The sequence below is a fragment of the Lethenteron reissneri genome, chromosome 50 (genome assembly GCF_015708825.2).
Source record: "Lethenteron reissneri isolate LAM-NWPU_2019-01 chromosome 50, ASM1570882v1, whole genome shotgun sequence".
Classification (NCBI taxonomy): Eukaryota; Metazoa; Chordata; class Hyperoartia; order Petromyzontiformes; family Petromyzontidae; genus Lethenteron; species Lethenteron reissneri.
This window is the reverse complement of record NC_083828.1, coordinates 8,198,250-8,438,249: the sequence shown is the minus strand read 5'-3', so window position 1 is coordinate 8,438,249 and position 240,000 is coordinate 8,198,250. Positions and strand designations below refer to the sequence as shown.

General features: G+C 47.4%; 6 protein-coding genes, 2 long non-coding RNA genes and 69 other non-coding genes across 80 annotated transcripts in view; 43 read left to right on the top strand and 34 right to left on the bottom strand.

Annotated features, from left to right (window-relative positions):
* The window catches only part of LOC133355186 (uncharacterized), a 6,406-nt gene extending 5,057 nt beyond the window's left edge, over positions 1-1,349 (bottom strand). Inside the window, exon 1 of the long non-coding RNA XR_009756668.1 lies at positions 1,194-1,349. This is a non-coding gene — a long non-coding RNA (uncharacterized LOC133355186). The remainder of the gene's footprint in view (positions 1-1,193) is intronic.
* A 4,391-nt stretch (positions 1,350-5,740) lies between these two features.
* Positions 5,741-17,547, bottom strand: LOC133354992 (creatine kinase U-type, mitochondrial-like). Its single transcript, XM_061572239.1, has 9 exons — positions 17,293-17,547; positions 15,311-15,509; positions 13,701-13,796; positions 12,218-12,439; positions 10,329-10,414; positions 9,224-9,347; positions 8,046-8,180; positions 7,064-7,189; positions 5,741-6,569 (listed from the first exon to the last, which is right to left on the bottom strand). The coding sequence occupies exons 1-9, from the start codon at positions 17,439-17,441 to the stop codon at positions 6,450-6,452; spliced, it is 1,257 nt and encodes a 418-aa protein (XP_061428223.1). The 5' UTR covers positions 17,442-17,547; the 3' UTR covers positions 5,741-6,449.
* Positions 17,548-21,923: 4,376 nt separating this feature from the next.
* Positions 21,924-21,996, top strand: TRNAR-ACG (transfer RNA arginine (anticodon ACG)). Its single transcript has one exon. It is a non-coding gene; the product is annotated as a tRNA-Arg (tRNA).
* Positions 21,997-22,929: 933 nt separating this feature from the next.
* TRNAR-ACG (transfer RNA arginine (anticodon ACG)) lies at positions 22,930-23,002 on the top strand. Its single transcript has one exon. It is a non-coding gene; the product is annotated as a tRNA-Arg (tRNA).
* Positions 23,003-23,463: 461 nt separating this feature from the next.
* On the bottom strand, positions 23,464-23,554 carry TRNAY-GUA (transfer RNA tyrosine (anticodon GUA)). The gene is given in 2 exon segments: positions 23,464-23,499; positions 23,518-23,554. It is a non-coding gene; the product is annotated as a tRNA-Tyr (tRNA).
* A 131-nt stretch (positions 23,555-23,685) lies between these two features.
* Positions 23,686-23,758, top strand: TRNAR-ACG (transfer RNA arginine (anticodon ACG)). Its single transcript has one exon. It is a non-coding gene; the product is annotated as a tRNA-Arg (tRNA).
* A 662-nt stretch (positions 23,759-24,420) lies between these two features.
* TRNAY-GUA (transfer RNA tyrosine (anticodon GUA)) lies at positions 24,421-24,509 on the bottom strand. The gene is given in 2 exon segments: positions 24,421-24,456; positions 24,473-24,509. It is a non-coding gene; the product is annotated as a tRNA-Tyr (tRNA).
* A 131-nt stretch (positions 24,510-24,640) lies between these two features.
* TRNAR-ACG (transfer RNA arginine (anticodon ACG)) lies at positions 24,641-24,713 on the top strand. The gene has a single exon. It is a non-coding gene; the product is annotated as a tRNA-Arg (tRNA).
* A 906-nt stretch (positions 24,714-25,619) lies between these two features.
* On the top strand, positions 25,620-25,692 carry TRNAR-ACG (transfer RNA arginine (anticodon ACG)). The gene has a single exon. It is a non-coding gene; the product is annotated as a tRNA-Arg (tRNA).
* A 6,812-nt stretch (positions 25,693-32,504) lies between these two features.
* On the bottom strand, positions 32,505-32,593 carry TRNAY-GUA (transfer RNA tyrosine (anticodon GUA)). The gene is given in 2 exon segments: positions 32,505-32,540; positions 32,557-32,593. It is a non-coding gene; the product is annotated as a tRNA-Tyr (tRNA).
* A 123-nt stretch (positions 32,594-32,716) lies between these two features.
* TRNAR-ACG (transfer RNA arginine (anticodon ACG)) lies at positions 32,717-32,789 on the top strand. Its single transcript has one exon. It is a non-coding gene; the product is annotated as a tRNA-Arg (tRNA).
* A 682-nt stretch (positions 32,790-33,471) lies between these two features.
* Positions 33,472-33,544, top strand: TRNAR-ACG (transfer RNA arginine (anticodon ACG)). The gene has a single exon. It is a non-coding gene; the product is annotated as a tRNA-Arg (tRNA).
* Positions 33,545-35,493: 1,949 nt separating this feature from the next.
* On the top strand, positions 35,494-35,570 carry TRNAH-AUG (transfer RNA histidin (anticodon AUG)). The gene has a single exon. It is a non-coding gene; the product is annotated as a tRNA-His (tRNA).
* Positions 35,571-36,240: 670 nt separating this feature from the next.
* On the top strand, positions 36,241-36,313 carry TRNAR-ACG (transfer RNA arginine (anticodon ACG)). The gene has a single exon. It is a non-coding gene; the product is annotated as a tRNA-Arg (tRNA).
* Positions 36,314-36,995: 682 nt separating this feature from the next.
* Positions 36,996-37,068, top strand: TRNAR-ACG (transfer RNA arginine (anticodon ACG)). Its single transcript has one exon. It is a non-coding gene; the product is annotated as a tRNA-Arg (tRNA).
* Positions 37,069-37,529: 461 nt separating this feature from the next.
* Positions 37,530-37,618, bottom strand: TRNAY-GUA (transfer RNA tyrosine (anticodon GUA)). Its single transcript is given in 2 exon segments — positions 37,530-37,565; positions 37,582-37,618. It is a non-coding gene; the product is annotated as a tRNA-Tyr (tRNA).
* Positions 37,619-37,747: 129 nt separating this feature from the next.
* TRNAR-ACG (transfer RNA arginine (anticodon ACG)) lies at positions 37,748-37,820 on the top strand. Its single transcript has one exon. It is a non-coding gene; the product is annotated as a tRNA-Arg (tRNA).
* A 1,180-nt stretch (positions 37,821-39,000) lies between these two features.
* Positions 39,001-39,089, bottom strand: TRNAY-GUA (transfer RNA tyrosine (anticodon GUA)). The gene is given in 2 exon segments: positions 39,001-39,036; positions 39,053-39,089. It is a non-coding gene; the product is annotated as a tRNA-Tyr (tRNA).
* Positions 39,090-41,455: 2,366 nt separating this feature from the next.
* TRNAH-AUG (transfer RNA histidin (anticodon AUG)) lies at positions 41,456-41,532 on the top strand. The gene has a single exon. It is a non-coding gene; the product is annotated as a tRNA-His (tRNA).
* Positions 41,533-42,202: 670 nt separating this feature from the next.
* TRNAR-ACG (transfer RNA arginine (anticodon ACG)) lies at positions 42,203-42,275 on the top strand. Its single transcript has one exon. It is a non-coding gene; the product is annotated as a tRNA-Arg (tRNA).
* Positions 42,276-42,957: 682 nt separating this feature from the next.
* Positions 42,958-43,030, top strand: TRNAR-ACG (transfer RNA arginine (anticodon ACG)). Its single transcript has one exon. It is a non-coding gene; the product is annotated as a tRNA-Arg (tRNA).
* A 461-nt stretch (positions 43,031-43,491) lies between these two features.
* TRNAY-GUA (transfer RNA tyrosine (anticodon GUA)) lies at positions 43,492-43,580 on the bottom strand. The gene is given in 2 exon segments: positions 43,492-43,527; positions 43,544-43,580. It is a non-coding gene; the product is annotated as a tRNA-Tyr (tRNA).
* A 129-nt stretch (positions 43,581-43,709) lies between these two features.
* Positions 43,710-43,782, top strand: TRNAR-ACG (transfer RNA arginine (anticodon ACG)). Its single transcript has one exon. It is a non-coding gene; the product is annotated as a tRNA-Arg (tRNA).
* Positions 43,783-44,982: 1,200 nt separating this feature from the next.
* TRNAY-GUA (transfer RNA tyrosine (anticodon GUA)) lies at positions 44,983-45,071 on the bottom strand. The gene is given in 2 exon segments: positions 44,983-45,018; positions 45,035-45,071. It is a non-coding gene; the product is annotated as a tRNA-Tyr (tRNA).
* A 131-nt stretch (positions 45,072-45,202) lies between these two features.
* Positions 45,203-45,275, top strand: TRNAR-ACG (transfer RNA arginine (anticodon ACG)). Its single transcript has one exon. It is a non-coding gene; the product is annotated as a tRNA-Arg (tRNA).
* Positions 45,276-46,424: 1,149 nt separating this feature from the next.
* TRNAY-GUA (transfer RNA tyrosine (anticodon GUA)) lies at positions 46,425-46,513 on the bottom strand. The gene is given in 2 exon segments: positions 46,425-46,460; positions 46,477-46,513. It is a non-coding gene; the product is annotated as a tRNA-Tyr (tRNA).
* Positions 46,514-47,390: 877 nt separating this feature from the next.
* TRNAY-GUA (transfer RNA tyrosine (anticodon GUA)) lies at positions 47,391-47,479 on the bottom strand. Its single transcript is given in 2 exon segments — positions 47,391-47,426; positions 47,443-47,479. It is a non-coding gene; the product is annotated as a tRNA-Tyr (tRNA).
* A 123-nt stretch (positions 47,480-47,602) lies between these two features.
* On the top strand, positions 47,603-47,675 carry TRNAR-ACG (transfer RNA arginine (anticodon ACG)). Its single transcript has one exon. It is a non-coding gene; the product is annotated as a tRNA-Arg (tRNA).
* A 461-nt stretch (positions 47,676-48,136) lies between these two features.
* On the bottom strand, positions 48,137-48,225 carry TRNAY-GUA (transfer RNA tyrosine (anticodon GUA)). Its single transcript is given in 2 exon segments — positions 48,137-48,172; positions 48,189-48,225. It is a non-coding gene; the product is annotated as a tRNA-Tyr (tRNA).
* Positions 48,226-48,356: 131 nt separating this feature from the next.
* Positions 48,357-48,429, top strand: TRNAR-ACG (transfer RNA arginine (anticodon ACG)). The gene has a single exon. It is a non-coding gene; the product is annotated as a tRNA-Arg (tRNA).
* A 461-nt stretch (positions 48,430-48,890) lies between these two features.
* TRNAY-GUA (transfer RNA tyrosine (anticodon GUA)) lies at positions 48,891-48,979 on the bottom strand. The gene is given in 2 exon segments: positions 48,891-48,926; positions 48,943-48,979. It is a non-coding gene; the product is annotated as a tRNA-Tyr (tRNA).
* Positions 48,980-49,108: 129 nt separating this feature from the next.
* TRNAR-ACG (transfer RNA arginine (anticodon ACG)) lies at positions 49,109-49,181 on the top strand. The gene has a single exon. It is a non-coding gene; the product is annotated as a tRNA-Arg (tRNA).
* A 1,177-nt stretch (positions 49,182-50,358) lies between these two features.
* Positions 50,359-50,447, bottom strand: TRNAY-GUA (transfer RNA tyrosine (anticodon GUA)). Its single transcript is given in 2 exon segments — positions 50,359-50,394; positions 50,411-50,447. It is a non-coding gene; the product is annotated as a tRNA-Tyr (tRNA).
* Positions 50,448-51,324: 877 nt separating this feature from the next.
* On the bottom strand, positions 51,325-51,413 carry TRNAY-GUA (transfer RNA tyrosine (anticodon GUA)). Its single transcript is given in 2 exon segments — positions 51,325-51,360; positions 51,377-51,413. It is a non-coding gene; the product is annotated as a tRNA-Tyr (tRNA).
* A 123-nt stretch (positions 51,414-51,536) lies between these two features.
* On the top strand, positions 51,537-51,609 carry TRNAR-ACG (transfer RNA arginine (anticodon ACG)). The gene has a single exon. It is a non-coding gene; the product is annotated as a tRNA-Arg (tRNA).
* Positions 51,610-52,069: 460 nt separating this feature from the next.
* Positions 52,070-52,158, bottom strand: TRNAY-GUA (transfer RNA tyrosine (anticodon GUA)). The gene is given in 2 exon segments: positions 52,070-52,105; positions 52,122-52,158. It is a non-coding gene; the product is annotated as a tRNA-Tyr (tRNA).
* A 131-nt stretch (positions 52,159-52,289) lies between these two features.
* Positions 52,290-52,362, top strand: TRNAR-ACG (transfer RNA arginine (anticodon ACG)). Its single transcript has one exon. It is a non-coding gene; the product is annotated as a tRNA-Arg (tRNA).
* Positions 52,363-52,805: 443 nt separating this feature from the next.
* Positions 52,806-52,894, bottom strand: TRNAY-GUA (transfer RNA tyrosine (anticodon GUA)). The gene is given in 2 exon segments: positions 52,806-52,841; positions 52,858-52,894. It is a non-coding gene; the product is annotated as a tRNA-Tyr (tRNA).
* Positions 52,895-53,017: 123 nt separating this feature from the next.
* On the top strand, positions 53,018-53,090 carry TRNAR-ACG (transfer RNA arginine (anticodon ACG)). Its single transcript has one exon. It is a non-coding gene; the product is annotated as a tRNA-Arg (tRNA).
* Positions 53,091-53,551: 461 nt separating this feature from the next.
* On the bottom strand, positions 53,552-53,640 carry TRNAY-GUA (transfer RNA tyrosine (anticodon GUA)). The gene is given in 2 exon segments: positions 53,552-53,587; positions 53,604-53,640. It is a non-coding gene; the product is annotated as a tRNA-Tyr (tRNA).
* A 123-nt stretch (positions 53,641-53,763) lies between these two features.
* Positions 53,764-53,836, top strand: TRNAR-ACG (transfer RNA arginine (anticodon ACG)). Its single transcript has one exon. It is a non-coding gene; the product is annotated as a tRNA-Arg (tRNA).
* Positions 53,837-54,298: 462 nt separating this feature from the next.
* On the bottom strand, positions 54,299-54,387 carry TRNAY-GUA (transfer RNA tyrosine (anticodon GUA)). The gene is given in 2 exon segments: positions 54,299-54,334; positions 54,351-54,387. It is a non-coding gene; the product is annotated as a tRNA-Tyr (tRNA).
* A 123-nt stretch (positions 54,388-54,510) lies between these two features.
* Positions 54,511-54,583, top strand: TRNAR-ACG (transfer RNA arginine (anticodon ACG)). The gene has a single exon. It is a non-coding gene; the product is annotated as a tRNA-Arg (tRNA).
* Positions 54,584-55,044: 461 nt separating this feature from the next.
* TRNAY-GUA (transfer RNA tyrosine (anticodon GUA)) lies at positions 55,045-55,133 on the bottom strand. The gene is given in 2 exon segments: positions 55,045-55,080; positions 55,097-55,133. It is a non-coding gene; the product is annotated as a tRNA-Tyr (tRNA).
* A 123-nt stretch (positions 55,134-55,256) lies between these two features.
* TRNAR-ACG (transfer RNA arginine (anticodon ACG)) lies at positions 55,257-55,329 on the top strand. Its single transcript has one exon. It is a non-coding gene; the product is annotated as a tRNA-Arg (tRNA).
* A 460-nt stretch (positions 55,330-55,789) lies between these two features.
* Positions 55,790-55,878, bottom strand: TRNAY-GUA (transfer RNA tyrosine (anticodon GUA)). The gene is given in 2 exon segments: positions 55,790-55,825; positions 55,842-55,878. It is a non-coding gene; the product is annotated as a tRNA-Tyr (tRNA).
* A 123-nt stretch (positions 55,879-56,001) lies between these two features.
* TRNAR-ACG (transfer RNA arginine (anticodon ACG)) lies at positions 56,002-56,074 on the top strand. The gene has a single exon. It is a non-coding gene; the product is annotated as a tRNA-Arg (tRNA).
* A 463-nt stretch (positions 56,075-56,537) lies between these two features.
* TRNAY-GUA (transfer RNA tyrosine (anticodon GUA)) lies at positions 56,538-56,626 on the bottom strand. Its single transcript is given in 2 exon segments — positions 56,538-56,573; positions 56,590-56,626. It is a non-coding gene; the product is annotated as a tRNA-Tyr (tRNA).
* Positions 56,627-56,757: 131 nt separating this feature from the next.
* Positions 56,758-56,830, top strand: TRNAR-ACG (transfer RNA arginine (anticodon ACG)). The gene has a single exon. It is a non-coding gene; the product is annotated as a tRNA-Arg (tRNA).
* Positions 56,831-57,503: 673 nt separating this feature from the next.
* On the bottom strand, positions 57,504-57,592 carry TRNAY-GUA (transfer RNA tyrosine (anticodon GUA)). Its single transcript is given in 2 exon segments — positions 57,504-57,539; positions 57,556-57,592. It is a non-coding gene; the product is annotated as a tRNA-Tyr (tRNA).
* A 658-nt stretch (positions 57,593-58,250) lies between these two features.
* TRNAY-GUA (transfer RNA tyrosine (anticodon GUA)) lies at positions 58,251-58,339 on the bottom strand. Its single transcript is given in 2 exon segments — positions 58,251-58,286; positions 58,303-58,339. It is a non-coding gene; the product is annotated as a tRNA-Tyr (tRNA).
* Positions 58,340-58,462: 123 nt separating this feature from the next.
* On the top strand, positions 58,463-58,535 carry TRNAR-ACG (transfer RNA arginine (anticodon ACG)). The gene has a single exon. It is a non-coding gene; the product is annotated as a tRNA-Arg (tRNA).
* A 459-nt stretch (positions 58,536-58,994) lies between these two features.
* Positions 58,995-59,083, bottom strand: TRNAY-GUA (transfer RNA tyrosine (anticodon GUA)). Its single transcript is given in 2 exon segments — positions 58,995-59,030; positions 59,047-59,083. It is a non-coding gene; the product is annotated as a tRNA-Tyr (tRNA).
* A 123-nt stretch (positions 59,084-59,206) lies between these two features.
* On the top strand, positions 59,207-59,279 carry TRNAR-ACG (transfer RNA arginine (anticodon ACG)). The gene has a single exon. It is a non-coding gene; the product is annotated as a tRNA-Arg (tRNA).
* A 457-nt stretch (positions 59,280-59,736) lies between these two features.
* TRNAY-GUA (transfer RNA tyrosine (anticodon GUA)) lies at positions 59,737-59,825 on the bottom strand. The gene is given in 2 exon segments: positions 59,737-59,772; positions 59,789-59,825. It is a non-coding gene; the product is annotated as a tRNA-Tyr (tRNA).
* Positions 59,826-59,948: 123 nt separating this feature from the next.
* TRNAR-ACG (transfer RNA arginine (anticodon ACG)) lies at positions 59,949-60,021 on the top strand. The gene has a single exon. It is a non-coding gene; the product is annotated as a tRNA-Arg (tRNA).
* A 461-nt stretch (positions 60,022-60,482) lies between these two features.
* On the bottom strand, positions 60,483-60,571 carry TRNAY-GUA (transfer RNA tyrosine (anticodon GUA)). Its single transcript is given in 2 exon segments — positions 60,483-60,518; positions 60,535-60,571. It is a non-coding gene; the product is annotated as a tRNA-Tyr (tRNA).
* Positions 60,572-60,694: 123 nt separating this feature from the next.
* TRNAR-ACG (transfer RNA arginine (anticodon ACG)) lies at positions 60,695-60,767 on the top strand. Its single transcript has one exon. It is a non-coding gene; the product is annotated as a tRNA-Arg (tRNA).
* An 867-nt stretch (positions 60,768-61,634) lies between these two features.
* Positions 61,635-61,707, top strand: TRNAR-ACG (transfer RNA arginine (anticodon ACG)). Its single transcript has one exon. It is a non-coding gene; the product is annotated as a tRNA-Arg (tRNA).
* A 673-nt stretch (positions 61,708-62,380) lies between these two features.
* Positions 62,381-62,453, top strand: TRNAR-ACG (transfer RNA arginine (anticodon ACG)). Its single transcript has one exon. It is a non-coding gene; the product is annotated as a tRNA-Arg (tRNA).
* A 671-nt stretch (positions 62,454-63,124) lies between these two features.
* TRNAR-ACG (transfer RNA arginine (anticodon ACG)) lies at positions 63,125-63,197 on the top strand. The gene has a single exon. It is a non-coding gene; the product is annotated as a tRNA-Arg (tRNA).
* A 671-nt stretch (positions 63,198-63,868) lies between these two features.
* On the top strand, positions 63,869-63,941 carry TRNAR-ACG (transfer RNA arginine (anticodon ACG)). Its single transcript has one exon. It is a non-coding gene; the product is annotated as a tRNA-Arg (tRNA).
* A 459-nt stretch (positions 63,942-64,400) lies between these two features.
* On the bottom strand, positions 64,401-64,489 carry TRNAY-GUA (transfer RNA tyrosine (anticodon GUA)). The gene is given in 2 exon segments: positions 64,401-64,436; positions 64,453-64,489. It is a non-coding gene; the product is annotated as a tRNA-Tyr (tRNA).
* Positions 64,490-64,612: 123 nt separating this feature from the next.
* Positions 64,613-64,685, top strand: TRNAR-ACG (transfer RNA arginine (anticodon ACG)). Its single transcript has one exon. It is a non-coding gene; the product is annotated as a tRNA-Arg (tRNA).
* A 459-nt stretch (positions 64,686-65,144) lies between these two features.
* On the bottom strand, positions 65,145-65,233 carry TRNAY-GUA (transfer RNA tyrosine (anticodon GUA)). The gene is given in 2 exon segments: positions 65,145-65,180; positions 65,197-65,233. It is a non-coding gene; the product is annotated as a tRNA-Tyr (tRNA).
* Positions 65,234-65,356: 123 nt separating this feature from the next.
* TRNAR-ACG (transfer RNA arginine (anticodon ACG)) lies at positions 65,357-65,429 on the top strand. Its single transcript has one exon. It is a non-coding gene; the product is annotated as a tRNA-Arg (tRNA).
* A 461-nt stretch (positions 65,430-65,890) lies between these two features.
* Positions 65,891-65,979, bottom strand: TRNAY-GUA (transfer RNA tyrosine (anticodon GUA)). Its single transcript is given in 2 exon segments — positions 65,891-65,926; positions 65,943-65,979. It is a non-coding gene; the product is annotated as a tRNA-Tyr (tRNA).
* Positions 65,980-66,101: 122 nt separating this feature from the next.
* Positions 66,102-66,174, top strand: TRNAR-ACG (transfer RNA arginine (anticodon ACG)). The gene has a single exon. It is a non-coding gene; the product is annotated as a tRNA-Arg (tRNA).
* A 1,977-nt stretch (positions 66,175-68,151) lies between these two features.
* Positions 68,152-68,240, bottom strand: TRNAY-GUA (transfer RNA tyrosine (anticodon GUA)). Its single transcript is given in 2 exon segments — positions 68,152-68,187; positions 68,204-68,240. It is a non-coding gene; the product is annotated as a tRNA-Tyr (tRNA).
* A 132-nt stretch (positions 68,241-68,372) lies between these two features.
* Positions 68,373-68,445, top strand: TRNAR-ACG (transfer RNA arginine (anticodon ACG)). The gene has a single exon. It is a non-coding gene; the product is annotated as a tRNA-Arg (tRNA).
* Positions 68,446-69,671: 1,226 nt separating this feature from the next.
* Positions 69,672-69,744, top strand: TRNAR-ACG (transfer RNA arginine (anticodon ACG)). Its single transcript has one exon. It is a non-coding gene; the product is annotated as a tRNA-Arg (tRNA).
* Positions 69,745-76,448: 6,704 nt separating this feature from the next.
* Positions 76,449-129,951, top strand: DHFR (dihydrofolate reductase). 2 transcript variants are annotated; one of them, XM_061572228.1, is made up of 7 exons: positions 76,449-76,580; positions 78,894-79,015; positions 82,722-82,768; positions 91,468-91,573; positions 105,425-105,554; positions 119,388-119,503; positions 125,475-129,951. In XM_061572228.1, exons 2-7 carry the CDS (start codon positions 78,915-78,917, stop codon positions 125,566-125,568), a joined length of 594 nt encoding a protein of 197 aa, XP_061428212.1. In that variant the 5' UTR covers positions 76,449-76,580; positions 78,894-78,914; the 3' UTR covers positions 125,569-129,951. The 2 variants fall into 2 exon arrangements, with proteins under 2 accessions (XP_061428212.1, XP_061428211.1); XM_061572227.1 differs by having other exon boundaries at positions 76,450-76,580; positions 78,864-79,015.
* Positions 129,952-136,408: 6,457 nt separating this feature from the next.
* LOC133354993 (ankyrin repeat domain-containing protein 34C-like) lies at positions 136,409-159,018 on the top strand. Its single transcript, XM_061572241.1, has 7 exons — positions 136,409-137,325; positions 147,263-148,303; positions 150,034-150,341; positions 151,054-151,218; positions 153,163-154,112; positions 156,503-156,697; positions 157,595-159,018. Exons 2-7 carry the CDS (start codon positions 148,225-148,227, stop codon positions 158,094-158,096), a joined length of 2,199 nt encoding a protein of 732 aa, XP_061428225.1. The 5' UTR covers positions 136,409-137,325; positions 147,263-148,224; the 3' UTR covers positions 158,097-159,018.
* Positions 159,019-171,169: 12,151 nt separating this feature from the next.
* Positions 171,170-178,726, bottom strand: LOC133355165 (uncharacterized). 2 transcript variants are annotated; one of them, XM_061572500.1, is made up of 3 exons: positions 178,084-178,726; positions 173,733-176,105; positions 171,170-172,852 (listed from the first exon to the last, which is right to left on the bottom strand). In XM_061572500.1, the coding sequence occupies exons 2-3, from the start codon at positions 175,101-175,103 to the stop codon at positions 172,553-172,555; spliced, it is 1,671 nt and encodes a 556-aa protein (XP_061428484.1). In that variant the 5' UTR covers positions 175,104-176,105; positions 178,084-178,726; the 3' UTR covers positions 171,170-172,552. The 2 variants fall into 2 exon arrangements, with proteins under 2 accessions (XP_061428484.1, XP_061428485.1); XM_061572501.1 differs by having other exon boundaries at positions 178,493-178,726.
* Positions 178,727-188,478: 9,752 nt separating this feature from the next.
* Positions 188,479-196,547, bottom strand: LOC133355184 (uncharacterized). Its single transcript, XR_009756667.1, has 4 exons — positions 196,376-196,547; positions 194,943-195,028; positions 193,506-193,789; positions 188,479-191,346 (listed from the first exon to the last, which is right to left on the bottom strand). It is a non-coding gene; the product is annotated as an uncharacterized LOC133355184 (long non-coding RNA).
* A 4,927-nt stretch (positions 196,548-201,474) lies between these two features.
* LOC133355177 (damage suppressor protein-like) lies at positions 201,475-215,352 on the top strand. 2 transcript variants are annotated; one of them, XM_061572521.1, is made up of 7 exons: positions 201,475-201,585; positions 202,579-202,666; positions 203,308-203,397; positions 204,853-204,961; positions 206,308-207,998; positions 209,408-209,552; positions 210,516-215,352. In XM_061572521.1, exons 5-7 carry the CDS (start codon positions 206,751-206,753, stop codon positions 210,554-210,556), a joined length of 1,434 nt encoding a protein of 477 aa, XP_061428505.1. In that variant the 5' UTR covers positions 201,475-201,585; positions 202,579-202,666; positions 203,308-203,397; positions 204,853-204,961; positions 206,308-206,750; the 3' UTR covers positions 210,557-215,352. The 2 variants fall into 2 exon arrangements, with proteins under 2 accessions (XP_061428505.1, XP_061428504.1); XM_061572520.1 differs by having other exon boundaries at positions 206,308-208,215.
* Positions 215,353-219,567: 4,215 nt separating this feature from the next.
* On the bottom strand, positions 219,568-232,716 carry LOC133354999 (uncharacterized). Its single transcript, XM_061572250.1, has 9 exons — positions 232,545-232,716; positions 231,436-231,664; positions 229,364-231,060; positions 227,558-227,665; positions 226,768-226,915; positions 224,785-224,844; positions 222,997-223,086; positions 222,329-222,429; positions 219,568-222,045 (listed from the first exon to the last, which is right to left on the bottom strand). Exons 2-9 carry the CDS (start codon positions 231,571-231,573, stop codon positions 221,928-221,930), a joined length of 2,460 nt encoding a protein of 819 aa, XP_061428234.1. The 5' UTR covers positions 231,574-231,664; positions 232,545-232,716; the 3' UTR covers positions 219,568-221,927.
* Between the last annotated feature and the right edge of the window lie 7,284 nt (positions 232,717-240,000).

The window sequence follows — 240,000 nt, the reverse complement described above, 5'->3', positions numbered from 1 at the left end:
ATCAGCCGCAGCAGCAGCAGCATCAACAAAATCATTGTTCGTTCATTATGTAAATGTGTCGTTAAACCCGCCACCACCCGTCACAGCCAATAAATAAGGGTTGGCACGTAAAAAAGAACGTGCCAATTCGTGACGAGTTCAGCACTAACCGGTGTGTTGGAGAGTAAAACCCACTCCGATATTTACAAGACACATCGTCTACGTTGTGGCACCAGTAACATCAGCATCGCCATTAACTTCGCGCAATCGTCAACGATTAGCGCCGTGATCCACATTCGAGTCATCATAATCACCGTCATATTCAGTGCGGTATTGTTATCGTCATCCATCAAGCTCATCATAATCATTATTGATATCAGCAGCAGCTGTATAAAATGAACACAACATGTTTTGTAAGTCTAGAATGTTTTGTAAGACTGATGCTCAATATTTCCCAATGGTAAATGTGCAATAAAAGAGATATTGACTTTAAAAAAATGTTAGCACTCATCAGCATGCCGTATTCACTTATCATATTGTTTGTCATTCATTAGCAAGAGCCATAACTGTACCGTCGTCTCCACTATAGTTAAAAAAGTGAAAAAGTACAGATTGCTACAAGGCGAAACAACATTAATACTGTTCGCATTTAAAATAAATGTAAATAAATTATTTCAAGGATTGGTCCGTTGCTCAGTCTTCCACTGGAAGAAGCTCTCCCCACGCCGTTTCGGTCAAGGGGGGGGGGGTTAACCATACTTCACCACGCTGGTCAGTGTGGGTGAAGGGGGGAGGTCCAGGACCGGTTAGACATCACTGAATACTGATTTTAGCCGTGGCCAGGAATCGAAATACAAGCTGCTGGGTTTATAGCGCAGTGCCCCAACCACTGTCCCACCGCTCCACCTTGCTCCAATAATTAGTCCTTATTCAAGTTAAAAGTTTCTAAAAGTAGTTTTGATCAAAATGTACAACACTTAGGATGCAATAAATCTCAAGGAAAAACAAATGTAAAATGAAAATGTGTGAAGGACACGCGGAGTCACTCTTTCCGATTTTGCTTATTGTTACCACAGCACATCGTTTTACTGGGCTATGGTGGAAATTCCACATTGATATGACGGGAGCCAGTGAACACGCAGTGACAATCGGTGCGCTTGCAATACAACAACGTCAGGTGCGGTGTGCGCGATGCGATGCGGTATGTTACTCACAGACGTTCGCGACATCCTCCGGACGAAGAAACCCGAGAGGCCAAGAAAAGAAAAAAAATGGAGCCCTCCGCTTTCTCCGTGAAGAAAATTAAATAATAATATAAAAAACCACAAAACCCCGACAGCTCTCCCTTATAAATGCTGCCCGCGGTGCTGCCGTCACCCCCCTTCATAACAAACAAAAAAAAAGTCTCCAACCGTGAATATTTAAAGAGCCTCTCGGGGATGGAGAGGGCCGGACGCCATGGTAACTGGGCCCTCGTGCCCCCAAAATGCCACTCTCAAATGCGTGCTTTCAAGTAGTAAAGTTCCCTTGTAAAATGTGTATATCGGTTTATTTTCTCAAGCGTTTTCGGCCCTTTTCTCTCATTCTCTCGCAGTCGGTCTATCTGTATTTTTACAGGTGTGTTCTTTTTATATATATTTATATATATAGAAATATTTTTTACATAGAAAAAACGAGACCTCATGAAGGCTTCCCCTTCCCACCCACCCCCAATCCCATATGCGCCATATACACAGCACACTCGTGACTTGTAAAAGTTGATCAATGAGCTTACGTTGTTTGGGTGACTTCTACGTGTGACTTGGTGGTAAATGCCATGGCCTTGTTTAAGCGCACGCAGTTTCAATTCTTCCCATTGTCCTTTTATTTAACCGGGGGAGAGAGCCCGTTGCGACCCCCACCCTATAATTTGTTTATGGAGATTTTGAAGCGTTCGTTCAAAAGATATTATGCCAGAAGTTCCCAAACTTTGCCCGACTCGCGTACCACCATTTTAAAAGTACGATATATAATGCCGTGATTATACATTATTTAAATGGCATCACAAACATTAATTGTCCATAAGATAGCCCCTTAAAATCATAGGGAGAGAAAACAATTACAGAAGTTGCAGAACGTACACAAGTTAGAGGCCTCGTATGGACTGTTAAGATTGTGATTGGTAGAACGTGGAATGGCTGGGAAGTTGAGCTCAGAATCAGAATCCTTATTTAGACTGGAGGAATCCGATGAGCTGTGAAGCTCTTTTTCACAGATGTCCAGGAGTTTCACAGATGTCCAGCAGATAGCCAGTGGTCGAGACTAATGACAGAGTGGCAGACAAAGGATGTATCGATGCATCACGGTTGGGTACGTATGGTCCGAAAGAAGTTCAACATCCATACATTGGCTACGGACATCTGTGATAAAAAAAACTTCATAGCTCATCGGCTTCATCCAGTCTAAATATTCTGATAAAGATTCCGATGGTGCAGGGACGATTTCGTCCAGCAGTGGATAGATCATGGCTGACGGTGATTGATTGTGGCTTTCACTCACAAAAACAACAACCGCCATTCGCCACTCTTTGGCGGTGACGTCACCACGGCGCGTGTGCCAGGCCAGGTGCACTTTAAGGCCACGTGAAATGTAGAACGCCCGCTGCCAGAGGAGGTCACGGGACAGACCCAGGTGCCATGGGTCGGCTGACTGAGATAACCGGTAGATCAGGCATGTCCAAAGTCCGGCCCGCGGGCCAATCACGGCCCGCGGTCAGATTTCATACGGCCCACAGCTTCGGTCTTATAACGTGTTAGTTATGGCTCGCCAGCTCTGTCAGAATAAATACTTCATAACACTCATGAACATTTAAGGTATTCTATACAGTTTGTTCAATGTTATCTGACTGAATGAAAGGACATAATTGCGTTTTTAGAGTTGTTCCCGTCTGCCTGAGTGGCTTATATTTGGTTACATTGTCATTTGAAAAATAAAGGTAATTGTGACAATGAAAATTGTTTTATAACAATGTGTATTTCCACGTAAGTTTGTGGTTAAAAAAATGTCAAAAGGAACTATTGGCCCCCGGGCATCTTCACTTTATCAAATGTGGCCCTCTTTGCAAAAAGTTTGGACACCCCAGCGGTAGATGCACCACCCAGCTGTACCCCAGCTGCAACTCACACACACACACGCACCACACGTACGTACATGCATGCGTACACGTGTGTTTGAGAGAGTGACCGTGCAGGGTACTCTCGTCTTGCTTGGCCAACGTTTTGAAACGCCCTCAAATAACCAACACTCGAGCACAATGAGTGGAGTGGCAGTGGGGGGGGGGGGGGGCTCGGTGCAGAGCGAGGCTTGAAGAGGCAGCGGCGAGGGCGACGAGTGTTGACTCTGTGGCCCTGCCGTGTTTGTTTCCGAGCCATCGGGCCCCGTCGCACGGCAACTGAACAGGAACCGCTTTCCAGCCGACAACGCTTCCCTACGAGACGTTGGGAGGGTGGGGGGGGGGGCTCCTTTGCCATGCGCATTTCAAAAGAAATGTGTTTTTCTCTCTCTCTCTTTTTCTCCTCTCTCTCCTCCATTGATGTCCAATAGTGGGGGGTATTTTTTTTGTTCTCCAATAATTATGGCCACATTTTGGTTTTAAAATAAAGTAAAAATTATCTTCTTGGTTCTTTCGGTAAAGTCACGTAGAATGGAAAAAAATAAAATAATAAAAATAAAACATTATAAAATAATTATTATGTTTTATTCGGTAAAGTAACGTAGAATGGAAATAATAAAATAATAACAATAAAACATAATAATTATTGTATTATGTTTTATTTTTAGTATTTTATTATTTCCATTCTACGTGACTTTACCGAAAGAACCAAGAAGATGAATCCCTGCAGTCACGAAAGCTTTAAATCGAAAAAAAAAGTTTAAATTAGTCCCACTCTGTGTTGAAGTCAACAGTGGTTGTCCTATGGATAGACTTTACTCCACCACAGGAACATGGAATTTCCAGCAACCGCCCTCCTCCTCCTCCCACCACTGGTTCAGGGTTGTAAACAAAACAGGAGATGCTCGTTACAGCAGGAAATCACTCTGGCCTGAGTTTTGATCATCTGTGGTACTTGTTAAACAGGGCCTTGGCTGTGGTATGAATGAACGGTTCAGCACCCTGGACTTTTCAATCGAAACGTCGCCAATCAATTTCGCGGAGCGGGAGTCGAACGAATGGTGCAAGTTTTTATTTTATTTTTTTGTAGTCTCCCCCCCCCCCCCCCCCAATGCTTCTGTCCAACCAGCAGTGGAAATGGTTATGCCCGAAAGTTGACTTGCAGGTCCACGTGTGGCGGTGGTAAAGCGTGGGGTTTATCTCGCCTCTTCCAAGACATCTGAGAAGCGTAAAATAGTCGACCAAATACCCTCGAGATCAGAGAGTTCTCACAGTCCCCTGGATATCAAATCTGTGTCTTGTTCTGCCCCCCCCCCCTTCTTCACTGGCCATTGCGGTGAAGTATAGTCAGTGTGAATGAAGTGCACGTATTGACTTTGTCTCCCCTCCTCCCCCCTCCCCGTGCTGTACAGAAGGGGGTTCAGACCGGAATGCCAATGTACTTTTGTTAAGTCAGTAACCGAACCTGGATTTCTAGAAATGTATTTCAGTGCACAAACCACGACACTATAAATACCAATATCCTGTGCAGTAGACATCTCCATGCATATGAAAGTCAAAGTTGTGAATGTGTGTGTCTGTTCAAAATGTTTAGCGTACTTCCCGACATGCAACAAACATGCAATTTGCCATGCGGGTACTTTCCAGACTGTACACCATGCACAAATTATAAAAATACACGTTTTTTTTTTTTGGGGGGGGGGGGGTGGAGCTCAATAATGCATACATTTTTTGCACGACAAGTGAGCTGTGACGTCAAATTTGTCACGTGACCCACGCACGTGGAAGCGTAACGCATTGTAGTGTAGTGGTTAGCGCGCCGCGCTACGAACCCGGCGACCCAAGTTCGATTCCTGCTCACGGCCACCCACCGGTGACGATTATTTCAACCGGTCCTGGGCCTCCCCTAGGTCGACTCAGCCTCAAACGAGTAACTGGTGTGGTGTGTGAACATCGCCACTGGGGAGACAAAGGCGGCCGGGCGTGGTGGATCCAAGTCCCGGGCGAAGCCGGGTAGACAAGCTAGTATATATAAAACAGCGAGTGGTGGAGCAGCGGTGAGCGCGTTACCCGAGTTAGAATTTTGGCTAGGACTATAACACCAGCGGCGAGTGATATCAGAACCGGTCCTGAAATCTCCACTCCACCCTCGCTTCGACAACCTGCGCTGACCAATGCTGGGGAGGGGAGGGATATGGCCAAACGGCCTTCATGACAAACACCGCAGAGGCCTCCGTCCAGCAGTGGATTGGCAAACGCCCGTAACTAATGACATTAAAGCTCTTTGGCCTTTCAAAAAAAAAAGAATATGACGTGATAAGTCGTTACTCTGATAGCGTCCATTGAACCGAAGGATCCATTGGCAAGAGTGCCCTGCTTAGGGATGTTTGGTGAATTCTTCTTTGAAGTTTTTTTTTCCTTTCTTTTGTAGGAAACTCAAGTGTTTGGAGAAACCCGTGCATACGAGGGACAGGGCATTCCTGTCTCAAAATACTCTGCTACTACTATACTTGCTTATGGCCCCCCACATTGAAGACACGTTTTTGCCCCGAACGATAGTGTGAGTCTGCAGTACAAAACACAAATGAGAAAGAAAAAAAACAACAAAACTTCAGTTTCCTTGTTTTATTGTTTTAAAATATGGAGTAAATTTAGTCAAATGCATTGGGATGGAATGTTAATTCCCTTCAGCAGTCAAGGGTCCCCAAACCTCGATTAATAAAACGTTCATCATTTTAATTTGCTTTTTTGATCATTCACATATGCGACGTTTCTCACGCAATGGGCCAAGTTTCGAGCCACTTTCAAATTCCATCCCCAACTCCTCTCTCTTCCCTCTCAACCACATTCTTGTTCTTCTCTGCATGTACATACCAACTCGCCAGACATTCTGTCAGCTCACTGTCCCGTTCGGGAGCTCACTAGGTCATATGCTCGCTCATGTATCTTATTCAGCAACTGACAGATCCACTCGCAATTTCACTTAAACCATTCACCAGCCAACTGGCTAATTCACAAGCTCAATATCCCACTCGTCAGTTCACGGTTCCACCCTCCAAATCTCTAGCCTATCAATCAGCTCAATAATGCAATAATCAGATGGTTATCTCATTCAGTAGCTTACTAGACCATCGACCATTCACTAAACTGGTCACGTCCCCACTGGCTGATTCAATAGCTCACCGTCCCAACCACCACGAGGCCACCCGCTGGCTTACTAATTCACTATTGTGGCGATTACCCCACTGAGCAGCATACTAACCCATCCACCGTTTCACTAAACCCCCGACGGTCGATTCGATGGCTCACAATCCCATCTTCACTTGCGCGGGGAGTTCTGCAGCGGCTGTGGCACGCGGATCTCCTGGCCTTTCTCCAGCTTCTTCTCGCACTCAATGAGGTAGTTCACTCCATCGACCACGAGCTGTACCAGCTCCACCTACGCAAAGTGAGGTGTCAACATCAGCATCAGCATCACCATCATCAGATCACCGTCATCACCAACATCATCATCACCATCATCCATCATCAGATCACTGTAATCACCTACATCAGCATCAACATCATCATCACCATCAGATCACCGTCATCACCAACATCACCATCATCCATCATCAGATCACCGTCATCGCCAACATCGGCGACGTAGTCTACGTCGTCATCGGCACCGTTGTCTTTACCGATGTTGACCGAATGACGTGGAATGCTGCCGATATCATCTGATCTCAGAAGCTAAGCAGCTTTTTTTAAGGCCTAGATATAGAGGTTGCCATACATATTTTGCCATAAAATATATTTTTTATTGAAGCAATGAGCGATAACGATCATCACGACCTGACGAGGTTGTGCGAACAGGACGATACGATTATCGCGGATCCTGAACGGTGCGACGTATCGTGGTGTCGCGCTGTCGCGGCGACCCTGTGAAGTCACCTCGGACTTCCCCAGGCGATCGAGGTTGGAGATGTCGAAGGTGTCGCCCGTGGTGGCCGAGTCCACTCCGCCCGTGCCGCGCTTCTGCAGACGCAGGTTGTCGAGGATCTGGGAGAATCGCTTGTCCTGAAAGGTGGGTGGGTGGGGGAGTTGCAGGACACGGTCAGCCATGATCAATCCACTGCTGGATAAAGGCCTCCCACGAGCCGTCGCCATCAACTTACGGTCACGTGGGGCACCGATCCGCCTAGCTCCGAATTGCACACGGTGCTGATTCCATCGCTCCATCTCTGCTGCGGACATCCTCACGGGCACGTTCATTCATCTGGCTGCCACTCTGTCGATGGTCTCGAGCAGCGGTCGTCATTCCTTCGAGTGACGTCTCCTGACCGAGCCCGCTTACCTTTGTAATAAAGGTCGTGGAAGCGACTTCTGGAATCCGGTCTTTCTTTACAACACTCCTTCACGCTGCTGACAGACAGCGTGAGAGGGATAGAGAGAGGCGCGCGCAGCCACGTGGCAGCCTGGACCCCCGCTCTCGCGTGGCCTCTCCCTCCATTCGTTCCAGTTCTGACCACGTGTTGTTTGTCTCCACTCCTATTTAATACCCGGGTCACGTGGTACCTTTCCACCAATCCTGGTTAGCCTCTATGGAATCTTCCAGACTCCATCGTAGGCTCCCGGGACCACGCCCCTGACTCATCTCCCCATTGGCTGTGGCTAAAGCCAGCAGAACCAATCCTCTACTTACAGCTGTCACCTTCCCATTACGCCAGGGCCACGCCCCTAGGCTTCCGCCCATTGGCTATGGACCAGGACCGGCAGAGCCAATCATCGTGACGAGTTGTGATCCGTCAGCGACCCGGATATATCCTCACATTACACCTTTAACTCTCAACGCAACGTAGTGCTTCTTCGTGCACTTTTCAGCGAAGAACAACGTCAGTGTATTCATAATTAGAGGTGACCTCTGAACCCTCACCTTGCTGAGGTGTGGCAGCTTGATGTGCACCCCGGCACGCAGGCCTGTGCCCAAGTTGGAGGGGCACGTGAGGATGTACCCCAGCCTCTCGTTCCACATGAACTCCCAGCCACGCTCCTTAATCAGACGCTCCACCTGTGGGCAGGCAACGGAAGACGTCCCACAAATGATCACGCGGTGGGCAAGGAGACGATCAGGGTGGTCCAGCACGACAAAGCACATGCCGCGGTGGCTAAGAGATGTTACTACCTTGCCTGGTATACAGGAGGCCGTGGGTTCGATCCCGACCCTGATGCCTGCTGTGTATTTGGAGTTTGCGTGTCTTTTTCTCTCTCTCTTCATCATCATCACGGTGGCTAGGAGATGTTAACTACCTTGCCTGGTATCCAGGAGGCCGTCGGTTCGATCCCGACAATGACGCCTTTGTATTTGGAGTTTGTGTGTCTCTCTCTCCAGGTCCTCCGTTTCCCCCCCCCCCCTCCTCCATATTTAGAAACATGCTTTTAGTGTATTTGGCTGCTATAAATGTCCTCGTAATAAGCCACTTCGTTGAGCTATCATTTGTGGCCCAGGTCGCTTCTGAAACAGAGCTACATAGTTCAGTGGGCCTAACCTGGTAAAATAAAATAAAAAAATTAGTTATTAGTTTACATGCCCGTGAAATTTGTGTCATCGAACACCACCACCCTCGCTAACTCTGCACGAGTTATGGGGTGGTCGCAGAGTGAGTGGAGGAATTCCTACACCGCATCGGTCGACCCTATGCTTGCGAAACGTGGACCCCTTTTACATGAACACCACCGCCGCTGGCTTGAAACATTAAGGCTGACCTGCCTACGATACATCTTGGATTTTTAACCAGCCTGGATGATTTGAGGAGCTCAGAGATCGTTTAAAGATTTGGACACAGCCCAATCGATTAGCTCCTCTGGTAGGTGAGTGGAGCGCGCAGGCCGTGCATCTGCCAGTCTCAGTCAGTTAACTCACAACACATGGGTCTGCCCTTTGACTTGTTGCCAATCAAGTCTTCAACACATCACGTGGGCTTCAAATTGCACGTGGCGGCCGGACCTGTTTCTGATCACACCGCCCATTTGTGCTTAAATAGGTGCATGCTCATCGTACTTGACCCAACAGTCTATGGGCTTTACGGGGGACAATTCGTTTTGGTGTCTCACCTCCTGCAGGCCATGGCAGAAGCGGTCGAACACTCGCTTCATGTTTCCTCCCTTCTCCATGGAGATGACTCTCGTGTGGTCCTCCTCATTGACCCACAGGAGAAATGTCTTCTGGTCGTTGTGCCTGAAAGTGACGACGCACGCACGTGTAGGCTAGCGAGCACATCTTCTTGGTTCTTTCGGTAAAGTCAGGTAGAAGGGAAATAATATAATTTAAAAAAGATTAAACAATAAAATTCTGACGACGTTTCGACTGCAACACAAGCAATCGTCATCAGGTGTGAAATCCACAGCAAGAAAAATGTATTGTTGTGGAAGAAAATTTTGTTGTTGTGGAAAATGTTTTTCTTGCTCTGGATTTCACACCTGATGATGATTGCTTGTGTTGCAGTCGAAACGTCGTGAGAATTTTATTGTTTTATCTTTTTTAAATTTTATTATTTCTCTTCTACGTGACTTTACCGAAAGAACCAAGAAGATGAATCCCTGCAGTCACGAAAGCTTTAACAAGAAATAGCGAGCACCTATTCAGGCCGAAAAGGCGCAAAATATGAGCTGGGGTGGCCAGCACCATGCATTGCTGCCTTTGTGTTTCCAACGCTAATGGTTACACACCGTGACAGGTATTCATTTGAAGGCTGAGTTAATCTATGGGAGCCCCATGACCGTTTCTGATATCACTCACCGCTGCGCATTGCAAGGGCGGTGAGCTCATCCTTTGCTCCCTTATTACTATGAAGATGAGTGAGATTGAGGAATGAAGCTGCAATTTGGTGAATGCTATGAATCGTGTCGTTTACAAATGAGTGGCACAGCCGCATCGGGATGAACAATCATTGCTTTTACGTATTAATATGGCCGGTAAATCTGGACAAACGCATATTCCTGTTTGTGCGATGGCCTCCTATTCAACGTTTGTGCCCTCCCTTCAGAATTAGAATATGTATTTCTACTGGAGAAATCCGATGACATACCAAGCTCTTTTTACAAAGATGCCCAGCACTGGCCATCGTGGTCAAGTACGGCCACACAACACCCACGAGCCGATCACGGCGTGCGGAGGACGCTGCAAATGTTTTTTGTGTGGTGAGCGTGAAACTCTCACCAGATGCCACGCGCGTCTGGCCAATCGCGAGCCATGCCCGAGGCCGTGAGCAGGGGAGAAACGGGCTTGTCAAAGAGGAAGTGGTCCTTGGGGAAAAGGCACACGGGGGATGGAGGGAGGGGGGGGATGTGTAAGATGCAGTGATGGGTAACCCAGACGAGTCGGACCGGTCACGTGGGCGGCCCTCCTCCGCCTCAGTGGGCCGCAAGCTTGAACTCGTGCTTGTTGCACGAACCATCATCACCCGAGCCACACTTAGATCATAAATAGAGGGATTTGTTGAGTGAAATCGCGTAAATGTGTCGTTAAACCCGCCACCACCCGACACAGCCAATTAGTAAGGTTAGTTACGTAAACAAAACGTGTTAATTCGTTACTAGGACAGCACACACCGGTTGTGTGTTGGAGAGTAAACCCACAACATTTACAAATAGAGTACGACGTTTCGTCAGTAATTGCAGCGAGCATCATCAGGCGACAGCCAGAGATGTGTCGCCTGAAGATCGTGGCGAGTTTTACGACGCATTTAAATTGACTCCATCGAGCCCAAAAACTTCATTTATGGATAATATCGTTCGCGAACGCCTCCTACGTGTTAAACACAGTGAGACCAGACCACCATGAGGGGTGACATGGGGCGCATCTCGCTCGCAGGTTGCCCACCATTGGCATAGACGGTCCCTTTAAAAAAAACGCCACCTTGCATTTGGGGATTGGCTACTGCTTGTCATGCTCGTGATTGATAGAAATGAAATTCCGGTAAATGATTGGAGAACTTAACAAAGAAGGATACTCTTTGGTTCTTTCGGTAAATTCACGTATAAAGGAAAGAAATTAATCCATTTAATCTATTTTTCAATTTATTTTCTTTCTACGTGGCTTTGCCGAAAGAGCCAAAGAGTAATTCCTGCAGTCACGAAAGCTTCGAATCAAAAAAGAATGACATAATGGGGGGCTCAAGACGCATGTGAGCAAGAACAAAAGTCACGGACAACTAGTTTGCTAGACAATCGAGGATGCCCGTCGGAAGGGGCAAAGAGGAACACGTGGATTCGAGAAGAAATGCAAGGCGGGAATTAATACATGGAATTGGGATTCATCTTCTTGGTTCTTTCGGTAAAGTCACGTAGAATGGAAATAATAAAATAATAAAAATAAAACATAATAAAATTAATTCTCACGACGTTTCGGCCACAACGCAAGCAGCCGTCCTCAGGTGGAAAACAGGTCTGTCTGAAGACTGTCTTCTCGACAGACCTGTTCAGCCGTCCTCAGGTGGAGAACAGGTCTGTCTGAAGACTCTGTCCTGTTCTCTACCTGAGGACGGCTGCTTGCGTTGTGGCCGAAACGTCGTGAGAATTAATTTAATTATGTTTTATTTTTATTATTTTATTATTTCCATTCTACGTGACTTTACCGAAAGAACCAAGAAGATGAATCCCTGCAGTCACGAAAGCTTTAAATCGGAATTGTGATTGTGCAGCACACGCCACTAGACGGGATGGTGGCCGATTATTGAGCCCAACGGTGGGCTGACGAATGCCCTCTTGCGAGGCCCTTGCTGCGCACACTTCGTGCCGCGCAGGGGAAGCTGCCACCAGGGGCCCCCTTGGCTCAACCAAAGCGGAACTGTGACGTGGCGCAAGGCGATTTGGCGTTGCCGAGGCGTGCAAGGATGCGCCCTACACCGCTGGACATCCGAGAGAAAAGAGCTTTATGGCTCATCGGATTCCTCCGGTGGAAACAAACATGCTGATTCTCACGTACAAATCCTCGTGCGTGTGGAGTTACAAGAGTCAGTTCGTGTGCGGCAGCCACATAGGTGGTTGCATCGCGAGAGATGTTGTGTCGATTCTGGATAAGATCATGGTCTGATCTCGGACACGTACATCGATCAGCTGCTGCTGCTGCTTGTCAGTCATCGTGGCCAGCGCGAAGTACTGGCCGTTGAGATCCCCCTTGAGACCGGCCAGGGCGGACACCACGACACGCTCCACCTCGCGCCGCTCGGCCCTCGAGCATGCGGGAGGCAAACCCAGGCCACGGATGCTGCGGCCGGTCCGCACTCGTGACGACAGCACGTAGCGGTCGTCGAAGACGCCGTTTCTGAGCTGGAGGGGGGGGGGGGTCACAGCCGTTGGGGGTTAGTGGGGGTATTTATTTGTGGGTGTAGGTGCGCGGGTGTGAGTGGGTGGAGATGTGTGTGAGTGGGTGGTGATGTGTGAGTGTGAGTGGGTGGAAATGTGTGTGAGTGAGTGGGTGGTGATGTGTGTGTGTGAGTGGGTGGAGATGTGTGTGTGTGAGTGGAGATGTGTGTGTGCGTGGGTGGAGATGTGTGTGTGTGTGCGTGGGTGGAGATGTGTGTGTGTGAGTGGGTGGAGATGTGTGTGAGTGGGTGGTGATGTGTGAGTGTGAGTGGGTGGAGATGTGTGTGTGTGTGTGTGAGAGTGGGTGGGTGGAGATGCGTGTGTGAGTGAGAGTGGGTGGAGATGTGTGTGTGTGAGTGGGTGGAGATGCGTGTGTGGGAGTGGAGATGTGTGTGTGTCCGTGGATGGAGATGTGTGTGTGTGAGTGCGTGGGTGGAGATGTATGTGTGTGTGAGTGGGTGTAAATGTATATGTGGGTGTGTACATATGAGTGGGTGTAGATTAGTGTCCGTGTGTGAGTGTGTAGATGTGTATGTGTGTTTAGATGTGTATGTGATGTGTAGATGTGATCAAATAGCGATAATGTATGCGTAGATGTAAATGTGTACGTGTGGGTGGGTTTAGATGTGTGCGCAGGTTTGTATGTTGAGTTTCTGGTTGATGTGTGCAGAAATGAATGTGTGTGTGTGTGGGTGTAGATGTAAGCGGAGAGGGGAGAGAAGTGTCTATTAAATAACAATTAAAAGCATAATTTTACGGGTAACCTGGAAATATTGGTAACTGGCAAAATCTTATTGTCCAGAAACAAGAGTAGGCAGACTACGTGCCCTAAGCGCCACGGTGGCTAGGAGATGTTAACTACCTCGCCTGGTATACAGGAGGTCGGGGGTTCGATCCTGACCCCGACGCCTGCTGCTGTATATTTGGAGTTTGTATGTTCTCTCCGTGGTCGCGTGGCTGCTATAAATTTCCACGTGATAAGCCACTTCGTTGAGCTATCATTTGTGATAGCCAGGTCGTTAATGAAAAAGCGCTATATAACTCAGTCGGCCTTATCCGGTAAAATAAAATTAGTCCAAAGAATGTGTTTGAAAAGTTAATTTTATTTTTAATTCATTCATTTGTTATGCAGTAGCCTCACAACTCTGCGGAGGTGAATGCATTGGCAGTTTTATCCAGCAGCGGGTAGAGAATTCTCAAGGGCACCGTGAATGGGGTAACTTGCCTTGCTGGAGTCGAGGTCGGTGGGATGAGTCATCGTGTTGGGGTCGTACCCGTTGTGCCGCTCCTTAATCACGGGGTTGAAGAGATCGGCGAACACCTGCGAATAACGATGAACCCAGCCACTCGGGGATTACAGAAACGCACCTTTGCCACGTCGTTGTGCCACGTGAATGGTCGTCTTTTCCCCGTAGCTAGGATAACGTTAAACATTGTATTTCTTGTCATTTTTACCCCAAGTTTGCCCCGATTGTGTTATCAGCAACGCGTCCCGAGACGAATACTCCATTCCGATTTTGGCGCAGAGCATTTGCGACCCTTTCCAGTGAAGAGAACGGCTCGTAGAAGAAGGCATCACAAAGCTACCTCTGAGAGCCCTTCAGGTGACCTTTGTCCCACACAGTGGGGGCAGCACTTTCTCATTCGCTCTGCCAACCAGAATACTATTCTTCGCATGACAGCCCAACAAGATAAGAGCGATACGACACAAAAAGGTAAATTTTAGACACCAAATCAGCGATCGTGTCCAAGGCCTGTGCTAACATCAATCCTCGCGTGTCATGTGACAACAGCATACTGGTGATCAGTTTCTAAGAGAATGCGAACATTATCAAGGCATGTTTGCATGTTCACCACAAGGTACCAGTGCTGGATTAAGCTGGTGCGGGGCCTGTAGCATATGTTATAAATGGGCCCTAAATAAAACCAATCCGCATAAATATTAAAACACAACATTTTAACTTGCATAATGAAGTAATTGTATTGATTTACAGCTTTCGTGACTGCAGGAATCTATACTCTGGGCCCTGCAGAAAGGGTAAAACACCTGAGTCAAAATTCAAAACACCTATTCTCACGAGTTCATCATTTGATATTAGCAACAACAAAAAAGCAGGGACGTGCGGTCAGGGGAGGCAAGGGAGGCAGAACTTCACCTGGCATACTCCAATGAAAATAGCTGTTACGGAAAGTAAAAAAACAGAATAATTAAATAAAATAAATATTAAGATTTTTTCCACTGATCTGTGTTATAAATGTCATTTCTGTACGATTTGAATCATTTGTATAGTCAAAATCGCCAAATTTGCGGAGCTCCGCTGCAAACACAGGAAGAGACGAGAGGTGAGGCAGCGACGAGCTCAGCCTCCCCTCTGATTGCGCAACCCCTCAGTAACGGGATGGAGCGCGGGCAATAAGCGTGTGCCTGTTACTATCTCAGTATGTCACCAATGTAATGGTTGCAGAGCCCTTCATTTCATGTCCTCGCCTTCCATACTCCGGGTAAGTTATTGCACGTACGTGTATAAAGATATTTAGGCTCGCTGGTCTCGTCATGAAACTGCAATGAAAAATCACCAGGGGAGGCAGCTATCACATCTGCCTCACCGAGGGTTACGTGTTTAACACGCCCCCCTCAGTGAGGACACGCCCCCTCAGTGAGGACACGCCCGTCTCAGTGTGTGAATCTGGCTCCGACACGAGCCAGTGCCTCCCCAGCCATTGACCTCACCGCACGTCACTGCAAAAAAAGGTCCCATAGATAGCAGTCCGCTCGTGCAGCTGACTGTTGGCGTTGTGCCGAAGGAGTCGGGCCCCCCACCCCCTAAGACGAACCTCGTAGGACTCCTCGTCCCCGGCCACCATCCCCACGGTCTTGATGAATGGATGCCCCGGGTTGTCCACCCCGGTCTGGATGCACTGGTCCACAGTGAAGCCACTGGGTGTGGTCTTGTCGCGCAGCAGCGCGTACAGAGCCGGCGTGAGCTTGTGAGCCATGCAGTTGTTGTGCTTGCGGAGGTCTGGGTAGTCGGAGCTGTACCGGACAAATTTAGGACAAGGTCAACTAGGGGTCAACGTTTCAAGGTGACCTTAAGAGGCTATATTGCAATATGTCGATGCTACCGCACGTCGTCATCGCTTCCTTCCTGTTGCTAGATCCCCTTGTTACGCTGGCTTCACCTTCAAGGACTGCTCTTGCAGGCCCCATCGCTATCCCCTCTGGCTTTTGCTCTCGGCTTCATTATTCGGTTGACATTGGACTTTTAAAGGCCGCTATTACAGTCCCATCATTGCCATCTGGCTTCACGTCTCTATCGTACTGTTCGACCTATGTGTCATGAAGCGAAGAGAGAAAGCACGGTTGGCTACGTACTGCGCAAAAGAAGTTCAGCATACGTACATGCAACGTTCGTTTGTGCAATATTTTAGATTTGCCATTTGTTACAGTTGCTTTTGCTATTATTTCTATTTGCTTCATTGATTTACGTTATTTTAGTCGTTTTGCTTTTTCCATTTTAATGACCCAGGTAAGTCTTGCAAATGAGACTTTCCTGGGCACTTGAATTCTCACGCCTAGCTAAACAAATACATTACCTCTGAGTGCCACTACAATGCCAGTCTAGGTAACCTGTACCATACCATACTTGAAACTTACAGGCATCTCTTCTACGTATTGTTTTGGCGAAAGTCAAACAAACATTAGGCATTTATATTTATAAAAACTTTTTTTTTGAATGAACAGCGTGTTTTAGCGGCCGATGATTGAAACTAACAGTGGAGCGGCCAAGGAGTGCATCCCTTCACGTTTGAGAATTGCCCCCAAAAGCAGCTATCACCCGAGCTACCGTCCAGATCCCCTAAGGTGACCTCTGTTGCATCTAAGTAGCGGGCAGCACTGTCGCACACGCTGCCACTGCGAGTAGGTGTTCTTCGGACGATAGTCAAACCAATACGTTTTAATTATCAGAGCTGGAATTTTAGCCCAAGTGCAGAAACAAGTTCGATGTCATCTTCTTGGTTCTTTCGGTAAAGTCACGTAAAAGGGAAATAATCAAATAATAAAAATAAAACATAATAAAATAATTCTCACGACGTTTCGGCCACAACGCAAGCAGCCGTCCTCAGGTGAAGAAGATGAATCCCTGCAGTCACGAAAGCTTTAAATCGAAATTCGATGTCATTGTTATTTTGTGCAGTCATTGGTGACCTCCGACTTTAAATACATGAGGACCCATTTTAAATCACATGTGGCTTACCTCGTTATTCGACATTATTTTGTTGAGTGTTTCAACACGTGGGTGGCAACAGGTGCGGCGAGAGAAGTTCCACTCACAAGACGGGGATTAGAGTCAAAGCTTCCATGGAATATAATTCGACAAAAAAACGTACTTACCGTACTGCACCTTCACCACCACAAAATTGCAGCGCAACAGTTTTGATTATCTTGCACATACCCACATAAAAAATATCTGCGTGATCGAGGGTTGTCACCTCTGAGGTATAACAACAACACAAACTTGGACGTATCATAGGAAAAAAAAGGTAGAATATCTCGTGATGCCGGAGTAGTTGCAGAACTGCGTTGCAAATGCATCGTTTTCGAGCGGTGCATTTTTTAACCGCAACTGACAACGGGGGGGCCGTTTTAAACGTCTAGAAAAGGCTTGGGAGAGATTTCCCATGATGGCGGCCCGCCCCAAAAAAGAGGACGATCCCGGGAAACCCAGGCCAGGTGGCAACCTTAACGTGATCCATCAACCCCTCCCTACCCCCCCCCCCACCCCCTCACATAATGCAAAACAAATCCACAACATTACCTGGGAGGAAAGAGTTTCCTGCGAGAGCCGCTACTGTCGGCGGCCACGTCCCCGTTGGAATTCATCAGCAGCGCGGCGGTCACGGAGCCAGCGGCCACCACCATCGTGGCCCTCTTGGCCGAAATAAGCCTCGTGAAGTGAGCAGCCATGGCCCCTTGAGAATCGGTTGCCCTTTCTCTCTGTTAACGTCACGTTAAGCCTCTCCTCTCTCGCAGCCGGGTCGATGTCCGTTGCGCGTGCAAAAGGGGCCTCGACGTGGAGGTTAGACGCTTTTATACGACGAGGTGGGGACGTGACAAAACGTCGCATGCGCATTTAGGGTCCACGCTCCTATTGACACAGCTACAACGCCTACCTGCACTGTACGCTATTTGCTCAGTTCGTTTAGTGTGGCGGCATACGCTTCGCTATAAAATTGTTAAAGGTTTTGAGTTGGTGCAACTGGATCAGAGGTCAGTGACGCTGAGCCTTCGACCTTCTGAGATCCTGGGCTCTAAATTAGATTTTTGTGCTACCCAACTGCCATTAAACCGGATTTTCTCAAGTGGACTGAGTTAGTGATCTCAGGCTGGTCACAAATATATTTCACACAGTCTCATCGACTTATATGATAACCCAGAGATTCTCAAAGACTGCATGGTGATTAGACCAGGTCCTTAAATGTAGTGAGTGGCTGGTCCCAGTCCGGCCACCATTGACTACACACAACCACGTCCACTATATTCTTGGTTCTTTCGGTAAAGTCACGAAAGAATCAAGAATATGAATCCCTGCAGTCACGAAAGCTTTAAATCGAAACACGTCCACTATGTTACATTTTCGTTTTTATTTTGGCAAAATTCCAGCGATGAGACTTTTAAACATTTTTTGTCTTCTTTAACATGTGACTAACACTCTTCGCAGGTCATGTAAAATGTGTGTCCCTAGTGTGGATAAAGAGGCCAACTGAAGCGGCTTCCAAAGTAGTTTTGTGGCATCTACTGGGGTCATCCTCTCACACACGTACGGTACATCTTGCAGATAAGTGGTGGCACAGTGGATTGGCGCCCTCCACTATGAACCTTGTTGCTTGAGTTTGATTCCAGGCCATGCATTGCTGGCATAATTGACAAACGATATCTGAACGAGTCCTAGCAAGACTCCCAATCCCCCACCACTTCACCAGCCTACACTGACCAGCGGTTTATCATGGGATTGTCATCCACGCATATTCTTGTACTTTATCTCATCGTCATTAATCTGACAAAATGATCGTGACAATGATTGAATGCATTGTACATTAAATAGTCATTCAATTTATTTCAAGGTTATAGGTTTTATTTGAAATGTAGTATCGCCCCCACTCAAGGCATTAAAACATTGTACACACATATTAAAATATGAAATCGGGTAAAATATGCAATGATAACTTGAACTCTTGAATGCCTCTATATACATCGCCTCAAGTTACACCATGGCTGCTGTAAAACAGAAATAAGCTTATGAGTAAAAAAAAAATCGTAAGTGTCGTGGAGAATATCAATGACAAAATAAATCAGCAGACAAGATGCCTCTTTCACGTATCCATCTCTCCACATAAACAATGAACGTGTGCCTGACACAACCCATCAGCCGCACGGCCCTTTGCGAATGTATAATTTCAGCGGCATTGATTCAAGACATGCAAACGCAGGACCGGTTTAGGCATTACAAGCAATCGAAGTTTATTGGTCGCATGCACAACGAAGCTGATGTTAGACCGGGTGCAGCGACACGCTTGAGTTGTCAGCTCCACAACATCGCAATCGAATGTCTGACAAATAATCACCAAAAAAATTGAAACAAATAACCAAAAAATCACGAAATATCCGAACGAATCCAAATTACAGATCAAATAATATGCCATCAGCGTTGAGGAATATCTCAATGAGTCTCAAGACTTGTTTGAGGAGATTTGTGCGTTGCAATGCTTCACCAATCTCATTCATGAGCATTCCACTTTGTGTGGGAAGGAACTGGAGAACCCAGAGAAAACCCACCACACACAAGAGGGTAAACGCTCTAAAGCTCCGCACGGATGCATTCAATAGTCTATTGCTTGTACCGCCATATCTCGTGGTCAACTCTTAGCCCAAGCCTACGACACCTGCTATTCCCAGGCAGTCTCCGATGCACATGCAAACCAGGCTGAACTCTCTTTATAGTGATAGGTTTTTACCCTTTCAACTGGTACAAAACTGACACCTTTATACAAGGCATCATGTTTGCAATAACCACAACACAAGTAGTCAGTTTAAAGGGTAAAACCCTACTACTATATTTTGCCACTGGTAAAGGAGGTCTCATAGTGTAAATGCTTACCCCGAGCTCTCAATACTCTGATAGTGCGCTGTCTTTGAGTTGTACGCCTTCTGGCGCCATCTGGTCCAACACCAATGGAGACTAGGCTCTAAGAAAAGCTGTCTCGGGTGTGGACCAATCAACTTCAAGGACAGTGCATATCATTATCATCATCAGAGTTGTTTCTTTTTGTTTGCATTTTGACTACTTGTGTTGTGGTTATTGCAAACATGATGCCTTGTATAAAGGTGTCAGTTTTGTACTAGTTTAAAGGGTAAAAACCTATTACTATATTTTCCCACTGGTAAAGGAGGTCTCATAGTGAACTCTCCTTGTTATCCGAGATCTGGCGAGATTGGGGGCATGCAGGGTAATTTAGTCGTAAATTATATAAGACCATGGCCGATGGCCTCTCCCACTCAACCTGGTACTGGCCAATCGTGGATGTTACCATGGCAATAATGGCGGGCGGTCCTTGAATGTGAGATTTTGGGTGAGACTCAGCACATAACCTCAAGTGTTCGCGTGAAGGGTGTTTTGCCACCCGGATACTGCTCTTTGTCGGAAATTAAGGACATTGTCAAGAATGGAGAGCTTGATCAGTGGCTCATAGGGGCTGATATTTATGTTAGAATGAGACAGCCAGTATCTATGAAGGTATTAATTCAAATTCAATCCCTTTGTCTAGAAGATTCGTCTTCTGTTGAGTGACTAAACCATCACCTACCTATAAGGGTGTGGTTTCAAACCCTGGGTATATGTATCCCTCAGGACGCAATTTTTTTTATTGCAACACTGCGCCATTGCCTCTGTGTTCATGCCCTAGGTCTGGGTGATTTTCAAAGACCTGGTGTTTAAATTGAGACACTGAGGCTAAGTCTAAAAAAATCTGTGTTCAAGCGCTGAGTCTGGGTGCTTCTCTCTGAGCCAGCAATCTATGATGCTGTGTTCAAACCCGCACTTTGGCCGATTCCCAGTCGTTCAATGCCTTTTTTGAGACAATGAGCCGGTAATTCTGAGTCTGGGTTCAAGCACCGGGTGCGTTTCTCATGGGCGTGGTAGTCATGCATCTTGTTAGCCTGACACCGCTTGGACTTGTAACGTTGGTGTGAAGCTACAATATTTACCTAAGACCAAGTCACCCTAAATGAACCCGCACTCACCACGCTCGTGACCCAGTAATTCTGAGAGGCTGGGTTCACGCACCATGCCTGTGAGTGCGGGTTGTAAAGTGAGAATTCCAGGACCGGTTCAGGTATCACTCACCACTGATGTCAGCCGTGACCCCAAGAACAGATCCTTGAGTCGAACCGTGATCCTGATTCATGACAATTCATTTCACCCTCGTGGGGTTGGAAAATCCCGGTGAATGCCAAGGCGCTGTCAGCAAGCACTGTGATGCTATCACAGGCACTGCCGTGACCTATCTCTCTGGCGTTGACGGTGACGCCATCCGTGTGAGAGTTGCTGGCGAGGGGCGCTGCTTCAATAAAGTTGACGACGCCATAAACGGACACGTGCGTGCGTGTGTGTGCGCGCGCGCGCGCGCGCGTGTACGTGCGAGATTCACGGTCTGCAGTGGCGGAAAAACTTTGCTCACCCAACGCGCGCCCTTAAAAGCTGGGTCGAAGGTCCGTAACGATCTCGCATGTACTGTACAATTTAAATATGCTTCGTGTCACTTTGTGGAGAGGCGGGGGATGGGGGCAAAATCCATTACATTTACAAACTACGGGCGGATGTGCAATTTAGGCACAAATCAATTAGATGCCAATTAAAAATGTAATGTTATTACATATTTTAATTAAGTGTGATGTATGTATCCACATTCATGAATTTGTATAAGGGGATGGTGGTACAGTGATTATTTTTATTGATTGTGACATACAAGCTACCTGAGTTTTATTGTTGTACATGATGTACTATTCACCATTTACAAATAATAATAATAATGCTTTGTTATATTGTCTTTCATATCGAGCCAAATCTTGAGGTGCATTTTCAATGACAGAAAATCTTCATGAGATCATGTCAAGAGAAACACAACTATAAAAAAAATAACTACAAGTGCCCCTACAATTAAATATCACTCAATGTAGAAAAAGCTAGGGTGAAATGATGCTTTAATATTTAACTGAACATTTCCACTTTTGGACTCTGGATGTGAACAGGTGGCCAAATAGCCAGATAAGGGTTTATATCACTTCGCTGTTTGTCCATACACCAGTTTAAATGCAGACCAAGACCTGCACCCAGTACTTATACAGCTACCGTTACTGTATAGACAGGTCTGACAAGAGTTAATGGACATGGGGCCAGTGGCGCAATGGATAACGCGTCTGACTACGGATTAGAACATTGTAGGTTCGACTCCTGCCTGGCTCGTGGCTTTGCATTTTATTAGCGTAATGTCTGAATGCTTCCTCTTTCTTCCGTCTTTCTAAAGAGTATTACAGGTAGGAACAACAGTTCCACACTGCCCACCAGGGATTATACAGGTAGAAACAACAGTTCCCCACTGCCCACCAGGGATTATTTGTCTGTCTGTCGTGCATAGCCACGCCCTCGATTTGTATTTCATAGAGCGCTTCGGGCATGCTCAGCACCACGTGACGCAATGCCCCACGCAGCTTGCGCCACGTGACACGGATCGCACGAATGCGCTGTCCAGCCAAGTTACTACCTGCCCACTCTGAAGGAACGTGTTAAAGGCGCAACATGTGAGGAATGGTCTGATTTAAACGAAAATATGGTGAATGTGAGTGATTTTTGAAATTAACATTTGCAAAGAAAACGTCTATTGATGTGCATTTCTGAATCTATGTGGCCATTTGTTAAAAAGGCATGGGTCATTCAACAATATTTTGGAAAATTTGCAGACCACTATGAGAAAAGAAGCCAGATCCATCGAGTCAAAATCAAATTTTCTGCAGAAAACCATCTGACTAAACTACTTATGCCATGTTCTTTTTGTACATTTTAAGCCAGGTTTGGACCAAAAGAAACTTTCCTAATGTGCACGTCAGGTGCGTTGAGCCTTCATTGCATGAACAATAAATTCATAATTTGGAATAAAATTGGTGAAGCAAAAACCAACCTCTTTCCAGCCGAAGTCAAACCAGCGACCTAAAGATTTCAACAACAAACCAACTACAGTCCTCCACTCTACCAACTGAGCTATCGAAGGAACCTTGTAACATATTCTATCACTTCACTACTAGTACATAAACCAGTAGCAAGGCAGAGTCAAACCTGCACCCAGTCCTTACACAGCCACAGTTACTGTAAAGACAGGTCTGACAAGAGCTAAATAACATGGGGCCAGTGGCACAATGGATAACGCGTCTGACTACGGATCAGAAGATTGTAGGTTCGACTCCTGCCTGGCTCGTGGCTGTGTGTTTTATTAGCGTGATGTCTGAATGCTTCCTTTTTATTCTATTTTTCTAAAGGGTATTTAAAGTCGCAACATGTGAGGAATGGCCTGACTTAAACGAAAATATGGTGAATGTGAGTGATTTTTTAAATTAACATTTGCAAAGAAAACGTCTATTGATGTGCATTTCTGAATCTATGTGGCCATTTGTTAAAAAGGCATGGGTCATTCAACAATATATTGGAAAAGTTGGCAGACCACCATGAGAAAATAAGCCAGATCCACCAAGTCAAAATCAAAGTATCTGTACAAACACATTTGACTAAACTACAAATTCCCTATTCTTTTTGTGCATTTTAAGCCCAGGTTTGGCCCAAAAGACACTTTTCTAATGTGCACGTCAGACGCGTTGAGCCTTCATCGTTGAAACAATAATTTCATAATTTGGAATAAAATTGGTGAAGCAAAAACCAACCTCCTTCGAGCCGGAGTCGAACCAGCAAACTAAGGATTTTCAAACCACAAACCAACTACAATCCTCCGCTCTACCGACTGAGCTATCGAAGGAACCCTGTATGCCATTCTATCACTTCACGACTTGTACATAAACCAGTAGCAATGCAGAGTCAAACCTGCACCCAGTACTTACACAGCCATAGCTACTGTACAGACAGGTCTGACACAAGCTAAGGAACTTGGGGCCAGTGGCGCAATGGATAACGCGTCTGACTACGGATCAGAAGATTGTAGGTTCGACTCCTGCCTGGCTCGTGGCTGTGTGTTTTATTAGCATAATGTCTGAATGCTTCCTCTTTCTTCCGTCTTTCTTAAGAGTATTACAGGTAGGAACAACAGTTCCACACTGCTTACCAGGGATTATTTGTCTGTCTGTCGTGTAAAGCAACGATCTCGATTTGTATTTCATAGAGCGCTTCGGACATGCTCAGCACCACGTGACGCAGCTTGCGCAACGTGACACGGATCGCACGAATTCGCTGTCCAGCCAAGTTACTACCTGCCCACTCTGAAGGAACGTGTTAAAGGCGCAACATGTGAGGAATGGCCTGATTTAAACGAAAATATGGTGAATGTGAGTGATTTTTTAAATTAACATTTGCAAAGAAAACGTCTATTGATGTGCATTTCTGAATCTATGTGGCCATTTCTTAAAAACGGCATGGGTCATTCAACAATATTTTGGAAAAGTTTGCAGACCACCATGAGAAAAGAAGCCAGATCCACCAAGTCAAAATCAAAGCATTTGTTGAAACCCATTTGACTAAACTACGAATGCCCTATTCTTTTTGTGCATTTTAAGCCCAGGTTTGGCCCAAAAGACACTTTCCTAATGTGCACATTAGGCGCGTTGAGCCTTCATTGTATGAACAATAATTTCATAATTTGGAATAAAATTGGTGGAGCAAAAACCAACCTCCTTCGAGCCGGAGTCGAACCAGCGACCTAAGGATTTCAACCACAAACCAACTACAGTCCTCCGCTCTACCAACTGAGCTATCGAAGGAACCCTGTATGGCATTCTATCACTTCACGACTTGTACATAAACCAGTAGCAATGCAGAGTCAAACCTTCACCCAGTACTTACACAGCCATAGCTACTGTACAGACAGGTCTGACACAAGCTGAGGAACATGGGGCCAGTGGCGCAATGGATAACGCGTCTGACTACGGATCAGAAGATTGTAGGTTCGACTCCTGCCTGGCTCGTGGCTGTGTGTTTTATTAGCGTAATGTCTGAATGCTTCCTCTTTCTTCCGTCTTTCTAAAGAGTATTGCAAGTAGGAACAACAGTTCCACACTGCCCACCAGGAATTATACAGGTAGAAACAACAGTTCCCCACTGCCCACCAGGGATTATCTGTCTGTCGTGCATAGCAACGATCTCGATTTGTATTTCATAGAGCGCTTCGGTCAGGCTCAGCACCACGCAGCTTGCGCCACGTGACACGGATCGCACGAATGCGCTGTCCAGCCAAGTTACTACCTGCCCACTCTGAAGGAACGTGTTAAAGGCGCAACATGTGAGGAATGGCCTGATTTGAACGAAAATAAGGTGAATGTGAGTGATTTTTTAAATTAACAATTGCAAAGAAAACGTCTATTGATGTGCATATCTGAATCTATGTGGCCATTTGTTAAAAAGGCATGGGTCATTCAACAATATTTTGGAAAAGTTTGCAGAACACCATGAGAAAAGAAGCCAGATCCACCAAGTCAAAATCAAAGTGTCTGTAGAAACCCATTTGACTAAACTACGAATGCCCTATTCTTTTTGTACATTTTAAGCCCAGGTTTGGCCCAAAAGACACTTTCCTAATGTGCACGTCAGGCGCGTTGAGCCTTCATTGTTGAAACAATAACTTCATAATTTGGAATAAAATTGGTGAAGCAAAAGCCAACCTCCTTCGAGCCAAAGTCAAACCAGCGACCTAAGGATTTCAACCACAAACCAACTACAGTCCTCCACTCTACCAACTGAGCTATCGAAGGAACCTTGTAACGTATTCTATCACTTCACTACTAGTACATAAACCAGTAGCAATGCAGAGTCAAACCTGCATCCAGTCCTTACACAGCCTATACAGATAGGTCTGACAAGAGATAAGTAACATGGGGCCAGTGGCGCAATGGATAACGCGTCTGACTACGGATCAGAAGATTGTAGGTTCGACTCCTGCCTGGCTCGTGGGTGTATGTTTTATTAGCGTGATGTCTGAATGTTTCCTTTTATTCTATCTTTCTAAAGGGTATTTAAAGTCGCAACATGTGAGGAATGGCCTGATTTAAACGAAAATATCGTGAATGTGAGTGATTTTTAAATCCTTTATATTAAGTTCGTGTGCTTGCTTGCTTGCTTAGGACCGTGCAAATCTTTCGGTCGTTTTTTAACCCACTTCCCGTGATCCAATCGAGCTGACATTTTCCACACAGACTCGTTGTGCCAGACAATTATTGTTCGTGAAAAAATAATTCCCAAAATTTTACACTTTTTAGGCAAAAAATTTTTATTTTACATATATTCAAATAGAACGCATTCATGGCTTTGGCTGAACGTCAGAATGTAAGAGCCCAGAGCGTAACCCCTCCACAGGCCGTGGCGGAGTAGCGCAGTTGGTAGCGCCCTCGCTTCCCATGCCAAAAGTCGTGGGATCGATCCCCGCGTCCTCCACAGGCGAATATATTTTTAAATCCTTTAAATTAAGTTCGCCGCCACGCATATAAAGGATTTATAGTGAAAAACTTTGTTTTTACGGGTTTACTTGTTTAAATTAACAATTGCAAAGAAAACGTCTATTGATGTGCATTTCTGAATCTATGTGGCCATTTCTTAAAAAGGCATGGGTCATTCAACAATATTTTAGAAAAGTTTGCAGACCACCATGAGAAAAGAAGCCAGATCCACCAAGTCAAAATCAAAGCATTTGTTGAAACCCATTTGACTAAACTACGAATGCCCTATGCTTTTTTTGCATTTAAGCCCAGGTTTGGCCCAAAAGACACTTTCCTAATGTGCACGTCAGGCGCATTGAGCCTTCATTGTATGATTCCAAGAACACAGGATGAGATGTTACTATCCTTTGTGCAAGCACTTCCAAGAGTTCATGAACAGTGAGCCTGGTGAAATTTGGGGAGCGCATCGTCAGTAGTGAACCTTTGGTTCCTAGGGTGTTTCGGCCTTTCATACTATACACCCTCCCCAAAGGCGGCCAACGACAGGGTGATCAATCCTACGCTTGCGTCCCATTCCCAATTAGTCATAGGAGTTGCCTTGTTGTTGATTGCCAACATCCCATGGGACTATGCATGGCAGGGGCGTCCTCCTCCCTGAGTCAAGCATTGTTGACTGCATACCTCCTGGCCCTCTCATTTTGGGGCCCAGCTGGGGTCTTTCCTCTTCATCCAGAGCCACTGACTGCTGCCTTCTGCCGCCTCCGATACAGCTCTGATTGCCGAACGCTGGCTCTGGCCCTTAATTCCCAGGCCTCTAAGCAGTCTGGTTGTAGATGTTGCCACAAAACCTCTGCAGCCCACCTCCACTGGTCGGACTTCTGTGTTCCAGCCATGATGCCGTGCTTCGGCAGCTAGATCGGCATAGCGCAGATGTTTTCGCTCATAAGCCTCATCTACTGAGTCCTCCCAGGGTACTGTGAGCTCAATGATGAAGACCTTCTTGAGCGAACGGGACCAGAGCACCATGTCAGGTCTTAGGGTGGTGGTTGCGATCTCCGGAGGAAACACAAGTTGCCAGCCAATGTCAGCTAGCATTTTCCAGTCGCGGGCCAAGCGCAGCTGGTCTCGCTCTAATGGTGTAGAGCTGCTCTTCGGTGGTTTAGCCCCTTCGCGGACAAAGGTCGTCCGTAAGGGGTGTGATGCTGCTGGGGGTGGTAGGGAGTTGGTGGCAGCTCGCTTGTCCTCCAGGGCGGACACAAGGTTTTTAAGGACTTGGTTGTGACGCCAAGTGTAGCGTCCTTGGGTGAGGCTTGTTTTACACCCTGTGAGAATGTGCCTGAGGTTGGCTGGCATGGAACAGAGGGCACAGTCCGGATCTTCACCATACCATTGGAGAAGATTAACTGGTGTTGGAAGGACGTCATATGTTGCTCTGATGGAAAAACTCAACCGCCTCACTTCCATGGCCCACAGATCCTTCCAGCTGATCTTCCTCTTCTCCACACTGTCCCATCGAGTCCACTGTCCCTGTTTGGCAAGAGAGACTGCCTTGGCCCACCTTGCAGCTTCTTCCTGATGGCGTACTTCCTGCACTACCATCTTCTGCCGCTCTGGTGCAGTGGCCTTACTCCAAGCAGCACGGCTAGTTAGCCCAAGGCCTCCTCTCCCTTGCTGAACATGACCCACAATGTCAGCATGTCTGAGGGCTGCTGTTGCCTCCTGGACTGCTTTTCCTGGCCTCCATTTGCGCCCAGTTGCCAAGGTCGGCACGTTGTTGCTCACCACTGGGTCTCGAGATTCATTCAGTGTCATCTGGAGCCTGGTTTTTGCACACTTGAATTCCTCGGTTAGACTGGTGAGGGGCAGCTTGAGGACACCATCTCCATAGAGGCCTATGGTGGTAAGGCATCGTGGAACTCCGAGCCACTTCTTTAAGTAGCTCGTGACTCCTCTTTCCATCTTCTCCACTGTTGAGATTGGAACCTCATACACTGCTAGGGGCCACAACACCCGGGGTAGGAGACCAAACTGCAGACACCAGGCCTTTAACTTCCCAGGTAGCTGGGTGTTGTCGATGGACTGTAGGCTACTGCTGATGTCTTTGCGCAGCTGTTGCACCTGGTCTTTGTCCTTCAGGCTTGCATCATACCACCTTCCAAGGCTTTTTACCGGCTGCTCAGACACTGTTGGGATTTGGTCATCTCCGATGAAGAATTTCAGGTCACAGAGTACTCCCTTCACAATCGAGATGCTGCGTGACTTGGATGGCTTAATCTTCATACGGGCCCAGCTGATGTTCTCCTCGAGTTTTCTGAGCAGTCTCCTGGTGCATGGGACAGTGGTGGTCAATGTTGTAATGTCGTCCATGTAGGCTCTGCGTGGAGGGAGGCGAAAACCAGAGTCGACTCGCTGTCCACCAGCAACCCATTTTGAGGATCTGATGATAACCTCCATTGCCATTATGAATGCCAATGGAGAAATGGTACATCCCGCCATTATACCTACATTCAGGCATTGCCATGAGGTGGTGAACTCTGAGGTGGTGAAGCAGAACTGCAGATCCTGAAAGTACGACTTCACCAGGGTTGTGATGGTGTCTGGTATGTGGAAAAATCTGAAGGCAAACCACAGGAGTTCATGGGGCACAGAGCCAAATGCATTGGCGAGGTCGAGGAAGACTACATGGAGGTCCCTTTTCTCCACCTTGGCCATTTGGATCTGGTGCCAGATCATGCTGGAATGTTCCAAGCAGCCAGAGAACCCTGATATTCCTGCCTTCTGTACAGATGTATCGACGTACGCATTCCTTTGCAGGTACTCGGCCATCCTCTGGGCAATGACCCTAAAGAATATTTTACCCTCGACATTCAGTAAGGAGATTGGGCGGAATTGGCTGATGTTCACTGCATCCTTCTCCTTAGGGATCAGGACCCCGCCTGCCCTACGCCACACTTTGGGTATTATCTTCTTTTGCCAAGCTGTTCTCATAAGCCTCCAGAGGAACCTCAGGACGTCTGGTGCGTTCTTATACACTTTGTACGGGACTCCATTTGGCCCCGGGGCTGATGCTGTTCTTGCCCTTCGAACTGTGTTTTCCACCTCTTTCCATGTCGGAGGGCTGGTCTCAATATGATGTTCCGGGGGTTCAATGGGTGGGATATCTGATGGGATGGCCAGATGTTCATGTCGATTTGAGTCAAAGTTTGTTGTTCTCAGGTGCTCTTCTAGGTCTTTCTTTGTTGTTTTTAGAACTCCACTTTTTTCCTTCGTGAAGAGACTTTTAAGGAACTTGAAGGGATCTTTATAGAATCGAGTTCTAGTTTGTTCTTTCTTCCTTCTGCGTTTCCGTAGGTTCTCTGGTCTACGGAGGGATGCCAACCGGGGTTTGATGTCAGCCTGAAGTGCCTCTATGCCCTCCTTTTCCACTTCCGAGGCTTTCTTCCACTGTTTCTTAAGCTGTCTCCTTTCTTGAACGAGGCGCTTGATTTATTGTTGCCTCCTGGACACTGGTGGGGTTGGAACCTTTCTCCCGCCTTTTGCCTCTTGCACTCCAAAGCTTTCTTCCCCGTACTCATAGATGATGGCCCCCATCCTCTCCAACTTCTTCTCCACAGTGCCTCGAAGTTTCTCGAGGGTCAAGGTAAGGTCAGTATTCACTGTTTCCCACAACTTCTTGTCACTGGCGACAGGCCACTTCACATACGGTCTGTGCCCTGGTAGTCTCCTCTCGACTGCCGGTCTGGGAGGCTGGGTGAGTTCCACTCCTGTTGTTGGTTCCACCTCAGTTGTTACTTCGGTGCTTGAGTTTACGTCCTCCATGACAGTGGTACTGATGCACTGCAAACTATGGTTTGCGTCCAGTTGCTGTGCTTCATTCGACTGATTTGATCGCTTTCACAGAAAGTAATCAATGCGAGGCCTCTGTCTCTCTTTACCCAAACACCCCTTCTTCCCCTGGTGGATCCTCAACCCGTGGTGTGATGTAACTTTCCTCCAACCACAGACACATACCTGCATCTGTTTGTGGCCTGCTGTTGCAGTGGAACTTGTGACAGTTGCTGTGGTGTTCTCTTGTGCTGTGCTCTCATTACTCGTAGTCGTTTCCGGTCCAGTCGTTACCATGTTGTCAGCCGATGAGTCATCTTATATAGATATATAGTCGTTTATTGTCATTGTCACCAGTACAACGAAATTTAAAATGCTCACCAGTCAGGGCATCATTCATAAATTTAAATTAAATAAAACAAGAAAATAAAAATAAAATTAAATGAAAGATAATCAATTTATACTATATATAAAAACAGCCCAAGTATACCCACATACCCACATAAGGTTACATTTTGTCATTGCACATCTCTATTTCACAGTCAATTGTAAACACTATTACTTAATAATTAATTAGCATTATTGAGTGTGGTGATCGCTGTAGGATAAAAGCTCTGTTTGAATCTGTTTGTCCTTGTTTTGACTGATCTGAATCGTCTGCCTGATGGCAACAGCTCAAACAGTGAGTGTCCAGGGTGAGAAGAGTCCTTTATAATGTTCTGTGCTTTTTTGATGCAACGTGAACTGTGTAGTGCTTCCAGTGTGGGGAGATGGCAGCCGGCGATCTTTTGGGCTGTGTTGATGACCCTCTGGAGCGCTTTCCTCTGAGCCACTGTGCAGCTGGTGTACCATACACAGATGCAGTATGTCAGAATGCTCTCGATGGAGGCTCGGTAGAAGGACACCAGCAGTTTCTGTGTGATGTTATTATTCCTGAGAATTCTCAGGAAGTAAAGTCTCTGCTGGGCCTTTTTCAGAAGCTCAGTGCTGTTGGCGCTCCAGGTCAGGCCCTCCCCAATGTGGACTCCCAGGAAGCAGAAGTCTGCCACCCTCTCCACACAGTCCCCGCTGATGATTAATGGTGGAGTGTCCGTTTTCTTTCTCCTGTAGTCTATTATGAGCTCCTTGGTCTTTGCGGTGTTAAGGAGCAGGTTGTTGTCCCTGCAGTATGCTGTCAGCCGCTCCACCTCGTCCCTGTAGGCAGACTCATCCCCCCCAGAGATGAGCCCCACCACTGTGGTGTCATCAGCAAACTTCACAATGGTGTTACTATGGTGGACGGCGGCACAGTCATGTGTGTAGAGGGAGTAGAGCAGGGGGCTCAGTACACAGCCCTGGGGGGAGCCGGTACTGAGGCTCAGGGCTGTGGATGTATGACGGCCCACTCTGACCCTCTGTCTGCGGCCCGAGAGGAAACTATATATCCACATGCAGGTGGAATGTGGAATCCCCAGGTCGCCCAGTTTTTCCACCAGTTTGTGTGGGAGGATGGTGTTGAACGCGGAACTGTAATCCACGAAGAGCATCCACACATAGCTCCCCTGCTGCTCCAGGTGTGACAGTGCAGCATGTAGTGCTGTGGCCACGGCGTCCTCCGTGGATCGGTTCGCTCTGTAGGCAAACTGGTGGGGGTCAAGGTTTCGGGGCAAGCTTCCTATGATGTGACTCCGGACCAGTTTTTCAAAGCACTTCATCACCACTGGCGTGAGTGCTACTGGCCGGTAGTCGTTGTAGCTGCAAATGTGGGTTTTTTTGGGCAGCGGGACTATGGTGGAGGACTTTAGGCAGGTTGGTACGGTGGACTGTTCCAGAGACAGGTTGAAAATCCTTGTGAAGACTCCAGCCAGCTCGTCAGCACAGTCCCTCAGCACACGTCCCGGGACGCCATCAGGTCCCGCAGCCTTCCTCGGGTTGACGGCCCGCAGCGTGCGCCTCACCTCATGCTCCTCCACTGTGAGGTTTAAGCTGCTGTGGACCGTGAGGTTTGGTGATGCTGTCCCTTGTGGTGTCACCTCAAAGCAGGCATAGAAGAGGTTCAATTCCTCTGCCAGAGCGTTGTCACCATTAGCAGCTCCGCGGTTGGCCCTGTAGTTGGTGAGGTGCTGGACTCCCTGCCACACCTGCCTGCTGTCGTGACTGTCCAGGCGTTCCTCAATCCTCCTCCTGTAGTCTGCTTTGGCCTTGCGGATGCCTCTCTTCAGGTTAGCTCGGGCTGTACTGTAGAGAGCTCTAGGGGTATTCTCGTATGTTGACTTTCTGTAGCTAAAGAGGGTGTTTCCAACATACTGTGAAGCATGGGAAACTACAGAAATGGGAAGATAACCCATGACTGTCCCAGTGGGGTCTATTCCCTCCTGTCAGCCGTCTCTCCGTGCCGCCACAAGGACTTTCCCCTGTTGTCAGCTGATCTTTCTCAGCAGTCACTGGACAAGTCCAGATATTCAGATTCCAAGAACAATAATTTCATAATTTGGAATAAAATTGGTGAAGCAAAAACCAGCCTCCTTCGAGTCGGAGTCGAACCAGCGACCTAAGGATTTCAACCACAAACCAACTACAGTCCTCCGCTCTACCAACTGAGCTATCGAAGGAACCTTGTAATGTATGCTATCACTTCACTACTAGTACATAAACCAGTAGCAATGCAGAGTCAAACCTGCATCCAGTCCTTACACAGCCTGTACAGACAGGTCTGACAAGAGCTAAGTAACATGGGGCCAGTGGCGCAATGGATAACGCGTCTGACTACGGATCAGAAGATTATAGGTTCGACTCCTGCCTGGCTCGTGGGTGTGTGTTTTATTAGCATGATGTCTGAATGCTTCCTTTTTATTCTATCTTTCTAAAGGGTATTTAAAGTCGCAAAATGTGAGGAATGGCCTGATTTAAACGAAAATATGGTGAATGTGAGTGATTTTTAAAATAAACATTTGCAAATAAAACGTCAATTGATGTGCATTTCTGAATCTATGTGGCAATTTGTTAAAGAGGCATGGGTCATTCAACAATATTTTGGAAAAGTTTGCAGACCACCATGAGAAAAGAAGCCAGATCCACCAAGTCAAAACCAAAGTATCTGTAGAAACCCATTTGACTAAACTACGAATGCCCTATTCTTTTTGTGCATTTTAAACCCAGGTTTGGCCCAAAAGACACTTTAATAATGTGCACGTCTAGGCGCGTTGAGCCTTCATTGTATGAACAATAATTTCATAATTTGGAATAAAATTGGTGAAGAAAAAACCAACCTCCTTCGAGCCGACGTCAAACCAGCGACCTAAAGATTTCAACAACAAACCAACTACAGTCCTCCGCTCTACCAACTGAGCTATCGAAGGAACCTTGTAACGTATTCTATCACTTCACTACTAGTACATAAACCAGTAGCAAGGCAGAGTCAAACCTGCACCCAGTCCTTACACAGCCACAGTTACTGTAAAGACAGGTCTGACAAGAGCTAAATAACATGGGGCCAGTGGCGCAATGGATAACGCGTCTGACTACGGATCAGAAGATTGTAGGTTCGACTCCTGCCTGGCTCGTGGCTGTGTGTTTTATTAGCGTGATGTCTGAATGCTTCCTTTTTATTCTATCTTTCTAAAGGGTATTTAAAGTCGCAACATGTCAGGAATGGCCTGATTTAAACGAAAATATGGTGAATGTGAGTGTTTTTTAAAATAACATTTGCAAAGAAAACGTCTATTGATGTGCATTTCTGAATCTATGTGGCCATTTGTTAAAAAGACATGGGTCATTCAACAATATATTGGAAAAGTTTGCAGGCCACCATGAGAAAAGAAGCCAGATCCACCAAGTCAAAATCAAAGTATCTGTAGAAACCCATTTGACTAAACTAAGAATGCCCTATTCTTTTTGTGCATTTTAAGCCCAGGTTTGGCCCAAGACATTTTCTAATGTGCGCATCAGGCACGTTGAGCCTTCAATGTATGAACAATAATTTCATAATTTGGAATAAAATTGGTGAAGGAAAACCCAACCTCCTTCGAGCCGGAGTCAAACCAGCTACCTAAGCATTTCAACAACAAACCAAGTACAGTCCTCCGCTCTACCAACTGAGCTATCGAAGGAACCTTGTAACATATTCTATCACTTCACTACAGGTATATAAACCAGTAGCAATGCAGAGTCAAACCTGCATCCAGTCCTTACACAACCTGTACAGACAGGTCTGACAAGAGCTAAGTAACATGGGGCCAGTGGCGCAATAGATAACGCGTCTGACTACAGATCAGCAGATTGTAGGTTCGACTCCTGCCTGGCTCGTGGGTGTGTGTTTTATTAGCGTGATGTCTGAATGCTTCCTTTTTATTCTATCTTTCTAAAGGGTATTTAAAGTCGCAACATGTGAGGAATGGCCTGATTTCAACGAAAATATGGTGATTGTGGGTGAAAACGTCTATTGATGTGCATTTCTGAATCTATGTGGCCATTTGTTAAAAAGGCATGGGTCATTCAACAATATATTGTAAAAGTTTGCAGACCACCATGAGAAAAGAAGCCAAATCCACCAAGTCAAAATCAAAGTATCTGTACAAACCGATTTGACTAAACTAAGAATGCCCTATTCTTTTTGTAAATTTTAAGCCCAGGTTTGGCCCAAAATACACTTTCCTAATGTGCACGTCAGGCGCGTTGAGCCTTTAATTGTTGAAACAATAATTTCATAATTTGGAATAAAATTGGTGAAGCAAAAACCAACCTCCTTCGAGCCGAAGTCAAACCAGCGACCTAAGGATTTCAACAACAAACCAACTACAGTCCTCCGCTCTACCAACTGAGCTATAGAAGGAACCTTGTAACGTATTCTATCACTTCACTACTAGTACATAAACCAGTAGCAATGCAGAGTCAAACCTGCATTCCAATCCAGTGGCGGCTCCTGCAAAATCTCTCAGGGGGGGCAAATGTCTGGATGATTGATAAGGATAAGGTCCACCCATGCAATGGATACATTAACAGCTTAAGCATGTAAAGGCAACTTCACTTCTTTAATATTAATGCAAAATAAAGTGACTCTTACAATACATCTTGTTTGTTTCTATACTCACTATTATTACAATCCACTCAGTTTCTTTTATTAAAGATTCCACTAGGTGGCGACAAATAATATTGTTGGATGAAACGTGCTTACGTAGGATGACGTAAGCACGTTAGTGCGAGCCCTCCCGGAAGCCGTAGAGAATGCATTGCAGCGCCCGCCGTTCGAATAAAAACATCTTTGAATGTAAGTCTATGGGAACACTCTGGGCGATTCTCAGCCGGAGTGAAATCGCCCCAAAAGAGGCGGTACTCCACAGAACGTAGCATGACGCTGATTGGACTATATCCAGAGGCACAGTAACGGCTCGCGAAAATCTGTGGTTGAATGACATTGGTGGTGCGTCGCCCAATCGCCCTAATGAAGAAACCGCCCCTGTTCCAATCCTTACACAGCCTGTACAGACAGGTCTGACAAAAGCTAAGTAACATGGGGCCAGTGGCGCAATGGATAACGCGTCTGACTATGGATCAGAAGATTGTAGGTTCGACTCCTGCCTGCCTGGCTCGTGAGTGTGTGTTTTGTTAGCGTGATGTCTGAATGCTTCCTTTTATGCTATCTTTCTAAAGGGTATTTAAAGTCGCAACATGTGAGGAATGGCCTGATTTAAACGAAAATATGGTGAATGTGGTTGATTTTTTAAATTAACATTTGCAAAGAAAACGTCTATCGATGTGCATTTCTGAATCTATGTGGCCATTTGTTAAAAAGGCATGGGTCATTCAACAATATATCGGAAAAGTTTGCGGACCACCATGAGAAAAAAAGCCAGATCCACCAAGTCAAAATCAAAGTATCTGTAGAAACCCATTTGACTAAACTAAGAATGCCCTATTCTTTTTGTGCATTTTAAGCCCAGGTTTGGACCAAAGACACTTTCTAATGTGCGCATCAGGCGCGTTGAGCCTTCAATGTATGAACAATAATTTCATAATTTGGAATAAAATTGGTGAAGCAAAACCCAACCTCCTTCGAGCCAGAGTCAAACCAGCTACCTAAGGATTTCAACCACAAACCAACTACAGTCATCCGCTCTACCAACTGAGCTATCGAAGGAACCTTGTAACATTTTCTATCACTTCACTACTAGTACATAAACCAGTAGCAATGCAGAGTCAAACCTGCATCCAGTCCTTACACAGCCTGTACAGACAGGTCTGACAAGAGCTAAGTAACATGGGGCCAGTGGCGCAATGGATAACGCGTCTGACTACGGATCAGAAGATTGTAGGTTCGACTCCTGCCTGGCTCGTGGTTGTGTGTTTTATTAGCGTGATGTCTGAATGCTTCCTTTTTATTCTATCTTTCTAAAGGGTATTTAAAGTCGCAAAATGTGAGGAATGGCTTGATTTAAACGAAAATATGGTGAATGTGAGTGATTTTTAAAATAAACATTTGCAAATAAAACGTCAATTGATGTGCATTTCTGAATCTATGTGGCAATTTGTTAAAGAGGCATGGGTCATTCAACAATATTTTGGAAAAGTTTGCAGACCACCATGAGAAAAGAAGCCAGATCCACCAAGTCAAAACCAAAGTATCTGTAGAAACCCATTTGACTAAACTACGAATGCCCTATTCTTTTTGTGCATTTTAAGCCCAGGTTTGGCCCAAAAGACACTTTCCTAATGTGCACGTCTAGGCGCGTTGAGCCTTCATTGTATGAACAATAATTTGATAATTTGGAATAAAATTGGTGAAGAAAAAACCAACCTCCTTCGAGCCGACGTCAAACCAGCGACCTAAAGATTTCAACAACAAACCAACTACAGTCCTCCGCTCTACCAACTGAGCTATCGAAGGAACCTTGTAACGTATTCTATCACTTCACTACTAGTACATAAACCAGTAGCAAGGCAGAGTCAAACCTGCACCCAGTCCTTACACAGCCACAGTTACTGTAAAGACAGGTCTGACAAGAGCTAAATAACATGGGGCCAGTGGCGCAATGGATAACGCGTCTGACTACGGATCAGAAGATTGTAGGTTCGACTCCTGCCTGGCTCGTGGCTGCGTGTTTTATTAGCGTGATGTCTGAATGCTTCCTTTTAATTCTATTTTTCTAAAGGGTATTTAAAGTCGCAACATGTGAGGAATGGCCTGACTTAAACGAAAATATGGTGAATGTGAGTGATTTTTTAAATTAACATTTGCAAAGAAAACGTCTATTGATGTGCATTTCTGAATCTATGTGGCCATTTGTTAAAAAGGCATGGGTCATTCAACAATATATTGGAAAAGTTGGCAGACCACCATGAGAAAATAAGCCAGATCCACCAAGTCAAAATCAAAGTATCTGTACAAACACATTTGACTTAACTACGAATGCCCTATTCTTTTTGTGCATTTTAAGACCAGATTTGGCCCAAAAGACACTTTTCTAATGTGCACGCCAGGCGCGTTGAGCCTTCATTGTTGAAACAATAATTTCATAATTTGGAATAAAATTGGTGAAGCAAAAACCAACCTCCTCCGAGCCGGAGTCAAACCAGCGACCTAAGGATTTCAATCACAAACCAACTACAGTTCTCCGCTCTATCAACTGAGCTATCGAAGGAACCATGTAATGTAGTCTATCACTTCACTACTAGAACATAAACCAGTAGCAATGCAGTCAAACCTGCACCCAGTACTTACACAGCCATAGCTACTGTACAGACAGGTCTGACAAGAGCTAAGGAACATGGGGCCAGTGGCGCAATGGATAACGCGTCTGACTACGGATCAGAAGATTGTAGGTTCGACTCCTGCCTGGCTCGTGGGTGTGTGTTTTATTAGCATGATGTCTGAATGCTTCCTTTTTAAATCCGTTATATTAATTTCGCTTGCTTGCTTGCTTGCTTGCGTGCTTGCGTGCTTGCTTGCTTGCTTACGACCGTGCAAATCTTTCGGTCGTTTTTTAACCCACTTCCCGTGATCCAATCGAGTTGACATTTTGCACACAGACTCGTTGTGCGAGACAATTAATGTTCGTGAACAAAAAATTCCAAATTTTTACACTGTTTAGGGAAAACAAACTAAATATTTAATTACCAATTGCTTAATACTGGCAGACAATCCATAGGTGGCAGCCATCTCAAGCCAGAGGACGAGAGGACTCTAGCCGCCACGCATATAAAGGATTTATAGTGAAAAACTTTGTTTTTACGGGTTATACTTATTAAATCCTTTATATTAATGTCGCTTGCTTGCATGCTTGCGTGCGTGCGTGCTTGCTTGCTTGCTTACGACCGTGCAAATCTTTCGCTCGATTTTTTAACCCACTTCCCGTGATACAATCAAGCTGACATTTTTAACACAGACTCGTTGTGCGTGACAATTCATTTTCGTGAAAAAAATTCCTAAATTTTACACTGTTTAGGGAAATATGTTTAAATATTTAATTCCCAATTGCTTAATGCTGGCAGACAATCATCTGACCCATAGGTGGCAGCCATCTCAAGCCAGGGGATGAGAGGACTCTAGCCGCCACGCATATAAATGATTTAGAGTGAAAACTTTGTTTTTACGGGTTAATTTTTTATTCTATCTTTCTAAAGGGTATTTAAAGTCGCAACCTGTGAGGAATGGCCTGATTTAAACGAAAATATGGTGAATGTGAGTGATTTTTAAAATAAAAATTTGCAAATAAAACGTCAATTGATGTGCATTTCTGAATCTATGTGGCTATTTGTTGAAAAGGCATGGGTCAATCAACAATATATTGGAAAAGTTTGCAGACCACCATGAGAAAAGAAGCCAGATCCACCAAGTCAAAATCAAAGTATCTGTAGAAACCCATCTGACTAAACTACGAATGCCCTATTCTTTTCGTGCATTTTAAGCCCAGGTTTGGCCCAAAAGACACTTTCCTAATGTGCACGTCAGGCGCGTTGAGCCTTCGTTGTATGAACAATAATTTCATAATTTGGAATAAAATTGGTGAAGAAAAAACCAACCTCCTTCGAGCCAGAGTCGAACCAGCGACTTAAGGATTTCAACCACAAACCAACTACAGTCCTCCGCTCTACCAACTGAGCTATCGAAGGAACCCTGTATGCCATTCTATCACTTCACGACTTGTACATAAACCAGTAGCAATGCAGAGTCAAACCTTCACCCAGTACTTACACAGCCATAGCTACTGTACAGACAGGTCTGACACAAGCTAAGGAACATGGGGCCAGTGGCGCAATGGATAACGCGTCTGACTACGGATCAGAAGATTGTAGGTTAGTCTCCTGCCTGGCTCGTGGCTGTGTGTTTTATTAGCGTAATGTCTGAATGCTTCCTCTTTCTTCCGTCTTTCTAAAGAGTATTACAGGTAGGAACAACAGTTCCACACTGCCCACCAGGGATTATTTGTCTGTCTGTCGTGCATAGACACGCCCTCGATTTGTATTTCATAGAGCGCTTCGGGCAGGACCAGCACCACGTGACGCACCGCCCCACGCAGCTTGCGCCACGTGACACGGATCGCACGAATGCGCTGACCAACCAAGTTACTACCTGGTCCACTCGGAAGGAACGTGTTAAAGTTGCAACATGTCAGGAATGGCCTGATTTAAACGAAAATATGGTGAATGTGAGTGTTTTTTAAAATAACATTTGCAAAGAAAACGTCTATTGATGTGCATTTCTGAATCTATGTGGCCATTTGTTAAAAAGACATGGGTCATTCAACAATATATTGGAAAAGTTTGCAGGCCACCATGAGAAAAGAAGCCAGATCCACCAAGTCAAAATCAAAGTATCTGTAGAAACCCATTTGACTAAACTAAGAATGCCCTATTCTTTTTGTGCATTTTAAGTCCAGGTTTGGCCCAAGACATTTTCTAATGTGCGCATCAGGCACGTTGAGCCTTCAATGTATGAACAATAATTTCATAATTTGGAATAAAATTGGTGAAGGAAAACCCAACCTCCTTCGAGCCGGAGTCAAACCAGCTACCTAAGCATTTCAACAACAAACCAAGTACAGTCCTCCGCTCTACCAACTGAGCTATCGAAGGAACCTTGTAACATATTCTATCACTTCACTACAGGTATATAAACCAGTAGCAATGCAGAGTCAAACCTGCATCCAGTCCTTACACAACCTGTACAGACAGGTCTGACAAGAGCTAAGTAACATGGGGCCAGTGGCGCAATAGATAACGCGTCTGACTACAGATCAGCAGATTGTAGGTTCGACTCCTGCCTGGCTCGTGGGTGTGTGTTTTATTAGCGTGATGTCTGAATGCTTCCTTTTTATTCTATCTTTCTAAAGGGTATTTAAAGTCGCAACATGTGAGGAATGGCCTGATTTCAACGAAAATATGGTGATTGTGGGTGAAAACGTCTATTGATGTGCATTTCTGAATCTATGTGGCCATTTGTTAAAAAGGCATGGGTCATTCAACAATATATTGTAAAAGTTTGCAGACCACCATGAGAAAAGAAGCCAAATCCACCAAGTCAAAATCAAAGTATCTGTACAAACCGATTTGACTAAACTAAGAATGCCCTATTCTTTTTGTAAATTTTAAGCCCAGGTTTGGCCCAAAATACACTTTCCTAATGTGCACGTCAGGCGCGTTGAGCCTTTAATTGTTGAAACAATAATTTCATAATTTGGAATAAAATTGGTGAAGCAAAAACCAACCTCCTTCGAGCCGAAGTCAAACCAGCGACCTAAGGATTTCAACAACAAACCAACTACAGTCCTCCGCTCTACCAACTGAGCTATAGAAGGAACCTTGTAACGTATTCTATCACTTCACTACTAGTACATAAACCAGTAGCAATGCAGAGTCAAACCTGCATTCCAATCCAGTGGCGGCTCCTGCAAAATCTCTCAGGGGGGGCAAATGTCTGGATGATTGATAAGGATAAGGTCCACCCATGCAATGGATAAATTAACAGCTTAAGCATGTAAAGGCAACTTCACTTCTTTAATATTAATGCAAAATAAAGTGACTCTTACAATACATCTTGTTTGTTTCTATACTCACTATTATTACAATCCACTCAGTTTCTTTTATTAAAGATTCCACTAGGTGGCGACAAATAATATTGTTGGATGAAACGTGCTTACGTAGGATGACGTAAGCACGTTAGTGCGAGCCCTCCCGGAAGCCGTAGAGAATGCATTGCAGCGCCCGCCGTTCGAATAAAAACATCTTTGAATGTAAGTCTATGGGAACACTCTGGGCGATTCTCAGCCGGAGTGAAATCGCCCCAAAAGAGGCGGTACTCCACAGAACGTAGCATGACGCTGATTGGACTATATCCAGAGGCACAGTAACGGCTCGCGAAAATCTGTGGTTGAATGACATTGGTGGTGCGTCGCCCAATCGCCCTAATGAAGAAACCGCCCCTGTTCCAATCCTTACACAGCCTGTACAGACAGGTCTGACAAAAGCTAAGTAACATGGGGCCAGTGGCGCAATGGATAACGCGTCTGACTATGGATCAGAAGATTGTAGGTTCGACTCCTGCCTGCCTGGCTCGTGAGTGTGTGTTTTGTTAGCGTGATGTCTGAATGCTTCCTTTTATGCTATCTTTCTAAAGGGTATTTAAAGTCGCAACATGTGAGGAATGGCCTGATTTAAACGAAAATATGGTGAATGTGGTTGATTTTTTAAATTAACATTTGCAAAGAAAACGTCTATCGATGTGCATTTCTGAATCTATGTGGCCATTTGTTAAAAAGGCATGGGTCATTCAACAATATATCGGAAAAGTTTGCGGACCACCATGAGAAAAAAAGCCAGATCCACCAAGTCAAAATCAAAGTATCTGTAGAAACCCATTTGACTAAACTAAGAATGCCCTATTCTTTTTGTGCATTTTAAGCCCAGGTTTGGACCAAAGACACTTTCTAATGTGCGCATCAGGCGCGTTGAGCCTTCAATGTATGAACAATAATTTCATAATTTGGAATAAAATTGGTGAAGCAAAAACCAACCTCCTTCGAGCCAGAGTCAAACCAGCTACCTAAGGATTTCAACCACAAACCAACTACAGTCATCCGCTCTACCAACTGAGCTATCGAAGGAACCTTGTAACATTTTCTATCACTTCACTACTAGTACATAAACCAGTAGCAATGCAGAGTCAAACCTGCATCCAGTCCTTACACAGCCTGTACAGACAGGTCTGACAAGAGCTAAGTAACATGGGGCCAGTGGCGCAATGGATAGCGCGTCTGACTACGGATCAGAAGATTGTAGGTTCGACTCCTGCCTGGCTCGTGGTTGTGTGTTTTATTAGCGTGATGTCTGAATGCTTCCTTTTTATTCTATCTTTCTAAAGGGTATTTAAAGTCGCAAAATGTGAGGAATGGCTTGATTTAAACGAAAATATGGTGAATGTGAGTGATTTTTAAAATAAACATTTGCAAATAAAACGTCAATTGATGTGCATTTCTGAATCTATGTGGCAATTTGTTAAAGAGGCATGGGTCATTCAACAATATTTTGGAAAAGTTTGCAGACCACCATGAGAAAAGAAGCCAGATCCACCAAGTCAAAACCAAAGTATCTGTAGAAACCCATTTGACTAAACTACGAATGCCCTATTCTTTTTGTGCATTTTAAGCCCAGGTTTGGCCCAAAAGACACTTTCCTAATGTGCACGTCTAGGCGCGTTGAGCCTTCATTGTATGAACAATAATTTCATAATTTGGAATAAAATTGGTGAAGAAAAAACCAACCTCCTTCGAGCCGACGTCAAACCAGCGACCTAAAGATTTCAACAACAAACCAACTACAGTCCTCCGCTCTACCAACTGAGCTATCGAAGGAACCTTGTAACATTTTCTATCACTTCACTACTAGTACATAAACCAGTAGCAAGGCAGAGTCAAACCTGCACCCAGTCCTTACACAGCCACAGTTACTGTAAAGACAGGTCTGACAAGAGCTAAATAACATGGGGCCAGTGGCGCAATGGATAACGCGTCTGACTACGGATCAGAAGATTGTAGGTTCGACTCCTGCCTGGCTCGTGGCTGCGTGTTTTATTAGCGTGATGTCTGAATGCTTCCTTTTAATTCTATTTTTCTAAAGGGTATTTAAAGTCGCAACATGTGAGGAATGGCCTGACTTAAACGAAAATATGGTGAATGTGAGTGATTTTTTAAATTAACATTTGCAAAGAAAACGTCTATTGATGTGCATTTCTGAATCTATGTGGCCATTTGTTAAAAAGGCATGGGTCATTCAACAATATATTGGAAAAGTTGGCAGACCACCATGAGAAAATAAGCCAGATCCACCAAGTCAAAATCAAAGTATCTGTACAAACACATTTGACTAAACTACGAATGCCCTATTCTTTTTGTGCATTTTAAGACCAGATTTGGCCCAAAAGACACTTTTCTAATGTGCACGCCAGGCGCGTTGAGCCTTCATTGTTGAAACAATAATTTCATAATTTGGAATAAAATTGGTGAAGCAAAAACCAACCTCCTCCGAGCCGGAGTCAAACCAGCGACCTAAGGATTTCAATCACAAACCAACTACAGTTCTCCGCTCTATCAACTGAGCTATCGAAGGAACCATGTAATGTAGTCTATCACTTCACTACTAGAACATAAACCAGTAGCAATGCAGTCAAACCTGCACCCAGTACTTACACAGCCATAGCTACTGTACAGACAGGTCTGACAAGAGCTAAGGAACATGGGGCCAGTGGCGCAATGGATAACGCGTCTGACTACGGATCAGAAGATTGTAGGTTCGACTCCTGCCTGGCTCGTGGGTGTGTGTTTTATTAGCATGATGTCTGAATGCTTCCTTTTTAAATCCGTTATATTAATTTCGCTTGCTTGCTTGCTTGCTTGCGTGCTTGCTTGCTTGCTTGCGTGCTTGCGTGCTTGCTTGCTTGCTTACGACCGTGCAAATCTTTCGGTCGTTTTTTAACCCACTTCCCGTGATCCAATCGAGTTGACATTTTGCACACAGACTCGTTGTGCGAGACAATTAATGTTCGTGAACAAAAAATTCCAAATTTTTACACTGTTTAGGGAAAACAAACTAAATATTTAATTACCAATTGCTTAATACTGGCAGACAATCCATAGGTGGCAGCCATCTCAAGCCAGAGGACGAGAGGACTCTAGCCGCCACGCATATAAAGGATTTATAGTGAAAAACTTTGTTTTTACGGGTTATACTTATTAAATCCTTTATATTAATGTCGCTTGCTTGCATGCTTGCGTGCGTGCGTGCTTGCTTGCTTGCTTACGACCGTGCAAATCTTTCGCTCGATTTTTTAACCCACTTCCCGTGATCCAATCAAGCTGACATTTTTAACACAGACTCGTTGTGCGTGACAATTCATTTTCGTGAAAAAAATTCCTAAATTTTACACTGTTTAGGGAAATATGTTTAAATATTTAATTCCCAATTGCTTAATGCTGGCAGACAATCATCTGACCCATAGGTGGCAGCCATCTCAAGCCAGGGGATGAGATGACTCTAGCCGCCACGCATATAAATGATTTAGAGTGAAAACTTTGTTTTTACGGGTTAATTTTTTATTCTATCTTTCTAAAGGGTATTTAAAGTCGCAACCTGTGAGGAATGGCCTGATTTAAACGAAAATATGGTGAATGTGAGTGATTTTTAAAATAAAAATTTGCAAATAAAACGTCAATTGATGTGCATTTCTGAATCTATGTGGCTATTTGTTGAAAAGGCATGGGTCAATCAACAATATATTGGAAAAGTTTGCAGACCACCATGAGAAAAGAAGCCAGATCCACCAAGTCAAAATCAAAGTATCTGTAGAAACCCATCTGACTAAACTACGAATGCCCTGTTCTTTTTGTGCATTTTAAGCCCAGGTTTGGCCCAAAAGACACTTTCCTAATGTGCACGTCAGGCGCGTTGAGCCTTCGTTGTATGAACAATAATTTCATAATTTGGAATAAAATTGGTGAAGAAAAAACCAACCTCCTTCGAGCCGGAGTCGAACCAGCGACTTAAGGATTTTAACCACAAACCAACTACAGTCCTCCGCTCTACCAACTGAGCTATCGAAGGAACCCTGTATGCCATTCTATCACTTCACGACTTGTACATAAACCAGTAGCAATGCAGAGTCAAACCTTCACCCAGTACTTACACAGCCACAGTTACTGTAAAGACAGGTCTGACAAGAGCTAAATAACATGGGGCCAGTGGCGCAATGGATAACGCGTCTGACTACGGATCAGAAGATTGTAGGTTCGACTCCTGCCTGGCTCGTGGCTGTGTGTTTTATTAGCATGATGTCTGAATGCTTCCTTTTTAAATCCGTTATATTAATTTCGCTTGCTTGCTTGCTTGCGTGCTTGCGTGCTTGCTTGCTTGCTTACGACCGTGCAAATCTTTCGGTCGTTTTTTAACCCACTTCCCGTTATCCAATCGAGTTGACATTTTGCACACAGACTCGTTGTGCGAGACAATTAATGTTCGTGAACAAAAAATTCCAAATTTTCCAAAATTACCAATTGCTTAATACTGGCAGACAATCCATAGGTGGCAGCCATCTCAAGCCAGAGGACGAGAGGACTCTAGCCGCCACGCATATAAAGGATTTATAGTGAAAAACTTTGTTTTTACGGGTTATACTTATTAAATCCTTTATATTAATGTCGCTTGCTTGCATGCTTGCGTGCGTGCGTGCTTGCTTGCTTGCTTACGACCGTGCAAATCTTTCGCTCGATTTTTTAACCCACTTCCCGTGATACAATCAAGCTGACATTTTTAACACAGACTCGTTGTGCGTGACAATTCATTTTCGTGAAAAAAAATTCCTAAATTTTACACTGTTTAGGGAAATATGTTAAAATATTTAATTCCCAATTGCTTAATGCTGGCAGACAATCATCTGACCCATAGGTGGCAGCCATCTCAAGCCAGGGGATGAGAGGACTCTAGCCGCCACGCATATAAATGATTTAGAGTGAAAACTTTGTTTTTACGGGTTAATTTTTTATTCTATCTTTCTAAAGGGTATTTAAAGTCGCAACCTGTGAGGAATGGCCTGATTTAAACGAAAATATGGTGAATGTGAGTGATTTTTAAAATAAAAATTTGCAAATAAAACGTCAATTGATGTGCATTTCTGAATCTATGTGGCTATTTGTTGAAAAGGCATGGGTCAATCAACAATATATTGGAAAAGTTTGCAGACCACCATGAGAAAAGAAGCCAGATCCACCAAGTCAAAATCAAAGTATCTGTAGAAACCCATCTGACTAAACTACGAATGCCCTATTCTTTTCGTGCATTTTAAGCCCAGGTTTGGCCCAAAAGACACTTTCCTAATGTGCACGTCAGGCGCGTTGAGCCTTCGTTGTATGAACAATAATTTCATAATTTGGAATAAAATTGGTGAAGAAAAAACCAACCTCCTTCGAGCCGGAGTCGAACCAGCGACTTAAGGATTTCAACCACAAACCAACTACAGTCCTCCGCTCTACCAACTGAGCTATCGAAGGAACCCTGTATGCCATTCTATCACTTCACGACTTGTACATAAACCAGTAGCAATGCAGAGTCAAACCTTCACCCAGTACTTACACAGCCATAGCTACTGTACAGACAGGTCTGACACAAGCTAAGGAACATGGGGCCAGTGGCGCAATGGATAACGCGTCTGACTACGGATCAGAAGATTGTAGGTTAGTCTCCTGCCTGGCTCGTGGCTGTGTGTTTTATTAGCGTAATGTCTGAATGCTTCCTCTTTCTTCCGTCTTTCTAAAGAGTATTACAGGTAGGAACAACAGTTCCACACTGCCCACCAGGGATTATTTGTCTGTCTGTCGTGCATAGACACGCCCTCGATTTGTATTTCATAGAGCGCTTCGGGCAGGACCAGCACCACGTGACGCACCGCCCCACGCAGCTTGCGCCACGTGACACGGATCGCACGAATGCGCTGACCAACCAAGTTACTACCTGGTCCACTCGGAAGGAACGTGTTAAAGTTGCAACATGTGAGGAATGGCCTGTTTAAAACTAAAATATGGTGAATGTGAGTGATTTTTTTAATTAACATTTGCAAAGAAAACGTCTATTGATGTGCATTTCTGAATCTATGTGCCCATTTGTTAAAAAGGCATGTGTCATTCAACAATATATTGGAAAAGTTTGCAGACCACTATGAGAAAAGAAGCCAGATCCACCAAGTCAAAATCAAAGTATCTGTTGAAACCCATTTGACTAAACTACGAATGCCCTATTCTTTTTGTGCATTTAAGCGCAGGTTTGGCCCAAAAGACACTTTCCTAATGTGCACGTCAGGCGCGTTGAGCCTTCATTGTTGAAACAATAATTTCATAATTTGGAATAAAATTGGTGAAGCAAAAACCAACCTCCTTCAAGCCGGAGTCGAACCAGCGACCTAAGGATTTCAAACACAAACCAACTACAGTCCTCCGCTCTACCAACTGAGCTATCGAAGGAACCTTGGAACGTATTCTATCACTTCACTACTAGTACATAAACCAGTAGCAATGCAGAGTCAAACCTGCATCCAGTCCTTACACAGCCTGTACAGACAGGTCTGACAAGAGCAAAGTAACATGGGGCCAGTGGCGCAATGGATAACGCGTCTGACTACGGATCGGAAGATTGTAGGTTCGACTCCTGCCTGGCTCGTGGGTGTGTGTTTTATTAGCCTGATGTCTGAATGCTTCCCTTTTCATTCTATCTTTCTAAAGAGTATTTAAAGTCGCAACATGTGAGGAATGGCCTGATTTAAACGAAAATATGGTGAATGTGAGTGGTTTTTTAAAATAACATTTGCAAAGAAAACGTCTATTGATGTGCATTTCTGAATCTATGTGCCCATTTGTTAAAAAGGCATGTGTCATTCAACAATATATTGGAAAAGTTTGCAGACCACCATGAGAAAAGAAGCCAGATCCACCAAGTCAAAATCAAAGTATCTGTTGAAACCCATTTGACTAAACTACGAATGCCCTATTCTTTTTGTGCATTTAAACCCAGGTTTGGCCCAAAAGACACTTTCCTAATGTGCACGTCAGGCGCGTTGAGCCTTCATTGTTGAAACAATAATTTCATAATTTGGAATAAAATTGGTGAAGCAAAAACCAACCTCCTTCGAGCCGGAGTCGAACCAGCGACCTAAGGATTTCAACCACAAACCAACTACAGTCCTCCGCTCTACCAACTGAGCTATCGAAGGAACCTTGTAACGTATTCTATCACTTCACTACTAGTACATAAACCAGTAGCAAGGCAGAGTCAAACCTGCACCCAGTCCTTACACAGCCACAGTTACTGTAAAGACAGGTCTGACAAGAGCTAAATAACATGGGGCCAGTGGCGCAATGGATAACGCGTCTGACTACGGATCAGAAGATTGTAGGTTCGACTCCTGCCTGGCTCGTGGCTGCGTGTTTTATTAGCGTGATGTCTGAATGCTTCCTTTTAATTCCATTTTTCTAAAGGGTATTTAAAGTCGCAACATGTGAGGAATGGCCTGACTTAAACGAAAATATGGTGAATGTGAGTGATTTTTTAAATTAACATTTGCAAAGAAAACGTCTATTGATGTGCATGTCTGAATCTATGTGGCCATTTGTTAAAAAGGCATGGGTCATTCAACAATATATTGGAAAAGTTGGCAGACCACCATGAGAAAATAAGCCAGATCCACCAAGTCAAAATCAAAGTATCTGTACAAACACATTTGACTAAACTACGAATGCCCTATTCTTTTTGTGCATTTTAAGACCAGATTTGGCCCAAAAGACACTTTTCTAATGTGCACGCCAGGCGCGTTGAGCCTTCATTGTTGAAACAATAATTTCATAATTTGGAATAAAATTGGTGAAGCAAAAACCAACTTCCTCCGAGCCGGAGTCAAACCAGCGACCTAAGGATTTCAATCACAAACCAACTACAGTTCTCCGCTCTATCAACTGAGCTATCGAAGGAACCATGTAATGTAGTCTATCACTTCACTACTAGAACATAAACCAGTAGCAATGCAGTCAAACCTGCACCCAGTACTTACACAGCCATAGCTACTGTACAGACAGGTCTGACAAGAGCTAAGGAACATGGGGCCAGTGGCGCAATGGATAACGCGTCTGACTACGGATCAGAAGATTGTAGGTTCGACTCCTGCCTGGCTCGTGGGTGTGTGTTTTATTAGCATGATGTCTGAATGCTTCCTTTTTAAATCCGTTATATTAATTTCGCTTGCTTGCTTGCTTGCGTGCTTGCGTGCTTGCTTGCTTGCTTACGACCGTGCAAATCTTTCGGTCGTTTTTTAACCCACTTCCCGTGATCCAATCGAGTTGACATTTTGCACACAGACTCGTTGTGCGAGACAATTAATGTTCGTGAACAAAAAATTCCAAATTTTTACACTGTTTAGGGAAAAGAAAATAAATATTTAATTACCAATTGCTTAATACTGGCAGACAATCCATAGGTGGCAGCCATCTCAAGCCAGAGGACGAGAGGACTCTAGCCGCCACGCATATAAAGGATTTATAGTGAAAAACTTTGTTTTTACGGGTTATACTTATTAAATCCTTTATATTAATGTCGCTTGCTTGCATGCTTGCGTGCGTGCGTGCTTGCTTGCTTGCTTACGACCGTGCAAATCTTTCGCTCGATTTTTTAACCCACTTCCCGTGATACAATCAAGCTGACATTTTTAACACAGACTCGTTGTGCGTGACAATTCATTTTCGTGAAAAAAAATTCCTAAATTTTACACTGTTTAGGGAAATATGTTTAAATATTTAATTCCCAATTGCTTAATGCTGGCAGACAATCATCTGACCCATAGGTGGCAGCCATCTCAAGCCAGGGGATGAGAGGACTCTAGCCGCCACGCATATAAATGATTTAGAGTGAAAACTTTGTTTTTACGGGTTAATTTTTTATTCTATCTTTCTAAAGGGTATTTAAAGTCGCAACCTGTGAGGAATGGCCTGATTTAAACGAAAATATGGTGAATGTGAGTGATTTTTAAAATAAAAATTTGCAAATAAAACGTCAATTGATGTGCATTTCTGAATCTATGTGGCTATTTGTTGAAAAGGCATGGGTCAATCAACAATATATTGGAAAAGTTTGCAGACCACAATGAGAAAAGAAGCCAGATCCACGAAGTCAAAATCAAAGTATCTGTAGAAACCCATCTGACTAAACTACGAATGCCCTATTCTTTTTGTGCATTTTAAGCCCAGGTTTGGCCCAAAAGACACTTTCCTAATGTGCACGTCAGGCGCGTTGAGCCTTCGTTGTATGAACAATAATTTCATAATTTGGAATAAAATTGGTGAAGAAAAAACCAACCTCCTTCGAGCCGGAGTCGAACCAGCGACTTAAGGATTTCAACCACAAACCAACTACAGTCCTCCGCTCTACCAACTGAGCTATCGAAGGAACCCTGTATGCCATTCTATCACTTCACGACTTGTACATAAACCAGTAGTAATGCAGAGTCAAACCTTCACCCAGTACTTACACAGCCATAGCTACTGTACAGACAGGTCTGACACAAGCTAAGGAACATGGGGCCAGTGGCGCAATGGATAACGCGTCTGACTACGGATCAGAAGATTGTAGGTTAGTCTCCTGCCTGGCTCGTGGCTGTGTGTTTTATTAGCGTAATGTCTGAATGCTTCCTCTTTCTTCCGTCTTTCTAAAGAGTATTACAGGTAGGAACAACAGTTCCACACTGCCCACCAGGGATTATTTGTCTGTCTGTCGTGCATAGACACGCCCTCGATTTGTATTTCATAGAGCGCTTCGGGCAGGACCAGCACCACGTGACGCACCGCCCCACGCAGCTTGCGCCACGTGACACGGATCGCACGAATGCGCTGACCAACCAAGTTACTACCTGGTCCACTCGGAAGGAACGTGTTAAAGTCGCAACATGTGAGGAATGGCCTGTTTAAAACTAAAATATGGTGAATGTGAGTGATTTTTTTAATTAACATTTGCAAAGAAAACGTCTATTGATGTGCATTTCTGAATCTATGTGCCCATTTGTTAAAAAGGCATGTGTCATTCAACAATATATTGGAAAAGTTTGCAGACCACTATGAGAAAAGAAGCCAGATCCACCAAGTCAAAATCAAAGTATCTGTTGAAACCCATTTGACTAAACTACGAATGCCCTATTCTTTTTGTGCATTTAAGCCCAGGTTTGGCCCAAAAGACACTTTCCTAATGTGCACGTCAGGCGCGTTGAGCCTTCATTGTTGAAACAATAATTTCATAATTTGGAATAAAATTGGTGAAGCAAAAACCAACCTCCTTCAAGCCGGAGTCGAACCAGCGACCTAAGGATTTCAAACACAAACCAACTACAGTCCTCCGCTCTACCAACTGAGCTATCGAAGGAACCTTGGAACGTATTCTATCACTTCACTACTAGTACATAAACCAGTAGCAATGCAGAGTCAAACCTGCATCCAGTCCTTACACAGCCTGTACAGACAGGTCTGACAAGAGCTAAGTAACATGGGGCCAGTGGCGCAATGGATAACGCGTCTGACTACGGATCGGAAGATTGTAGGTTCGACTCCTGCCTGGCTCGTGGGTGTGTGTTTTATTAGCGTGATGTCTGAATGCTTCCTTTTCATTCTATCTTTCTAAAGAGTATTTAAAGTCGCAACATGTGAGGAATGGCCTGATTTAAACGAAAATATGGTGAATGTGAGTGGTTTTTTAAAATAACATTTGCAAAGAAAACGTCTATTGATGTGCATTTCTGAATCTATGTGCCCATTTGTTAAAAAGGCATGTGTCATTCAACAATATATTGGAAAAGTTTGCAGACCACCATGAGAAAAGAAGCCAGATCCACCAAGTCAAAATCAAAGTATCTGTTGAAACCCATTTGACTAAACTACGAATGCCCTATTCTTTTTGTGCATTTAAGCCCAGGTTTGGCCCAAAAGACACTTTCCTAATGTGCACGTCAGGCGCGTTGAGCCTTCATTGTTGAAACAATAATTTCATAATTTGGAATAAAATTGGTGAAGCAAAAACCAACCTCCTTCGAGCCGGAGTCGAACCAGCGACCTAAGGATTTCAACCACAAACCAACTACAGTCCTCCGCTCTACCAACTGAGCTATCGAAGGAACCTTGTAACGTATTCTATCACTTCACTACTAGTACATAAACCAGTAGCAAGGCAGAGTCAAACCTGCACCCAGTCCTTACACAGCCACAGTTACTGTAAAGACAGGTCTGACAAGAGCTAAATAACATGGGGCCAGTGGCGCAATGGATAACGCGTCTGACTACGGATCAGAAGATTGTAGGTTCGACTCCTGCCTGGCTCGTGGCTGCGTGTTTTATTAGCGTGATGTCTGAATGCTTCCTTTTAATTCCATTTTTCTAAAGGGTATTTAAAGTCGCAACATGTGAGGAATGGCCTGACTTAAACGAAAATATGGTGAATGTGAGTGATTTTTTAAATTAACATTTGCAAAGAAAACGTCTATTGATGTGCATTTCTGAATCTATGTGGCCATTTGTTAAAAAGGCATGGGTCATTCAACAATATATTGGAAAAGTTGGCAGACCACCATGAGAAAATAAGCCAGATCCACCAAGTCAAAAACACATTTGACTAAACTACGAATGCCCTATTCTTTTTGTGCATTTAAGCCCAGGTTTGGCCCAAAAGACACTTTCCTAATGTGCACGTCAGGCGCGTTGAGCCTTCATTGTATGAACAATAATTTCATAATTTGGAATAAAATTGGTGAAGAAAAAACCAACTTCCTTCGAGCCGGAGTCAAACCAGTGACCTAAGGATTTCAACGACCAACCAACTACAGTCCTCCACTCTACCAACTGAGCTATCGAAGGAACCTTGTAACGTATGCTGTCACTTCACTACTAGTACATAAACCAGTAGCAATGCAGAGTCAAACCTGCATCCAGTCCTTACACAGCCTGTATAGACAGGGCTGACAAGAGCTAAGTAACATGGGGCCAGTGGCGCAATGGATAACGCGTCTGACTACGGATCGGAAGATTGTAGGTTCGACTCCTGCCTGGCTCGTGGGTGTGTGTTTTATTACCGTGATGTCTGAATACTTCCTTTTTATTCTATCTTTCTAAAGGGTATTTAAAGTCGCAACATGTGAGGAATGGCCTGATTTAAACGAAAATATGGTGAATGTGAGTGATTTTTATAATTAACATTTGCAAAGAAAACGTCTATCGATGTGCATTTCTGAATCTATTTGGCCATTTGTTAAAAAGGCATGAGTCATTCAACAATAGTTTGGAAAGGTTTGCAGACCACCATGAGAAAAGAAGCCAGATCCACCAAGTCAAAATCAAAGTATCTATAGAAACCCATTTGACTAAACTACGAATGCCCTATTCTTTTTGTGCATTTTAAGCCCAGGTTTGGCCCAAAAGACACTTTCCTAATGTGCACGTCAGGCGCGTTGAGCCTTCATTGTATGAACAATAATTTCATAATTTGGAATAAAATTGGTGAAGAAAAAACCAACTTCCTTCGAGCCGGAGTCAAACCAGTGACCTAAGGATTTCAACGACCAACCAACTACAGTCCTCCACTCTACCAACTGAGCTATCGAAGGAACCTTGTAACGTATGCTGTCACTTCACTACTAGTACATAAACCAGTAGCAATGCAGAGTCAAACCTGCATCCAGTCCTTACACAGCCTGTACAGACAGGTCTGACAAGAGCTAAGTAACATGGGGCCAGTGGCGCAATGGATAACGCGTCTGACTACGGATCAGAAGATTGTAGGTTCGACTCCTGCCTGGCTCGTGGCTGTGTGTTTTATTAGCGTAATGTCTGAATGCTTCCGTTCTATTCTATCTTTCTAAAGGGTATTTAAAGTTGCAACATGTGAGGAATGGCCTGATTTAAACGAAAATATGGTGAATGTGAGTGATTTTTTCAATTAACATTTGCAAAGAAAACGTCTATTGATGTGCATTTCTGAATCTATGTGGCCATTTCTTAAAAACGACATGGGTCATTCAACAATATTTTGGAAAAGTTTGCAGACCACCATGAGAAAAGAAGCCAGATCCACCAAGTCAAAATCAAAGTATCTATAGAAACCCATTTGACTAAACTACGAATGCCCTATTCTTTTTGTGCATTTTAAGCCCAGGTTTGGCCCAAAAGACACTTTCCTAATGTGCACGTCAGGCGCGTTGAGCCTTCATTGTATGAACAATAATTTCATAATTTGGAATAAAATTGGTGAAGAAAAAACCAACTTCCTTCGAGCCGGAGTCAAACCAGTGACCTAAGGATTTCAACGACCAACCAACTACAGTCCTCCACTCTACCAACTGAGCTATCGAAGGAACCTTGTAACGTATGCTGTCACTTCACTACTAGTACATAAACCAGTAGCAATGCAGAGTCAAACCTGCATCCAGTCCTTACACAGCCTGTACAGACAGGTCTGACAAGAGCTAAGTAACATGGGGCCAGTGGCGCAATGGATAACGCGTCTGACTACGGATCAGAAGATTGTAGGTTCGACTCCTGCCTGGCTCGTGGGTGTGTGTTTTATTACCGTGATGTCTGAATACTTCCTTTTTATTCTATCTTTCTAAAGGGTATTTAAAGTCGCAACATGTGAGGAATGGCCTGATTTAAACGAAAATATGGTGAATGTGAGTGATTTTTATAATTAACATTTGCAAAGAAAACGTCTATCGATGTGCATTTCTGAATCTATTTGGCCATTTGTTAAAAAGGCATGAGTCATTCAACAATAGTTTGGAAAGGTTTGCAGACCACCATGAGAAAAGAAGCCAGATCCACCAAGTCAAAATCAAAGTATCTATAGAAACCCATTTGACTAAACTACGAATGCCCTATTCTTTTTGTGCATTTTAAGCCCAGGTTTGGCCCAAAAGACACTTTCCTAATGTGCACGTCAGGCGCGTTGAGCCTTCATTGTATGAACAATAATTTCATAATTTGGAATAAAATTGGTGAAGAAAAAACCAACTTCCTTCGAGCCGGAGTCAAACCAGTGACCTAAGGATTTCAACGACCAACCAACTACAGTCCTCCACTCTACCAACTGAGCTATCGAAGGAACCTTGTAACGTATGCTGTCACTTCACTACTAGTACATAAACCAGTAGCAATGCAGAGTCAAACCTGCATCCAGTCCTTACACAGCCTGTACAGACAGGTCTGACAAGAGCTAAGTAACATGGGGCCAGTGGCGCAATGGATAACGCGTCTGACTACGGATCAGAAGATTGTAGGTTCGACTCCTGCCTGGCTCGTGGCTGTGTGTTTTATTAGCGTAATGTCTGAATGCTTCCGTTCTATTCTATCTTTCTAAAGGGTATTTAAAGTTGCAACATGTGAGGAATGGCCTGATTTAAACGAAAATATGGTGAATGTGAGTGGTTTTTTAAAATAACATTTGCAAAGAAAACGTCTATTGATGTGCATTTCTGAATCTATGTGCCCATTTGTTAAAAAGGCATGTGTCATTCAACAATATATTGGAAAAGTTTGCAGACCACCATGAGAAAAGAAGCCAGATCCACCAAGTCAAAATCAAAGTATCTGTTGAAACCCATTTGACTAAACTACGAATGCCCTATTCTTTTTGTGCATTTAAGCCCAGGTTTGGCCCAAAAGACACTTTCCTAATGTGCACGTCAGGCGCGTTGAGCCTTCATTGTTGAAACAATAATTTCATAATTTGGAATAAAATTGGTGAAGCAAAAACCAACCTCCTTCGAGCCGGAGTCAAACCAGCGACCTAAGGATTTCAACCACAAACCAACTACAGTCCTCCGCTCTACCAACTGAGCTATCGAAGGAACCTTGGAACGTATTCTATCACTTCACTACTAGTACATAAACCAGTAGCAATGCAGAGTCAAACCTGCATCCAGTCCTTACACAGCCTGTACAGACAGGTCTGACAAGAGCTAAGTAACATGGGGCCAGTGGCGCAATGGATAACGCGTCTGACTACGGATCAGAAGATCGTAGGTTCGACTCCTGCCTGGCTCGTGGGTGTGTGTTTTATTAGCGTGATGTCTGAATGCTTCCTTTTCATTCTATTTTTCTAAAGAGTATTTAAAGTCGCAACATGTGAGGAATGGCCTGATTTAAACGAAAATATGGTGAATGTGAGTGATTTTTATAATTAACATTTGCAAAGAAAACGTCTATCGATGTGCATTTCTGAATCTATTTGGCCATTTGTTAAAAAGGCATGAGTCATTCAACAATAGTTTGGAAAGGTTTGCAGACCACCATGAGAAAAGAAGCCAGATCCACCAAGTCAAAATCAAAGTATCTCTAGAAAGCCATCTGACTAAACAACTAATGTCCTGTTCATTTTGTGTATTTTAATCCCAGGTTAGGCCCAAAAGATACTTTCCTAATGTGCACGTCAGGCACGTTGAGCCTTCATTGTATGAAGAATAATGTAATAATTTGAAAAAAAAATTGGTGAAGCAAAATACCAACCTCCTTCGAGCCGGAGTCGAACCAGCGACCTAAGGATTTCAACCACAAACCAACTACAGTCCTCCGCTCTACCAACTGAGCTATCGAAGGAACCCTGTATGCCATTCTATCACTTCACGACTTGTACATAAACCAGTAGCAATGCAGAGTCAAACCTTCACCCAGTACTTACACAGCCATAGCTACTGTACAGACAGGTCTGACACAAGCTAAGGAACATGGGGCCAGTGGCGCAATGGATAACGCGTCTGACTACGGATCAGAAGATTGTAGGTTCGACTCCTGCCTGGCTCGTGGCTGTGTGTTTTATTAGCGTAATGTCTGAATGCTTCCTCTTTCTTCCGTCTTTCTAAAGAGTATTACAGGTAGGAACAACAGTTCCACACTGCCCACCAGGGATTATTTGTCTGTTTGTCGTGCATAGACACGCCCTCGATTTGTATTTCATAGAGCGCTTTGGGCAGGACCAGCACCACGTGACGCACCGCCCCACGCAGCTTGCGCCACGTGACACGGATCGCACGAATGCGCTGACCAACCAAGTTACTACCTTGTCCACTCGGAAGGAACGTGTTAAAGTCGCAACATGTGAGGAATGGCCTGTTTAAAACCAAAATATGGTGAATGTGAGTGATTTTTTAAATTAACATTTGCAAAGAAAACGTCTATTGATGTGCATTTCTGAAACTATGTGCCCATTTGTTAAAAAGGCATGTGTCATTCAACAATATATTGGAAAAGTTTGCAGACCACCATGAGAAAAGAAGCCAGATCCACCAAGTCAAAATCAAAGTATCTGTTGAAACCCATTTGACTAAACTACGAATGCCCTATTCTTTTTGTGCATTTAAGCCCAGGTTTGGCCCAAAAGACACTTTCCTAATGTGCACGTCAGGCGCGTTGAGCCTTCATTGTTGAAACAATAATTTCATAATTTGGAATAAAATTGGTGAAGCAAAAACCAACCTGCTTCGAGCCGGAGTCGAACCAGCGACCTAAGGATTTCAACCACAAACCAACTACAGTCCTCCGCTCTACCAACTGAGCTATCGAAGGAACCTTGGAACGTATTCTATCACTTCACTACTAGTACATAAACCAGTAGCAATGCAGAGTCAAACCTGCATCCAGTCCTTACACAGCCTGTATAGACAGGTCTGACAAGAGCTAAGTAACATGGGGCCAGTGACGCAATGGATAACGCGTCTGACTACGGATCAGAAGATTGTAGGTTCGACTCCTGCCTGGCTCGTGGCTGTGTGTTTTATTAGCGTAATGTCTGAATGCTTCCTTTCTATTCTATCTTTCTAAAGAGTATTTAAAGTTGCAACATGTGAGGAATGGCCTGATTTAAACGAAAATATGGTGAATGTGAGTGATTTTTTCAATTAACATTTGCAAAGAAAACGTCTATTGATGTGCATTTCTGAATCTATGTGGCCATTTCTTAAAAACAGCATGGGTCATTCAACAATATTTTGGAAAAGTTTGCAGACCACCATGAGAAAAGAAGCCAGATCCACCAAGTCAAAATCAAAGTATCTGTAGAAACCCATTTGACTAAACTACGAATGCCCTATTCTTTTTGTGCATTTTAAGCCCAGGTTTGGCCCAAAAGACACTTTCCTAATGTGCACGTCAGGCGCGTTGAGCCTTCATTGTATGAACAATAATTTCATAATTTGGAATAAAATTGGTGAAGCAAAAAACAACTTCCTTCGAGCCGGAGTCGAACCAGCGACCTAAGGATTTCAACGACCAACCAACTACAGTCCTCCGCTCTACCAACTGGGCTATCGAAGGAACCTTGTAAAGTATGCTGTCACTTCACTACTAGTACATAAACCAGTAGCAATGCAGAGTCAAACCTGCATCCAGTCCTTACACAGCCTGTACAGACAGGTCTGACAAAAGCTAAGTAACATGGGGCCAGTGGCGCAATGGATAACGCGTCTGACTACGGATCAGAAGATTGTCGGTTCGACTCCTGCCTGGCTCGTGGGTGTGTGTTTTATTAGCGTGATGTCTGAATGCTTCCTTTTTATTCTATCTTTCTAAAGGGTATTTAAAGTCGCAACATGTGAGGAATGGCCTGATTTAAACGAAAATATGGTGAATGTGAGTGGTTTTTTAAAATAACATTTGCAAAGAAAACGTCTATTGATGTGCATTTCTGAATCTATGTGGCCATTTGTTAAAAATACATGGGTCATTCAACAATATATTGGAAAAGTTTGCAGGCCACCATGATAAAAGAAGCCAGATCCACCAAGTCAAAATCAAAGTATATGTAGAAACCCATTTGACTAAACTAAGAATGCCCTATTCTTTTTGTGCATTTTAAGCCCAGGTTTGGACCAAAGACACTTTCTAATGTGCGCATCAGGCGCGTTGAGCCTTCAATGTATGAACAATAATTTCATAATTTGGAATAAAACTGGTGAAGCAAAACCCAACCTCCTTCGAGCCGGAGTCAAACCAGCTACCTAAAGATTTCAACCACAAACCAACTACAGTCCTCCGCTCTACCAACTGAGCTATCGAAGGAACCTTGTAACATCTTCTATCACTTCACTACTAGTACATAAACCAGTAGCAATGCAGAGTCAAACCTGCATCCAGTCCTTACACAGCCTGTATAGACAGGTCTGACAAGAGCTAAGTAACATGGGGCCAGTGGCGCAATGGATAACGCGTCTGACTACGGATCAGAAGATTGTAGGTTCGACTCCTGCCTGGCTCGTGGGTGTGTGTTTTATCAGCATGATGTCTGAATGCTTCCTTTTTATTCTATCTTTCTAAAGGGTATTTAAAGTCGCAACATGTGAGGAATGGCCTGATTTAAACGAAAATATGGTGAATGTGATTTTTATAATTAACATTTGCAAAGAAAACGTCTATCGATGTGCATTTCTGAATCTATTTGGCCATTTGTTAAAAAGGCATGAGTCATTCAACAATAGTTTGGAAAGGTTTGCAGACCACCATGAGAAAAGAAGCCAGATCCACCAAGTCAAAATCAAAGTATCTGTAGAAACCCATTTGACTAAACTACGAATGCCCTATTCTTTTTGTGCATTTTAAGCCCAGGTTTGGCCCAAAAGACACTTTCCTAATGTGCACGTCAGGCGCGTTGAGCCTTCATTGTATGAACAATAATTTCATAATTTGGAATAAAATTGGTGAAGCAAAAAACAACTTCCTTCGAGCCGGAGTCGAACCAGCGACCTAAGGATTTCAACGACCAACCAACTACAGTCCTCCGCTCTACCAACTGGGCTATCGAAGGAACCTTGTAAAGTATGCTGTCACTTCACTACTAGTACATAAACCAGTAGCAATGCAGAGTCAAACCTGCATCCAGTCCTTACACAGCCTGTATAGACAGGTCTGACAAGAGCTAAGTAACATGGGGCCAGTGGCGCAATGGATAACGCGTCTGACTACGGATCAGAAGATTGTCGGTTCGACTCCTGCCTGGCTCGTGGGTGTGTGTTTTATTAGCGTGATGTCTGAATGCTTCCTTTTTATTCTATCTTTCTAAAGGGTATTTAAAGTCGCAACATGTGAGGAATGGCCTGATTTAAACGAAAATATGGTGAATGTGAGTGATTTTTTTAATTAACATTTGCAAAGAAAACGTCTATTGATGTGCATTTCTGAATCTATGTGCCCATTTGTTAAAAAGGCATGTGTCATTCAACAATATATTGGAAAAGTTTGCAGACCACCATGAGAAAAGAAGCCAGATCCACCAAGTCAAAATCAAAGTATCTGTAGAAACCCATTTGACTAAACTACGAATGCCCTATTCTTTTTGTGCATTTTAAGCCCAGGTTTGGCCCAAAAGACACTTTCCTAATGTGCACGTCAGGCGCGTTGAGCCTTCATTGTATGAACAATAATTTCATAATTTGGAATAAAATTGGTGAAGCAAAAAACAACTTCCTTCGAGCCGGAGTCGAACCAGCGACCTAAGGATTTCAACGACCAACCAACTACAGTCCTCCGCTCTACCAACTGGGCTATCGAAGGAACCTTGTAAAGTATGCTGTCACTTCACTACTAGTACATAAACCAGTAGCAATGCAGAGTCAAACCTGCATCCAGTCCTTACACAGCCTGTACAGACAGGTCTGACAAAAGCTAAGTAACATGGGGCCAGTGGCGCAATGGATAACGCGTCTGACTACGGATCAGAAGATTGTAGGTTCGACTCCTGCCTGGCTCGTGGCTGTGTGTTTTATTAGCGTAATGTCTGAATGCTTCATCTTTCTTCCGTCTTTCATAAGAGTATTACAGGTATGAACAACAGTTCCACACTGCCCACCAGGGATTATTTGTCTGTCTGTCGTGCATAGACAAGCCCTCGATTTGTATTTCATAGAGCGCTTCGGGCAGGACCAGCACCACGCAGCTTGCGCCACGTGACACGGATCGCACGAATGCGCTGACCAACCAAGTTACTACCTTGTCCACTCGGAAGGAACGTGTTAAAGTCGCAACATGTGAGGAATGGCCTGTTTAAAACCAAAATATGGTGAATGTGAGTGATTTTTTAAATTAACATTTGCAAAGAAAACGTCTATTGATGTGCATTTCTGAATCTATGTGCCCATTTGTTAAAAAGGCATGTGTCATTCAACAATATATTGGAAAAGTTTGCAGACCACCATGAGAAAAGAAGCCAGATCCACCAAGTCAAAATCAAAGTATCTGTAGAAACCCATTTGACTAAACTAAGAATGTCCTATTCTTTTTGTGCATTTTAAGCCAAGGTTTGGACCAAAGACACTTTCTAATGTGCGCATCAGGCGCGTTGAGCCTTCAATGTATGAACAATAATTTCATAATTTGGAATAAAATTGGTGAAGCAAAACCCAACCTCCTTCGAGCCGGAGTCAAACCAGCTACCTAAGGATTTCAACCACAAACCAACTACAGTCATCCGCTCTACCAACTGAGCTATCGAAGGAACCTTGTAACATTTTCTATCACTTCACTACTAGTATATAAACCAGTAGCAATGCAGAGTCAAACCTGCATCCAGTCCTTACACAGCCTGTATAGACAGGTCTGACAAGAGCTAAGTAACATGGGGCCAGTGGCGCAATGGATAACGCGTCTGACTACGGATCAGAAGATTGTAGGTTCGACTCCTGCCTGGCTCGTGGCTGTGTGTTTTATTAGCGTAATGTCTGAATGCTTCCTTTCTATTCTATCTTTCTAAAGGGTATTTAAAGTTGCAACATGTGAGGAATGGCCTGATTTAAACGAAAATATGGTGAATGTGAGTGATTTTTTTAATTAACATTTGCAAAGAAAACGTCTATTGATGTGCATTTCTGAATCTATGTGGCCATTTCTTAAAAAGGCATGGGTCATTCAACAATATTTTGGAAAAGTTTGCAGACCACCATGAGAAAAGAAGCCAGATCCACCAAGTCAAAATCAAAGTATCTGTAGAAACCCATTTGACTAAACTACGAATGCCCTATTCTTTTTGTGCATTTTAAGCCCAGGTTTGGCCCAAAAGACACTTTCCTAATGTGCACGTCAGGCGCGTTGAGCCTTCATTGTATGAACAATAATTTCATAATTTGGAATAAAATTGGTGAAGAAAAAACCAACTTCCTTCGAGCCGGAGTCAAACCAGTGACCTAAGGATTTCAACGACCAACCAACTACAGTCCTCCGCTCTACCAACTGAGCTATTGAAGGAACCTTGGAACGTATGCTGTCACTTCACTACTAGTACATAAACCAGTAGCAATGCAGAGTCAAACCTGCATCCAGTCCTTACACAGCCTGTACAGACAGGTCTGACACGAGCTAAGTAACATGGGGCCAGTGGCGCAATGGATAACGCGTCTGACTACGGATCAGAAGATTGTAGGTTCGACTCCTGCCTGGCTCGTTGGTGTGTGTTTTATTAGCGTGATGTCTGAATGCTTCCTTTTCATTCTATCTTTCTAAAGAGTATTTAAAGTCGCAACATGTGAGGAATGGCCTGATTTAAACGAAAATATGGTGAATGTGAGTGGTTTTTTAAAATAACATTTGCAAAGAAAACGTCTATTGATGTGCATTTCTGAATCTATGTGGCCATTTGTTAAAAAGACATGGGTCATTCAACAATATAATGGAAAAGTTTGCAGGCCACCATGAGAAAAGAAGCCAGATCCACCAAGTCAAAATCAAAGTATCTGTAGAAACCCATTTGACTAAACTAAGAATGTCCTATTCTTTTTGTGCATTTTAAGCCAAGGTTTGGACCAAAGACACTTTCTAATGTGCGCATCAGGCGCGTTGAGCCTTCAATGTATGAACAATAATTTCATAATTTGGAATAAAATTGGTGAAGCAAAACCCAACCTCCTTCGAGCCGGAGTCAAACCAGCTACCTAAGGATTTCAACCACAAACCAACTACAGTCATCCGCTCTACCAACTGAGCTATCGAAGGAACCTTGTAACATTTTCTATCACTTCACTACTAGTATATAAACCAGTAGCAATGCAGAGTCAAACCTGCATCCAGTCCTTACACAGCCTGTACAGACAGGTCTGACAAGAGCTAAATAACATGGGGCCAGTGGCGCAATGGATAACGCGTCTGACTACGGATCAGAAGATTGTAGGTTCGACTCCTGCCTGGCTCGTGGCTGTGTGTTTTATTAGCGTAATGTCTGAATGCTTCCTTTCTATTCTATCTTTCTAAAGGGTATTTAAAGTTGCAACATGTGAGGAATGGCCTGATTTAAACGAAAATATGGTGAATGTGAGTGATTTTTTAAATTAATATTTGCAAGGAAAACGTCTATTGATGTGCATTTCTGAATCTATGTGGCCATTTGTTAAAAATGCATGGGTCATTCAACAATATTTTGGAAAAGTTTGCAGACCACCATGAGAAAAGAAGCCAGATCCACCAAGTCAAAATCAAAGTATCTGTAGAAACCCATTTGACTAAACTAAGAATGTCCTATTCTTTTTGTGCATTTTAAGCCAAGGTTTGGACCAAAGACACTTTCTAATGTGCGCATCAGGCGCGTTGAGCCTTCAATGTATGAACAATAATTTCATAATTTGGAATAAAATTGGTGAAGCAAAACCCAACCTCCTTCGAGCCGGAGTCAAACCAGCTACCTAAGGATTTCAACCACAAACCAACTACAGTCATCCGCTCTACCAACTGAGCTATCGAAGGAACCTTGTAACATTTTCTATCACTTCACTACTAGTATATAAACCAGTAGCAATGCAGAGTCAAACCTGCATCCAGTCCTTACACAGCCTGTACAGACAGGTCTGACAAGAGCTAAGTAACATGGGGCCAGTGGCGCAATGGATAACGCGTCTGACTACGGATCAGAAGATTGTAGGTTCGACTCCTGCCTGGCTCGTGGCTGTGTGTTTTATTAGCATGATGTCTGAATGCTTCATTTTTATTCTATCTTTCTAAAGGGTATTTAAAGTCGCAACATGTGAGGAATGGCCTGATTTAAACGAAAATATGGTGAATGTGAGTGGTTTTTTAAAATAACATTTGCAAAGAAAACGTCTATTGATGTGCATTTCTGAATCTATGTGGCCATTTGTTAAAAATACATGGGTCATTCAACAATATATTGGAAAAGTTTGCAGGCCACCATGAGAAAAGAAGCCAGATCCACCAAGTCAAAATCAAAGTATCTGTAGAAACCCATTTGACTAAACTAAGAATGCCCTATTCTTTTTGTGCATTTTAAGCCCAGGTTTGGACCAAAGACACTTTCTAATGTGCGCATCAGGCGCGTTGAGCCTTCAATGTATGAACAATAATTTCATAATTTGGAATAAAACTGGTGAAGCAAAAACCAACCTCCTTCGAGCCGGAGTCAAACCAGCAACCTAAGGATTTCAACGACCAACCAACTACAGTCCTCCACTCTACCAACTGAGCTATCGAAGGAACCTTGTAACGTATGCTGTCACTTCACTACTAGTACATAAACCAGTAGCAATGCAGAGTCAAACCTGCATCCAGTCCTTACACAGCCTGTACAGACAGGTCTGACAAGAGCTAAGTAACATGGGGCCAGTGGCGCAATGGATAACGCGTCTGACTACGGATCAGAAGATTGTAGGTTCGACTCCTGCCTGGCTCGTGGGTGTGTGTTTTATTAGCGTGATGTCTGAATGCTTCCTTTTTATTCTATCTTTCTAAAGGGTATTTAAAGTCGCAACATGTGAGGAATGGCCTGATTTAAACGAAAATATGGTGAATGTGAGTGGTTTTTTAAAATAACATTTGCAAAGAAAACGTCTATTGATGTGCATTTCTGAATCTATGTGGCCATTTGTTAAAAATACATGGGTCATTCAACAATATATTGGAAAAGTTTGCAGGCCACAATGAGAAAAGAAGCCAGATCCACCAAGTCAAAATCAAAGTATCTGTAGAAACCCATTTGACTAAACTAAGAATGCCCTATTCTTTTTGTGCATTTTAAGCCCAGGTTTGGACCAAAGACACTTTCTAATGTGCGCATCAGGCGCGTTGAGCCTTCAATGTATGAACAATAATTTCATAATTTGGAATAAAATTGGTGAAGCAAAACCCAACCTCCTTCGAGCCGGAGTCAAACCAGCTACCTAAAGATTTCAACCACAAACCAACTACAGTCCTCCGCTCTACCAACTGAGCTATCGAAGGAACCTTGCAACATTTTCTATCACTTCACTACTAGTATATAAACCAGTAGCAATGCAGAGTCAAACCTGCATCCAGTCCTTACACAGCCTGTACAGACAGGTCTGACAAGAGCTAAGTAACATGGGGCCAGTGGCGCAATGGATAACGCGTCTGACTACGGATCAGAAGATTGTAGGTTCGACTCCTGCCTGGCTCGTGGCTGTGTGTTTTATTAGCATGATGTCTGAATGCTTCATTTTTATTCTATCTTTCTAAAGGGTATTTAAAGTCGCAACATGTGAGGAATGGCCTGATTTAAACGAAAATATGGTGAATGTGAGTGATTTCTTAAATTAACATTTGCAAAGAAAACGTCTATTGATGTGCATTTCTGAATCAATGTGGCCATTTGTTAAAAAGGCATGGGTCATGCAACAACATTTTGGAAAAGTTTGCAGACCACCATGAGAAAAGAAGCCAGATCCACCAAGTCAAAATCAAATTATCTGTAGAAACCCATTTGACTAAACTACGAATGCCCTATTCTTTTGGTGCATTTTAAGCCCAGGTTTGGCCCAAAAGACACTTTCCTAATGTGCGCGTCAGGCGCGTTGAGCCTTCATTGTATGAACAATAATTTCGTAATTTGGAATAAAATTGGTGAAGCAAAAACCAACCTCCTTCCAGCCGGAGTCAAACCAGCGACCTAAGGATTTCAACCACAAACCAACTACAGTCCTCCACTCTACCAACTGAGCTATCGAAGGAACCTTGTAATGTATTCTATCACTTCACTACTAGTACATAAACCAGTAGCAATGCAGCGTCAACCTGCTTCCAGTCCTTACACAGCCAGTACAGACAGGTCTGACAAGAGCAAAGTAACATGGGGCCAGTGGCACAATGGATAACGCGTCTGACTACGGATCAGAAGAATGTAGGTTCGACTCCTGCCTGGCTCGTGGGTGTGTGTTTTATTAACATGATGTCTGAATGCTTCCTTTTTATTCTGTATTTCTAAAGGGTATTTAAAGTCGCAACATGTGAGGAATGGCCTGATTTAAAGAAAATATGGTGAATGTGAGTGATTTTTTAAATTAACATTTGCTAAGAAAACGTCTATCGATGTGCATTTCTGAATCTACGTGGCCATTTGTTATAAAGGTGTTGTGGCCCCTAGCAGTGTATGAGGTTCCAATCTCAACAGTGGAGAAGATGGAAAGAGAAGTCACGAGCTACTTAAAGAAGTGGCTCGGAGTTCCACGATGCCTTACCACCATAGGCCTCTATGGAGATGGTGTCCTCAAGCTGCCCCTCACCAGTCTAACCGAGGAATTCAAGTGTGCAAAAAACAGGCTCCAGATGACACTGAATGAATCTCGAGACCCAGTGGTGAGCAATAACGTGCCGACCTTGGCAACTGGGCGAAAATGGAGGCCAGGAAAAGCAGTCCAGGAGGCAACAGCAGCCCTCAGACATGCTGACATTGTGGGTCATGTTCAGCAAGGGAGAGGAGGACTTGGGCTAACTAGCCGTGCTGCTTGGAGTAAGGCCACTGCACCAGAGCGGCGGAAGATGGTAGTGCAGGAAGTACGCCATCAGGAGGAGTCTGCAAGGTGGGCCAAGGCAGTCTCTCTTGCCAAACAGGGACAGTGGACTCGATGGGACAGTGTGGAGAAGAGGAAGATCAGCTGGAAGGATCTGTGGGCCATGGAAGCGAGGCGGTTGAGCTTTTCCATCAGAGCAACATATGACGTCCTTCCAACACCAGTTAAGCTTCACCAATGGTATGGTAAAGATCCGGATTGTGCCCTCTGTTCCATGCCAGCCAACCTCAGGCACATTCTCACAGGGTGTAAAACAAGCCTTACCCAAGGACGCTACACTTGGCGTCACAACCAAGTCCTTAAAAACCTTGCGTTCGCCCTGGAGGACAAGCGAGATGCCACCAACTCCCTAACACCCCCAGCAGCATCACACCCCTTACGGACGACCTTTGTCCGCGAAGGGGCTAAACCACCGAAGAGCGGCTCTACACCAATAGAGCGAGACCAGCTGCGCTTGGCCCGCGACTGGAAAATGCTAGCTGACATTGGCCGGCAACTTGTGTTTCCTCCGGAGATCGCAACCACCACCCTAAGACCTGACATGGTGCTCTGGTCCCGTTCGCTCAAGAAGGTCTTCATCATTGAGCTCACAGTACCCTGGGTGGACTCAGTAGATGAGGCTTATGAGCGACAACATCTGCGTTATGCCGATCTAGCTGCCGAAGCACGGCATCATGGCTGGAACACAGAAGTCCGACCAGTGGAGGTGGGCTGCAGAGGTTTTGTGGCAACATCTACAACTAGACTGCTTAGAGACCTGGAAATTAAGGGCCAGAGCCAGCGTTCGGCAATCAGAGATGTATCGGAGGCGGCAGAAGGCAGCAGTCAGTGGCTCTGGATGAAGAGGAAAGACCCCAGCTGGGCCCCAAAGTGAGAGGGCCAGGAGGTATGCAGTCAACAATGCTTGACTCAGGGAGGAGGACGCCCCTGCCATGCATAGTCCCATGGGATGTTGGCTATCAACAACAATGCAACTCCTATGACTAATTGGGAATGGGACGCAAGCGTAGGATTGATCACCCTGTCGCTGGCCGCCTTTGGGGAGGGTGTATAGTATGAAAGGCCGAAACACCCTAGGAACCAAAGGTTCACTACTGACGATGCGCTCCCCAAATTTCACCAGGCTCACTGTTCATGAACTCTTGGAAGTGCTTGCACAAAGGATAGTAACATCTCATCCTGTGTTCTTTGGAATCATACTTTTTGTGCATTTTAAGCCTAGGTTTGGCCCAAAAGACATTTTCCTAATGTGCACGTCAGGCGCGTTGAGCCTTCCTTGTATGAACAATAATTTGATAATTTGGAATAAAATTGGTGAAGCAAAAATCAACCTCTTTCGAGCCAGAGTCGAACCAGCGACCTAAGGATTTCAACCACAAACCAACTACAGCCCTCCACTCTACCAACTGAGCTATCGAAGGAAAACGGTAACGTATGTTTATCACTTCACTACTAGTATATAAACCGGTAGCAATGCAGAGTGAAACCTGCACCCAGTCCTTACACAGCCATAGCTACTGTACAGACAGGTCTGACACAAGCTAAGTAACATGGGGCCAGTGGCGCAATGGATAACGCGTCTGACTACGGATCAGAAGATTGTAGGTTCGACTCCTGCCTGGCTCGTGGCTGTGTATTTTATTAGCGTGATGTCTGAATGCTTCCTTTTTATTCTATTTTTCTAAAGGGTATTTAAAGTCGCAACATGTGAGGAATGGCCTGACTTAAACGAAAATATGATGAATGTGGGTGATTTTTTAAATTAACATTTGCAAAGAAAACGTCTATTGATGTGCATTTTTGAATCTATGTGGCCATTTGTTAAAAAGGCATGGGTCATTCAACAATATATTGGAAAAGTTGGCAGACCACCATGAGAAAAGAAGCCAGATCCACCAAGTCAAAATCAAAGTATCTGTAGAAAACCATCTGACTAAACTACTAATGTCCTGTTCCTTTTGTGCATTTCAAGCCCAGGTTTGGCCCAAAAGATACTTTCCTAATGTTCACGTCAGGCGCGTTGAGCCTTCATTGTATGAACAATAATTTAATAATTTGGAAAAAAATTGGTGAAGCAAAAACTAACCTATTTCGAGCTGGCGTCGAACCAGCGACCTAAGGATTTCAACCACAAACTAACTATAGTCTTCTGCTCTACCAACCGAACTATCGAAGGGACCCTGTACGCCATTCTGTCACTTCACTACGAGTACATAGACCAGTAGCAATGCAGAGTCAAACCAGCACCCAGCACTTACACAGCCACAGTTACTGTACAGACAGGTCTGACAACAACTAATGAGCATTGGGCCAATGGCTCAATGGATAACGTGTCTGACTATGGATCACAAGATTGTAGATTCGGACTCCTGTCTGGCTTGTGGCTGTGTATTTGATTATCATGATGTTTGAATGATACTATTGTGTTCTGTCTTCGTGAAGGGTATTTAAATTCGTAATGTGAGGAACGGACTGATTTAAACAAAAATATGGTGAACTTGGGTGATTTTATTTAAAAATTGCAATTTTTTTTATCTCGGTGTGTATAGAATGCCAGATGATTTATTCATGTTAATTGTAGTTTAAGTTGCTCATTTAACTTGACTTCAGTAAATATATCATGTCATATGATGCTGCCGCTGCTCATTTTAGGCTCGTACGTGTTGGATTCATACTTACGTCTTAAATGTATTGTAATCGAAGTGTCGTGCAGTCAAGTGAAATAAAAGTTGTTCAGAGAAGGACACTAATCCTTGGTATATTTTTGGCCGCACATACCAAAGTGGGCCACGTGTAAGTCGGAACCAGCGTGTGTAAAGCTGCATTGGAATTCTTAGTGACCACGCTGAATGGGGCCAGTGGCGCAATGGATAACGCGTCTGACTACGGATCAGAAGATTGTAGGTTCGACACCTGCCTGGCTCGCGTAGCTTTTATTTTTTTTTATAAACTTACCAATGTAAAATTACATTTTTAAGCACGAAATGTGGCTGAGTGTTATTTTTTGCGAAGTAATTCGACCAATTAAATGTCGCGTCAGTTTCTAAAAGTGTTTTCCTTTCGGTAAGACAGCGAATTGATGTGGCGGGCGGGAGGGGATTTCATGCCGTTTATTGGGCAGGGACACCCTGCCGCCTAGTGGCGAATATGTGTCACTTGATTTTATTTCGATTTAAAGCTTTCGTGACTGCAGGGTTTCATCTTCTTGGTTCTTTCGGTAAAGTCACGTAGAAGGCAAGTAATAAAATAATAAAAATAAAACATAATAAAATAATTCTGATGCTGTCTCCCCGACAGACCTGGTTTTCACCTGAGGACGGCTGCTTGCGTTGTGGCCGGAACGTCGTGAGAATTATTTTATTATGTTTTATTTTTATTATTTTATTACTTCCCTTCTACGTGACTTTACCGAAAGAACCAAGAAGATTGTCACTTGCTCTATGAGTGTCATCCGCCAGGATCAACCCACTGCTGGATGAAGGCCTCTCCCGAAGTCGTCTATCACGATTGTTTGCAGTGGTAGCAATCCACCGAGCACCTGGACACGCGCTGATGTCATCGCTTCGTCTCCGAATCGGACGTTCTTTCACGAGCGAGCGATCCCTTTGTTCTGCCACTCCAGGGCCGTTCATAAATGACGTCACACCATTTTGGACAATTTTTTACCCCCCCCCTCGTCACTCGGCGTCACAAAAAGTCAGCCCCCCCCCCCCTCAAATATGACGTCACAAAGCTCTGCCCCCCCCCCAACCATATTTCCATTTTGAAAATAAAATATGCTTCAAATCGCTTTAAACTATTGTCATTGTAGTGCGTATTTAATGTGGCGCTGCACTCTTATGTTGTAGGAGACAACATTTATGAAAAAAAAGTATATTTAATTAAGTACAACGTGTTGTCTATATTTATTTAGAGTTGCGCATTTTGATGTGATGTCACATTTCTCACCCCCCCCCCCTCGTCACACATCGTCACAAATGTCTGAACCTCCCGCCCCCCCCCCCCCCCCCAGGTGCGTGACGTCATTTATGGAGGCCCCTCCGTGAATCCTTCTCAAGCGTCATCCCTTCTACGGTGCAAACTGTTCACGGCCGACAACACAAGTTCGAAGGTGGCGTATCGGGAATTAACCAAATATCAGACAAATACAATTTCTCATAGACCGTACGATCATCCATTCCAGGGAGGTGTTCGACCCAAGGCCACTTTAACTGTACAGGCATGTCCCACTAACTTGCGTGTTTCATTCAAAGCGTGCATTAAGGATGCGGTGCTGTATTAGTATGAGCGGACAGTGTGTAGAAGAGGGGCAATTGATAGTTTCGGGAAAAAATAATTCTCATTTTGCTGGGATCTCACCCTCCAATCAATTATTTACCTTTGGTGTCCAACTCAATAGCAAATAATGTCATTCTAACCTCTTAATCTCTACACGATGCTCAGAATCAACACGCATCCAATACCCGTCAGTGCATAGATGCCTCCGTTACCATTAACATACAGTACTTGAATTGACTGTAATGCTTTTTTTTGTAAAGCTGTTAATATTGTGGGACTTGATTTAACCGCAATAGATGGCGGTGGTGACATCTACATCTGCAGAACATGAAGAACCAGTGGCATCTATATCAGCAGATCGTTAAGAACCAGTGGCATCTACAGAACGTGAAGAACCAGTGGCATCTACATCTACAGAACATGAAGAACCAGTGGCATCTACATCTACAGAACATGACGAACCAGTGGCATCTACATCTGCAGAACGTGAAGAATCAGTGGCATCTACATCTACAGAACATGAAGAACCAGTGGCATCTACATCTGCAGAACATGAAGAACCAGTGACATCTACATCTGCAGAACGTGAAGAACTAGTGACATCTACATCTGCAGAACGTGAAGAACCAGTGACATCTACATCTACAGAACGTGAAGAACCAGTGGCATCTACATCTGTAGAACGTGAAGAATCAGTGGCATCTACATCTGCAGAACATAAAGAACCAGTGGCATCTACATCTACAGAACATGAAGAACCAGTGGCATCTACATCTACAGAACATGACGAACCAGTGGCATCTACATCTGCAGAACGTGAAGAATCAGTGGCATCTACATCTACAGAACATGAAGAACCAGTGGCATCTACATCTGCAGAACATGAAGAACCAGTGACATCTACATCTGCAGAACGTGAAGAACTAGTGACATCTACATCTGCAGAACGTGAAGAACCAGTGACATCTACATCTACAGAACGTGAAGAACCAGTGGCATCTACATCTACAGAACGTGAAGAACCAGTGGCATCTACATCTGCAGAACGTGAAGAACCAGTTGCATCTACATCTGCAGAACATAAAGAACCAGTGGCATCTACATCTGCAGAACGTGAAGAACCAGTTGCATCTACATCTGCAGAATGTGAAGAACCAGTGGCATCTACATCTGCAGAACGTGAAGAACCAGTTGCATCTACATCTGCAGAATGTGAAGAACAAGTGGCATCTACATCTGCAGAACGTGAAGAACCAGTGGCATCTACATCTGCAGAACATGAAAAACCAGTGGCATCTACATCTACGGAACATGAAGAACCAGTGAAGAACCAGTGTCGTCTACATCTGCAGAACACGAAGAACCAGTGGCATCTCCATCTACAGAACATGGAGAACCAGTGGCATCTACATCTACAGAACGTGAAGAAGCAGTGGCATCTACATCTGCAGAACGTGAAGAACCAGTAGCATCTACATCTGCAGAACGTGAAGAAGCAGTGGCATCTACATCTGCAGAAAGTGAAGAACCAGTGGCATCTACATCTGCAGAACATGAAGAACCAGTGGCATCTACATCTACAGAACGTGAAGAACCAGTGGCATCTACATCTGCAGAACATGAATAACCAGTGGCATCTACATCTACAGAACATGAAGAACCAGTGGGGTCTACATCTACAGAACATGACGAACCAGTGGCATCTACATCTGCAGAACGTGAAGAATCAGTGGCATCTACATCTGCAGAACGTGAAGAACCAGTGGCATCTACATCTGCAGAACGTGAAGAAGCAGTGGCATCTACATCTGCAGAAAGTGAAGAACCAGTGGCATCTACATCTGCAGAAAATGAAGAACCAGTGGCATCTACATCTACAGAACGTGAAGAACCAGTGGCATCTACATCTGCAGAACATGAATAACCAGTGGCATCTACATCTACAGAACATGAAGAACCAGTGGGGTCTACATCTACAGAACATGACGAACCAGTGGCATCTACATCTGCAGAACGTGAAGAATCAGTGGCATCTACATCTACAGAACATGAAGAACCAGTGACATCTACATCTGCAGAACGTGAAGAACTAGTGACATCTACATCTGCAGAACGTGAAGAACCAGTGACATCTACATCTACAGAACGTGAAGAACCAGTGGCATCTACATCTGCAGAACGTGAAGAACCAGTTGCATCTACATCAGCAGAACATGAAGAACCAGTGGCATCTACTTCTGCAGAATGTGAAGAACCAGTGGCATCTACATCTGCAGAACGTGAAGAACCAGTGGCATCTACATCTCCAGAACATGAAAAACCAGTGGCATCTACATCTACGGAACATGAAGAACCAGTGAAGAACCAGTGGCGTCTACATCTGCAGAACACGAAGAACCAGTGGCATCTCCATCTACAGAACATGAAGAACCAGTGGCATCTACATCTACAGAACGTGAAGAAGCAGTGGCATCTACATCTGCAGAACGTGAAGAACCAGTGGCATCTACATCTGCAGAACGTGAAGAAGCAGTGGCATCTACATCTGTAGAAAGTGAAGAGCCAGTGGCATCTACATCTGCATAACATGAAGAACCAGTGTCATCGACATCTGCAGAACATGAAGAACCAGTGGCATCTACATCTACAGGAGAGTATACGACGTTTAAAGCCATTCCCCGTGTTAAGTATATATGCCATACAACGTGTTTGGAATTGACGGGTGTACATTTTGGACTTACGAACAGACCTTCTGGAACCTAACTCGTTGCAATCATTGGCGATGTTCTCCCCGCCACGGGGTGATGTTTTTGAGCTGCTCTAAATCAGTGGTCCCTAACCCCCGGTCCGTGGCCTGTTAGGAACCGGGCCACACAGCAGCAGGAGGTGAGAGTGGTGAGTCCGCGCGTGGCCCCCCCATGATTTTATTATTGACCACTTCCGTCCCGCACTGCGCACTTGTCTCAGTCACAGTTTTGGTAAGTCCACAAGCTAACCCCGAGTAGCCAAAATGAGTAAAAAAACAAACGTCGCTGGAGAGCTTCTTGGAAAATGGGGAGAAAGACCCAATGATGAACATCCCCCACCCACCCCCGGTCCGTGAAAGGATCGTCTTCCACGAAACCGATCCCTGGTGTCATTAAATGTTTGGTGACCGCTGCAGTGTAACACATTCCTGCGGAGGGAGCTGATAGGAACGTTGGGTTGCTCGGTCAATGGCCAGGGTCAACGGCGGCGTGGTGTATTCCGCAAATATGACCGACTGTGAGGGCGGGAACAAGCCGGCATGAGTAGGTTAAACGTTGAGTTGTATAAGGGCACCACGGGGTGACCAGCCCCTCCTCACCCAGCCCCACCCCTCCCACCCCCACCCAGCCCCACCCTTCCCACCCAGCCCCTCCCCACCCTCTACACCCAGCCCCTCCCCATCCAGCCCCTCCCCACCCTCCCCTCCCCACCCAGCCCCTCCCCACCCTCCCCACCCAGCCCCTCCCCACCCTCCCCACCCAGCCCCTCCCCCACCCTCCCCTCCCCACCCAGCCCCACCCCTCCTACGCCCCACCCAGCCCCATCCTCCCCACCCAGCCCCTCCCCACCCTCTCCTCCCCACCCAGCCCCTCCCCACCCAGCCCCTCCCCACCCAGCCCCTCCCCACCCTCCCCTCCCCACCCAGCCCCTCCCCACCCTCCCCACCCAGCCCCTCCCCACCCTCCCCTCCCCACCCAGCCCCACCCCTGCCCCTCCCCACCATCCCCTCCCCACCCAACCCCACCCTCCCCACCCAGCCCCTCCCCACCCTGCCCTCCCCACCCAGCCCCACCCCTCCAATTTTTGGATGCACGACGGACGGACGGACACAATCACCCCTGTGGGCTGGTGTGTAACCAGGAGGTTCCTACCAGTGAAACGTCTCCTGTAGACATCTAGCGATGCCTTTGTGTTGTTGTTCATCTGCCGTGGGTCACGTGGATCGAAGCAAAGGGGGTGGAGTTAACAAAGGGGGTGGAGTTAACAAAGGGGGTGGAGTTAACAGAGGGGGTGGAGTTAACAAAGGGGGTGGAGTTAACAAAGGGGGTGGAGTTAACAAAGGGGGTGGAGTTAACAAAGGGGGTGGAGTTAACAAGGGGGTGGAGTTAACAAAGGGGTGGAGTTAACAAGGGGGTGGAGTTAACAAAGGGGGTGGAGTTAACAAAGGGGTGGAGTTAACAGAGGGGGTGGAGTTAACAAAGGGGGTGGAGTTAACAAAGGGGGTGGAGTTAACAAAGGGGGTGGAGTTAACAAAGGGGGTGGAGTTAACAGAGGGGGTGGAGTTAACAAAGGGGGTGGAGTTAACAGAAGCGGGGTGGAGTTAACAAAGGGGGTGGAGTTAACAAAGGGGGGGTAAAGGGTGTGGAGTTACAGAGGGGGTGGAAGTTAACAAAGTGGGGGTGGAGTTAACAGAGGGGGTGGAGTTAACAAAGGGGGTGGAGTTAACAAAGGGGGTGGGAGTTAACAAAGGGGGTGGAGTTAACAGAGTGGGTGGAAGTTAACAAAGGGGGTGCGAGGTTAACAGAGGGGGTGGAGTTAACAAAGGGGGTGGAGTTAACAAAGGGGGCTGTAGTTAACAAAGGGGGTTGGAGTTAAACAGAGGGGGGGTGGAGTTAACAGAGGGGGGTGGAGTTAACAAAGGGGGTGGAGTTAACAAAGGGGGGGAGTTAACAAAGGGGTGGCGAGTTAACAGAGGGGTGGAGTTAACAAAGGGGGGTGGAGTTAACAATAGGGGTGGAGTACAGAGGGGGTGGAGTTAACAAAGGGGTGGAGTTAACAAAGGGGGTGGAGTTAACAAAGGGGGTGGAGTTAACAAAGGGGGCGGAGTTAACAAAGGGGGTGGAGTTAACAAAGGGGGTGGAGTTAACAAAGGGGGGTGGAGTTAACAAAGGGGGTGGAGTTAACAAAGGGGGTGGAGTTAACAAAGGGGGTGGAGTTAACAAAGGGGGTGGAGTTAACAGAGGGGGTGGAGTTAACAAAGGGGGTGGAGTTAACAGAGGGGGTGGAGTTAACAGAGGAGGTGGAGTTAACAAAGGGGGTGGAGTTAACAAAGGGGGTGGAGTTAACAAAGGGGGTGGAGTTAACAAAGGGGGTGGAGTTAACAAAGGGGGCGGAGTTAACAAAGGGGGTGGAGTTAACAAAGGGGGTGGAGTTAACAAAGGGGGCGGAGTTAACAGAGGGGGTGGAGTTAACAAAGGGGGTGGAGTTAACAAAGGGGGTGGAGTTAACAGAGGAGGTGGAGTTAACAGAGGAGGTGGAGTTAACAAAGGGGGTGGAGTTAACAAAGGGGGTGGAGTTAACAAAGGGGGTGGAGTTAACAAAGGGGGCGGAGTTAACAGAGGAGGGGGCGTGGCTTAGATCAGCTGATCGCAGCCGCGTTTCGCGCCAATATCGAAAACTTCCCGCATCCACAATCAGCGGTACGGACAGACTTCACGAACTCCTCTCGTCGTACGGTACGAACAGTACATCTTGTTTACACACACACACATACAGAGATATATCATAGATTGTTGTCACGGGCGCCTGTGAGCAGAATGTAAAAGTTTATTATTTCCCGCTTAAAATTCGCGTGTAACTGTACACGCGGTGTTTTACACTGCGTGTGTTTGCACAACGTCGGCTAGGTTTTTGCCTCTCTTGTTGTGTTTGTTGGGGGTGGTGGTGGTGTTTGAGCCACGTTGCAATCGATGTTGTTAGGTTGCCAGATATCCGTGCTCAGGAACATCAAAATTCGTTGTGAAAGTTGTATTTTATTATCACTGTACCTTCGGAAGGGTTGTGTGTGTGTGTGTATCCGTGGTTTATGTTGCCGTTGCGTTGTACGAATCGTTACCCATTCGTCTTGGTATTATATCGATAGGCGAGAAGTACTTGTTAGCATTAATGATAACAAACAATTGAGAATCCCTTTGCAAGCAAGGCCTTCTCCCTGTGACCGGGCCGCACGTGCTGTGCATGGGTTTAGAGGGGTCATTAAAACTCGCGCACGACGGCGAAGCACCACTAATTATACAGCACCACTAATTATACAGCAGCTCAAACGCAATAAGTTCGGTGTTTGCACGCACTACAAGGTGTGCAAATCGATAATATCGCTGCTGGGCCGAGAGCGGTGGCGCTTCGGTTAGCGCACCCCGGCGCTGTTGAAATCCCAAGAAAGCCGATCGCAGTTTTTATCGTGGTTAACATCGGGTGGCTCTTTCGTTTTTGATTTCTATGTTTAATATAAGCACCAGGTCCTGGACTTGCACGGTGTGTTGGTCAGATGCGGTGGGCCGAGGCCTTCAGGCGTGACATTTGCGTTGACACGTTAAGAGTGTACAGTGCTCAAGTATGTACCCAGGAAACGTGGCACGTTGAGTCAACTCTAGATTTGAAACTTTCGTAACTGCAAGGATTCATACTCTTAGGGGTTTTTCGGTAAAGTCACGTAGGTAAAAAATAAAATAAAATAAATAATAGAAATAAAATAATAAATCACAAAATAATCCATTCTTTTATTTCTATTGGTTTTTATTTTATTTTTTACCTACGTGACTTTACCGAAAAAAACCTAAGAGTACGTTGAGTCAACGTCGCACGTGTTTACTGGGTTACACCCTATCATTGAATCACTGCGTGCATGTGCAGGTGACGACTTCGGCGTCTATAAACTCTGATGATGATGATCATCATCAGACCTCAATTCAACTCGCTCCTGCTTTATTTGTGGCCCGTTTCATGTTTCCGTTGTCAGCTGTTGGGAGTTGTTGTTGTGGTCTAGAATTTATTTTCCTCATTCACTACGAACGGGTTTTTTACGGAGTTGTGTGCATTCATTGTTTTGATTGGCATTTTTTACTCCTTAGATGTGCTTTGCCCTTTCACGCTTGCCCAGCTCTCACCTAAGGTTCCAAATAAACACGCAAAAAACGTGTAAATAAACACGCAAAAAACGTGTGAAAGCACTCTGCATTTGTAAATTGTGCAAAAAAAAAACGTAATCGTTATCAGTTCTTGAATAAATGCACTGCGGTTCCCGTGTTTTGGTTGGGTCACCATGAAAACACATTTAAGCGAATGTCAGTGGTGACTGGCTCCAATAAAATGTTGACGGTGACCTTTATTTATTTGAATACACTGCACTTCTTGAGGAACTTGTTTGCATAATGTACAAAGGCTGAGTACAACGTGTTTTGTGTTAAATGAGCTACACTGATATAAAGTTGTATTGCTCTTAGGGTCTCACCTTATTGGCAAAATTCATACTTGTCAACCCCTTATCAGTACCTTATTACAGACCAGTTCAGGCCTTATTGGTCACACCGTGCCCTTATAAACCTCAACGTTCATGCTACTTAGTCACATCACAAGGGAGAAACACAAACAAATATTGAAAAAATGTTGCCCGTATTGAAACCGCTGTATGCCGTATGAACCTGAAAACTAAATTTCCCTGTACAAGAATACGGCTAAACGGGTTTAGAGGTATGCTAAATGATCAAAGCGCTGGCCCAAAATGCTAAGACACAAACCAGCGCAAAAAAATGACAATTTAGCAACTATGCAAACACATTTTGCCCTGACACCCTTCAGTACTGCTATTCAAGTACAGTACTGTACTTCCAAGGCAAAGTACACGTTGGAAATTGTTTCATAATCCACGAGTAATGCTCGATTTTCCTTTTTTTATCGTCTTTGTAAGTCTCATTTTTGTGTTTTTTTGTCCTTGCTGTCTTGGTCTATCCCGTTCTCAGTCTTCAATTGAGTTTGGGTTTTATTTTAAGGTTCTATCTGGTTGCGTAAAGATGCCTGGTGGACGCAAGTACTTGGACCTCATTGCTGCAGTGACAGAGAACATGGGCATTGGCATGAGGGGCGATCTCCCGTGGAGCCCCAAACATCTCAAGTGAGTGTGCGTCGTCGGGTCTGACCACATTTTACGCGAATGTATTTGTCCGTTTGATCAATTTGTTACGTTTGGTTCTTTTCGACCATGCTATAAGTAAAACGAAGCAGTGCAACTAGCACAAAATAGAATGAGGTTGACAGAGCTCATCGTTTCTAAATGAAGATGGAAACGAACTAAAGAGACAAGTGGCGATGGTGAACGATGGTCAATAATAATAACAGCCTTGCGGTGGAACACGAGATGGAGTGATGAAATTGGCTCGTGCGCATGTTACTGGGTGGGTTGTTGTCTCAAGGGATTCTGAGGAATATTGTTGGCTTGGAGAGGCCTTCACCTAGTAGTGGATAGACCATGGCATGATGATGATGAAGACAGCAAGGAAATTGTGCCAATGTGACGTCCGCAGTGATCTTGTGATTCTCGGTTATATGCTGATGACTAATGCTGATGATGGGTTTTTCTGTCACGGGTTGTCGTACAGTTATATGACCAGTTAGCATGCAGTCACAGGGGCTGTTTTGTGGCTGGAAACTCCATAATGTTATTCATTGACTTGTGTGAAGATGTGCATATTGTAAGTTTTAGTTAATGGATCAAAGACATGGTTGTTAACTAGGACACGTAAACATGCTACAAGTTCGCCAAAGATCTAGCAGAGAAGTATGTTCGGAGTACAGGATAATTTTCAATTCCATGGATTTTATTATCTGTAGGGATATCTGAAAATTTACTCCACTTATCCGAGGGAAAGCGTTGTGGCAAATTGCAGATGAAAGGAAACATTTGCAACAAATGGCACTCCAGCCAGCCACTCATAGGGAGTAACTACTACTTTCAATATTTTAGGCACTTGCAGCCTCAACAGGGTAATTCCCACTTTGCCCCATGATGTTTTCTGGGCTGAGAGATTTCCCTTCCCCCAAGAAGACTTCACAGAAATGCTCAGCTAATCTGCAAACCTGTTCCTGGGGGTTAGAGATCAGACCACCTTTCTTTGTCCTAAGGATTGTGATATGTGTGGGGCTGCAAGTAGCTTTTTTGATGGAATGAAAGAGTGATTTGTGATCGCGGGCTACTGAGGCAGATTCCGTCTCCTCAGTAACCTCCGACCGCCACTTATCCTTGCAGTGCCGTATGGCTCTCCGAACCTCAGAGCGAAGGCGGTTAGCCTCATTCTCTGATGTAGATTGCTGTATTTCGGCAGTGGGCCTGTCAATTTTTCTCAGCCAGCCGTAACACCTCCATCAGCCAGGGTCTCTGGGGGGGTTTGCACCGTGTACCCAAAGCACCCATTGCAGCTGCATGAGCTACAGTTCTAAACCTCGTCCATTTCCCCTCGGCATCAGGAGGAGGGGGGGGGGCGATGCCAATCCTAGCTGCAAGCGATGATGAAATTCTCATTTGCATCTTTCATAAGCTACCTGAGACCAGGCTACTGGTTTTGAATGGGGTCCAAGATGGACACCCACCACCAGAGTTTAAGAATGGCAGCCACATCTTACAGATGACAAGCCAATGTTCAGTGGGCAGATCAGCTGCACGGTAGGTCCTGGTGTCAAGGACATGGGCCCGCATCCGCTGTTCCGTCACAGTATAGTCCAGCAGATGTTCTTGCTTGGACCCGGCGTGCATCCACGATGTTATGTGGATGCGCCAATGCTGGAACAGCGTGTTGGTAATTACAAGCCCATGGGTTGCACAAAAGTTTAGCAGCCTCCTACTGTTGTTTTTGAGCTGATCTGGCCCACGTCTTCCAAACACTCCTGTTCAGGTGCCGGTGTCATGACCCACTCGGGTATTAAAGTCACCAAACAGGTTAACTATCCCGTGGGGCCACTTTAGCTTAGCACCTGTGACAGGAGGCCATAGATGGCATTTGACTCATCAGCCTTGCCTGCACTGATGCTTATGCCCCCACTGAAGATAAACAACCACCATCATTTACCACCTCCTGTTGATGGGGAGGCGAGCCCACAGTAGCCTGGGGCTTACGGCTTCCCATACTTCACCGCCATCCTCCCACGTCCCCTTCATAATTTTGTTCAGAAGAAGAGCCACTCCCTGTTGTTTAGAGTAGACGACTGTCCACCCCTCATGTTGACTGAAGCCAGAGGCAATCCACACACTCTCCCACATACACAAATGCACAGCAACAGCCACCATTCAACATTAAATGACAGTGATGTCAACAAACTGCTTCTGACAAACCAGGTTCAGTTTAAGGCCATGTAAAGTGTCGAAGGCCCGCTGCTTGGAGACCACAAGTATTGGTTGACCAGGTATTATGGGTTAACGGCATGATATGATTGGCAGACGTACGTGTGCATAGCCACCAACAGCAGAGGGCATCCTAACCCTAATTCACACTTGCGGCATGCAGGTGTGTGTGGCAGCCTTAAGAGCCCAGTGATTGGAGCCAGTTTGTCCAAATACATTCTCCCAGTAGTTGAACTGTAGAATTACCATCCTGTGTTTGTCCATAAAATGTACATGTATAACTAAGCATGATCTGATCATTCTTACGTTCATGATACGTGCTTCAAATTGTGCTTTTGCAAAGTGATCATTTCTCTATTTTATGCAAATGAAATGATAGCGATATCAGAGCTAATGGAGTGAAAATACCAAAAAACTATGTAATTGATACCATGCATGTCAGACAAAAAAAACATAAATTCTTGCATAAAATTTTGAAGCCAAATTATGACAATTCGTTGAATTGCTGGGGAAAGGTGAAATGTCACAAACTTTTAAATAACACAGTGAAAATTATCATTAAAATGTAATTACTACAGCCAATTAACATGGTAATATCAGTTGCCTCAATGCAGCAGTATGTATATTGAGTAGTTAGTGCAACGATGTCGTGTAGAGTACATTGTTTTCTCTCTCTCAGTGCCAAACAACAGTTTGCTGGGAGGCATTTTTTATGACAGTAAAAAATGGTTATGAAATGTCGTGGTTTAATTTCGTGAAACAATTTACAACAATCATCTAAAAACTTCGAGCAAAACCTTTTAGAAATGTATGAGACCCTGCAATTTTAATGTAGGTGAAAGGTGATGGGTCAAACCTAGGTCAGCATTCATAACATAGGTTTGCCGGTTCATTCTGGTCAGAATGAGGCCTTAACTGACTGCATGAAGAAAATGTATCAAGTTCTGTCACTGATAGAGTGACAGAGAATGACAAATTCAGTTTTTTATAATTATATTTTGAATAAAGTGGTTTAGTTATACTAATTTTCTTTATCTTAAACGACAAGAGCTGCAAAAAGACACAGACAAATTTCCACAATTTTAAATAAGGGGTCAGATTCACTTATGAATTAAAGTAGTGAAACACATTGTCACTGATGTATCCCATTGTTGGTGATAGAGGCATCGTCACACATATGGGAACATTTGAACACATGGCAATCAGGCCCGTGCAACTCCAGGTTACTCTTGCAATAAATATAAAGCGACTTTATGGGTGCGTCTCTCATGGTTAAATTAAGGACGTCATTTTAATTTTTTTGTGTTTTATTCTTTCGTATACATTTTTGGGAAGTGGAATACTGGAAAGCAAGTTCAGTGGGGGTGTTGAATAGTTGACCGTTTAAAATAGAGTGAATACAATCCAGCTTGGCGACACATTGCATAACAAATTGTATTGAAGTTTACGTAATTCTCACTTGGTTTGTGATTTTTATCTTTTACAGGATAGACTTCGACTTTTTCCAGACCATAACTGCTGCTGCAGCTGAAGGTATTTAAAGCAAAAGAACAAGGCATCGCTGAGATCCTGGCTATGAATGGGGATTTAAGTCGCCCGCGGTTATACTGGGTCTTCAAGTGTAGCAAAATGATGGTCACCGGTGACTGCACAGAACTTGTCGCATTATGTCATTCAAAAATTGTTGACTTAATTTGGATACTTTCTAGCTCTGAGAAGTAAAACTATCAGTTTTATTGCCGTGTGACGAATATTTTTCTGTCGCAGAGTGTGTGGGAAAGTGCACCCCCGGGTGACTAAAGGGATCTCGGAAGCAGTTCTGTGAAATCTGCTTCCACTGGCCGTTTCGTTTCCGGCTGAAACTCAGGTTCAAACCCAGGATCTCAGCGGTCTGACCTCTGAGCCATGTGGCCACCTCAAAAAAATGTAATCTTACACGCTTGAATGGATGTATGCATCGGTAGTGTGAGAATATATCTATCAATAAATAAATGCATCTTTAAATGCTTAATAGTAATAATTTACAAATACCAGACACTTATTTTAAGGTTGTCATCCTGTAATAAGGGGTGGACTGTAAGGCCAACTGTAAAATTCTGTGCTTTGTCAATCTACTGCTGGATGAAGGCCTCCCCAAACCGTGGTCATTATCGGGGTTTGTTCCACCATACTTCACCGCGCTGCTACATACTGGTTGGTGAATTGAGAAGCTCGGGATAGGTTCATATATCATTCGCCACTGACGTTAGGTTGTCTGGTAAAGGCGACAGTACAGGGATGCACAATCTGGTCAGAGCTCCCGAGGTAGAGCAAGAAGGCGAAGGACGGATGACGAAGTTAATTGACAGGGATGGAGACTGACAATACGGTGAGACTGATGTAGGGCCGGGAGAAGTGAAGGGAGGTGCTGAATACCACCACCCCTCTGGAAAGAAGAGGGCACGAGACAATGAGACAACAATGTCAGCATCATCATCATCATGGCTACCTTCATCTGCATTCTTATCATCACCACCATTGCCATCATTAATATCATTATTTGGCCATGAATCGCCATTGTTCACATCACCATTTTCAATATTCGTGTTACTATATTAATCTATATAAGATACTAGCGGGAAGTACCCGGCATTGCCCGGTGGAAAAATATATTTCAAAACGTCTCTTAAAAACATAACATATACATACACAAATTCTAAGCTATTGTGAAAGCCCAGGCGTGCCGTCTATCCATTTGTCCATCAACAAAATTATAAGAGGCTTGCAGAAGTCCAAAAAGTTATAGAAAGTGGGGGGTAAATAGTTGATCCTAAAGGTTTCCGAAAATTGTCGACCCCCCCCCTCAAAAAATTTTTTTACCCCCGCGTAGGCATATATACCAAAACACCCAACATACAATAGCATGCGTAGTATCTAGTGACTCTATAGTAGTATCTGACTATAGTAGTATCTGGCTCTACAGTAGTATCTACTGACTCTGTAGTTATATCGACTGACTGTACAGTAGTCTCTACTGAGCCCAGTCGTAGCTACTGACTGTATAGTTGTATCTACTTACTGTAGTAGTAACTACTGACCCTACAGTAGTATCTACCAACTCTATAGTAGTAACTACTAACTCTATAGCAGTATCTGCTGACTCTATAGTAGTGTGGTGACATACTAGACATCACTAGAGGGTAGCCACAGTACCCAGTGGAAGGGAGTGTTGTAGGGGCATGGCCCTGGAAACGATGAGAGAGAGCGCGCGTGAGGACGTGGCCTTTGGGTGAACCCGGGAGGACACGTGACCGGACGAGATGGAAGGGGCTACCTCCAACGGGGGGTGAGTGGGACACGTGATGAGGTACCAGAGCCCTCGAGAAGAATCTGGAATGGGGTGTGGCCCACGCCGGAGCGGATATAAACCGGGGCGGATAGGCAGGCAGGATCGCCGTCGTAGAAGTGCAGCTGAAGAGAGATAGGGCCGACCCACCAAGTCCTGGATCCTCAGTCTTCGGGCGTGAGAGAAGACGTCAAGAGCCGGGCAATGTGTTCGCTGGCCTGGCAGATTATATAGTGTTTCCCGTGAGTGTTATGCAGCTATCCAAGGTGGTTACCACCCTTTGTCGTTATCCCGTGAGTGTAGACTTACCTGTGTTGTGTTAGTGAATTAAACATGTTGCCGCCATACTCAAGAGTGCGTCTCAATAGAACCCACTACAGTAGTATCCACTGACTATAGTATTAACTACTAACTCCATAGCAGTATCTACTGAGTCTATAATAATATCTGCTGACACTATAGCAGTATCTGCTAACTATAGCAGTTACTACTGACTATAGTCGTTACTACTGACTGCAGCAGTATATACTGACTAGTGGAATCTACTGGCTGTAGTATTATCTACTGACTATAGTAGTATCTATTGACTCTACAGTAGTATCTACCGTCTCTATAGCAGTAACTACTGACTCTGCAGTAGTATCTAATGACTATAGCAGTATCTACCGACTCTATTGTCGTATGTACCGACTCTATAGTAGTAACTACTGACTATAGTAATATCCACTGACTATAGTAGTAACTACTAACTCTACAGTAGTATCCACTGACTATAGTAGTCTCTACGGACTAGTAGTATTTACTGATCGTAGTAGTATCTACTGACAGTATATACTAACTACACAGTAGTATCTACTGACTATAGTAGCATCAACCAACTCTATAGTAGTAAATAATGACTACAGTAGTATCTAATGATTATAGTAGTATCTACTGAATATATTAGTAACTACTAACTCTATAGCAATATCTAATCACTATAGTAGTATCTGCATACTCTATAGCAGTATCTGCTGACTCTAGTAGTATCTACTGACTCTATAGTCGTATCTACCGACTCTGCAGCAGTATACTGACTAGTGGTATCTACTGACTGTAGTAGTATCTACTGACTATAGTATCTACCGACTCTATAGTAGTATCTATCGACTCTATAGTAGTAAATACTGACTATAGTAGTATCCACTGACTATAGTAGTAACTACTAACTCTACAGTAGTATCTTTTGACTGTAGTATCTACTAAATATACAGTAGTATATACCGACTTTACAGTAGTATCTCCCGACTCTGCAGTAGTAACTACCGACTCTACAGTAGTATCTACCGACTCTACAGTAGTATCTCCCGACTCTACAGTAGTATCTACTGACTCTACAGTAGTATCTACCGACTCTACAGTAGTATCTACCGACTCTATATTAGTATCTACCGACTCTATGGTAGTATCTACCGACTCTACAGTAGTATCTCCCGACTTTACAGTAGTATCTATCGACTCTATAGTAGTATCTACCGACTCTACAGTAGTATCTCCCGACTTTACAGTAGTATCTACCGACTCTACAGTAGTATCTACCGACTCTACAGTAGTATCTCCCGACTTTACAGTAGTATCTACCGACTCTATAGTCATATCTACCGATTCTATAATATATATATCGACTCTATAGCAGTAAACTACTAACTTAACAGAGTGCCGTGGTGAGGCCTAGTCCCGTGCAGAGCCACCAGCCTCGCCTAGATTGCCCAGCCGGCCGAGGTGGCACCTTGGCAGGCTGGGGCTGGGCTGCTATACTCCCCCCCCACTATCTACGGACTATAGTCGTAGCATCTACTGACTCTATAGTAGTAACTGCACACATTGGGGTGGGAGGGGGGGAGAAGAGGACATTACACTGTGAAGAATTTACCTTAGCGTTGTGTGCATATTTTTTGCATTTTTCGCGCGAATGAGAATTCCCCCCTCCCCCCACCAATCGCGTGTGTGCGTTGCTCGGGCCAACCACGGCTCAGCTTTCTCGCGCATGCGCAGATGCAGTACTTTGGCGCTCGCTCAACATAGTAATATAATGATTAATAGTAATACATTGTTAATTTAACTACTTTTAAGTTGATGGATGTGAAATACGAATAGCGCTGGCTCACCACGGGGCTTATCTCGTGGTATCTGGGTACTTTTTTTTATACATAAACCCCACGGTTCGTGAGTTAAATCCGTCGCAAGTTGCGTACACAGACACGCAGACAGACAGACAAAAAATTACTTATATAAGTAAGAAGACTGATGTTAACTGTGGCCGGTTATTGTCGTTTTTTAGGTATATTTTGTTTAACCAGGTGAGAACTACTAAAGACCAGGATACTCTCATTTGCAAGGGTAACGTGACCTTAAGCTCAACGCAGTGCGTCAACCACCGCTGCACCAAGGCCAATGCACAGAATTTACAGCATTGTGACTATCGTGGCAAGCGTTAAGTATCGTTCATTATTTTCTCTTGACACCCCAAAATCAATGGGGTTTCACGGCAGATGTTGAATTTCCCTCCGTGGAATTCGGCAGCAATTTATTTCCCATTTAGAACAAGGTCAAGAGGAATATTCACCGGTAATGGTTTGTGGAATTGGCTCAGCAGAATTAAAATCCTAACTCCTGTTCCACGGGCAATTATTGTATTGAAGATTTGTGTTGTATAACGATCTGTCGCATTGTTATTGCATTGACAACTCAGCCATTCTCCTTTTGGTGTGTGGAAGAGGCTATGGCGCACTACACCAGTATCAAGAGTTTTGGGCTGAGCTTCCCCTAGGTCTACTCAGCCTTAAATGAGTACTTTGTGCGGGGTGTGTATGTATGTGTGAACATTAAGCATCAGCGAAACAAAAACTGTTGGGCACGTGTGGCGCCGGCCAAATCACCCCCCCGCCTAATGTGCCGTGCTGACCTTAGTAGGTGCTCATGAATGGCACTTACCCTGACAGCTTGCAGTACAGTGTGCTGAACAGTCCATGTTTGTGTGTCACCATTGCTAACAAATAACACGGTCCAAAATGTATGCCAAGACGAGCATCGCCCAGTATATACTTCCAATGTTCGTTGCACACTAAATGTAGAATTTCCAAATTTTTACCTCGAATTACCACAAAATGATACTAATTTTATCGACTCCATAGAGGTGAGTTTGATGATTGTGAGCGAGTTTACTCCTGATAGGGATTCTGAATGGGCAAACTTGTAAGAGCTTTAAGCACCACGCCGCCCTGTCTGATAATTAAATTGCCCTAATTAGTATTGCTAAAACGGTGCTGTGTGTTGCGTGGCCAGGTTTTATTTAGGTGCCTGTTTTGTGTGTGATCGATTCGCCCGCTCATTGTGCTCCCTGAAATCTCGGGCTTGTGTGTGCATGCCTGCTTGTAGGCGTATATATATCTACGCTCACGAAGAGTGCTTGCCACAACAGCCTGTGTGGTATATACGGGGGATCTTTGTCTTTGTACCTGTCAGTGTGACCTAGTGATAAGTGCACCCCGCTGCAAGCATTACGAAGCACGTTAGATTCCCGCTTGCCGCTGACGTTAATGTCGAGTGATATCCGACCCTGTCCTGGGATTTCCCTGGGTCGACTTAGCATAAGATATGTACCTGGTGCGCTGTGTTAAACGCATAAGCACTGGGGAGACAAAACGTCTTGGCTTGAGGCTTGCCACACCACTTTCATGTCTGCACTGCCAAATTTAATCGGTGTTGGCAAACAGCATTTACCATAACTGGCCGCAAGCATAAGTGTGGATCTTTTACTATGTGGGTAGAGAGTGGAAGCACAGTGATTAATATATTGTGATTTGATTCCTGGTTACAGCGTAACATCAGTGCCAAATTATATCTGACCTGGTTCTGGGCCTCCGCGAAGTCAACTGAGCCTTCAGTGAGTACCTAGTGCAGTGTGTAAGAACATCAACACTAGGAATGCAAAGGTGGTTTGGTGTGTTTCTGACCACACCGCCCCCTCGTAGGCTGTGCCCACCGTCATTGTTGCTCACTGTAACAGCACTTGCCGCAAGCAGCTATACAGGTGAACTTTGTATGTGTCGATGCATACAAATGTAGCCAAAGTGTTTGGGTGGGAGGCGGCTTCCAGCTTTTGAATCCATAAAAGCCTTGTCTGCCACGTGAAGTCCCATTGGCAAACCCTCTCCACTCCATGTGGCGTCACATGGGCACCTAGCCTGCCAAACATATTGTGGTGATGCCAGCGTTGCCTTGTGGTGAATGACTGTTGTGTATTCATGTGTGGACATGTGTACAGAACTTTCCCCAATAGCCTTTTATAGGCTACTAGCAGGAAGTACCCGGCGTTGCCCTGGGCGAAAAATATATTTCAAAACTTATCTTAAAAACCTTACATATGCATACACAGATACTAAGGTATTGTGACAGCCCGGTGGGCCGTTTGTCCATTTCTCCACCAACAAAATTATAAGAGGCTTGCACAAGTCCAAAAAGTTATAGAAAGTGTGGGGTAAATAGTTGATCTCAAAGGTTTCCAAAAATTGTCGAACCCCCCCTCAAAAAATATCTTTACCCCCGCGAAGGTATATATACCTACAGACCCTACATGCAATAGAGTAAGTAGTATCTATTGACTCTGTAGTTGTATCTATTGACTGTACAGTAGTATCTACTGACTGTAGTAACTACTGACCCTAGTAGTATCTACTGACCTACAGTAGTATCTACCGACTCTATAGTAGCAACAACTAACTCTATAGTAGTATCTGCTGACTCTATATAGTAGTATCCACTGACTATAGTAGTAACTACTAATGCTATAGCAGTATCTACTGACTCTACAGTAGTATCTACTGGCTCTATAGCAGTAGCTACTGACCGTAGTGGTATATACTGACTGTTTTAGTGTCTACTAACTCTATATAGCAGTATCTACCAACTCGATAGTAGTATCTACTATCACTACAGCAGTGCATACCGACTGTGGTCGTACCTGCTATCACCACAGCAGTGCATACCGACTGTGGTGGTACCTGCTGTGATAACAGCAGTGCATACTGTGGTGGTTCCTGCTTTCACTACGTTCCTGCTTTCACTACAGCAGTGCATACTGACTGGTGGTACGTGCTATGATTACAGCAGTGCATACTGACTGGTGGTACCTGCTATGATTACAGCAGTGGATACTGACTGGTGGTACCTGCTATAACAGCAGTGCATACTGACTGTGGTGGTACCTGCTATGATTACAGCAGTGGATACTGACTGTGGTGGAACCTGCTTTCACTACAGGAGTGCATACCGACTGTGGTGGTACCTGCTATGATTACAGCAGTGCATACTGACTGTGGTGGTATTTGCTATGATTACAGCAGTGCATACTGACTGTGGTGGTACCTGCTATGATTACAGCAGTGCATACTGACTGGTGGTACCTGCTATCACTACAGCAAAACATATTGACTGTGGTGGTACTTGCTTTAACTACAGCAGTGCATACCCACTGTGGTGGTACCTGCTTTCACGACAGCAGTGCATACTGACTATGGTGGCATCCTGCTATGACTAAAACGGTGCATACCGAATGTGATGGTACCTACTATGATTACAGCAGTGCATACCCACTTTGGTCATACCTCCTTTCACTACAAGTGTGCATACTGACTGTGGTGGTAACTGCTTTCACTACAGTGGTGCATACTGACTGTGGTGGTACCTGCTATCAAAACAGCAGTGCATATTGACTGTGGTGGTACCTGCTATCAAAACAGCAGTGCATACCGACTTTAGTGGTGCCTGCTTTCACTACAACAAAGCATATTGACTGTGGTGGTACTTGCTTTAACTACAGCAGTGCATACCGACTGATGGTACCTGTATGATTATAGCAGTATATACTGACTGTGGTGGTATCTGCTATCACGACAGTAGTACATGCTGACTATAGCAGTATATATCTACTTTATAGCACAAACTACTAACCTGACAGTGCCATGGTGAGGCCTAGTCCCGTGCAGAGCCCCCGGCCTTGCCTAGATTGCCCAGCCGGCGAGGCTGGGGGCTGGGCCGCTATCCCCCCCCCACCATCCCCCCGCCCGCGCTACAATACTACTATCTAAGCGCTATAATATTAGTATTTACCGACCTTATAGTAGTAAGTACACACATTGGGGTGGGGGGGATGAGAAGAGGACATGACACTTTGACGAATTTACCTCAGCGTTGCGTGTATTTTTTATTGCATTTTGAACGCGGAGAAATCCCCCCCACCCTCCACCGATGACTCGCGTGCGTTGCCAGGGGCAACTCCCGGGCAGCTTGGGTAGGGAAATATTTAAATTAAGAACAATCTCACTAAATAGCACATTTTACTACTTTTAAGTTGACGGATGGGAAAACGGAATAGCGCTGGCTCACCTAGGGGGCTTACGGCGTGGTACCCGGCTACTTTTTTTAAGCGTAAACTCCACAGTTCGCGAGCCAAATCTTTCGCAAGTTGCGTCCACACAGTCAGACAGATGGACAGACGGACGGACACAGACATAAAAGCCTTTTTTCGGTAAGATACAGGGAATCTTTTGTCTTTGTGTGTATATGGGGAGCATTGGCACATTTATAGTGCACTGCACTACGAACGCAGCATCCCGAGTTAGATTCCCGCTTATGGCCAACATCAGTGGCAAATGTCTGAACCAGTCCTGGGCTCCCCTCGACCTACTCAGCCTTAAATGTGTGCCTAGTGTGGTGTGAAAATATCAGCAGTTGGGAGATAAAGGTGGCGGCACGTGGTACTGGCCAGCAGCACTTGCCCTAACAGCCTCTGTTCGGCCTACACATGGCATTTTGTCAATACGTGTGCATGTGTGTATGTGTAATTTTGTGTTGCTGGTGTGTGCAGGAAAGCAGAACGTGGTGATCATGGGACGCAAGACGTGGTTTTCAATCCCCGAAAAAAAACGTCCGCTCAAAAATCGCATAAACATCGTCCTGAGTCGGGAGCTGAAGTACGTGCTTGTAGTGTAAGAGCATCAACAACAACGTCGTCACCATCATCATCGCTATGATCAAAGGCATTGTCATCACCATCGTCATCGATACCATTGCCATCATTAATGTCATCATCATTCTATGGTCATGAATCACCTATCGTTCATGTCATAATTTTCAATGTTTGTGTCATCAACATTGGTGTCGTGTTATTGGCAGCAGCTTAATTTTTTTTGTTCAGGCATTTTAATCATCGTGGTGCTTGTCATAATGAAAGTATCAACATTGTTATGATCGTAGATGTCATCGTTAATTATTCTCATTCATCATCACTGTCAGCATCATATCCATCATTATGGTCGTTTTGGGTAGAAATAGTGGGAACTTCATTATTGCCATTTTATATTTTAATTATCATCTTCATTGTCATAGGATTCAACATTATTGTCATTTTCAGCATTAGGATTATCAGTATCGCCATCATTGTCATCAATGTCATCTTTACTATTATGCAATGATCACCACCACCAACAATATAACCACAACAGTCACCATCGTCAGCTTTTTATATAATGTGCTATCGACAGCACAGGACTCGACCCAAGTCTGCAGCCTAAGGCAACACGTGGGATACTCGCCGAGTGTGTATACGTGAGCGTGTGAATGGGCTCTTGTGCGTACACACACGGCTCGAGAGAAGTGGCTGCCAATGAGACAGATTGCAGTGGTTCAGTGGGTCAACTCCCACCCCTGTGAAGACATTAATATGGAAGCATGAATTTCTCTGCAAATAGGACATTAATAATAAAAGCCCTTTACAGTTTTTTTTTCCCATTCGCTGAGCATCAAAGCATATTTCAGGAAGCTCCCTTCTTTGAGATGTTTGGCCAGTGCCACTTTTTTTTATCTTTATTTCCACTTTTAGTACAATCGTGCTATCTGCGTCATGCCAAGCGACAAAGTGTGCAGATGTCACAGAACCACTTCTGAGATCCCATCAAGTGACCTCTCCTCCCACCCAGCCTGCAACAGAGAATGATGTTCGTCACGTGAGTGAAACAGATATTTTTCATTCTCAGAGCTGGTATGTAGCAAAACCAAAATTATTGGTTTATTTGCACAAACATCTGTAGCCTGGGCTGGGACCAGTAGGTGACTGGGCTGAAACATCACAGCAGTTGAGAACCCAATTTCATCACAGGAAGCTGATATTCAGTACAGAAGTGAACCCAAGATCTCAGCAGCGCTAGCTCAGCCCCCCGTCCCCGAGATCCACCTCTATTTGGCCAATTTCAATCGGTGAGTGTTTTGCACTTGAGAAAGAAGCAGCAGTGCCTGGGAAAAACTCACAGCACATACAAGGGGGTGACGTGTAAAGCGCTGCACAGATATATGAAAGGATCCATTTCTATACTGAAAGCTCCTGGCCACCGCACAGCCACCATGGGATGAAACCCACATGCAAAAACAGTACCCGAAGGAAACCCACGCCTTCGTGGAAATAACACGCCAACGTCTACATAGGCTTGGTCACGAACCTGCTTGCTGTACTGCCATCTCCTGGTCGCCTTGCAACCTTAGCAGGCTGAGAGTCGCAGGGTATATGATGATCTTTGTGTGCGATCCACGAACCCCACCTCGGTTAGCACCAGATTGCAAACGAAGGCCATCATTTATCCCTCTCTTTAAGACCGAAGCAGGAGGATTTCTCCACAACTCTGACTGCCAACATGATTATGCTCGTTGTAATTACTGGCAAAACGTTGTACTCGAATTGTAAGTCTTGTGGGTTTTACTTTCCAACACACCGGTGGGCTGAACTAGTAATGAACTGGCATGTTTTGTATACGTGACAAACGTTACTCATTGGCTGTGTCGGATGGTGGTGGGTTCAACGAAACATTTATACTGGTAGGAACCTCCTGGTTACACCAGCCCACAGGGGATTATTGTGTCCGTCCGTCGTGCATACAAAAATGGGAGGGGCTGAGTGGAGAGGGTGGGGAGGGGCTGGGTAGGGAGGGGCTGGGCTGGGTGGAGAGGGGCTGGGTGGAGAGGGGCTGGGTGGGGAGGGTGGGGAGGGGCTGGGTGGAGAGGGGAGGGTGGGGCTGGGTGGGGAGGCGCTGGTCACCCCGTGGTGCCCTTATAAAACTCAACGTGTAACCTACTCACGCCGGCTTGTGCCCACCCTCACAGTCGGCCATATTGCGGAATACACCACAGCCGCAGTTGACCCTGGCCATTGACCGAGCAACCCAACGTTCCTACCAGCTCCCTCCGCAAGAATGTGTTATATACACGCTCTAACCCAAAAACCTCGATTATGGATAAGGCCACCATGCATGGCAAAACTCCCTGTACTGCCGTCGTTCGCAAGGCCATTCTGTTCCCGCACACGAAACTGAATTTGCAAGATTTTGCGCGCGGCCTACATTTGCTACAAGCTGTGAAAACATAATGCAAAGCTGGTCCTGAATATTAACACCTCTGGTCCACAACCCCCATCTAGCAATAGATAGACCATGGCTGATGATGAGATTGTCAGTATTAGATTCTTAAGTGTACAATTGGATATATCATGAGAATAAGAATTGATTTTAACTGAGGAATAAATCTTTAATTAACTGCTGCCTTACCCATCCATGCGTTCACTTTCACATTGCACTGCTCGAGTTTCTGACTCAGAATCAGAATATGTATTTGTAGTGGAGGAATCCGATGAGCTATGAAGCTCTTTTTTGCAGATGTACAGTAGGGGTGGGTAAGAACGTTACAACGCAAAAACATGATAGTGGTGCAAAGTACAAGAAAGGTAAACATTACCCAAAACATACAGTAAAACCTTGGATTGCGAGTAACTTGGTCTGCGAGTGTTTTGCAAGACGAGCAGTTTTTTTAAATTAATATTAATTTGATAAACGAGCGAGGTCTTGCAATTCGAGTAGTACGTTGCATACGCTTTGTCTGCTGAGCGTCACGTGATCACAACTGATATACGAGTGCTTTGATATACGAGTGCTTTGGATTACAAGCACGTTTCCGAAACGAATTATGCTCGCAATCCAAGGTTTTACTGTACTAATGAAACTAAACCATCCCCAACTTATTTTCCAGAAGCGACCTGGCCACAAATGATAGCTCAACAAAGTGGCTTCTCATTTGGACATTTAGGGGCCGTCCATAAACGACGTCACGCGATTTTGGACGATTTTTGACCCCCCCCCCCTCGTCACACGGCGTCACAAAAAAGACCCCCCCCTAAAATATGACGTCACAAAGCGCTGCCCCCCCAAATCTTTTTTTAAACATGCTTCAAATCGCTTTCAATTATTGTCATTGTAGTGCGTATTTAATGTGCCGCTGCACTCTGATGTTGTAGAAGAAAACATCAAAAAGTCTATTTAATTAAGTAGAACGTGTTGTCTATATTTATTTAAAGTTGCGCATTTTGATGTGACGACACATTTCTCAAACCCCCCCCTCTGTCACACATCGTCACAAATGTCTGACCCCCCTCCCCCCAGGTGCGTGACGTCATGGACGGCCCCTTATATCACCAATATAATTTCAGCATCCTGAGATGTTATTGCATTTTGACATTTTCTAATCATAAAGCATTGGGGAGTGGTGGCGAAGAGGTTTGCTCACAGCGCTGGGAAACTGGCAACCTGAGTTTGATTCCCGTCCACCGCTAACATCAGTGAAGAGAGATATCTGAACCTCTTCTCCCCCCCCCATCGCTCCACCATGTATGTTGAACTCATTTCCCACCGTGAGTAGTCAACTGCACTAATCAGAGGTTAACATCTCAAAATGATCAGCGTGGTGGAGTACACGGTTAAACAACTCCCATGAATGATATTGTGTGGCGAGGCCTTCATCCATCAGTGGGTTTTTAATGGCCGTAAATTATTTACAATTGCATTAATAATGCCCTTTATATAGCCATGAAAAGCCTCGCTCACTAAGTCTCATGAACACTTCAGAGGGGTCCTGTCATTGAGCATGCGTGACCGATTCCACGAATGAGTTTAGGCTTCATATTAGAGGAAACCTGAGCATCTGTAAAAAAAACCCCACGAGATGGGTCGGGGTAAACACTACTTAAAACTCCGCACCGATAGATTCAGGATTCCATCACTGCATGGCCATCTCTTGGCCACCTCACAGCCCAAATTGAAAAGAAACTCTGTTCAACCGTCGCACGTTTCTCGTTTAAGTGCGATACCCTCGGTGCAGGTCTCTACGAGCTTCTGCTCTGACCGCATAAAGAAAAACGGCCGCCGGGAGGCAAAATAATTGGCACACGGATGATGAACGAAGGAGGTGCAGCGGAGGCTCCGGGGTTTCTGTCCTCCGTGTCGTCTGAGCAAATCCTCTCCAGCGAGCCGAGCGATTTTATTTAAAAGCATTTATTTCATTTTATTAATTTTGCGGCATGCTTATAAAAAAAAAACGACAGATGCTGTGGGATGGTGCACGCTGGGAATTGCGGCTCGTTTTCTGCCCTCGTGTGACGAGAGTTATCGTCGAGTATTTTTAGGCACGTTTGTAAAAAATTTAAGGCCATCTCCAAACAGATGCCACTCGCTCTCTCTCTCTCTGCCCTCGGCAACGCACCGCCCTCTCCCTGCCTTCATGTCACTGCCTACCCAGCATATATGGCTTAACTATGCGGTGTGTAGTAATACCGCGCACATGTTCGCCATTGTACTGTGTAGCTCTCCGATGTGTTTTTCTGGTTGTGCCGGTGGTTTGTCTGACATTTCGTTCCACGTTCTGTGAACGGAATTACATTCCTGAAGCTGAGTTGAGGCTGATCCAGTTGCTGGAGAAGCTCCTAGTACGCTGTTCTTCATTGCAAGGCCCGCGGGCTACTGGTTGTCCCCCCTTGGTGGCCTTTCGTGTGGTGCCTGACGTGCGGCCCCCCACAATACACAAATCTGAACACACCCCTTGCAGGCGGTGTGTACTTAATAATCATGGAGGTGCTCATCCAGCAGTGGAATTACAAAGCCTTGTGCGGGTACATGTGATATAATACATTTTTATATCTTTATCAGTCCATTGCGATATGAAATCTTGCTCCCCCATGCCGTGTCCATTATAGGGGTTGTTGGACCACGCTTGACCACGCTGGTCACTGCTGGTCGGTGAAAAAAGAAGGTGCCTAAGGGATTGGGTTCAGATGTCGCACTTCCTCACCGATGTTAGTCGCGACCGGGGATACCGGGTTTGTGGCGCTCTGCGCTAACGACTAAGTCACCTCTCCACGCTCTGCGATTTTTCTTTAATACGTGTGTAATTTAAGAAAATGGAAAAAGAACATATGAGGGCTGTGCTTAATTGCCGGAATTAAGTAACTCTACGTGTATCGATCAAGAGGCAGGATCAATATATTCCCGTCGCGTTTGTTAAACATGGCAGGCTCTTGGCTGCTCTTGACCTCTACGAGTCTCTTCATTGTTATTTGATTTCCTCTGCCCGTCTTACCTCTGTTAGAATTTTTTATTTTATTGTTCAGAATTATCAACCTGCTAGATGGAAGCCTCCCTTTTACAAATGACTGCATGAGAAAAGCGTCATGTCAAATTTGATTCGGCACAAAATTCTAGGTTTGAAAACAGAGGTCACTTGAAGAGATCTCAGAAGCGGCTCTGTAATCCGCTTACGTTAGCCGTTCCTTAACGTGAAGAATTGCACGGCTGCTAAAGAAATCCCAATGGATACTTCGACTCGTGGCATGACACCAATAGTACAGTGCGGATCATTTTTTTTATCGCCGAATGGAAGCATCGATACATCCTTAGCGTGGCGGTGACAGTGGCCTTGCGGTAGCCCCACTCGCTGTTTGTTACAGAAGTTTGCGGTTCGATTCCAGCGGCCGCCCTGGTTAATACTGCGGGAGTACAATACGTGATCACGCTGCACACCTTCTGCTTCACGATGGATGTTGACGATTGACATAGTTCGAAAAGAACATTGCCATTGTGTGCCGGCGTCAGGATCCAAATTTGCCAACGTTGAAAATTACCTGCCAATTACTCAATTTGGATTATTCACAACAGCAGTCGTCAACCCCTACTTTTCACTCTTGCAAATGAGTCCAGTTCTGGTGTCTTCGGTTCTCACCTGCTCACGCAAAATCAACTTGAAGTTGAAACGAGTAAATGACAACATGGGCCCCAGCATCCATGCTGCGTGGGCCGCGCGATAGTTTGAGCTGCCTCCGAAAGCGTCTCCCTGCGCTCTCTTGTCTACCATCTCATCTGCCACCTCGGAAAATTGTTGCGGTCGTGTTCTTAATTAATATTCGCACGCACACAGTTTAATCATCTCTGATCGGAGCACGCCAAAATAATTTGCACGCACATTGCGGAAGACAATCGTAAAAAAATATGTAAAAATGTCTCCGCTGCTCAAATGAGCGCTGAGGGCGATGCTCAAATCTGCGGGCAGCTACGAGTCCGTGGTTGGAAATTCCACATTCCTATTGCGGGGATCATTTCTCCAGGTAGGATAACGCCGCTGGCTTCCGACAAAGTGGTACTTGTTTTATAACCCGAGCTGTCTGGGCAAAATGTGTTTTCATAATTGAAAAGTCGTTTTTACATGGTTGTTTATGTCTTTGTTGGCACCCCTTAGATGAATTTGACTGATTTATTTTTTCCAGGTTAAATCCCCAATAGCAACGCAGTTTCATTTTAAAGACACGGACAAACATAATGCATGAAAGGCTTTCGACCTTAATTGGAAAGTGTAAAAATAAAAAGAGATTTTAATGAGCGGGGCGCGTGTTTTTGCCACTCCATCTCGTTGTGCGGGAGCCCGGCTCGTTTGCGAGACTGCACGTGTCGCGCAACACACGTGTCGCTTGGTAGACGTCTGGCTTTAGAAAAAAAAATGTGTCACGTTGACAAAGACAAATAGTTCACTGCTTTAGCCCACCGGTGTGTTGAAGCAACAACATTCACAATTTGAGTACGACGTTTCGCTGGTAATTACAACCAGCATCATCGGGCAATTCGCCAGAATGGTGAGGCTCTCCTGTGTCTCCCGTTCTTATATAGAGCAGCAGCAGGATGACGTCATCATTAACTCATTAACTCATCAGGTGCAAAGATTCAAGGGGGGAGTGATTGTAATTATATACTAGATTAGTAATCAGGCTATTGTTACGATGCGAGTTGTAGATTAGTAATCATTTGGAATGTGTTTTATTGTGATTATGCTACATTAGTAATCTGTTAGTGGTTGTTTCCCTTATAAGTAATTGTAATGTATCTTATTTAATAATACGCTTCCAGGCCGCACTAAGCCTGTAGCTGTCTGAGCGATTAAAGTTATTTCTGTTTCTCTCAATTTCAATCGATTCTCTAATTAGTCTTTGCCAGTAGTAACTAGTTTTACACAACACTTCCACGTTGTCAAAATCAATTGAGTGTCCCTGTTGGCATGCATGTTCTGCTACTGCCGACAGTTGTGTTTGTGATAGTTTAATATTTCTCTGGTGTTCTTTAAGTCTTACACTAACGTTACGCCTTGTCTGTCCAATATAGCATCTGCCACATACACAATTAATCCGATATACACCTTCTGTTGATAATTTAGGTAATTCGTCTTTAGTGCTCGTTACTAGTTGTTGAATTTTGTGTACTGTACCAAATCTTACTGTAATGTTTTGCTTTTGCAAAACACGGGCTAATTTATCAGTTACTCCTGAGATAAATGGTATTTTTATTGTTTTAATAATCTGATCGCTTTCAGCAGTGTTGCTTTGCGATCGTGATTTGGCTTTTAGTGCTCTGTTAATTTGAGCATTATTGTAGCCATTCTGTCTTAGTGCTTCTTTAACATGTTTAATCTCTCTCACTAGACTTTCACCATCTGACACTGTTTTAGCCCGATGTATGAGCGTCTTGATAAGAGAGGATTTCTGAGCTGGGTGATGATGCGAATCTGCATTCAGATAGGCATCAGTGTGCGTTGGCTTTCTGTAAACGCTGTGTGTTATTTTACCGTTTGGGCCATGCCCAAGTAAAATATCCAGGAACGGGAGTGTGTTATTCACCTCCATTTCCATGGTGAACTGAATGGAAATGGAGGTGAATAACACACTCCCGTTCCTGGATATTTTACTTGGGCATGGCCCAAACGGTAAAATAACACACAGCGTTTACAGAAAGCCAACGCACACTGATGCCTATCTGAATGCAGATTCGCATCATCACCCAGCTCAGAAATCCTCTCTTATCAAGACGCTCATACATCGGGCTAAAACAGTGTCAGATGGTGAAAGTCTAGTGAGAGAGATTAAACATGTTAAAGAAGCACTAAGACAGAATGGCTACAATAATGCTCAAATTAACAGAGCACTAAAAGCCAAATCACGATCGCAAAGCAACACTGCTGAAAGCGATCAGATTATTAAAACAATAAAAATACCATTTATCTCAGGAGTAACTGATAAATTAGCCCGTGTTTTGCAAAAGCAAAACATTACAGTAAGATTTGGTACAGTACACAAAATTCAACAACTAGTAACGAGCACTAAAGACGAATTACCTAAATTATCAACAGAAGGTGTATATCGGATTAATTGTGTATGTGGCAGATGCTATATTGGACAGACAGGGCGTAACGTTAGTGTAAGACTTAAAGAACACCAGAGAAATATTAAACTATCACAAACACAACTGTCGGCAGTAGCAGAACATGCATGCCAACAGGGACACTCAATTGATTTTGACAACGTGGAAGTGTTGTGTAAAACTAGTTACTACTGGCAAAGACTAATTAGAGAATCGATTGAAATTGAGAGAAACAGAAATAACTTTAATCGCTCAGACAGCTACAGGCTTAGTGCGGCCTGGAAGCGTATTATTAAATAAGATACATTACAATTACTTATAAGGGAAACAACCACTAACAGATTACTAATGTAGCATAATCACAATAAAACACATTCCAAATGATTACTAATCTACAACTCGCATCGTAACAATAGCCTGATTACTAATCTAGTATATAATTACAATCACTCCCCCCTTGAATCTTTGCACCTGATGAGTTAATGAGTTAATGATGACGTCATCCTGCTGCTGCTCTATATAAGAACGGGAGACACAGGAGAGCCTCACCATTCTGGCGAATTGCCCGATGATGCTGGTTGTAATTACCAGCGAAACGTCGTACTCAAATTGTGAATGTTGTTGCTTCAACACACCGGTGGGCTAAAGCAGTGAACTATTTGTCTTTGTCAACGTGACACATTTTTTACTGATTGGCCGTGTCGGGTGGTGGAGGGTTACGACACATTTATAAATAAACGCGATCTAAACCCAAAAATCGTTGATTATGAATAACATTGGTCGCGAAAGCCTACGTGTTAAACAGACGTCTGGCTGTTATCGCTGCGGGGTCGCGCGGGCGGGGGGCGCGGGCGGGGGACGCGTGAGGCGTGGGAGATGGAGTAACAAGTGCGAGCAGGAGAGAGCGGTCTTTCGCAAGGGGTGGTGGAGAGGTCCCATGAGCTGACGTGGAAGGAGTGGTGCTTAAACGACGGGCGAATTCTCAACACAAAGATGATTAAAGACGCCTTGGCAAGCGATGGAAGCTTGAAATTATCAAAAAGGAGGTTGGTGATTGGTAAATCACTTGGTAGTCCTGAAGGAGATATGAATCCATAACTCATGATCACAATAGAATCTTAAATTAATGGAGTATGTTAGATTAAATATATATTTTTTGCTTTCTCACGTTGGAAGCGTAAATCCATTACCAATGTCCGAATTGTAACGAGGGGGGCAAGATAACTCTCATAAGAATGATCCGTTATTAACAAAACTGGGTTTCAAGCAATATTGTTCTTAGGTACTTGCCCTATAGAAAACCAACTAAATTGATCAAAGATTTGCTCAAAACTAGGAAAGAATAAATGAGCACTTAAAGTACAGGGTATTTCAAAGAGATGGACCCAATTTCAGAGATATAGCGATTTCAAATCGGGTCCGTCGTTTTGAAACACTCTGTATTCATAAAACCAAACGGAAGTGCGCTCCTTCTGCTATCGTCCCAATAATATCATTATGTCCGATGTCATTATGAGGTGTCACTCATGGCTTTTTACATTAGGGCACAGCCTTTCAAATGAGCTACAAATTCTTTTTTTTTTAAAGCCAAGGTAAAAATAACAAGAAATAAAATGGACAGATGCAGAGATGAAATGAGGCTGGGAGAAAAGAAAGGAAAATAAATCAATCAAGCAGAACAACTGACAAACAAGACTCGAAAAGAGAGGGAGAGAGAGAGAGACGTGCAAGCCGAGGGGGGAAGGAAGCTTTGACGAGAGAGAGAGAGAGAGTGGGGGGGGGTGAGGAGGAGGCGGAGGCGAGTGTTATCGGAAGCGTTTGACGCAAGCACCTGCATAGGTGACTCAATCCAACGAGCTCAGACGCGCCCCCGGACCTTTTGTTGGACGACCTGAAGCCTCGTGGTATTTCTGGAAACGCGGCGCTTAAAATAACGAATCCGCCTTCAAATGCCCCGCGTGGCTATCGTCTACGTCACGATCTATTTTTTTTGTCACTTGTCTCGGCCCATTGCAGATTTGGCCCCGCAGTGAATGAGGTTCGCGGCTGTCAAAAGAAAACACACCACCACGAGTGATTTATTTTCACTTGATTTATGCTGCTTCGTGTGCCGTGGTACATTAACATTTTTATTTATGTAGCGCTTCAATAATAGGCGCCGGTTGCAAAAATGAACCAGGTAATTAAATAAAATAGCATCGAAGGAGCCAATAAAAAGGATCCATCGAAAAGGATTCATCATTGTTGGCCACAATCTCTTCACTACGGACAAAGGCCTCCCCAAGACTTTGTTTTCTCTTGTTGCCCTCCGGAGGCATATTTTTATTTCGACAAATCTTCCTTTTACACCATTGGAACCTCATTTGCCAGTAAAAAATATGATAATTGGTTTTTTACCCTTCTATCTGGCAACAAAACTGACACCTTTTTTTTTTACAAGGAGTCATGTTTGCATAGACCACAATACCTGCAGTCATAATGCAAACAAAAAAATAACTCTGATAATGTATGCACTGTCCTTGAAGTTGATTGGTCCACACCCGAGACAACTTTCCCTAGAGCCTAGTCTCACATGGGTTGGATCAGATGACGCCTTTTGGCGAAAGCTGTCTCGGGTGTGGACCAATCAACTTCAAGGACAGTGTATACATTATCAGAGTTATGTTTTTTGTTTGCATTATGACTGCAGGTATTGTGGTCTATGCAAACATGACTCCTTGTAAAAAAAGATGTCAGTTTTGTTTGCCAGATAGAAGGGTAAAAAAACAATTATCAAATCTTCCTTTTCTCGTCATATATTTTTGATGGAACTGCACGCATCTGGTGCACTGCCCATCGTGTGTTTTCTACTCACCAGATTTAAGGATGATGCGACACGCTCAGGCAAACGATCCAGCTCGTACGCACGTGCCGGGCGGATCGTTACATTGCAGGATTATGCGAGAGATATTTTGTGCAACCGACCAACGTCGTTCATGCTGCCTCTCATCTTTCCTCGTCGTTACGGTTTCAAGACTGTTAATGTGCATTGGAACAGAGCGTCACATGGAAGGAATCTGAGGTAGCGCCCACTCGTACTAACACCTTCCCTGTCTCCAACTCCCCATGGTCACCCATCATCAATCCACTCGCCTCATTTCGATCTTTGTTTATGCCACGCATCGTCACCACCACCTCATTTTACATATATCCCATCCACTGATCTCCTTTCATCTCTTCCAGATTTGAAGCTTTCGTGACTGCAAGAATTTATACTCTTAGGTTTTTACGGTCAAGGCACGTAGGTAAAAAATAATAGAAATAAAATAATAATAATAATAAATGAAGATAAATCAATTAAATCACGATGTTTCGGAGGCAACACAAGTCTCCGTTTTCAGGTGGGACCGTCAAAGCCAAATTTACTGTATCAAGTGGCTCACTTGTGTTGCCTCTGAAACGCCGTGATTTAATTTATTTATTTTCATTTATTATTACTTTATTTCAAATTTTGTTTCCCTACGTGACTTTACCGAAAAAACCTAATAGTATGAATCCTTTCATCTCGCCAACCATCTTGTACCATAGTTCACTGTACAGCGCCTTGGTTAAGGCGCTTTATAAATGTATGATAAAATAAGATATCCGCCTCCATGGGCCGTTCTCCAACACGGAGGGGCCGCAATGCTCTGCGGGAGATCCTGATGGATAATTCGTCTCCTTGACGTGACGCCGACAGCCACGAGCAGCATTTTAACTGGGGGGGGGGGTGGGGGTGGAATTACCGGCAAAAAAAAAGTGTTGAGGTTTTTCTTGGCACGTGGGGAATACGAGCCAGGCCCCTGGGAAGTGATTGTTGCGTGGTAATTGCGGTGTTTGCTGCCTGGTAATTGTGGTGGGACACAGACCTAAAAATTAGGTTACGTCCGGAATAAACCAATTTGACGCCTGAATGGGAAAGTTGTTTGTTTTTACCTTGCTTGGTCAGATGTTTGTGGCGCGGTTTTGCAACATGTTGTAAAACCGCTAGCATTGTTTGGAAAATTATTTACATTATATGATATTGGCAATATTTTTGAACCGAAATATAATATATTTAAATGAAGATGAGAATATTAATAATTTACACCAGACAGTCTCAATCATTCTTTTCAGGACAGTCCTGCATTTTGGATGTTTGGCTAATTCCATTTAAAACACTGCTTTTGGCATGTGGGAAGAAATGTGAGCTCCCGCAGAAAACCCACCATGCGTGGAGTAGATAAATTATTTGGCAAAGCTGCTGCATTGGCAGTGGTGCACAAGCACAGTTAACAAAAATAAAAATTCAACCCATTCACCAATAACGCTGGGTTGAACAGCACAAATATGTGAGGTGTTATGTTTCGGGCTATTTCCCTTCTTTAAAGCATGTGCTATGAATGCACATGACAGGGCAGCACTCAAACGTTTCACACAGATCTCTTCATGATGGCACTTTGTTCCACTGCCATCTTCCCGTTACCACCTTGCTGCCCAGCGGGTTTGAGAATCTTGCAAGTGTCTACATGATCCACCAACCATCGACTTTTAAAGTGCATGTGCCACTACGTCTGTCTAAATCGAGTCTCAAGACACTTTTACAGGAGGGTCTTGTTTGCGAGATTTGACCAGTCATGAGTCTCAAATGGGAGGAAGGGACCAATTGGAAATCGCGATCACGATGAGCGTGCGTTTATTTTAATCCGCGGAGGTTGGTGCACGCAATTCACAATCGCAAGGTAACAAGGTCAAAGGCAGGCAAGCGGCTCGACTTAGCCCATCCCTCTAGGGTCAATAACACGAGTACCACTCTGCGTTAAGTCAATAGTGGCTCTCGTTTGAACACAAGGACCTCTTGCCAAAGGAATGTGGATTTTCCACCACTGGCTTGAGAGAGGAGCCGTTTGATTTGATGATGTACGGTTTTCCGTGAATCGCGAGAGCGTTGTATGTATGTTGAACTTCCTACGCACCATAGCCAACCATGATAATCGGAGGTGTGGGAAAGGATAAACTAAACACAAAAACCTGTCCTTAAAAAATGTTGTTTTTAATTTAGATTCAAAAGTGCCATAGCTCCAGTGACTTCCTAATATCGGAAGGAAGAGTGTTTCCAGACGGCCGCAGAAACGCATCTGGAAAGAGCGCGATTCCGTAACCGTCTTTGTTCGATGGCGATACCAAAACCGCTGCGAGGATGACCAGAGTTCGCGTGATGCTTGATGTCGTTGTCGTCGTTCATGTTCCTCTTGATGATGATGTTGTTTTTTTGTGCAGGTGTCTGCCTGAAGGAGCTCACTACCTGGCTCCAGACCTCAACTCTGCTCTGAGCCTCATAGACTCCACCCCAGCGATTCAGGAGAAGCTGGATGGGGTGTGGATCTTGGGAGGCGGCGGCGTATATAAGGTAAGGGGATCATAGATTAAGGAAGTATTTGAATCCTTATCTGTTGGTGTGTGTGCGTTTGTGTGCCTGACTCTGCGTGGCCCTTTTTTTCAACGGTTTTATTTAACTTGACTCCCGTTTGTCGTGGTCAAATCTTGTAATCAAAAGTTATTCTACTTACTCTTGTACAATCAATTCGAAAATTTGCACACATACTCAGATCCGGTGACAATGCATGCCTGTATCAAAGTCGGCATCAATTCGTCAATTAATTGGCTCCTTTCAAGCAATTACAATTTTAGTATGGACGCCTTATTAATTATATATATATTTTTGAAGGTCAAAAACGCCGCGCTCCCTAAACTGTGGAATCGCCTCGCACAAAAAGCAGGCGCCACGTGTCTCAGGCACGCCTGCTCCGTGTGAACGAGTAGTACATTGAAGATTCATTTATAAAATAACCAATTATTTCTAGTAAGTGTTGATGTGGGAGCAGGCGCCGCATCATTGACATACTTCTCAAGGGTGAGTTAAACGAAGTTGTGAATAAAATCGTTGGTTTTTTTTTGCTTTTTTTTTTTAAAGGAGTTTATTGTGTCTTTGTGTCTCTGCATCTGTCTCAGTATTTCTGTGAGTCTCTGCGTGTGTTCGTGTATTTCTGTGTTTATATCTCTGTCTGTCCACCTTGATCTCTCTTGAGTATTTGTCATTCTGTATTGTGTGTCTCTATCTTTGTTAAATCCTTTATATTAAGTTCACTTGTTTGCTTGCGCTGCTTACGACCGTGCAAATCGTTCGGTCGTTTTTTAACCCACTTCCCGTGATCCAATCGAGCTGACATTTTGCACACAGACTCGTTGTGCGTGACAATTTATTTTCGTGAAAACAAATTTCCATGACTTTACACTTTTTAGGGAAAAAAAAATTATATTTCATTACCAATTGCTTAATGGTGGCAGGCAATCATCCTGACCCATAGGTGGCAGCCATCTCAAGCCAGAGGACGAGAGGACTCTAGCCGCCACGCATATAAAGGATTTATAGTGAAAAACTTTGTTTTTACGGGTTATTTTTTTCACTTTGTGTTTTTCGTGTATGTCTCTCTCCCTACGTCTCCTTCTCCCCCATCTTGTAAGCATCAAATACGAGTTCCTGGCTCGCAAGCACCCATGCGTAACCCAGGCGTGGAGTCACAGGAAATTCGCAAAATGAGTCGAGGCTGTGCAAAATTCAGAATCGGAATCTTGATTTAGACTGGAGGAATTCGATGAGCAATGGAGATGTCCAGCGCACATTGATTTTGATGTGTTTAATAATCTCCATATGCATAAAAGGCAAAGTTGTGATTATGTGTCTGTTCAAAATGCAACAAACTTGAAATTTGCCATTGTGGGTACTTTCCATACTATCCACCATGCAGAAAATAAAAAAATCCACTTTTTGGGGGGGGGGGGAGCTCAATAATGCATATTCTTTTTGCACGACAAGTGAGCTGTGAAGTCAAATCTGTCATGTGACCCGCGCATGCGGAAGCGTAACGCAGTGTAGTGTAGTGGTTAGCGCGCTGCGCTACGAACCCGGCGACCTGAGTTCGATTCCCGCTCACGGCCACCACCGGTGCCGATTATTTGAACCGGTCCTGGGCCTTCCCTAGGTCGACTCAGCCTCAAACGAGTAACTGCTGTGGTGTGTGAACATCGCCACTGGGGAGACAAAGGCGGCCGGACGTGGTGGATCCAAGTCCCGGGCGAAGCCGGGTAGTAAAGCTCGTAATTAATATGAATAATGCGCATTCCATCCTCGGATCCCAATGTACAATGCATGAAAAGCAGGAAACAAAAACAGAACTAGGGGCAGCCGACCAACTAAAAAGGAAAGGCCATTCTAGATTTGGAGTTTTCGTGACTGCAAGGATCCATACTCTTTGGTTTTTTTAGGAAAGTCACGTAGGTAAAAAATAAAAAGTAAAATAAATGAAAATGAAAACAAATAAATTTAATCACGACGTTTCGGAAGCAATACAAGCATCCGTCAGATCTGACTGCTCCAGCAAAATTACTGAAACGTATGAAGATAGTTATTATTATAGGAAAGGCCACTTTAAAGAGACGGGTTTTCAAAGCAGACTTGAATATCTCTTTTGTCTTCGATCGCCCGATTTCAAGTGGCAAAGGCGTTCCGTAGCTTGGGTGCCACCCCAGCAAAAGCCCGATCACCAAAAGAACGCAGCTGAGACCTGGGAGTGCTGAGCAGTTGTAGATCATTAAATCTTAAGGACCTTGATGGAATATATAAGTGTATTAGTTCCTGCAAGTAATGTGTGGGGATAGTAAAATAGGAGATTAAAATTAGCCACACTGTCTCCCACTCCCCCCAAGCAGCCTCGTGTCCCGCCACCACTCATCCTACTCGGGAATCAATCGCGCCGCGTATTTATTTTCGGAAATCGCAATTGCATTACCTTGCGAGGCAAGTGTGCATAAACACATTAAAAACGGCTAAAGGCCATTGGTGTTGGGCAATAAACTAATTTGTGTGTAAGTTTATTTCAGTCGTCATTAATTCCCAATCGCCACAGATGTCAGTTCCCACGCACGCACGTGCACGCGGCTGGTGGTTCCGATAACGTCACCAAGCACCTGCCCATCGCCTCCCGTTCAGCGGCACACGTTTAGAAGAGAGACAGAGATTTTTTTTCCCAACTACTTTCGTGTTAAATTTCGAATTAATGCTTTCGTGACTGCAGGGATTCATATTCTTGGTTCTTTCGGTAAAGTCACGTAGAAGGGAAATAATAAAATAATAATAATAAAACGCTAAAATTCTCACGATGTTTCGATTGCTGTGGTTTTCACACCTGATGATGATTGCTTGTGTTGCAATCGAAAAGACGTGAGAATTTTATTGTTATTATTTTATTATTTCCCTTCTACGTGACTTTACCGAAAGAACCAAGAATACTTTCGTGTTATCCGATTAGTCAAGCGGTTGAATCGATAGTCGATAAATTGACCGATTACTTACATGATCGGAGAACCCAGCTCCAATTCTATCATGTGCTTAGCAGTCGGCTTCCCACCCAAGCCATCGATGCAATGGCTTTATCTTCGACCGTGATTTCGGCAATTGGCACATTCTGCTAACGATCATGTTGGCTACGTACGGTGCGAAAGAAGTTCAAGATGCATCCATGTTTCTGGCCCAGAAACATGTATGTATACATGCCCATGTTGCTGACACTGGGGTGTATACCCAAAGGAGTGTAGAGAGATGCAGTGCTTCGAATTGCATTACGAGAAGGAAAGGGGACCACGTGTATTCGGGCAAGAAGGTGAAGACCCAAATCGAACTATGAAGAAAAGCAAGTGGGGTTTGGGGGAGGACACTTCGCGAGAAGGGATTGTGGGCAGTGGTCGAGAATGATAGCGGAGTGGCAGCTCGGGCAGGAGCCGTGTCCGAGACGGAGCGATGAGATCAGCTCGCGTGCAGGCGTTCTGTGGATTTTTGCATCGTGACGGATTGGGAAGGCCTTCATCCAGCAGTGGATTGATCTACAGCTCTGGTCTTCTGTTGGCGGGAACGTGGCTTTTGCGGATCCCTCGGGATTTGCGTTTGAGAGAGCGGTGCTTGGAGCAGTAGAATGAGCTGCTGTGCTCTCTCCTCTAGAGGATTCCATCCCAAGCTCGAGTTTGTAACCCCGACCCCAACCCTGACCTTTCTTTCCTTGCCCCGTGCGTGTTTTATCCGCGTAGCCTCGTTATTGCAACCGCTTCGTTACACCGTACATCACTGCGTTCAACAATGCAGCCCTTATTTTTAGTATGGTACAGTATGTTAACGTCAAAACGTGCCGCTGCTCAACTGAGTTAGTCCATAGGCGGCCCTGAGCCAGAGGTAGAAATTCCATGTTCTAACGGTATTTTCATTCTTGTCATTGAACGACTGTAAGCACTTAACGCTGGGTTGATGCGTTGATCTTACATACATGTTTACGCTCGTCACATACGTGTTGAACTTAACATACTTTTGGTTGATAATTGGTTGTTTACCCTTCTATCTGTCAACAAAACTGACACCTTTTTACAAGGAGTCATGTTTGCATAGACCGCAATACCTGCAGTCATAATGCAAACAAAAGACATAACTCTGATAATGTGCACTGTCCTTGAAGTTGATTGGTCCACACCCGAGACAGCTTTCCTTAGAGCCTAGTCTCACATGGGTTGGACCAGATGACGCCAAAAGGTATTGCGGTGTATGCAAACATGACTCCTTGTAAAAAGGTGTCAGTTTTGTTGCCAGATAGAAGGGTAAACAACCAATTATCATATTTTTACTGGCAAATGAGGTTCCCATAGTGTAGATACTTTTTGGTTCTTTCGGTAAAGTCACGTAGATAGAAAAATGAATAATAGATCACGACGTTTCGGTCGCAACACAAGCAATCGTCTTCAGGTGACAAAATACAGCAGGCGGACTGCTGAGGCAGGAAGAAATGTAGCGAGAGAGCTATCACGTGACTTTATCGAAGGAACCAAAGCGTATGAATTCCTGCGGTCACGAAAGCTTAAAATCAAGTACTGAACGGCTCGCTGCGAGAATTCCAAATGGAAATGTCTTTGTGTCGTGACCGGCACAATTGGAAAGTAATACAATTCTCCAACAGATTCTATTCTAAATAAGCGTAAAATTAGGCGCGAAAGAATAATTCACATGTGCACACTCACTATAATCCTTGCCCTATAACTCACCCTGCGGCCTTCAGCGATTTCCATCTCTCTCAACCTCTTTCCGAGCCTTACCCCCGCCGTAACCTTTCTCTTAGTCTCGCGTGCGCCTACAAGACCGCTTTGTCTCCGTCGCGATGTTTCATATTTTACACGGCCGTTTCAGGCGAGGTCCAAGGTCCACTTGTTCTGTGGTGATATTCTTTTTGTTTCCACGTCTAGGAGCGTACGTGCAGCTTGCAGGCTGCACCAATTTCCCTACCCCCTCCCCAACCTCAGCACTCGCCCCACAATTTTTATTTGTCTTTCTACAGCTTTTGATTGCTCGTTTGTTTATTTTGTCACTGCTTCGTTCACTAGGCGAGGTGCCTGCATGTGTGAGTGTGGGGAGCGGTGGCGCAGCGGTTAGCGCGCTGAGCTACGAACCCAGCGACCCGAGTTCGATTCTCGCTCACGGCCAACCACCACTGACGATGAACTGAACCGGTCCTGGGTCTTCTCTAGGTCGACTCGGCCTCAAATGAGTACCTGGTGCGGTGTGTAAGCATCGCCACTGGCGAAACGAAGGAGGCCGGGCGTTGTACTGGCCACCCACCCCTTCGTATGCCTGTGCAGGCCTTCATAGGTGCTGCTCGTTAACATCACTTTCCCCAACAGTCTGTTAAGGCTTCACAGGGGATCATTGTCTTTGCATTTTCGCCAAGGTGTTGGGTGTGTAAGGTGGTCGGGTAGTTCGCGTTGTAGACACCGAGTCGAGCACTGCGGTTAAACCGAATTCTCGAGTGCAGCGAGTTGATGGTGTTAGCCCGGCCACCACAAAGGTCTGCATGAAGAAACAAAATACATAATTTGGTTTGTTAGCAAATGTGGTCAATTCCAGTTCTGAGGACTGAAATGTTTTAAAGTTTAATTGATATGTGACAAACACTCGATGCAGGGCATATTACCGGCTTGACACACAAGTGTGGATTCAATCCGATTGAAGTGATTCGTAAGTGGTTCTGCGCCATAACTCGAGAACCCGATTAAACCGGGTTCTCGAGTATCGTATGTTGATGGGCTCAGGCCTGTCAATGATGATTGCACTCTAAAAATATGATTTCTATTTTATTTTGCACTTCATGTGGCTTTTTCCAGCTGTCGTCGCTAAATTGTATAAATATACTGGATGATGAGATGCGGCGAAGCCACTGTGTTGATAGTGTGAGTCAGGGCTATCTCTTGATTTGACTACAGCAGTTCATGGCATCGTTTTATGATGCCAGTCTATTAATTTGACAATGGGCGTTTTTCGTTAAATTACTCCGCTCGCACCGTTTACGTAAATTTGCGATGCATTACGGATCACGAAACGTCGAGCAGATGCATGAATGAGTATGGGAAGCGTGTGGGCCAACTCCAAATGATGTCACCAAGTGTGAGCGACAGAGGTATCCATCTCATCCACCTCCTCCCATCACCGCAACCACCATCTCCCATCACTTCCACCACGTGCCATCTCTTCCATGTCCTCTGATCTCCTCCAGCACCTCTCGTGTCCTCCACTCCCCCTGTACGTCTCCTCTGCCTCCTCCCATGCCTTCCACTCCCTCCATCATCAGCCTCCATTCGTTGGCAGGGGCTGGGGGTTTTGATCGAAGGAGATAGAGGTCCGTTGGTTGGGTCATTCTAAGGCTGAGGTGAGAGAGCTTCCAGGCAGCAGGCACCACAAAATGATGGCAGACCGTTTTGTTGGGGCATCGAAAATTGCCAACCCTTCCGGTGGCAAATCCTGGCGAAAGCTACGCAAGTGAGGAACGGTGCGCATGGAGGCATGTGCATTGCGTCCCACAAACCTAGACAGGACAGTGGTGAGAGAAGTAGAATACGGGGTCCGTCGTGAGGTGGTGTGAGGACCGTCGAAGAAGGACAAGGAGTAAGAACAGTGGACAGGGGCTGGTGGTGGTGAGGTGATGCCAGAAGAGGATGAGGAGGTGTCATGGTTAAGAGTATGAAGAGGAGTAAGATGGATATGGTGTGTTTGACGAGTAGGAGGAGGTGGATACGGGGTCTGTGAGGAGGATGAGGAAGGGATATGGTGTCTCTGAAGATGCGGGGAATGAGGAAGAAGAGGATAAGGGAGGATGAGTATGGAGATACACTGTTGCTGCGAGGAAGCCGTTTAATGTTACTGTGGTAACGAGGGTAACCGGTGCATACCACCGTCACGTTTTCATGGCCACATCTCGCTCCCACCGGGTGTAATTATTTTTTCAGAAGAGCTCAGTTTATTGTCCGTGGATTTTTTTCTTTCATTATTTTTTCCCTGTTTTGTAGGGAAGGAAGAGGGGACGAGCGGGGGAAGGGAGCGCGTGCGATTTGTGGGGGCAGGGCAATCGTCACATTCGGACGAGGCTTTTACTTTTTTAGATCAATTCAGGCGTGTCAGAGGTGGAAATTCCACGTTCCTAAGGCAGGGCCATTCGCTCTGTTGAACAAGTACATCGTTTAATCGCTCAGTTTAAACGAGGTATTCAAGTGCAGGAGGGTTGATGGTCTCAACCTCGTCACCAACGACTGCACGCGAGAGCCGTCGTTATCGTTGAATTCGGGAAATATTTCGGCCTTTGACCATTACGATTTAATAAAGTATATTTCGTTTGACTGTCAGTCATGTACATTTCTCTCTAACAGGGTGGTGCTTGGGAAAGTGTGGCACCCCGAGTGGATGGGAGGACACTTGAAGGGAAGTCGGAAGCAGTTCTGTGATATCTCTATCCATCGGGCGTTCTCTTACACGGGGTGGTGCACTGCCCGCAACGGTGCCACTGTGTCACCTACGTGCGTCTCGACTCGCTCACTGCGTGTAACGCCAGCGGCACGACTCGCCTTCTGCAGTAGAAAAACAAAAACAACCTGGTGCATCCTGAGCCGTGCCGGCCTGGCTGGGCCTCCAGTGGAAAAGCGGAATAATATGCAGGGCATTATTCCAGACCAAGTTGACCGTGGAAATTAAAATTACCCGGGTGGTAGAGAAAGAATTAAAATTAGAGCGACGGTATCGTGTGTTTGATCGTGGCCTTGTGCAAACTTTCCCTGTCTTTATTTTCCCTCCACCCTCTTTCTCCTTATGGAACCATCAGCACACACGGATGATTTCATTTCACCGCCTCCGTTTGTTGGTTCTGTGGCTCAAGATTTTGATTAAAAACCAAAAGCCTAACTCGTCTTGCTGCCCCAATGCCCATTCATCAGGGGGCACTGACCGGCTGGTGGCGGTGGTGGAAGTGAGACTAAGAAAGGAAAAAATTTAATTAAATTACATCTCTGCAGTGCACATTCTCCCATACCCTGGGAAGCTTTTGTATGAGTATTTTGGCATTTTCATGGGTGTTTCTTGTAACATATGTTTGTTATTTGGGTTTTTTTCGTGTTTTTTCATAACGTGGTTGTTGTCCTCTATGCGGTGATATTGTATGTCGTACGTCTCTTGGATCTGCAACTCCGGGTAGAGTTCTGTTGGTTAATCTCCGAGGCTCCCCTTGCTGTGAGGGTGTCGGTTTGTATACCGACCAGGGTCTACTCTGTCATCACTATTACCGGTTTCACGAATAATCCTGCCTTGAATGTCACCATCACCATGAATACTGCCATCACTTTCAACAACAACCACCATTTATCACTGCTTGACGGTGATGTGACCAGCACACCATCATTACTATTGCCACCACCACAACACTATTATCACCACCACTAATGCCACATCATTACTATCAGCACTATATTATTATATAACCACTACCACCAACAGCATTATCTGGATCCCTCATCCACACTAGGGGGCAGAATTATCCTACCTGCCCTGCCACAGTGAGTCATTCTCGTCACATGACAGGCAGACTGATGTTTTTTATTCTCAGAGCTGGATTTTGCCAAATTAAGTTTAAAGCCAAATTTAACTTGATAGCTTTTTTTCACGCGGCCATTTTTGACTGAAACGAGACCCATAAACTTGCTAGACTGGGATCCAGTTTAATCACAATTTAGTCGCTAAGTCCGCAAGTCACTGTGCGAGTCTGTGTGTCTCTGTGCGAGTCATTGATGTCCCGGCTAAGACCAGCAACTTGCTACGCTTGAGAACCTTGTTTAAGCGCAGTTTGGCGGCTGAAAAATGACTCCGAACCCAGGATCTCAATGTTGCCGGCTGAACCCAACCTCAGTTAAACACCAGGCTTGGGCTTTCATCCATCTTAATCCTCACAGGGACCTTTATTTTCAGAACAGGTTATTTTAAAACGGCAGTTAATAAAATAAAGAACAAAATGAACTATGCGTTTTCCACTTCCTTCCAGAACGATCTCCCCTTCCGCAGAATCCCTCTAGAGCTCGCTCGCGCACCTGCTCACGTAGGGTCCAGGGACGGTCATTAATGTGCTCCGGCAATATCTCGGGCTGGGCATAAATCTCAACGGTCGGGCCGCGCGTACTATCGCTCCGTCTAATTAACGATGGGAGAGCAAAGCAAAGCAAGTCGGCCCCGCCAGTCCTTCCCCCTCCCCCCCACCACCAAAGCCCCCTCACCCCACCCTGTCCTCGTTAGCGAGGAGTCATTATTTCCTGCGCCATTAAATCGTGCTAATTAGCGTTGCCGGATGGATTTTACAGCCACCAGCTCCGGCGTCGTGAGCATGACAATGCCGTTTAATGTTCTCATTTATTATCCATTTTTTGGGGTCATTTTCCCCAAATGTAATCCGATTACGGCTTCGCATCGCGAAAAGAGAAAACGTGTCCGCGTGGGACTCTCTCAGTGAGCAGTGCATCATCCTGTGCTGGCGACATGAAGTTAGGATATTGTAGATCCATTCTTTGCAAGATCTCCGTGTTTCGGATGTTGACTGCAAGGTGGTTGTCAACACGTTTGGTTCCCCTCGATCGCGAAGAAAGGGGGCCCTAATCCAACGACACTTGGTCAAGATGTTGGTGCTTGAAGTGTCTAGCCAAAAGAGCCAGGATGATATGTCGATGGAATAGAATAATCGGCAACGTTCACTTTGTTATCAATCACTCGGGCCCCTTTCAATGGCAGCTACGTATGTATGTATGTTGAACTGCTTTCGCACCGTACGTAGCCAACTGTGCTGATCGGAGGTGCGGGGGAAGGACACACAAAAAAAGCAGTTTGAAAGAAATGAGTTTTCACATCCTGCTTGCTGAAGGCAAAAACAACTCCCTACGTGGCGCTGCCAATGCGACGTGGCAGATGAGTGTCAATGATGTCACCAAAGCCCCGAACATCACCTCCCGTTCAGCGACACACGTGGGGACAGGGATTAGACTTTTATTTCATCGTTATCCGATTAGTCAATCAAATGTAATTGGTAATCTGTTACTTGATAATTGGAGAGCCGAGCTCTGTTAGACCGTGTCACACATTTTTCCCAGGGTTGGTTGAGTTTACTGAAGTCACTGGAATATTAATAATCATGATTCATAACGCGGATAAAATTCCTGCAGTGCGTCGATAACACAAGTCAGCGGGGTGGAATAGAAGTCATGGTTTTGGTTCTGAAACCAGGATTCGGCCACAGTAATCCATGTTTCCATCACGTACACATCTCTGTCCACCTATTATTATTATGATTGTTGACCCAGGAAAGCCTTAGTTAACAACAACAGCATCCGCCATTCGCCACAAAGTGGCGGTGACGTCACCACGGCGCCTGTGCCAGGCCACGTGCACTTTGAGGCCACGTGAAGTGTTGAAGGCTCACTGACAGGATGTTCCGGGACAGACCCAGGTGCCGTGGGTTTGACAGACTTAGTCTGGTACTTCACTACAGCCATAATTAGGCGACTCCTTCATTTCCCGCTGACAGCACGAGACAGCCAGTGCTCATCTTCCGGCGTTCTTCTAACCCCTGGCTCATGGCCGCCTACACAACAGACGAGACCTGTCCCGCAATCATTTGAGCAGGCAGACCCTTCAACGTTCACAATCACATCCCAGCATATCGAATTGCTTTGTGTAACTCCCGTGTCCAGGTCTGACAGGCAAAGCGCAGTTCTCTGGGGAAGCTGACCGGATTGTCTCCGCTGAATTTAACCGAGGATCACGATGGTTCACCGTGTGGTCTCCACATTTGCATATTCCCCCGTCGCAGGCGGCAGATTCCTCCGCTAAATTGCACAGATACGGCATTTTGGCCGTCCCGTCATTAGCAATTCTACTTGGAGTCATGCCCTTTTAATTGCTCAGCCGTTGGTATTTTTTTTCCTCAATAATTGAATGTGCAGTATCTTTAAAAAATATATATATTTTTAGATGTTTTGCTGTCTACAAGAACGACCGTTTTTCAGTCCTAAAGATGGAAGAAGAGTTTCCGACGCCATGTTGGTCTTGGAGGTTTTTTTTATTTTACCATACTTCACCGCACTTGTCAGTGCACCGGACCGGTTCGGATATCGCTGCCCAGCGACATAAACTATGCACGGGATTCTGTGTGCCATCACGCCAGAGGTCGCAAACGGGTTTTGATTCCTTACCCGTACCCGGCCGCACCAGGGTCGCAAATGGGTACCCGTACCCGTACCCGGCCGGGTAGCCGTTCCCTACCCGTACCCTACCCGAAATGAGTGACAAACGGCTACTCACCAGTGACTCACGGCCTACCCGTACCCGTACCCGGCCGCACCAGGGTCGCAAACGGCTACCCGTACCCGGCCGGGTACGGGTAGCTGGGTATCGAGTAGGGTACGGGTATCGGGTACCCGGTTGCGACCTCTGCATCACGTCCTCTACGTTCTCAATCTTTGCTATCTCACCCCCTTCACTGGAACGAACTTCCCCCTCTGCATTAAGCAGTCAACTTCGCTCACTAGTTTCCACTCCTCACTCGAAACTCGCTTATTGTTCCCGAGCTCACCCTGCGACGCCTTAATCCTGTCCCCTCTCCGCGCTCTCACGATATGGCTATCACTCATTGGTTAAGGCGCTATAGAAATTACGTTAAGAAAAGATGAGAATCAAACTCGGTCACCGGGGTTCACGGTGGCGCAGCGTGCTACTGCTGGGCCATCACTCCATCCCTGTGGCGTTAAAAGGGTTAAATTGTGAGATATTATTTATTTTATTTACCCGGGAAAGTGTTTGTGACGATCGCACGTTGATGTGAGGAGGCTGTCACTGTCTTAAGGCTCCTTTCTTCCACCTCGACACAGGAGACTCGCACAATCACAGCCGACCGCATTCCCAATTAATTTCCCCTCCTGGCACCCCTGACGAACCAAACAATGAATTAATAATGCATGCAATTGCACTTTACTTATATATGTTTGCATACATGCACACGTACATACATACATACCCACACACATCCCGTGGAGCCATACAGACTGTTGGATCAAATGTTCGCGAGCACCCATTCAGTCTGGCACAAAGCACCAGGGGGTGATGTGTTCAGCACTATACATTGCCGCATTTCACTTCCCAATGCTGCCGTTTATACCCCAGGTACTCAGAATTAGGGGAGGCAGAAGGTTGGTACAGACAATTGTCACTCTTGTTGGCCATGAGCAGAAATCTAACTCGGGTTCGCCGGGTTCGTAGCACAGAACGCTAACCACTGCGCCACCGCTCTCCCCCCCCCCCCCACCCAAAAACTCGCTCACAAAACAAAGATCCCCTGTATAATCTTAACAGACTGTTGGGGCAAGTGCTGTTAGCGAGCACATCTGAAGGCCAGCACGGCACACGAGGGGTGGGTGGCCAACACCACGCCTGGCCACCTTTGTCTCCCTAGTGGCGATGTTTACACATCCCACCAGTTACTCATTTGAGGTTGAAGTCGACCTAGGGGAGGCCCAGGACCGGTTCAGATAATCGTTATGGTTTGCCGTGGACGGGAATCGAACCCTGATCGCCAGGTTCGTAGGGCAGCGCGCTAACCGCTACACACCCACAAATGTGCATATACACCCACCCACATTCACACACTGCACGCAATGAGTCCATGTATTGCTTGTAAGTTTGTACACGCGAACAAGCAGTCTTAAGCGCCATTATCATTGTGAATAATGTGAGCAGCTCACCGAAGAATTCGTGCCAAACACTGACCCCACTACCCTATCTGTAACGTAGACATCACAAATAATCGGGATTGTGTCGGTACAGCAGTTTTGGAAACCTTGTGTGGATTGTAATTAAATATCTCAATCGTGTTAATAATCTTGAATGCGTCGATTATTCGGGAGTAATGCTAAATTCTACGCGAATGTTTATTAAGGATAATGGAACAAAGTAGACTCGGCAGATGAGACAGAACAAAGGCCGTGCTAATAAAAGACAAAACAATATTCTTGAATGGAACCACGGGGTGAATTGTTGTGCATGCCTAATGATAATTATTTGTATTATTCTGCTTTTTTCACCCAGGAAAGCCTCACAGGAGTCCCAAGACTTTCTTTCAGGATAATCCTGCCAAGCTTTCTCAGTCGGATTTCCCAATAGTCATTTAAGAGTCATTCTTAAAAAAAAAACATTGCCAAATTTCAATCTTGACGCCAGTACATGATGGCCTCCTTTTAATGACGTTACGGGATCTTTAACGTACGTTGTGAAGCAGACTGCACGTATCCACGCTTGTATCACCCGCAGTTTTGAACCGCATTACCTCCGCAACGAGCGGCGATGGCACATTCGCTGTGCCATGATCGATGTGGTGGCGATCGTTACAGTGGTGCTGCGATGACCTCACTCGCGACTTGTACTCGCGAGCACACATTCGGCGACCACCGACAGCGGCTAAAATGTAAAGGTGCAGCCCTGCAATTGCTCACTCACGCCGCTGCTGGCAGAATGGCCACGCCAAGAGGGAGCTCTGGAGAGCCCTTGATAAGCTACTCTCTATACTGCAGTCTGTAACGTACACCACGGTTAAGTCATTTCACGGCTGGGACAATCGAAGGTGGAGCCCGCGCAGAATGTTAATGGCTCTGTCCTCCGATCGTTAGCCGTTTGTTTGCCGGTGTGTGGCTAACGCCGCCGTGTCCGTATTTACACCGCTCTCCTGCCCTCTCTCCTCCCCTTCCTACCCCCTTCAATCCCCCCCCCTCCGTCTACCCCCCACCCCGCTCCACTCCCGCGTAGGAGGCCATGGAGCACAGTGCGTGCAGACGCCTCTTCATCACGCGTGTCTTGCAGACAATGGAGGCTGACGCCTTCTTCCCAGACATCGATGCTGACAAGTTCAAGCTCCTGCCGGGGTGGGTGGCTGCGTACGTGCGTGCGTGGGCGTCCTCGCCAACGGAAATGTCACAGCGTCTTCTCCCGGGCCCGAATGATAGTCTCAAAAATTGGGTGGTGCGGGCCCTCCCACTGGAGGCAGTGAGCCAGTGCTGGAAATTCAACGTTCCCGTGACGGGAGCCGGTCATATTGTTCCGTAAGATGAGCACCGTTTATTGACCCTGCGCCAAGTGATGTAGTGTCACCATTCGGTGCTCGTTTTAGAGACCACGAGAGGGATGATGGTGGTGATTGATGATGATGGTGGTAGTGGTGGTGGCAGTGATAATGATGATTATAAATTGATGGCAGTGATAATGATTTACAATTCATGACAATAACGAATGAAGATGATGATTGTTGGGATGATAAACCCTAATTAGGAGCCAATCATTTGAACAAACATTCAAACATTTAATAAAAGTGCATATGATGGCCCAACATTTAGATAACTTAAATAAAAACCATTCTAACACTCACGGGGAACGCGCACCGTTACAACGCGGAACGCGCACCGTTGCAACGCGGTTTCTGAGTGGTCGACGACAAAATACTTTCTTGAGCTGCGTGGCCGAGTGGTACGATGCAGTACGCGGAGTGACGCGGTATGCGGCAACGTGTACCCTTAGTTCTTCTGCCATCTCATTGCGCGTGCGTGCGTTCGTGCGTACATCAGTATCTCGCCAAACTTTATCGTCGTACTATTTATGGGGAAACTTGTTTTCGCCGTACGTGTTTTTCGCATTGACGCGGCACTTTTCAGCAGCGCGCGTCTCTAGCGCGTTAAACGAGGTCCCGCGCCATCGGGTGATTGTTGAAGGCGGGCCAGAGTCAAATTGACGGAAGAGACGGCGGGAACGGGATGGAATGATTTTGGAAAGCGTCATCTGGTGATGAAACGCGTTTCACCGGATGGAAAACATTCTGATTCATAACGCTATGCCGCCACTTTACTCCCTTTCGTTGGACGTCTGTGTAATAATTTTATTTAATAATCTCATTGATTCTGGCAGCTTTTACACTTTGTCGTACTGTGAAGGGCAGTGATTACCCCTTCACATGTGACATCTGAAAAATCCCACTGCTCACCTGATATATGTTTTGGTCTTCTGAGGTATGTGACTTTTGTTGCCTTTAAAAATCTGCATATATTTCTTCTACTTATTTCATGATTCTCTTGTCACGTGTTACAGTTCAATCTTGCTCTCTAAGGCTTACTATTTGCAATTTTACCAATATTTGACTTCCTACTTGCTGCTTTAATGTCTCCGTTATATTTGTTTGTTATTAGGTAGCATTAGTGAATGCCAGAGGTGGTGTTTGTAATCAGAAAAAAATAAATTTCTATTCCCCCCCCCCAAAAAATATATTCCACGTCGTTTGCTTTTGGTATCAAGAGCTCCGGCATTTCGCAGTATACCACACCCCATGCGAGGTAACATCCTGGAAAGTTGATGTCCCAGAACTACATCTGACGTCGCTTAAATTGACCTCTCTATCCACACTGGGGGCACAGCTATTATATGCCCTGCAAAAGAGTGTGCATCAAATGTCAAATACAGTTCATTTATTTACATTTCCTGAAGAATTATACTGAAGTGATTTTTTTTTTTATTGAGGATTGTTCCATGCACTCAGTGGAAAACCAGGCCAAAACCATCAACTCTTTCCACTCAAAAACCCCAGTTTAATTACAACCCTGGTCTATGCCCGTTTATGGGTCTCTGGGCAGGTGTATGGGTCTCTACGTGAGTTGATGGGGGGGGGGTCTCTGAATGGGGAGTGGTGGTGTAGCGGTTAGAGCATTGCGCTACGAACCCGGCGACCCAAGTTTGATTCCCGCTCACGATGAATAACTGGCAAATATTTGAACTGGCCCTGGGCCTCCCCTAGGTCGACTCAGCCTCAGATGAGTACATGGTGTGGTGTGTAAACATCGACAATGGGGAGACAAAGGCGGCCGGGCGTGGTGCTGGCCACCCACCCCCTCGTGTGCTGTGCCGGCCTTCATAGGTGCTGGTCGCTAACGGCACTTGCCCCAACAGTCTGCTAAGGCTGTACGGGGGATCTTATTTTTTTATGGAGGTCTCTGTGTATGTCAATAATGACCTGGCCAAGACTCTCACCTCTGCTCTACACATGAGAACCCGGTTTAATCACGAACCTGTGTCTGGTTCACGAACCACGGTGCCAGCTCCTACAGAGCCACCCAGCCTCCTCGCAGCGGCTACAGTCCCCGCTCGCGTGACATTTCTGCCGAGCGTTCTGCAGCGCAGAGGTGCCGAGACATTTACAGCAGCAGGGTGGGAGGGGGGGGGTGGAGGTTGACCCGGCTGTCTCGGCTTCTGGGAGATAAAGACGGCAAGGTGGGGTGGCGAAGGGGGTGGTGGTGTGAGGTAGGGGGGAGGGAGGGAGGGGGATGGTTGCGGGTGGACAAGCAAGGAAGTGGCTGCACGAGGAAGGCTAAATTTAGACGACACGAATCACAAAGGGAGCTGGCGATAATTAAATTTGCATTCCCCTGTCGAAGCCTAGTTTCTCCTGTGCCCTGCTCTCTCTCTCCTCTTTCTCCCCACCCTCCCCCCCCCCATCCGGATTACCTCTCTCATCTCCCCGTTTAACTCGCGAGCTCGCATGCTCTCTGCCGTGCCGTGTTAAGCGATCGACGTGGCACGCTGCTCCTGTTCATTGTTGTTGTTGTTTGCCTTGATTTAATTACGCATCGACGCCATTTATTATTTTTCTCTGTTGCTCCCGGAAGCTTTTTGTAATCGCCCGGACTGTGCTCAATTCATGAGGTCTCCGAAGATAAGCACGAGTTGAGCCTGGCTAGTATTTGGATGGGTGATGACCGTTCACACACTGGCTGTCTTCGTAGGCCCTCTGGTTGGCCATGCAGCGAAATGCATTGTTGTGCTCTGCCCCCTAATCTGCACTCCCCTGCCTTCTCCAGCCTGCACTGAGCAGCAGGGGCTAAATATCACCCAGAGCCCGCCCCGTGTGGAGACGCTGTCTTCCAGCAGGGGATCGGACAAAAGGGCTGTACAAGTATTATTTGGGTCCATACTCGTTGGTTCTTTCGGTAAAGTCACGTAGGTAGAAATAAAATAAAATAAATCACGACGTTTCGATCGGAACACAAGCGACCGTCATCAGGCGGAACCGACACAGCAGGACAACCGCTGATTTTTCTTCGGTTCTTTCGGTAAAGCCACTTAGATAAAAATAATAATAAAAAGATTGTACAAGTATCGATCGGTGCAGTTTGTTTAAACCGAAAAAAAACAAGCCCGTCATTACGTTTTGGTGAAGCTGCACTCGAGCTGCAGGGGTCGGCAGCATCCCAGCAGGGCATCGTGAATGTTGCCGGCGTGGAAAGCGGTGTTCTTCTGTAACTTTGATACCTTTGTTTTTTTATCATGAATCTTCACCTTTCTTTTTTTTTAATAACGTGATTCGGGCTGCAGATTAGTGCCGTTGCTGCACTTTCTCCCCCACTATTGTCTCCGATTAAATTGAAAGGCAAATGCCAGGCTTGCTCATTTATTGTTGTGCGGCGTAAATTTGCGGTTATTAATTGCTTGGGCGAAGAAAGAGCGTACTTTGCTAAAAAAGAATTGTCTATTAATTCCAATTACAATTAAACAACCCAAAGGGTGACACGAACACGCCGGGGGGGCACGCTACATGTGTATTTACGGATCATACCGTACCTGTGTGTGTGTGTGTGCACACACTCGGGATTCAGATAAAAAACGTGGTGTTCGGATTTGTAAGGTCAGTTTTTTGATTGTTATTTTATTTTCCCTTGGCAAACGAAATTGACATCGCCCCGATAAGACTTGACGGCACCTTTGGTGGGAAAAGCAGAGAGGTGACCTAATATGAGTGATGTCATTTCCTTTGACGCGATTTTTTTCCGATCAATCTGAAACAACAAGTTTTCTGGATCGTTTAAAAATGTATATCTCTAGGTACAATTATGGGGGGTTTAAATTTCGATTTAAAGCTGTCTCCCCGACAGACCTGGTCTTCACCTGAGGACGGCTGCTTGCGTTGTGGCCAAAATGTCGTGAGAATTATTTTATTATGTTTTATTTTTATTATTTTATTATTTTCCTTCTACGTGACTTTACCGAAAGAACCAAGAAGATATGGGGGGTTTCTTTTCGGATTTTGATGATCTGGAATCCAGGAAAGCATCCCTTTTGCTTGCATTTTCTGTACGCAGACTGCATACTTGTACAGTACATGTCAGTCCACTGTTGGAATGAGGGCCTTCCCACGCCACGCAGGGCTTGGGAGGTTGCTCGACAATTCGTCTCCACTCCGGTCAGAGTTGCGCGTTGATGAAGGCGGGGAGCAGAGCCGGACACGACACTTTGGTTAAGTTTGACGACGTCGGGCCAACACGGTGGAGTTTGCTCCGGGCCCCACACCAGCCCTGGCGGGGCAGCATACGTGCGGGAGCATGGGAGTACAGTACAACGCTTGTGCTGTATTCCGAGATGCGATGCGTCCAGAGTGATTTGGTCATAAGCGTATACGTACACGTAATGTGTACGACGGAGTATGAATCTGTTGTATGCTATCAGCACGCCGGTTTAAATTTGGGGTCCTGCTACTGTTCAACAATTGATTCTTATCTGTCTCATTGTTGCTGTCGCGTTTACATTATTTGTATGATGATCCGTGTCACTTGCACGGTTTTACTGAGCTTAGTTATCCTAAACGTAGCAGCATATTATTCTCATACATCATGAATTATTGATGTTTACGTGCACGATTCATGCATGTATCATCATGAGTGTAAGAATATGTTTTAACGATTTAATCCATGAATTATGACACTTGTGGCATTCATACATACTCGTATATACACACACACGTATAGTTATATTTACGCAAACACATATTTACCACATCTACACTTATATTATTTATACACACGAATTAATATGCACGTACACGCGATTTAGTTGCGTAGCATCGTGAGCCTCAAGACTCCGTTTTCTGTCAGGTGGGTCTCTATGCGTCGTCACACTCTTGATGTTATTTACACCCATTATAAATGCTCTAAACACACACCACATACCACGCACATGCCCTGCGTACAGCGACGCACACGCGTGCGCTAAACGCACACGTGCCCACACTCGCGGGTACACGCGTGCTGGGTGCAGGTGTAATATTCATGGGGTTATAAATAGACGGCTATTGACGTACGTGCCCTGCGCACGCGTATTAATGCATGCGCGTGCGTGCGAGCTGTCCTGCTGTGTGTGGGGGGGCGGGGGGTTATCTAAATTTGGCTTTGACTTCTCCGCTAGGTCGATTCGGACTGAAATCGGTTGCTCCGCTGTCGGGAACAGTGATGCCGTTGCCGGTTGTGATTTTGTTTTTGTGTCGGTCCCAATCGACCGCTTGTGTTGTGGTGCTGTCAGAATAGGTGCTCGCTGACACAAAACGCGGGCGAACACGTTGCCCGCGTTTTTATTCATTTTACGTTCGGTTATTTTTCTGCGGCCCCGTCATCTAATCACCCGGAGTGTGATGGGATCATCAGATCTATGGAAGCTAAGTGAAGCAGGCTTTGGCCTGCGCAATGACCGCTCTGAAGGATGATCACTCTGCATAACGGGTTGCTATAAATGGTGGGTTTGTATGGCCGGCAGGACAGGGAAGCACCGCAGCAGAGGAATCCTCTGTTGTTTTGTCTGTGCCGGCGTCTCTCCGGTCCCTGCCTTGGGGATAAATCATTCCGTGCCTGATCGTTAGATTGCTGACAACAATCACAATGGCTCCACGTGCCGGGAGCCGCTTCTTCTTGCCGAACGACACGCGGCGCAACATCGAAGGCCACGGTGAGCGTTGGGGATGTTTATCCGCGCCGTGTCCGTCCCGCTCTTTACCCGTGTGTGGCGGGGGATGGTTTCCGCGCACGTGTGCAGGTTTCCTGGCGTTCCCGAGGGAATGCACGAGAACGAGGGATTCCGTTTCCACTTCGAGGTTTACGAGGCGGTGGACGGCAAGGCCGATGCGTGAGTCGCCCAGCTACCGCGACGACGTCACCGTTGCCTGTGCCGGCAAGAGGCCCGGGCTCATGTCGTCGCCGTTTTGTGACCGGATTGCGGTTGACGCGTGGTGATGAAAGGCCATCTTCATCGTTAACACCGCCAAAACAGGAAACAACACGCATGCACAGTCGAGTTAACTGACCGCACAATGTACAACGACGCGACTCGCGACCCACAAATACAAAGGAGACGTCACGGCGATACACTCCGCTGCTCCTAACGCTGTTTATCTGGCTTTGACCACCTCAATGTGAAATCGTTGTTGTTGCTCCGCATCTACATCAGCAGCCATACGAAAGAAGAAGAACTGTCGATTCTCCGTGTGCCAGCTTGCGCAGGTTAACCCGGTGGCAGAGTAATCGAGGGGGCGAGGATAATTTTACTCGCTGCTCCTCACTCGTCGAGGTTTGGTGACCATAAACGCGCCGGCCAAGCAAGCTGATGACTTTAATAAGCTATCAAACGTCCTTTTAAGATTCACAGTTGATTTTTGGGTCAGATCACTGCGTGAGTAAAATGTGCGTCGTGAACCCTCCTCCACCCAACGCAGCCAATTAATAAAAGACGTCGCGTGACCAAACGTGCCAACTTATTTCCGCTTCGGCAGCACCTCCAGTGGTGTTGGAGAGAAATCTCACGATATTTAACAATTGGGTTGCGCAGTTTTCACAGACAGTCATGTCTAGCATCACCAGGCAGTTACCAGAATTTTTTTCTGGCCACAATTATTAATCATGAATTAAGCCTACGCGTTATATTTACACCATTGTTTACCTAATTCACAAATGTTTTGCATCATCTCCACTTTTGTTTTATCTGAGTCACCGCTGCTTTACCTCAGAATCGGCAGTTGACCGTATAGTAGTCGGCAAAAGACCTTCTTCTGAGCAATAATAAATAAGATTTAGAGACTTGCAACAATTCTGTAACCTATGGCAGTGCAATGTTTGTAAACTGTCGCATAATGAATGGGGCAGCTCTTCTATCCATGGGTGAATGTTGACATGACTCATGCAGCTGTCACCGCACTGCAGCTGCCTTCTCTGATAGATTACCAATACCCACGATTCGCCACTAAGTGACGGCGACGTCACCACGGCGCCTGTGCCAGGCCAGGTGCACTTTGAGGCCACGTGAAGTGTCGAAGGCTCGCTGGCAGGAGGTCACGGGACAGACCCAGGTGCCACTGGGTCGACTGACTGAGATGACGACTGGCAGATGCACCACCTGTGCCCCCAACTGTGCCAGTTTTATCCACCCGGCGCTCCGCTCGTCGTTGTGAGCGTCGCTCCTCTGCCCTCCGTTGTTGTTGGAGGGCGACTGCCTCCAAATGACCGGTGGCAGCGTCCTTCACGAGCCTCCTCCACGATAGATCGTAATAGATTGCACTGCCCTTCGCAGCCTCATGGACGCTGCCGAGGGCGGGGTGACCGGTGACAGTCGGCGCACTGGACTTGCAACCTACAGGGGTCGCCCTATTAGATGTTCCCGGGACCGCAATCGAAGCATGAAACAACGGGGGACAAGTTTCTTAAACCCAACTCCCCCAACCGCCTCTGTGCAGCCAGCAGTATAAAATGGTCTCGCCACTCCGTAGGCGATCGACAGGACAAATGAATGGATCCGCTGTATCCAGTTCATTATGCAACGTAAAAAAAAAATCATTTGCCAGCACCGAAGTGGAGGCTAAGCTACCCGCGACGATGGCTTCTCCAGCAGAGCTCCATGTCGCAGAGGCCCTTCCGCCTGCAGTGGCATGGCCAGGCAATTGCAGCGCTGCACCCTCATCTGTGTACACCCTCCAGAGGACAAGCGACAGTTCGCCGCCGGCTCTTTTGATGTGCAGTCGTGCTACGGGGCAGCAGGCGGCCTTTGATCACGTGATACGCCTGCCACGCCGGCTTAGGTTGCAGAATTTAAAAAAAAAATCGTCTTAATTGTCCATTTCCCGAAAGCTCGGTGGCCTGCTAAGCGATGTTTTGTCACAGGGCAGTGTGAATAATGAAGGTGGTGAGCTTCGCGTCGGTAATTTGTGATTGTACGGCACTGTCAATGGCGGTCACTTAATTCGCTTGCGTTGTTTTGTTGTTTATTTGTTTGACCAATGGCAGGTGGGGTACACTATCGAGGCAGTGCGGCCAGTCCAATCTACATTCCAACCCCCCTTAGACCGGCTGAGTGTGTGGCTGTTGATGAGAGCAACGGGGTAGAGAGGCATGGAGAATACGGGTGACATCCGCGGTAACGGAATGACGCGAGCAACGGAGGTGCAGTTTTCGTGGAATGGGATTTTTTATTTTATGCAAGTGTATAAGAGCTCATTCTAGTTCTAGATTTGAAGCTTTCGTAACTGCAATGATCCATGCTCTTTGGTTCTTTCGGTAAAGTCACGTAGGTGAAAAAATACAAAATAAAATAAAGAATATAAATAAATCACGACGTTTCGATTGCAACACAAACAATCATCATCAGGTGTGACAACCACAGCAAGAACATTTTTTTCTTTTTTCACCTACGTGACTTTACCGAAAGAAGCAAAGAGTATGTATAAGAGCTGTCTGTGATCATTGGGTTACATGTTTGCAATTATCAGGTGTCCTGTGTCCCACGCTTCTAATTCCGATTAAAAAAAAGATTTCTGTTGGTAGTGGGAACTTAGTTGTTATATGGCTAGCAGTGGTGGTGGATTTGTGTTGTACTCGTCTCGAATTCTAACTTTGACCCTTTAACATTATTGATCCACTGGTGGTTCCAGTGAATGATATCTTCCTGACTTATAATCTTACAGCTTCGATCATTCTCGCACCATTTCCTCGACAACAGTGTTGATCCAACACACTTAACTAAAACGTAGCACTGACACCACCTTTCATGGGCAGTCATCATAGCCTTAAACCAGTTAACTCGTGCAAGGCCACGCTAGTATGAGGTCACCTCTTTGTTAAGTAGAAGAAGAAAAAACAAGCGGCGAGCAATGAATATCAAACATTGGAACGTTATATCGTGGGATCTCCTTTGCCAGTACCAAAATATAATGATGGGTTTTCCCCTTTTTTCTGGCAACAAAACAGGTGATAATTGGTTTTTTACCCTTCTATCTGGCAACAAAACTGACACCTTTTTACAAGGAGTCATGTTTGTATAGACCGCAATACCTGCAGTCATAATACAAACAAAAGACATAACTCTGATAATGTGCACTGTCCTTGAAGTTGATTGGTCCACACCCGAGACAGCTTTCCTTAGAGCCTAGTCTCACATGGGTTGGACCAGATGACGCCAAAAGGCGCACAACTCAAGGACAATGCACCATCAGAGTATGAGAGCTCGGGGTCAAGCATCTACACTATGGGAACCTCATTTGCCAGTAAAAATATGATAATTGTTTTTTTTACCCTTCTATCTGGCAACAAAACTGACACCTTTTTACAAGGAGTCATGTTTGTATAGACCGCAATACCTGCAGTCATAATACAAACAAAAGACATAACTCTGATAATGTGCACTGTCCTTGAAGTTGAAGTAGAACAAAACAGCTGTGTTAAGATGTTAAAACACCAAACTGAAACCTTTTACAAGGAATCATGTCTGCATTAACCAGAATGCTTGTGATCAGAAAACAAATAGTCCGTTTTTTGTTTGCATTCTGACCACAAGCATTGTGGTTAATGCGGACATGATTCCTTGTAAAAGGTTTCAGTTTGGTGTTTTAACAACTTAACACCTGTTTTGTTGCCAGAAAATAGGGGGAAAACCTATTAACATTGGAACGTTACTTTGCTGTGCCTGCCATGAGTATGTTGGTGGTGACGGTAACTCGGTGATGGTGGTACATATGAACATATTTTGGAATATTACGTGGGATGGTTATCAAATAAATATATTTGCATGGTCGTGTCGCCTATTCAACTGTCACATAACCGCCCGGACCAATGAATCGCTCGCGCCCACTGCGGTAATTGTGGTGGTGGTGGTCATCTCGGTCAGTCGACGCGTGGCACCTGGGTCTGCCCCGTGACCTGCCAGCGGGCGTTCGACACTTCACGTGACCTCAAGGTGCACTTGGCCTGGCACAAGCGCCGTGGTGACGTCACCGCCACTTAGTGGCGAATGACGGTTGTGGTGTAACCATCATTCTCGGTAGATGTTCATGAATCCAACCTTTTTACATTCCTCGGCGAGCGAGTCGGATATGCGACATTGTGCTGTCCTGCCACTCACTGATCGTGGTGCAAAATGATTTAACGGTGTGGCGATGTTTACTGCATTCACTGTATTGGTTATCGCAATTAAAGGTATTTTGTCGAACACGCACAAAGACCCTGAATAAACATTTAAGTGTCTTACCTCATTGGCCACGAAAGATCTAGGGTGTGAATCTTCTTGCAAGGAGTGTGTTTTAGTTGCAGCTTTTGTTTTAATTTTTAACTTAAAAAAAAAACACCCCAAAAAGTCACCATTATTCAGTCTCACAACAGAAACATTTTGACAGTTGTCCGATGTTTTGGGCAATGGCTCCTCTTCATGGCAGCTCGAGGAGCGGTATTATCGACTAATATCTAGCACTCGACTATCCACATTTCAGCCACACGTGGTTAAGTCGGATTATCGCGCGTAACCACTGATGATGAAACTAAATATTTAACGATACTGCGTTGGGCAGTGCTACACGGCCACAACTAATACGACTCGTTCGACAGTAACGCGTTTTTTGATAAACGCGTTGAGTTTAAAGTTTAAGGGAAATAACCAAATAATAAAACAATACAATTCTCACGACGTTTCGATTGCTTGTGGTGCAATCGAAACGTGAGAATTTGATTGTTAAATTTGTATTATTTCCCTTCTACGTGACTTTACCGACAGAACCAATAATATGAATCCCTGCAGTCACGAAAGCTTTAAATCGAAATTTAAAGTTGAAGTCGGTAGCTTGGTCACTAAGGCGACTACACACACAAAAAAACAATAGTTATTGTAATTATACGGTATTGACACTGTCATTTGGATACATTTGGTTCTGAGAATTAAAACATTGACAGCCACGCGACGAAATGTTTGTTAAAAAGAGGGAGTCGTGGCAAAGTGCGTCCCCTGGTGGGTGGATAAAAAAATAGTCGTTCGAAAATGAAGATTTGAGAAGGTGATTCGGGGACTCGTTGGTTTTGCCGATAGCAAAGCGTTCCCGAACAGACTCGTCTCGTCACATGACGCGACGTCGATGGCACGGTTGCAATCAAATTGGGGAAGGAGAGGCATCAACAAAACAATCAGCGGGGCGAATCTCCGAGGCAAATGCGTTTTGACCGGTTTTTTTTCTTCATCTATTAAGTCGTGAATCTCAAAGAGAGAAGATCGCTTTGTCGTGTCACAATGCAGCTCGGATAGCCAATGGAACATTTCCACTTTGGTTTATGTAACCGGCCACTCACTATACCTGAAAGCAATTTACAAAACACGGCTAAAATGTGTTTGCGTCCAATCCAGTGCTGGATGTTTGATGCAGTCCCTCTACCATACCTCGTCGTTCACGGGGGTTGTTTGACCAGATTTCATCGCAATGGCTATTATCCTTTAGGTGGATTTCACTCGACACTGATGTTCGCAGTGGCCCGGAATGGAAATTCGAGTCCGAGCACAGTGCACCGACCGTTCCATTGTTCAGTAGAGGTTTAACGATGCGTAGGGGTGACCGCCCCGGGCCCCACACTTTGGGGGGCGCCCCGCGCTTTGACATCACGGTATCAGATGGTATACTTCCGGGTTAGTTTGAGGGTGTCGAGTCGACCCCGCACCCCCTCCACCCCCAGGGATGACCCTGCATACATTCATCAATTAATATTGATTCGTAAGTTCACGAACGCGCATTAATTTGCGTCGCAATCAATGTGTTTCAACTCGTACGCGTTATATGTAATGGGTTTACTGCAGACACTAGAGGCAATCATTTTTTTTATTTTACTCTTGTAGCATTCTGCCCTCTTTTTTTATCGTGACAATTCACCGTCGAGATTTGTGAGACGAAATCTCGACGGCGCCACTCGCAATCATGCCGCCTTCCCACGTAAATAAATGACCTCGATGACGGGCGATCATCTCAACGTGCCCAAATAAAGGGGCTCAACCAAAGACGTTATGAGTCTCGGCGAGATCCCACCTGGTTAAAGAAAGGGACATCGACCCATCCGACATCGATCCGTCTGCTTGCAGCTAATCCACCGCGGGACGCATTTGGAGATGCGGGCCCCCCCCACGTGATACAAGCTGCGTCATTTGATTCCGTCCGTTCCAACCCTCAAATGGCTTTCATCTATTCCGTCCTTTGATTATATTTTTGGTGTTGTCACCCTGGACGCGTCTCGCACTAATATAAGCCCACATGTTAATGACTTGCTGCTTGTTTTGTATGTGTACATTGTCGAGCGTATCCCTCTCGTGGCCACCCCTCCCCGTATCGTGCATACAATTATCTGCTTAAATAGACAAAACACGTCAGCACCGACATTACCATCACAATCACGGAGCGGAGGTGTAAAATTAGATATGTATTATTACTGCCACCGCTGTCGCGTGTCCCGTGCCGTTCATCAGATATACGGTGTGTGGGGTTCATCCTTTGCTTCGCGAGTGCCTATTTTACCTGCGAGTTCGCTTTTGAAATACGGTGGATGATGGCTCAACACAAAAAATAATCGGGAGCTGTGGGGGAGAGAGAGAAAGAGAACAACGCTCACTTTCTAAAGCCTCTTACGAGTCTCCCACCAATCCAAATCCGTGAAATAGAACGATGTTCTCGTTGTCATACACCGGGGGGGGGGGGGGGGGGCTTAAATTCACTGAGTTTTTATGCATGTTGCGTCTCGCTTCGGTGTTTTCGTTAATTTCGGAAACTGCCACCCTCCTTCGGTGTCCAAATTGTCACCGATATACCAAAGACTCTTGCCTCCCTACGGATTCTCTCTTCCAAGACGTCTGGTTAACGTGGAATAGTCGACCACACGCTTTTATTTAACTCACTCTGTCTGTCGTTGTTGTATCCTCAAATCTTGTAACTCAATTTTTACCAACTTCCCAATGTGGTATCGACTGCAAATTTGGTATACTTATGTCATACTGATGACAATACTATATTCTATCATTAAAATAAAATAAAATATTTTAAAACATTTTTTACATGTTATGTTTCGGCTTGGGTCTAATTGTCCACGCTCAACTGACGTTGGCCGTAAATGACCACGGTCTCTTACGTTATGGCAAGCTTCGGGGCCACTTCCTGGAGTCGTGGAGTTCTTCCATTACTAGTACGGTTCATTTCAATAAAGCGTGTTTTTAAAAAAGTTTTTTTTTATATTACTTATTTATTGTACCAGGTAGGGCCCACTGAGATATAAAAGTAGTTTTCAGAAGTGACCTGGCCACAAATGATAGCGTAACGAAGTGGTTTATGGTGTGGACATCTATAGCAGCCAAATACTCAAACGCGTGATGTTGAACCTAAACGTGGAGGGAAAAACCGGAGGACGCAGAGAAAAATCCACGGGGAGAACATGCCAACTCCAAATATACAGCAGGCATCAAAGGGTCAGGATCGAACCCACGACCTCCTGTATACCAGGCGAGGTAGTTAACATCTCGCCACCGCGGCGCCCTAATAAGAGAAGCAGTAAAGGAGGAACCCAGAACCACTGACTTTGACATGTCAATCCAAAGTACCCGTCAAATTTAAGAATATTTACAGACCTTGCATTTTACTGGTAGGAACCACCTGGTTCCACCAGCCCATTTGGGATTATTATGTCCGTCCGTCGTGCATCCAAAAATGGGAGGGGTCGGGCTGGGTGGGGAGGGTGGGGATGGGCTGGGTGGGGAGGGTGGGGGTGGGAGGGGTGGGGCTGGGTGGGGAGGGGCTGGTCACCACGTGGTGCCCTTATAAAACTCAACGTTTAACCTACTCACGCCGGCTTGTGCCCGCCCTCACAGTCGGGCATATTTGCGGAATACACCACGCCGCCGTTGACCCTGGCCATTGACCGAGCAACCCAACGTTCCCACCAGCTCCCTCCGCAGGAATGTGTTTTGTTTTGGAATTTCAAAACGCGCCTTGTCAAACGCGTGCATCTCCCTCAGCGTGTTTCCTAACGGCCAATGAACGTTACAAAATGCGCAGCCCTGCAATTCTTTACTCACGCCATCGCTGGCGAAAGAATCTCAACCCGGAGTTGACGTTGCAGAGAGCGCCCCTTAAGAGGGCACGTCGCCCAACGATTCCCCTTCCACCTTCGCCCTACTTCTTGTAAAAGGTGGGAGTACCCACACTTTACCCCACCACACACGAGCTGCCGATAGCGTGTGATTGGCTGTGGTGACCCCACATCTACTGCTGAGTATGGAGGCGTGGGGGGGGGGGGGGTTGATTGAGAAACTCTTCCCCCACTATACTCTTGGTTCTTTCGGTAAAGTCAAGTAGGTGAAGAAAATAATAAATAAAATACAGATAAAAATATAATTAAATCATGACGTTTCGATTGCAACACAATCAGCATCAGGTGTGAATACCACAGCAAGAAAATGTATACTAAAGTGGAAGAGTTGCCATCGAAACGTGATTTAATTTGACTAATTTTTATTTATTGTTATTTGTTACCTATGTGACTTTACCGAAAGAACCAAGAGTATGGATCCTTGCAGTCACGAAAACTTCAAATCTAGAATCTTCTCGCCACTGTTTCAGCGACCGCACTGTGAGATGGAATCGATCCGACGACATCTGGATTCAAACTCCAACGTTGCTGTTACAACCACGGCATCATCTGTGTCTATAGCGTCTGTCGTCATTATAACATTTTTTTTAAACATATTGGCAAAATAAAATGAACTATTTACCTGTTGTGTTTCACTGTGTAGCATAATTGTAGGTCACGGTGACCCACGGTGCCATCATTTGCTCGAAAGGTTCGCTGCCGTTTCATTTGCATTTTCTAGGGGTATCATTAAATTGTTCTCCCCCATTATAATGAACACCGCCCGAGACGACCACGTGAGCAATGGTGGTACCGCACAGCCTTCACCGACCCGCACTGACCAGCGTGGTGAAGTATGGTCGGAACAACCCCTCGTGCAGTGGATTGACCACGCGGCTGTGAATGCGGCACAACACTCACCACGTACCACTCCCCCGGCTCAAACGGACCGGGGCCAGTGGTGGAAATTCGACAGTCCTATGGCGGTGGACAGACTATCCCCGGGATTGCTTACGTCTCAACGCATTGGCTTGCCGCGTGGGTCTGCGGCGGCTCTCCAGTGTGGCTTTGCGTCATTACCCGCGCGCGTAATTCGGCACGATGTCCGACGTTCCGCTTGCACGTGCCTGGAGCTTCTCCAGGAAGTGAACTATTCATTGCCTGAAGAGAGAAAACAATATTTCGGGAAACCGGCTGAACAAGTTCAGAAACACACAGTTAAATTCCTGAAAGAGCTCCCCAGCACGCGGGGCGAAACGTCGGCACATCACGCCGAACGACGAAGAGGAGAGAGCCACGCTGCTGCGTATGTCCAGCTGGGCGATCTCTCCATCACATCCCCGTCCCTCCGCGAGAACACGCAACATCACCAAAGCATTTTTCGATTTAAAGCTTTCGTGACTGCAGGGATTAATCTTCTTGGTTCTTTCGGTAAAGTCACGTAGAATGGAAATAATAAAATAATAAAAATAAAACATAATAAAATTATTCTCACGACGTTTCGGCCACAACGCAAGCAGCCGTCCTCAGGTGAAGACCAGCTCTGTCAGAAAGACAGCCTGTTCTTCACCTGAGAAGATGAATCCCTGTAGTCACAAAAGCTTTAAATCGAAATTTATTATGCTTTATTTTTATTATTTTATTATTTCCATTCTACGTGACTTTACCGAAAGAACCAAGAAGATGATCACCGAAGCAGTCCTGACGGAACCCATCAGCCGCACAGCCCCCTAATCTCAGCCGCGTTGAATCCACGTACGGACTCAACTCTGCCCCTGTTTTTGACACGAGGCGTCTCGTCAGCAGGGTCAGGCTCGCTGCAGCGCTAAGAAAGAGAGAGAGAGAGAGCTGTTTGCCCCAATCCACTCCAGCCTGCAGCCTGCAGCAGCAGCAGAAGCAGCCTTCCCACGCGCAGATTCCGGCTGCTTTCGCGTGAACGTTAATGAACATACGTGCACGTACATGCACGTGCACGTGCAGCCCCTCTACCACTCCGCTGCTGCACCAGGGCCTTCCCCGTGCTGTGTGATAATTATCTATAAATAGATAGCACATCTATATATATATATCCTGTCTATATCTAGCAACGTGGATATTGTCTTCTGGTTCGGAAGGGAGACGTCTTCCGGTGAACGAGGCTCACCAAAACTGTCGTTGATTTTTTTTTTCCAACACGAGAATTCTGATCTGCAATGAGCACGCAGCTCTGCGCAGTGCGCTCGTTATTTCTTTATTTAACTCGTATTGCGTGCGTGCGCGTGTGCCCGTGCGTCTGCGTGTCTGTGTCGGTGTGTATCTTTGTCTGTGTGTGTGTAGGGTTTTTTTTATATTTCGTCTTTAAATAGAAACCTGTCGCCCGCAGCTCCCCCCACGCCCCCATCTCGTCCTCCTCTATCCCCCTCTCTCAATCACTCCATCTCTCCCTCTCGCCATCCCTCTCATCGGCTCCCTCCCTTTCTCTCTCCACCTCTCCTCCATCCTCCCTGCTTCCCTCCTCCCCCTCTTTCCCAATCTCTCTCCCACCACCCACCACCCTCCCTCTCCCCCTCTCTCCGCCGCTCTCACCTCTCCATAAGCTCCCATCCTCATGAGTGCCGTGTGCGTTCACGTGAGAAGGGACCAGTGGTGACGAGAAGGAGCTGTGCAGAGGGAGGTCTGGACACCACCAACAGCACTCGCAGCAGAAGCTTAAATCATCAGCAGCAGTAGGCAGCAGAAGCAGTAGCTTAAATCGTCAGCAGCAAACAATTACATTAAATTCATAAACAGCGCATGACCGGTAGCAGCAAGTCATCAACGCTCAACAATAGTGACATTCGTATTCATCATCAGCAGCATTAATCATCATCACAAGCATCATTATAAATAACGACAGCAGCAGTGGAAGCATTATTCATCAGCGGCAACACCAAAATAGCAGCAGCAGTCGCAAGCGAGCAAACAACAGCGTTATCGTCTGCAACAGCAACAGCGGCAACAATTACCCTCTGACTTGAGAGCAGCGAGACTTAGGCAACATCGTTCCAACCCGCACAGCCTGGCTATTGCAAGACCAGCAGTTCACACCGACGCAGGTAAGCCACCGACTGGCTGTACGCATCGGCTCGAGCCAAGATTATTGCCACGAGTAAGAGATGCCAGGGGCAGGAATGTCTACCAACCAGAACCATCACCATCATCAGCAGCAGTAGTGTTATTGAACAGCCGGTCACCGTCACCATCGTTATCAGTAACAGCGGCAGCAGAATTTAAGCGTCGTATCACCACCGCCGCCGCCGTCATCATCAGCAAAATTGCACAGCAAGTAACCATCATCAGCCGGCACCAGCATATCACAACGGCAGCACTGTGAGCACAGCACCGGCAGTTGCACAGGAGGCACAAGAACCAGTAAGGGAACGACGCGAGCAAGGGCAAGGCACAATCGTCGTCCATCATCATCAGCAGCAGCAGCAAGGGCTCTCAGCTGGCGTGCAGATTTCCAGGTGGGCAGGGTACGAGTTAAACTTGGAGTGTGGTCATGCGTGCCCCGCTAGCAGCCGGGTCGTGTTCCTGGGGAGACAAAGACGGCCGGTCGTTGCTGCTGGTTCTATCCTCTCATCGGCTAGCGGGCGGAGCTGGATTTTTCGGAATCAGTGCTCGATTACGGCAGCACTTTGTACAATTGTATGGTCGAATGAGGGGGCGATGCGATGCTATGCGGTACACTTACGTGCAGCAGTTTAATAATATTGGTTACCCGGGTTCGCTTTCCAAGACGCGGCGAGCGACATCAGCGGCGCGGGTTATCGTGCGATCCGAACGTGCCGGGCCACCCCTAGGTCAACTCGGCCTTAAACACATACCGAGAGCGATGGGCAAATATCAGTAGAGGGATAAGGGGGGTGGAGGGGCGGCGGGCGGAGGCTGTGGCGACGACCTCGATAGCCGCTCGCTCACAGCGCCCGACGCGAACCACGGACGGTTCATCCCGGGCATCTGCGCGTTTGCGCCTCTGCGCGTTTGGCTGGACGAGAATGAAACGTGGCGCGACTTCGCGGTGCCCCTCTAACGGGAGCTCGCTGAGCGGGCAGCACTCGCCCACGCGCGTTATTTAAGACAGCCGGACAACGATTTGTGGGTGGCGTGTGCGCCGGTGTGTGCCGGTGTGCGATTGGGGGGCTCGCGCGCGACAATGAATCGCCTTGATGGCGAACGGACGACGCCGCAGCCACCACCACCACCACAACCACCGCCACAACCACCACCACCGCCACCACCACCACCGCCACCACCGTCACCGCCACCGCCACCACCGCCACCGCCACCACCGCCGCCACCACCACCACCGCCACCACCACCACCACCTCCGCCGCCGCCACCGCCGCCGCCACCGCCACCGCCGCCACCGCCGCCACCACCACCGCCGCCCCAGTGAAACACCGCCCAAGTTGATGCACCAAACGTCGGGGCGGTGTTTCTGTTCCGACGTTCCGTGTTGACTTGGGGGAACCGCAGACAATTGCCGTTCGATCTCGGCGGATCGCAGAAGCTAAGCAGGTGTTGTTATATATATGTTTTAAAACTGGTGAGTCCTTAATGTGAATGGGTGGTGACTTGCCAGGTGTCGTAGGCGTGGAGGCTGCTGGACGGTGGCCAGGTGGTGATGTGTTGTCACCAGCCCCTCGTTCCCGAGTAGGAGATTCTCCGGTCTCCTGCCACGCTGTTGAAGCCACAACTCACTCTCTCTCTTTCTCTGTCTCATCAATCTAGTTGGCCAAATATTCCAAACGTAGCTGGACCCGACCTCATCATGAGTCTTGAGACTCGGTGACGCTTTGCTGGGCAAATAATCGGCCTTGGTTCGTATTTGTTATAAGCGCGAGTCTTACTATTTTGCGTAAAACGCGAGAGTAACGAGAGTGTATTTCTACGCGTGTCGGTGTACTGGTGAAAACGAGGCTGTAATCTCAATTTAAAGCTTTCGTGACTGCAGGGATTCATCTTCTTGGTTCTTTCGGTAAAGTCACGTAGAAGGGAAGTAATAAAATAATAATAAAACATAGTAAAATAATTCTGAATGACGCTGTCTCCCCGACAGACCTGGTCTTCACCTGAGGACGGCTGCTTGCGTTGTGGCCGCAACGTCGTGAGAATTATTTTATTATGTTTTATTTTTATTATTTTATTACTTCCCTTCTACGTGACTTTACCGAAAGAACCAAGAAGAAGGCTGTAATCGTGTAATTCTAGATGCATATTTGAGGTGCACCGTTAGTCAACTGTGTTATGGCTCCTTTTCCCAATCTAATGTTGGATGTCTATGTGGGGTCGTTTGACCATACCTCACCAGGCCGGCGGCCAGTGCGGCTCAGATGGCACTCACCACTGACGTTGGCCTCGATCGGGAATCAAAGACGCCGTGGTGGCTAGGAGATGCTAACTCCCTCGCCTGGTGTGCAGGAGGGCGTGGGTTCGTTCCTGCTGTATATGTGTGTGTGTCTCTCCCACGTGGTCGCGTGGATTTTTCACCGGGTCCTTCGGTTTTTTTCCCCCTCCACATTTAGAATCAACGTGCGTTTTAGAGTATTCGGCTGCTGCTAGAAATGTCCACATAAGCAGACACTTCGTTGGGCTATCATGTGTGGCCAGGTCGCTTCTGAAAAAAAGAACTATATAGCTCAGTGGGCCTTACCTGGTCAAATACTAAGTTTAGTTTTAAAGACGCAGACAAAACAGAAATCCCAAACTGCCAACGCGAGTGAAATGATGGGGCACGTTCGGATGAGATAAGACATGTATCCAACCTGACCCCTGCAACCACTACAGACCGCGATATTTTCCACAATGTAAAAAAAAGAAGAAATTATTAAATCAGAATGAGACATCTCCTCCCCCGCCCACCCCCTATGATGGCCGTGTGGGGGGAGGGCGGGTCTCGTACCCACAGTGTTCAAACCAAAAATCTGTTCCGTTCCGAACAGCTTTGATCATCCTTCGTAATGTGACGAGTTGATCAGTCACGTGTGTGTGTGTGTGGTCGTGTCGAGGTTGGTGAGTGAGCCTGAAGCCAGTGGACGGCTTCAGGAGTAGCCTCGTGATGAATATCATACACCCTGCCGGCGAACGATCAACGTGGCCAGAGGCGTCACCGTGCGATCCACGGTTTGAGACAGAGGCTCGCGTGGAGAGTCATAGACTCACGCAGAGACCCGTAGACTCGCATAGAGACCCACAGACTCACATGGGGTGTCAATGGCTCACAAAGGGCCCATAGAGTGATCTAAGTGGGCAGCTGTGTTTGTAAGCGGTTCGTGGTTTGAGACTGGTGACCGCAATTTGACTGCGGTCTGTGCTTAATCACCCACTTATGATAGGAGGAATCGCGTCTTTGGTACAAAACAGACCACAGCCATTGCTGTTCTAATTTGAGATGGACTTTTTTCTTCTTCTTTCAATTCGGTACGGCATTTCAGTTTGACCTAACAACTGCCAAAGGAACACAAATTAAATGTGCCAATCATCTAAATTGCGGGACCTTCTTAAACTGGAACGTTCACACGCGCGGCGCGCGCGCACACACACACAGGAGCACACATTATATGCCAGCCTTGACTTGCACTGCCTGAACACAAGAACGAGACATGGGATTGGTACGTTGAGCAAAACAATTGGGCTCGGGCAGGCCGCATCGCTTGCACTTGACGACGGATCGTGCGGCGAGACTGGTTACGGAACGGCAGCCAAAGGGAGGAATTAAAAAAACGCGTCCGAGGGAGCGAGTGGTGGCACCCACTGGAACGTGGCGGATGGATGGCGACGGCGTGGGGAGGCGTTCATCCAGCAGGTGGATAGACACCGGATAATCACGATGACCAGCAACGACGGCGATGCTCAGGGTACAACTGCGACAACGCCATCAGCCACTCGGGTTCCAATCCGCGAGTTCGATCCCCGGGACAGGGAATTCAATGCAGAACTGGCAACGTCGTTTAATTACTTAAGGTATCAACGTGTTCACGCGTTACGTAACATAAACACGCTACGTATTATTACATTAATACATAAACATTAGCCCGTGGAGTTGCATAACATTCTGTCACGGTTTTGGGTGTCGCAGTTTTTTGAGCGGATGGAACGAAGGCTCCGTGATGCCACCCAGTGGCCAGACGTGCGACTCGATCCACGGGTCCAGCACCGTTTGACCATACTTCACCACGCTGGCTATCGGCGGTCTGACCCATCCAGTAGCGGACTGACAAAGCGGGGACCGTGGACGCACACCAAACAACCCTCGGGCAGCACGTGGCCAGCGATGGCAATGCGTGAACGCGCCCACTCCGAACCATCTTCACCGCTTCGGAAATGTGCACAGTACACCGCGCACCGTCAACTCACTTTTCATCCGAGTTGATCTAGGGGAGGCCCGCAGGCTTGTCAAATAGGGGGGGACTGCGTTGCGTGCGCGTGTTCATGTCCGCAAAACCGCCCTTGAATGAATTCCTCCGTCCACCCGCCCGCCCCGCAATGCGCCCTGATTAATCTCGGCAGCGAACGCGGGATTTTTCTTGAGCCCGGACAAAGTGTTCGGGGCGCGTGTCCGTCAAGGCTAAGCGGTGCGCGGCGTCTCGGTGATTAGCGGAGGGCAAGTGCTGGAGACGTCCGTTGTGGCCGTGCCGTGCTCCCGCATCTATGCTCACCCCGCGCGGTGAAGTATGTTCAAGTGGTCCCCCATGCCCCCCCCCCGCAACGGCAGCCGTGGATTCTGCAGGTGCGTTAGTGAGCGACGCGGGCGGCTTGGAGGTTCGCAATTGAAGGTTTCCTAGCAGGCGTTGTGGATGTGATCGGGAATACGAGGAGGTGATCAGGAATAAGAGGTGATCAGGGATAGGAGTAGGTGATCGGGAATACGAGGAGGTGATCAGGGATAGGGGGAGGTGATCAGAAATAGGATCAGATTAGGAATAGGATGTGATAAGAAATAGGATGTGATCGGGAATAGCTGGTGGTGATCAGTAATAGGAGGTGTTCAGTAATTGGAGGATGTGATAGTGAGTAGGAGGAGGTGATAGAGAATAGGAGGAGGTGATCAATAATAGGAGGAGGTGATCAATAATAGGAGGAGGTTATCAATAATAGGAGGAGGTGATCAATAATATGAGGAGGTTATCAATAATAGGAGGTGATCAATAATAGGAGGAGTTGATCAGGAATTGGAGGATGTGAACAAGTGACTTTTTTTCTCTCACAAATTTGGACCGACACTGGTATTGGAGTGGCAGATGGTGGTAGTGGTGATGATGACGATGGTGGTGGTGATGATGATGGGGGTGATGATGGTGGTGACGATGATGGTGGTGGTGACGATGGTGGTGATCATGATGATGATCAGACCTCAAGAGCAGACGCTGAAAGGTCAGCAGTCAACTTCACAGCAGCCAAATGATCTAGCAAAAAAGGAAGTGATGGCTGATGCTTTTGACGTGTCGGCTTCAAAAGCAATGACCTTGACCTTCTGACCTTGTAGGTGTGCCATCTCTTGTTTTGTCATTCCAATGATGGACGAGGGCCTCCCCCACACCACGTGCGTCCGTGGGGATTAGTTGATCGGACTTCACCACGCTCACCTTGAACTTGCCGTTACTTGCGCCCAGACCAAGGGTTCGGCCACCTTTGCCGGCTCCGGAACCCGCGTGTGGCTCTCGGAGGATTTGCATCGCGACAGTTTTTTTTTATTGAGGACCTACAGCCGTATTCACCACACCGTGGATAATTGCGGCTCTTGACGTATTGAGGTTTTTGTTGTTGTTTTTGTTTTACCGAATTCGAATTTAATTTCTCTTCTTGTGATTTTTTGGTTGCCGACCCATGGACCTCGACGTTCCTGAAAATATAAATTAAATAATGCATCGAATTCCACCCGCCCCCCCCCCCCCCACACACACGCACCCTGAGACCTTCTAAGAAAAAAAACATATATAAACAGAACCGTTGATTTAATATGCGACGATTTTGTACAACAGCCCATCATATTACAAGGGCCGCTGTCCGAAACGTCGCCTAAATATATTTTTTCATTTTAAGCCCACAGTGCTTTTTGACGAATGCGTTGAAATTATTTTTGCGCGTTTATTTGGTCATTAACCGTGCTTTCGCACCACTGCCAAACGCAGCAGAAGCAGCAGAAGCAATCTCCCGACCCATTTGTCGGGCGACTGAACGGGCCTTGTCGCGTTGTATTTGTGTAGTCCGCACACCGATCCATTCGGCCCCACTGAATGTCCCACCCCACCCCGCACGGAGCCTTGTCAAGCTCCACCTGCACCGGTTGTTTATAAGGCAAGGGGACAATTCGTAGAACGCGCGGTACCTGTGAAAACACATTCGGAACTCACGCGATGACGACGATGATGATGATGATCGTTTTGGAACAGCTGTGGTTTTGACGGTGGGTCCTGGCGTTCGAAGCCTTCTGCGGTATTCCTTCACCACGTGGCGATTTTGTAACGCGCGGAGCCGAGCGGAGTGTCACTCGAAAGCAACCACGGGGTGGCGATAGGGTTTGGGCGTCTTAAGGAGGTGTGGTGGCCTTGGGAGTGCCTCTTTAAAGTCGCTGTGGGTTGAACGCTGCCGCTGTGTGGCAGCAGCAACAGGCAGCGGTGTGTTACCTGGGCAAGTTGAACTCCGCCGCTGCTACTCCCCGCAGGTAACTCCGCCTGTACCGAAGACAAAAAAATAAAGCTTCATGATGAAGCGAGTTGTAATTACTGTCGAAACGTCGTACTCCGATTGTAAATGTTGTCATTGTAAATGTTGTGGCTTGGCTCTCCAACACACCGGTTAGTGCTGTACTAGTGACCGAATTGGCCACGTTCTGTTAACGTGACAACCCATTACTAGTTGGCTGTGTCGGGTGGTGGCTGGTTTTAACGACACACGTTTATATATTTACGCGATCTAACCCAAAAACCTCTATCATGGATGACATTGGTCGCGAAAGTCGACGCGTTAAAATTCTTTGCAGCGTTAACGCCGGCACAGTAACGCGGCCTCCGTCTTGCGAATGACCCCGCAGGGTCTTTAACGTCCCCTGTGCAGCCGCCGGCGCGCCGTGTTCGCACGGTTCACACTGCGCGCACCGCAGTGTTAACCGGGGCGGCCGCTCGACTCGAACCGAGAACGGCTGCGACCAGTGGCCATGCCACAGCCCAGAGTTGTTAAAACAAAATGACAATCAGGGCTGTGGAGCAGGGTCATTGCCCGAAACGTCGCCGTCTATCATATTGTTTCTTTGAAGGCCACACAAGAAAGATCCCCCGTATAGGCAATGAACAGACTTTTGTGGCAAGTGATGTTAGCAAGCAGCACCTATGAAGGCCGGCACGGTACAGGAGGCGGTGGGTGGCCAGCAGCACGCCCGGCCGCCTTTGTCTTCCCCCGAGTGGCGATGTTTACTTACACGCCGCACCAGGTACTCATTTGTGCGTGCGTATGTTGATCTCCTATCGTTGCACCGGTACGTAGCCAACCCGTGCTAATCGGAGGTCGCGGGGGAAGGCCAGCAAACTACGAACACACAAAGAGCAGTTCTAAAGTAATGAGCAGCAGCAGTGGCAACGACGACGACGACGATGGTGGTGGTGATGATGACGGTCGCGTTCCAGCCAGAGGAACGACGCCCATCAGTGACGGTCACGGTCCTGCGTGTAGGCAGGGAGGGAAGAGATCGTGAGTCGTCCTGCTGCTGCTACTTCTGCGAGTTCCAGCGCGAGCTGTATGCATGCACATTCACGTGTGTGTGTGTGCACTGCGTTCTGGTCTTCATAGGTGCTCGCTAATAGCACTTGGCTGCACGGTATGTTAAGGCTATACGGGGCGTCTTTGTCTTTGTCTTGTACTGCGTGGGGAGCGTTAGTGCAGTGGTTAGCGCTACGCTGTGCTACAAACCCGGCCGGCCCAATATCGATTCCCGCTCACGGTCAACACCAGTGACGATTGTCTGAACCCTTGCTGGGCCTCTCCTAGGTTGACTCAGCCTCAAATGAGTACCTGGTTCGGTGTTTAAACATCGGCACTGGGGAGACAAAGGCGGTCGGACGTGGTGCTGGCCACCCACCTCCTCGTGTGCCGTGCCGGCTTTCATAGGTGTTCGCTAACAGCACTTGCACCAACCGTCTGGTCAGGTTATACGGGGGGTCTTTGTTTTGTTTCTTTGTACCGCGTGTGATGTATTCATTCAATTCTTTGTACCGCGTGTGATGTATTCATTCATTCAATGTACTTGTACTGCGCGGTTGAGCGGTGGGACAGTGGTTAACAGAATCAGAATCTTTTTTTTTACTGGAGGAATCCATGTAAACAAATCACACAAACAAATAAAACACTAAACCATCCCCCACCTATCAGACAAAGCCCACTTAGGTATTAACTTATTTTTTCGAAAGCGACCTGGCCACAAATGATAGCTCAACAAAGTGGCCCATCGATTGAACATTTATAGCAGCTAAATCATCGATATAATCTCAACGCATGTGTCTAAATGTGGAGGTAGAACCTGGAGGACCCGGTTAAAAAAAATCCACGCGACCACGGGGAGAGAGACACGCAAACTCCCAATATATAGGCGTCGGGGTCGAACCCACGACCTCCTGCATACCAACTCAAGTTCGATTCCTAGGCACAGCCAATGGTGTAACTCCACAGCGGCCAGTGATATCCGAACCGGTGCTGCAATCCCAGTGAGTAATTTGCAGCGACCGTAATTATCCATCGCCGGGATACTCGGCATTGACCAAGTGGCACTGAACGGGTTTTATTTTAATAGAGACCGGATGACTCGTAGGGTTCCAATGGAGACCACGAGGAGAACGCACAACCCAAGGCCGTAGCCATTGAGTCATCATTGGGAGGGACCAAATTTTCCAGGGTGCTTGGGGGTCCCAAAAAAAAAATCTAAATTAGAAAAATCATTTCCTGCCTAAAATATTTACAAATTCACTAACACATGGGATGGACGTTTTTTTTACTTACAATAATGTCGAATAGTGTATTGTATTCAATTGCTCTGTTTTAACTTTTTTTACCATTTCTTGTTTCATTTTATGTAATAGCAGAGATGAGGGATTAATAAAGTACAACCATAACCACAATCATATACACAGAAATCTATGCATTGATTTATATGAAGACAAGTCCAGATATTGTGGCCAACGTTTAGCAAATTATTTTTATTTACATAGCATAGCAATTAATTTTTTTATACCAAAATATTGGGGGGGGGGGGGGGGGGAGAGATTTTGAGCATTTTTTTATATTGGGGGGGGGGGGGGGTGTGTTCCCAATATATATTATAATTACGGCCTTGGTACAACCTCCGAGTCAGGCATCCAACCCAGCGTGCCTTGTTCTCGCTGTGTCGGCACGAGTGTTACTTTGCCACAAAAGATATTGATGTCGCCTCCGACTGTGGACATGTCGCTGCGGCTCCCCCAGATGCACGTTCTGGGTGGCGTTACATCTGGAGTTTTCTGCCGCCTCGCGACATCGCCGGCGGGGCAGGCGGTCGTGGCGGTGTCGGATTAAGCGAGTGCGGGGCCTGTATGCGCATCTGTTCTAAAGGGGCCATAAATTTATTTATTTTTTTAACCGCATAAATATTAAAACACAAATGTTTAACTTGCATAGTAAAGTTATTCTAATTTGTTCATTTGATATACAGCCAGCTAATACGACAAATTGCTAACCTTAAACACACGGTCGTTCATAAAAGTTGAAGGCGGTATAGTACTATAGCAATAGAGCAAGTGCACAATCACTTTAACCGGAATTGATAGCTTGGAAGCATTTAGCTCGGGGCCCTTGAAAGTGCGGGGCCCGTAGCTACTGCACGTGTAGCTACTGCACGTGTAGCTACTGCACGTGTAGCTACTGCACGTGTAGCTACTGCACGTGTAGCTACTGCACGTGTAGCTACTACACGTGCTGCTACTACACGTGTAGTAGCTACTACACGTGCAGCTACTACACGTGTAGCTGCTACACATGTAACTACTACACGTGTAGCAGCTACTACACGTGCAGCTACTACACGTGTAGCTACTACACGTGCAGCTACTACACGTGCTGCTACTACACGTGCAGCTACTACACGTGCTGCTACTACACGTGTAGTAGCTACTACACGTGCAGCTACTACACGTGCAGCTACTACACGTGCAGCTACTACACGGGTAGCTACTGCGCGTGTAGCTACTGCACGTGTAGCTACTGCACGTGTAGCTACTGCACGTGTAGCTACTTTTGCTGCTAGGATAATCCGGCACTGCCGGCGGGGGAGGTGGTGGTGGTGGTGATGTGCGGGTGGACGTGCGGCAGTGTTGTGGATGAGTAAGCGACGCAGTGCCGCACTGAATCCCCTGGGCGCCCGTGTTTCCTGTGGTGCAGGCGGTGGATCTTCGACAGGGGAGATGGCAGTGGTGACACCACCGCGCGCGCATACCCATATAGCAACAGCATAATACACACACTCAGTGGGGTGACACATACTCAGTAGAGTGACACACACCCGTAGTATGCACGTAGGCGCTCATAAAATAAATCAGCGCACGCGTGGAACTGCTTACATACATGCAGATGGTTTGACGTGCACGCAAACAAACAACGACTTTACAGAGCCAGATATTTGGGGCGAGTGCTCATAGTGTGGTCAGCCTCACGCCCGGCCGCCTTTGTCTCCCTGCAATGCCGATCCTTGCTGATGAGCAGTCACAGAATGACGCGACCTGAACGATCTATCTGGAGGCTCTAGTCCAATGTTACTCACACACATGTGCAACACACACGCACACGAACTTAAACATTCCTAGAGGCGAACGCGCATCTACTCTGATTGATATTCACCATTTAAGCTGATTCTCATCCACTATCAAAGACACGCAAAAAAAGACAAAGATCCCCCGTATAGCCTTGACAGACTGTTGGGGCAAGTGCTGTTAGCGAATAGCACCTATGAAGGCAGAAGCGGCATACGAGGGGGGGTGGGTGGCCAGCACCGCGCCCGGCCGCCTTTGTCTCCCCGGTGGTGATGTTTACACACCGCAACAGGTACTCATTTGAGGCTGAGTCGACGTAGCAGAGGCCCCATGACCGGTTCAGATAATCGTCACCGGCGTTGACCGTGAGCGGGATTCGAACCCCGGTCGCCAGGTTCGTAGAGCAGCGCGCTAACCGCTGCACCACCGCTCCCCCCACACACACGTTCGCACACACGTTCATACATAAATCAGTAGATACACACACACGTACACACACAAATGAACACACATGCACGCACATGAATACGCACGCATGTGCACACTGCCCACTACAAAACCACATCAACGCCATCAACACCGACGACGTCGACGATGATGATGATGATGGAGAAAGAGGCGCCGTCGGCTGTAGCGAGGATGGCATCCGCCACACCATCTGTGACGTGTGACGGTAAGTGTCAATGTTACAGTCACGCCAGAGGTCAATTGCGAAATGAGACCCATCCCTGGTCTCGTGAGCTCTGCCCTGGTTAAAACAAAATGTACTTGGACCCATGTAACAGCATCTCTATGTATCCCTATGTGTATCTACAGGGCCTCCTCTACGTACGAACGAGTTAGGTTCAAGAGGTCTGTTCGTAAGTCGATTTGTTCGTAAGTCCAACTTTACTCATGTCGATTCCAAACATGTCGTACGGCGTGTATACTCAACACTGGCTTTAAAAGTTGTGTAATCTCCTGTAGGTGTAGATGCCACTGGTTCTTCATGTTCTGCATATGTAGATGCCACTGTTTCATTACGTTCTGCAGATGTAGATGCCACTGCTTCTTCATGTTCTGTAGATGCCATTGGTTCTTAAGGTTCTGCAGATGTAGATGCCACTGGTTCTTCATGTTCTGCATATGTAGATGCCACTGGTTCTTCACGTTCTGCAGATGTAGATTCCACTGGTTCTTCCTGTTCTGCAGATGTAGATGCCACTGGTTCTTAACGTTCTGCAGATGTAGATGCCACTGGTTCTTCATGTGCTGCAGATGTAGATGCCACTGGTTCTTCACGTTCTGCAGATGTAGATGCCACTGGTTCTTCACGTTCTGCAGATGTAGATGCCACTGGCTCTTCATGTTCTGCAGATGTAGATGCCACTGGTTCTTCACGTTCTGCAGATGTAGATGCCACTGGTTCTTCACGTTCTGCAGATGTAGATGCCACTGGTTCTTCATGTGCTGCAGATGTAGATGTTACTGGTTCTTCACGTTCTGCAGATGTAGATGCCACTGGTTCTTCACGTTCTGCAGATGTAGATGCCACTGGTTCTTCATGTTCTGCAGTAGTAGATGCCACTGGTTCTTCATGTTCTGCAGATGTATATGCCACTGGTTCTTCATATTCTGTAGATGCCACTGGTTTTTCACGTTCTGCAGATATAGATGCCACCACCGCCATCTATTGCACGGCGGTTGAACGAACGATTCTCTGTCCGTACAGTGGCAACTGGACGTACGGTCAGGTTTGTTCGTATCTCTGAAAGTTCCTTAGTCGAATGTTCATAAGTAGAGGAGTCCCTGCATATATTTATGGATGTCTATGTATCTCTATGTGTATCTATGAGCCTCTGTGCACTGTATCTCTCTACATCTTTATTAATCTCTGCGAGTCTCTATGTGTATCTATGAGCCTCTACGTATCTCTCTATATCTTTATGGGTGTCTATGGATCTCCGTGAGTCTCTATGTGTATCTATGAACCTCTACGTATCTCTCTATCTCTACGGGTGTCTATGGATCTCTGTGAGTCTCTATGATTATCTATGAGCCTCTACGTATCTCTCTATATCTCTACGGGTGTCTATGGATCTCCGTGAGTCTCTATGTGTATCTATGCGCCTCTACATATCTCTCTATCTCTACGGGTGTCTATGGATCTCCGTGAGTCTCTATGTGTATCTATGCGCCTCTACGTATCTGTCCGTGGGTGTCTACGGATGATCTCCGTGAGTCTCTATGTGTATCTATGCGCCTCTACCTATCTCTCTATATCTCTACGGGTGTCTACTGATCTCCGTGAGTCTCTATGTGTATCTATGCGCCTCTACGTATCTGTCCGTGGGTGTCTACGGATGATCTCCGTGAGTCTCCTCAATGAGTCCTCACAGCCGGCTAAACAAATTCAAATCGCAGGCGACTGCGGTGGCGGCGGTGGCGGCGACGAAGATGAAGCGGCCGCGGCGGCGGCGTCGTGGCCTGGGGCCGCGTCCCCGGACAGCGCGCGTACCGGCGGCAACCCCCTGCTGCGGGCCGTGCAGCTGGGCCGCCTGCGCCTCACGCGCCTGCTGCTCGACGGCGGCGCCTACGTCAACGAGAGCAACGACCGCGGCGAGACGCCGCTCATGGTGGCCTGCCTGACGCGGCACGCCGACGCGCAGAGCGCCAGCAAGGCCCGCATGGTGCGCTACCTGCTGGAGAAGAAGGCCGACCCCAACATTCAGGTGAGGCCCCAAAACTTACCGGTGTGGTCCCAAACATACCAGTGTGGTCCCTGGTGGCCTGGGGGGGAGGGGGGCAGGGATGGGGGGGGGGGGCCTTGCTCGGGGTCCCAAGAGGCCGGCGCAGATTTTCGCTTGTAGTTTGCACGAGCGGGCAAAGTGGGGTCACCTTGGCGCTTCCGATCTCTCTCCGTGGGGCCAACAACGGTGAATTGTGCGATGACCGCTTGGGCGTAGTTAATTCTCTCGAAGCCTGGCCACACAGATAGAGCGGTGCCGCCAAAGTTTACTTTCACTGATCTTTGCTCCGACCCGGGGGCCTCCGGGGACGTCGGCAGAGGTGGCGATCCGGAGCAGCTAAGCTGCTTGGCGGCGTTTCGCACCAATTCGACTCCCCCTCTTTGTGAGCACCCAGAGCCCCGTGGTGTACCGATTCGCACGCCCTCGCGTGGTACTCACACACGAAATAGTTGAACAAAGTCGTGGGCCTCCCGATGGGTCAACTCGGCCAGAAATTGGTACTCGTTACGCCGTGCGAACGTCATCACCGAGGTGGCAAAAGGCGTCCCAGGTGCGGTGTCAGCCACCCGCGCCATTGCGCGGCCGTGTCCGGCCATCGTCCGCGCGGCCACCGTTCGCTGACGGCGCTCGCCCCCGACGGTCCGCTCAAGTCCTCACTGGGGGGGACCTCCGTCTCCGCGTACCGCTCGTGCAGGACAAGTGCGGCCGCACGGCGCTCATGCACGCATGCTGCGCCCGCGCCGGCGCCGAGGTGGCGTCCGCGCTGCTGGAGGGCGGCGCCGACCCCAGCGTGGAGGACCGCTCGGGCCGCTCGGCCCTCGTCTACGCCATCCACGCCGACGAGCCCAGCACGCTCAAGGTGCTGCCCGCCCCTCCCCCGTGCCCACCCCCGTGCCCACTACGAGTGGCACCTCCAGGCGTTATACGATGCCCACGTGCGTGCACTCGTCTGTGTGCGTCTGTGTGCGAGGAGCGCCGGGCGGCTGAGACGAAGCGAGTTGGCATGGTACGGGGGTACGGCTGGTGCATATGCCGGTCGTCTCAGTCGGTCAACCCACGGCACCTGCTGGGTCTGTCCCGTGACCTTCTGCCAGCGAGTTTTCGACACTTCACTTGGCCTCAAAGTGCACCTGGCCTGGCACAGGCACCGTGATGTCACCGCCACTTAGTGGCGATTGGCGGCTGTGTTGTTGTTGGGGAGCGGTAGTGTAGCGGTTAGCGCGCTTGGGCTACGAAACCGGCCACCAGAATTCGATTCCCGTTCACGGTCAACACCAGTGACGATTATCTGAACTCGTCCTGGGCCTCCCCTAGGTCGACTCAGCCTCAAATGAGTACCTGGTGCGGTGTGTAAACATCGCCACTTGGGAGACAAATGCGGCTGGGTGTGATGCTGGCCACCCCACCCCCTCGTGTGCCGGCCTTCATAGGTGATGCTTGCTCACAGCACTTTCCCCAACAGTCTGTTAAAGTCTGTATGGGGGATCTTTATTGCGTGGCCTTAATAGAAGCAATATGATAGGCGACGACGTTTCGGGCAGTGGCCTTTCTTCACAGACCTGATTGTAAATGTTTTACAACTCAGGGCTCCGGCATGGCCTTGCGGTAACGTGCTCGCCACTGGTCGCAGCCGTTCTCGGTTCGAGTCGAGCGGCCGCCCCGATTAACACTGCGGTGAGCGCAGTGTGAACCGTACGAATGCGGCACACTGGTGGCTGCACAGGGGACGTTAAAGACCCTGCGGCGTCATTCGCAAGGCGGAGGCCGCGTTACTGTGCCGGCGTTAACGCTCCATAAAATTGTCCAAACTTGAAAAATGTGACTGCAAATTACTCGGTTGTGATGAGGTCGCGATCATCGCCTCCTAAAGCCAGCAAACACCCGCAATAGATATTGCGTGAGAACGACAGACAACGGAGAGCATTTTTTGTTAAAAAAATGTTTTAACGAAATGTCGTTTTGCACGGCCAGTAATAGTTTCGTTGAAAAGTTATAGTTTGGAAACAAGCAATCGTCAGTTTGAACAATGATCCAATGTCCGTATTTCTCCAAGCATCATTGCCGCTGTAACAGTTGGAAATATCAGAGAGCACATACGGGTGCCCGATTGGGCAATGCAAAGTCAGAAAGAGAGAGTGGGACTGCAGGCCATTCCCCGTCCATCCAATGGTGGAGCCAGGATTTTCAGGTAGGGGAGGGCAACCCCTCCAGCAATGAAAAATGATAGAGGAGTTGTTAGTAAGTAAGGACTTGTCCCTTGCTTTATATTCGACGCGTGTGCGGCGATGGCGCAGCTATCGATCGAGGGTCGAATTCGAACCGCGTTGTGTGATCGGCATCGCGCTCGCTGAAGGTGAATGCCTTCAGGGAAGTCGTGTACTGTATACGCAACTGCGCACAATTCTGTGAGCCACTTATAACCGCTTTGCCGTTACTTATTGCCAATTATGGACTCACGACTATTGTCCTATCATCTCATAGAGTCCCTGGCATGTAATAATATGCTACACAGTGGCAGTGGGGGTCGCAAAATGACAATTTATTACTAATTATTACTAATTACGGATTTCTATCGGATCATTGGGAGGGCACGTGACACCCCCCCCCCCCCCCCCCCCACTGGCTCCGCCAGTGCATACATCCATAAGGGAACGCAATTTATTCGGGAATGCAAATCTCCATTACACGCGGGATACCCTCCGAATGCGCCCGCATGATTTTGAGGCCTTGAGGCCACGGCGTTGTCTCTTAATGTCCACCATCCGCGTACCCCCCCCCCCCCCCACCACCGCCTCGTGCGCAGGTGCTGCTGGACGCGTGCAAGGCGAAGGGCAAAGAGGTCATCATCATCAACGTGACGGAGAGGCTCTCGCTGCCCGGCGACAAGTCGGCGCCGCGCTACCTAAGCCTGCCGGGGCTGCCCGACGCGTCGTACGACGAGCGACCCGCCTGCGCCTCCCCCTCCGACGTCGAGCTCAGCACCAGCCCTTCGGCCGCCCGCTCGCCAGCACCCGGCGAGACGGAGCCGCGACAGCCGCTCCGCTCGGAGGAGGCCGCGGCGGAGGCCGTGGCTACGGCGAATGCGGTCGCGCCGCCGCCGCCGTCGTCGCGCGACGCCGACCCCTTCTTCAGCTTTGCTCGCGGCGCGGCGTCCAACTCCGTCGGTTCCGGCGCCGGAGCCACCGGTACCGCCGGTTCCGGCCTCGCCCAAGAGACGCCGTCTCCGAGCCGGCGCCGAGCGGCGCCGCCGTGCAGGCGAGGAGGCGGAGGCGGGAGCGCCGGGCGCCTGTCCCAGCTCAAGCGCCTGCAGTCCGAGCCTTGGGGCCTCGTGGCACCGTCGGCGCTCGTGAAAGCTGAGGACGGCGGCGACGGCGGAGGAGGGGACCAGCGGTCGCTCGACGGGCGGACGGGCGACGGGGCGAGGGCCGCCGGCGCTCACGCCGGCAACAGCCACTCGCCCGTAACGGCACGGCCCAAGCGCCCACTGTCACGGCAGCAGAGCGTTGACGCGATGGTGTTGTCGTCGCCGTGCGAGAAGGCCGGCGGCGTCACGCTTCTGCATCCTCAGCCACCGCCGTTGCACCATCACCACCAGCAGCAGCTGCAGCAGCACCAGCAGCTGGGGAGGAGGAACACAACGCCGGTCGATTGGGACGAAAGCCACGCTGGCGCTGGAGGTGCACACCGGCCTCAGCACGAGAGGGCCTCTCCCTGCGCTCTGCCGCCCCACGGCACGCTCGGAGCCTCGCTGCGGTGAGCGTCGCCAAGCGCCGGCCAGCGTCGGCCAGCGTCGGAAGCTCGCGAAACGTCTGCCGCTATGGACGTCCGTCTGCCCCTGCGTGCTCGTTAGCACGACGGACATCCAGCAGCGGATTGACGAAGGGGCTGAAAATGATTGATTTGTAGTTCATTGAGCGATTGTTTCATCGCAGAGCCAAAAGCCACTGGCATCAGTCAAATACTCAGAATTGCTCGATGATGCTGGATGCAATTACCAGCGAAACGTCGTACTCAAATTGTAAATGTTGCGGTTTCACGCTTAAACATACCGGTGGGCTAAAGTAGTAAACTATTTGTCTTTTATCAACGTGACACTTTTTTACTGATTGGCCGTGTCGGGTGGTGGAGGGTTACGACACATTTATAAATAACGCGATCTAAACCCAAAAACGTTGATTATGAATAATATTGGTCGCGAAAGCCTACGTGTTAAACTGATCAGTAAAATACCTCTGGTTGGGAAACCACACGTTAACACACACACACGCGCGCGCGCCGTGGAATTATGCAATCATAGTAGCCTCGAATCGTCATAACGTGTGCGTCGAGCCAGCGGGTGCTCATCGTGTGCAATTGCACGCTGCGGGTTTGCAGCGAGGCCGCGAGATTTGAATCTAACGCCCCCTGGTGGGAATGTATCGGGAATTTACCCCCACCCCGGCCCCCCCCACCGTGACAAGCGACCAGTGTGGGTTGCCCGCCACCTTGAGGTTCGTGGTGACGATGACCTCGAGGTATTTAAGCGGTGGGTATTTCCACCTTTTGAACAAAAATAAGCATTATAGCTCAGTGGGATTTACCCGGTAAAATGTCAAAAAAAAAATTGTGAATTTCTTACGTTTACTATAATATGCTCATAGGATTCCTCCTCCAGATATAAATAAAGATTCTGATTGGGACCTTTCCTAAGACGCCTTCGCCAGCGTTGCAGAGTCGGCCGATATCCCCCTCTCTCTTGCTCGAGGGGCTCCCGAGGGCTGCCCCAAGTGGAGATATAAATAAAGATGCTGATTGGAGAACGCTCGAAGTCTCTAACCGGCGTCGTTATTGACGAACGTCACGTGCGGTTTCGTCGTCGTCGTTACGAATCTCATGGCACGACCGACGAACCTAAACTCGTAGTAAACTATTTTTTGGGGAATTGCACAAGCTAAGGCCCACTGAGCTATTGCAGCTCTTTTTTCAGAAAGCTCAACGGAAGTGGCTTATCATCATCATCATCACGTGGAAATTTATAGCGGCAACCGAATACTCTAAATGCGAGATGTCGATTTTAAATGTGGAGGGGAAAATCGGAGGGCCTGGAAAAAAAAAATCCAAGGGGCCACGGGGAGAAAGAGAGAGAACACGGAAATTTCAAATATACAGCAGGCGTCAGGGTCGAACACACAACCTCCTCATAATCAACGATTTTTGGGTTTAGATCGCGTTTATTTATAAATGTGTCGTAACCCTCCACCACCCGACACGGCCAATCAGTAAAAATGTGTCACGTTGACAAAGACAAATAGTTCACTGCTTTAGCCCACCGGTGTGTTGAAGCAACAACATTTACAACACACCGGTGGGCTAAAGCAGTGAACTATTTGTCTTTGTCAACGTGACACATTTTTACTGATTGGCCGTGTCGGGTGGTGGAGGGTTACGACACATTTATAAATAAACGCGATCTAAACCCAAAAATCGTTGATTATGAATAACATTGGTCGCGAAAGCCTGCTACGTGTTAAACACAACCTCCTGTATACCAGGCGAGCTAGTTAACATCTCACCCGTGTGAGCGCATGCAATTTCAGCAGCATTGATTCAGTGCAAGCGAACTGCGGACCAATTTCGACATTCGACGTCTCTAATACTAATAGGGGTTTTCCACTTTTTTCTGGCAACAAAACTGGCACCTTTTGCAAGGAGTCATGTTTACATTAACCACAATACTTGCAGTCAAATGCAAACAAAAAACAATACTCTTGTAATTTATGCATTGTCTTTGAAACTGATTAGTCCACACCAGAGACAGCTTTCTTTGGAGCCTCGTCTCATATGGTGTTCGACCAGATGACGCCAAAAGGCGCACAGTTCAATACAACGCACTACCAGAGTAATGAGGGCTCGGGGTGAGCAGCTACATCATGGGACCTCTTTGCCAGTACCAAAATATACTAATAGGGTTTTTCCCCTTTTTTCTGGCAACAAAACTGACACCTTTTGCAAGGAATCATGTTTACATAGACCACAATACTTGCAGTCAAATGCCTCTCATCAGCAGAGCCAGGCTCACTCGAATCAGCGGCGGTGAACAGACGAGGCAGATAGCATCTCGCCGCCGCCGTCCGTGACCGCCTGCGCCGTGGTTGCGTCCGCAGGGACCTGGTGCACCGGCGGCACCTCGGGGTGGCGGACCACCAGGAGCACGACGCCGAGACGCAGGCCCCGCCGGGGCCGGACTCGGCGCGCTGCCTGCTCGAGCGGCGCAAGCATAACACGTCGCCGCTCACGCTGCTCACCGGCTCGCGCGAGTCGCTGCACGCCGACAGCACCTCGCCGCTGCTACTCCGCAGGTACCTCGCCTCCGCCAACAGACAAAGATCCCACGCGACCAACACCACCACCACCACCCCTCCACCCGTGCAGCCTTGAATAGACCGTTGGGGCAAGCGCCGTCGGCGAGTAGCGAGCGGCTGTGAAGGCCGGAACAGAACACGATGTGGTGGGTGGCCAGCAGCACGCCAGATCTGCCTTTTGTCTACCCGGCGGCGATGTTTTTACGCACCGCACCAGGTATTCATTTGAGGCCGAGTCGACCTAGGTGAGGGCGGGTTCAAATAATCGTCACTGGCGTTGACCGTGAGCGGGAATCGAACTCGGGTGGCCGGGTTCGTAGCGCAGCGCGCGAACCGCTGTTATTGTAACGTTATAAATTGTATGGCACATTTACATTTACGCAATCCCCCCCCCCCAAAAATAGGTTTAATCGTGAATAAAATTGGTCGCGAAAGCCTACATGTTAAATAATAATCATAATGCTACTGTAATCTATACCTCGATTTTCTGGCTGTTGGCTGGGCTCTTCTCCACCACCCCAACGATGACTCCGTCGTTAGTGGCGGCTAATCTGGCGACACCGAATATTCCGTGTAACGAATGAACGTTGAGGAGTTGAGTTGAAACGGCGGAAGAGGAGGAAATTTGGGAGAAAACCCACGAGTTATGAGGGAGCAAGAACCTCCGCTTATCACGGTTGGCGACGTACGGTGCGGAAGAAGTTCAACAGACATTCGTACGTAAGTTCATGAAGGGGAGGAGTGGAGGTTTTAATCTCTCACCGAGCATTACCGCGAGCCTCGTCCGCGACTCCATCCTTCATCCGGTCGGCCCCGTCGGGCGGAGGAGGGTGCACGACACACGCGCCGACCGCCGCGCGTGGAACCGTCTCTCCGTCGCGCGCGCGCGCGCAGGCACCAGCACCCGCCGCTGGAGCGCCGCGGCTCGGGCACGCTGCTGCTCGACCGCATCTCCCAGACCCGGCCCGGCTTCCTGCCACCCCTCAACGTCAACCCCCACCCGCCCATCCCGGACATCGGCGGCAGCAGCGGCAACATCCACGGCGGCAACGGCGCGGCGGGTTTCGCCGGGCCGAGCCGGGCGTCGGCGGGGAGAGCGTCGTCGCTGGCGCCCGGGATGGCCGCGCACGCCTTGCTGTGCCTCCCCGCTCGGCCCGTGGGCCTCTCGCTGGCCTCGTCCGCGTCGGCGTCCTCCCTGGCGTCGGCGTCGTCGTCTTCGGCGTCGCACTGCTCCCCGCGGCGCGGCGACGCCGGGGGCGGCGCGGCGCCGGCGGCCGAGGGGGGCGGTGCCGTTTTGGGGTCGCGTCAACCCAAGCGGCCCCTCGTGCGGCGCCACTCGATGCAGGTGGAGCAGATGAAGCAGCTCGGTGGCTTTGAGGGATTCTGCGCCAAGTGAGCGGGCCGGGGTGTCGCTCGGTTAACCGCGAGACGCCACCGGTTAACCGAAAGGCGCCACCGGTTAATATGGAAGTCGCTGCGTTAACCACGGTTCGCTTGGTTGACGATGATGGCTTTAAACGGAACTCACCGAGCAGCTAGATTTGTTTTTGTATAACTATGATTTGCTCAATTAATCGCACTGCATCGGATTAACTGGAATTTACTCTTGACGGCACTTTATATGGATCGATGACCTGGCATTCATGGGGAATTGCTCAATCAACCATGACTTGCCAATTTGACGGAGCTCTACCCGATGCTGCATTAAGTTAAATAGTCTTGACTGTGCTTCACTTGATCAACCACAATTCACTCAATTTTTGCTGTAATTTTTATTTTTAGTTAAACATCGCTCACCTGACAGCGACTCACGCCCAAGCTCTCCGCGCTTGGCTCGTTAACCTGCGATTCACTCGGTTATAACGGGCACCTCCCTCGATTATCCGCGAATCACTCGCTCGGCTCAACCCGCGGGGTATCATTGTAGGTCCTGAGCGATCACTGCTGCTGCTGCTGCTGCTGGCGCTGTCTTGGGGATATGGCGCCCCGATGCTGTGAGTTTAATCCCAAGCCATGGGGCCCACTCCGTCCCCATCATCATCATCATCCAGCATCGTGAACAATTTTAAGGGTCTTAAAATGAGCTGACCACTTTGTGGGAAGTGAACGGTGGTTGTCCCACGGCCAGCAACAGACAGTACCGTTTTAAAGTGTTAAAGATGAGAGTCTAACACATTTATTGAGTTGAACAAGGTTATTAGAAGAATTTGGGATCAAAAAGAGAGACGGTGGGTGGGTGATTCCAAAGTGCAGCGGTGCAAGGGAAGGAGCAGAAAAAGAAGTGAGGTGACCTGCAGTGTGGTGAGTGAGTGAGTGGGTGAGTGAGTGGGTGGGTGAGTGGGTGAGTGAGTGAATGAGTGGGTGAGTGAGTGGGTGGGTGGGTGAGTGAGTGAATGAGTGGGTGGGTGAGTGGGTGAGTGAGTGAGTGAGTGGGTGGGTGAGTGGGTGAGTTGTTGTGACCTGCAGTGTGGTGAGTGAGTGAATGAGTGAGTGGTTGTGACCCGCAGTGTGGTGGGTGAGTAAATGGGTAAGTGGTTGAGTGGGTGAGTTGTTGTGACCTGCAGTGTGGTGGGTGAGTGAACGTGTGAGTGAGTGAGTGGTTGTGACCCGCAGTGTGGTGGGTGAGTAAATGGGTAAGTGGTTGAGTTGTTGTGACCTGCAGTGTGGTGGGTGAGTGGGTGAGTGAGTGGTTGTGACCTGCAGTGTGGTGGGTGAGTGAGTGGGTGAGTGAGTGGTGAGTGAGTGGGTGAGTGAGTGGGTGAGTGAGTGGTTGTGACCTGCAGTGTGTTAACCGAACGCAGTATGGATGAGACGAAACAGCCAGGCCGGCTCCCCAACATGGGTGGAGGAATCTGGTGCTGGAGTAACGTGGAATTTCCAAATTCAAAATCAGACGGCTGCCACTCATTACTCGACTTAGCAGGCAGACCCTCTGATTTCACGCCGACACCAATAGCTGGCTATTGACTGGTGGGGTAAACTGTGGTGGCCTTTATGGCGCGGGAGCACGTTGCACACTTACATACCCTTCATCGATCCACTGCTGGATTCGAACTTGCGACGTTGCAACTCGGTCGAGTGCGCCGACAACCGCAGACGGCCGAGTGATCAACGACAAAGTCCACGCTCCATCGCACGGCGAGATAGCCGGGGCTGTACGCTACGACGGCGGTGGCGACGTTGTCGTTGTGTAGTTATGAGGTCGTGCCCCTGATGTTGCGTTCGGACCCTGGGGGTTGGTGGGCTGCCGGTGGCAGAGGTCGCAAACGGGTTTTGATTCCTTACCCGTACCTGTACCCGGCCGCACCAGCGTCGCAAATGGGTACCCGTACCCGTACCCGGCCGGGTATGGGTAGCCGTTCCCTACCCGTACTCTACCCGAAATGAGTGACAAACGGTTACTCACCAGTGACTCACGGCCTACCCGTACCCTTTCCCCTCCGCACCAGGGTCGCAAACGGCTACCCGTACCCGTACCCGGCCGGGCACGGGTAGCCGGGTATCGGGTAGGGTACGGGTATCGGGTACCCGGTTGCGACCTCTGGCCGGTGGCCACGTGTCACGACCACAACGCCGTCGCTGCTGCTGCTGCTGCAGGGACCCTCTGCGGCAACTGCCTCTGTGTGGCACTCGGGCGCAGGATTAAGATTTTGTAGCTCCCCCCCCCCCTGGGCTGGGCTACAGGAACTGTGAGGGCCCCCTCTAATATTTTCAAAAGGGAAATAAGGTTAAAAAAAATAACATTATTTTTTTTACAAGGCTAACGACAAATACAATTCGGCATTCACAAACGAAATCACTTTTCACGTAATCTCTGGAGGTCCTCCAGCTGGTGTAGGGCCCTGGGCTGCGGCCCCTAAAGCCCCGTGCCTTGATCCGGCCCTGGTGGCACCCACCGGCAAACGCGGGCGATGCTGCAGCTGCTGCTGCAGCTGCTGCAGCTGCTGCGTTTTCTCCTCCAACCGCCACCACCCCCAATTTTGAGTCACTCGCGAATAATTTCTCACTTTGCGCCGTGACGATGGCCGATGTTTTTTTCGAGCGCCGTCGCGGGATCTTGAACGTCCGCTGTGAATCAGACGGCGAGCGCACGAAGCACGGCCGCTGTATACCCGGAGCGTTCAACAGGGGGGGGGGGGGGCGAAGGAGGTGGCCCCTAGGCTCCGACCGCGTGCCAGCACCACGTGCTCCACGTCGCCTGCGGCGGTCGCATCTCTTCATCCGGCGGTCGCCGTGCTGTCGAGATGCGCTTCTGCGGCCGTCTGGAACGCTCATTCGATTCCCACGTTAGGAATCCACCGGTTTCGTTTCTTTTACAACTGCTTTTTTGTCACGTTCAGTTGTCCTTCGCCCCCTCCGCCGCACCTCCGATTAGCACGGCCGGCTAATGTGTGGTGCGAAATAAGTTCAACATGTGTGCTCGTTTGTAGCTCTTTCGTTTGGCCAGATCTACCTTTATATCTCGGTAAAGCAGACCTCTGGCACCAGCCTCGATCACCACCACACCGAATCCCAACCCCCTGGGGCGTGGCTCGGCACAGTTTGGTTCGCGGCCGCGAACGCCGACCGCGATGAACACGACTGGGACACGTCCGCACTCAGGCGGCGGCGGTGACGCCGTCGCACCGACCGGTATTACGCGCGGTGAACGTGCCCCTGGCCCTGCTTGGCCCCACCGCCCTCCGAGCCAGATCGAGACATCTTCCTTGATCTTCCTTGTGAGAGGCCGGTTTGGTTCTGGCTCCATGCGACGCTGGAATGGCTTCGTCTGTTGCCGGAGTCGGACGAAGCGCTGCAGGAGCCTTCGTGAGGGGCCACGGATGGCTCCGGGGGCAGCCGCTTGAAATGCCACGTGTCACGAGGTCAGGACAAAGCCGACTTGTTATGACAGTCGTGAGCAACTGATGTTCAATGTATTAAAATGCCCACCGCAATGGCTGCTCATATGCACACACCTCCAAACTTTTCCCCACATTAGTGTGGGCAAGGCTATAGGTATGATCATATTCTGTATTAATACAAATACAATATCAGTATATACATATATTGTGGTTTGGTATATATATATAGTTATTGCACTTACATGCTATATTTTCAAACACCCGCTCTATATTTCACGACATATTTACAAATTAACTTCTGAGTTAAAGCACCATGTTGTAAACTCTATTGTGTTTGTTACAAATGTTATAATCATATCTCGGTGGCTGTGAAAACAAAACCTGGAGTGGATCGTACTGACAAAGTCTGGTGGTGGATCCTGGATTGCGTCATAGTATTTATATGTTATTCAGGCAGCACAGCAAGTGTGGACTAATTTATATCTGTCCCGTCTGTGTGGGATCGAGCGTTGCGCCCTCACATGCAGCAGGCTTATCTCTGGGTGCTCCGGTTTGCCCCCGCATGTATAAACACTCATCATTAATCAGCTGAAAACATCTTCATTCATAGAGGACGACAGAGCTCTGGCAATTGCTGACTTCCAGCCTGGTCTGGTGGCTCCGTGGCGATCGTGAGAGAAGCAAATTTCACACGAACGATGCCATCGAAACAACAGTGAGTCCCGTGATTACGCAGAGGAGCGCCGCGTGGTATCGTCACGAATCTGGCACCACCGCCGTGCCGTTCGCCGCACAGCTTTTGTCGGACGAGCCACGATTTCAAGTCCGCTTCGTTGGAATTTCTTGGAACGAAAAACAAATTTTCCATTGAGCTGGAGGGGGGGGGGGGGAGGGGTCCCCACCCAAGCGATCGGTTGCGCGCTTTGGTTGCAGCGCAACTTGAATGCCTCGGCAGGTGAACGTCTCTGCAACCAGTTGGCGAGGCGGTTGCGTGCACGACTCTCAAATTAACTCCAGATTTTGCTCGGCGATCTGCGTTGACTCCCCAAGTTTTTTTGAACTCCCCAAGTTTTGTTGAACTCGAGCTCGCCGAGAAATGAGGCCAACTCGAGTCCCACTAGAGTCGTCTGCACATTGAAACGAGGTCCCTCGCATGCACGTCCTTGCGACGAGCACAGGGGCGGTCCGTCCATAGAGGCGAATTAGGCGGTAGCCTAGGGCGCCAAATAAGTGGGGGGTGTAAATTCGAGGATAAAAAAGAATACAAATGAAAAAAATATACAAATACAAAAATACAAATAAAATGAAGGTACTCTTTGGTTCTTTCAGGTAAAGTCACGTAGGTAGAAACATAATCTAATGATCTATTATTTTTCTACCTACGTGACTTTACCGAAAAAACAAAAGAGTATGGATTCCTGCAGTTACGAAAGCTTCAAATAAAGATTAAAATGAAGATGTCATTATTTCAATTCCCGTGCGCGTACAGATGGAATGTGAATTATAATTCGTTTCTCAACACTTGAGAATTTATTGGTTGGACAGACGCAGGGACAAACCGAATGATTATGCCTGTTAAAAAAAAAACGCTTAAAAGACATGAAACAAAAATATGGGCTAATTATTTCCCTATTTACCAAAAAACCTCAGCCGAGATCCGCCCTCGGGGTGTCGATTGCATGGTTAGTCGACGGCGCCAGTTGCTGGCAGCTAAGCGCCAAGGCCGCCCCTGGACGATCAGTGCACACGCGGCACCACGATGGCGTACAGCTCATATGGTGACACGTTTCTCCAAATGGACACGATTTTTGTTTGCGCTTGAGCAATCAATCGCACAAGTGGCGGGGCAATGCTGCAAGGGTGCGGCCAGACGCGCTGTAGCCACAGAGCCCACACGCCTGAGTCGTCCTTCTAGCGTAACTGCCCACTCAGAAGTGGACAAAGAGGTTGGATGGTTGAGCTAAGGTTAAACTCAACTTTTGATTGCACCTGGCACGGCCAACCGAGCTGCTATATGGCCGCTTTTTCAAGAAGCGATCTGGCCACAACTGATAAGCGTAACGCAGCGGCTTATCGTGTGGAAATGTGTAGCAGAAAAATACTCTTTAAGCGCATGCTGATTCTAAGTGCGGAGGGAAAAACCGGAGGACCCGGAGAAAAATCCACGCGACCACGGGGAGAGAAAGACACGCAAACTCCAAATATACAGCAGGCGTCAGGGTCTGGATCGCACCCACGACCTCCTGCACACCACGCGAGGTTGTTAACGTGTCGCAAACTGTTGAAGTTGCGCGATTTCGAGAGCGACTGTGAAGGAAGCGTGTAGTCGAGAGAGATAGAGACAGGCGAGAGGCGGGGTGAGCCAGTATTGTTTTACCGCACTGGGATTTGAGCTAACCTCTTGTGGCGTGCATCTGTAGCGCTCGCAGCGAACCGGGAATCATTCTGTCAGGCATGGCTGGTATAGATGTCGGTGACGGTCTGTTTGAGTGTATATATTGTGTACAGGATTGCGGATGATGGGTTTAAAAAAAAAACTGTGGTGTTATTCTAAATTTAATACAAATGCAACACAGACTCGTGTCCGCGCTTTGATTTCATTCGCGGTGCAAGAGGTGGTGGACGGTAAAGGTGCAGCCCTGAAATTGCCTGCTTGACGCCACTGCTGACAAGAGAGGGGCCTCCGCGAGACGGAGATCTGCAGTGTAAAGTTGATGTCCGATCCGGCGATACCGGCGAATACCGCTCCAAAGGCTGAGCACACACACACACACGTTGTTGTTTGTTGTTGTTGAAACAAGAGCGCAGGACGTACATCATCACCCCATGCAGACTCTTCGAGATTGGAGTGATAAGTACGGTAGAGTAAATACAGTGACTTTTTAGAGGAGATTCATTTGTCTGTTTATGTAAATTTCACGTAGTAAACAAACGTAAAATACACGGAAAATTTTTCACAACACCTAAAATTAGGCAATGCAAGAATGTGCCAAAACAAATAAGCAATTTTAAATAATTACTCTTTGGTTCTTTCGGTAAAGTCACGTAGAAAGAAATAATAATAATCGAATACGACGTTTCGATTGCAACACAAGCAACCATCATCAGGTACAAATGAATGAGAAAAACAAACATAGTCAAATGATAATTGGATTTTTACCCCTTTATCTGGCAACAAAACTGACACCTTTTTTTTACAAGGAGTCATGTTTGCATTGACCACAATACCTGCAGTCGGAATGCAAACAAAAAACATAACTCTGATAATGTATGCACTGTCCTTGAAATCGATTGGTCCACACTCGAGACAGCTTTCTTTAGAGCCTAGTCTCACATGGTGTTGGACCAGATGACGCCAAAAGGCGCACAACTCAAGGACAATGCACCATCAGAGTATGAGAGCTCGGGGTAAGCATTTACACCATTGGAACCTCCTTTGCCAGTAGCAAAATATGATAATTGGTTTTTATAGTCAACTCAGAAATACGATGCAATACAACACAGAGAGTCGGCCAACACAGCAGTCAACACCCCACCTGGTTAATTACGTTCTTCCAAAGATTGCTAAATTTGAGAGAGAGACAAAACACAGACACGGAGACACAAAGACAGACACACAAGCAGAAAGAGAGAACACACAGAAACACACAGAAAGAGACACGCAAAGACACACTGAAATAGAGAAGGCGGGGGGGGGGGGAGTAATTCCTGCAGCCACAAAAGCTTCGAGTCTAGTTTGACCCACCTTTACGGGGAAGATTTCCGTGTTTGTTTCACACTTAACTTCTAATTTAGCAATCTTTGGGAGAACGTAATCAACCAGGCTATGCGTTAACTGTGTGTTAGCCGACTCTGTGTTGTTGTATTGCACTACACTTCCTACTTTTACAAAATTTGCTTTCTCCGTGCTTGTCTATTCTCCAGGGTCATCCGCCCGCTATGGGCAAGAAATCCACACAACTCTCTCATTGTTCTCTACCCCAAACCCCTCCACCCCTCTGCCCCCCCCCCCTCTCTCTCTAAGGCCTCGACACAGATGTGTTGTCTTTCTGTCTTTGTGTGTGTCTGTGTTCTCTCTCTGCTTGTGTGTCGCTGTGTCACCGTGTCTGTTTTGTCTCTCTCTCAAATTTAGCAATCTTTGGAAGAACGTAATCAACCAAGTAGGGTGTTGACAGCTGTTGGCCGACTCTGTGTTGTATTGAATTGTATTTCTGAGTTTACTATGTTCGTTTTTCTCATTCATTCGTACCTGATAATGGTTGCTTGTGTTGCAATCGAAACGTCGTATTCTATTATTTCGTTCTACGTAACTTTACCAAAAGGAACCAAAGAGTCATTCCTGCAGTCACGAACGCTTCGAATCTAGTTAGAATTTTAAATAATGTCGTGATTATCCGGCGTTTCTGAAAATCCTGCGCCCCCTTCATCCCGAAACCGCCAGATAACCGATGATCTACTGCGTGTATGGCGTACCCTTACACCCTGCCGAGACGTACCCACATTTTACCCCACCGTACGCGTTCTGCCGATCACCTTCGCTCTCCCCATTTACGCCGCGCGGTGGACACAGATTTAGGAGATTTAGGAAACGTTCCCATCGTTATTTCAAATGCCACGCCGGGAGATTGAATCGGCGACCTCCGGATTGCAAGCAACGTGTTGCTCATCGTTGGCATTACGGCGGGCGTTCCCGGCGTTCAGCGGTGCAATTCCGTAAACGATGGTTCTACTTGGGGTGGAACGGTGGCACAGCATCTTCTTGGTTCTTTCGGTAAAGTCACGTAGAAGGGAAGTAATAAAATAATAAAAATAAAACGTAATAAAATAAAATAAAACGTAATTAAATAAAATAATTCTCACGACGTTTCGGCTACAACGTAAGCAGCCGTCTTCAGGTGGCACAGCAGTTAGCAACGCCGCGTTATCAGCCGGGCGACCCGAGTTTGTATTCCCGTGGCACGGCCGACGTGAGTTGGCAAGCGACATCCGAACCGGTTCCTTGGATCCCTCCTCCATCAACCCAAGCCGACCAGCATGGTGAAGTGTCGTCAAAAGCGCCGTGACCGAAGGGCGTGGTGAGCAATTCGTCCAGCAGTGGCTCAACCGAGGGCTGGACAAAACACAACGCGCTCTGCTCGGTGTTGTATTGACGTCTATTCAGTATTTCATGAGAGCGCGTACATTCCTGTTTTGCTTGACGCTCCGTTGCATAGCAAAGTAACCATCGCGGCGGGGATAATACACGTATATAATACAATTAATTGAATTTGCACTTCATACACAAGTGACTGTTTTTTTTTCACTGTTGGCATTGATTTTAATTGTTAATAAGAGATATTTGAAAGTTCGTTTTGACATTTCAAAAACAATTGATACGCATGAAAGGACACCCCCCCCCCAAAAAAAATAACGAAGCCATTGCATACTTTCAAAGGCAAACAGATATGCATTTCATGAACATTCAAACATTTGCGCTCAATGTAAAATTCACTTTTTGCATCAAAATCATAGGGTACGGTATACAAAAAGCGAAGCAGTAAAGACATGGTGATATCCATTCTTAAATATGGTGGCATATATATGATCGATGCAGTCCTCCAAGCGCTCAGATCCACAGGATTTACAATCAACTGAGCAATCGGAGTCAGCCCTGAATCGAGTCAACGATGTCTTTGTTCACCCAGTAGAGTGATGTCATTCGCAGCGAGCAGGTCGACCGGGACTCAACTCGGACCATCATCCCTCCGGGGTCGATAATTGAGTACCCACTCAGAAGGAAGGTCAACGGTGATCGTCATGTGCAAGGGATTGCCCCCCTCCCCCGTCACAGGAATGTGGAATTTCCAATGTTGACTCAGAGTAGCCAATGGAGAAAAAGAGCGCGTCACCACGTTACTTATCCAAGCAGGAGCATGCTCCACAACTTTCTAGCACCCTGGCGAGGTGGTGCTAATTTTACTGACCCTGGAGGATGGCATCGATTACGGTAGAGAGGTGGTGATCATGATTGTTTTTACCATGAAGATTGACGATCGGGCCTTTTAACGCATCATCCCAATGACAGTAACGTACAAAGTCACGACTGCCAGTCGCGATTCGATAAAATAATTATGTTTTTGACGCGTTTTTTTGGGCCTTTCTTTGCCCGTGTTTTTTCTTTGTTTTAGCTCCACGAACTTGAAGCTAACGCAAGTACAACATTATCTACATATACAGTTCAACAAGTCCCTTTTGGGTTCGATCGCGTAATAATGTGTCGGAAAACCCGCCACCAACATCGAGGACAAACGATCCTCACACGCACGACCTGACGCCGTGCACAGGTATTGCGAACGCAACAATCAATTTGACCCTATGATTTGATGCGTATTTTACCGCGTGCCGAACGACGATGATGATGATGACGACAGAGACGCTTAAGAGAGTGGTGCTTGCGCCCGGGGGAGTTCGGTGGACGCGAGCTGTGGAAAACGTCGCGACGGGATGGGTCGACCGGGTATGGAAACAACCAACGTGCCCCAGACCAGCAAGAATGGCATCAAGCAATGATTCTCAACTCCAGTTCTCACCACCCGGGGGAGGCGGGGGAGGGGGGTTCACCTTCCAGCGATTAGCATTCTCTTGTATGCATATGATGGTTCGTAGTCACGAGAAGCTGTACTGTGGTGGTAAGGGAGGAGGTGGGTCATATATCACTTCATTATTACGCTTGTTTAACCAGGACATCCTCACCGTGTCTCGGCACACTTCTTCAGGAGGGTCCTGCCAATCAATATGTTGCAGCCGGGGGGGGGCGGGGGAGATGATCGCCACGTTTATTCCAGTCGAGCTATTTGCGATGTAATTTTTTGTTACACTATTTAACGACTGGAGTTGAGAGACTGGCTGGTGTCGAAGACGTTATGAGCTGGGGGGATAGGGGGGCACAATGAGAGTCGGAGGAGAAAAGGGAAAGTCCTGTAATTGGATTTGAACTTCAGACGATGTCGGCAAACGCGCACGAGCAGAGGGAAGGGAGTTCCCAACCGCTCAACGGGCCCACAACGTAGCAGATCCAGGAGGTTATCACACGTGACATTAAGGCCTGTGGCTTCGTCGAGGCTGGATCGCCGTTTGCGTAGCCGCGACGCATCGCAGAGTGATCTAACGGAACGTGTAGCCGTGTCGCGCGAGGACACGGTCACACAGAGCACCCCCCCCACAACACTGTGGCGTTCAAAACCCACAATAAAAAACCCTTAGAGTTACACGGGCAGTAAAATATAAATGTCACATCGATCGAGAAATCACCGCTAAAGACACCTGTAAAAAAACACTCCCCTTTCCACCGAATTGCCGTGCAAACAGGAAATAGCAATAAATGGCTCTGGTGTTTTTGTTGTTGCACCACATGTACGAGATTATGTACGGGCCTTGTTCAGTCTACTGCTGCGTGAGCGCTTCCCCACGCTTGTTCGGGTCGTGGGGGTTAACTTGAGGACAGAGGTCGCAACCGGGTACCCGATACCCGTACCCTACCCGATACCCGGCTACCTGTACCCGGCCGGGTACGGGTACCCGTTTGCGACCCTGGTGCGGCCGGGTACGGGTAGACCGTGAGTCACTGGTGAGTAACTGTTTGTCACTCATTTCCCAACGTCTTGTCTCTTCTCACAATTCAAGTTCCTAGAATCAACCCACCTGCACCTGCAACATGGCTTCATCCCAGAGGTCGCAATCAGGTACCCGATACCCGTACCCTACCCGTACCCGGCCGGGTACGGGTACCCGTTTGCGACCCTGGTGCGGCCGGGTACGGTAAGGAATCAAAACCCGTTTGCGACCTCTGCTTGAGGATGCATCACCACACTGGCCAGGTGCAGGTTGGTGAAGGCGGGGAAGCACAGAGATGGCGGCACACACGTGGAGCACAGACGTGCAGTACAACGTATTCCGCTGCACTGCCCTCTGCTGCGCTACCACGTAGCTCCGCAGCAGCCTATAGCAACCTGTTTGTGTGTGGCGGTGGCACATTCAGGCACTATACAGGCTCAACTCTGCTCGGCCTGCCAAAAGCAATGTTTGTTGTACACAAGCACACTGGGCACAAGATTCGTGCACATCAGAAGCAGCAGTGGCGTAACTGTTCACACCCATTCTCTTCCACGATGCAATCTCGTGCTAACAATACAGAACCACGATTCGATTCTCAAGAACAGTGTCATTAACACACTCTGTTGTGTGTGGCATTCATAGTGGTTGAAATCACGTTTCGACAATTAGACCAATAAAAAAGAGTGCAAAGGATTAAAGGGAAAACGGTGCAGCCCTTACGATTGCTCACCCCCCTCTCATCACTGCTTGCGCGAGAGCCTCCACCGGGGAGCTCTAGACTAGGGGTGTCAAACTCAATTGGACCGCGGGGCAGGTTTGGATTCAAATGCACCTCCAGCGGGCCACAAAGTTTGGCCTATGAAAAGTAAAAGCATAGTGAAACGGGTCTTAACGTCTTCTTGGTTCTTTCGGTAAAGTCACGTAGAAGGGAAGTAATAAAATAATAAAAATAAAACATAATAAATATTTTATTTTATTGCTTTATTTGTATTAAAAAATAATACAAATAAAACATAATACGTCACGTAGAAGGGAAGTCATAGAATAATAAATATAAAGCATAATAAATATATTATTTTATTGTGTTTTATTTTTATTATTTTTAAATATTTTTCAGATTTTTTTATAAAAATAAAAACATAATAAATAATATATTTATTATGTTTTCTTTTTATTATTTTATTACTTCCCTTCTACGTGACTTTACCGAAAGAACCGAGAAGATGAATCCCTGCAGTCACGAAAGCTTTAAATCGGGTCTTAACTTACCGATTCAAAATATGACTAGCGCGTGAAAAGAGAACCAACTTATTTTTGTTTCGCGGCAATGGTGTGCCAAATCTCCCGTTGCATTGACCGATTTAAATTCAGGTTGAATTTAGGTAGAGGTTAAAAAATATATATATACGTTAAAAGTCGTAAAAAATTTAAACACGTGGCGGGCCAAAGGGGACCTGGTCCGGCCCGTAGACCGGTACGTTTGATGTTTCTCTCCGCCTGATGAAGATCGCTTGTGTTGCCCGCAAAACGTCGTGGGTTTTTTGCTTTTATTATTTTAAATTTGTAATTTTTTCATTTAAAAATTTCTATCTACGTGAAGAATATGTTCGATACCCCTGGTATCGACGGTGTCTGGCCCAGTCTGCCACGCTAGCCAAAAGTCTCAGTCGAGGGGAATGTGTCCAAACTTTGCTGCATGGCACGGACATGGGTTGAATTGGCTGTACGTATGTTGTACGTACGTTGAACTCCTTTGGCACCGTATGTAGCCAACCGTGCTAAACTATTCAACCATCTTAAAACTATTCATAATCAACGTTTTTGGGTTTAGATCGCGTTATTTATAAATGTGTCGTAACCCTCCACCACCCGACACGGCCAATCAGTAAAAAAGTGTCACGTTGACAAAAGACAATTAGTTCACTGCTTTAGCCCACCGGTGTGTTGAAGCGTGAAACCACAACATTTACAATTTGTGTCGGGTGGTGGAGGGTTACGACACATTTATAAATAACGCGATCTAAACCCAAAAACGTTGATTATGAATAATATTGGTCGCGAAAGCCTACGTGTTAAACTATCTTAAAACTAAACTATTTTACATTTTACCAGGTAAAGGCCCACTGAGCTATATAGCTCTTTTTCAGAAGCGAACTGGCCACAAATGATAGCTCAACTAAGTGGCTTATCATGTGGAAATTTATAGCTGCCAAATACTCTAAATGCATTTTTTATAAATGTGGAGGGATACATCGGTGGACCTGGAGAAAAATCCAAGCGACCACGGGGAGAAAACGCAAACTCCAAATATACAGCAGGCGTCAGGGTCGGGATCGAACCCACGACCTCCTGTATACCAAGCGAGGTAGTTAACATCTCGCCACCACAGCGCCCAGAGATGCGGCTGTGTTGTCCACCCAGCGGTGTAAACTGGGCACTGAAGATCCAAGGATTTAAGGAATGTGCACCCCTGTGAACCGCCCCGCCCAGAAAAGTGCGTCGGTTTATGAAAGATTCAAAAACTTTCAAATTGTGTTTTAAATGCACCCATAGTTCCACCTTCATTATTCACAAAGTAATTCACCTTATACGCAGGGGACCATGGTCGAGACAACCAGTCCCTGGACGAATGGGTCGCGGGAATTTTCCCCGACGTCACGCGGAATAAAAGTTCGCTCACCCGCTCATGAATGCCCCACTCGCGGCATGGAAACGACCCGATGCATGGCTTCTCGTCAGGCACCGACTCTTTACATTCGTGCCGTCATGCAGGGTACCAGCACAACAGCTGGGAGCACGGTGTAATGGCTTAACAGTCTGACCAGGAACGTCCAAACAGTTATTGTTTGGACGTTTCTTAATCAAAAACAATGCCAGTCGAGAGGTCAACTCCATCCCTTCAGAGGAAGATTAATGTGTGAGTGTTGAATTTCTTTCGCACCGTATGTAGCCAACTGCGCTAATCGGAGGTGCGGTGAAGTCAACAGTGGGCCGTCCTACGGAAGGTGCGATCCCTGCGAAATTAATGTGGAGTTTCCGTTCATGGCTTAGGTTCGTCGACGGAGGAGAGCACTACACTGCACTCACGTGAGAGCAGTCGTTTCACTTGAACACTAACCCAGGACTCAAACCCAGGTCCTGGTCGTGTGCTGGTGCAGCGGACCCTGGAAGGGTTAAAGTCCTCCACGATGTCGACAGTAGAAATGGGACAACGAGTTGATCAACCCGATTATTCGATTATAATTCGTTATCGACCACTCGTTTGTGGCCTCTATAAAATGGTCGCCGCCACGCCCCTCCCAGTCACCTCCCGTCCAGCCTGACATGGGCGGCAGCAGAAGCAGAGACGTTTCGTGCGGAAATATTTCCGTGATATCCAAGCAACCGAGTAATCGATCACCCGACCGGCGGTAATCGATTACTTGAATAATTGGGAGGATTCCGGTTGTATCGTACGAACTTCAACACCCGGTTTTGAATTGTCCTGGCAATCGTTAACCTCGTCGATGCCAACCTCGTCGATGCCAACCTCGTCGATGCTATCCTCGCTCCCAAAGAACTCGTCGCCATCACACGCGGGGGAGGTGAGGCCTCGCTGGATGACGTTGTTGCTGCCCACTTGAACGTTCTGCACGCCGGTGATGTTGATGATGTTGATGTTCTGTGCTCCTCCGACACTCGCGTTTTGGGACGGAGAGCCCACGGGTGGAAAGTTGACCTGCAGTCGCGGCAGAGAGAGAGAAAGGGGAGGTCAAAGAGTGATCAATGTGAGCAATTGCACATCGGATCAATGCAAGAGTGGATCAATGTGATCAATTCAAAAGCAAATCTATACAGGAGTGGATTAATCAATGCCCTATGTGTAACTATTTTGTGCATATGACCAAATCACCTCCCGCACCTCCGATTAGCACAATTGGCTACATCCAGTGCGAAAGAAGTTCAAAGTACAGGGACTCCTTACGGACAAATTAGGTTCCAGAGGTCTGTTCGGAAGTCGATTTGTTCGTAAGTACAACTTTACTCCATGTTGTACGGCATGTAGCCTAAACATGGGGAATGGCTTTAAAACTTGTATACTCTCCTGCAGATGTAGATGCCACCACCGCCATTTATTGCACGGCCGTTGAACTTACGACAGGTTTGTTCGAATCTCTGAAATTTCGTGAGTCGAATGTTGGTAAGTAGAGGAGTCCCTGTACATACATACCTCGGAATGCATTTGACCTGCGCTGAAGTCAGAAGCTAGGCAGGGTTGAGCCTGGGCAACACCACCTTGCGTGCCAGTAGAATGATTGGTATGCAAGAGAAGGGGCGATTCTGACAGGCACCGCCTCGCTGCCCGATAGGTTTGGGTGTATGCATGCGCCTCCACCAAACCCAGAGGGAGCAGAATGAGTAATAGCAGCCAGGAACAAAATTTGTCAAAATCGAATAATTACCCAAAAATTAGTGGATTGAGGAAAAAAAAAACATCGCAACGTTGCCACCCTACCGGCAGACTTTACTTATCAAACACAGGCCTGCCTTGGTGACAGCCTTGCGCTGTAATATCGCCACGGGTAACAACGCGGTGAACGGAACATGATGAACCCAACCTGCACGGTGTGTCCCTCCAAGTTCATGTTGCCGATACAGCTGCCGCCAGCGCCGCCGCCGCCAGCGCCGCCGCCGCCGCCCTCGGCAGCACACCCGTGGTTCAATCCGCCCGGTGGTGGCGACCGACCGCCCTCCTGCGCTTCCATCCCGCCGAACCCATGAGCCTCTGGGCCACCGTCTTCCGGTTGGTGAGCGGCTACCGGAGGCATCGCGAGCAGAGCGGCCTCCAAATCCCGCTGCTGCTGCTGCTGCCGCTGCTGCTGCTGCCGCTGCTGCTGCTGCTGCTGCTGCCGCTGCCGCTCTTTGACGACGCGAGCCCTCAACTCCATCCTCAGGCGCTGCTTCTCCGCCTCCCACACCCTCTTCTGCTTGCTAACCTTCTTGCTGTTCAAGGTGAGGCACGCCTTCTTCGCGAAGGTTTTAAGTGCCATGTCCAGGGGGTTGATGGCCTGCAGAGCGAAGGGTATCTGGTTCTTCAGAAGGCGTTGCGTGCGCGGCAGCAGCGGGATGACCGTGTTGTACTTGTGCGTCTTGTTGATGGAGTTCATGAGCGTGGCGTGCGTGGTGAACTGCATCCAGGTGTGGACGAAATTGGAGGTCATCAGCAGCAAGGTGTAGGCCGAGTTGTCAACGGCCTTTTCCACGCTCCCGATTTGATGCTCGCCGCCCACCTGGAGGTCCTCAAAGGTGGCGCCAGGCTTGATGTCGAGATTTTCCAGCTCAACCTTCACCTGCTCCGCGATATCGTTGTCTTCAGCGTCGTGCAGGATCACAAATGTGTAGAACTCCTCCTCCTCCTCCTCGTCCACCTCCACCTCATCCTCCCCGTGCCCGTCGTTTGTTGGTCCTCCTCCCTGCAGGCTCACAGGGGAATTCACCAAACTGCCGGACAAACCCCCCGAAACTGGCGTCGCTGGCGTTGGCGGTGGCGATGGCGTCGCGCCGGGTGACGACGCCTTGCCCCGCAAAGGCTGCAGCACGATCGTGGGACTCAAGTTGAGGTTGCCCATCTGCGAGACGAGCGAGGAGCCATCTTGGCCAGAATCGAAGACGGGACCTGTGGGCGAGAAGGAGCCCAGCGTCTCGTGCTGAATGCTGTGCCCGTCCGAAGCGTGGCGTCTGTCTGGCGCGCCCTGGTAACGGTTTGACCTCATGCTGTCGTAACTGCCCAGCGGGGGGTTTCCACCATAGGATCGGGCGGAGCCGATGGATGGTGACAGCAGCCTGACCATAGCACGAAGATTGACGCGCATAGTTGCAAATGATGGGCTCGTCAGGCACCGCATCTGGCGACAAGGAACTGTCGCCCTGCAGTGAGGGTTGGACACCCCTATACTGCCCAGGGTCAATGTTAGAACGTCGCATCCCATTCGATGGATGAGAGGCGTGCGACATTACGGCTGCAGGATGCTGAGAGAGCTGTGGTAAGACGTTACACACCGGAGTATTCTGCTGAACAGGCTGCTGTGGCTGTTGCTGCTGCTGTGGATGCCGTTGCTGCTGTTGCTCCTGCGGATGCTGTTCCTGCTGTGGATGCCGGTGCTGCTGCTGCTTGTGCTGATTGCAACCCAGTGCCACAGTGGGCAGGCTCTCGGTGCTGAACTTTATGTCGAGCGAATTTGGAAGGCAGCTTGCGGGCATCGTCTTCAGCGCCTGGGGCCTGCTGCCGCCGCTGCAATCGCTGCCAGCAGCGGAAGCAGTCTTGCATCACTGGGTCCGCCTCGCGGTCGCTGCTCGCACGCACGTCAGTCGCAATCGACGGCCCCCTCCTTGGGTCACTGTATTGGAGCGCGGCCAGGCCGGACCTCAGCGGCCCGATGCTCTCTTGGGAGGAGCTGCCCTCGAGAGGGGCGCTGGGGTTTCGCCCAAAGTCCTGCAGGTACCTCATGATGAGTGTGCAGTCCCCTTCGAAGTGGGGAGCTGGGAAAGAGTGAAGACCCTGGTTCTGCACGTGATCAAGTGCATCGATCAGGAAGCGCCACTGGCCCACTGGATGTTCCATTCCTCGCAAATGTGCTCGCATTTGCCCGAGATATTCGTCGCTCACACTTTTGAGGTAAGACAAGATTTTGGGGGTTGCGTCCGTCTCCATCGCCCCGTCGAGTCACCGTCGCCAAGACCCCTCTTTGAAAGTAATTATCCTTAAGATCCACGCTGTCTGGTGGGTTTACTCGATCACTGCGTGCATGCCCTCATCGTGTAAATATTCGGCCAGGGCTCCCCCCGTAAGTGCACGTGCGATAACGAAACTGATGTTGTAGAGACGGCGACACCAACGGTGTGAGAATCGGAAAGGAATTTGTGCAATGGGGTGAAGAAAGCCGATTCCAACAACGCTTGGGAGTGACGGAGGCAACGGTCAGTCAGCCGCCCTACCAAACGCACAGACGCAGAGAACCACACAACACAAGTGATGTTATGTTAGCGAGCACCTATTCAGGCCAGCACGAAGAATGGTCCAACAACCTCAGAACAGTTTGGAAAGTCCTTCATCCAGCAATTTTGTTTCATACTTTTTATCCCATGGCATCAAATTATGCGTGGACTCAATTAATTGCGATAGAAGTAACAATCAGCATCAACCGTAGATCAATCCAACGAGGAATTGTCTTCCACAAGGCCTTGGCATCTCTTACGGCCTTGCGATGCAGCAATCTATCTCGCCTCCTGCAGACAAGCCATTTCCCTCCATCTCTGTGGTGGATGAAACTGAGGCGTATCCTTTCCCTGGGCTGCCACTCTATGGTTAGTCTCGACTACAGGCCATGTGTCGCCATAACGCATCCGTCCCACTCAACGTTAACTTAACAATCAATACGATGTCATTAACAGTGGGGTTTTTTTTTACTCTGGACTTTGATGGCTAAATGAAAACAAGTATTTGGTGGTGCTGCTGCTGCTGCATTGGCAGTGATACACAAGGACACATTAACAAACTCAACACAATCATTCATAATAACAACAGTATGTGGTATTAAAAGGGAAACAAACGAGAGGCGAGAGAAGTGGAGTAGAGAAGTGCAGTAAATAAGGAACAGTCATCCTTATCCACTCTACCTCCATAGCTTTTAGGTAATATGAAGGGTCATTGCCTGAAATGTCACCAATTATATATTTTTTCATCTTTAAGGCCACACCATTATTGAAGACTGTTACGTTGTTTTTAGCCAAATTTGAACTCTACTACCATCAGATAAACCATTAACTTGAGAACGCAAGAGGCCAGTCAATAGAGTTGGTTGGAGTTCAGCAGAATTCTGCCTCACGCATCCCCCGTGGATGTCACGCATTTCCCTGTGATTCTCACCCATTACCCGTGGGTCCCACACATTTACCCGTCGGTGCCACGCGTTATCCACGAGTCTCACATTATATCTGTGGAGCTCACCCATTGCTCATGAGTCTTAAGCGTTATCCGCGAGTTTCACCCATTACCCCGTGGATCTCACCCATTTTTACCCGTGGGTCCCACACATTTACCCGTCGGTGCCACGCGTTATACGCGAGTCTCGCATTATATCTGTGGAGCTCACCCATTGCTCATGAGTCTTAAGCGTTATCCGCGAGTTTCACCCATTAACCCGTGGATCTCACCCATTTTTACCCGTGGGTCCCACACATTTACCCGTCCGTGCCACGCGCTATATCCGCGAGTCTCACATTATATCTGTGGAGCTCACCCATTGCTCATGAGTCTTAAGCGTTATCCGCTAGTTTCACCCATTACCCAGTGAATCTCACCCATTTTTACCCATGGGTCCCACGCGTTATCCCCGAGTCTCACGCGTTCCGTGTGGATCTCACGCATACCCCGTGATTCTCACCCATTACCCCTGGGTGTCACCCATGCCACGCGTTATCCGTGAGTCTCACCCATCATATCATCCCATATCCGTGGGTGCCACGCGTTATCCGTGTCTCACCCATCATATCATCCCATATCCGTGGGTGCCACGCGTTATCCGTGAGTCTCACCCATCATATCATCCCATATCCGTGGGTGCCACGCGTTATCCGTGAGTCTCACCCATCATATCATCCCATTTACCCGTGGGTGCCACGCGTTATCCGTGAGTCTCACCCATCATATCATCCCATATCCGTGGGTGCCACGCGTTATCCGTGGGTATCACCCATCACCCCGTGGATCTCACCCATTTACCCGTGGGTCCCACGCGTTATCCGTGAGTCTCACCCATCATATCATCCCATATCCGTGGGTGCCACGCGTTATCCGTGAGTATCACCCATCACCCCGTGGATCTCATCCAATTTACCCGTGGGTCCCACGCGTTATCCGTGGGTATCACGAATTCTCCGTGAGTCTCACGGCGGCAGTAGCCGACTTACCACGAACTTCCGACTTGACCTCTCCACCGCTGGATAGATTCCTGCCTCTCCACGGTGACAAATCACCAAGTGGCTGTGACGGTCCCACCTGATGACGGAGACTTGTGTTGCCTCCGAAACGTCGTGATCTTTATTTTAATTAATTTTGATGTTTTACCTACGTGACTTTACCGAAAAAACCTAAGAATATGAATCATTGCAGTCACGAAAGCTTCAAATCTAGAAATCACGAAGTGGCTGTTTCGAAAAACAAAAGTCGGTTTTATTTTTCGCCGCGTTTAAACCTCGACACAGTGATCTCTTAAGTCAGACCCCCCTCGCCCACCCAACCAGCTTGTAGCACACGCTCGTAAGTACATTTTGTATAATTTTAAAGGCGTCTTAAAGATCTAACTTTAGCGAACTGTACCTTATGGGGGGGGCGGGCAGTCTTCCGGGTCTCACCACGACCCTACTTCGTACACGTCACTGGAGTTGCGTCGCGCTTAAAGGCCGCGCTGATACGGACTAACTCTCGTCTGCGCGTGTAGATGTTTACATCTTGACGCGTTTTATTTAAAGTTAAAATTGTTGTGATAACCGCTACCTCCACTCTTAACTCCCGGCAAAAAATTAGTTTTGGAATTAGAATCGATTCCCCGGGGGGAATTAGGTTCTCTACTGAATCGATTCGCCGGCGGGGGGGTGGATCGTCGCCTTCCGCCTGCTCTACCGAATCGATTCACAGTGGGATCGTTGCTTCCCCTGACCTAGCGAATCGATTCCCGGAGGTATGGCAGTGTTGCCATTGCAAAGGTTATCACCTCCGAGCCTCTAAAATGTTATGCTATTTAATTAAATTAAACTTTCTATAAAAGGGGATTTTTTTAATATGTGTGTCTGTTCGAAATGTTTAGCATATTTCCCATGTGGGTAGCTTCCAGACTGTACACAATGCAAAAAGCATAAAAGTAGACTTGTATTACTGGTAGGAATCACCTGGTTACACCAGCCCACAGGGGATTATTGTGTCCGTCCGTCGTGCATCAAAAATGGGAGGGCTGGGTGGAGAGGGGAGGGTGGGGAGGGACTGGGTGGGGAGGGTGGGGAGGGGCTGGGTGGGGAGGGGAGGGTGGGGAGGGACTGGGTGGGGAGGGGCTGGGTGGGGAGGGGAGGGTGGGGAGGGGCTGGGTGGGGGATGGGAGGGGTGGGGCTGGGTGGGGAGTGGCTGGTCACCCCGTGGTGCCCTTATAAAACTCAACGTTTAACCTACTCACGCCGGCTTGTGCCCGCCCTCACAGTCATATTTGCGGAATACACCACGCCGCCGTTGACCCTGAACATTGACCGAGCAACCCAACGTTCCTACCAGCTCCCTCCACAGGAATGTGTTTTTGGGGGGGGGGCGCAATAATGGATATATTTTGCAAGCAAGTGAGCGGTGACGTCACATCTGTGATGTCACCCGCATGCGGCAGCGTCACGCAGTCTGCCTGCTGACGTCACGCACCCCCCCCCCAAACCCTCCGCGTAGGCTGCGTATTAATCCAAGACAAGAATCCAAGTCTCGGGCGAAGCTGGGAAGTAGAGCTAGTGTTATTATAAAATAAGCCAAACAACACCCCTCCTTCTCCTTCACGTGCATATCTGTCCGTCCACATAAAATATATATAAACGGCATGTTTACTTGCTTTACATCCAATCAGCCAAACGTGCTGTTGTGGTGCCACGACCGCAGAGCAACGCCACAAGCGCCGCGACTCCCTCCCGGCCTCCGCAATAAACACGACACCCGCATGCAGCGCACCCACGTAGTGTCCTGGCGGGGGGTTGCCTGGCACATCAGGTTTTAATCCGAAGAGCCCCTAGGGGGAGAGTCCCACGGTTTCCCGGTGCCAGGAGATTGGCCGACCCCCACAGGACAGGTTACATTGCGGTGCCCCTAAATTGGCTTAAAATTGTATGGGCGCAAAAAAAAGAGATTCCCTGGGCCAACCGCAATGAGTTACTCACAACATTGGGGGGAGGACGGAGGGTGGAATATTAGGCGTAAAGAGCAAAACCGAAGGCTCAAACTACTGGGCACGAGAGAACAATGGGTAAGGCGTGGAAAGAGCAAAAAAAACAAAGGCACAAACTAAAAAATACGATGGGTGGAGGCGTAACGGATGCTCCAGATGAGGGCGGGGCATCAGTTGTAAATAAAAAGGTAGGCGAGTGATTGGCTGCGCAATGCAACGCCCCACCCGCTCGGGCCTTTGAAGTTTAGAGGATAAAGGTGGGAGCCCCGGGACGATTGGGTCAGTTGTCTTCAACCTCCGGGCCGTCCAGACCGAATCCCGGCCGGCCTGGCTCCTCGAACCGCTCGCAGCATCCATGTGATGCCAGCGAGTGCTGCTACGAGGTAGTGATAGGCGAGGTTTTCACTCGTCCTTCTCCCTCCGACTCTCACAGCATCGGTGCGACGCCGTGAGTACAGCTACGAGGTACGGGGTAGAACGTTTGTGTAACTGGGTTCATAGGCAGAGTTACGCTAGGCTTTCCTCCCGAAATATCCCTCCTCCGGGTAATGCGTTTTGGCGCAATTAATAAACTTTAGTTCAGAATATCGGTGTAGTGTGATTTCTGTGTGTGTGGGCAGAGCCTCGGCGTAGCGTTTGTGATCTGTGTGGCGCATCTGCGTGGAGAGACGGTGTGCCCGGCGTGAGAGTGAGCGCGGGGCTGCAGAGTGGCGGCTCGGGGTTGGTGTGTGAGGTGCGCATCTATTACCATCTATACGACCGCCACTGGTTACGCGGGTTTTCGCGCGGTGTGTATAAAACGTGCACCTGCTGCGCCGTGTGAGTGATTAAGGTGGGGGTCAGAGTGCGCTAAATCCACTCCCCACCGTTTGCGCGTAGATTACCATCTCTACGACCGCTATGGTTTACGCGGGGTGTGTAAGACAGACACACGTCTGCAACGTGGGGGTGCTGTGAGTGATTTGAGCGTGTCTGTGAGGCGCGTGTACTGCAGCACACAGAGCCGCCGTCGTTGGCGCGCGCTTGCGCTCACTTGCGTATTTACATAGCGAGCTTTACGCAGCACATTCACACAGTAGAAATAGCGTTAACGATGAGGCGTGCCCCATAGCCCTGTCCCAGCCGTTCCCCCCCCCATAAGCCTTAATCCGCTGTATGCACAGCGGATTAAGGCTTATGGAGGGGGGTAGGTGTGCATATTCATACAGCCGCCGTTTCTTTTCAGTTTATATTAGCATTAGCATTGCAGGCACGCGGATTAGGGCTTAACCACCAGGAGAGGCACGTGCATATTCATACTGATATTTTTAGCGCTAGCCTTTGTGTGCAACGAGCGCCTGCAGGGGCGCGTGCGTGCACGCAGCCACCTCTGTATTAGTGGTGGTGTACGTGTGCGTGGGGGAGATAACCCCGGGCGGTGGTGAGCCAGCCGAGTAGCAATGTCCCTCAGAGAGGGCGCTGGCGCGGGGGGGCCGATTACCCGATCCGCGGGGGCACGGCGAGACATGGCCGAAAAGGAGAAGGGGAGAGTGGAGGGAGTGGACGTCGTGCCCCGCCCACTCACGGGGAGCGGGGAGGTGGACGTCAGCCCCCTACACTGTTGAAAGTGCAAAACATCCAGCAGCTTTGGTTCAATATTATGAAAAATTGGGCCGGTTTCGACGTTTGCTGTCTCTTCTTGGTTCTTTCGGTAAAGTCACGTAGAATGGAAATAATAAAATAATAAAAATAAAACATAATAAAATAATTCTCACGACGTTTCGGCCACAACGCAAGCAGCCGTCCTCAGGTGAAGAACAGGTCCGTCGATATTATTTTATTTTATTATTTCCATTCTACGTGACTTTACCGAAAGAACCAAGAAGATGAATCCCTGCAGTCACGAAAGCTTCAAATCGAAATATTGCGTGTCTCATCAGCAGTCAGGCTTTCTTGAATCAATTACTGGTGAACTGCCAGATGGTTAGAGGTAAGGACCCCCTCTCTGTTGGATATGGGTCCGAGTTCAACATGAAACTATCAGAATTTGAATATTTAATTTACTAGCCTTTTGCCCGTCCGCGACGTGATATTCATTGCATCCATTCGTGTGCAATTTGTAAGGCTGCGGTGACACAGACTTATTTGATTTAAAGATTATAATCCCTTGTTCATCAGGCGCCTCGCCCCCCCCCCCCCCCCCCCATGTGGAGTGACGTCAGCCGCTAATTATTATTAATGCAGGAGGGGGGGGGGTCCATTTGAAGGACGTCATCTTATAATGATTATTAATGAGGGGGCTGTTCGATGTGGAGTGACGTCACCTGCACATCATTATTAATGAGGGGTGCTGGTCAATGTGGAGGGACGTCACGAGCGTCAAGGACAGACATTCTGGGTGATTATAGTAGGTATAACTGCAGGATGAATCCGATGAGCTATAAAACAGGTGGACTTCTCCACAATTCTGGCTGTCGCCTGATGAAACTAGTTATAATTACTGGCGAAACGTCGTACTCAGATTGTGAATGTTGTGGCTTGGCTCTCCAACACACCGGTGTGCTGTACTAGTGACGAATTGGCACGTTCTGTTTACATGACAGCCCTTACTAGTTGGCTGTGTCGGGTAGTGGTGAGTATAATGACAAATGTATTTATTTACACGCTCTAACCAAAAAAAACCCTCTTATGGATGATATTGGTCGCAAAAGCCTACGCGTTAAACCAGATAGAAAGCTCTTTTGTTCACAGATGCCCGGTCGGGGCACAGGTTAGTTCGTGGCAAGGTAAGGTAAAAGGTAAAAACAACGAGCCTACCTTTACCCTACCTTTTACCTTACCACAATACAATCACTCTACCCTTACCTTTTACCCTTTAGCAAGGTAAGGGAAAAGGTCAAAGTTAAAAAGCAACGAGCCTACCTTTACCCTACTTTTTACCTTTACCCCATTCAAATTACCCGATTACAGGGTAATTACCGGCGTACTACACATGAAAAAGGTTTATAATAGGTAAATGCAAGGTAGAACGCTTTATTCGTATAGAATACTCTCGAATCGGGCATTGAGGCTCCATAACCTCCTCGTCCCAGTCGTCTTGGTCGATGACGATCTCATCAACAACCTGTTCAAGTACGTCATTTTGCCGTCGTTCTCGGACGAACGACGGGCAATAAGATCCTGCGCCGCTCCAGCCCGGTTAGACGGGACCTTCAGGCAGCCGGCCGCGATCCAAGAGCACAAGCACATGGACTGGATGAACAGCGTCGACAACAGCGACGGGCGAACCCATGTGAACTCCCGCCCAGCTCCACTATTCTTTCGTTTGCAGGGAGTTAACGTCGCCGGCGCTCCCAAGTAGTCGCAGGCCATCTTGGAGTGGACAGGGAGCAGCACTTTGCGGGGAGACCACCACTGCATTACACCAATGAAGGCACTGGCGGTCGTGACGCCCATGCTTAGAAAACGATTCGACTTCATTGCCGTCATCGATGGAGCTGCCAACGTTGCTGAATAGGGTGCTGAACAGCGACCCCTCCTCCATATAGGCAGCGACTGCTGTCGGCAGGATCGCGAATTTGTCCGAGTAGCGATGCTGCAGGACAGAGTGGATCGTGGCCGTCAGTGTAGCCAGCTCGTCTTGGTTTGTCGTTTTTGCCAGCTGTGGATTCAAGTAGAATGCCACAATGGCGGGTTCCTGATCAAGGAAGTCGCAGTACCGTACCAGCTCGGCCTTCATCCCCGTCGCAGTCAAGGACTCATCGATCACTCTAAGAGCGGCTTCACCGCGATCGCAATGACGGATCAGGTGCTCCATCGTCACCCGCACAAGATCCAATGTTGACTTGCCAGTCCGCCGACAACGAGGTCATGACCTGGCGCAGCATTCGCAGGAATGCTGTCATGCCCTCGATGTTTGCCCACTGCAGTTCAGAGAAAGCACCGATGCCGATCACATCCTGGAAGTGCGCCATGATAATGTCCAATGAGACACGCTTTTTGATGGCGTCATCGCCCATGTCAAACGTCGAATTCCACCTGATCGACGAGTCCTGGTGCATTGGCTCCTTGCTGGCGAGCTTGGCAATCTCGGCCTTGCGGCGGTACGACTGCCGGATGACCTTGCTGCGCCTGATATTCACGAGCGCCTCACGCAGTTCGGCGTTGGTCGACTTGATCTTTTTGAGAACTTGGACGACACCGATCTGGACCGAATGATCCGCGCAGCGAATATGGTGGCAAGCCTGCAATTGCTCATATCCGGCGTCCACGTTGAACAGGGCGAACGTCTTGACAGCACTGATCGCATCGGAGCCATTGTCGCTGGGGACAGTGAGCAGCTTGGTCGAGACATTGTGCCCGAAGCTTTGGAGGTGCTCAAACAGAATGGTGCCAATGTGCTTGCCGACACCCCTTCCGGTCTCCACATCGAGGATCGTCAGCAGCATGGATTTCGACGCACAAGATTTGGTGTCGATCCAGTGCACCGTGACCATCCAAAATCCCTTCAGGTTGCGGTTCGACCACCCGTCGATGGTGAGCAAAATGGTGACGTCCAGGTTGGAGAAGAACGCCTCGATGATGGGCAGCATGATGGCGTGATGCTCGACAATCCTGCGAATGATGGTGCGGGTCGACGGGCCCTCGTATCCCTGCGTCAATGTTTGGACCAAGGTCTTGAACTTGTCGCTGCCGGTGGCTCCCAAAGAAATTGCACCTTGGATGACAAAATCAACCACCGCGTTCTAAAACTTTACCAGGAGGCGATCCGGGATTGCTGACCGGCTCAGCATTTGCTGCATTACGCGGCTCGCTGACGCCGACGTCCCGACCTCGCTGCCTGAGGGCGAGCACCTTGTGCTTCTTGAGGTGGACTTTTCACAAGTGCTGCTACGAGGCAAGTGACTTGCTTATCACTGCCTCGTAGCAGCACTTGCGGGCATCACACGAATGCTGCGAGCGGCTGGAGGAGGTAGGACTGGCCAGGAGTGGGTCTGGATCGCCCGGAGGTTGAAGACAACTCCCCTCACCGTCCCGGGGCACCTATCTTTCTTCTCTCAACTTCAAAGGCCCAGGGTGACGTCATACCGCGCAGCCAATCGGGCGCTTACCCGTGCCCCCCGTCATCGTCCACCTCCATCGTCTCTACCGTGGCCTAATCCCCTCACTTCAAAGGCACAAGGTGGCATTGTACTGTGCAGCCAATCGCGTGCTCACCTGCGCTGTCTACATGGAGGGCCACGGGGTCTGCTGCTGCTCTTCTGGCCTAATATTCCACCCTCCACCTCTCCCAGTGTCATGAGTAACTCATTGCGGTTGGCCCAGTGAACCTCTTCGTTCTGCGCCCATACAATCTTAAGCCAATTTCGGGGCACCGCAATGTCACCTGTCCTGTGAGGGTCGGCCAATCTCCTGGCACCGGGAAACCGTGGGACTCTCCCTCTAGGGGCCCTTCGGATTAAAACCCGATGTGCCAGGCAATCCGCACCCCCCCGTCAGGACATGACGTGGGTGCACTCTGTGTGGGTGTGTGTTTAGTGTTGGGGCCGGGAGGGGAGTGCGGCGTTTGCGGAGTTGCTCCGTGGTCGTGGCACCACATCCACTCACTGTAGTAGTATCTACTGACTGTAATAGTATCTATTGACTATAGTAGTATCTATTGGCTATAGTAGTATCTACTGACTGTATAATAGCATATGTTGACTCTATAGCAGTATTTGCAGACTCTATAGCAGTATCTGCTAGATCTCCTCTCTGTTTCAAAGAACAAATTTGACCTAAGGTCTTCGCTCATTTACCAGCTTCACATTCCCTATTGCCATACAAATACTGGAGGAAGGGCCTTTGCTATTGATGCCCCCAGGGTCTGGAATGCTATTGCCAATAAACTGCAACTTGAATCACTACCTATGAGATCTTCACTCAAAACTGCTCTAGAGGAGTTGTACACCCATAGCTGCCACTGCAATTTAGTGGCCTAAAATACAATGTTTTGCTCCTGATGATCGCTGCAAAGTATGATCTGTGTTTTGATTTAGTGTGCTGATCTTAAAGGTGCATTGAAAAATGTTGATACTCCGACTGATGCTCCTACTGTTGTGGAGTGACTCATGCAGCTAGCTATGGCTGCAGAGTTTGGTAGTACATGTTGTTTATGTCGTTTATTGTGAAAATTCGGTCACCGTTCCTACGACCACTGTGTCATTGCTTTTATGGCTTTATTTTGGTGATGCTCGAAAAGTTTTTTGGTTTGGCCATGTTTGTTTGTTGTAGTACAGAGTTAGGCTGATGGCCTTAATCTAAGTTGTCTTGTGGTTGTTGTTGTTTGACTTGCATCCCACTGGGATTTTTGCACACAGCGTTGGTGTACGGTGCTTTTTCTGCAATAATTTGCTGTCTTTAATTTGATTTTCTGTTTGCACTTAGTCACATATTCACTTTAAGATGTTTTATTGTTCATGTTTTTGTGTTTTGTTTGTTGCGGTTGCACCCGATTCAAGAGCCGAATGGCTCACAGGGCTATACCTAATAAATGAACTTGAACTATAGTCGTATCTACTGACTGCAGCAGTATATACTGACTGTATTGGTGTCTCCTGACTGTAGTAGTATGTATTGACTATAGTAGAAACTACTGACTCTATTGTAGTATCTCCTGACTGCAGTAGTAGCTCCTGACTCTACAGTAGTATCTACTGACTCTACAATAGTTTATACTAACTCTATAGTAGTATCTACTGACTCTACAGTAGTATCCACCAATTCTATAATATAATCTACTAACGCTACAGGAGTATCTACCGACTCTACAGTCGTATGTGGTGACTCTATAGTAGTATCTACTGACTGTAGTAGTATCTATGACCATAGTAGTATCTACTGAATCAACTGTAGTATCTACCGACTCTATATTAGTATCGACTAACTGTATGGTAGTATCCACTGACTATAGTAGTAGCTACTAACTCTATAGTAGTATCTGCTGACTCTACAGTAGTATCTGCTGACTCTATAGCAGTGTAGTGACATAGCTGCAACTGCAGGTGGGCACTTAGCGCATACGTTGCTGATCATATACACGGTGTGTGTGCCGGCAGGGCAGAGGAACTGGGGCAAAGGTCATGGCAGACCTCGTGGGGAAGCCCCTGGAACCCTCTGGTGGGTTCGAGAAGGGAGGCGCAGCTAGGGCCGAGCCAAGCCACGCCAAAGGGAATAAAAGCAGCGGAGGGTGAGAGCTCCTGGCTGCCGGTTCTGGGATTGGACTCGTCTCGTCGTCGCTGTCGTCATCGCCGCCCTCGTCGCTGCCCGCCTTCGCCCAATCATTACGCGGCCGAACAGTAGTTGGCTGTCCCAGTCAACGCCGTCAGTGCAATGCGGACAGGGTCGTGTCTGGGACGGGTCGTGCGGCAGCATGGTCGTGATTGAAAGGGGGCCTGAGTGGTAGCGTGAACTCAACAACAATAAAAGGGGAGGACGGTGCCTCCTGCGACCACCTCGTCTCTGACTGAGTGTGTGTGAGACGCACGCCACCCGCACACACACACAAGCCTCGAGCGTCGAGCAAGAGAACGAAGAAGAGACGCACCGATACTACAGCAGTATCTACGAACTCTACAGTACCATCTACGGACTCTCCAGTAGTATCCACCGACTCTACAGTCGTATATACCGACTCTACAGTAGTAAATATTGAATCTATAGTAGTATATATTCACTCTATAGTAGTATCCACTGACTATAGTAGTAAGTACTAACTTTATAGTAGTATCTTCTGCTATAAAGTTAGTATAAATGTTGAATGGGTCCGAGGAATGTCAGTGAGTGGCACGTTGCGGCGACTAAGCACACGGGTACACAACATGAAACGCTTTACCAACGCCGCTTTGGCTGGATGTGTCGATGTGTGATCTCTGTCGTTTGTGGTCTTAGTAACCTGGAGGGGGGAGGCATGGGCATAAGTGGTTTTGATTGGTGGGGGGAGCACAATGCAAGCATCACCGCATTGATTTTCCATAAAAATCCCAAATGTAGGACACTCTTGGAAAAGTCTTAAACTTCAGTGAGGCTTTCCTGTCTAAATGAACGCTATTACCTGCATATTGTTGATACATTTATCAACAACCCACTTTATGGTCAAACAATCACCATGGCCGACACGGCGTGGGGTGCCTTTATTCAGCGGTGGAATGACAAGAGGGCTGTAAGTTTTCATTTTAGAGTGGAAATTATAATTGTCAGTGAACAGGATCATTAATTAAAACATAACAAAAAAAGTTGGCAATGTTTCAATGCAAAACACACCATATTAAGTTGATCTGATTGACAATTATTTGAATGTAAATTCCTCCCTCTTAAAAAAATCACCACCCAAATGTAATGCATGTGCATTAACAACATATGCTCTGGATTGACTTCAAACACATATTTTTATTTATCGGTTGTCGTTATACAAACTTAACATCGATTTGCACTTTTATGTCGTCTTCCTACAAGTGCTGCACAATTATGATGATCATGATAGACAGTATTCACAATTAATCAAAAAGTCACATACATTATAAAGAGTACAGCACCTGTATATATAGTATATGTACAAATCGCATCATGATTAACGATGGTCACTTCATCAGAGCGTGCAAGACTGAGTACCGCAGAGGCTCGCCGATGGAGAGTCGTCACATCGCAGGCCAACACACTTCAAGGTATCAAGTTGAATTCCCTCTGCTGTTCACACTGAGCCCTCACACACTACTGCGCTTTATCCGCCTGATTCTCTCTCTCTCCTTTTGTTATCACTGTTGCTAAGCACAGGAACGAAACACCAAGCGACCAGTAACAAACATCAATACTGATGATGCAATAGATACAGGCAGTCCTCTGCATACGAACGAGTTAGGTTTCAGAGGTCTGTTCGTACGTCGAAGTCCAACTTTACTCCTGTCGATTCCAAACATAGTCGTACAGCATGTACACTAAATACGAGGAATGGCTTAACAAGTTTATTAATCTCCTTTAGATGTAGATGCCACTGGTTCTTCACGTTCTGCAGATGTAGATGCCACCACCGCCATCTATTGCAAGCAGGTGAACTTATGACTCGGTCCTGAACAGGCAACTGGACATACGGACAGGTTTGTTCGTATCTCTGAAAGTTCGGAAGTAGCGGAGTCCGTGTATACAAATTAAAACGTTTCTTGAACCGAGCGAGGTGACTGTAGGTGCTTGGGGAGAGAGAGGCCAGCAGTGATTTCCAATGAAAAAGGGAAGTTATTTGACGTGCGGTGTGGTGGATTAGATCAAACAGTCAGTCTGGCAAACAGTCTTCACCAGGTCTGGAGGATTCATTTCCGTGAGCATCGCTCGTCTACCTGTCGTTGTTGCTAATAAAGTCTTGCACGACCTTCCCCCACACAGGAAGCTCTCTGGCACCAACCATCGGCAAGTCCACTCGCCTTTGGGTCCTCCTGAGCAACTGGGTCCTCATATTTCTCCAGTACGTGAACTGTGGCATCGCAGGGCCGTGCAAGATTAACGGACAGCACGAGGGGGGAGGCCTTCAACCAGCGGCGATTATAATACTAAGTGAGCAAAGCTCTGCGGCCGTGTCCAATGTCCCATGTAGAATGTTGTGGCTGTCACAGGTGTGCTCGGAACCTGTCACGTTCGTGACCATTTTACCGACTCGGAGCAACTATTTGATTTTGTATGGCTTCTGAATGCAATCACATCACATAATCATTTACAAAGGCATGGGGCGAGGGAAGGGGATCTTGGCAGGGAAACACAGGAATGAGAAAATCGTCCCCGTGGCACGGCCTGAGAAAAACCAACAACGAGCCCCAGGGGATAGGTGGAGCACCTGGAGTAGCTGGCCTAGCGAAGGCAGCTGGAGCCCCGGGGACAGCTGGAGCAGCTGGAACAGCTGGAGCCTTGGGGACAGCTGGAGCAGCTAGAACAGCTGAATAAGTTGGAGCGTGCTGGACCAGCTGGCCTAGCTGGAGCCCCGGGAACAACTGGAGCGGCTGGAACAGCTCCCATGAGTTCCCGTGCACCACCTCGTCCGGGCCAGCTGTCGAGTAATTAGAATGACTCCCTCGTTGTTTATAAACTTGCTATCCGTGATTTTGGCTGCATGCGAATCGCATATGGAACTCTGCACGACTACTGGCATCGAGAGAAAGAAAGTGATGATGAGATAAAGTGATTTAAGGTCATTCATGAAAAAAATATATACAGTTTTTTTCCGGCAAATATCATTATCCTCCAAAGTTGCTATTAACGAGCATCTCCGGAACGTATCCCTCGCGAATAACGAGGGAATATTGTCTTAGAATATTAGAAATCAACAGTAGGGTTTGACTAAATGTCACTTATCAGGTTTCCTCGATAGAGCCTGTTCATCTGACCACCTTCTCCTTTGTTCCCGAATTCTGGGTATGGGGAACGTATTTTTTACTTGAATCTCAAACCTTGTACTCACTTGATCCAGGGAAGTCAATGCTCTCAGTGGTCTAGGCAAATCATCCTTAGGGAGTGCATTCTCTCGGGGATAGAGTGGAATAACCGTGTTATTCTTGTTCGGGGTTTGGATGGAATTCATGAGGGTGACGTGCGTTACGAACTCATTCCACTTGCTACGGAAGTTATTGGTCAAGAGTAGGATGATGAAGGCAGATTTATTGATGGCAGTTGTCCAAGCAAGAAAAAGGCGTGAACCCCCCCACTTGAAACTGGTCTTCGTACACAGCGCCGCCAGTTACCCCGAATTGTTCGAGATCATTTTTCACTTGCCTGGCTGCATCGCCGTCGTCTTCGTGGTGCAGAATCACAAACGAGCAGAAGTCGTCTTCGTCATTCTGCCCCTCCTCTACGCGAGGAGCGTGATGGTCGTCACTCCGGTCTTCCTGTACCACTGGAAACTTGTCGGTCTCTTTGCCAGCGGTCCGCGTCCAGGGTTCACTTCTCAGCTGCAGGTTTCCGATATCCGTCGACAGCCTTTCCACACGCCACGACCCCACCATCGGACCGGCTTGTCCGGATTGACCGACACCTTGCCGCTTGGCGTGAATGTCAATGAAGGACTGATGGGGCATCTTTGGTATTGCTCCCGAATGGCCTCCAACGTTTCCCTCGCCCTGGCCACTTACAGCACCGTCGACAAACTCCCGAGTCTCGGAGACAACGCCGCGCGGCATCCGAATGCTCAGCGGGCTGGGCATGCTGGCGATGTACCTCTCAGCTGCCAATGCATCTTCATCTGCTCTTGCTATAAGGCTCCTAGCATCTGTGTGTGTGTGTGTGCAGGCAAATGTGGGGAGCAGTGGCACAGTGGTTAGCGCATTGTGCTACAAACTTGGCAACTCGAGTTCGAACTCCCGCTCACGACCAATATAACAGTGACGATTATCTGAACCGGTCTTGGGCCTCCCTTAGGTCAACTTAGAATCAAATGATAACTGGTGTTGTGTGTAAACATCGCCACTCTGCGGCCGGATGTGGTGCTGGCCACTCACCCTCTCGTATGCCATGCTGGCCTTCATAGGTGCTCGCTAATAGCGCTTGCCCCAAAAGTCTGTTCCGGACTATACAGGGGGTCTTTGTTTAACAGTGTGATTCTTACATTCAAGTTGAACTGTCAAGTGTTTGCCTTATTTCCAGCTACTGGATCCAAATTCATAAACTTCAAATGGCTGTCAATGACATGACATAAAGGTCCAGACTCCTAATTCCAAGGACAACCTTGACTCAAATTTCGATTTAAAGCTTTCGTGACTGCAGGGATTCATCTTCTTGGTTCTTTCGGTAAAGTCACGTAGAATTGAAATAATAAAAGAATAAACAATAAAACATAATAAAATAATTCTCACGACGTTTCGGCCACAACGCAAGCAGCCGTCCTCAGGTGAAGAACAGGTCTGTCAGAAAGACGCTGTCTTTCTGACAGACCTGTCTTTCTAACAGACCTGTTCTTCACCTGAGGACGGCTGCTTGCATTGTGGCCGAAACGTCGTGAGAATTATTTTATTATGTTTTATTTTTATTATTTTATTATTTCCATTCAACCTTGACTCAATTACACTCGTTAAATAAACACGCACGTGTCCTGTGCTAAACATCTTAAGCTTAAACCTGACTTCAGTCTCGGCAAAACCAACCAACCACACGTTATTTCATAACCCTGTCCTTTGATTTAACTTATAAACCACTTGCTGGTACTTCATGCCCAAAACAATAGAACTTTTCTTGACAAATATTCACAATCGTGATATTATATACACTACCGTAAAGACTAGCGACCGCTTGTGTTGCGATAGAAACGTCGTGATATATTATTTTTTGTTTTATTTAATTTTTCTACCTACGTGACTTTACCGAGAGAACCAAAGAGTATGGATTCCTGCAGTCACGAAAGCTTTAAATCAAGATTAATGATATTTGATTAAGCTCCCTGCTTAGCTTCCAAGATTTGAAGATATTGTGTATATTCTGGCAGATTTGGACATACGCACAACCTAATTACCACTTTATCAATACATTTTTTAAACATTTAGATAGTGTGAAATAGCAACTAATTTATAATTGCATGCTCAAGTATAATATAATTGTGCCTCAAAGCATGATGGCAATCTGCTATGCAGATGCAGTTCTGGCCAACAAGAGGCACGTAGGGCATTATGGATATCTCCCATGATGCTTTGCAACTAAAGTTTGTCCCTGAAATAATAAGTGGATATCCTGTGTCCCACAAATAATGGGGATTTTTGGGAATCCCTTAAAACGTAGCGAAATCGTTTTTTGTCTACTTAAATTGCACCCACAAAGCTCAACAATTGAACTTGAAAAGCAATTCTGACTTGTTGTTAGCTGTGTCTCTCAGCTTTGCAAGCCATCCAAGTTTAGTACTGCCCTGTGGAATAACTCAAGCAGTGGTGCAATGTACATTCCAGAGTCAGCTGAGTTTTGTTTCAGTGGTGACTTTTTAACTTTCTTTTATATAGCGATTTTCAAGTGTTGTAATATTTATTTTTAAAGCTGTAAAATAACAATACAAGGTGTAAATGGGATAGATTTTAGTTTTCGTGGAAATAACTGGTTTTCATATTCTTGGTTCTTTCGGTAAAGCCACGTAGAAGGGAAACAATAAAATAATAAAAATATAAATCAATAAAATTCTCACGACGTTTGGACTGCAACACAAGCAATCATCATCAGGTGTGAAATCCACAGCAAGAACATTTTTTTTAAAAAGTGGCGGTATAAAATATAACATGGTTTTGTTAAGAATAAGTATTTATCAGAGTACTCCGCACCAGAATTAGCTAAATAATTTGAGTACACGCTGTATCCTAGAATCTGCCGAGAATATTGTGTTGTGGCTTTCCTGGATAAACAATTGGCAATATCTTCAAAAAAAACAATTATTTATTGAAAGAGTTTACGTACCGACATCTTTGAGCCATCGTTTGACTCGTGGATAATGGTCTTCCACTCTCTGCAGGGCCTTGAGCATCTGAACCTGAGTTTCAATTCCACCATCGTACAGCCAGTTCAACACATAATTCGTGGCCTCAATCTTGTTTGTACTTTTCATGTCCTTAAACTTGTTGTATATACTTCGATCGATGTAATCGTTTCGATCCAGCTCATCTATAAATTCATCTGGTGCATAACCAATGCACTTATTTAGGTGAGGTCGATTTTGACGGATAAGCAGTATCAATGTCCTTCTGTGTCATACCACAGTGATAGAAAAACAAAGAGAACATGTAAACAAGCTTGCAATGCCCTGCATCAGTACAGTATAACTAAAGTCACATTAAAATGTGACTTCTTTTTAAAATACAGCATCCAAATGAAATCGCATCCCAACACACTTGTATAGAAACGAGCATATTTATTTTAAAGACAGAAAGAGGAGATCAGGCGCAAGGAAACATTGTAAGGTATACATCTGGACTTAAACAGTGGCTGTGAGTTGACAGCAAGGGTGGTTGGGGGAAGTGAGTTTCAGACCATGGGGACAGCTGAGAAGAATGAGCTACCTCCCACTGTGCCGAGATTGAATAGGGGCTTTGACAAACTGTAGCCCTTGCTTTGTAGGTGCATACCTATATTTTCAGACAAGAGTTTGAAGCGTTGTTAACCAAAAATAAAAGCGTTGAGTCACAGTCGTGTAGCTTTTATGTGGCATCATAGTGCCCCTTGAGTGACATCACTGGAGTGATACTGCTGTGCATTTTAACCATCAGTATCTACGTTACTGCGTTCAATGCATTGTGGGAGCCAGAGTTATAGTTATGGCACGGCACGCAGTGCATTATGGGAGGCCGACTTTCGGGCAATGAGTCAACTCATGCAAAGGAATTGTAAAATGCTGTATATAAATAGCAGTGTTTAATGCATGATGCAATTCTAAAATGCAAATTGTCAGTGTTATATTTACAGGACCAGAATTAAAGCCACGTGCTGCTGTAGATACGTGTTGCTTTGGTAACAAAGTAAGAGTTAGTGCAACCCAAAGTCGTTTTCTTAGGTTGCATTTTATCCTCAGAAAAGCAACTCTAAAGAATTGACTACATCCATCACATGGAGAAAACGTTGGACATCGTGCCAAAGAGCAAACGGTACGCAACCTTAAAACACAACGGTGAGAGCTATACAGCACAGCCACGAAAACCTACGCAGTTGTGTTTGCGGTATTTTATTTAAACACTTAGTTAAAACACAATGTCGGTCGTTGGTATTTAGTGAAAATTTCTGCTGGCCACCTTAAACGAGAGGTGGAAATTTCCGTGAAACAATCATCGTTGTTGTCTTACAAAAATTGGTACAAGTTTTATGGACCCTGGAGAAATGATGTGCTGCTGTGAAGCAAGATACCTCAGTGGAAGTTCGGAGATCTTCAATACCAGCCATCTTCAGAGGTCACCTGATTTACTGTGTGTGGTCTCTTCACTGTGTTTTTTCTGTGAAAAAAATTACTGACCATCATTTCTCCATGAGATGAAAATCATCAAAGACAATAAGGACACGGTTACCTGAATAGCACAGTGGAACACGGTTTTTGTCTAAACATAAGGCCAAGGTCCAAGTCAGGGGTGGGGAACGTCCAGCCCGCGGGCCGTATCAGGCCCGCGAAATCATTTGGTCTCTGGCCCTGCCAAGGCAACCGCAGGCGGGACTCGAAATTCGATAAATCTAGGAGCAAACCTGGAAAAGCAGTTGCGAGTAGCAACATCAACAATACCAGCTAACATCACACGCCTCGCCAAAGAGAAGCAGTTCCAGCCATCGCATTAGGGGTGAGTTAATAAAATGTTTGACCAAATATAACAGGCACATTTTTAAGTTGATAATTTTGTATGGCCCGCGAATGATGTTATATGAATATCCAAATGGCCCTTGGCAGGAAAAAGGTTACCCGCCCCTGGACTCTTAAGTAGATACAAGTGTATTGCATATACAATTATGGTACATGTGTGCAGTGGACCAAGGCCAAGATGTTATTATTAAAATTCTTAATAACTTGTCATTGAACGGACACAAAATGTCCAATTCCCGTCATATGGGAATGCATATTTGACGGGATATCTTTCGGTTCGTTAGTTAATCCTCTTTTAATCCAGCAGTAGATTTACAAAGGGCTGTACATCATTATTGGCATTCTATGTACACAGTACTTGAAACAAATATTGAACGAACTTTATACAATCATAATATAGACACAAAGTGTACTGTTTAGAGTCTATACATATCGCGATGGAGCAAGAGCATTGTACATATATTAAACTGAGTACTTTACTCTAATTACGTTATATAAATGGTATATATATACATTATACCACACAGTTGTACATAACCATCATCCACGTTCAATCCACTGCTGGATAAAGGTCGGCCAAAGCCACCACCATCTCTCGTCCCTGCGATGTTAATTTTCCACTGATGTATGGCTAGCAGGGCCTTCATCCAGCAGTGGATCGACCATGACAATACGAACAGAACCCCAGACATAAGACATCCGTGTCCGTGCAGATGTAAAAAAAAACATAGCTGCAACAATGACACGTACTCCCTTGGTTATAATACACGAATGTACGGGCAGACCTTGGTCAATCTACTGCTGGATAGGGTTCACTGATCCCCACTCGACAAATCTTATCATTGGGGTCGTTTGACCATCCCTGTTCACACAAACATTTACAGAAATTAGTTAATATTTCTCATCATTATTAGCCACTGCATGTTAAGAATGCACGTAAGCACATGCGTACGAGCAACAGACTGACGTTCGTCGTGGAAGAGGTTAATACCTGATAATAATACCTTATAAGTTCCCTGTGACAATTACATCGTTCTAGTCATGTAACGTATCCTCGATATATAATTAAAAAGTTAAACAAAAGATGCTTAAACCATAGCCGTTTTCACGTCACAGAAATACAGCGAAAAAAACCAATGAACACCGGGAAACGCAAAGTGAAACTAGAATACCTCAATGGTTACTTTTGAGGTTCAGGAAGAGGAAATGTTAAATAAAGGACGTGACGTTTGCTATGTGCTTTGTGAAAACTAATGTATTTCAAAAGACGGTACAAGATTTGAAGAATATACAGGATTTTTTTTTTACAGCCAACATCGTCGCCATAATCATCATCATCATCAGCCGTGATCTCCCCACTGCTTGATAAATAACAGAAGGGACGTGAGTTAGACGTTTGAAAGCCCTCCCAAGCCATCAGAGAAGTGTATTTTTTTTTTACCAGGTAAAGCCCACTGAGCTATGTAGATTATTTTCAGAAGCAACCTGGCGATCACAAATGATAGCTCAACGTATCGTGTGGTAATGTATAGCAGCCAGATACTCTAAGCGCATGTTTCTAAATGTGGAAGAAGGGGGGGGGGGGAAACGGAGGACCCCGAAATAAAATCTACGCGACGCACGGGAAGAACAATGCAAGCTTCAAATATACAGCCGGTGTCAGGGTCGGAAACGAATCCATGGCCTCCTGCATATCCTGATACACACTCGGGGATACGATGCTCATCCCCAAACTTTTATAAAACGGGTTGCCCTTCGAGGTTGACTCCTTTGCCTGATGACGATCGCTTGTGTTGCGATCGAAACGTCGTGATATTTATATTCGCTTGATTTTTTTTTATATCTGCGTGACTTTACCGAAAGAACCAAAGAATATGAATTCGAGGGAGTTGACATACCGCCACCCTCTCTCTTAGATATGGGTCCCTAGTTTAACACGTAGACTTTCGCGACCAATATTTTTCATAATAAACGTTTTTGGGTTCGATCGCGTTATTTATTAATGTGTCGTAACTCTCCACCACCCGACACGGCCAATCAGTAAAAAAAGTGTCACGTTGACAAAAGACAAATAGTTCACTACTTTAGCCCACCGGTGTGTTGAAGAGTGAATCCACAACATTTACAAAAATTGCCCGATGATGCTCGATGTAATTACCAGCGAAACGTTGTACTCAAAAAAATTGTAAATGTTGTGGATTCACTCTTCAACACACCGGTGGGCTAAAGTAGTGAACTATTTGTCTTTTGTCAACGTTACACTTTTTTTACTGATTGGCCGTGTCGGGTGGTGGAGAGTTACGACACATTAATAAATAACGCGATCTCACCCAAAAACGTTGATTATGAATATGGGTCCCGAGTTCACGATCTGTCAATGCGGTGGGCAGCAGAGGGCAGAGCAGCATTGTACTCTGCCCCACTACACGCACCGACCTGAGTGGTGAAGTATGGTCAAATATCCCACACGACCAGCATGGCGTGGGTAGCTCCTCATCCAGCAGTGGCTTTACAAAAGGACTGCTCCTGCACAACACTGTAATCTGCCGATACAATTGATCACGGGAAAGCATTCAATTTCAACGGAGCTGGGATTAGCAACATCTGTGGAATCACTCTTTTGTCGTCAATTATTATTTAGCTTATTATCATTGGATATGATTACTTTGAGTTCGGCACAAGTGTAGAGGAGTGAAATGGGGACGTGACGTCAGGTGTGCCGTTCAGTGCGATGACGTCACGTCTCCTAGAGTACTTAAAGAGAGACCCCGTGACGAAAGCGGGGTCACTGTGGGAACGGGTGATGGTAGAAGGGTAGAGAGAGAACCAGGGGTGGAGGGATCAAGAGGTTTGTCTGAAGAGAAGCCGGTGGTAGCCGTAGAGGTGTTTCTCTCTCCGGTCGGTGGAGTCGGTAGAGTCCCCGATCCGACACGAGAGAGAGAGAGACCGGAGCTAGCCGGGCTGGGACCAGACAGAGCAGGGTCATATGCAGTGGCGGCTCCTGCAAAATCTCTCAGGGGGGGCAAATGTCTGGATGATTGATAAGGATAAGGTCCACCCATGCAATGGATAAATTAACAGCTTAAGCATGTAAAGGCAACTTCACTTCTTTAATATTAATGAAAAATAAAGTGACTCTTACAATACATCTTGTTTGTTTATATACTCACTATTAAAACAAACCACTCAAGTTTATTTTATTAAAGATTCCACTAGGTGGCCACAAATTATATTGTTGGATGAAACGTGCTTACGTATGATGACGTGAGCACGTTAGTGCGAGCCCTCCCGGAAGCCATAGAGAATGCATTGGAGCGCCCCCCGGTCGAAAAAAAACATCTTTGAATGTAAGTCTATGGGACCACTCTGGGCGATTCTCAGCCGGAGTGAAATCGCCCAAAAAGAGGCGGTACTCCACAGAACGTGACATGACGCTGATTGGACTATATCCAGAGGCTGCAGTGACGGCTAGCGTGACTCTGTGGTTCAATGACATTGGTGGTGCGTCGCCCAATCTCCCTAATGAAGAAACCGCCCCTGGTCATATGGTAGGACTCAGTGTAGGACCCCTAACCCCCCCCCCCCCCCCCCTCCTGGGAAGTTGTATACCCTGGTGTGTGTTATTGTTATATCCTTGATAAACCTTTGGCGGAAGCCTCTCAACTTACCTGCGTCTCCGAGTGCGTCCGTGGGTACTCCTCAACACAAGTGTTACATGAGAGGGTCATTGCCAGTAAGATCGGTTGAAGGAAGCGTTACTACTGATGAGACGCTGTTAGTGGGGACATTGGCCCAGAGGATTTACCGAAAGAACCGAGAATATGAATCCCTGCAGTCACGAAAGCTTTAAATCAAAATTTGAATAGATGATGCTTAGAATTGTGCACTCCCAGAAGCAAAGGGCATTGTGGCTGCTGGACTTACGTGAAAAATAATACTATTTGCAGAGACGGATATTTGAGGGAGACTTTAGTGCGGTTTTTTTCGTTTGTTCTCTCTCTATGTATCTCTGTGATATCTGTCTACTTATATGTCTGTCTATATGTCTCTGGTTCTGTGTTTTATCTCAATCTCAGATTTATCATTCTCAGGAAGAACGTAATAAACCAGGTAGGGTGTTGACTGTTATGTTATCCGACTCTCTGTTGTATTACATTTTGTAAGTATACTAGATGTGTGTTTCTATTTCATTTACACCTGATGATGATTGCTTGTGTTGCATTCGAAACGTCGTATGCTAGTATTTAATTTATTATTTTATCTTTATACGTGACTTTACCGAAAGAACCAAAGAGTTTTTTTCCATTTTATTAATAAACCTACGGAATCACGTAAATATCGTAGACCCACTAGTGCGATCAATGATATTATTATTTATTTATTTCGCTGTTATAAATGTCAATCCGATAAGCCACTTCGTTGAAGCTGTCATTTGTGGCCAGGTCGCTTCTGAAAAAGAAACTAAGAGCTCAATGGGCTTTACATGGTAAGGGGCCGTCCATAAATGACGTCACGCACCTAGGGGGGGGGGAGGGGTCAGGCATTTGTGACGATGTGTGACGATGTGTGACGAGGGGGGGTTAGAAATGTGACGTCACATCAAAATGCGCAACTTTCAATAAAAATAGACAACACGTTCTACTTAATTATACTTTTGAATAAATGTTTTCTCCTACAACATCAGAGTGCAGCGCCACATAAAATACGCACTACAATGACAATAGTTTAAAGCGATTTGAAGCATGTTTTAAAATTGTCTAAAATCACGTGACGTCATTTATGGACGGCCCATAGACAAACAAACAAATATATATATATCGATTTACAGCTTTCGTGACTGCAGGGATTCATATTCTTGGTTCTTTCGGTAAAGTCACATAGAAGGGAAATAATAAAATACAAATATTTAAAAAATATTATTTTATCACACCTGATGATGATTGCTTGTGTTGCAGTCGAAACGTCGTGAGAATTGTTATTGTTTTATATTTGTATCATTTTATTATTTCCCTTCTACGTGACTTTACCGAAAGAATCAAGAATATAAATATATATCGTTTTATTTGTATATCTTTTAAGTGATTTGTTAAAATTTTCCTATACTTTGCATTCCTATCGTGTTTTTTCACTGTTTGTTGTTGTAACGCTCTGACCTGCCCCTTACTGGCCACCTTTGGAAAAAAAGGGGGAGCTTTATAGCTCTTCGGATTCCTCCAGTCTCAATAAATATTCTGCTTGTGAATTTAAACAAAATCCCGAGTTTAAATCGATTCGACTCATCGCGTTAATCGATACACGATTCGCTCAACAATCGCGAATCGGTTAAAAAACCACGCCCCTCACCCCACCCCCCCAATAACGGACGATACCCCCCCCTCTCTCCTTCACCCACCTACAAAACATCGCGAGACTTGGCGATTTCATAACGGGCATAACCAACCACGATCTCGCGATAACACCACCAGCCCACCCCCACCATCGCAATAACAGAATCGAATCCGCCCCCTCTTTAGATATCGCAGTGCCGATGCGCTCCGCCTTGTCCGTTCTCGCGCTCGCCCATTGGTCCGCGCGGGTCGCCTCGCACCAATCGGGGGTGGGGGTGGGCGGGGCGAGGGAGGAGGTGGGCGGGGCGAGGGCGAAGGTGGGCGGGGCGAGGGAGGAGGTGGGCGGGGCGAGGGATGAGGTGGGCGGGGCGAGGGCGGAGGTGGGCGGGGCGAGGGGGGAAGCCTCTCCCATGTGCGGTGGGAAATTGAAACCCCTCCCTCCCAACGTTCTCAGTGAACGCGAGCAGCCACCACCACCACCACCGTTTCGCCAGTGGGGGGAGTTGTTGTTGTTGGTGGTTGTGGTTGGTTGTGGCGGTGGTGGTGTTCCTCCTCTCCCCCCCTCCACCCCCGAGTGCTGCTTCCACACAGGGGGCTTGGCCGAGGCTTCTTTTTTACAAAGTCGCCCCGGCTAAACTGCGCTCGACGTCGCTGTTTTCGTAGCGCGCCGCGGCGATTTAAGGCGGAGCGACGGCTGCGTTGGCCGCGGGGTTTCAGGGGGGGTTGGGGGTGCGTGTGGGGTGGGTGTGTGGGGTTTTTTTGTTGTTGTGGGTTTTTATATTTAAAAAAAACATTTTTGTTTTTCTATCCCTCGACGTACGGCGCCTTTTGTTTCGTATTTTTCCGCTTGGAAGCACGGCGAAGGGAGGCCCAGGTGAGGCTTCGTTCAGGCGAGCGGGAGGATTTGCACACAAAACGAGTCGCGTTTGTTCGCCAACACGTTTTCGCGTAACGTCTTTTTTTTAAAAAATTGTTAATACCTTTTAATTGTTTACACCACTCCTACCACCAACACACCCACCGAACAAATACATGCTCACAACCCAAAGGACATCGTGATATGGGCGAACCACGGGGCGTGTTGGATGTTTCTCATCCAGCAGTGAATTGAACATGAGCCCGATACGCGATATCGGTGGTAACGTGTTTTACTAATCAATTAAAGTCGCTGGCGATGCTCAAAACGTGTTTTCTACAGCTGTATGAGCCCGTGGGTGACATTCCACATTCGTATGACGGGTGCAAGTGCGTCCACTGTTGACTTTTCACAAAGTGATACTCGTTTTAGCGACCCGTTTGAGGATAATAGTGATGATGGTGGTGATGATTTAACCTCACTACTGCCAGTTAACCGGTAAATCCAAAGGTTTGCGAGTTGAACGCCTTAACCACCGCACCATAAGATTATATACAGCCCATCATGCTGTACGAGTCGATAAAGTGAGTAACCCTTTGTCAGAAGTTGCGACCAAAACGTTGATATTTGCACACAGTGCATCATCACAGCCACGAAGGGATGATCATTATCAGCTGTGTGTACACAATCATTACCGTCACCATCAGCCCGTAGTCGTCATCCCTCGCGGCCCTGCCGTGCAACTATCCTAACAGCTGCACGAAAGCTGATTTACATCACAAGCACCAATACTTAATTATCAGTGATGGTTAATCCACTGCTGTATGAAGGCATCTGCATGCTATCCTTGCTGCTGCTAAGACGTAATTTGCAGACGAGTTAACATTTGCTGAACGTGTAAATGTGGCATTTCATGGTACTGAAACCAGGCCTATGTATGTGTATGTAATTGACGGTGCAGTGTGATTTTGTGAGCAACACACATTGACATGTCTCTCTCTTTTGCAACAGATGTGTGAGGCCGGCACGTAAAAGCAGCAGCAGCAGCAATGGCTTGTGCTCTCTTTGAACCTCTAAAGGAGGACTCGAGTTTCAGATGGTACGTACCGTGCACATTCACATCGCTGCTGTCTGACGCCTGCGTTAGTTTCAGTGACCAAGGTAGTTCAAGTTCATTTATTAGGTATAGCCCTGTGAGCCATTCGGCTCTTGAACAAACAAAAACATGCACAAAAAACATCTTAAAGTGAATATGTGACTAAGTGCAAACAGAAAATCCAAGAAAAGACAGCTAAATATTGCAGGAAAAAAAAATCACCGTACACCAACGCTGTGTGCAAAAATCCCAGTGGGATGCAAAGTTGAGCTTGTCTGATCACTAGGTTTGTAGTTAACCTGAGCGAATTTCTGCTACGAAATAATGACGTCCATCTCCTCAATACTTGAAAGTGCAATGATCTGTCGCGGGAGCACATAACGCTTAACCCACGTGAATGACGATGCCTAATTCGACCTAACAGTCCGCTACACTTCTGTAATTTCACAAGGAAATTTCACGATGAAATTACAGTGCATCAGGAGAAATCAAACCCAGCGAACAAAGTGATATTGTAAACAAACTGAAGGATTAGCACACTGACAAAATAAGTAAGACGGCTTTTTTTTTAAAGAGGCATCGTTCAGCTTTTAGACGATGAGCCATGCATTTGTTTGTGATCTCTGTGCTTCTGTGCCTGACAGGGAGGAGCCGCTACTCGAAGGATATGGCTCCGCCAAAGGCAAGGGGAAGATGGTCAATTTCCACTGCGGATGTCCATCAGTCGATGAAAGGTAGCACATGCGTGTGTGTTGGTTGGTTGGGTCATGTAGCCTGCATGCCCGGCCTCTGCATGCCTAAACAGCTTTTGTTCGGCCGGATAGAGGGGGCTAAACGGGCACGGCACGGGCTAGAGAAGAGATGGAGTGATGTGGTACAGGAGGACGTGGAGCTGAGTGGACTTGCCGATGACTGGTACCAGCGGTGTCAAGATCGGCCTCTGTGGAGGAGGCTCGTGAAGGACGCTACTGGGCAGTTGGAGGCAGCTGCCCTCCAGCAACAACGGAGGGCAGAGGAGTGATGCTCACAACAACGAGCGGAGCGCCGGGTGGCTAAAGCACAACAAGTTGGCACAGTAGGGGGCATAGGTGGTGTATCAGCCAGTCGTCTCAGTCAGGCAACCTATGGCACCTGGGTCTGTCCCGTGACCTGTCAGCGGGCGTTCGACACTTCACGTGGCCTTAACGTCCACATAACCTGATGCAGCGTTGCGGAGACTATAGTTTGTGCATCGTTTGCCCTTGTGAGACTACCAAACTTTCTGGGCTGCAAGCTGACCACGAAGCAAGCAGGTTAGAAGAGTAACTGGTGTGGACCTCTGAGCGTTATCCCCTGAAACGCTCACTGGGGTTTTGTCCGTGTATTCTGGTTTCCTGTGATTTAAAGGGAGCAGCACATGCATTTAACAATCTTATGATTTAAGAAGATTACTTGTACAGCCCTTTCATCAATCCACTACTGGACGAGGTCATGGGGTTTATTTGTACTTAGTCACGCTGGACACAGGAGCATGTAAATAGAATTACAGGTCAACAATTTTGCTGCACTGCCCTCTAATGCCCACAACACAGCCCCAGATCACATGACACCTGTTTTCGCGTGATTATGGGCCATTCGAGCACTATCCTGGTTCCAGTATTGCTTACCTTAAGTTTGTCAATATTGCATGAAAACGAAATGTATGTAATCGGCGACATTCCAGGCAATGGTCCTTTTACAGAAAATGGAAAGAAAATAGAGAAGAGCTTCAGATAAACTAAACAATTTTTACTTTACCAGGTAAGGCCCACTGAACTATGCAACTCATTTTCAGAAGCGACCTGGCTATCACAAATTATAGCTCAACGAAGTGGCTTATGTGGAAATGTATCGCAGCCAAATACTCTAAACTCATATTTCTAAATGTGGATGGAAAACAACCTGAGGGCTCGGAGAAAATTCTGCACGACCATTGGGAGAGAGACACGCAAACTCCAAATATACAGGTGTCAGGGTCGGAAATGAACTCACACCCTCCTATATACCAGGCGAGGTAGTTAGCATCTCGCCACCATGGCACCCCTGTTGGGATTCAGTGTTTTATTGTTGTTGATGAGTTTGTCATAGGTTTCAATATCTTAGTATTGTGATTTAAACACTGGTTTTGTAAACAGGGGTATGGAATATAACGTATGTATCGATCCCCACAGGCAAAAGGTTCTTATGCACGGCTGACGGCAGCTGTGATGAAGCGTTCGACAGCATAGAACTCCTCATGGGGCATATGCGGGTTCACCATCGGCCCACGCGGTTTTTCAGGTAAGGCCCGGTGAAGCATATGTGTGATGGTGTTGGTACCTAGCTATGTGCATGTCGGTGTGTGTGCGTGCATATTTACATGCGGCTTTAATGAGTACCTGTTGCGGAGCATAAACATCAGCACTGGGGAGACCAGGCCAACCCGGCGTGGTGCTGGCCGCACACACTACCTCCTCGTGTGCCGCGCTGGCCTTAATTGGTAGCTTGCGAACAGCACTTGCTCCAATGACATAGGGGGATCTTTTTCTTTGCACGTTTGTGTTTGTGCTGTTGCTTTGTACTTCGATTTAAAGCTTTCGTGACTGCAGGGATTCATCTTCTTGTTTCTTTCGGTAAAGTCACGTAGAAGGGAAGTAATAAAATAATAAAAATAAAACATAATAAAACAATTCTCACGACGTTTCGGCTACAACGCAAGCAGCCGTCTTCAGGTGAAGAATGAGACACTACCAAACTAGGAGCTTATATATAAGCTGCATTGGGGGTTGAAGAGCGCCTTAACAAAAAGAATGTGCATGTGAAGAGGAATTTAGCATATTCATGGAAAATGCGTAGGCGTTGGGCGGGGGGGTGTCAAAGTCATATTATGCCCATGCATTATGCAGGATCAGCAGCAACCAAGGGGGGTGCAGGGATTAGCAGTAATTATGCAGGATCAGCTACATATCATTAACATTCCTTTCCTTTGTTACTGCTAATCCTTGTTACTGCTAATCCCTGCACCCCCCTTGGTTGCTGCTGATCCTGCATAATGCATGGGCATAATATGACTTTGACACCCCCCCGCCCAACGCCTACGCATTTTCCATGAATATGCTAAATTCCTCTTCACATGCACATTCTTTTTGTTAAGGCGCTCTTCAACCCCCAATGCAGCTTATATATAAGCTCCTAGTTTGGTAGTGTCTCATTCTTCACCTGAAGACGGCTGCTTGCGTTGTAGCCGAAACGTCGTGAGAATTGTTTTATTATGTTTTATTTTTATTATTTTATTACTTCCCTTCTACGTGACTTTACCGAAAGAAACAAGAAGATGCTTTGTACTTGTTTGCAGGTGCAAGTCTGTCTGCATGTTTGCTGTTGGTGTGTGTATATCTTGTTTGTATGTATGCATCTATTTTTAAATCTATTATCTCATTAATAAAGCTTCACACTTATGTCAGAACAACTTATTTTCCAGTTTCGTCTTTAATGGCATTTTCCCACAGTCTAAGCCAAGACTGGGCCCTTTGCCTCGTGTCTTAATGTGCTCCCACAGAGACACTGTCAGAGTACCTGTCCTAGCTGTATGGGAGTGTCATCTCCTACAAGCGCCTACCTGTGTGCTTGTTTGATATGTTGCGCAGGTGCGAAAAGTGCGAGCAGAAGTTCAACACAAACCGCTCTCTCTTCAAGCACCTGCATGTGTGCCTCAACCACGACGAGCCGGGTTCAGTGTTCGGGAGACGCAGCACGCGTGCCACGACCGGAACAACTGCCGCCCCTCCCGCCAGCATTCTGGCCGCCCCCGCCAGCGTAATGGCGGCCCTCCCCGTCGCTGCGGCCGCCGCTGGCGCGGACGTCGCGGCTGTCCCTTGTGGTGCCGAGGGCAACCCTCTCAGTACCACGATCGACCCCTCCGCCGACATCACGGCCACTGCCGCCGACGTCGCGACCGCCTCGCCTGTCGCCGATACCGCCGCCGCTCCTGTCGCGGCCGCCCCTCGCAGGTGCCGTGGCCGCCCTTCCTTCTGACGTGACGGTCGCCCCCCCTGACGCGGCATCAGAGGAGAGGCGAGCGGTGGATAAGATGCCTGAACTGACGTGCGAGCGCGCCGGTGCCCCGCCGACTCTACCGCCGCCGCCGCCGCCACCACCGTCGCCGCCGCTGGGACTCCCTAGCGGCCTTCCGATGCCAAAGCTGAAATCCAACGAGCAACACGAGATGCCGCACCTGAAGCTAGGCCCCGGTCGCGCGTCCAACGCCAGTCGCAAGCGTAAACGGCGCATTGGCCGCCGGGGCGGCACAGTCGAAGCGCCGGCGGAGGAAGCGCCATCGCCGGTGGCCGTGCTGCTACGGCCGGAGGCGAGTGCCGCCCCCACGCTGAAACGTGTGCTGCCGAGTGAGGACGCCATGGAGAACTCGCAGAGACCGGCGTTGGCCGTGTCGGATGGGAGCACGGAGGGCGCCAGTGCCGTTCGGCACCTTGCTCCACCGCGCCTGAGCCACAGCAGCGATGAAAGCGGAGAAGACGGCGCCCCGGCGCGGACCAGCCTGTCTAAGCGCAAGAGTAAGAAAGTTGGCGGCAATGCCAGCAAATCGACCGTGACTACGGCTGGCTCTGTTGCCCGTCCTCCGGCTCCGCCCCATGGAGGTGAGGAGAGCGGCGATGACGGTGTGATCACCGCGGTTTCAAAAGTTGGAAAGAAGAAGGGGGCGGGGCGAATGGGTGACCTGATTTTGCCTGCCGGTGCCCCGCATCTCTACTCCTCCTGTCGGCCGAGCCTCGGAGAAGCGGAGAGCGGCATGGGCGTGGCGGCTCGAACCAGCGCTCCCAAAGGGAAGAAAAAAGCTACCTCGGCTCACCCCGACACGAGGAGCACTGCCCACGGTGGCGGGGCGGACGGTGGCGACGGCGGGTCGGCCCAGGCGGGACCGCCGAAGCGACGAAGGAAGGCAGTCGGCCGAGGCAGCGAGACGCGGAGTCGGGTGGTGGCGGCGGGGAAAGGGGCGGGGAAAGCGTCGACAAAGACGCTGTTGCTCAAGTTGAGGACGGACAGGGCGGCCGGGGAGGAAACGCGGTGGATCCGAGAAGAAGAAGCTCGCGGCGGCGACGGATCCTCCTGCCCTGGCCCCGCTTTACCGCCACTGTTGGCGTCGCAGGAGCGGGGGGCGGCGGCGGTGGCGCGAGACGACGCCAGCGACAGAGGCTGCGGGGCCTTGGCTATGGCCTCGGGCGACACGGGAGCCAGCGGGACGGAGTCGCCGGTGGCAGACTGTGATGACAGGACACCCCCTCCTCCAGCATCTTCACCGCCGCCGCCACCACCGCCGCCGGTGAGAGGGAGGAAGGGGAAGGCGGTGGCACCGGTGATGGGGGGGAGCGGTGGCGCGTCTGAAATCCGCGCCGGCGTGGAGGCGGAGGCGCCGGCGCCGGCCTTGGCGTCGGAGCAGGATGAGACGCCACTGACGCCGAGAGTAGCGAGCCTCCTGCCGCCGGCGCATCACAGCCACCCGGGCTGGCAGGCGGGCTCCGCTCGCTGGAAGGCGGCGGGTGAGTGTACGCGTGTGTACACGGAGCGCAGCGCCACTCTGTCGATCCGCTTGTGGATGACCGGCTTCCCCCCCTCCCTCCCCTCCCAACGCCATGAGTAGTGTGGTGTTGTTTGCTATTTCTTCTTTACCACGCTGGTCGTGCCGGTTTGTCTTGGGGCACAACACCCCCTTCTCTCTCCCCCTTCCGCTGACCAGTGTGGTGAAGTATGGTCAATTAACCCCCATAACTAACAAGGCCTGGGGAAGCCTTCATCCAGCAGGGGATTGACAATTGGCTGTAAATTACTGGGAGCAATTAATGTAAGCCAAGCAAGGCATTTGTACTCTGGTGATGTTGCTTGAGGTTGGCTTTGAGGTTACATCTTGTCAGAAATTCACAAGAGTTTATTTTTTAAACTGCAACTTCAAAACTTGTCCTGGTTGAATGCTGGCACATAGGTTAGTTGTGCATGTACAATTCTTCATCAACCTAATGCTGGATGAGAGCCTCCCCAGGCCGTGCAGGCTGCAGGAGTTATTTGTCCATACTTAATTACGCTGGTCAGTGCAGATTGGTGAAGTTGGCTATCATTGAAGTAGAAGCAAAGAAGAACCGTCACAACTGCCATCTACCGCCCACCACATAGCTTCGCAGCCTATAACCCATGGTGCATGGTGGTCATCCATCTGAGCACTATCCAAGCTCATACCGGCCTAACTTGTGTTGATCTCACGGGATCGGGTGCATTACAGGCGAGTGAAATTGTGAGGGTGTATAAATATGTGTGTGCATGACCATTTCCTGTGTCTTTGAGTTTGATTCCTGGACATGGCTGACATCAATGGCGAATGATATCCGAACCAGTCCTTGGTCTTCCCTCGGCCTACTCAGCTTTAAATGAGTATCTGGTGCTGTGCATAAACAGTACTGGGGAGACAAAGGCAGTTGCGCGTGGTGCTGGCCACCCATGCCCTCGTCTGCCTCGCCGGCCGTTATAGGCGCTGCTCGCTAACTGCACTTTCTCCGACAGTCCGTTAAAGGCTACACAGTGCTGGGATCCCCCGACAAGTGAGGAGCAACTAACGATTGCAATGGCACGAGCACAGCTAATCTACAACCCGGATGGATAATGCACCTATGGGTTACCGGGAGTTAACCGCGTTTCCGCCCTCCCCCACCGTGTGCCGCCCCCCCCCCCTCCCCCTCACAGGCCTGTCCAGTAAGCGCCGGGTGTCGTGGCAACACACGCGTGGCCTCTACACGTGCACCAACTGCTCCTTCAGCAGCCTGTGCCGCCAGGAGGCGACGCGCCACGTCTACGAGCACAGCCGCTAGCGCCCGACGCGTCAACAGCGGTAGGGAAAGCTGTGAAGGGACCGGTTTCTCCCCCTCACTACACCCACCCCCCCACATTACTAATATAATGAGCCGAGAATGTGTGTGTGTCCCGCGCGTGACGTTACTCCACATGAGGCCCACCCCCCCGCGTGATGTCACTCCACATGATTTTTACACTAACGCAGAGGAAGGTCGAGCAGAATTAAATAATTTATTGCGCAACGTCGCTTCAAATATGACGTTTCTTTACAGAAAGTGGCGGTGAATAAGTAGAACCCGTAAAAACAAAGTTTTTCACTATAAATCCTTTATATGCGTGGTGGCTAGAGTCCTCTCGTCCTCTGGCTTGAGATGGCTGCCACCTATGGGTCAGATTATTGCATTGCACCATTAAGCAATTGGTAATTAAATATAATATTATTGTCCTAAAAAGTGTAAAATTTTGGAAAAAAATTTTCACGACCATTAATTGTCACGCACAACGAGTCTGTGTGGTAAATGTCAGCTCGATTGGATCACGGGAAGTGGGTTAAAAAACGACCGAAAGATTTGCACGGTCCTAAGCAAGCAAGCGAACTTAATATAAAGGATTTAAAAATAAATATTCGCAGCACAGTGCTACATCCGTGCGTGACGTCACTGCAAAAGAGGCCCCCCCCCCCCTTCATTAATATTCATGCCGACGTGGAAATTTACACTAACGCACAAGAAGGTCGCGCACTCCACATGACGCACCCCTCTCCCCTCATTAATAATCATGAGCGGGTGACGTCACTCCACATGGGGCAACCCCTCCCCCCTAATTGATAATCATGAGATGAACAATTTTTCTATTGAATATTTCAGATTTCCTGAAATATACACCCGTCCTTTGACCGGGCAAAAAAGCTAGTAGCATATTGATAACATTCCTTTAAATTTTTACCCTATCTGCTGTGATTGTAATACATAACAACTTTTAATTTTTTTTTTTTTTACAGGAACTCAATTCGTACCTTGGGACAAGACTACTGGGCATTAGATGCTGTCATCAAAAATGGTTCCTTCACACGACAGATCGCCTCTCACCAAACGCCTCGAAAGTACAACTTTCATTCTCACTTCTCCATTCGGAGGATCGTAACCTTATCGTGGTGGTGGGGTTTGTGGGTTCCAAGGACCCTCGGAGCTATGTCACCTGGAGTCTTATACTCCTGGTAGGGTTTTCGCGAACAGATCTTGGGGGAGGTTCCAGACATAACGGTCCAAAATACAAAAATCAGAGAATCGTGCCGGAACAACAGATAACGGGATACACCGCTGGAGCTAGGCCTGGGGGTGGTATTCGCCCGGAAGCACCTGGTGGCCAGGTGACCCATGTAGCCTGGTCAGGCCCAGCCCAAAATAGCTATGTGGTGTTGTCCTGTGGGCCCACCATCCGCATGACGAAGGGTCAGGGGCGGGTGCGATGCCAGTATAGCAGGGAGAGGGATGGTCTCGGACGGACTAGACCTTGGCGATGGACGCTGACTATTGGGACGTGGAATGTCACTGGGGGGGGAGGATCCAGAGCTACCATTGGAACCTCATTTGCCAGTAAAAAATATGATAATTGGTTTTTTACCCTTCTATCTGGCAACAAAACTGACGCCTTTTGGCGTCATCTGGTCCAACACCATGTGAGACTAGGCTCTAAGGAAAGCTGTCTCGGGTGTGGACCAATCAACTTCAAGGACAGTGCACATTATCAGAGTTATGTTTTTTGTTTGCATTATGACTGCAGGTATTGCGGTCCATGCAAACATGACTCCTTGTAAAAAAAGGTGTCAGTTTTGTTGCCAGATAGAAGGGTAAAAAACCAAGTATCGATCCAGAGCTAGTTGAGGGGGTGGTCTCCTATTCCGGAGTAACCCCTGGTGAGAGGCCCTGGATGGGTGTGGGGATACTCAGAAGCCCCCAGCTGGGTGCTGTTCAGCTGGAGTTTGTCCTAGTGGATGAGAATGTCACCTCAATGAGACTTTGGGTCTCAGAAAAAAAACTCTTGATTGTTGTCTGTGCGTATGCACCAAACAGCAATTCAGAGTATTCAACCTTGGAGATGGTGGGTCGAGTGCTCGACAGAGTGCCGCCTACCGACTCCATAGTTTTACGAGGCGACTTCAATGCTCACGTGGGAAAGATGTAGATACCTGGAGAGGCGTGATTGGAAGGAATGGGCCCCCCCCCCTGATCAGAACCCAAACGGTGAAATGTTATCGGAATTCTGTACTAGTCACGGAATGTCAATAACAAAACACCATGTTCGAACACAAGGATGCTCAAAAGTATACTTGGTATCGGAACACCTTGGGCCAAAGGTCAATGATTGACTTTCTAGTTGTATCATCGGACCTAAGGCCGTATGTTCTGGTCACTTGGGTGAAGAGAGGGGCAGAGCTGTTAACTGTTCACCACCTGGTGGTAAGTTGGAGCCGACGCTTGGGGCACAGACCAGATAGATGTGGAAGGCCCAAGTGAATACTGCGAGTTTTCCAGGTATGTCTTGGCGGAAGACCCAGTGCAGAAAAATTTCAACTTCCACCTCCGGGAAAACTTCTCCTGCGCTCCAGGGAAGGTTGTGGACGCTGAGTCCAAGTGAACGATGTTCAGGACCTCGATTGTGGATGCAGCTGTGAAAAGCTGTGGTGTGAAAAGATGTGGTCTGAAGGCAGTTGGTGCCTCTCATGGCGGAAACCCTAGGACATGCTGGTGGACACCAGTGGTGAGGGAAGCTGTCAAGTTGGAGGAGGCTTTCTGAGCCAGACTCAGAAAAAGGTCTTCCGACTCGATTGAGAGGTACTGGCCAAGAGCGCGGCAGGAGTCACTGAAGCGAAAGCCCGGGCGTAGGAGGAGTTTGGAGAGGACATGGAGAGGGACTATCGGGCATTCTCAAAGATATTCTGGTAAACCAACCGACGCCTTAGGAGTGGTCGACGGGACGTGGCCCAGGCTGTTTTCAGTAAGGGTGGCGTAACATTGACCTCAACTAGGGAGATTGTTGAGAGGTGGAAGGAACACTTTGATGAGCTCCTTAACCCAGTGGACATGCCCTCCTTTCAGGAGGCAGCCCTGTAAACAGCTGGGGGGTGTCGGATCCATCACTGTTGCTGAAGTCGCTGTGGCGGTCGAAGGCCTTCGTAGCGGCAAAGCTGCTGGGGTGCACGAGATTCGCCCAGAATTGTTGAAAGCGCTGGACAGTGTAGGAGTGTTGTGGTTAACACGCCTCTTCAATGGTATAGTACCCTCTGGACTGGCAAACTGGGGTCGTGGTTGCCATTTTAAAAAAGGGGAACCAGAGGATTTGCTCCAACTACAGAGGAATCACACTCCTCAGCGTCCCAGGTAAAGCCTACGCCAGAGTGCTGGAGAAGAGGCTCCACCCGGTGGTCAAGTCTCAGATTCGGGAGGAACAATGCAGATTCCGTCATGGTCGTGGAACAATGGACCAGCTCTTTTCCCTCTTACAGATATTTGAGTATTCATGGGAATATGCTTCTCCACTCTACCTCTGCTTTGTAGATTTGGAAAAAGCAGATGACCATGTTCCCCGCAATGTCTTGTGGGAGGTGCTGCGGGAGTATGATGTACCGGTGCCGCTTTTGTGCGCTATCTGGTCTCTGTATTCCCGGAGTGAGAGCTGTGTTCGTATTTTGGTGTCCAGTTACGGGGGCATGGAGGTGGCATCGCTGCTTTTTGCAGATGACGTCCTCTTTTGCTGCCAAGTGCGTGGAGGCTGGGATGACGATCAGCACCTCCAAATCTGGATTGATTTCTCCAGGTGAGAGGGGAACAGCTGCCCTTAGTGGAGGTGTTTGAGTACCTCGGGGTCTCTTTCGTGAGTGATGGTAAGTGGGAGTGGGAGATCGGCCGGCGGATCGGTGCGGCGTCCGCAGTGTTGCGGGCACTGTACCGTTCCGTGGTAGTGAAGCGTGAGCTGAGTTCTCGAACGAAGCTTCGGTTTACAGGTCGATCTACATTTCCACCCTCGCCTCGGGTCATGAGCTTTAGGTAATGACCAAAAGGATGAGATCACGGGGGGGTACAAGGGGCCAAACTGAGGTATCTCCGCTGGGTTGCCGGGCTCACTCCGTGATCGGATGAGGAGCTTGGCCATCCGGGAGAGCTTCACAGTTGAGCCGCTGCTTCTCCGCATTGAGAGGAACCAGTTGAGGTGGTGTGGACACCTGGTAAGGATGCCCACCCCCCCGGTAGACTCCCCCTGAAACTCTACCGGGCATGTCTGGGCGAAGACCCCGGGGCCAGCTCAGGACACGCTGGCGAGACTATGTCGCTCGACTGGCCTGGGAATGCCTGGGAATTCCCCAGACAGAGTTGGAGTCTGGCACCAGGGAAAGGGAGATCCGGACCGTCCTACTCAACATGCTGCCGCCCACGACCCTGACCAGGACAAGCGGATTGAGAAATGAACGAACGTCTCCATTAACAAGAGAGTCAAGTGAACGGGGCAGTGACTGCGCGCGATGGATCGTCTTGCAACTGTAGGCGCTCCTGCGCCAACTCAGAACAGCTCCGTAATACATTTGGGTGTAAACGTCACAAAAGCATGAAATATTTCATCGCTAGTTTTAAACTCGTACAAAATTAAGTGTTGCGGCCAAACATGCCCGGAAATATTTGTTGTACTTTCATCCTTTTTGCTTGCGAACACCAAAAGTTAAAAGGACAACTAGAAATTAAAAGGTGAAGCAGGAGAGCTGGCTCGACTGCTTGGGGCTGGTTAGCCAGTTGGGGTTAGTGGTAGGGTTAGAATCTGGTTGGCTAGTTTGGTTAGGGTTAGTGTTTAGCTTTTGTGGTTAGGGATAATCAGGTGTAGGGTTGATGTGGGCTTTTTAAGATCAGGGGTCAGGCTCTAGGGTCTGGTGGGCTAGTGTGGTTGTGGGTAGTGCTAGGGTCTGATTGCCTAGTCAATTGTACATCTGTTTTACCATCACTGAGTGACTAAAGTTGATCATTTTTTCCTTTTTTTTACTGTACAACTTTCCCGTGTGGAATGCTTGGAAAGTTGCACAAATTTGGCAACCTCATTAAGAGTCAACATTTGTAAAACCATCCGAATAATGTTATCTGGTGCTATATTACGAGTAATTATATGTTTGCAATATTAATTATTCATGGCATAAGGTGGTGGTTTGACCATGGACTGTACAGGAAAATGATTGCACCATCACCACCTTCCCAGCATGGATGAAAAAGTCGTATTGTCTTAGTACGTCCCAACACCACGGTAATTTACGAGAATTACTCTAATCAAGCATGGACAATTTATTTGTCTCTCAATCACAGCTGTAATTGGCTGACGGTGTACGTTGTTGAGTTGAAAGCCACTCCGTTCGGTTACTATTGATTGGCCACATCTATAAAGTGTCAAAAAATGTTACGTCCGAAAACCGTGGAACTGCCCATGGGAAAATTTGACCTGTGCTTTGTGCCCACCTGAGTGGACAGAAATCGGTGAAATGGCTCGGCAGTGGGGGAAAACTGCTCGCAGGCAGAGCAAATCAGCCACCTCGACACAAGCCCAACCCTAACAAACGAGCCAACCAGCCGCTTGGCATTAACTCTGTCCCTGACCCGATCCCTAACACCGCAATGCTCTATAAAACATTTTCGCTGTGCTCACGGTTCCCCCCATTGAATGCCTCGTGGTGATTGGCCCTCTCCAGTGTCGGTGGTAACAGTGGACGGTAGTTTGAGTCATCGTTATCATGGTTCCCATTCTGTTAGGAGTGTATCGTACGCATCTGTTCATCGGTTACAATCTACTCTCACGCAATTAAATAAGCTCATGGGTTGCATATTTTGGCTCGTGGAATTCAAACAGAACTGTACAAATGATATCACTGAACTGCAGTAAACGATACGATTCATATTGTAAAAATGAGACGAAACTCGGCACTCGCATTGAATCAGCTACCCTGGATAGTCCAGTTTGCATCACTATGGGGTGGTCGTGAGGATAATCGGGTACATGCCTCCCCCTCTTGGCAAGTGTGCGTGAGAATGTGTCGAACCACATGCTCCACTCGTAGCATCCCCTCTATGCATATTACACATTTGTTGAATAACATCTAATATGGCCTGCTAGTTATAGGAATGGATGTAAATTGTCATAAATCGTTCATTTTCATAGCTTCCACCTGTGCTGATTTGCTGAAGCATCGTCCCATATTTTTGGCTATATCAGTTATTTATTTTCTATCCATCCTCCGTGTCGGAGGAATGGTGGCTGTGAATCAATCGTAGGCGCAGCGACTCTCAAATGCCACTTTCATTACGAGTCTCGGGCACCCTTCGAGTTATTCGGCTTTGGTTGATGATATCCTTTTTACTTTCGCTTTTATCTCGGTTGTTGTGCTCCGTCATAAATTTACGCACATGGAAGCGAAGCCGATTTTGATGTTTTTAAATTTGGCAGCTATGAACTCTCCGCCGTATTCCAAAAAAATTCTTCAATTGTGTTTTGATGTACAATACAGGACGAGTGGGTAGGACGTTGCGATTATGAATTTTGATTCTCAAAGCTTGCGTTACACGCATCGAATTGCGTGTGTGCATGTAAGAATCGCTAATTGTTTTTTTACCCTTTTATCTGGCAACAAAACTGACACCTTTTTTACAAGGAGTCATGTTTGCATAGACCACAATACCTGCAGTCATAATGCAAACAAAAAACATAACTCTGATAATGTACGCCTTTTGGCGTCATCTGGTCCAACACCATGTGAGACTAGGCTCTAAGGAAAGCTGTCTCGGGTGTGGACCAATCAACTTCAAGGACAGTGCATACATTATCAGAGTTATGTTTTTTACTGGCATGAGGTTCCAATGGTGTAATAATCGATGTTTTACTATTGTGTGGAGTTTGCGTAAAGCCTCCAGCCACTAGGGGGCGCCACCCATTAATCGCAATGCTACAGATCTATATTCTAGATTAAAAAAACCCATAGAGTAAGCTTTGTGCAATATAACAAAAAATAACACATTTTCCAGGAAGAACTCTACAATATTCGCACAGCGCGCAGTTTGTGTGTACATTCATAGACATGGGGAGGCGGTTTTTCTCGTTATTTTTACACGGGCATTTGTGTAAAACTTAACCCAATTACCCTGTGTTTTATGAAGTTCATTTGTGAGGGGTTGTTTTATTACAGCTCTCAAGTTGAATGTATTTACTAGACGAATAGATATATTTTCTTACCTTTTTTTTCTGGAATGCCGTTGTAACCTGCTTTTTGTTCCTTTTTGAGCATTTTTGTTGTTGTTTTTAAACATGCATTCAAAGTGTGCTGTTCATACCCATAACCACCCAATGTACAGTTCTGTGTAGAAATCATAATAATGCTGAATGATGTGTATAGATATTTGTCAGTCAATTGCTGGATGAAGTCCTCCCCACGCCTGCGTCGGTCATGGGGGGGGCGGTACGATCATGCTTCACCATGCTGGTCAGTGAGAGGGGAGGCTGAGGACCAGTTCATATATATAAATTGCCACCGATGTTCGCCGTGGCTGGGGAAACGAACTCAGGTCGCCGGGTTAACTGTGCAGCGCGTTATCCGCTGCGCTGCCGTGCCACGCCACGTTTCTGTATAGTGACACTAACATGGACCCTAATCGTCATCCAGCGAAGAAAAGATGATAATTTTTTTAAAAGGCTATATAAAATGAAATTCAACTGTTTGTATTGAACAATAGATTCAAGAGAATAAAAAATACTTTTTACAAAAAAGTTGAAAAAAATGAAAAATAATGTACAGTATTTATATACATTTTTAAGGCTGATGTACATTTTATTTAAGAGGTTAGTGTTTGCGTTTTGACTTTGTATTCACGCGGTGCTGGAGTCTGTGGGAGCAGTCTAAATGTTTTGATAACTGAGTATTATTTGCTTATACACTGTTTTCAGCTGTTCAGATATCAACATAGAACATAAGACGAGAGGTGGTGCCTGTTGAAGGCAGTACAGCAAGTAGGTTCTTAAAGGTTGTGCGGTGGGGGGCCCTAAGTGTTCTTCCTCGCATGTGTGGGTTTTCTTCTGGACACTCGCGCTTTCGCACCACAAAGAAATGCCAACGTTTTGTCCGCGTTACCGTAATGGCCAGGAAACTGGCAAAGTCCCCCCTGGGAATGAGTGAAAACCCGGCGTGCATTTAACAGTTGCGTACAATAAGCACAAAAATGCAATGCATAAACACAGCTCAATTTGACGCGTAGGTGTACGCGACCAATATTATTCGTAAAGGTTTTTTTTTTGGCTTGGATCGCTAAATTCTGGCAAAATCCAGCATCATCTGGCAAAATGGCCCGATGATGTTGGATGTAATTACAAGCGAAATGTCGCGGTACTAATTGTAAATGTGGATTTACTCCAACGCACCGGTTGGCTAAACTAGTAACTAATTGGCACGTTTACGAGACAAACCTTTCTGGTTGGCTGTGGCAGGTTAACTACATATTTATACTCACGCGATCTAAGCCAAAAAACCTTATTATGAACAGTAAGAACTCTGCTGTATTTTATGACGGTGCTTCTATCGGCTGTTGCATCACTCCACGGGGGTCGGTCTCGATTCACCGATGGTGGTTGTATATTCAGAAGAGTTTTGCACGAGACAATACTTCGGAACCTTTTCTCACCCCATTCAATGAATTATACATTTGAGTTGTGTTTATTAGAGCCCAACATTTTTCAAATAGATGGACTTTCCAAGTTGCAAGCAAAAAAAAAAACCTGCATCTTGTAACAAATTTCAGCTCTAGCCCTGCAACATCATAAAACAAATTCTGTCAAAGTCACGATCGCCAGTGTGTAGCGGATGAATTACCTGAAAGTTTTGACTGCTGTCATGTTCGTGACGATTTCGGTGGTGTATAAAATCCAAGTTACGGACGAGTGAGTTGCGTGTGTCGGATGAGAGTTGAGTGCGAGCGAGTGTACAGCGGATGTGTGTATTGTATACGTTGTTAACCCGCCGGGCATGCGTACTTTTCCCAACGCGGTTGTGAATCACATTAAACTGGCGTCTGTTAAATAACGTGAAGCTGGCCATTCATTCATTTCGGGTTTGTGGGTCACGGTGGGGTAGTGCTGTTTTATCCGGCCCTTGCCAAATCCACTGCTGGATAAAGTTCTGGCCCGGTGCGTCTCCGCCCCCTCGCTCGTCTTGAGCCGTGCCATTCGGCCTCCTCTGTCCATCTTCATGGTGGGGACTTCTTCCCGGCCTCCTCTCCCACTCTGTCCTTTCTCCGTGCTTTCTCCGTGCATTGCATCCTTGACTCCTCTTACCGTGGTGCGCCCTGGGTAAGACTGAGCAACCTGCGCGTCATTTGAATGTTTGTCCAGCCCTCCCTCCCAGCCAGAGAAAAACGTTTCATCTTCTATAGAGCCCTGTCTCGCAGCTTTCTCTTGCCTTATCTGTACTGGATATCCCAATTTATCTCTGTTTCTCCATATTCCTCTTTCCTTCCACTAGCTCACCCACTTCCTCCCCGCATCTCGCTCAGCTGTAAAGACCGGTACGGCACACAAGGGGTTAGGTGGCCAACACCACACCTGGCTGCCTTTGTTTCTCCAGTGGCAACACACAGCTATGATTATACTGATAGGAACCTCCTGGTGACACCAGCCCACAGGGGATTGTGTCCGTCCGTCGTGCAGGGAGGGGCTGGGTGGGGAGGGTGGGCCTGGGTGGGAGGGGTGGGGCTGGGTGGGGAGGGGCTGGTCACCCCGTGGTGCTCTTATAAAACTCAACGTTTAACCTACTCACGCCGACTTGTGCCCACCCTCTCAGTCGGCCATATTTGCGGAATACACCGCGCCGCCATTGACCGAGCAACCCAACGTTCCTACCAGCTCCCTCCGCAGGAATGTGTCAAAACATACCCACAATATCTGATTTTAATTACGGTGGCCACCTGTCCGGGTTTGACCAGAACAGTTTGAAAGTTTGGCATGTGTTTGGGCGGCAGGAGTTGATTCATACAGAGATCTGGTGCCGGCATTGCTGTGTTGAACTTTATTACGGGAACCTGCACGGCATGGGGATGCAGCTCAACACCAAAGAATCATTGCTGTGCGCACTCAGCTTCAGGACTACAATGCATTTTTTTGTTCACTTTTGATGGGTCCACTGTCCAAAAACAAACCTTGTTACATGTGAGGGATGTGGTGTACCCATTCCAACTATATTGAGGAAAATGTTATTGTATTCACAGCAAGATGAGCCATTTACAGTAACGTTATTTTCACCTTAAACATGTTTTTATTATTGCGTTTCTTCTAACCACAAACTTGCACAGACTCTATTGCACCGATGTGCTTGCAAAAAAAAAAGATCAACGCAAAAAGTACTGCAGGATTAGACTATTGTTGCTTCCTGGATGGGTGACCACCATGCAAAACAGGTGTTATAGGCTGCTTTGGAGCTATGTGGTGGGCAGCAGGATACTTTTTTGCTGCACTTCGAAGCTCTCGCGTCGATGCCACCTGCGTTTACCGTACTTCAGCGTGGCAAAGTACGGTCAAATAATCGCCACGACCCACACAGGCATGGGGAAGGCCCTCATCCAGCAGTGGTCTGACAAATGGGCTGCACGTGTGCCGTGTAGAGGTTTCTCCCTGCAACAAGCCGATGGGTGGCGATTTTTTGTTGTTAACATTTTCAGCGTAAAGCTGCTGCGTGACATAACTGTTAATTCTGCGGGCGTCATGGGAGTCGAAAACGTCACGCGAAACCGAAACGTGACGCAAGCACCAAATGAACACGTGCTTCAAAAACAGCGCAAGGTCTTCATGCAAGAAACCATGACTTATTATTTTTCCTAACGGGGGAAAAAAAAATATCCCAACCTGCGCTCAGCTTATAGGGGCGCAGCATGAAACACCGCAAAATGTCTAACTTCGATCACCGTGGGTGCTTTGCGAAGGTTCAAAGCAGCACTTGCTCAACCTCAAAACACATCAAACTTTGCTTCTACATCATTCCCACCTTTGTGCGCGAAACAATGAAAATCGGAGATCTTCGTTCAACGCGAGGGGAGCCGCAGAAACGGCAAAGCAAATTTAGGGCCTACTTGAGATTTTTTTTTTATGACATTTGTCTAGAGGCTCAATCAGGAACTGGTTTGTCTATTCTGTTGTATAAAGAGCCGATCATAAGTGGTTCGTCTCTAAAGACCACGTAACAGATAGATCTGTACCCTCTTGAGAGGATTTGTTCATCGTCTGAAGACCTCATTATTTACTGGCCTTTCTATCGATCATCTGGTCAACCTTGTTAGAGAACGGGTGAGATTATTTTCAACAAAATAACAAGAAAAAAAACATTCTGATGCCAACGTTAAAACGAATGCAAAACAATCCAGTAGGTTAACTACGCCTATTCAAATGGCTGCATATCGTACAATCGAGTGACAAAAACAAACAGCGTGCCGTAAATTCAAAAGTGTGGGAGGCAGGAAAGCAAAAAGTCGACGACGGAATGCCAAGCAGGTGTGCGTGTACGCAGCAGAGGGATGCAAGTGCAAAATATACGAAACGACATCAATGGCAGATACCATCTCCTCGAGAGATCATAATAGGTCAGAAAAATATCCAGTGCAAGGATTGCGACAATAAAGAGAGTTACGCCAGGAGCAGCGGCGTATCGATTTCACCTGCCCTGCGATTCGATTAATCGTTGCGATTCACAGATCACGATTCAATGCGGGAGAACAGGTTCTTTGTAAAACGTCGTCGTGAACAGAGGTTACCGGGCCACCGCAGACACCGCGTGAAAACCGGCGATCCACAAGCTCCATCGCGTGATCATCGTTGTCCTTACAGGACGAATGGGTGCATCGCGCTGCGTCTGCACCGAACAGCCCTCGTCGCGTGGAATAATTGGATCTCGCCCAGCAGCTTTGACCAAACCGTTTCAAATGCTGGACGGGTTACAACTGAACCTCTCCCAAACCAGCTTTTTACGAGGAACAGTTTTGTGAAGCGGCTTGCACCGTCCTCCTTTGCGCCAACCAGACTTCCCCGCCTTCACCGACCCGCGCTGACCAGCGGGAGGGGAGGGGGGGAGTGCGGTCAAATAACCCCGACGACCCGCATTGTACGAGGGCAAGGCCGTCGTCCAGCAGTGGATCATCGCACGGGCTGTATACACGCAACGGGGGCTGTACGGGTAGGACTACACTACTGGTGTGTGTGCACTGCAGTGAGGAAGGTAGGCATCTCATCGCATTGTGGGTCTCGTGTGTCGGAGGAGAGGGGCGGTGGGGAGAGGGGCGGTGGGGAGTGGGGCGGTGGGGAGTGGGGCAGTGGGGAGGGGCAGAGAAGAGGGGGGGGGGATGATGCTCCGAACTGATCAGGGTTTCACGGGCAGCTGAGCTGTGATATCGACCCGGCAGATCGGGCATTTCCTGTTGGTGACGAGCCATTGGTCGACGCACGTTTGGTGGAAGAGATGCATGCAGGGCAGCCTCCTGTACCACCAGGGAGGGGCAGAATGAGGCATGGGGGGTGGGGGGGGCACACAGCAGAGATTTCCCCGGTCATTGAATATCTGAGGTCACAAATTCATCCTGACCAACTGACCGCCCACACCCAGTGCAGTTTTTGTGATGCACCTTTCATGTTCCATCCATGTTCACACATCTGACTTTTTCACAGAGCAACCTGTACAATCAGTCCACAGCGAGTGGGATAAGCGGCGCTGTGCTGTGCCAAAATATATAAAGGAAGAGCAAGCAACGGCAATTCACAAACCTCACATCCTCCTCGTCCTCCAGCTCGCACAGACAGATGGTGCATTTCTCATCATCGCTCTCTTCGCCGTCTGGCCTCTTGTCCTCTTTACGAGGCCTCAGCTGTGAGGCGGGGGGGGGGTTATTTTGGAAGGGGGGGTGGTGAAACTACATTACCGGCCTTTGCTTGAACTTGCACAACTCATGTAATGAATCACCATACCCGACTTCTTTTGATCACGATTCTACGCATGTCTGGCCAGGGCAAGATGATCAATCCGTGTTGTGTGTGTGTGTTGTCTTTGGAGCGTGTGTGTGGCGTTAGCACGGTTGGCTACGTGCGGTGCAAAAGAAGTTCAACTTACATACATACAAAAGTGTGTGTGGTGTGCGTGTGTGGTGTGCGTGTGTGTGTGGTGCGTGTGTGTGGTGGTACCTGAAAAACCTTTCACAATTCTTTAACAGCTGTCAATACTACTAAACCAGGGCATTAATTCATTAAATTATAAGGATTCAGCGTGATGGGATTACAGTAAATTTAAGGAGCATTGCATTTCAACCATTACAGAGCAGCACAAATATCTATTAGCAGGAATTGAACTGCTGCCTCTGTGCAAACTGGCTCGTTGGCAAGCGTTCTGACCACCGGGCGAAACAGCAGCAGCAGCAGCAGCCGCCACGCGCTTGTACCTTCTTGTACTTGTGCGCGCACGTGTACCACTCGATCGTGCTCTGAGACGCCCCGTGCAGGATGAACTGGAAGTCAAAATTCATCAGGTCCTGCAAAACAGAACCGAAGCAGCAGCAGCAGCATCATCATCAACGTCTCGCGGCCATCAAACTTTTTTTTTTACACGGTGGAAAAAAGATGTTGAACTTCTTTCACGCCATACATAGCCAACTGTGCTAATCGGAGAAGCAGTTCAGTGGGCCACAACAAGATCAAATCGGAGTGTCCTGGCGGGCAACGTGACGCCACACACTATGACGGGCACGTGGCGACGTGCTGCCCATGGCGTCCGTACGTGTGACCGTCGTGTTACGCGCCGCTCTCGTCTCCAGATGTCGCATGGCTCTCTCTTGTGAACCTCTCACAACACTCTCATTTCTATCTCTTGTTCATCTCATTTTCATGGAACCAAGCGGTATCTCTATTTAACACGCAGGCTTTCACGACCAACATTACTCGTAATAAAGTTGTTTGGGTTCTGTCAATTGCCTGATTAAGCAGGTGCTCAAACTGTTGATGTTTTAGGTTTGCTCTTCAACACACAGGTGTGCTGAAGTAGTAACGAATTAAATTTCGATTTAAAGCTTTTGTGACTGCAAGGATTCATCTTCTTGGTTGTTTCGGTAAAGTCACGTAGAAGGGAAGTAATAAAATAATAAAAATAAAACATAAAATAATTCTCACGACGTTTCGGCCACAACGCAAGCAGCCGTCCTCAGGTCGAAACGTCGTGAGAATTATTTTATGTTTTATTTTTATTATTTTATTACTTCCCTTCTACATGACTTTACCGAAAGAACCAAGAAGATGGTAACTAATTGGCACGTTTTGTTCACGTGACAAACCCTTACTGTTTGGCTGTGTCGAGTGCAAGTAGGGTTTACGACACATTTACATTAACGAGATCTAACCCAACTAAAAATACCGTATTAGGAGATCGGCATGTCTCTATACTTCTTGGTTCTTTCAGTAAAGTCACGTAGAAGGGAAGTAATAAAATAATAAAAATAAAACATAATAAAATTATTCTCACGATGTTTCGGCCACAATGCAAGCAGCCGTCCTCAGGTGAAAACCAGGTCCGTCGAGGCGACATAGTCTGAATGAACAATTTTATTATGTTTTATTTTTATTATTTTATTACTTCCCTTCTACGTGACTTTACCGAAAGAACCAAGAAGATGAATCCCTGCAGTCACGAAAGCTTTAAATCAAAATTTTATGTCTTTATACGTGAACCACATCTCTGTGCGGGCCAAACCTCTTGGTGGGCCACTCCCGAGACCCCCCGAGAGCCAGACGCAGGCCATGGCCGCAACTTACAAGAACCTCGGTCAACGCGAGCGACATTATTTGTGTGAGTGAATTACCAAGCCCCGCAGATCTACTGCACGGTGCCAATGAATGATAGTACAACAAATAGGTTGCCGACCTATCTGTACAGCATAGTTTTGAGCCTTACCTCTTCATAAACGAGGGTTTGCTTCGGAGACTCCTTTAAAAAAAATTATTCAAATGCTTTAAAAATGTCATATACTATGTATGCATGCTGAACTCCTTTTGCAAAGTACGTAGCCAACCGTGCTAATCGGAGGTGCGGGAGAGCTGATCATATACCTCCGATAACAAACACGTGTAAGCAAAGATTTGCAAATCCAAGTGTATACATTTGTCTATTTGTCTTCATCCTAGAAAAAGTTAAACCCCTTCCCCCCCCAACTCATCAACACAATTTCCGATGTCCTCACCTCCAGCTCCGGCCTTGGCACGGTGAGGATCTCCGCCATAAATACCCGGGGTAAACCGAGCTACACACCCAGGAGACACACGGGGGGGGGGGGGGGGCGTTACACAGGGGAGACACAGAGACACAGCGGACACAATGGGGATTCATATAGGCGATTGGTGACCGGGTAGAAACCATCAATTAACGAGACTTGAGAACCCGGCTGAAGCAATATGTAGGTGATATCAAATCACTAAACATGAGAGCCCAATGTATTCACGACTAAGTCTAGGTGAGTCTGTGTGTGTCTATGTTCATCTATTGGTGTGTCTCTGAGCCTCTATGTCAGTCATTGGTTACCCTCTGAGACGATGAACTCGCTATACTAGAGAAACCCGGTTTAATCAAGGCTGGATGAAACCCAACATTTGAAACCAGAATCTCAGCGGTGCCAACACAGTAAGTCAAACTCAAGTTTATATCGCGCCATTCACACAAGGCCTCACAGCGCTTTACAACACAACCCCTGTAAAAACCATAAACACTAAAACTAAGAGTACAAAGACTGATACGCAAGAGAAAATACATGCGTTTTCAGACGAGCCTTAAAAACCTCGACTGATGGAGCGTCCCTAATGGACTGGGATAAGACAATCTACAAATGAGGTACCTGACTACTGAAACCTCGATCACCCATTGAACGCAGATTTGTCCTTGGTACGCTTAGATGCCTGGATTTGGTGGATCGAAATTGCCAGACAGGGGCATGTGGTTTCCCTGACCTGTGAGCGACCAGAACACTTCCCCCACCCCCCCACTCAGCTGCCCGTGACGAAATGCCAGGTGGTAACTGGCATTCTCTACTCGTCGATACTTAATGTAAAGGGCTTCGAGATGCTTTTATTGATGTGGCGCGCGCTGTAATACATAATGCAGTCTGTGGACATTAAAAAAATGTGCTTTAAACCCTATTTATACACTTACACTTATGAAATTTTAGTTATATTATTGGATCTTTCGGTAAAGTCACGTAGAAGGGAAATAATAAAATAATAAAAATAAAACATGTTTTACCGAAAGATCCAAGAATATGAATCCCTGCAGTCACGAAAGCTTTAAATCGAAATTTTAGTTAATTTAGTAAATGGATTCTTAAAATGTATTTATATTATTTTCATGCCCAGTGTATGGGTGCTGCTGCTGCATCCTGTACAGCGCTTTGAGATCCTTAATAAAAAGCGCTATATAATTATTTCGATTTAAAGCTTTCGTGACTGCAGGGATTCATCTTCTTGGTTCTTTCGGTAAAGTCACGTAGAAGGGAAGTAATAAAATAATAAAAATAAAACATAATAAAATAATTCTCACGATGTTTCGGCTACAACGCAAGCAGCCGTCTTCACCTGATTATTATTAAATACTCTTTGGTTCTTTCGGTTAAGTCAAGTAGGCAAAAAGATAATCATAGATCATGACGTTTCGATCGCCACACAAGCAACCACTCCCACCTGAAGACGGTTGCTTGCGTAGCGATCGAAACGTCGTGATCTATTATTATTCTTCTACCTACATGACTTTACCAAAAGAACCAAAGAGTATGGATTCCCGCAGTCACGAAAGCTTCAAATCAAGAGTCTTATTAATAAAGTTGGACACCCGACGAAATCATCGATAAGCCACCTGCCCATATATGGAAGGAAGCAGGCTTTGGCATTGCCCCTAGCGGTGCATCTCTGCCAATATATGGTCTTGTGGAACCCGACTTGGAGGTGTCTATTGTATCGATTCGGGACATTCAGGCGACAGCCACGTTAGAGTATCGATCCCTCGAGGTTTAATCACTGCGTGTATTCATTTCCAAGTGATCCCACGCATCGAGCAATATCCCATTGGTTGGTATAGCGTCGTGTGAAACGCCACCCCCCTTTTTTTTTGATTGGCCAATATCTGCGTAAATCGGTGGCCATTCGCTCGCACAGCGCCGTACGAATGTTTATCGACTGACCATGGGCGAGGGGTGGGAGGAGGAGCTCCCGAGCGTGGAGTGCTGGACCCGGACGGGGGAGGGACGTGTGGAGCGCAGCAGCGAGTGGGGCGGCAGCGGCAGGACGGTGCGCGGGACGGCGTGATGGAAGTCGGCCTCGCCGCGAGACCTGCGGTTTGTCATCGTCGTCGCAATGCGTCGTGAAAATCATCGTCGTCAGTCATTGCTTGCAGCAGCAGTTGGCTTACATTATCGTTATTAAGGTCATCATCCTCAAAGCTATAAGCATTACCACTTCTTACAACTTCATAATCATAACCACCACCACCACCTGCAAGCCGAACATTGTCGCAACCACCGCAAGCCACCGTCATCATCGCCAACATCACAACTGAATCGGCAACAAAACGAGCGCTGCCACCTACAATTTTAACACCACCAGCATTGCCACCACCATCCCCACCAACTTCAAAGACAAATATCCCTCCCTTATAGCCTTAACAGACGTTTTGGGCAAGTGCTGTTAAGTTTCATTTAAATGAGCACCTATGAAGGCCAGCAAGACACACGAGGGGGAGGGTGGCCAGCACCACGCCCGACCGCCTTTGTCTCCCCATTAGGCAATGTTGACCCACCGCACCAGGCACTCATTTGAGGCAGAGTCAAACTAGGAGCAGCCCAGAACCGGTTCAGATAACCGTCACCGGTGTTGGCCGCGAACGAAAATCGAACTCGGGCCGCCGGGTTCGTAGCGCAGCGCGCCAACCGCCGCTGCTGCCACTGCCCACCGCCACCGGCACCGAAGCGTCACCTGGAGTCGTCTCGAGTGGCCTGCGCGTCGTCCCCACGGTGCGCGGCACTCGTGCGGGGGAACGCGCGGTACCGCGGCACGGACAGCGGTGGCTCCCGGTCGCGATCCCTGCGGAAGCCAGACAGTGGTGAACGGTCACACGGCAACGATGACATTAAGCGGCGGTGATGTCACCCGTGCCGCTTCGTGCCAGGCTAGGTACACTCTTGAGGCTCACTGGCAGGTCACGGGACAAACTCAGGCGTTGTGGATTAACGGACTGACATGACTGGAAGATGTACCACCCGTGTTCCTTACTGTGCCACATACACACACACAAGATACAAACACCCATGCACACATGTACACAACAATAAAAATAACAGCCACCACGGTCCGGCACTAAGTGGCAAAGATGTAACCATGGCACTTGTGCCAGGCTAGGTGCACAGAGAAACACACGCACACATCCACACGTACACAAAGACATTTACCCGCACAGGGACATGCATCCACACGCAGGCTTTCAATACCTTAATATAATGAACAAAAGCCTATTATCACCAACCTCTAAATAGAGTCATCTTATTACACGAATGTAGCCTGCCAATCACAACGAGCAATCAATTCGAACTACCAAGTCGGTTCACATCATGCGTGCCTGTTCTGATGACATCATGGCACCTACTTAAAGGACCTGCATCACGAGCTAAGCCTGACGATGCCGTTAAAAGTCACCTCCAGCGCAACTGTCAAAATGTTCATCTTCTTGGTTCTTTCGGTAAAGTCACGTAGAAGGGAAATAATAAAATATTAAAAATAAAACATAATAAAATAATTCTCACGACGTTTCGGCCACAACGCAAGCAGCCGTCCTCAGGTGAAGAACAGGTCTGTCGGAAAGACTCATTCAGATGCTGTCTTCCCGACAGACCTGTTCTTCACCTGAGGACGGCTGCTTGCGTTGTGGCCGAAACGTCGTGAGAATTATTTTAATGTTTTATTTGTATTCTTTTATTATTTCCCTTCTACGTGACTTTACCGAAAGAACCAAGAAGATGAATCCCTGCAGTCACGAAAGCTTTAAATCGAAATTTGTCAAAATGTTGCTTGTCTCTCGACATTCCCGCTTGCCGAAAAGCCAAAATCCGTCGGCATATTTTTGCCCTTGGTGTGACAACTTGATTTGATTGGCTTTGTCGTCGGGTGGTGGAGGGTTATCGTTAAAACGTTGACGTACCTGCACGATATTATGAATCAAAGATAAAGATCCAACTCCCCGCCCCCGTGTGTCCTACATACGGGTAAACCATACGGTTTACCTGTATTCTTGTACAGGCAAATTTAGTTCAGGTCCATACGGCGTACAGCCGTTTAAATACGGGAAATTTTTTTTTATTTTTTGTGTTTCTGCCTTGTGATGGGGACTTTTGTAGGATGACCGTTGAGATTTTTAAGGGCATGGAGTGACCAATAAGGTCTGAATTGGTCTATAATAAGGTAGGCACTGATGAAGCGGTTGAAAGTTATGTACATAGACCATTGGCGATTGTTTCTCCCTTATCAAAAAAAGGTAGACACGTTAATTAGCTCCGACTTACAGCCATAATTGGTTGACCTACGGTGCTGTTGTTGTAGCAGCAGCAGCAGCAGCGGTTGCAGAGCACGTCCGGCCAATGGCAGGCACGGCCAGCTACCACCACAGCTCACAATGGAGGTGGCTACACTCTCACTGCTATCACAGCAGCAGCTGCAGTCACGACCATGGTCTCCACCACTCAAAGTGCCCAAGCTGTCCCCAACGCTCGCGCGCAAGCGCCCACGTACCCGACACCATCGCCATCATCGTTGGGCTGCTGTTGCTGTTGCTGCTGCTGCTGCTGGCGGACGTAGTACGGCACCGGCACGCCGCCGTTCGCCACGAAGATGGGTTGTCCATACGAGACGTGCGAAGACAGCCGTGCATCGGCCGCCCCGTGCCCTCTCATCGAAGTGTGGTGCGCGAAGGCCTGGCCATCCCCTCCGCTCCTCTGCTGCTCCTGATGCTGTTGCTGCTGCTGGATGTGGCCGTGGTGATGGTGGCGGTGGTGGTGGTGGTGATGGTGGTGGTACAAGGATGCCATGTGCGGGTAGAAGTGGGCTCGTGGCAGGGCGAGATCATAGCTGCCACCCAGAACCTGCGACTCGGACTGCATGTACTGCGGGAGGCGCCCACCAATCGGTTCATAGCTCGAGCTGGTCGTCCTTGCCCCGTCCGCACCGTCACGTTCGAAGGGCGGCTGGCGTTCCGAGGCTTCCCCAGCGCTGGCCAATTCCACCGGTGCTCCCAGCGCCGCACTCCTCACCAACGCGGATAGCACCATCAGCGGCGGCGGTGGTGGCGGCAGCGGCGGTGGTGGCGGTGGTGGCGGCGGCGGCGGCGGCATTGACAGGAAAACATCAGATGGCTCGGCTGAGCGACGGCGGAATGGGTAGCCAATCGCCGGGGAGCGTGGCAAACGCTGGCAGGCATTGGCCCAATCCGCCGGCCCAGCCACCCCCGTGGTCGACGGCCAGCGGAAGCCGCAGCGCCGCTTGGGTGTAGAGTGGAGCAGCGTCGACGAACCGACATTATCGCCGGCGCCGTTTCCCCGCGCGTGTGGCTCCGCCCGCAGCTCCTGAGGCAGGGGCGGGAAGTCGAAGTGCGAGCCGTCGCCCTCGCCCGGGAATTGAACCTCATCCAAGCCAGGCACCGGGGTCGGAGGCCGGGCGCAGCCTAACGCCGATGCCGACGACTCCGCGGCGCCATCGGTGTCGGGTGGCACGTCGGTGGCCACTGCCAGCGCCGCCTTGGTTGCTTCCCAGCAGCGGTGGAGCCGCTCGACGCGGTTCGCCATCAACTGGCGGGTGGCCGCTACCAACACCGCAACGTCAGCGGCAGCAGCAGCACCGGTCCCTGCACCAACTGCGTCCGACGCTTGCGTGGACGCGGCCGAAGCGGCAGCGCCGTCAACGACCACGTCGTCGTCCTCGTCATCGTCGTTTTCATCGTCGTCCTCCTCGCCGTTTGCGTCGAAGAGGAAGAAGGGATCGGGGGTCGAGGATCGACGCGCTGCCGCGAGCCGGCGCCGCTGCTGGTGATCTCCGGCGGTCACCGCGCGCCTGATGGCGCAGTTCGCTTGGTGACAGCAGCGCCCCAGCAGTTGCTGCTGCCGCCGGCGGCCCCGCGGCGAGGCGGGCGAGGCGGGCGAGGTGGGCGAAGCGGGCGAGGCAGGAAGCGAGAAGAATTCCGGCGGCTGAGCGGGCACCTGGTTTGCTGCCGCCGCAGTCACGCTTGTCGCGGCGACGGTCGTTGCGGTCGCGGTATCGTCGTCAAGGCGGCGAGTCTCGCCGGCCCCGTCGACAGCTCCCGCCGGGGATGACCGCCCACGAGCGGAGGGTAGCGGCGCAGCCGCCCGGCGGGGTTGGAGGGCACGAGAAGCACGGGCAGACGCGGCGATGCGATGGGGAGACGCACAGGGAGGGGAGACGCGCGCATGCGCTGCCTGCAAGCGGGAGTCACAAACGAAGCGTCAGGGGAGGAACAGCCAAGCACTTCACTTGTACGCGTACACGGGCAGGGGCGAACATGGTTCGAGACTGTGCGCCATACGGCCCACAGCCATTTGAGGCCTGCCCCTTCGTAGCGGCCCACAAACAACAATCATCCAAGACTGCGAACATCTTAGGTAACAGACATCACCCAGCCTACAGCAGAATCGCTCATGGCGTTAGCGATGGGTGGTGGTAATGGCGGTGACGATGGTGACGGTGGTGAGGAGGGGGTGGTGCAATTGTTAGCGGCGGTGGCTAAGACGGCGGGTGCTGGTTATGGCGGTGATGGTGACGGCAGTCGCAATGGTGGCGGTGGTAATACTCACAGTGGGCGACACGCCGCATGGCTGTGCCTGAAGGCGTAGAGAGGCCGGACGGTCCCCACGCCTGGCTGAACAAGCTGCGGTGCACGAGTGGAGAGGGGCACTCGGACGACAGCGCCGGGTGAGCGGGCATGGCTCCATCGGGCGGCAATGCGGTCAGCCCCTCCGAGGAGACCGGGTCAGCTGGGGCTCGGTCCAGGCTCGAGCGACGACTGGGACTATCCGTCATATCCTGAAAATGTGAACAAAAGCGGTTAACATACAAGCTGGAATTATCATTGTGGCCGAGCATCAGCCGTGGACAATCAACTGTTGAATGAAGACCTTCCGAGTTGTCACCATCTCTCTGGAGCCTGTCATGTAAGATCAACTTCGGACTTATGGGGAACCTGAATGTAAGCACATCTCTAGACGCTGCACGAAGTAGTTGGATGTGCATCTCGGAAAAACAAAGAGGTGTATGAGTAAAAAATATAAAATACAGAGAAGAGATGACGCAGTCAGGCAGAGGGGAAGAGGAAGGCCTTCCGCCTACAGACAGGGGCACCAAGTCAACAGCTTGAGTGGAAGGGGGCTAGCATTCCAGACTGTGTGGGCAGCAGAAAAGCTTCGGTTGCCGGAGCAGCGTCGAGTGAATGGAGCGGAGTGGAGCGAGATGGGAGAGTCATTGGACGATGTTGAGGATTAGTGAGGGTGATCTGGGCATCGTTGCAGGATCGTATTGAGAGCGATCAACAGGTTACGTGGTTTCGTTTACAGGTGGGGATGAGAGGAGGGATATGGGGAGAGGCTCTAGAGGAGAGAGCTACATGTGATGAAGCATGTATGGGGGAAGACAACTAGAATAGAAAAAAATCACGATGCACTATCATGCTGGTAAATATCGGTTGGGCTGGCTTCGACATAACATATCTTCTGCAAACGTTCAAAATATTTTCTTTTTGACCTGTAAGCAGTGCAATACAAGTAGATTTCGTATAATATTCTTTCAGGCTGAGAAATTTAATTCATCGCTTCATTATTTACCCGTTTTATCAATCTTGAAGAGTAATTTATTAGCCGCCCAACCTACCCGATCCCTTTGCTTCCATCACGTCCACCCACAAGCGAACCTGATTGGCGCCGACGCTGCTGGAGGCTGCGTTGCGGAGGCGCCCGACAGCACCACCGGTGCCCGTGGGCGGGCCCGGCTGACCCCCGAGACCCAGCACGGAGTATCCGTTAAACCCCATGGTGCCGTCCAAGGGCTGCATCGCGGCGAAGGGAGCGGGGGCAATGGGCGGCACCAACAGCAACGGTGGCAGAGACGTCGGCAGTGGCGAGCGCCAGGCGCCGGCCCCCACGCCGCCCCGGTGGTGGTGGTAGTGGTGGCCGCCGCCACCGACGCCGCCCAGCGCGTTGAAGTACGGGTGGCTCCGGTGAGCCACAGTCGGCTGCGTTTGCGCGGCGCCGGTGGTTGCGGCGGCAACCCACAACTCGCAGCACGGTGGCGGCGGCGGCGGTGGCGGTTGCGACGGCGGTTGCAACTGCGGCGGCGGTTGCGGCGGTTGCGGCGGTAGCCGCTGCGGTGCGGCCACCGCCGGAATCTCCGGTACCAGCAACGGCTGACGCAGCCATGATGCCAGCGTGGAGGAAGGGTGGCGCTGCGCGTTGTGGTGGTGCGTGTGGTGGTGGTGGTGCGAGTGGTGGTGGTGCGTGTGGTGGTGGTGATGGTGCGAGTGGTGGTGGTGCGAGTGGTGGTGGCGTAGGCGCGAGTGCGGCGGCGGCGCGTGCGGCTGGGAGTGCGACGGGGAGGCGTTCGGGGTGGAGTCGTGGGAGGAGTCCGCGCAACATTGACCGGCGCTCGGAGATTCGGCCTCATCTGCAAACGCAAGGGGGGACAGGGTGTCACCCTGGTCGGTGGCTACTTAGCCTATCATTTTAATTACAGCCGGGACGATGAGTCGATAAACAAAATCATAATGGAATGCTGGCCACTCCGAAACCTTGCCTTCTGAAGGCTGGAAACCCCTGTATATAATACACTCCCGAGGGTGATGCGCCTGGTGATGGCAGGACCTAGCCTCTCCACCCCTTCACCAATTAACAGAGCAGGGTGGTGAAGTATGGCCAAACGACCCCCATGACTGAAAAAGATGTGCAGAGGTCTTCATCCATCAATGGATTGGTAAAGGGCTGTGAATGAGAGTTTTTTTTTTTACGATGATCGTGACAACTTCTGTGATTCATTAATACTTCTGAATCGGTGGTGAAAATTCCACTTTCACGCATCACGCGTAGCAGCTTCTTAGAGGGTGGTGTTCATTTTATCGACCACACAGAGATAATGACGACTCGTTTGACCCATAGCTTGGGGTCACATCCCAGGCCACTATGACCACCACTATGACAGGTCACCACTAAAAAAACAACCAACATCATACCAAACCATCATCGCCAACAACACAAGCACCACCAACACCATCCTCACTACCACCAACACTTCCATCAACGCCATGAACATCTGTACCACCAGCCCCATATTCAACACCAGCACTCCAAACATCACAGTGTCTACCATGATCATGTCACCAATGACAAAGACCCCCCCCCCGTACATCCTGAAACAGACTGTTGGGGCAAGCGCTGTTAGCGAGCACCAATGAAGGCTGCCAAGCTACAGGAGGGGGTGGGTGGCCAGCACCGGTGGCGATTATTTTTACACACCGCACCAGGTACTCATTGAGGCCGAATCATGTCACCACCAGCAACACCAACAGTACGGGCAGCATGACAACCATATCCTCCACCAGCATCATCACAACACCCCCAAACACCACCACCACAATACCACTTTACCGACAACACTGCCACCACTATCAACACTATCCCGCACCTCCCATTAGCACGGTTGGCTACGTACAGTGCGAAAGAACTTCAACATATATACAAACCGATGCCCATATTACCTGAAACACTGTTGGGGCAAGTTTTGTTGGTGGTGATGTTAACACGCTGTACCAGGCACTCATTTAAGGCCAAGTAAACCTGGGGGAGGGCCTGGGGTCTGTCAGATACACGTCACTGATGTTGGCCACATCTTCACCACCAACCAAAAAATACCACTTCTGCAATCCAATCCCGACCAACAACACCACCTCCTCCTCCTCACCGCCACATGGTCGATGGAGAGGTCCCCCCGTGGCTCCGCCGGGAGGGGAGAGAACATCGTTGGGGCATGGAGCCCAGGGCAGGCTGTGCCCCACCATGTCTCCATTGGCACTGCTGCTCCCCCTGCTCCTCCTGCTGCTCCCACCACCAAAATAAAACAACAAATCCTCAGTGACAGCATCATTGACAATGGGAGCTTTCAAGCAAGTCATCGGGGCTCAGTGGTGGTGTGTTTATTTGGTCTTGGAATAATAAATTCAGCGGGTGGCTCTTAATCATCACCACAACCACCAAAAAGAGGCCAACACCACCACCAACAACAATACCATGGTGGTGCCGATCCCGTGATACTGGTGGTGGTGATGGTTGTGTTATTGGTGCAGTTGGCAGTTGTGGTTACGTTAATATTGTGTGTTAATGACAAACATAGCGAAATTGTTGCATACTTATACACCAATTGGCTGAAACGTTCTACGTATATATTTGAACCACCATTGCGATACGTTTGTGTTGCTGTGAACTTAACACAGTTGAAATTGTACAAGGCTTCCCAAGAAGCACACTTCCCACGCAGCCTGTTAATAAAAATAACGCGAAAGTTGGAACTTACCCGGACGAAACTTCTCCGCCGTCGGCAAAGCTTTCCGTGCGATCGAGAAACGGCTCGTTGAGACTGGGAATGGAGTCAAACCCGTTATCCTCCGATGCGGCGAGCTCCCCACCATCCGCCGCAAACAGGCTGCACGGCATGCCGTGATTTGCCGGCGAGGAAGCCGCGCTCCGACTGGCGCAAATTGCGCAGTCGCCCGATTGGTCGGACGTCTCGGGGCCGGGTGGGAGCAGCAGCAACTCGTCTTCAGTGTTTGCGAGTGCCAGTTCGTCTGTGCGAGAGAGCGAGGATGTGGAAACCTGACTACCCAGTTAATTATTTAGCAACATTTATAAAAAATTTAAAATGTTGGTTAGTGCATCAAAAGACAATATTATTATTAAACACCTTTGCCCAGAAAAGCCTCTATAAGCCTATTGACTGTTGTATGGAGGGTCCTGCCAAGCGTTCACAGCAGGGGGTGATCATTGCTATGTATACTTCAATTGAGTAATGTTAGCACGGTTGGCTATGTGCAGTGCAAAAGAAGTTCAAGATACATATAAGTGGCAGGTAATTTATCTAATTTGGCACGAGCACACAATGGCCTAATCTTGCATAAGACGTCACGAGAACTCTTAACGTCCACTGTGATGCAGACGGCACCTATTTTTACGGATGTTAAACCTGCGGTGTTAACCAGGGTGACTGCCAGATTCGAACCGTGAACATCTACAGGAAGCGGCGAGCGTGTTACCGCTAGGCCGTGTCATCGGCCATTGCTCGTTCAACCGGGCAGATGCTCCGACTATTGATGGTGAGCGACTCACAATGACTATGACAGTGGTTTTATTTTTGCGCTGTATATTCTTTGTGAGAGAGTACTATTAGGGCTGTTGAACCTAGCCTACTACCTCATTAAAATGTTATTGAAAATTATTAGTTATATTTAAGGTTTTGAAAATCCCCAATTAAGTTTATCATTTTGCAAGAGGTGTTTGCAGTTTCATTGATCTTTTATCATATTTAACATATTATGTTGTTTTAACCAGGTCTTGCTTGATGAGACACTTAAGAGTAAATTGGCGCTTACATGCTTATAAACGAACTGTATGAGTGATATGAACAATAATGAGGCTCTACCTAGTTAAAATACAGTCAGGCGTGTAGGCATGGTTATATGGAAGGTGAGTTAAAGAGTCAAGTAGCAATTAGAGATTCTGTGGCAACCCAGAGTCTCACTGCAACCAACACAAACAGGTGCAGAGTGATGGAAAATATTGTGACCTACAACCCACAGGAGTGGTGCAACAACTCCAATGCGACAAGGCCACGGACCTTTCCAAAAAGACGAACGCAAAATATAACGTGCAGCCACCTCGCTCGCGATGCTCCCACGAGCACCCGTCGCTGCCGCCCGAAGCCGTGTGGAAGGCGTCCTCCTCCTCCTCGTCCTCCTCGTCATCATCAGAGAGCAGCCTATCCCGTGCGCCCTCCCTCCGGTACACCCACAGCGTCGCCTGGTCACCGGCGCTGCCCCTGCGACCACCCCCGCCGCTCACTTCCTCGCTCGCTCCCGCTCCCTGCAACCGCGCCTGGGACAGCCCCAGGTCGCGCTGCTCCTGCCCCAGCCGCGCGTCACGGCCGCCCAGCTGGCGTCGTCGTCGTCGTCGTTATCGCCGCACGCAGACGCCGCTGCTGCTTACGCAGTGCTCGGTTTGACGATGCGTCTCCATCTCGGCAACCAGTACTGCCAGGATCATCAATTATGGTCCAAACTGGCCTTGCTTCTACTGCCGCTGCCGCCGATTCTGCCAACGTTACTCCGTCGGCCCCTTGCTCCCAGTGTCCGCCCCACACTCCGGCACTGGTGTACAAGTGGCCATCTTCATAATAATTTCATCTTCACTGCTGCTGCTACTGCTGGTGTCACTAGTAGTGTCACTGCTGCTGCTGGTGTTGTTGGCACTAGTACCCTGCGCCGCCACCACCACCACGCCACCGGCCGCAGGCTCATTGCGCACACTCAATACCTCTTCCAGCTTGCGCCTCAGTGCCAGGTATCGCTCCATGTGGCTGGGGCGCTCCTCCTGGCCCCAGCTCTCTCCTCGTCCAGCTGCTATGGGGAGCCCCCACCAGACAGAAACATATCACAACAGCACAATACACGATGCAACACTATACGATACTCTCTGGTTCTTTCGGTAAAGTCACGTAGGTGACTTTATTTTACTTTATACCTACGTGACTTTAACGAAAAACCAGAGAATATAGATTATTGCAGTCACGAAAGCTTCAAGTCTACACTATATGATGTGATACAACAGTGTAATGTACTTCAGTGTGATGCGATACAATGTAATGATTAGTGTAGTTTGTTTAATCAGATGAAAACTTAAGATACCAGGTTAAAAGCACAATTAATTTGCGTAATGATATACATTTTTACGCAACTTTGTGTTCACAATGTTCTGAATGATCACAACAAGACTGACAATGCATTACCACTTACAACCTTGCTTTGAAAGTTAAAAAAACACAAATGCAAAACGTATGTAAATTTTGCTTAGAAAAATGCATTAACACTGTAAATGTATCAGCGATTTCGTAGCTGTTTGGCGATAAACACAGCTGTCACATGTCATGTACATGCCTTGCTCCCCAGTGACATCTCTGTGTGTGACATCACACAGCCTGCACTCTGTGACGTCTCGTCGTACGGTTTGGAAGGTAACTTTTTTATCACAAATTAAATACTACTCAGAACAACGTAATGCTGGAAAACGTTACAGAACGCATTATGTACGATTTTTTTTTCTTGTTAGCCAGTTTTTTGCATAATTGTTTGCTCGTCTGCAGTTATGTGGGCACCGAATCACTGACTTTTGACAAGTTAAAATCAGACAATTAATCCATCATGAAAATAAACATTTTACTTATTTTTTCGCATGGTTCATCCTTAAAAAGGATATTTCCACAATCAGGAATTAACTGTATGGGCTGTGAACTGGCATAACCTTAGAAACATGCGTTTCGAGTATTTGGCTGCTATAAATTTCCAGGTGATAAGCCCTTCGTTGAGCTATCAATTTGTGGCCAGGTCACTTCTGAAAAAGAGCTACAGTGCTCAGTGCGCCTTACCTGGTAAAATAAAAAATAGTTAAGTTTTTTAGTTTAGTTTATACCTGTGGTGGAGGTCTTGTCACGGCGGTCCCTTGACCTCATGTCGACACCGCCCGCTCGCCTCGCTGCCTCATGGCTCGCAGCTCCATCGGCCGCGGCATCGCAAGCGCGGCACCCGAATCTGGACCCTGGGATAAACCCGGTCTCTTCGGCAGCCTCACTTCCACGGGAAGCCACCGCCCTGTCGCAGCTTCCATCTCCACCACCACAACCGTCACCGATACCGCCACCACTGTTGCCACCGCCATCATCGCCAGCACCGTTATGGTAACTGAGACGATGGCATGGGGGAGGTGGAAGATTGGGAAGAGGAGGAGGTGGTGGTGGAAGCTCCGCTGGGGTTAGATGATCAGGGTCAATTTCGTCCGGAATTTGAACCACAAACGGAAGTGGTGAGGAGATGGTGGTGGGACAGCTCGCAGAAGCCAGGGCACGAAATCACCGTGCTTGGTGGTGCAGAGCACATTGTGAGACCAGCCCTGAAAGGAAGAGAACTTTATTTTAATGGTGATCTATGGCATTAGGACCACAATGCACTTCTTCAGGAATACTAGGTGGTTTATTTTCATTATGCGCAAAGGCCGAGTGCCTTTTACACGTTGTCTGAAATAATATATGGTTTTCCGGCCTCACTATTTTTCTTAAAAATTGCGTTCATCTCATCATTTATAGATGATGGAGGTACAGTAATGGAAAATAATTACGCCTTGCAAACTAGGGTTTATACGTACACATGCATTAATCGCCATTATCATATGCAATCATCACCATCATCCCATATATCTATACCATATACTGCATACAAAGGACTATCCTCAACTTTCCGATGTCATACCTGTCAACCCCTTATCAGTCCCTACCTTATTACAGACAAATTCGGACCCTATTGGTCACCCCGTGCTCTTAGAAATCTCAACGTTCATCCTATAAAACCATTAAAATAAGGTCCATACGCCGTATGGACCTGTCAACTCAATTTCCCCCAACAAGAATACGGTTAAACCGTGTGGGTTGACAGGTACGAGATTTTCACGGTTGGCTACGTACGGCGCGAAAGAAGTTCAACATCCGGCCAACTCATCATAATCATCTACGAGCATACACCTCATCCTACACATTCATCAATATCATTCCATATCCGATGACTTTGCAATCATCACTATATTATGCACTCATCTCACCATGTTCCTACGTAGCATTATCGCGCAAATACCGATCTCATGAGAATCATTCGCCCTTTTGTGCAAACCATTTTGACTACACTTTAGGGCAAAAAAACCCCATTTCCAATCCCCCTTTACACCGTCTCCAATGCAAACGTCTCGAATAAACGATACACGAGTTTCCCTCGCCCCGGTGGGCGAGAACTCGCGCTAAGGGAAGCCGTTTGGGAACCGGGGCACCGCGCCTCTCCCGGCGGCAGGCCGCTTAGGCCAGAGCGAGGCTTTCCCAACCCACCTTAGGCCTCGACCGTCAATCCCGCAATAAAAAATAATAAATGAAAAACAAAAAAAACTCAACTCGCGACGCACGGCTAGTTGCCTCCTCTAGCGCACATGCAACCGCACGCGTGCGTGTACGATTTGGTTAGCGAACGCATACAATTACACGATAATTGTTGTGAATTATGGCCATCGGCCTTACCC

Excerpts from the sequence above, each read along its gene's own strand:
- LOC133355177 (XM_061572520.1), top strand. The coding sequence starts at position 206,751 with ATGCCTGAACTGACGTGCGAGCGCGCCGGTGCCCCGCCGACTCTACCG. Across the intron at positions 208,216-209,407 it reads CGCTCGCTGGAAGGCGGCGG|GCCTGTCCAGTAAGCGCCGG; the intron begins GTGAGTGTACGC and ends TCCCCCTCACAG.
- DHFR (XM_061572228.1), top strand. The coding sequence starts at position 78,915 with ATGCCTGGTGGACGCAAGTACTTGGACCTCATTGCTGCAGTGACAGAG. Across the intron at positions 82,769-91,467 it reads AACTGCTGCTGCAGCTGAAG|GAAAGCAGAACGTGGTGATC; the intron begins GTATTTAAAGCA and ends TGGTGTGTGCAG. Across the intron at positions 91,574-105,424 it reads GTCCTGAGTCGGGAGCTGAA|GTGTCTGCCTGAAGGAGCTC; the intron begins GTACGTGCTTGT and ends TTTTTTGTGCAG.
- LOC133354993 (XM_061572241.1), top strand. The coding sequence starts at position 148,225 with ATGATGATGATGATGGAGAAAGAGGCGCCGTCGGCTGTAGCGAGGATG. Across the intron at positions 154,113-156,502 it reads ACGCTCGGAGCCTCGCTGCG|GGACCTGGTGCACCGGCGGC; the intron begins GTGAGCGTCGCC and ends TTGCGTCCGCAG. Across the intron at positions 156,698-157,594 it reads TCGCCGCTGCTACTCCGCAG|GCACCAGCACCCGCCGCTGG; the intron begins GTACCTCGCCTC and ends GCGCGCGCGCAG.
- LOC133354992 (XM_061572239.1), bottom strand. The coding sequence starts at position 17,441 with ATGGCTGCTCACTTCACGAGGCTTATTTCGGCCAAGAGGGCCACGATG. Across the intron at positions 13,797-15,310 it reads GGGACGAGGAGTCCTACGAG|GTGTTCGCCGATCTCTTCAA; the intron begins GTTCGTCTTAGG and ends CGTTATTCGCAG. Across the intron at positions 6,570-7,063 it reads ATCGCCTGGGGAAGTCCGAG|GTGGAGCTGGTACAGCTCGT; the intron begins GTGACTTCACAG and ends CACTTTGCGTAG.
- LOC133354999 (XM_061572250.1), bottom strand. The coding sequence starts at position 231,573 with ATGGAGCCATGCCCGCTCACCCGGCGCTGTCGTCCGAGTGCCCCTCTC. Across the intron at positions 222,430-222,996 it reads GCGCGCACAAGTACAAGAAG|CTGAGGCCTCGTAAAGAGGA; the intron begins GTACAAGCGCGT and ends CCCGCCTCACAG. Across the intron at positions 222,046-222,328 it reads GAGGACGAGGAGGATGTGAG|GAGGCTGCCCTGCATGCATC; the intron begins GTTTGTGAATTG and ends CTGGTGGTACAG.
- LOC133355165 (XM_061572500.1), bottom strand. The coding sequence starts at position 175,103 with ATGGGATGCGACGTTCTAACATTGACCCTGGGCAGTATAGGGGTGTCC. Across the intron at positions 172,853-173,732 it reads TGGAGGGACACACCGTGCAG|GTCAACTTTCCACCCGTGGG; the intron begins GTTGGGTTCATC and ends CCGCGACTGCAG.